This window comes from Dermacentor variabilis, chromosome 4, assembly GCF_050947875.1.
Source record: "Dermacentor variabilis isolate Ectoservices chromosome 4, ASM5094787v1, whole genome shotgun sequence".
Lineage (NCBI taxonomy): Eukaryota > Metazoa > Arthropoda > Arachnida > Ixodida > Ixodidae > Dermacentor > Dermacentor variabilis.
Window position 1 is genome coordinate 79,797,951 of NC_134571.1, and position 228,696 is coordinate 80,026,646.

The 228,696-nt window shown below is 45.1% G+C and overlaps 2 protein-coding genes across 5 annotated transcripts in view; both read left to right on the plus strand.

Annotated features, from left to right (window-relative positions):
* The first annotated feature begins 1,721 nt into the window (after positions 1-1,721).
* On the plus strand, positions 1,722-150,918 carry LOC142579408 (uncharacterized). 3 transcript variants are annotated; one of them, XM_075689555.1, is made up of 32 exons: positions 1,722-1,852; positions 2,354-2,441; positions 6,671-6,763; positions 8,629-8,741; positions 12,054-13,743; positions 16,027-16,121; positions 19,679-19,813; positions 19,883-20,027; positions 22,615-22,730; positions 23,282-23,428; positions 24,155-24,335; positions 33,927-34,064; positions 37,995-38,170; positions 49,822-50,091; positions 52,154-52,278; positions 54,720-54,793; positions 55,738-55,897; positions 63,460-63,874; positions 65,180-65,353; positions 69,963-70,137; positions 85,029-85,211; positions 85,977-86,150; positions 99,042-99,206; positions 106,521-106,703; positions 108,053-108,184; positions 116,521-116,703; positions 119,911-120,087; positions 123,622-123,813; positions 130,241-130,323; positions 135,512-135,622; positions 135,700-135,813; positions 149,266-150,918. In XM_075689555.1, the coding sequence occupies exons 1-32, from the start codon at positions 1,790-1,792 to the stop codon at positions 149,455-149,457; spliced, it is 6,462 nt and encodes a 2,153-aa protein (XP_075545670.1). In that variant the 5' UTR covers positions 1,722-1,789; the 3' UTR covers positions 149,458-150,918. The 3 variants fall into 3 exon arrangements, with proteins under 3 accessions (XP_075545670.1, XP_075545671.1, XP_075545672.1); XM_075689556.1 differs by having other exon boundaries at positions 85,980-86,150; XM_075689557.1 differs by having other exon boundaries at positions 1,728-1,832.
* A 67,878-nt stretch (positions 150,919-218,796) lies between these two features.
* Positions 218,797-228,696, plus strand: part of LOC142579409 (heart- and neural crest derivatives-expressed protein 2-like) — a 30,193-nt gene continuing 20,293 nt past the window's right edge. Inside the window, exons 1-2 of one of the 2 annotated variants that reach the window (XM_075689559.1) lie at positions 218,797-221,094; positions 228,371-228,408. In XM_075689559.1, coding sequence (XP_075545674.1) covers positions 220,459-221,094; positions 228,371-228,408 — 674 coding nt within the window. In that variant the 5' untranslated portion in view covers positions 218,797-220,458. The remainder of the gene's footprint in view (positions 221,095-228,370; positions 228,409-228,696) is intronic. The other variant, XM_075689558.1, reaches the window with a different exon arrangement.

Genomic DNA, 228,696 nt, shown 5'->3' on the forward strand with positions numbered 1-228,696 from the left:
CCGTGGGGCGAACTAGTGGCGGAAGGAGGTCGAGAACAGAAAGGACCTTCGCATTGAGGAATGAACGGGAAAGGAAGCGTCTTGTCGCCGTTTTGAAGGAGCTTGAGCTCAAAAAACAAAGTGTTGGCTGATGAAGATGCAGGTGTCCTTCATCCAAGCCAAAATAAACTCTAAAGCAGTGAACCACAACACAGGCGTCGTGCGTGTGCCGAGAGTATGTCAGGACAGTTGAGGTTGACTTAATTACGAGCTGTTGAGAGAGAATCTCAATTGTGACAATTTTCAGGCCTCATACCACTGAGCTTGCTATCAGTTGATAGAAATAGCTCATTTTCGAAGATATTTCCTTTTGTATGCATCTCCTTTTTATTCGTATTTGAGAATGTCCGACGGTCTAATGCTACAATTCCCATGGAGGCAGCAGAAGTTGCCATGGAGCCTATGCTGACTACACCGAGCAATGCAGCGATGCTCAACTTGTGTTCTATATTGCAGGCAATGGAACAAGAAAGTGAGTTCCCCAACAAACTGAATAATGCAGCGGAAGTGCCGACTGAGTGTCGAATGAATGGGATTTTGGAGGACTTCTTTATGTATAGCCCTCGGAGTACCACTGTACAACTTGATTCATGCTGTCGAATTAAGCAGGCAAACGAATGTTTAGCACAGTATGGATGCATTCAAAGGTTGTAAGCAGCCTTCATACTGTAGGCAGCAACGTATATATATCTGCCACAAACTGGCTGTCAAGCATTCTACAGAACTTACCTAATCGCGAAGATGCTCAACGAAGCAGCAATCTACATTCTTAGAAAAAATTATACCCTTTGGGGCGTATCTTGTCCCTCAACAATAATCGTCATCCGTCTTCCCCGCGTTTCCTTTCTCTAACGCGGCGAGCCCGGTACTTCCCAGTCACGAACGGCGCCGCGTTATCAGTGTGACGCAGCATTCTCGACAGGGAAGTAGCGAGCGCCGAGTTTCAAGAAAGGAAACGCAAGCAAGGCAGATGACGATTATTGTTGTGGGACAAATATACACCCCAAAGGGTGCAACCGTTTTAAGAGTGTAAGAAACTTTTACACCCTTTGGAGTGCCCCTTCTGCCACACAACGATAATCGCCATCTGCTTTGATGCGTTTCCTTTCTTGAAAACGCCGCGCCCGCTACTTTCCTGTCGGGAATGCTATCATGCTGATAACGCGCATACCGTTCGTTATATACTGGAAAGTACCGGGCTCGCAGCGTTAAAGAAAGGAAACGCATCAAGGCAGATGACGATTATCGTTGTGTGGCAGAAGGGGCACTCCAAAGGGTGTAAAATTTTCTTAGAGTGTACACTCTACGAACAGTTTACACCCTTTGGCTTGCCCCTTCTGCCACACAAAAATAATCGTCATCTGCCTTGATGCGTTTCCTTTCTTTATCGCTGCGAGCCCAGAACTTTCCAGTAACGAATGGCACGCGCGTTATCAGCATAGAACAGTTTACACCCTTTGGAGTGCCCCTTCTGATAACGCGCGTGCCGTTTGTCACTGGAAAGTTCCGGCCTTGCAGCGATAAAGAAAGGAAACGCATCAAGGCAGATGACGATTATTCTTGTGTGGCAGAAGGGGCAAGCCAAAGGGTGTAAACTGTTCTTAGAGTGTATGGTTACAACTTTTTTGGTCACCACTGTATATATATAGAGACCGGTAGAGACTTGCATCGCCATCGCCATCCTCCACGCGTATCGCAGGAGGCATTGGTATCGCCATCTGCCTTGTGCTATATCGCCAATCATAACTCTATGTCGCCAATATCACTCCATGGCTTCTGTCATTCTGTGAACGGTAAATCCATGGGTAAATCGGTAAATCGTTGTAGATGTACTCTCTGTGGCATCGGTGATCACGAACACAGAGATTTCTGCCTTGTGAGATGTAGTGACAACTTAGCGTGTTGACCACTTTTGCGTACACCGTGCTCGAAAGAAAGCGAAAGTCAGCTGAAAGCAGCGTCAATCGCGTAGAATCTTGTTCGCGGGCTTTTAACCATGCTCTCGAAGTTCGTGCCTTGATTTTGGTGTTATTACTGCAGTGTGTATGACATCTTCAGGATGATCATCCGTGGCCAAATGTAAACTACAGCATGTGTCATCAGCTTGTGTTTTCCACATCGATGTTTAGCTTGACCGGCGAGGGTTTGTGGACGTAGCCAATGGTTGGCTGTATTCGTGTGGGATCTTGACTAGCGCCATGTATGAAATGCTTAGGATACTGGCCCAGTCCTCGTCTTCACGCCAAACGAACTGTGGCGGGATCCGAGAATTGTGAATGTCGTGTGCATTTACATGCGTTTCTGGTGCCTTCAGAACCTAAAGATCTCTGAAGACGTGAAGACACGAAAAGAAAAATTTCTGACCATGGATCATCCCGACATCTCAAGCTCCAAGACAGTCGGTAAATGACCTGTTAATCAATTTTGAAGCAAGGTTCGCGTTATATATCATGCCGCTATTTTCATCAACTTTTGTTTCGCTGAGGGTGAAGGCAACCCCGCGGACTGAGGAAACAGGGCTTACGCGTTGGCTTTAACACGAAATACAAAATTTTAATGTGTTAGCCCTGCTAGCTTTTATTACAGCTTTTAAGCACATAGTGCAAGCTCAAACTATGGACCTGTGAATTGTGGTTTAAGCTTTGCCACATGTGCCAATATCGGTTTCCTTTACCTTTTCTTGAGAGTACTTTAAAGCTTTCCCTTTTGTGAGCTGCTTTGTGCAGCTCACAGTAGTGTGTGGTGCCATGTGACCGCCTCCTCCGATTTTGAAGTACCCAGCTTCCTGCTTAACATTCAAAGCCATGCTGCATTTGGTGGACATTCTAAACGGGTTGCATTAAAAAGTGCATTGTTGTACTTTTGAGGAATGGAATCTTTATTCATTAACTACAGGGTAAACAGCTATTAATTAAAGAAGATTATGGTTAAAATACAGAGGAAAATGGATTTGACGTAGTAAACAGATGTCTTTGAATTGCATAGTTATCAACTCTTATAATTGTAAAATTGCTGATGTTAGAAAGATGCATATAAGACCCATAAAGAGTTTTGTTTGTCAAGATCAGAGTTATTTAGTGCCTTTCTAAGGATTTTTGATGTTTTATCGTAAAACAATCTACAATGGAAGAGATTTACCGACAGAAGCTCCATAACACTTGTAACCTACATTCTGGAAGACATGCACACACATGCATGCACACAAAGACAGAAAGAGAGAAAATATTGTTCTTGCCACAAGAAAAGATATGTGCACTTTAACAGATTCAAAAAATGTGGTATCTAGACTGCCGGACTTCCTTGTCTTCCTACCGAGCCCACCATTATGATTACTTATCTCTTACACAGGCCTACTATTTCACTCAAACAATATCACCTCATTTTTCTCCTGTTCCTTGCTCTCACTTGCACCAGGAACCATTTTCTCCACAGAGCACTACATGTATGCTACTCGTCAGTGGAAGCAGACTGTTGACTTTGCAGCATGTGGGCATCAGTGTCAGTGATGATTCGAACAATGTTTCATGAACACCATTTTCCAAACAGGCCCTCCTGTGTTCTTTCAGCCCAGTGAAGGTAGTTGTGATGCCGTTGACCCAGCTTGTAGCTGGGTGCATTGATGGCATAGTCTACTTAGGAACAGTCATAATTCATTAAAAAATGCAATACTTGCTAAAAGGAAATGTTAACTGCCGAAGAAAACAAAAACATATGCTGGCTCAAGTAAAAGGTTGCTGAAGTAGTAACACTGCTCAGAGACTATAGTATTGGTGCGCACAGTGGTACCTTTCTTCTCTGGCAGATATCAGCATTGTCCCATCATTGATGAGGTGGTGTCTATGCATATGCTTATGTTAGAGGCATAGCTTAGGCATGTTTTAAAAAGTCTGCTGAGTAGCTGTAGTGCTTACTCTTCCATAAACTTAAGGAAGAAAAGTGGCATAAATTTGGAGAAGCTGGGAAAAGGTCCCAGCTGCATGTATACAACCTGTTGTGAATGAATAAAGGCTCCAATAGAGAAAGAAGTTGGGCTAGTCGGTACATACTCGAGATTTGAGCCATACTTGACTAGCGCTAAAAAGACTTTAAGAGGCCCTGAAACACTTTTTGAACATAGTTAAAGAACTCGTATGTTAACGAAGCTTCTGTGAACATGTGAACAAAATATTATTGCACTGCATGCAGCTGGGAATTTACGATCTCGTGTCAAAAGCAGTGAACAGATGCTTGCCCTCACATCTGCCATGTTGTCATCATAGGCTGGTCGAAAGCACTTGGTTGACCAACGCTATTGGCTGATTTCGTGGCTGTGAGAACATTCTCAGTAATACGTAATTGCTAATTTTGAGTTAAATAAATAAAAAGTATATATATATGTCTCCAATCTAAAAAAAAAACAAAAAAAATCATTTCATCTTTGCACTATGCATAGCTATGCCTGCTGCGCGTGGCCTCCGAGATAGCAGTGGTGTGCTGCTTAGCATAGTCTGTCACGGCTGCCATGAGGTGCTGTGACGAGCACTTATCGCCACTGTGATGCTCAACTTCTGGCCGGGCTTTGCCCTCTTGGCTGCTCTGCTGTGTGGCTTCCAGTGCACTAGCAGAGATGAAAAGAGAGAGATAGCTGGGCATTGGTGCTACAACTCCACTTATAGTTGAAGGATTCTAAAAACTGTGTGCCATGAGATTTGTACGACGACATACTTTAATAGCGAGTGCAAGGGGGTGTCATCAGGCATTGCCGAAGCGGCGGTGGGGAACGTCCAGCTTCGGAGCTCCAAGTTTGAAAAGGTTACCTAGCACCTCCACCACTTTAATAAGGGGATTTATTGACGGCAAGTGACAGACGAAAAACCAACGCAGTCCTAAGGGAACAACAATCTCGGCGCCAACAGCTCGTGATTTGCGCTTGCGTCCTACATCGATGATAGCTGCCCTCTACTGCTTGCTTCTTGTTTTTTTTCTTCATTACATTATGATTAAATAGAAAAATGTTTCAGGTCCCCTTTAATATGAGAACAGGAGGCAGACAGGACACAGTACATGACATGCTAGCATGTCCTGTGTGCTTGTTGTTCTGTAATGTCTTTTTAGCACTGGTGTAATATGCCTCAATTCCTGAGTAATGGCCAGCTGGTCAATGTCATGAATAGCCTGTTCTGACCTTTACCTTTTGTGATAGTATGTACTGATGTATGGCTCAGATGCTCAGGACAGTTTTTGCCCAGCAACTGCACAAATTCATTTGCTATGTTCAAGAAGTGTTGCATGCTTCCTTTTTAAAGGGACACTGAAGAGAAAAACAAGTGCTGCATTAGTAAACTGCTTCTACAATACCATGAAATTTCCACTTACATTTAGAGGGGCCATGGTAAGCCAGAAAACATTGCAAGAACAAGATATTGGGGGCTGTTCCACCTTGGAAGTCCCTGCACCAGCTTGCCATGATCTCATGAATTTAAACAACTTCTGCTTTGGCCTAGTTAATATTTTAGCAATATATAGGGACTACATAGTGTTCTAAAGGCACTAAAGACTGAACTTCAGAAGCTTTGAGAACCTTTACTGCTCCACAATGACCCAACTATGAGAAAATGCCTTGAAATCTATGACAGTCACAGGGATCTAGTGGTGCTAAACTTTTGATGCAAAATTTAACAAAAAAATGGAAGTTTGACCTGCATTTTCTTCTCTTGTAATAAATTTCTTTCTGTGAAATAAAAAAAACTGAAGATCTGAAAGAATGCTTTATCCGTCTAAACTGATTTAGTACTTCTGTTCAGTGTCTCTTTAAGCTGGGCTTAAACAGTGTACTAATTTGGCATATAAGCCTCTAGACTAAGTATGATGTGGCTCAGTGGCATTGAGTCACACTGTGTATAACAATGCTGCAGATTAGCTGTTGGAAGTGCAATGCAGTGCCTTTCATCATTGTTGCATTTGGTCTGTGGACTGAATTGGTCATTCAGGCATTCGTGCATATCTAGCTTTAGTAACAGGTTATAGAGTCATGTCAAGCTAAAGTGACTGATTTCTGTAGAAGTGCACAAATTAGCATGTAATGTAGATTGACAAAGGCCAACCAAAAATTCCTGTGAGAACTAGAGGGGAAAAAACACTCACAAATATGATGAATAATGCCAGTGGGCAAAAATTGTCCGTAATTGCTGTGCAAGAAAGATCTTATTTAAAGTTGTGATAGAAAATGTTTTTCTGGGCAGGTTTGCTTTATTTATACCATTACAATCACTTGGCTGTAATGCTTGTAATTGTTGAGTGTGCATGGTTAGGAACAACGAATAAAGACAGATCAGGAATCAGGCATTAAAGCGAGGAAAAAAAAAGGGAAGCGTTTAGGAAACATCACGAATGTTCCTGAGATCTCCAATCTCGGTGCTATTTTTTTATCCTTTTTCTCTGCCTCCTGCATGTCAGCTGGCAGTATGTGGCACAATAATACATAATGTCAAACACTTTTCTTTAAGGTAAGTATTAGGGAAAATGCATCGAATGATTTAAAGGGCTGCTTTTTTTTTCATAAGATATTTATTGCATCATGTTTTAGTTTGTGTTTGCAGCTACTGTTCTTTGCTGTAGTGGTCCAATAAATTCTACACTGTGTATATTTCAGAGGAAGGCTGTGCTACTGCAGTGGAGCCAGACTTGCAGATGTCTGTCTGGATGAGTTCTGAAAACTCTGCAGTTTGGCGTCCTGCGATGACGGGTTGGTGAAATTATATGACCCTTTGCTACTTTAAAGTGCATGCACATCTTTCTGTTTGTGAACAAGACAATCGACGTAAAAGTATTTTTTGGTCATAGTGTTTCAAAATGTTGACATTAATAAATTGCTGGAGACATCTGTAGGGCTGCTGCGGACTGTAGCTAGCAGCAAGCTTCCTTACATTCACCACAAACTTTTATATGCAAAGCATTTCTTGGCAAACATTTACCACTTTGACAGTATCTATCTATCTGTCTATCTATCTAGCTGCTTACGTCGGTACTGTTATGGTTGTTTCGTTAACTTGGTATGTACCACAATTGGCATAGTATGACGGGAGTGTATGACAAACATAAATGATAGGTCATGACATCAATGTCATGACATACGTGTCCTGTACGTCATAAAACAGCTGCCTACATCTTGGTATTTACCAAAATTGGCATAGTACGATAAAGGTGTATGATGAACATAAATGATAGGCTATGACATGCGTATCATGTAGGTCATGAAACAGCCGCATACGTCTTGGTGCTCACATGTTTGTTTCGTTAACTTGATATGTACGAAAATTGGCGTAGTATGACAAGAGCATGACGAACATAAATGATAAGTCATGACACGCGTTTCATGTAAGTCATGAAACAGCCACCTACGTCTTGGTGCTCTCATGGTCGTTTCGTTAACTTGGTAGACCCTCCGCACACTGCTTCGCATAACATCAATTCCCACAGGGCTTGGGATCTGCCAGTTTCTTTTATTGTTAGTGTTTATTATATTGACCATCATCTTATTGTGGTGAGTTGATGAGCTGTGACATATTTTTTGTCTAGTTCTAAAAGAATCCGAAGGCACGTAAACATTTCTTATGAGTTGTGAATGCAAAAGCACAAATGTCTAATTGAACGCTGCTGAGTGGTCCTTCGAGTTACGAACTACTCGTGGCCAAGCAAGCGCGTTGAGATGCTTGGGGCGTTTGGATTTGGTCTTACCGAGGCGCAGTAAGAATGCAGGTGAGAGCTTGTGCAAACAAGGAACGCGCGGATAACACAGGCATCCGAGAGCGAGAGCGATTTGGCATTGTGGCGATTCCCTCTCCTCTAATGCAACACCTGGCTTCCTACTCCTGCAGCAGGTGTTCCCATTTGCCCGCCCTGCTTCACCCGCTTCACCCGCCCTGCTTCACGAGCCCACCAAGGTGGGCTCGTGCCATGGCGTCGCAGCCAATGGGAATTTAGGTGCCATTTCGCTGCTACAGACGCCAGACACAGGCTTTTTTGCTCAATGAGCCATTTGACACTTTCACATCAATAACTTTGTCACAGAGCACTTGCACACACACATACACACACAATCAAACAAAAGGAATATTGTGATGCATAATTTATGCTTAAGACAAAGTTTAGAGGCTGCTTGCACCAATGAAATCTTTTTTCACAAGAAAATGTTTCTTAAAATGACCTTTCGTGTTATACCGAAGGGCCTGAAATTTTTAAGAAGAAATTGCAGGGGGTTAAGCACCAAAGTTGGGACAGCAGGTATTGAATGAGCAAATGTCAAAAAATATTTACCAATTTTTGCAAAGTATTCTTGCTTTTGTTGATGCAATGGCAGTGAATTTCATCCATATGACAACATAATACAACTGCAATGTTGCGGTTTATGTGGTTGTAGTTTATGTAGTTGTTGTACCTTTTACTTACAAACATTTAGAAAGCTTTACCTTGAACACCCAAGCAATCCATCTTTGTAGTTTATCATTTTTTCATCTTAGAGTCATTATATGCACAGTTTACCACTTTGTGTCTGCAAGTATGTTTCTTTAGCTACTTCAATATTCTTTTAAAAGTGCAATGCTTGTGCAGTTGAGGAAATTGCCAACCTTCGTGTCCTGTGCACATCCTGTGGAGCTGAGCTTGACCACCATTGCAAGAGGAAATTCCGCAAGCACAAGCTTCTTAAAGTAATTGTTTGCAAAGTGAGTATCATCACATGTCAGCCTCAACATTAAGAGGAAATTTTATCACCGCATCTTCCATCTAAATACATGGACTGGAGAAATTGTTTTGCTCAGCATCCACCACACCAAATCTGCAGAGTTCTGTTGCATTTATAGGAAAAAGCTAAAATCTACCAGCGGTAGGGAACTGTTGTGTTATATATAGGCCATGGATTAAAACAAACTAGCAAGCAAAAAAAAATCAAACCCTCGAGCGTAAAATTGACAACTCATAATTCGGCAATATAGAAAATACTATTGCAAAACTGTAAACTGCACCTATGGAAGCATCTGCAACATACAAAATCAATGCATCTTATATCACTCAAAAATATACGGCTAATTTGTGAATCCGATTTTATGAAACCGTCGTAAACATTGCAACAATGTCCCACAAGCTCTAAACTTGTCAAATTTTTCTGCTTCATCTGCTCTAAGAGATGCAGTTTACAGAAGTGTGATACAGTTGAACCCACTTATAACAATATTCAAGTGCCAAGAAAATTATGTTGTTATAACCGATAATTGTTATCAGCGGGTTGCATGAGAAAAATCAAAATAGGGAGATGGCAGAGCTGTTGTAAGAAAACGATAATGGCAGGGAGGCCAGTGCCCCTCCCCACCACCTCCATCCATCCAACTGCTGAACAGGTTCACTTGTCTAACTGTTTAACTCTGCTTCCTGCATGCTTCGTTTGTGTGTAACAAGCTGTGGCTGTCAGCGTTCAAGAATGGCACTGCGATAAACTGCAAGGAGGGGGGGGGCCACCTGCGGCAAGCAATATGCAAGCTCTGCCGAGGCATTGCTTTGGTGGCCCCAAAAGGGGCCTCATAAAAAATGCGAGAACATTGCCGTGGCAGCCTGTCAGCTTGAGAAATCCAGTAGAAACACCGGGGCGAGATTGCACAAGCACCTTGCCACATACCTCTCACTGACTTGCACGAGAAAACACCATGTCTGTCAGCCTTGCTTGCTTTATTCGAAGCTTGCCGACATCCTTCTTCAAGGCAGGCATCCAGGTGCTCCACATAGTGCAGTGGAAGGTCCCTTGCAGAAACGAAGTCCCGGGGAGACTGAATCATCTGCGGGGCCTCCTGCAAGGATAGAGGCAGCCTGCCTTACCGTGGCATCACTGCTGTCGTCGCTGTCACTGTCACCATTGCTATCCAATGCAAGCACGTTTACGATAATCTTCTCATCGGTTAGAACTACTTCGTTTGCAAATCTATAGCAGTGTGCTTTCTTTTCACCGACAACGTCGTGCATTGCTGATGATCAGTGGGCGGATCAGCCATCGTCCGTTTCAGTGGCGAGTCAAGGGAGGAGGGAAAGAGAAAAGCAGAATGCAGGGAGGTTAACCAGAATAACGTCCGGTTGGCTACCCTACACCGAGGGAATGGGAAAGGGGAAAACAAGGACTACAAGGAGAAAGAGGAGGAAGGGAAAGAAGGAAATTATTGGTGAGTTCACTGACGCGTGTGGTCTTATAGAAATTGCATTAATAGTCGCAGATGTTCGCACAAGCCCATCAACAATGCTGAAAAACCACGTGGCCAGGATCGACTTCGATGCAACCAGAAAAGACGAGCATGAGTGACTTAATCTGTTGGCAGAACTGCACAGAATGAGGGCCCAGCGAGGGATCTGAGAGCAGCGTAGTTCACGCTTTCCATTCGTGTTTTGGAGGGCGGCCTGGCATAGAGATATGGGCGCAGCCCATTATGTTCGGAGATGGGGAAGGGCGACGAGAGAGAGGAGCGCAAAGTTGGTGGAAAATATGCGCCGCGGGCGATCATGCAGTGGCTTGAATTTCTATCTTTTTTTTTTTCAAGGGTTTTGCATTTCATTATCTTTCAGCACGGACACCCAGCAGCCAGGCTTCATCGTTAGAACTGATAATGTGGCGGGGAGGCATTGTACAGTCGATCCCGGATATATTGAACTTCAAGGGCATTGCGAAATAGTTCTATATATCAATAATTCGATATATAAAATAAAATTTTTATACAAAATTTTCAAGGAGATTTTACAGTTGTTCGTTATACACAATAATGCGTTATATCTGGGTTCTATATACCCGGATCCAACTGTATTAAGTGCGTTATTTCACTATAGAAAACGTACGAAAGTTTAAGGTGCAGCAGCTTCTCATTGTTGTAACCTATATGTTGTTAATACTGGTATTGTTATCGACTGTGTAACATCTAATCTTAGTGCTTAAATTTTTCTATAACTTCTGACTTTCAGCAATTTTTGCAAAAATATTGAGCTACTAACTAAATATTATGCTTGCTACAGTCTAGAATACAGCTTTCTCTCTCAAATTAGGAAGATTCCATGCGAATGAATTCAGCAGTTGTCTAATGAGAGGATTTTTGCCTTTTGTGTGTATTTGAATAAGGAAGTCAAGTTGACCCATAGATGCAGCTTCCTCTTAACATGGCGAAACAAATATCTGCAGTAGAGTTTGTCCTTCTTGTATATAAGTGTGTAAATATGCTTTGTTGCAATTCCATTCTGTTAGGCACCTGCTTTGTTATGTAACTGTCTGTGAGGTTTTTTGGGGACTTGCTGTGTTCTAGCTGCAAGTTGACTTTTGTGTTGCATTGGCACTTGTGCTTCTATGTTAATTTTGTGCCAGTAGATGGTCCTGCTTCACTTTATTGGAACTTAACATTTGCTTTGACATTGTTAGTTACAATTTAGTCAAAGCTGATAAAGTTTGGCAATTTTGTACACCTTCATTATCATTTTCATACATCAAGCTTTCTCACGGAAGGCACCTAAAGGTGGACACAAAAAGTTATTTTAACAATTTACTGCAATTTATACATCATCTTGACATTTTAATCACCTCCCATGCACCAAGAGTGCATCCAAGAATTCATCTTAGAATTTGGGAGGACATTCTAATATCTACCAGCAAAATCAATTTATGCACTTTCATTTATTAAGATGCTAGCTTATGGTCTGATAATGGGAGTCATCAGACTTATGAATGAAGGGTCAGCCAGCACCAATACTTTTCTGTGGTCTAAAGCTTTATTAATTTGATTTGGAAGTGATCTCTTTTGGGCTTCAAAAGCTAGGACAATGTGTATTCATAAATGTCCCACAAAGAGGCGTGCAATGTAATATGCATAAATAGACAATATGGTTTTACACATGGCACATCCCTTGCTAGTGTGATACTAATAAGGGATGTTCATATTTTTATGTCACTCAGCATCATCTAAAAACTGTTGTGCTGTTTTGGCTGCCTTCTTATTTTCTGGAATGATTTGTTTCAGCGGTGCTACCAGTACTATGGGGATGGCCAGCTTCGAAAGGAAGGCAGTGACAGTGACGAGTACTGCAGTTGGTGTGCTGAAGGTGGTATTCTGGTTTTATGTGACCGCTGTGGCCGTGCCTTCTGCAAAGGCTGCATTCGTCGCAACTTCTCTCGCCGGGAGCTGAACCGGATTGAGTTGCTGGAGGAGTGGCAGTGCTATGTGTGTGATCCTACTCCACTTGAACCTATGGTGAATTATGCCAGCATGATCACTAGCTACAGTCGGCAGCTAAAGAAACAGCTGGCATCTAGCTCTCACAGCAAAAAAACAAAGTTTTCTGAAGCTGATCTGAAAGACTTTGTCCTGAAAAAGGCAAGGGAGATCAAGCGCTCCCTCTTGGAGCTAGTCAGACGACAAGAAGGGTTTCTAGCAGATGCAAGCAAGATGCTTCGCGATCATGCTAGCAGCTTGTCTCACATAGCAAAAAATGTGGAAACCTGTCGGAGACGGCAGCTGAGGTCAGTGAAACGTGCCAAAAAGAAGAAAGGTAGTAAGAATGGTTGCCTGGAATCTTCTGCATCAGTGGACTATCAGCCAGGTGGTTCTAAGGCATCTGGGAACGAAAAGCTAATTGCAATTAATAAACAACAGAATCATGTCAGTGGATCTGATCAAGTCAACTGTAAGGACAAGCAAGTGCAAGAGAGGAATGAGTCATGTTCTCAAGATAAAATCGACAGTCTGGAAGTTAGCCCTAGGACTGAAATACTGAATGTGTTCGCAATTAAGACAGAAGCAGATACAGAAGGATGTTCTGTAGGTTCTACAACAGAAAATGTTGATGTTGCAACTTGTGGAACCCTGAATATCCCTTCAACTCTCAGCACGGTTGACAAATTTTCGTCTTTGGCTCAAGCTATCAAATGTGAAGCTGTTTCTGAGGACCTTGTTGCAGACCTCAACATGGAGAACAGCAGTGACCACTGCAGCATACCTTCCAAGAATGACGACAAGGAGACTACCATTGCCATAGTTAAAACACAAAACTTTGAAGAAGTTCCTTCCGGTGGAAGTGCCTGCTCTGTTGCAGATGTGCTAAGTTCTTCAAACACTAGCGATGTTGAGACTGGCAATAAATCCATAGCTTTTAAGTTGCAGCTTGATAGGAAAGAGAAAGATGAAAGCAGCACTGATTTGTCTTCTGAAGAAGACAGCAGTGTAACAAGTCAGAGTTCCCAAACAGTTGAGGAATGGGAGCAAAAGACGCATCTTGCAACTCGCAGGAACTTTTATGATAGCAATAAGAGGCGCACCGTAGCTAGAAGGTCTGCCCGAGCAAAACGCTCACGATATTCCAATTGGCTGTTAAGTGATTCCACTGACTCGTCAAGTGATTCCGGTGAATGTTGGGATGATGAGGGGCGTGACTTATCACGGAGGAAACCCCATGCTCGGAAGCGCAAGGCTCCTTCAAGGCGAAAGCGTCCTTCTCGTTGTTCACCACCTTTGTCGAAAGAGGTTATTAGGAGCTGTCTTGAGGAGGCATTCAAGAGATACCAAGATCCAAAGCTCTTAATGAATATTACTGTGGACCTAGAATGCCTTCCCGTTGATCATTCACTCAATTCTACGAAGAGGATGATGACTGAGACAGATGAATGGAACAGTGTCGAAGAACTAGCGGATGCTTGCAACATTGCAAAGACATGTAAGTTGGATCTGTCCTCAAAATATATTTGAAAAACAGAAATAATGAGTAGGTGTTCTTGTTCATTTGGATTGAGCTGCTTATCAGAATTTAGCACACTCTAGTGAATTCATGTGGTTAAGGCTGTAATGCATATAGTACTTGTATCTTGTCTGGGTTAACATAAGTTTACACACTTAATGTGCACTTTTAGGAGCTGTAAATGAATAGACAAGAGCTATTCCATTTTATATTTACGCCTGTTTGCTGTTCTGCACCACTTTTTGCTCTGATGCCTGATAATGAAGTACTATCAACCTCTGCTGTTACTATGGCATGCTTTTATTTAAACTGATCCTGAAATGATTTTGTACAAACGTACCGAGTCATTGGAGTAGGTCCTTCTGATCATTAATTGATGCATCTGAGTGCTCAGTATAAAGCATGTAATTTATTATAAGGTTTTAAAAATGTACATCGCTGCCGATTGCAGCACACTGCTCGGCTGAATTTTCAGCTGCCCCTACCCATTTGATGTAAATTGCCCTAATGACGGCAGTAGGGCAAGCTATCTGATTGGCTGCCCAGGGCGCGTCATCGATAATTTTTCCAACATATAGTCTTTTGTAATAGTTGGAATGTTGGTTACTTTGTTTTTATAAGAAGAAAGTAACAGAAAGAGAATGCACAAGAAAAATTTTTCGGTACACTTAAGCACTTCCGGCACACAGCAAGTGTCATCTGCTCGTGTTACAACGTGCTTCGTCTTGATGAGAGTGCCGCGGTCAGTCTCAGTCTTTTTGCGAGTGCTATAATTCGCCTTTCTTGCATTGTGGGCTGCAAACTTAGTGACTGGTAATATGTCAAGTTGCAACATCGTGTCCCTCTGCAAGGCAGCAGATGAGCGGAGTGGCTGAAGCGCATTGGACTATCGGTATCCAATCAGCGCCAGGATTTATGCATTTGTGGCCGCCACTTTACACCGGAGGACTACTACCACAATAGCGTTTTGCAAGTTCGGTATTTGGGTAAACACAAGCAAGGGGACAAGGCCTGGCCGCTTGACCCTGCCGTTGATAACTCTGATATCTCAAAATACTGCATAAGTAGAAAATCTTGCTCGCTGTAGTGTCAACTCCATCTGTTTTTCACCCCTTATCTCGAAAGGTTTTTGCACTGGACATTGGATGTCTCAAAATCTTGACTGGGTAAATACCAGGGCAAAATCACGACCCAAATGTTTCCATACATTGTGCTCAGCTGCGATATCACTAAAAAGAGAGCAGAATTCTGCTGCTATGGCACCTTCCAATTATCGGCATCGATTAACACGGCTCGCCTTGTCAAGGGGCAGTGTTGCTTGCTATAGTTCACCCAGCAGCAGTAAGTGATCGTTAGCCGAGCCAGATGTCACACTGGGCTGTGCTCCTGCTTATTTTTCCCACTTCTTTCTGTCAATGCTCACGTGCATTTGCTCAGCTGCTCTTGTGGCCTCATGTAGCAGTGGGGAGCTGGGAGCTGAGCCTTCTTTCTTTTCTTCCTTCTCATTTAGGATGCTGTCCCTGATACAGCAATCTGGTTACTGTGCATTAATCATTTCGTTGAGCAAGACTATTGATGCTTTGAGCGGGCATAAGTCCACGTGTTGCATTTAAATGAGGTGAGAGTGTGAGCTCGTAACTTTATAATGAGATTGTGGCTTCATAAGAATGCTCGCTTCATCCTCATGTGACGGTGAGGAGTAAACAGCACGTCACTCATGGGCGTATGCTAAAGGCCTGACAGCTGTGCTCTTCCGCAGTTCAGGTTTGGTTTTCTAAGTGAAATTGTCTAATGTATCATGCTGCAGAAATTAGCAGCGTCAGCATTTTGGGTGTTTGGAACTGATTGTAAACTCTGGTTTTCTGGCTTCAAGTCTTGGATTAGGCTCATTCGTCTTGACTCGGCGTCAGCGTACTGTCTTGGCACAGTGCCAGTAACTCTGTTGTCTGTAGACACCGATGTGTCCGATGTCAAGGTATGCAAAAGTGATCGAGGATATTACTGGCGCCACTTTGGAAAGGCTTGATATGTCCTATGCACGGCCTGCAGGCTTCTATTTTTATGATTTTTGTTTCTTGAAACCCCACTTGACAGTTTTTCTGCTTACAGCTTTGAGTTAGCAAGGTTTTACTATTGTAAGTGGCTTGCTTTACTGGGAAAAAAGTGCAGCTAAGTTTTCACCAGAAAAAACTTTCATTTTTCGTTTCAAGTACCAGTACTCTTTAATGTCTTATTACTCACAGTTTAATTTCATTTGTGTAGGGTCCTATGATTCGAGGAATGATGGTGAAGAAAAAGACAGACCACTGGAGCCACGTGATGGTCATGAGGAGGGAGCCGGCGTGTCGCCAACAAAGGTGATCTTTCCTGTGCTCCAAAACAGCTTTTTCACATTTGTTGTAGTTATAAAAAATTGTCACTAAAGTGCAGTACCAAAAAATTAAGATCAGTATGAGATAGAGGCTAAATGAGTTGTGTCTGAATGCACAGGGTGTCTACAAACCGGGAAAACCTGGAAAACCGGGAATCCTCAGGGATTTTGAATAGTCTGGAAATACTCAGGGAAAACTCAGGGAATTGGTGCTTCTATCAGGGAAAATGAGCAGTAATTTTGGAAAGGGAACGAAAGTCGCGGTAATGCTGGCCCGAGTAACAGAGAGGAATCGTAGCGAATCCTCATTGATGATGTGTCATTCGCTGGAGTTGCCAGTGTACCGTCAACGACCGACTTTCCAGACGCCTGATAATTCGGACGGCTTCGTGGCGCCACCATGTCCCCTGTGGGGTCAATGTTTAAGAACGTCTGAAATTTCGGACGCGAGAACCCTTCGGCCATCCGAGTTTTTGGAATTTTTGCCATGACCGCCGGTCCGAAACAGCCTTCATCAAAGCCACCACCATCGCCACCATTTTGATTACCTTGCCGCCTCGAACCGGCGCTCTCGCACGCAGATCTGCTGGAAGCTGTAGCCACCATCGCGGCAACGCTAGGACTAGCTGCTTTGACGTTCGCTATTAAGCTTCTTGCCGTTCTGTGCCGCGTTTTTCATTGAAAGAACTCGCTGCTGTCAGCAACGACACCCACTCCGCCTTTGTGGACCTTGCGATTTGTTTCGAAGCTCGGAAAGCGCGGCGCATTGCATAGTGCCGACTCCCGAAAGTCAGCTTCGGCTCAGTACAGCTATACTACGTGGTGAAGCATAACAAGCGTGGTATGGAGGAAATTGTCATGGGACACAGTATGTATTCCTTAATTATATACCCGTGCACTCGCCATCTCCTGTCAGTACGAGCACCGATATGCCTAATTAGTGTACTGGCAGGCCTTCCGAGCTTTTTCGAATGTGCCTGCGGCGATTTGAGCCCTTAAAGGGCCCCTCACCAATTCTGTCCATTTTGAGCTGACAAGCGCTGTGCATACTATGCGCGCTAACGATCGTGTCTGCTAAGTATTACATCGCTTCATGCTGCATAAAGAGCTCAAATTTCAAAGCGAATGGCGTCTGCCTCGGGGGTGCCGTGCTTCCAGTCAGAGAGCAGATGTAATCGCACAAGTACGCCTATGTACATCGCACTGCTGTGACATAGCTCGTAGGGACATGTGTCTTGGAGAATTATTCAAGACAACATCCGTTATTTGTGTAATCTGTTGCTCGAATCGACGAATTAAAGTTTAAAGAAATAGTAAAATACCCAAACCGAATGTCTGTGTGTTGTTTTACTTTGCACTGCTGCAAGAGAGATGTACTTCCGTTTTGTCTGCATGTTCCCATGGCATGCAGTCACACGCGCAGACAATGAAGGTATGTTATTTTCTACAATGTTTGAGCGTGCGATCATGCTCTATGATCCGCTTGTGTCTTCCTCAGTATTCGTGGAGCACTTGCTTATACCACTAGACAGGTGTTCTCGTGGGCAGCACGCAAAACCGTGTGCTGCTCGAAATGAGACAAATGCAACAGCTCACACGCAACACCGTCAGCAGAAGTGCACCGCACAGCAAAATAAGTGAGGGAAAAAAAAAATGAAGGCAGGCCCATGACGTATGTGTCACGCGATCCTTAAGCTCCGCTATGGGAGAACTCAGGGAAAGAATTTCGCTTGCGGAGGTTAGATGGGGCAAGTGGAAAGAGTGTCTCACTTGGCAGTGGCCCTTGCCTATCATGGGCTAGCGGCACTGAAATATTTCTATCTCAGCTATTAATGAACTAATTTGAAAAATTCTAGCACCAGAATGCTCCCTAGTGGGCATGTAACAACTTCCAGCATATAACTGAAATTTGCTATGTGGCCTGGTCAGGGCCCCTTTAAGGGCAGTAAAAGACATGCATTCATATTTCTTTAACTGTCTAATTTTTTTTTACTTTTTCGTGGCCCCTAGGGAGTCTGCAAAATCGGATGTTTGCTGTACAACTGACTAAAAGGATGCTTCAAATGGTCTGTGGGGCGAAAGCTCGGCGGAAGGCGGATGATAACAGAAACGACCTACGCGTTGAATGGTTGAATGTTAGATCAGAAAATGACAGTGAAAGTTTTATTCTTTAATTTCATGCTGAAACCGCAGAGCTGGTACGTCAGTGTGATGTCACTGATTGCAAAGTATTTTTTTTTCTCATTTCTACCATAGTGGTTCACTAAAAGTTTTTGAAACTTTCCAAGTTCAGTTGTTGGCTCTTCTAGAATGCAATGTAGTCCATTGTTACTGATAAAAATTTAATAAAGTGTGAACAGATGGCATCAAAATTCATGATGTCATGGTGAGCTGGTGCCGGAAATTCAAGGTGGCGTTGCCACCAGTTTATTTTGTGTGCCTTTTCTGGCTTACCAAGCACCTTCTCATGGTAAGATATGTTTTGGGGCACTATGGAAAGGTCATTTTACTAATTTACAAACACAGCTGGAAACATTTTCCTCTTAGTGCTAGTTTAATTATGATGCCAATATTGCTATCTTGCACTTTGAAGTAATTGCTTTCATATTGCGTTGTCACCAACATGATCTTGCTATTAGAGAATGAGATATGAATCTTTATTACAGTAACATTTATTGACACTCACCAGGCTATATTACTGCTTTTGTGTTTGTAACCGTCGCTAATTACGAACTTATTCTCCTGATCTGGAGATACTACATTACAAGAAGAGGCTGTACATCCAATTTAACACTCTTAATGGTGCTTTCATGTGGTGTAACATCAAATGTGATGTTTCACTTCAGCGATGGGCAATTGTTGGGGCGCATCGCCTCTGCTGCACATCCTGTGTGTACGTTTGGCAGTGATACGACACAAAAATACATCTTCTGGTTAGGGATTTTCCTCTTCAATATTATCTGTAATTGTATTACCTTCCACTTATTTTTCTAGTGAGAAAGAATGCCCACGTGATGGAAAGTGTGTGTGGCTATGTTCTCGGACAGATGAAGCAACGACTCTTTATGAACAAACAAGCTTTTTTATGGACAGGGAGACAACACAGCACAGTTATGGAAGGTGTTCAGTGACATTGACAATTGATGCATCCCACCATGGGACAATAGTTACTAAGCAGAAGGCCCAACATGTCTTAACTGAGGATGTCTTCATGACCAGAGGAGTTTCTCTGTGGCATTTCACTATGATAAATTACTGTCCAAGCTGAGCATCAGTTGTGACTTGCAGGCACAGTCACTGCAACGAACAGTGCCATAATTCGTGATGCTGAGCAGATTGTTGTTGTGCTCAGGAGGTAAGCCACACCTGCACCCAAAAAAAAAAAAAAATGTTGGAGTGATTGAACATTTTCCTTGCATTGCACATGTACCTAATTTTGTGTATTTTCTTGGATAATTTGCTAATCAGGTCAACCCAGGGTTGCCTTGGTATTGTGCATCTCACGTAAAACTGTCCTCTCTCTCTTTTTTTTTTTGCTTACAGAACCAGGACCCTGATGGCAAAGGTCGCAGGAACATTCGCAAACTCATTTCTGACGAAGAGCTTGCTCAACAGACTAAGGCAGCTGCGCAGGCTGAAGAGGAGAGAAAACAACGCATTGCTGAAAGGCGGAAGCTGGTATGGTGTGCTTGGTACTGTGCTGTTCTTTGATTGACCATTACTGCTATTGCTTTTCTTTTTCTGCAGTACTACGAAGTCTTAGGGACTGAACCCAGTGATGCCGACGTGACAGTGAAAGAACTGGTGCTTGAAGTGGACCTGCAGACGAAGGAGCCCCTTGTGCAGGTCAATGAAAAGCTTGTCAAGTTCATGAAGCCCCATCAGGTCAAAGGTGATGTGTCTTGTGTACTTCCATTTATAGTAGCAGTGCTTTATAGTGACAGTTGTGGACAAATTATTTTTCTATTCAACTAATGGCGAGGGTAATATTGTAGATGAGGTGATGATCTGATAAGAGCATGATACAATGATGGACGTTGTCGGTGTAACACAAAGAACAGACAAAGCAAACTCAATTTTGAGTTTGTCACAGTAGTACCTTGCTGTGCATTGCATTGCTAGTGTGCAAGCATTCAGTGCATAGAGAAGAGAGCAGGCCTTACATGTGACATCCCATGAAATAAAACTGGCAGGAAGAGCTATGTAGTGCTACGCAGTAGTGAATTTCAGTATATGTTTCATAGTCATATAACATATTGCCCATATTCATGGGGCTATACACATCCATCTTATCTCCAACCCCTGGTTACTTTGCAAAAAATCATGATAGTTTCAAATTCTATAGCACATACTAAGCCACTGTTTAGATCACTTGAGCTAAGGCCATTTCAGATTGCATGAGATTATAAAACTATTTGCCTTAATACGCACTATCTTGTCGAATAATAACCCCTACTCTTCCAGTATCTTCCTAACGCCTTATAGAAACAGTTGTCACCAAGCTAAATATAGTTTCAACATTCCATTGATACACAACCTTTATGAAAAATGCACAGTATAATATATAGGAACTAATGCATGGAATGGTATCAAGCTTGCAATAAATGAAAATGAGAATTTTTCATGTGCTCTAAGAAAGAAAAATCAGCTGAATTACAGGATTTTTTTGTTAATGACATAATGCATGCATTGCGCTTTTTGTACCATAAGAACTTGATTTGTGCCTAATTGTTTCTATTACTCTGATAGTATTGCACTGTTATATATGTTATGCTTACTTAGTGCCTTCAATTTATGTGTTATGTATGTCTATGTAAAAATTACTGTTCACATTAAAAAAATCTAATCTAGATCTTTTACTGCAAAATGCATGCTTGAGTTAGTAAACTTGGATACCAACTGCCCGAGCTCATGGCTAGCAATCACGTTAAATACTCTCATGAAATGCTCGAGTACGTTGTATAATATTTCAGCTGAATAAAATATTCCTTCCTTCATTTAGTTCATGCAATATGCGAGTGTACTCCAAAGCAAACTGTTTCTGATTAGGTATGTTGGCAGAAATATGATAAGGTTGAGTGCGGGTTATCTTAGGAAAATAACGTAGTTATGCAGTAAATGACTAGGATGTTGCAGAAGCTTGGCTGTCTGCACAGAATAGAGCTATGAATGAAGAAAGCTTTTGACCCTGTGAAAAAATTTAGACATGTAATATTTTTTGACAGTTACTACAGGTTAAGAAGGACATACTTTTTGCTTGGTGCTAGTTAAAAGCCATTAGTATAGGTAGCAGAAAAGAGTAATGGCAATCATGGGCTTCTGGTCCACAGTAGTTGACATCAGAATGAAAGTAACTTAAGGGGTGACATGGGTCTCAAAGATAAAAAAAATCACATAAAAATCTAATTTTTTTAAAATGCAATTTTTTTTTATTATGCAGCAACGATGCTCGGAAATTTTCACTCCTCCTGGATCGATAAATTAGCCTTAATACCATTCTACATCACACCCCTGAGCTGAATTTTTGCCGATGAATGCGTAACAAATTTTTTTTCTGTGCGACTTGCAGCTGAAGTGCTACATTTCCGATCGCAGTGACTGCATCCAGAAAGACTGTTTCCGGGGCCCACTAATCATAGTGGAATTGCAACTATTCCCACATTTTGTGTTCCCGTTTACACAAATGAGGTTGTTTTGTTTTTCTCATTTTCTGAGAATTAAAATTTTGCTTCACTTGCAGACTTCCAAACACAATATCTCTGCCTTCAGAGCAGCTAGAGCTGCAATATCTGTTGTGGCTTGTAGCTGAATCTGTAGATTACACAGTGGTAGGAGTGAATTCCCTAATTAGGCCTAAAAATTTGTTAATTTGACTTTAAACTAGAGCATCAAGTGGCCATGTTTGCAACATGCAATTCAAACTACTATAGGGTAACTAAAAAAATTTATATATTAAAAGAAGTACTCCTACACTTGTGTGCATTATGCTTTGTAGTTTCAAGGCATGTGCCAATGGTAACGCTCTGAAAAGTAGTTTTTCTGTTATTGTACCTACAAATTAGTTAATTAATTTTAATTATCTGCAAAATAATTAACTACAGAAAAAGTCATTGCATTTTTAAAATCAGCATGAAAAACAACCAGATTACCAAGTTTTGTTACATTAACTCCAAAACTAAAAAAAAAAATTATTCACGACCAGTGTCTCCTTTAAATAGTCAAAATACAGAAACTAATGTTTGATACTAATACATTACTTTCCTCCAGGATTACTAGTTTGTGCTTATTTGTGTTCATCGTATTGTCTCGCCTTTTGTCATTTCTAATTGTACACAGTAATGAAATTGCACCAGTGGTCATGGCTGAGCAAGCTACACATTTACTATTGTGTGTGAATGTTCTATTCGTGTTTTGCAACTTTCTTTTCATCCACTTTGGGCTAGTGAAACGGCCTGCTCAATTAAAGCATTAAAATGCAGGTGTCAAGTTCCTCTATGACTGTGTCATTGAGTCATTGGAGATGCTGAAGAACGACCCAGAAAAAGGATCTGGCTGCATCTTGGCTCATTGTATGGGACTGGGAAAAACATTTCAGGTGCTGTTGTTGGCATTTGTTGGAATGCAAGATGAGAATGCATGCTGTCTCAGGGCGCACTACATTTTTAGTCGTTATTCAGGAACAATAATTCATTGTCCATGTTTTATGATGTAATTACCAAAATCAGGGGAGAGTTACAGAACTCAGGAAATCATGGGATAATCAAAAAGCATAATTTAATTGCAATGGAACATAGTTTTTTTTTTTTGCTTTTCCTCATAGTTAAAAGAAAGGTGCAAGAACATAAAAATAGGGGTCTGTGGTGACTAAGTTTATTTATCTCCTCCCAACTTTCTTTAAACTCTTTGATTGTTGGCTTCTTGAGCTTTGACTGTATATCTGTCCTGAGGAGTTCAATGCCTACTTCAACTCCTCTGGACAAACTTGAAGCTAAAATTATTAATTATGTGAGTTACTCTAGAAAAGTGCTTTGCATTTCCCCTTGTGTAAAAACAAAAACAAAAAGTTCAAGAAAACAGCACTTCATGCTTAGAGCAGTGCAATAGCCATGTTCTAACTTTCTATCTAACGTTTACGTTGCTTTGCAGGTGATATCTTTCTTGCACACCATGATGACCCACAAAGAGGCTGGTCCCTTGCTTAGTACTGCCCTCGTTGTGTGCCCTTACAACACTGTCCTCAATTGGGCTAATGAGTTTGAGCAGTGGTTACACGGCAATGGCCTGGACATGAAGGTGTGTTCTCTCCTGCTCTTTTTGTCAGAATAAATTCGTTGTAGCAGAAACGCAACAGGCACCACAAAGGAAGTGACAGCAGCACATAGTACATGTCGCTTGCACTGCAGTGCTTTATTGTAGTTCCGTCACTTTAACAAATTTCTGTTCCTTCAGCCTCATGTTTAAAGGACCCCACACCCTGGGGACCCTCTATAGCTTTGTTACAATGGCACTTGTAAGGTACGGATTGAACAGCTCTTGGAAAGTATTTTGCCTGATGAAATTTGTAGTTTAGCACAAAATGTTCCGGAACTAGTGGAGCTCAAGGTAAATTGTGGCTGGTGAGTACCAGCTTAGGGCTGCCGTGCTGACTTTATTTCAGTCTTTAATGAAGATTCTACATTCCTAAACAAGTTGCAAAGTACAAAAAATCGGAGTATGAGTGTTAGTATGCTTCTGAATAAGCTTATGCTTCTGAAAGACCAAAGTATGCTATCTATGTTTTATCAATAAAGGTCCGGCCACTTACTAGAAATGTTGCTTGCTTACCTTTAGTAAAAGCAGGTTTTATACACGTGTTTTCAATACAAATATTGTCCTCACACAACTCGGTATCGACTGATCTAATGTGCGCTATTAATGCAGCCCCATTTTAGCAGCTGTTGCTTGACTGCGTGTTTCATCAGTTCTCACATTTTGGGAAGTGCAAAGCATAAACTTAGCATTGTGCTCTTCTGTCTGCAGGTGTACGAAGTGTCCTCCATGAAAGCAGATATTCTGAGGCTAGAGGCCCTCGAGAGGTGGCACAGTGAAGGTGGTGTGGCCATTATTGGCTACAGCATGTTCTGCCTGCTTGTAAAAGGAAGTGGCAAGCGCAAGAAAAAGGCAGTGCTCAACCGGTACCGGAGAGTCCTTCTTGACCCAGGCAAGTGGCTGCTGTCTTGGGAACAGTTGTGCTTGAGGCATAGTCAACTCTATAAAATGCATACTGGCAATCAGTCAACATACAATAGTTACAGCATGAAACCTGTGCATGACTGGACTCTACTTGCGACCAGAACAAATTGCAGTGAAAGAATGCTGAGCCGTGCAATCCCCAGAAATTGTGAATTGTGACAAAGTATTCTCTTGCATAGAGTTTGAACCTCGTAATGAAGCCCTGTCCAACATGAGAATACCTTTGTTCTGTTCAATACAGTTAAACTTCAGTATAATGAAAACAGTAAAATCAGCCTTTCACTTAGCTATATGTTTAAACCTCAATGCAGTAGAATCTTGTTGATAAGTTCCTGTTCCATACGATTTTCTGCTGCCAGTGTTTGCGATTGAGAAATGACCCTTGTGGGGGTCTCACACATGCGCTTGTGACAAAGGAATGACAAAACAGTAGTGCAAACAATCACAAGGGCATTTATTGCATCTTTCATACACCAGTGCCTGATAGCTGATTTACAACACATAGAACATACCGATGGGCACGTGACAAATCTAGGAAGCCTGACACGCCGTGACTGGATATCCACTGAATATGTTTGCCCCATGCTGGACACCAATACCTGGTCGTCTGCATGTACAGTCTTGCGAACAGTGGTGCGTTCAAATGGTGGTGCGTTCGAATAATCGTGTTCGTCCATTCCGGTGTCCTGCTCCTAGGCCTCACAAGATGGTCTCGTAGAAGCATAGATCAGCGCACGCGTGGTATGTCCGCGCCGCTTGCCGACCCCGAGCTGAAGAGGAAGAGCCCACTCCTGTCGCACCCGTCTAACCTTGCCATTAGCTGGCGTGAGCAGCGCAACACTCGCGCCATCTCGCAATATGCTGCAACCACACTGACTGCTGCCAGCACTTAGCTACGGGGAGAAGCTGGATTACAGGAGATGCGAGAGCCATACGCTCGTGCGCCGATCCATGCCTCTGCGAGGCTGTCTCGCAAGGCCTAGGAGCAGGACACCAGAATGGACGAACATGATTGTTTGAACGCACCACCGTTTGCATGACCGTACATGCAAACGACCAGGTGTTGGTGTTCAGCGTGGGGCGAACATGTTCGCTCTATATCCAGTAGCGGTGAGTTCCTAGATTTGTTGCGCGCCCATCGGCATGTTCTGTGGATAGCAATTCGGTTAGCAGGTATTAGTGTATGAAAGTTGCAACAAATGTCCTTGTGATTGTTTGCACTGTGTTGTTGGTCCTTTGTCCCAAGAGCACAAGTGAGACCCCACGCCCTATACAGTTACCTTTCTTTTTTACCTGTTAATACATTCCTGAAAAACACCATCTTTCGGCACCAATGTTTAGTACAACGCCAAACTGTGATCATGTGATATGTTTTCTAGCCGCTAGGTCCCATCAGAAGAACGGAAGGCATGAGCCGTGGCGATCGAGAGCAGTAGGAATCTGCCACGGCAGGTTCCCCACAGTACCTACTCACTCACTCGTGTCATGTGAAAATACCAGAACGCACTCTGTTTCCTTTTCCGGTGTCAGCAAATCTTCTCGCGGGTCGTTGCACATTGCATTCACTGCTATCACCGGCAACCCTATTGCTATAAGCATCTTCACCTATCTGTTTCACAGCGTGTGTGGTGTGGGGCTGTTGGAAGCATACTGTACATTTTTATAGGTGATAACCCAAATGCCTCGCCATTCCCTGCTGCAGACGGTGTGAAATTAGCGTCATGTTTCACTCTGGCAGCATTTCTAGTGTAGCCCACCAGCTTGATTTTCTTTCGGTTTGCTGTTGCCATTTGGAAACAATACGCGCTAGAAAAGTGACATAGCAGCTCTCAGGCTACTTGGGACCCACCAGCTCGATGCGCATCGGCGTCTAGTGCTGCAACGATTGTTGCCGAATAGGCACATAAAAAATTCCTGCCAAAGTGTCCCACCTGAAGAAGCTGCAGAGCCATGCCGAAATCTGTCACCAAATGGTCTGTCGGTGGTCTGCTATTTTTATATTGCCACTTGTAGACCTTAGCAGCGAGTGAGCGTGTAATCAGATGCATGAGCTAGACTGACGGGCGAAGTTGTGGAGTATGGATTCAAGTGTGGTCCCCTCCACCTACAAAAAATCTGCTGGCAGTGTGCATGTTTTGGGTAGTGGCTTCGCTTAGTTGGACTGTAGTTGGCAAGCCAACGTGCCAATCCCACGCGATAATGCTATTTGCACAGTTGCATATTCATGACGGGGCAGAGCACATGTAAGTATTTTATTGTTGTTCCAGTGCCTCATACTGGCATGACAAGATGTTGACAAGTCATCAAAGTCCACAGGAGAACCTTTGCTGGCTTGCCAGAGGCACCCTGCTTGAGATTTTATTGCATAGGCCTGATCGAGATTTTTTCTTTCTTTCGTTGATATCTGTGTGTACGCTTATAATGAATATAGGACTTAACAAAGGTATTTTTGTGTCCAATGTGACTTCGTTATAAGAAGGTTCGATTCTATCAATATTTTGTTGGATTTAAGTTCGACCTTGCAAGACAAAAGTACAGCTGCTGACCGATATTGCTTGCTCAAAGGAGACCATAAAAATTGTTTGAATAATCATAGTCTATAAAAATTTTAATGAAAAAAGAAAAAAAAATACATTAAGTTCAATTTGAGAGTCGGTGATCTAAGTTTCAGCTTTATGCCATGTCGACAAAGATCTCTTTCGCAGCAGCCTTACGGCACTCAGAAAGCTGAAAAAAATGCAGGTCTAATGCACCGTGGTGATTGGTGTAAGCGAAACTTTTGTGTCTGGTCGGCTCTTGTGGCTTACCAACGTGCATTGCCCACTGTAGGATGACACTAAATGCTATGTTCACCTCAGCAAACAGTCCGATCAATGCAGTATTAAAATTAATTGAATGCAGCAAAGTAATCTTTGCTATGAAATAGCATGATAGTGATGTGATAGGTGACAACCTGAATGACAGCAACTTTGTTTTGTGACATAACTGTTCGTGACATCATGCGTATGTACCATGTCTGAAAAATTGAGCAAGATCCAGGCAGTGTCCTAAATTTTGGTCGCCATTATGCTTGGTTTCTGCAGAGTAGGTAGCAATGTCGCTGGTAAGTGTGAATAATCAATTAGCTCTGAAAAATCCTTGTCTACTTATATCCAGAACTTGTCGCAGGTGCAGTGCACTCGCCCTAAAGGGACACTGAAGGCAAGGATTAAGTAAGTCTAAAGTGATAGATTAATGCTCGAGAATCTATAAGGTGTTAATATTATCACGAACGGAGCCTTAGTAATCGAGAAATTGAGGTGAATGCAGGACTCGATTAGAGACACCCCCAGGACATTCATTTGCTTGCCCGATGACGAAGGCACTCCTCATTCAAGTTCTGTCACTAGTACTCAACCACTCATTATAAATGCATCGTTGTATTGTGTAATAAGATGAAAGAAAATGCTTCTTGTCCAGTTCTATTTAATATTGAAAAAAAAAAAAACCTCATTGACATTACCCTTGACGATGATGCTTGCAGTCGAAAAGTTTCGCTTTCACTCGACTCTGTGCTGCCCACGCCTTCGCATTTCATTTGTTTCATTATCGCATAGTGCTGCATTGGTTTTGCTGGCTCGCAAAACTTGCGCAAGCTGCAAGTAGCGGAGAATTCTACTTCCATGTGATGTCGTGGGATACCCAAACGGTCCATGCCGCTTGACCAAAAGCAGCTGCAGTGGCAAATCCATTGCTCTGACTTGGCTTGGCTTCTTCATGACCGCACATTTGCATTTTTTGCAAAACACTGTTTTGCCATCTGTTGGCCACCGTTTTACTCATCAATGGCAACAAAGGGCAGTGATGGCATATGCCATGTCACCACTCCCTAGTTGTGTGGCAGGATATTTGAATAACCAAAAAGGTTTTCGGACCCTTCAGGTGTCATTTTCTTGTAAACTAAGTCTTTTCTTGGCACGCAACAAGCGTTGCAAGGTTTCTGGAATGGTATTTAAACAGTGCACGTCAACTTAGTATTTCCCTTTAGTGTCCCTTTAAACACTTATTTGTGGTGAAAGTAGTGTTAGTTTCACTCTTTCAATTGCTTTCGCTGGGAATCTGTCCCTTTCTTCAGAGAGTCAAGGGTAACTTCTCAAGATTGTAAAGAGCGAGCCCTGTGCTACCCTAAAATGAGGGCTGACATTATTTTTCTTCTCACTGATTCTGATTGCTTGCAAAGTACTAACCTTGTCCTAAAGCAAGGAAGCCTTGGTTTAAATAGTGTGCCGCCAAGTGACCGACGTCACGTATGAATTGGAATGCATCATGTAACCGCACAGAAACAAGGGACAAAAAAGGAACACACAAGACAGGCGCGGAAGACAGGCGCGGTTCCGCGCCTGTCTTGTGTGTTTCTTCTTTGTCCCTTGTTTTTGTGCAGTTACATGATGCATTCCAATAACGACCACCCACTAGCCCGCTTATCCCTGTTAAATAAGTCACGTATGAAATCACTCCACTGTCTTAGTCCCCATCAGCTCAACCCCGCACCGACATTGTGCACGTAATCTGCTTGGAGCCCTATCATATCCCAGACACTGCTTGACCCTATGTGTAGCGAACCTTTTCCGTGCCATCGTATTTCGACTGCACCGAGTCGGTGCTTTCACCACCGGAGGGTAATGTTACGAGCCACTTATCCTGCAGACATAGAAGACGTTTCAATCTGTTTACAAATGCTGGCACATACCCACTAAGACGTTGCATAGCAGACGAGAAAGAGCATGAGCTGTGCCCCAGCCCGCCAACTTTGTTGTTGTGGTGCTCCTCGCTGTCACAGTGTAAATATAGTAGATAAACAATTTTTCACATCTCCCCATAACAGTATCGTGCCACAGGTCAAGGGATGCGCCATGTGTGCTGCATAGTCTCGTTATCTGTGTTTACTCTTTGGTACACGTTATGGCATCTGCTCGCAAGGTATGAACCGCTGCTGAAGAAGCGAATCGTAGAGTTACGTGTACGGCTGCAACCAGGCAACGCAGACTGCAATGCAGAGAGCAGCACAAGCCGGAGCTTGCCGTCGATGCTGGGCAAACAGTTCAGATTGTTCTTCTGAAAAGGACACAAAGAGACTTCACTACAAAGAACCACTAGTGCATGCTGACGAAAATGGAGCTCCTGTGGAGCCACTCCTCCAGCTTACGCTATGACTGTGCTGTGTGTGCCGCGCAGGTCTGTGACCATTTTCAAGAGACCGCAGCAAAAAAATTTAATGGTTAAGAAAACGGAGCAGTGGGCCTATGATTTTTCACTTCTGGCTACCCGTGCGCTGCCAGAGCAAGCCAGAGCGCCTTCATTTTTCTCAGGTTGCTCTGCCTACTGCACAGTGCACTTTCACTGCGCATTCATTCTTCTCGAGCTGGATGGTTCTGGCTACCTGCGGACTGCCAGAGCCAGCCAGGATGATTTTGGTCTGGTGGAATCTGTCAGTTTTCTGCCTATTAGGTGACAAAAAAATGAGTTGATGAGTGCTCGCCACCATTCCTCTGGGGACATGACGGACACAGGTGCTGGAGGACTTTTATCTTTCTCAGCCAACTGACTATGGCCACCTTCGGTTTTCATTACTTCTAGCATTATCTTCTAATGTTACAGCACCATTCCACCTTGCGAGGTGGTGGGATATGAAAGGCAGCGAACATTTGAACTTAATTTTTTTGTGTCTTGTAAAGCTTCTTTCTGTGAACAGTTTGCCATGCTCTCATGGGTCCATGCAATCTGCATCGCGTTTTACACAGGTTGTAGAGGCTCATTCCCACATGTTATGATGCCTTCGGTTTCATTTTTCCCTGGTGGCATATTCGTTTTCACATAGCTTACATTCATGCGATAACATCTTCTTTTCTTGCAGTTAGCAAAGGCAGTCACAGGTAGCCAGCGTTTGCTTCATCACTCCATCGCAGTCAAAACCAGTTACGCTGACATGTTCTAACTAGGTCGTTGATGTTAATGGAATGCACTAGTTGAGTAATGGCCAGCCGGTCTATTTGAACTCATCTACATTCGCTTATTGCTCTCATGATTGACTAGTACTGTTTTTCATGTGAAGCTTTTTGCTGGTCACAGGCGGCTTGCATTTTCATGCCCCAGCTCCTTCAGAATGGGCAGAAAATAAGCATCATCAACTGAAACAGCTTTCTGAAATCGAAGCTCAAGCAGGTCAGCACGAAATTTTATGTGACAGGGCGTACCTGATATATTGCTTTTCCATGTCTTGTCAAATATTGCCGCCAGCATACGATCAAGCCTAGCACCGGCCATCCTCTGACCACTGTCTTTCCAAAGCAGTTGGCCTCTCTAGGCCTTGCCTACGCATCGGGACGATGCTTCTTCGGAGGGGGCTAATGCCGCCAGCATTGCGAGAAGACAAAGACGGCCGACATATCCCAACTGCGTAGCCGCCACACCGCGAGCGTCAAGCAAAGCACCGCAAGGCAACGCTCGGCCGGTGCTGACAGGCCGGCGGCTCGTGCGCGAGAATCGGACGATTGGCACGCGACAGGCGGCGACAAAGAGGAGAACGACGTTCGAAGGAGCGAAGCTCGGGGGACGTTTTTGTTGTTGTTGAGTGCTCAGTCGGTTTTTGTTGACGGGCACAGGTTCGCCCAGCATAAATCAGCTTTCGTACAAACGGCTGTTGTAACTGTTGGTTACAATATAATGACTGAATGCCAACTCATCAACACCAGGGGGCCATGTAATTGCTGAGAGCAGGTCTCCTCGAGTGATCGATTTTGGGGATATGATCACTAAGTGTGATTTCACATCTTGGGATCGACGCATCGGAGGTAGTTTGTTGAGCTGCCCAGAGAGAGGTTGGCCGAGTGTGCTTCCTATGCCGAGTTGCGCTAACTCTTGTGAAAGTGATTGCATCCTTGCATTTGATTGATTGAGAATGTCACTTCAGCTTTTTGACAAATTTAACCATGTATTTTCAAGCTGGCAATGCATAACTGGACCAACTATGCTGAGCATGCGCCGGCCTCTGCCATGTTGGTACTAGTGTGTTTATGTTTATCCTGCAGCCAGCCGTTCCACCCAGCATTCAATTTTGCAACCTTCGGGTAGCTTCAGGTTGTCTTGAGATCCCAGCCCATGTGACTTCCTACCGGCACTGGAACTAGCTAGCTGCTGTTCAGCTGCCAGAACTCCGAAAATCGAAGAAGCCCAGTGAAGAATGCTGCAGATTGCCACAGCTATTCCAGAAACAGCTCTGAGTGGCTGCCAGTGCACTTAGTCGATGTCTCTGCGTTCATACTGTGACCAGGGATGGCGCGTGCATGCGTATATGGGGAACATATACAATTTTTCGTGGCAGTGGCCCCTTTCCACTCTTGATTTGCTTCACCAGAATATTTTGTGTATGTTTCAGTGCATAACAGAACTTTATTGCAGTGAAGCTGACTAAAGGGAACTAGCAATACCTGTATAAGACCCTTAATGGCCTCCCCCAAAATGTAGCCCTGCTCTCAGCAGATTTGGTCCAGTGTAAAACCTGGTAGGTTTTAACCAGTATGCATTTTTGGGGGTGCTTTGCCAACTGCTCTGCACTCATTTTCTCCCGATGTGCTCGTGCAGTGCCTGCCTTGTGCAACTTTGGTCGCTTATTTCAAATTCAGTTGCTCGTTGCAACCAAGTTGTCGCCTGTTTGAACTTCTACATTTGTCAACTTTAGAGCAACATGCAAGTGCTAATTCCCTCTGCACCGTTAAATTTATGTGACAGCCACATTTAAAAGCAACAAAGATGTGGGTACATTACAGAATGGTGATGTATCAAGTGGGAACATAATACATAGTAGTCAGGGGGACTTGAATTGGGACTGTGAATACGGGCCATAGCAGCCGGTAAAATGCAGCAGCAAGGAAATTATCAATGGGGTTACACTGTATGCTATATAATGTACTGACACGTGTGCTCCCCTATTGCCTCTGCTTGACACCGCAGTCACCAGCTCGGGTCGTTCAAGGTTGTGTGCAATGTGCCGCCCAATATTGGAGGCCATGGCCAGCTATACGAGGGGGTACCCAAAAGTAACCGGAATTCTTTTTAAAAAGCTTTGTATTTATTTATTTATTTATTTACAAAACAACCTTATCGCCTTCAAAGTACTCTTCATTACACTTAATATATTTGTCCAATATGCAATTGCATACTTCCAAATGTTTTTCAAGCTCGTCTGTTTTGATTGCCTAATAGCTCCTCTCTTGTTTTTTCCCCCACCTCTTCTACATTGTCAAATCGCTGTCTTTTCATGTTCTTCTTCATTCAGGAAACAAAAAGAAGTCACACTGAACGAGGTCAGGTGCCTATGCCCCTTACTCACCTGACCTCGCTTCGTGCAGCTTTTTTTTTTGTTTCCTCAAATGAAGAAGGGCGTGAAAGGACTGTGATTGATATGTCCATGCCACAAAATTCTCACACTTGTACATCTACTGTGGTAAAATGCAGTAAATGGGCAAAGTACTAGACGGGCAGATTATCTCATCCACACAACCTCTCATCCACTGCATCAAGTGTGTCATAGACATAATAGTTTGACAATTATTTGGCATTTGTTTAAAGTGTGTGTGCTGTTTTCTTTCACATTTACCGATGAGGACAATGTCAGAATTGCTTTGTGTTTCTCCACCAATCTATGTCAATGGGCTTTAGCGACAAACCACAGTAACTGGTCATAAAAAAAAACAAATGTTTGCTGTCATACATGTCCAGGGAAAACACGGGGAAGGCGGGAGATCGAAATTCAAGACGATGAGCAAAACGAGAACAAAGTGAAAGCAGGAGCCAACGTTTCGATAAGTGGACTTGTCTTCTTCAAGGCGACATATGCTTTCTTCGCCACAGTAAAGCTGTGCTGAGGGAACTGGGTTAGAAACCAGTCATCATACCAATTTGGGTCACTAGGTATGTGATGCTGGATATGTGCTGCTCATCAGTGAACCTTTTTGATGCCAAGTTGGGTCACTGGATATGAGCCGTTGGGCATGTGCCACTCTTCAATGACAAAAAAAATCTTTAAGTTTGTTGGGGGCTGGATGAAATTGAACCGGCATCGTATATATTCAGACACGTGGTATGGACAGACTTCAAAACAGTGCTGCTAGATGGTGCAGTGCATCCAGTGCGACGCACAAGAGTAGAGCCCGGCTGCAGTAACTACCTCATACATGACACATTTTAGTGGTGGCAATACTGTGTGTTGCTGCATTGCTTCAATGCCAGTCACATCGCCGACAGTCATCCTGAGGTGGTTTCTGCAGAAATTTTTCTGTTCCATGGATAAGTCAAGCAATGGTTGAGTAATGCTATACAATACAATAGAGTGAGCTCTAATGAGCCCAGTTTGCAGTGGAGTGAAGTATACCTCACAGGAATTGGCTGAGGTGTTATGTTAAGCGTGTTTTGACAACACGCTTCTGATTACTGTTACTTTCATTACAGTACTTCCTGTGCGAAAATCATGCTGTCTAGTTCTTGATATTTGCCTACATTCTTTCCATGAACATGTTCGCAGGGCCACAGCTTGTAATTTGTGATGAAGGGCATGTGCTGAAGAATGATAGCACTGGCTTGTCCAAAGCACTGAGTACCTTGAAGACTGGCCGGAGAATAGTCCTTACTGGAACACCACTGCAGAACAACCTGAAGGAATGTAAGTTTTGAGTCTATAATGACTCATGATATTATCTACCTGTGACATTATGAGATTTAGTGCTGTGATAAAAAAATACTGGGTGGGATTGTTTATTTCAAAGAAAGTGTAGTTTAATAGAGGGTATGTTTTAGCTCTCCCACCATGCCAATCCTATTTCTCCAGGTCTGGACATGGGCATAAGATTGTGGTAATGCAGGAAACAGCCCAGACTGTAGCTCTGCAGGTCCTGCAGGATTTGCATAGCGCACTTTTGGCAACCTGTTCGATCACAGAACGTTGTCTTTACGGAACACGTTATTATATGGGCATAGCTGCCACTTCTCCCAACTTGTGATAGGAAGAAACTGGGATAATTTTTGTGCGGACCTGATGCAGAAGCGAAGTATGCCATATTTGTACATGCGAGAGGCTTGCTTCAAGCATGTTTATTCAAAATTGTTTCTGAAGCAAGCTAAACCGACTACAGAAAAGTAGCTGGGAAAGTCACTTATCCAGAAAAAGCAGCCGTGCTGTGTATAAAGGTAAATAACCATAAAAAAAATGTGTGTATATCCAAAAAAAAAAGCGTGTGCTTTGGGCTAACTTTTAATAAAAAAATATGGCTGCTGCCCATCTCCCTCCGCAGTCCTGTTTAATGTATGTGGGATTTGAACAAATTTTTGATGTCCACAGGTTGATACTTATGTATAGAGGAATTTGGGGGTATTGTGAGGCAGGGATGCATCCTGATCTTGTTGCTGTTATTTTTTTATTGTTTGTTTTTCCAACTCTAACCTGTTTGTCATTGTCATCAATGTATGTGCATCATGCAACTCTCTGAAGTGTTGTGCAGATTCCACATGCTATCCAGGCTAACAAGCTTTCATCTTTGGCAATAAAAAGCTCACTCTATGATGGAGGTTTGCATGCATAAAAGAAAAAAAATGTGGTTGTTAGCTTGGTAGTAAGTGCAACTGGCTAAGCTACACCTGGCAACGTGGCTTAGGTTCTGTCCCAATTGTCAGTGGCAAGCATTGTTGCCATTTTAGCAATTTTGTCATTAGCGTTAGCAACTTTTTGGTCTGTTTAGTGACAAATTTTTCTCTTTCATGACCAGCGACTTTTCTTAGCGACATGGCAGAACAATTGGCAACATTATAGCGACTTCAATGTTTAAAAAGTTGCTTCAAAAATTACTTCCTATAACATGCTTTATTATTCTAGGAATCAGTTAATCAAATCAAATCAAATCAAAAGCTAGGAAAAGGCCCTAGAAATTAGACGTATAGCTTGTGAGACGATCGCTGCAGCAATGGTCAGTCGCGAAAGACATGACAGATGAGTTTTGTGAGTACGGGTATGAAGCTTCAGTAGTGCTTCATTGCCGCAGAAGCCTCACTCCTGACGGCACCACACACACCTTACCTTGGTTCTCCTTATGAAGCCACTGCGATTAGCACTCACTGAAGCCATATGCTGCAGTTAATCTGCAACTGGATGTCGTGATTTTCATGCAATTGGTGGACAGAAGCATAACTTTAGCATCATTTTGATATGCGCACCGGGGAAATTCTATCACCACTCGTTGTTCTTGGAGTAGAAGAAAACGTTTCGCATTGCGATACTGCACCTAGTTTCACCAATGACAGTGGAGAGCGCATTCACAAGACATGGAGTTTAGTTCTCTGCAATTCCACCCAGATGGTGTCGCTCTCTGATATGTCGCAGAACTTTGCTACCTATGGCCGTAGCCTCATGGACAATTTGCCCATCTCATTGACAATTTTGACATCTTGAAATAAATAGGATAACATTACTTAAACGAAAACATTGGTTTATAACTAGTATTTGCAAGTTAATTTTAATGCACTGTTCATTGTTCTTGTTCAATGTCTGGCAAACGTGGGTGTGCACACATCGTGGCGTTTCCTCTGAGTGGGTGCTGTCATGTGCGGCGGGGTAAGCTTTTCCCATGCGTTGAGTCTTTGCTCGGGAAAGATGCACCATGCAGTTTTGGCATTACACCTTTTTGTTTTAGGTGCAACATGGAATTTTCTTTTTGTTTTACAGTGATAAAATGTCAATAACCTAATTATTCCAAGCATATACAGTATAGGTGTTCTTAGCTCTTCTGGTCAAACTTTGAACTTCTTTCAATAATAAACCTTTCTCTGTAAATTGTTGATTACAACCACATGAAGCCAACAGACTAGCCCTGATTGACCAGTGCCACGCCCCCAAGGCTAGATCTGGTGCACAAATACCCAAGGAAATTGACGGGAGGATGGCTGCCACAGTAGTCTTATCATAGAGCATTGCATATGTTTTGCAAAAGGTGTAGATTCAGCTCCCACTTTAGCAAGTTGTCTTTTTGTCCACTTCAATTTTCCATTTCCTGATTATTTCTGTTTCAACTAAAAATATTTATTTCCACTATGCTTTCCTTGGCTTTATTGTCTGTATACTTCATGCGGTTGTAACTTAAAAAAGAATCTAGGTTCTCAGTTTCACTTAACTTGCTCTCTATACAGTAAAAGCCTGTTAAGTCGAATTCCATGGAGGTGCTATGAAAATTTGAATTATACAAAATTCGAACTAATGAAAGTCTGATAACAAAATCGCTCAGTTAAGCCGCGTACATAGTCCGACGTGGCGCCGACGTAGCACACACGCTACGTCGGCGTCAGCAACATCTATACGTTGCAGCACTGGCGCAGCCGACGTAACTGGACGTGGCCAATCCAGTCCAATGTGCCCGATGTTGAGATGGCTCTTGCTCCATTCGTGCATTCGTCGTGCCAACTGCCACGGAGAAAAAAAAAATGTTGCAGTTTCTCCTGAAAAGAAAGGCATCGATTGCGATAGCAAATTAGTAGATGGCTATATGAAGTAAGGATAGTAGCTTTATCAGCCGTACAAACTTGTAAATATTCGCTTACTAATTAAATGAACAAGTATGGTGTCACGCGCGCACAGGTAAACATGAACACATCTCGCTCGATTACTGCGGAAACTTGCTGAAACACACTGGAGTGAGGAATCGCAGCAGTAGCAATGAGTGAATCGACCTTCGTACAGTTCTCGCTTCAGCGCGAACAAAATGTAGAAAGCATATCGCATACGAATCTATCGGCATTACGCGCACTATGCGAACATTGCAGATCACATTGAAGATGAGGCCCACGCCTGTGCCCACACGGGTGCGCACTTTGCCAAAGTCGCAGATCGCTTTCAAGATACGGCGCCCGCATGGCCGCGCCGTAAGCAGCAGCCGCTGGAGAAGAGTGTCCCTCCCCGACCTCCCTACGCCTCATCCCCGTACCTCGTGCGTGACGGGGGAGGGTGCGCAACCGCCCCGCCTTTCTCACTCGCACACGCGGGATTGAGCCGCCTTCGTCGGCTCACCCTTGCATGCTTTCGCTCGCACGTACATCATACAGTGCACGACAATGATTTTATCGCCCTTGAGCTTTATACGGAGCCTCACGGGAGAGAAGCGACCTGCAACAGAGGTGTTGGTCGTGCCTTGCCAGGCGTAAACGTGTCTCTCTCCAGTCAGGCCTAAACAAAGGGCCGCAGATGGAAAGGGCAAAGCTGCGTGGCCTGCACGGCGACTCTCCCCATCCACAATGGTGTGGAGTTCGAATTATCGGTGGCGGTGCAGATCTCAGTGTGACTTAGTGGGATGTGTTACATATTGCTTTCAATGCATTGCTGGATGGACTGCGGCGGCTACTTAGAATTATCTGAAATTTAGAATTAACAAGTTGTGAATTAATGAGCTTTTACTGTACATTGGCATTTTTCTCATCGAGCTTTTGTGAATATCGGTTGATTGTGACTGTCTGCAAAGCTTTAAATATGAAAATTAAATGCCTATGAGCAGTATAAGTTGCGATGGAAATCTTGGTGTGTGTTGCTGATATAGAATGTTTGTTTTTGTTGCAGATCACTGTATGGTGAGCTTTATTAAGCCAGGCCTTCTTGGAACCAAGACTGAGTTTATTAACCGGTTTGTGAACCCCATTGCCAATGGACAGTGTGCAGACTGCACTGTTCATGATGTAAAGCTGATGAAAAAGAGGGTTCATGTTCTCCATCGTCTTCTCGATGGATGCGTGCAGGTGTGTGCTTTAGACCTAATGCTTTCGACAAGTGGATAACATTTATAATAGAACCTTCATAAGAAACAACATGCTGTGTTGATGTTGTAATGTTGACATGTAGATTTTTTAATGTCATTTAAATATTTAGTGCCTAGACCTGACCTGTCTTTCTTGTCCTGTGGTTTGTGCTGCTTGGTGCATTGTTGGAATTGTCCATATTTCTTTGTCTTTGTCTACCTATGTGTACAACCCACCTTGCAAATCATAGACTGACAGCAGTGCATGTTAGTGATGGAAATCAGGGGTGATACAGCTGCTCCAATTATTTCGAAGTGCTGTATTTGCAACCTGCTGCTCCAAGCTGCACTAAAACTGTAAAAATGCCTTGAATTGTGCTTGAGGTGCTCCAAAACACCAAGTGCGACTGCTATGTGTTTGTGTTCAGGACAGCTTTTGAGGGAAGCGGCAGATAGGTTAATGGAGTGGGTATTGTTAACCTAATCTGAAGTACATCGGGAGTCGCCGCAGTCGTCGAGTGTCGTGTCATTCCAACCCGTGTTCCACTGCATTCATGTGCGATAATGTGCAATCATACTAGTGTTCCTGTATTCATATTTTGTCGAAGACTTATGAATTGCATATCTTCATACTTACCCTATGAAATGCGAATGCATGGGAATGATCATCTCTGCCAGTGGGGACGGTACATCAAATGAGCTGTGGCTTGGCCACCCAGGTCATCGTGAGATGAGACATTTTGGTTCTTTTAAACTACGTTTCTCATGACAACTGTCCTTACTAACCCAAATAATTTAGTGTGTTTATTTTATTTGGGTGCGATTATTTTGCTCACAGTAACACGAGTACACATTGTATAATTATCATCTTAAGTCACGGCATACACATTTGGTGTACACAACTTATTTTCGCCATTTCTGGACAGTGGTGGCAAGGGATGGAGCACGAACGTTAAGCTTAAGGGTAAAATGAGCATTTGGCTTACCTGAAGTATCTTCATTTTGCTTCTGAGTGAAAAGTATTGCCATAGTCAACCGCCTTGGTGGAGGCACTACTGTGTTCATTGTGACGCTCGACGTGGGGTGCTTAAGTAGCAATTGCAAAAATATTCATTTTTCTTTTCTAGTAAAGCCGGCAGCCAATAATTTCCTTGTGCATATAATTCGAGCAGGTGATTCACTTCTTCTTGTGAAACATTTAGCATGTCTTACTACAATAATTAGATATTTAGATAATCAGTAGTCTGCATTTACGACGACTCACATAAAATGCACAAGGAGTCATTCTGCCGCTTTGACTTGGTTTCAATGAAGTCTCCAGCACCTTGGAATAAAAATATGGAAATTTCATACACTTATCGACAGTTGATCATAATTCATGACTGAAAAGGATAATGCAAATGTGAAAGCTTCCAACGGGCTGCATGTTGCCTGCGAGGAACATTGTATAGCAGCACACATGCCATATATTTGAATCTAAGGACATTCTGTTTTAGGTCATTTGAAGTGCCCATGTTGCAAGAATGCTACTGCTTTTGTTTTGTTTTGTGCTGTACTAGTAGAGGCCTCGCCGCAAGTTTTTTGGCCATGTGATGGCCGCATTGTCTATGTCACTAAGCCATGAAAATAAGATGTTTATGGTGGAAACGAAAATGGAAAAGAGGCGAAGTGCATGTACATACGTTTGCACTGAAAAAGAGTGATATGCGGGAAAGTACTCGCACTGGGAACCTGATTGTGTTAATAATGTACCGCAAATGACCATTTTTGCTGTGATTACTAACACAAGTATCAGCGATGCCGATAAAGGGATTCACTACAATGGCAAGGGCACTCAGTTGTTCACTGCGTGAATGCCGAAAAGCAGAACAGCATGCTTGTAAATTCACGAAATTATTACTAATTATCAATAGCACATTGGCTTACAAAGCATTTTGCGACACATTATAGTTTGAATTATCAGAAGTATGCCTGCGGTGTGCGAAGTAGCCATCTAGTTAAACATGAACAGAGGCACAAGTTTGCTATCTTACCTGCGACACATGGCCCTCCGCTGACATTGCAGTATGAAGAAATTCCTGTAGCATATGCCGGAGCTGCACTGAAGAGTCTGAGAATTGGCACTAAAGAAAAAGAAAAAGAAGAGAGAAGTGGAATCTATGTGTGTCGTACCCGTGTCACCAGAATTTTAGTTTGTGTTCGGTCATAAAATGTGATGAGTGGTGGGAGGGGAAGGGGAATTTAGCTTGAAGTAACCATCTCGCACCTTTACGTGTTTGAATACCGAGAGTTTATCGTCATTTAAGTGTTTGCCGCTGCGTCGGGACCAAAAATCTTTTAATTACCTATTAGTTAGAATTATGGGAGCTGTAATCATTGGGACTTCAATGTATGGGATAGACCCTATCCCATACATTGGGACTTCAATGTATGGGATAGACCCTATCCCATAAATGTTCTAGAAAAGCAGGCATAATGCTGAATAGCTGTTTTCCGCAGCTGCTGATGGGCAGCGACACAGGTTTATGCTAGTGCCACTTTCTCAACAGCTATCTTTCCCATGAACGAAGGCAACTCCGCATTTTTGTCTTAAAACCAGGCAGGCAGCTGTGCCAAGTTTTACAGTGAATGCTCCAGACCATAAAATGCTATCTTTCTGCAAAATTTCGCTAAGAACAGAACAGCGGTGAGTGCAAAGCCATTTTTTCTGTGATTTTGAGCTAAAAGCGTATATCCCTGTACTGCACTCTGTTCAACTGTAATTTGGCAAACGGCAAAGGTTGTGGGACCTCCACACTCCATGCTGAAGAGAGCCATCCGCTCCTTAACATAGTTTGTGTATTTTTCTTTTTTTTTAATGCTTGTCTCTTTATTCAAAAAAATTTTTTTTCATTGTCATCATCAGGAATTTTTTGAAGTATAAATTCACTTGAAACATTTTTTTTTTTCCAAGTGAAACAGACGAGTCATTTCCTCCGTGAAGATCCTGACGCTCTCATTTGGGAATTTTATTCGGGGGTCAATAAGTGCTTCGGCCCTGTCTTCATGCATGACATTCGTGAAGGTGTTGAAAAATATGCTAGGGAACAGGTCCCACGTTGGCTAAAGTAGGCTCCTGATTCTTGAACCAAGTCCTTGCAGCACCTTTATGGCGCAGATTGTCCTCTGTGTTCCAGTTTTTGAAAGTGGGATTCTTTCGAATGTGCCAGGTGCCAGGTTTCTAAGTCGTCTGACTAAGATTCGTGGGAAACAGGTGATTCTCTTAGCTGCTGCAAGACAATGGGTGCAGGAGGTACTTCAACTATCATCGTGGCATTTGTCTTGGACTTGACCTTTCTGGGAGTATTCTCGCGTAGAAGTCCGTGCTCCGGGGGCAGGTTTTTCAGCCTGCGGTTAGCTCGATGGTTCGAGGCGATGTCTTCACGTTATGGACTTTGTCACGGCTTGCTTGACGGGAGTGCCCATTACATGAACAGGGAGGCACCTGCACCAGATCTCACGTTGTAGTGATTGTGAGCGACCATAGTGGCACAATGCAAGTCTTGAAGCTATGGGCACGTGATACTGTGCCCAGCAAAACAAGTAACACTCAGCACAAGGATAGCGGCGAGCACACTTGTATATTGTTGAAATCTGTCAGCGGGTCAAGCACATTGGCTTTTATATATGACTTGTCAAAGGTTTCAGTGTAATCACTGGTATTCGCATATCCTCCAGAAATTACAACACTATTCGCATTGCGCGTACAGTCTGATAACAAGGTTCGGCGACAACACAGGCAACAGAAAGAATCTGCTACAGTAATCATGAATGTTCTGATACATCGTCAGCAGGCGTTTGGTGTGTTGCGACACCATGTACCCGAGCACACGGGGGTTGGACTCTCTTGCGCGTAGCCGTGTGCGGCTTTGCCGTGTCCGGGGAAAGGGGGATCCTGGGGCTTGAGCCGATGCCGGGTGTTTGGACCTTCAAGGCCCCCCGGCGGAGGCAACACACCCCTTTGGCCTCTGCTTCACGCAGACGGCACCTCCAGACTGACCCACCTGGAGGAAATCGGCAGTCGCCTTTTCCTGTCCTCCTCTCCAATCTTCGTCTTTCTCTCCCACTTTTCCATCTTTCCTGTCTTCTCTTCACTTCTTATTACTTCCGTATTTCCTGGCAGCAAGGGTTAACCGTGTGTAATATATCCTGTCTTGGGTATATATATATTAGGTTATAGCGGCGATGCATGGCTGGCGTCTGCAGGTATTCTTCCAACTTTGTAGCGTCCCCTTATTGGGCTCGGTGGTGGGTGGCCACCATTGCCGCCGAAATTTACAATGCTATATGGCAAGCAACTTTCCTCCGCTACCTGATCGCTCCCTGAAGAGGGGGCGCAGCGATGAAGCATTCACTTTCTTAATGCAGCCAAAACAATCTTTTCCAAAGTACCACGTTGTACATAGTCAGCACGATAAGAAAACAGTCAGAATGATCTCACCATTTGTTGTAGCGAAATCTCCCACTGAAGCAATTGGCCCAGGCTATAAAGTAACGAAGATGGGAAGTGGTGATCTTCTCAAACTTCGCGACAAAGCGCAATATGACAAACTCTCGAAACTTGTAGCATTTGGGGAAATTCCAGTCTCAGTGGGCCCACACAGATCCATGATCACAGTGTGCGGGGTCGTCTCAGAAGATTACCTTCTCGAACTGAGTGAAAGCAAACTACTAGAAGGATGGCAAGACCAGAACGTAGTAAAAGTGCAAAGAATAACATTAAGGCGAGATGACAAACAAATACCGACCAAACACATAATCATTACTTTCGGAACCAGCAACCTGCCTGAAACAATAGAAACTGGCTACTGCAAGCTTCGTGTTAGACCATACATCCCAAATCCGCGTCGATGCTTCAAGTGTCAGTGTTTTGGGCATGGGTCGCAAACCTGCAAAGGACGTGCTACTTGTGCTAAGTGTAGTTCTTCTGAACACGCCTCTGACATCTGAAAAAAAAAAATTAAATTATGGGGTTTTACATGCCAAAACCACTTTCTGATTATGAGGCACGCCATAGTGGGGGACTCCGGAAATTTCGACCACCTGTGGTTCTTTAACGTGCACCTATAAGTATGCGGGTGTTTTCACATTTTGCCCCCATCGAAATGCGGCCGCCATGGCCGGGATTCGATCCCGCGACCTCGTGCTCAGCAGCCCAACACCATAGCCACTAAGCAACCACGGCGGGTTTCTGATATCTGCACTTCACCAAACCACTGTGCCAACTGTGAAGGAGATCACCCCGCCTACTCGTGATCGTGCCCCTCGTAGAAAAAGGAGAAACAAATAATAGAACTGAAAGTCAAACTAAACCTATCTTTTCCAGAGGCACGTAAACGTTTCGCTCTCCACAACCAGTCTAGTCCTTCCTACACCGATGTGGCACGCCGGGGCGCAGCGGTGCATCCTTCGGCGGCCGCCCAAGTCACACGGAGTGTGACGGCGGTTACGCCATCAGCCCCCCTGGTGGGTGCAGCCACTGCTCTTCCGCCCCCTACCACGAAGGGCCAGCAGACCTCCGAGCCTGCCGGTCCCAGGGCCACTGCTCATGCAGACAGGCCCGAAAAACTCCCGAGAGTGCCCGCTGAACGGGCGTCATCCAGCGCCTCTGAAGAGGCGATGGATGTAACAAATACTTCTCCGGCGTCTCAGACGCTGAAGGAATGGCGTTGCTCCCTGGAGCGCGCCAACAAAAAGGAAATACCCCGTATCAAGGGGCCTTCAAAGGTCTCTTGAGCCAACCTGATTGATCTCTTGACACACACCATAAAACACTTCCAATATGGACACACAGATAATGCATTGGAATGTGAGAGGTTTAATACACAATCTTGATGATATTAAAGAACTCCTTCGCAAGTTTAGCCCAAGGGTGCTGTGTGTGCAAGAGACACACCTCAATCCTTCACATACTAACTTTCTCAAACAATATGCCATTTACTACAAAGATCGCAGTGACGCTCTCGCCTTGTCAGGCGGTGTTGCTATTATAGTTGATAAAGGTATCGCCTGCCAACATTTACATTTGCAAACACCCCTTGAGGCAGTGGCAATCAGAGCCGTACTATTTGATAAGTTAGTCACGGTTAGCTCTCTGTGCATCCCTCCATGCCATCAACTTTCAACAACAGAATTCTAGAGCTTTATCGCAGAACTCCCTGAACCTTACATTGTAGTAGGTGATTTAAACGCACATAACACCCTCTGGGGAGATTCTCGTTGTGATACGAGAGGGCGCTTATTAGAAAAGTTCCTTTTATCCTCCAATGCATGCTTACCAAACAAGAAAGAACCCACATTCTACAGTGTGGCGAACAAAACGTATCATCCATTGACTTAAGTATAACATCAAGTACACTAGTTCCATACCTGGAGTGGGGCGTGATCAAAAATTCATATGGGAGTGACCATTTCCCAATTGTCTTAAAGTTAACAAAAGGCGATAAGTGTTCCCCACATCTGCCACGTTGGAAGGTCGACTGTGCTGACTGGAAACAATACAGAGAGCTGTCACATTTGACCTGGGATGACATCTGTACTCTCTCAATCGATGATAGAGTATCATATTTGACGGCATTTATAACTGATGCTGCATCAATATGTGTCCCTCAAACGAATGGATCACGCTCTAAACGGCGTATTCCTTGGTGGAATGAGCAGTGTAAGGAAGCCTGCAAAAATCAAAATAAGGCTTGGAGTCGCCTTCGCGACTGCCCAACTACCGAGAACTTGATCAGCTTCAAGAAAATAAAATCAGAAGGTAGAAGAACGCGCCGCCTTGCCAAAAGGGAAAGCTGGCAAAAATACATCTCTAGTATTAATTCTTATACAGGAGAAAGAAAAGCCTGGAACAGGGTAAACAAAATAAAAGGCCGTGAAACTCATCCTCTACCATTGTTAAATACACAAGGAGACACACTCATTGACCAAGCCGACTCTCTAGGGGTACATATTGAAAGGAGTTCTAGCTCATCCCACTATTCAAATATATTTCTGAGCTACCGGCAACAAGCGGAACGACTGTTTCTGAGTCGGAAAGGAAATAGCAAACAACCTTGCAACCGCCCGTTCAGCATGGCGGAATTTCAGGCTGCACTCAATGGCTGTAGCAAATCCGCTCCAGGAAGTGACAGAATATTATATATAATGATCAAATACCTACACCCTGAAACCCACAAAACACTACTGTCCCTCTTCAACTCTGTGTTCTCTGCCGGCTACATTCCATCCGCCTGGAAGGAAGAAATAATTATTCCAATACTAAAAGACAGCAAGGACCCAACTTCAGTCAACAGCTATAGGCCTATAGCGTTGACAAGTTGCCTATGTAAACTCTTTGAAAAAATGGTTAATTGGCGTCTCCTTCATTTTCTTGAATGTAACAAACTATTAGATCCCCAACAGTGTGGTTTCAGGGAAGGTAGATCCACAACTGATCGCCTTGTCTGCATCGAGACGAATATTCGCGATGCTTTTGTGCATAAGCAGTTCTTTTTGTCAGTATTTATTGACATGGAGAAGGCTTATGACACCACGTGGCGGTTCGGAATTCTCCGTGACCTGGCCGAAATGGGAGTCCGAGGTAATTTACTGAATATCATCCAAAGTTACCTGTCTAACCGCACGTTCCGCGTCAGAGTTGGTAATGTGCTATCTCGTCTATTTACACAGGAAACAGGTGTACCAGAAGGTGGCGTGCTTAGCTGCACTCTATTCGTTATAAAAATGAACTCACTTTATACTATCATACCACGTACAATGTTTTATTCTGTGTATGTAGATGACGTACAAATAGGTTTTAAATCATGTAGTCTTTCCATCTGTGAGCGACATGTACAGCTTGGGCTAAACAAATTGTCAATGTGGGCTGACGAGAATGGGTTTAAATTAAACCCGCAAAAAAGCACGTGTGTTTTCTTCTCGAACAAGAGAGGTATATTACCTGAACCCGCTATTTACCTTAATCGACAACAGCTCCCAGTGAGCCATGAACATAAATTTTTGGGCCTCATATTAGACACTAAATTAACATTTATCCCCCACTTGAAATATCTGAAGGTGAAGTGCATGAAGACAATGAATCTTCTGAAGCTCTTGTCCCGTACATCCTGGGGAAGTGACAGAAGATGCCTTTTGAGCCTGTATAAAAGTCTGATAAGGTCACGCCTTGACTATGGTGCTATAGTGTATAGCTCTGCTACGCCTAGTGCCTTGAAGATGTTAGATTCGATTCACCACTTGGGTATCTGTCTTGCTACAGGTGCCTTCAGGACTAGTCTTGTAGAGAGCCTGTACGTTGAATCCAACGAATGGTCTCTTCATCTACAAAGAGCATATTTATCTTTCTCTTATGCCTTGAAAGTTAAATCAGATATTCAGCATTCATGTCATTTTGCAATTAGCGACTTGTCCACTGCCAGGCTATTCTGTAACCGCCCAGCCATAAGGCCTCCTCTGTCCCTCCGATTGGAAGCACTGTCAGAAGAAACAGGTGTCCCTTTTCTAGAAAATATTCCAATGGCTCCTACTCGGTTCCCACCGCCTTGGGAGTGGCAAACTATCCAATGTGACACATCTTTCTTAGAAATATTGAAACGAACGCCTGAGGCTCACATACAACCACATTTTCTTGAACTAAAAGAGAAGTATTCCTGTGCTGAATTTTACACGGATGCTTCGAAGTCTGCTGATGGTGTTGCTTACGCAGCTCTTGGACCATCATTTTCAATATCTGGGACACTAAACCCACACACAAGCATCTTTACAGTGGAAGCATACGCTATACTCACGGCTATTAAACACATCAGGCTCACAAACGTCGCTTAGGCTGTTCTCTTCACAGACTCATTAAGTGTCGTGAGAGCACTAATTAGTTTACAAAAACATAAGAATTCCGTTTTGAATGACCTGTATAACTTATTGCGCGCCGCATATATGTGCAATCAAGTGATTGTCATATGCTGGGTACCCGGTCACAAAGGTATAAAAGGGAACGAAGCAGCTGACGAAAGCGCTACATCAGTAACTTTTAGCGACAGAGATGGAAATATTTCCATCCCTGCCACAGACCTAAAGCCTTTTCTACGCCGTAAATTAAGGAATCATTGGCAAGGCAAGTGGGATACGCAGGTAATGAATAAGCTTCACATAATAAAACCAAAACTGGGGAATTGGATAAGTGGGAAAACAGCATGTTACAAGGAAGTAATTCTTTGCCGATTAAGGATAGGCCACACATACGGTACTCACTCTTACCTCTTGACTGGACGCGATCCCCCGACTTGTGGTAAGTGCGGCAATAGTCTGACAGTACTCCATGCTCTTATTCAGTGCCCTGCAATAGAAACAGAGAGGAAAAAGTATTTTCCTTCTGTATATCGTGAGAATACACCTCTTCACCCTGCATTTTTTCTTAGTGATGAGCCGCTTTTTAACCTGAAATTGGTCTTACAGTTTTGATCGGAAACAGATACTCTCAAAATCATTTGGACAGGTAATTTTTAGCATACGACAAACAGCCCTTCTATTACAAGGGCTCTCTTAAAGTTCTACTGTCACTGTTATGTGTTGTCTTGTTTCATCATGTTTTTAACGAAACCCAATCGCCATCGTCCATGCCCTAATCAGTGTCATCATTTTCGTACCTATTTATTTTACGCCATTTACAGCGACAGTTTTTAGGCCTTTTTACAGCTGTGTCACATTTACCATGATGAATCCACTGTCCACTGCATTCACAATACATTGTTAAAATTACCTTTCGGCATGGCACTCTTTGGCCATACTTGGCCCTTAACACCACATATTATTATTATTATTATTATTATTATTATTATTATTATTATTAATGTTCTGATACATGCAGGTGGCATATTGCGTCAAGCGATAACGCTTAACATTTGTTAGCCAGTGAAAAGTGGCCATTGGAAAAAAACAAAGTACATGTGCCAATATTACCTTTCCATGCCTCATACCTTCGACAGTGCTGCAAACGACTTTTGAGATGGATTATAGATCCTTGTCTGTTTTTCTTGCTAAAAAATCAGGTGCACGTTAGATTTTTACTTTGTTTAACCCTTTGAGGGTCACTGACGTAAATATACGGTGCCGCGAACAGGTCCAGAAATGGTCGATGCCATATATTTACGGTGCCGTCTGTATGTTTAAAAAGCGCACCAATTTCCTAAGTTTTTCTTTTCTGTCATGTGCTGCCACTATGTGGGAATACAGGGAATTTTTTTTTCACACGCCTCCCTCTCTCGGTTTTCATGGTTTGCTTTAGAGCTAGTTTGCTCCCGCGCGTCTATATACTACCAGTTGCGCCTTAGCGCGTACCCGGGCGGGCGGTGGTTCGGGTTTTGTTTCGCTGGCGGTTTTGGCTTCTTGCGCTTGCAAAACTTATGGCTATCTTGTTACTAATCGCCCAAAGGGCAACCGGCCCTTTCTCACTCGTTTAGTGCTCGCAGGGGTGCACATAAGAAGGATGCCTCCATGCATGTGTTTTCATTGCTTCTTCTTCTTTTTTTTTTTTTTTTGGCACTCGCAAAAACTAATTGGCTTTGGTTGGCAATAAGGTGAAGATTAGCGGAAGTTTGTCACACGTGCTTTTTTGACGGGCACACAATCACACAGTTTTCTTGAGTGCGCGCACCTACGCAGTTCGATTACGCTATGCATTTACATATTAGTGTAAGAGCAGGAACAGGGGAGAGTTGCGAAATATTCTCGTGTGTGCATTTTCAAGGCCTTGTAAAAATGCATCAAATTTTTAATTCTTATAAGTTTATTTCATTCTTTATTGTTATTATTCATGAATTAAAAGTACATATATACCAACACAAAATATTTTTTTCTCGCTTTACGGTCACCCTAGAAAAATTGCGGTACATTTTTTTCGAAATAAGTCCCTAAGAAGACTTGGAATCTGCAATAAAAAAAATTGACCCTGGGCGGTCGCATATGGCAAAAAAAATTGACCCTCAAAGGGTTAAGAGCTTTAATGCTGTTTCTACTTTACATTTATATTTTAGACGCATTGAAAGTGGGTGTGCATTTGATTCTGAGGGGTGTTAGGATCGGGCAAATATTGCCAAATTAGTCTGTGGTGTGTTTGGGCATTTTTTTCTGCACTTTGTTCAATTCGACGTCCAGATAATTAAATCAATTTCGACAGGCTCATCATGGTCGAATTAACGGAAGTTGGCTGTGCTGTTATGAGAATGCATGCAATAGCTGGCTGACTCGAACTTCACAGGCTTTAGCAAACAACACTTTTTGAGCAGACGACAGCTCCCACTTTGGCCGGTAGTGGCGGGCGGAGTAACGCACTGAAAGAAGTCAGCACAATACTGTTGTCCCATAATGCCCGCAGCCTTCCTCATTTGCCAAGTTATGGTGGAACAGATTATTGGCACAGGAAGTGAGTTCTTCAGAGCTTTGCAAGGCAGATGTGGACCATCTGGTGTGTCCTCGGTTGTACACTATATTTCCAATAATCATAGTAGTTCCAGGTGATAGCACCCAATAAATTACTTGTAAGCATCTGTTTTACTTTTATTACAGGGCTATCTGATTTATTGTCTTCTGAGATTTGTGGTTATTGTCTGCTTTCAGCGCTGTGACAAAAGTGCCCTGGCCTCATACCTGCCGCCCAAGCATGAGTATGTTGTTAGAGTAAGGCTATCAGACGAGCAAGTGTCGCTGTATCGGCACTTTCTGGAGCACCTCGCACAAGGTCCCGGCCACCAACGACGCGGCAGCATGTCACTCTTCACTGACTTCTATGTGCTGCAGAACATCAGTACACACCCACTGCTGCTCGAGCTGAGTGATGACAGGATTGCAACCAGGGAATTTCTCAAGGATGATGAGGATGATGAAGAGGTAGGAAATTGAGTTACCTATCGCTGCATAATGTTTAAAGCTTATTCCAATGTGTACTGTATGTTGTAACAGAGGCCTGAAAATGGGGCAGATATTAAAAGGTACTCAGGACTTAGGTGGTCTGATGGGGCTAAGAAATTCATGGCTACAGGGTGGGTGCAGTTGGCTTCAAGAGTCACACTTTTGTTCTTCTGCAAGTAAACTATATGTGGCTGGTTACTGTGGTGACTGTGATGACGTGCCTATAATAACCATGGTCAGTTCATGTTGGTATCAACTGATGCTTTTGACACAGTTGACAGATAATGGGAACAGAGAGTGCAGAGTGTCTGTGGACAGCCATGGTATCTCAGTTCTCTATGCCTTTCCTAGAGCTCTCCAATTATGCAGGTAACTGTAGAATTATTTGAAACTTGCCCATGGAAGATGTGTTTGTCCTGAAGCACATACAGTTCAGGTGACCATGAAACACATGGTCCTAATGATGAGATACAGGTGAATCAGCATGATCTGAGGCTGATCTGCACACTATACATTATCATCATCGCCACTGCTACTGCCACCTGCAAGCACCCTATACCCAACACTTGATTAATCTGACCACTTCGTCTCATCCTCTTCCTCTACTGAATCTGATTCATTCGATTACCGTGATAAATATTTAACTCCTTTTAGTTCTCTAGTCCATGCTGCTCTCTTTGTGTCCTTTAAGGGGGCCCTGGAAAGGGAAAAATTAACGTCCACCCTAATGGTAGCACAAAACTGCAGAGAAAACTCGTACAGGTTTTTCAGAAACAAAGAGAGAAAAATTCATCCTGGTCCAGGATTTGAACCCGGGACCAACGCCTTTCTGGGGTGGTCACTCTACCATCTGAGCTAACCAGGAGGCTAGCCGATCGCAGAGCGAGAGCTAATTAATCGACAACATGAAGTGCTGGGACACTGAATATGGCTAATCACTTCTATGGAAGCCCACAAGTTAGAAGAATATACACGAAAGGGAGAAGTTGACATCCACCCTAATTGTAGCACGAAACTACGAAGAAGACCCATACAGGCTTCTCAAAAAGAAAGCTTCTCAGTTGAAAAATTCCTCCTGGTCCAGGTTTTGAAGCCAGGACCAACGGCCAGGAACACAGGTGAAGAAGAAGTTTGGAGCACGACTTGCTTTCTTTTGAAAGCACGGTCAGAGGAGACAGACCGATGCAAGATCTCCTGCCGCAGGGGTGTCACACATGATGTAAAGCAAACGAAATGTGTACCAAAGGTTCACGTATGATGAGAGCTGTCTACAAATTCGAAACGAAGCCATAGGTGGCTTGAGTGAAGCCCATTTCCAGTTTTCTGCCTGGGGTTTCCCGCTATTGCTGAAAAAGTTTCCACAAAATATTTTTTTCTTTGATTTTGCTTATTCTAAATATGTTTTGCAAATTTAAATAGAAAGTAAAAAATTTTGGGGCATTTATATGTGCTATCAGTAAAGGTTTAAGAGCTCTAATTTGCACTGTCCATACGTCAGTCTTTTCATCTGAAGTAACACAGCCCAAGCAGAGGCATGGACTACAATGAAAGAAGCAGCGGAACAGGCACATCTGTGGGTCCAGCCCCTGTCCCTTTGCTTCTTTCATTCTAGTCCGTGTCACTCTGGTGATGAAACTACACCAACTCGCTGAAATGTCAGTTCTGCATCTGACCTTTCCCTTAAGTACCACTGTCATTCATTGTGTTGCCAATTTGCCCATTTTAACCGTGCTATCTCTTCACCCTCAACCCCACCCTCACCATATGCGACCATGATATGTACCGAGATGCTTGCCTGCACAGCTACATCATGTTGTATTTAGGCAGTGAAGGAAGACCGAGAAAAAAAAAACATCATGATGCTTTTTGGTAAGGGTGGTGGAGGCAGGTGTCGAATCTCTTGTCACATCGTGTTACATGAAGTCTGTGATGAAGTACTCCTTATTGTGATAAACACTTTTATCATTATACACATATTTGCCACTCATGTTAAATTGGCTAGCAAGTATAAACCAGTGTTGTTTTTCTTTTTTTCTTTTAGAGTGACAGTGCCATTCCTTTCATTGATGAAGTTACACTCTCAGAAAAAAGCACCTCAGATGCGACTGATGAGGATGTTGCTGTATGCTTGGATGATGGCAAGCCCACAGTGGTATCGAAAGAGGGGTGAGTTGGCTTTTGCCATTCCTATTTTATTGCTTGGCTATGTAGACCACACTCTTAGCATGAGCATTTAAGTGCTACTATGCCAGGGTGAACAAAGCCTTGTTTTTTGTAAATTTTTACTTCCATTACAGGAATATGAATAGAGGAGTACTGGGGCAAATGCAAGACTCTTTTTTTAAAGAATAATGTGATTGCAGTGACGTTAAGATCCACCATCACTAAAAAAAAATGGAGCAGACTAGTTTGAGATGGTGGTGATTAGATCATGCTGTTTTTAAGTTGCAAAGATGATGCCTTCATTCAACAGACAGTGAGGAAATAGTTCCATGTACCATTTAAGTATCAGCAATGAAACAGCTTTTGGTGCAGGAGCGTTATATAGGCACCTTCTTTGCTTCGGTGTGTCCTGTCGTTCTGAAATCCTGATACACTCTCTGGGTGGTCTGCTGGGTTGCATAAGTGTTCGTATGGTGTCATGGTGTGAACAACCAAAACTAATGTGCAAAGTATGACTGTGTGAATGCTCAAATATTCGATTTTGAATCAAATAGTAAACATTCTAATAATTTGATTCGTTAATTCAATATGCAATATTCAATTTCTCAAATACTGATACCTTCAGTAAACGACCCGGCAGTGGTCAGTGCCTTGACGTGCGCAGTGTTGCATAGCACGCTATCTTTATCAGTACTAGGTTCAGCCAAGGTGACCAGACCGATCAAAACGATTAACGCTATGCAAACAGATGGAACAACAAAAGCAGCACATGTAGAAAGCATGGAAGCATGCGCATAGATTGGGCTGATTAGCCTTCGGAAGACACGCTGATCGTATCGAATGTGCGAGTTCAATGTTCATACACGCAGATTCGTGCAGTTGAGAGCTCTCTGTCCACATGTGAGCACACAGACGAACTTGGCATGCTTGCTCGCAGTAGTTGCCAGCTGGTTGACCGTGGACTCGAACACTGCTTCAGCGGCCAGCAATCAAGCCCATACATGTGATCTCACATATTAATGACAGGCTTTCCGTGACGGTTTGTAGCTCATTATTACATCCACCGGCAGTGAATTTTCGTCAGGGCCACACCATTGGCCACACTGTCTAGCCCGTTAAGCCTAATCGGAGCTGTGTCGTCGGGTGTCAGCGGCTAAACTTTTGGTTAGTGATTCAATGTGGATCTGTTCACAGCGGTCACACAACCCTCATAAAGCTGACAAACCGCCTCACCAAAGAGTGCGAGTGCTCAGGATGACCGTTGCATGTCCTCGGCGGCCATCCTTGTGAAATACCATATGGTGGCCCCTTGTTCCGAATGTCGTTTGTAGGCGCACAAGTCTCTTTTCGTAGCTTTGAGCGACCCATTCCTTGTATTTACATTGCGGGCTCAAAAATATCATCTGACAATGCGCTGACATCTGGCTGCAGATGCATTTACACAGACGGCAGATGGATGCGGACGAAGTAAAAGGGGGGGGGGGGGCGTCACACGAACTTCCTGTGTGCCTTCTAATTTGAGAACTCTTCACTGTTGGCGCCAATGACCATGCGGAGCAGTGCCGAGTGACGTGATGTGCATTCCCCGCTTTTGTCTTTCACGCAGATTGGTATTTACAAGTTGACGATAACCCACAGAAATCACCTGCCATAAAGATTTAAAAAACCTTCTGTTTTCTGGAAGAAAGCTGGAATGCAATACTTCCTAAGCAATAGAAGACTGTCATTAAGCACAGTATGGCCCACTATTAAACTGAAAACCATATTGATGTTTAGGATAACTTCGATAATTTTCCAGCTTCAGAAAAAAAAGCACATAATTCTATTTGACAGAAATTTTCGTGACAAAAAATATTTTCCAGACCTTCATATCTGAACTGAGTTGTTATTGATGCTTGCATAGTAATTTGGTGTTCCCTTAAATAATAGTAGAGCATACTCTACATCTCGATTCATAGGTACCTAAGTTACCGATAGCTAGCAAGATTCTTTTAAGAAATGTGATTAGCTTCCTGAAGATGTGCAGCTCTGTGCTTTTGCACAAGATTTGGAAGCACAAATGTTTGTGTTAATTATTCGATATTCGATTCAATATTCGACTTTTTTTTTTTTTTTTTGAGTAGATTCAATATTCAAATCGAAATATACTATTTGGTATTCGCTCACTCCTAGTGCAAAGGATCTTGGCATGAAATGAGCTTAATGTGGCAGGCCAACAATGCTCACAAACCAGTGTCTGATTTTGACTGATTTGCCCAATATTTTTACTGGTGGATAGTCAGTTTTTTATGGTTATTTCAAAAAAGCTGAACTATAGTGTATGCTGAAAGGTAACCTTCAAACCCACTTTAGTAATCCACAGTCAGAAGTTTAGGTATGTGACATGCACGAACTGATTTTTTGCTGAGTGCTCTCTCCTCGTTTTCATTTGTTTGAATCCACAGGCACGAGAAGGATAACATTGATGGTGAAAGTGGGTACGTCAAGTCAACATCAACGTACCACACAAGGAGCCGAGGTTTGTTTACTGTTTGTCTTTTCTACTGCTGAACCTTACTAATAAGTTTGACAGTTTCTTAGTTTATATGCTTATCATGGAGAACACTGAATATAACCTGCTGAGTGTACCTCATTTGTTTGCCAGTTTCTGCATTCCCAGATAACGCAATTTCTGTGCAACCAGTTCAAAACATAACAAATGTCCAAGTAGGAAGTATTGTTTCACAGTCAACAGCAAATATGCTCACATAGAAGGGGGCTCAGCCTTGACACTTCCAGCATGAAAGTGGGCAAGAAGCAGCGCTAAATAGTTGCTGATGATTATCTCCAGCACCTCTTATCAGTAAGTAAATAAATAAACAAATAAAAAAGTTTGATTTCCACCAGTGACGGTACATGGGTAAGAAGGGCGAATAAAGCTGTTTTGCTGCTGCTCGAAAGACGATTGCTACATATTTTATGGTACGGTGCATTCATTATAGGCACAGATATTGCATTATTTTTTATTTCTTTTGTTAGGATTGTAATTTGTCATGCATGTCTGGATTATCCAACTGGAAATACAGTATCTTTTGCAGAATTGTGAACGCTGTTAATAAGAGTTCTGTATGGCATCTGAAGCATACCATGCAGTCCCTTTGTAAACTGCTGAAAAGCAGTGATCACCAGATATACTAACGCTTAGTTCATTCCTGGCAAGAACCTCAGCCTGGATGCATTTGCTGTACAACTTTGAAGAAGCCCTGCTAAGACATTTGGTGAATGACATGCTCACTAATGCCATCCTGTCACAATTTTTGGCAAGTGCCAGTGTGATTACAGCCTTTTTGAAAAACAACACACTAGCCACATTTGGAATTATGTCACAAGTTCATGGAGTCATCTTAGCTGTGTCTCCATGAAGAAGAGCATTCAGAATCTTGTGAAATGCAGATTGGAAATTAATTTCGTGATTTTGAACAGGTGATGTGGAAAATCGGCCACCCACACCACAAGGGCCCAGAAAGAAGCAATGGTGGGATGAATATGTCTCTGAAGACGACATTGAGAAGTTGCAGATCAGTGGTAAAATGAGCTTGCTCTACAACATCCTCCAGGAATGTGATGCTATTGGCGACAAAGTGTAAGCCACTTCACATCTTTCAGTCTCACACATGAGGCAGTACTGGGTTACAGCCTGCCTCATGCAAGGGGGGGAGGTCCAACTGTGCCATTTGCACCGTTTTGCCATATACAGTATAACCTCGTTAATTCAACCCTCATTAATTAGAAAAACTGGATAATTCGGACTCGTCCTCTAGTCTTGGCAAGCATTTGCATATTTAATGCAATCAAATTCTTGTTAATTCGGACATATTTGGCCACGCGTCGGTTAATTCGGACGACCCTTGGAGCTGAGCGAGCGCAGGGCACTGCAAATGTGCGATGCAAATGAGCAAAAATAGCGTTAGCAACCAACTGAAATGAAGTGGCGGAGTCCACATCGCCATAGTCATCAGTGAAAATCATACATGAAGGACAGCAACGCCGAAACGCTTTGTTCCTATTTGAGCCTTTCAAGCCTTTGTTCTTGCGTTTACCACCGCACATAACACTGCATTGGCCACATGCCTTCATGACCGCGTAGTCGCTGTTACTGGATGGCAAACAGTAGTTATGTTTTGACAATGTGCATGCGTTGGCCATGTGCCTTCAGAACTGCGTGGTCTCCGTCCATGATTGTGTCGACAGTGGCCTTAATTTCCTCTGCAGCGGTTACGGCAAACATTAGTTTTGTTTTGACTCGGTACGCACATTGGCTGCGTGCCTTCAGAACTACCTAGCCTCCATCCATGATTGCGCAAATAGCAACCGCAGTTTTGTCCGCAGTTGTTGCAGCAAAGGATATTTTAGTTCTGGCCTGGTGTGCGTCGTCTGCGTGCCTTCAGAGCAGGGTCGATGTCCATGATCACATCGATAGAGGCCGCGGTTTCGTCCACAGTGGTTGTGGTAAACAGTTGTTTCATTTTTATTCGGTGCAAAGCTGTCCAGGATGAAAAGCACCGGCTACTTCACGATGGACAGATGATCTGTTGGCGACCAACTCACTGGCAAAAATATAAACAGGATGTGCGCGTAGTAGTGAAAAGTGCTTTTCAGATTAAGGTGTGCACCATGGCTGTACTGCGAAGGAAGTCATAAGACCTGCGCCGCTCCCAGCGCTAATCATTCATAAGATGATGAGAATTTCAGCTTCTGCACTGCTTTTGCGCAAAATTGAAATGGGGCTTGCTGGTTCATTCAGTAAATAAAAACGTGTCGATGTAGTAATCATTTGTTTATTGTTTGTTGTTTTCTTGATACCCTCGATAAATCGACATTCGGTTAATCCTGACATTTTTTTTCGGTCCCGTAAAATCAAAAGTATTGAGGTTCTACCGTAATTTTATTTGCCTGTGCCTGGCTGCGCCCACTCAAGTGCCATTTGTGCCAACTGCGTCAGTGTGTTTTTCTAGCCTACTTACAGGGCAGTGGAACATTTTCACTAGGGGTGTGCGAATACAGGGCAGTCCACTTATAACGGTACCACATATAACGATATATTGGTTATAATGATGAGTCAGCTTAAAGAGTGTCAACTTATACATTAGGGCTATGAGAAAAAAATACATATACAGGGTGTCCCAGCTAACTTTAGCCAAAGTTTAAGAATATGCAAATGCCACGTAGCTGCACAAAACCAAGGTAATATTACGTTGTTTGCCATCGCTTGGAGATACATAAATTATGGGTTAGTAAATGCTGCTACAGTCGAACCCACTTTAGCGATACTGTTACTAACTATATATTGGTTATAACAATGAAAAGCTGCTTCATCGTCAACTTTTGCATGTTTTCTATATAGAAATAACCCGCTTACTACAATGTCCCCATGCCGCATTATCAGTTGTAAGTCTGGCTGCTGGGTGTCTGTGCCAAAAGTTAACGGAATCGAAATCCTTGAAAAGAAAAAGGAGAAAGTGAAATGCAAGCCGCTGCACAATCGCCCGCCACCCTAACTGCCACCACGCGCTTCTCTCCATGAGAGATGCACGCCAGCCTTGTGCGCACCTCTGCCATCCTTCCACCCCTCCGAACACAAATGGGCTGCGCCCATAGCTCTGCGTTGTGCCACCCTCTGAAACACGAACGGACCGCCCCAACTGCACTGACAACGCTGCCAGCGCTGCTCCCAGATTGCTCACTGGGCCCTCATTCTGCGCAATTAGCTAACATATTAAGTCACTCTTGCTTGTCTTTGATTGTTGCATCGAAGTCGTTCCTGGCTGCGTAGTTTCTCAGCCTCGTTTGACTCGCCGCCAAAACAGAACATGGCTGATCTGCTCGCTGATCATTGGCAATGCACGATGTTGCCAGTGAAAAGAAAGCGCACTGCTATAGATTTGCAAAAAGTGCTTGTAACCAATGAGGTGATTGTTGCGAACGCGCTTGCATCAAATAGCCACAGTGACGGCCACGATGGCAGCGCTGACGCGTTAGGGCAGGCTGCCTCAACACTGTTTCCGCGGGAGGTCCTGTATATGTTACAGTCCCTCATGGGCTTGTTTTCGCGAGGCACCTTCCACTGCACTACATGGAGGACCTGGATGCCTTGAAGAAGGATGTCAGCAAGCTTTGCGTAAAGCAAGCAAGGCCAAAGGACTTGCAATTTTCTCGTGCAAGCCAGTGAGAAGTATGTGGCGAGATGCTTGTAGCGATCTCATCCCAGCATTTCTTTTGGATTTCCCAAGCTGAGATGCTGCCGGGGCAACCTTCTCGCATTTCTTAAAAGGCGCCTTTTGGGGCCACCAGAGTGATGCCTCGGCGTAGCTCGTATGTCACTCGCCACCCGTGACCCCTGTTTGCAGCTGTTAAAGCAGTGCCATTCTTGAACGCCGACAGCAGTGGCTTGTTAACAACATGCGATTAACAACACGTGTGTTAACAACACACACACACAGTTGAAACTTGATGTAATGAAATGATGACCACGCTCGAATTATTTCGTTACATTGGAAAGTTTGTAAAGTCAAGAAAGGAATTTTCTGGTCCTCCGAAATCTAAGATTGTAACATAGCGACACGCAAAAGCTACTGCAGCCATCCAGCAATCTGATGCTGCAAAAACTGTGAAATAATGAATGTAACCACTGCCGCCCCTTCCGAGCTGGTGCTGAGTCCACTGTCCTGTGCATGGGCAAGGCGTGCAGCCTCGTCAAAAGAAAGCGAGGGCTGCAACTAGGGCGCCTAGATGTTCTAACACTATAGCTGTAGAATGCATGCTCGAATGAAAACCTTTATGTGTCAAAATTAGAAAGAAATCACTGCTTCTTTTACTAATTTATTTCAGGAAAAACATTGTTGGATTGAGTATGGCCAAGTTAGTTTCATTAATTAGGGTTGATGACAACGTGGAACCATATGGGTTGTGGGGTCTCTCACCCGCATGCTCTTGGGACAAAGGAACGACAACACAGTAGTGCAAACAATCACAAGGGCATTTATTGCACCTTTCATAGGTCAATGCCTGCTAGCCGAGTTGCTATCCACAAAACATGCCGATGGGCGCGCGACAAATCAAGAAGTCCGACTCACCGCTACCGGAAAAACGAGCGAATAGGTTCGCCCCATGCTGGATCCCAACGCCTGGTCGTTCGCGCGTACTGTCACGCGAATGGTGGCGCATTCCTAGGCGGCCACGCGAGGCGGTCTCGCAGAAGCATGGGTCGGCAGCGCGCGGGATGTCCACGCCGTTCGCCGACCCGCCGGGGAAGAGACAGCCCGCCGCGCGCGGAATGTCCGCGCTGTTCGCCGACCCGCCGGGAAAGCCAGCCCGTCCTCCCCTGCGCCCCCAAGTAACCCTGCCGTGAGGCGGCGTTAGCAACGCAACACTCGCGCCATCTCTCGCACTGCGCCCCAACCACATCGACCGCCGCGGGCATCGCGCAGGCCTCGCGGCGAAGCCGGATTACAGGAGACGCGCCATGCGGGAAAGACATATCAGGGGACGCGCGAGAGTCGCGCATCCCCACAGGGTACTTGCCACGGAATGGAAGTTTCTTCATTAGATTTGGCACTTCGTAAAATCGTGTTTTGTTAGATCGAGTTTTATCTGTACACACACGCACACACACGCGCACACACATATATATATATATACACACACACACACACATAGGTAGAGAGTTGGGAGGAGTAGTTGGAGGGGCGTCATGGATTTCAATGTATTTTTTCATATTTGGGCTGTTGTGGCTCTGTAAAAGTTGTGGGAAATTGCTCAGTTTAGTCTTTGGCTCCTTTAGAATACAGTCAAACCTCAATATAACGAAGCTGTGCTTGCAGCGAAAAGCTTTGCTAAAACGCAAATTTCGTTAATTCGAGGTTTCAAAGTATTAGCAGTAAAAATAATTCCACAATTCCCAGAACATTCTTGGTGGATGCTGTCTTGTCAGTCATCACTTATAAACAAATCGCAATAAGGTCAGGCCACTATGGTATGGTTATGAGCCCCAGTGCACACGGCGCAGATAGTGTCGAGAGCAATGCAGCGAGGTGGCTGACAGTGCCTGAGATTAGCATGGTGCGTTGTGCGGCGCCGTAAATCTTGGACGCCATGGCTGACTTTGCTTAATGCCCACAGCTCTCATGAGATGGCGCTCTCAAATTAACAACAAAAGTTCAAGAAGTTACAGATATCATACTTAAAAATAAGAAAAAGAAATGTCGCAGCTTCGCCAGAATTGTGGAGCATTGATGGCAATAGCAGAGACAACTACACAAAAGTAAGGTTCGTAGTTTAGTCGGTGTCACGCATGCTGAGCCAAAGATCTCACTTGATGACCAAGTACTGCTTGAGCACGCTATCATGTGCTTGCTCCTTCCCTACCTGCCTAGGCTGAAGGAATCGTCAGTTTTTCTCCAAGCACTCCAAGCTGCTGGGCATACTTTGGCCTCCACAAGTTGTTATGCAACAAATGGCGCAACACTGTTTCCTGCGACAGCATTTCGACAGCATTTCTGCTGCTGGAACTTTTCATGCGGAAGGATGCTTGCAAATAATGTTTTCCTCAGAATACATTTTTATAGTTTTTTGCTGGATTTACCAGGCATACAGGCTCCAAGTATACAGTTGAAGTAGTCAAAAACATCATTAAATTGAAACCGTGTCATGAAATTACTTTGTTAAATTGTGAAAAAAATACACGGTTTCCAATGGAACTAAGATTGGAAAATAAAGATAGTGCGTTACATCGCAAATTTAATTAAATAGATGTTCGTGGTATCTAGGTCTGGCTGTACAATGTAGTCCATCTTTACGGGTAAATATTTTAAATATTTAACTAGGCCTATAATGTATATATATATTTTTTTGAATGTCGAAATCCATGGCATCACGGCAAGCTTGTGCGGAAACTTCAAGGTGGTATTGCTACCCACTTCTTTTTTGTGCTTATTTTCTGACCTATCAAGTCTCTTCTTGCAATAAGAGTAGCTTTTTTGGTATTGTGGAAGTGTAACTTACTAGCACAGGACAAATTATTTTTCTTTTTAGTGTCTGTAAGCACACAGACAAATGTGGTATGTGTGCTCACGATAGTTGCCGACTGGCCGCTCGCGGACCCGAGCACCTCTTCACTGGCTATCAGTAACCTGTACGCATGATCTCGCAACCGATTTCTGATGATCTACCTGTAGAAACATATTACCAACAAGCTTTCCGCGATGGCTTGCAGCCGTTATCACATCAGCCGGTCACAAATTTTCATCACAGCCACACTGTCTAGCTCGTTAGGCTTAATCGGAGCTACGTCGTCGGGTGTCGGCAACTAGAGTTATGGTTTGATGCCGAATCAATGCAACTTTATTCACAGTGGTCGCACAACACTTGGAAAATTGACAAATTGCCTCACCAACGAAAGCGAGTGTACTGGATGATCGTTGTTCATGGCTGCCATCTTTGCAAAACACAGTATGGCAGTTCCTTGTTCTGAACGTCATTCATGGCCGCATATCAGTCTCTTCTAGTAGCTTCAAGCGACCCGCCACAAGACTAGCTTTGGAGTTACATGGCAGGTTCAAAAATGCCATGTGACTAGTACGCTGACTGTCCGGCTGTAGAGACATTTTACGTGGACAGCAGATGGACACAGACAGAAAGGGGGAGGGGCATTGCATGAACTTGCTGTAGGCCTCCTGATTTGAGAACCTATGATGGGCAGCAAATGACGCTGAACCCGACAGTGAAAAGGCACCCGCTCTTTATGGTCGACACCGACTGTGGTCGAACCGTGCTGTGCTGTCGACCATGTGGAGCATTGCCGAGTCACATCATGCATGGCCCTCATTTTTGTCTCTCGTGCAGATTGGCCTTAAACAGCTGACGATAACACACAGAAACCACCTGCCATAAAGATGGAAAAACTCTTCTGTTTTATGGAAGAAAACTGGAAAGAAAAACTTTCTAAGCAATACAAGATTGTTAATAAACACAGTATGGCCTGCTATTAAACTGAAAATCTTGTTGGTATGCAGGAAAACATAACTTCACCATTTCTTCATATTCAGAGGGAAAAGAAGCAGTTTACTCTATTAAAAAGCCATTCTAACGATAAAAACATTTTCCAGACTGTATAGGCAAACTGAGTTCTTATCACTGCTTGCATACTATTCAAGTGTTTCCTTTAATAAAAGGGTAGACCATATTATACATCTCGATTCCTAGGTGCTTTAGATGCTGATAACTAGCAAGATTCTTGTTATGCACTGTGAGTAGACTCGAGCATGTGTAGTGCTGTGTTCTATGGCATAAAATCTGTAAGCATAAAACTTTGTGTTAGATGTTATGATATTCAGTTCAGTATTCAGCTTTACAGTTTTCTTGATTTGATTGGAAAACTACTAATTGGCATTTGCACACCCCTACTAATTATGCTTTCCTCACTGGATGAATTAGCCAGAAGTTAATGCTTGTGTGCCCTTTTGTGTACATATTATTGTATTGCAAGATGTGGGGCTTCACCCGCCATGGTTGCTTAGTGGCTATGGTGTTGGGCTGCTAAGCACAAGGTTGCGGTATCGAATCCTGGCCACGGCAGCCACATTTCGATGGGGGCGAAATGCAAAAACGTCTGTGTACTTAGATTGAGGTGCATGTTAAAGAACCCCAGGTGGCCCAAATTTCCGGAGTTCCTCATTGCATGCCTCATAATCAGATCATGGTTTTGGCATGTAAAACCCCATAATTTTTTAAGATGTGGCGCTGCAGGTAATGAATGTGCTGATAGCAGGAAAGCATTGCTGTTGTCACTTTTTGGTGTTAGCAGCAGTGACTTAGTAGACTAAGCTGCTGATTGTAGTGAGTTTATATGAGTGGCCAGCTTCCTAAGGAAACGGGTAATGTCTGTTTACCAAGTCACCTAGCACTGAAGAGCAAGACTAGAGCAACACTCTTACTATCAGTGTGATTACAGAATACAGCACCACACATTGTGGTAATGTCATTTTAGTTGCCACTCACTTGTGCTGATCTTCACTCTCAATAACTGTAGCAGTGTAGCCTGGCTTAGTGCTATTTATAGTGCTTGCCCTAAAAGTTCCAAATTTACTTTGAGTGACCTAATTTGTGGGATCAGTGAGTGATGGAGCTCTCCTCCTCCTCCTTGCAAAGTTTACTGTTCAGCCAGAGCCTGCTGACCCTGGACTTGGTGGAAAGGTTGCTTGAGCAATGTCATGGGCGGACGGCAACAGGTGACACTGAGACAGTCGACAAAGACCCCACAGACCCATTGCAAGACTGCCACAACACGTGGGTGCCAGGCATTGACTATTTCCGCTTGGATGGTGCAACATCGGTGGATGTGCGCTCACGGTGGATCAGCATGTTCAATGATGAAAACAACCATCGTGGTCGCCTGTTCCTTGTCTCAACAAGGGCAGGCTCGCTGGGCACTAACCTTGTGGGTGCAAACCGTGTGGTGCTGATGGACGCCTCGTGGAACCCCACGCATGATGTGCAGGCTATCTTCCGCGTGTATCGGTTTGGCCAGAAGAAGCCAGTTTTCATCTATCGCCTGCTTGCACAGGTGAGTGTGTGCTGTTTCTGGGAATGTTATTGAGAAATTCATTTAGTTGTCTGCTGAAAGACCTTTAATGATCAGAATGTCTGTGGGGAGGTGAACTGGCATCAACTCCTACTTGATTAACTTAAATCATAGGCCCTTTACAGGACATATAAGTTTGGCTTTGGTGTTATAGAATTTTGCCCAATTAATATTACTTTAGTACCACTATTGTCACGCTCACCATAGTGGCACAGCATCTGTGTGAACTCAAGGTTATTGAGTTACAATAGTTGAACCTCGATGTAGCAAACTTCAGTTTAATGAAAGTCCTAATGTTAAATTCTTTAATTTCCTGATCTTAGTTTTATTAAACACTGTTTTTCTTTCTGCAATTCTGCAAAGTAATTTTATTCCGTGGTTTCAATTTAACAATATCCATATGCATCACATGCATGCAGCTGGAGCTCTTGCGACAAGCAGAAGAAAATCGTTGTGTGACTGTGAATTTGTTATTTTAATGCATGCTTTTGCTTGCAAATGTTGGCGAATGGAGAACGAAATGCAGCACTTTTCCATCTTTTGTGCTGGTACGCAAACTCTGCTGGATGTGCCCCACTCAAGCTCACAGTCTAGCGGATATGTTTCTGAATGTGTTAGCTGCCAATGAACACAGAAATGCATGAACTGGAAGTGTATCTACAAGCGCTATCGGTGGTGAGAATAATAATGTGTGTTGGCTTTGTGGAGCTGCACTATGTTTTTATCGCCAGCAGTGCTATAGAATTTCTGGCCTTGCGATTTGCTATATCATTGTTAACAATGAAAATGGCAGCCTGGCATGGGCGAGCTGTGATCATTGTAATACATGCGTATGCAACAATTAAGAAAGCATGAACTGCACAAAGATTGATTTGATAAACAAAAGACTATTTCTAATGGCTTGAGCTGTACTAGTCAGCGTCTCTCTCATGCCCGTGTACAATTGCTGTTGCACTCACTTATCATGGTTTCTAGCATAGGGCTACGTAAACACGATTGTGATTACAGATAAAAAGAATTCTCGTGAAATACGTGTCATGGCCTTTTCAGCGAAAATAGGCATCATAGAAATTGTTTGTCAATCCCCTTGATCCCACTTCCCCCTTGTTCATTTGCTGTGTAGCATGCTCAGTGCACTATTGTCTCAATGTCATGATGTGAAGCACTTGTAGTAACTTACACTTTTAAAAGTCATCTGAGCAGTTCGTAAGAAGGTTACTTTTTAAATTGATAGTGCCATCTAGAGCTTGGATAGGTTGGGTATGTGACCTTTTACCTTCACGACAGGGGACTATGGAGGAGAAGATCTACAATCGTCAGGTGACTAAACAGGCATTGTCATGCCGTGTGGTGGACAAGCAACAGATTGAGCGTCTCTTCAATGCAGCTGAGCTTCTTGACCTGTACACATTCAACCCAGTAAGCAAGGACGATCCTCAGCCAACTCCTAAGGTGCCAAGCGTAAGTGCAACTTGTCCTTGTTTCAAGAGTCTGCCCTTTATAAAAGGTGTCCCTGGAAAACCTGACTTGACTGGAAAGCTTGACTTGCTGGAAACTTGGAGAATTTTGACCTTGCTTTACTCTGGCTTTATTACATTAGTCTTTTTCTCCTTCCACTGTGCTGCCGTACAGCTTCTGCATACTATGATACACAAATAAGCAAACAAAGCAGAAAGATGAAGTAGAATCTATTTATAATGAATTAGATTATACAGTAACAAACTAGTGGATATGCTAATTAATTAATGTAGCTCAGCCTTGAAAGTTTCTGAAAAACCCGTGCATTTATGATCTGATTTTAATGAAGCAAACATTTCCTCCAAATGGACATAACCAATCTCTATTAACTCTGAACGAAAATTGACTTATTTCACTCTGATTAGGCTGAAATATGGTGGCCTGTAACAGTGCTTATAATTTGCGAGTTGAGCAGTTCAAAGCTCCCATGAGCTGATGGTGACTTTGCAACGTGCTAAGACTCCTCTCTTGTTTCAGTTGTAAGGAGGAGCAGCTGCTATAATGAAGCGACGTTCACAAGGAAGTAATTTTAACTCCAACTCCAAACTCCACTATGACGAGGTGCTATTGTAGTACAATGTGAAAATTGTACCTAAAGGTGAAAATTTCATATTCAATCAAAGGTCACAAAAGCTGACTTTAAAGTTCAAATTCATAATTTATGCTTTTCTTCCTAGAGAATGTAAGAAATGATGGAGGTAACAGGAGGCAGTGAGAGATGATATGTACCCTTTAGCGCACATAATGCCACTTATAAGTAAAAGCCCAATCATATGGACAAGTATCACAGGCTTGGTGAATATGGACATTATTCTTTCGCGCATTAAGGTGTTAAACACTGTTTGGTAGGCTTATGCAAGTATAAAATTTTTGGTTTAAAATGAAGGGTGACAGTGCTGAATGATTTCAGTGTGAATAGTTCAAATAGTCAGGGGACCTGCAGAAAATCTAGACAACATCTAGAATACGAGCAATAAAAACAGCGCTAAACGACGGGACGAGCGAAGGGACACAGACAACAGCGGAACCTGGCAACAACAATTGGGAGTGTTCCTGCAAAGGTTTTTGTGCCTCCTCGACATTGATGACCCCTTCCTCATAAAGACGCCAGGTACTGTCTCCACCTTTCTCCGTGAGGAATGTCCAAAGGCTGTCCGAGCCTTTTCCGTGGACATCAACAGCGCTGTTGTCTGTGTCCCTTCGCTCGTCCCGTCGTTTAGCGCTGTTTTTATTGCTCGTAATCATGAACCAACCAGCCCAAATGCGTGCTCTTTAACATCTAGAAGTTGACAAATCTGAAAAAAAGACTAAGGAGGAGGAGGAGGTCCCTTATGTGCAAAGATGTAAACAGTTTCGTCTCAAGAAACAGTCTATCTTAAAGGGCTGTTAGGATATTTTCTCGTAAAAACACAAGTAGTTCATATTTTACAATGCCAGCACTACTGAAAATTTGTTTTTGAACTTTTACTCATTGTTGTGTTCGGATTAATTGAAATTTCATGAGGGTTCAGGTTGCAGGGGTGTTTCGCATTTGTCCATTGCGCTCCTCCAATCATATGCTGTATGTTGTTGCAATGCTGCGAAGTGCAGTCATCGCATACAATCTCAACTTTGCTATACTAGTAGTTAAGGCTGTGTTGTGCAGTTTTGGCTCGGTGCCTTCTGTTTACACATGAACTTGACCCATTCTGTTCACAAGCACATAAACTTGGTAGGCACGCTAGCTGTAGTTGTCAGCTGGTGAACTGGAGAACCAGATGGTGCTATACAACCCCGCTCTAGCTCATGCACATGATGACAGGCCCAATCACTATGAGCCACTCGTACAATCATACTATTAAGGTAGTGGAAATTCGGGCTTGTTGGTTCATCATCTTTGGGTGGCATAGTGCAGACGGAACGACCACAAGAAGAAGGACAAGACAACACACGAAGTGCAAACTACCAATAAAGGTTTATTTTTCCAAAGCACAATTTTATGTGCTCGTGCGACCAAAGCCACCATGCTTGCACAAATGAGTACCTCCTTAGAAAAACAAGTTCTTTATATGGAGGGTTAACAGTTGGGGTGCTTATGCACTCAGGACCTAATCTCAATATATTTTCAGCTTCAATGATTTCTCTTATGAGCTTGTCACACACAAAGTGTACAACAGTGCATATGTTGGGAATGGGTTCACATCCACAGGATTTACAATTTTGTGGTAAAAAGTTCAGAACAAGTTCTGAATTCCATTGTACCCTGGGCTGAAAAAAAAGTGTTTATGGCGTTTTGATTGATTTCAAATACCTGTACTACTCTATTCCTCATGACCAACTGTTAATTGCAGTGGCAGAGTGCAGACTTGTACGGTAGTGTGCGCTTTGAAAGTGTGACTGGTGTGCCTGTGAACAGCTTTTTAGAACTTTTACAATCTTATCTCAAGACACCTTACATTGTATGGGAAAGCAAACATTTCATTCGAGGAGATGGCGTTTGTATTGGCTCTTGCATTACCCCCCATTCTAAGTGAAAAAATTTTTTTAGCTAAAATTGACAGCTGTGGCTGAACGTTTAAATTAGAAATTTTTGAGATTTCTCAATGACTACCTCGTTCTTTTTTACAATCACTCAGAAGCAAACCAGGTGCTCCTAATATTTTTTCTCACTTCAGTGAAAGCTTTAATCCCTCAAGCCTCACGCATGAACTGCCATAAAGAAATGTTGTTAAATTGCTTGACATTGTATTCATTTTCCACTAATCGTCATAGCTGGTGCTATCAGCCACGTTGTAGTAAACCTGTCCTGCGTTTCAACTCGGCACACTCTAAATTAATAAAAAGGGGCATTGCTAAGCTCTGCTCTCAGAACACTCTGACTAAATCATGTGAACATGAATTAGCAGCCAGCTTAGATAACCAGTCTGACTGGCTGTCAGATGCCAGCTATCCTTCGCATAGGCAAACATCATTTGCTGAAGCCTTGCTCAAAAAACTTCGGCATCTGCTAACTGAAAAGCAGCCTCCAGTGGATAAACCAAAGTTAGTTGTTATACCGTATTACCATAAGATATCCCATAATCTGAAAAAAGTAGCAGACCAATAAAAAATAAAAGTAGTTTCTTCAGCCCCTTTGAAACTTCCTGGGCTCTGTCATCGTACGACGGCGATAAAAGACCAAAGGAGTGTGAAAAACGACAACACAAAATCACCTTCGTTTCCTGCACTAGCAATGTTGTTTATAAGATCCCCCTCTCTTGTGGTAAGAGGTATACCAGGCAGTTGGGCAGGTGCCTTAATGATAGACTTGGTGAACACAATAACAGTGTCAAAAGTGCGTGTGATGGGTAGCTCGCTATTTATTGTAAATCCTGTGGGTAGGAACCGTTGTTCAGCACATTCAATATTGTATGTTTCATGCATGACAAGCTCACAAGAAAAATCATTGAGGCTGAAAATATTTTTAAGAATAGGTCCTGAGTGCATAAGCACCCGATCTGTTACTCTTTCCTATAAGGAACTTGTTTTCTTTAGGAGGTAATCATTTGTTGGTAGCTTTTACTTTGTGCATCGTCTTGTACTTCTGTTTGTGGTCGTTCCATCTGCGCTATACAACCCGAAGATACTATTAAGGTAGTGTGAACTTCTCATAGCCACACTGCCGTAGGTGTTAGGCATAACAGATAACCCGCCGTGGTTGCTTAGTGGCTATGGTGTTGGGCTGCTAAGCATGAGGTCACGGAATCGAATCCCGGCCACGACGGCCACATTTTGATGGGGGCGAAATGTGAAAACATTCGTTTACTTAGATTTGGGTGCCTGTTAAAGAACCCCAGGTGGTAAAAATTTCTGGAGTCCCCCACTACGGCGTGCCTTATAATCAGAAAGTGGTTTTGACACGTAAAACCCCATAATTTATGTTATTTCTTTAGGCATAACAGATGCTGTTAGATGGGACATCGGCAGCCATAGTTTGATGCCTTGTCAACACATGTATATTTGCAGCAGCCATATGGCTTTTATGAAAGCAAAGAAACCACACTGCCAGATAACGTGAAAGTACGGGGAAAAGACTATGGCATCGTCTTTCTGTACGACTGGCATATTCCCAACATTGTGATCATCTGACATATAAAGCAAGACACCACAAGGTGTCGGAAATTTCAGTCGCTGTTATACATTAGTTTAATCAAGAAGGTGCCAATGCCTCAAGGAAGTTTGAATAATCATGCAGGTTTGAAAAATTGGTTCGTGACTGTAAACGAATTCTTCATCTTTGGCTTGCTTGACTAAAACCTGTGTCAAAGGCAGTGCAGCTCACTCACTGAAACTGTCGATGGTACATGTTTTCAAATTTACATTTGTATGTTCCGGATACTTTGAGTACTGAATTCGAAGTGAAGTGGACACTGAATAAGTAGCATAGTTTATTGAATTCTCGACAACATAGAATATTCACATAAGTTTGCTGGTGTAATGCTAATGACCAGGATTTCTACCTATTTTGACACCCCTTCTCTGTTTATTTGTTTATCATTACTTTGATATTTATTTTACCACATTGATTTGGCAGGACCGGCTTCTGGCGGAGCTGCTGATTCACAACAAAAACTGGATTGTGTCCTACCATGAGCATGATTCCCTGCTACAGAATGTCACGACAGAGGAATTGACGGAAGAAGAGCATAAGTTAGCCTGGGAAGAGTACAAGAATGAGCGTGAAGGGAGACTCACCGTAGCTGTTACTTGTAAGTTGGGGCTGTTTTTTTTTCATTTGATGTATGTTTTTTTTAGATATTAACACAAATTGGCAGTTTTTCCTGTTCAGTTTAATACAGTAGAGCCTTGCTTGTATATTTTAGGAAAAACCGCAAGAAAAGCGTACTAGCCGGGAAAGCGTACAATCCAAAGTAACTAAACAAGTTTCACAGACTTAACTATTCTTGACATCTATGTAATGTGAAGCTTCGTGCTGATCATTGCTGCACAAGATGCCGACACTCGTTGAGCTGGTGGTGCTTTGGTGGCTCGAGACGTGTTTTGCTGTTTCCTATTGCGTGGTGTTTTAAGAAGGTGACGGGAAACCAAAATGAAATTTAGCTGGTGGGCAATGCTGGATGCCGCCAAAGCAAAATATGCTGCCGACATTGCGCCGCCTGCAGTAAGGAATGGTGAGACATTTGGATTGTCAGCTACTAAAAGTATGCAGCATGCTTACCAATGGCACTATGCACCACGCTCTGTAAAACAGATAAGTGAAGATGCTTATCACAAAAGGTTTAGCGGCGACGGCTGTGAATGCAGTGTGGACGACCCGGGCGGAGGTCTGCTTGTACCGGAATAAGAAACTGTGCCCGCCGTCATTTTCACGTTAAGCAGGCAGCTGCATACTGTTCTCGATTACGTGTGCCTCGCTCTTTTTCTTGTTCACATGGGATCTAGTGGCCGGAAAACATATACTATCGCAGTCTGCAGCAGGGAACAGTTGCACATTTTGGTTATCGCCTATTAGAAGCATGCGTTATGCTTCCGACGGTACCACGCGCTGTGATACAGATAGGCTAAGATGCTTATCACAATAGGATTGGCAGCGATAGCTGTAAATGCGACGACCCTGGAGAAGATTTGCTGGTACCGAAATAAGAAACTGAGTGCACGCCGGCATTTTCACATGAGCCGGGTGGGGGAGTATTGCAGTAATGCTGCCGCAGAAACTGAGTGCGCGCCAGCGTTTTCACATGAGGTGGTTGGGCAAGTATTTCGGTGATGCTGCCACGGCGGGCAGCTGCACACCATTCTCAATCACGCACACCTCGCACATTTTCTTGTTTACTTGGGATCTAGCAGCCAGAAAACGTATCATACGATCACAATTTGGCAAGTACCAAACGTTGGTGCCGAAAAATAATGTTTTCCGGGAACCTATGAACCAGTAGGAAATGGGCGTAACTCTGTTAGGTCAGTTTTTGTGTTCTTGATTGCGAACATTGGTGCCGGGAAAATGTACGTAATGCAGGACGTCTGCCGACTGGGAAAACTGGGAATTCTCAGGGATATTGAATAGTCTGGAAATACTCGGGGAATTTGTGCTTCTCTCAGAAAAAATTGGCTGTCATTTTATTGAAAAGGAACGAAAGTTGCCCAAATGCTGGCTCAAGTAACAGAGTGGAATCATAACTAATTTTCTTTGATGCTGTGTAGTCGGCTGGAGGAGTTGCCAGTGTACAGTCAACAACCGATTTTCCAGACGCCCCCATCTTTGGTACATGTTGGATAATGCGGATGGCTTTGCGGCACCACGTAACCCATAGAGTCAATGTATAAGAACGTCTGAAATTTCAGACTCAGGAACCCTTCGCCGTCTGATTTTCTGGACATTTTGCCGCGGCGCAGGTCCGAAACGGCATTAATCAAAGTGAACACCGCCGTTTTATCTCGCTGCCTCCAACCGGCGCTCTCGCACGCAGATCCGCTGGCAGCCATAGTCAGCACCGCGGCAATGCGAAGCCTAGCTGCTTCGACGTTTGCTATTAAGGTTCTTGCCGTTCGGTGCCGTGTTTTTCATTGAAATAATTCCCCTCTGTCAGCAACGGCGCCGACTCCGCCTCTGTAATCCTCGCCATTGGCTTCGAAGCCTAGCACGGCGTTGCATAATGCCGGTTCCCGAAAGGCAGCTTCGCCTCAGCAATGTTACGCGGTGAAGCATACGTGAAGTATTGTGAAGCTTAGCAAGCGTGGGAAGGGGCAATTGTCAGGTTATACAATCATCATCATCATCACCAGCCTATTTTATGTCCACTGCAGAACGAAGGCTTCGCCCTGCGATATCCAATTATTGATTCCAACAAGCGCCCGGGAATTTCCTAATTTTATCGCCCCACCTAGGAATATAGTATGTATTCCTTAAAGGGCTCCTCACCAGGTCCGGCCATTTTAAGCACGGAGCATACAATGTGCGATAATGATCGTGTCTGCAAAGTAATACATCGTGCGCGCCGCGGATAGATCTGACATTTCAAACCGAACACCATTTTTCCTTCTCGTGGCAGCCATGCTCCAAGACGGAGTACGACGTACACATGCTAGTGCACCTACGTACACGTGCTTGCCGTGATGTCACTCATAGGAACACGTGACTTCAAGAATTATTCTAGGCAACATCAGTTATTTGTGTAATATGTTGCTTGATAGACAAACTAAAGCTTAGAGAAATAATAAAACACACAAACCGAATGTCTGCATGTTTTTGTTTTACTTCGCACTGCAGTGAGAGAGATGTACTTCCATTTCGTCTGCTTGTCCCCACATCATGCAGTCACGCGCAGATACACCAAAACTATGTCATTTTCTACTGTGTTCCAGCACAGGATCCTTCTCTGTGATCCGCTTATGTCTGCCTCAGTATTTGTGTAGCAGTGACTTATACCGCTAGTCAGGTGACCTCATGCACAGCGTGCAAAATCGTACGCTGCATCAAATAAGACAATCACAACAGCTCGCGTGCAGTGCCGTCAGCAGAAGTGCGCTGCGTCACAAAAAGGCTAGGAGGAAAAAAAAAATGAAGGCGGGGCCTATGACATATGCGTCGTGTGATCCTCGAGGTCCCATATGGGAGAATGCAGGGAAGGAATTTTGCTTGCAGAGGCTAAACGGGGCAAGTAGAGAGAGTGTCTCGCTTAGCAGTGGAGCTCACCTCCTGAAATTATGGGTTTGTGGCACTGAAATATTTCTATCTCGGCTATTAACAAGCCGATTTGAAAAATGTTTGCGGCAGAACACTCCCTAGAGGACACATAACAACTTCCAGGACATAACCAAAATTTGCTGTGGGGCCTGCTGAGGAGACCTTTAATTACACACGTGTGCACCGGCCACTTCCTGTCACAGTACTTTGTATAAGCACCGATATGCCTAAATGTACTGGCAGGCTTTCATAGCTTTTTCAGACATGATTTCAGAGCTTTTTCAGACATTTTTGCGACCCCTAGGAAATCCGAAAAAGTGGACATTGACTGTACAAATGACCAAGAGGATGCTTCAAATTGTCCATCGGGCAGACGCGCGGCGAAACAAGGACGAGAACAGAAAAGACTGTCACATTGAAGAATGATTGGAAAAGGAACTGTACTGCCTCTTCTTTGAAGGAGCTTGAGCTCAAAAAGCAAAGTGTTGGCAGACGCTGAAATGCAGGTGACCTTCATCCAAACCAAAATAAACTCTTTAAAGCAGTGAAATGCAAGACTCAGCAATTGTGCGCGGGCTGGGAGTATGTCAGGACAGTTGAGGTTGACTTTCCAGCTGCTGAGAGTCCTACTTGTGACAAAGTTCGGGCTTAATACCAATGAGCATGCTATCAGTTGATAGAAATCGCTCATTTTCGAAAATTATTGCTTCAGTATGTATCTTATATTTATTTGTATTTGAGAATATTCGACTTGATTTGCACTGGGCATTACCATGTCTTTTTTAAACATATTTTATTCGCCGTGCATTCTTGTAACCTCTCCCTTCATTTTTCTATTTTTAATAAAATGAACACTACTCCTTACTATTCAGACTGGAATAAGTCGATTTTTTTTTAACATGCTTACAAGAGAGTGACAGCATTGGGCGACTTTGTGTCAGCCTGTCTTGACATAAAACAAAGTTCTGTGTCACTCAGGGAATTTTCGCAAAGGCAGTCAGGGAGGAGGAGGAACAACTTTATTAAAGGCAGTCAGGGAAAACTTGGAAAATTTGGGGAATTTGAATATGTCAACTTGGTAGACACCCTGATAATGGGAATATATCAACGAAGTTCTGCTGTAAACCCGTATAACATAATATGGTACTCTGACAAAAGTCACGTGATGGTAACAGTGGACCTACGTTCACAGTAACACACATAAATGTGTAAACGTGCTAGCATATTTGATATCATGCTTATACCCATGCCACATGGAGTCGGAAAATGACATTAAGGGGGGACAGAAACTGAAAAATTGCTGAAAAATCACTTTTTTGAAAACTTTATTCTAGAATTCTGCTGTGTCTGATGCATTATCTCAGAAATTTTTACACATCTTGGACCAATATTTTGGTTGTAATGGGGTTTTATGTCACTTTGGCGAGCTGTATTTTTACTGATGAACGCGCTACGAGAGCCTTTTTCTGTAGTGTGCAGTTACGATTCTAAGTTTCTGATTGCAGTCATCTTGGTCTTGTTTGAAAGAGCCACACTTCTTGTTTAGTTTTCATGCCACCACTACTCTGTGGGCTGAATGCTTATGAATAAAAAGTCAGTGAAAAAAAGTTTTCCTGATGTGCAGTTTCATTCATCAACTGAAACATGTGACCGTAAGCGCACCATGCCATTGGTGGATTTTCGCCATCATCTGCTCGGGCGTGCGAAACTCGGCACGAAGTGATGTCAAATTCAGTTTGCTAGAAGCCATAAATTCAGCGAACAGAAGAAGCAACGGGTATTAATCTTTCGAAAGTTCGCCGTAATCTTTTTTTTCGGCGGAGCTGCCACATGGTCCAAATTTAATGACATTTGATGTGGTGATGTCGATGACAGCATCTTCTGAAGGGAACAATCTTACGGTTCTAAATAAAAAATAAATATCCATTTACAAAGTCAATTTGCCTTCATAAATAGTGAAATTGTAAAAACAAGCGTACTGTGGTGCCATTAGCATGAGGTTGTTGCAGTCTTTTACGATGTTGCGACCAACATAGAAATTTCGACCATTGCAAGCCAAACCTGAAACCCTAAAGCAAAATGGCGCCTGCCCTGTTGTTGAAGCCGTTTCAGGGGAAACGGCTGGGGAAGTTCGCGGAGTACAACTCTTGAGAGGAGCATTGTAGCTAACAGTTGATCATGAATAATTTTTTTACGTGATAGAGGTTGTTTCAAATACTCAAATTTACTGCACTGCACAAGCTATGGTGTTGAGAGTACACATCTCTCAATCAAGTGAGTTCTGATGAACGCACTAGATAACGAATAACATAAGTGGGTTTTAGAAAAGAAATGTTATTCTTTGAGACATGGTACTCAAGCTTGAACATGTCTTGAATATGCTTATCGTGAATATGCTGTCGATTTTTGTTTATCTCCTCTGGTTCTAATTTTATGTGAATACCCTTTAAATAATCTTTTGTGAGGATTTGCAAAATAGCATCATCATCAACCTATTTCTATACATACGCAGGACAAAGGCCTCTCCAAGCGATCCCAATTGCCCCTGTCTTGTGCTAGCTGATTCCAACTTGCGCTTGCAAATTTCCTAATTTCATCACTACACCTAATTTTCTGCTGTCTTCAACTGTCCTTCCCTTCCCTTGGTACCAATTCTGTAACTTTAATGGTCCACTGGCTATCTGCCCTATGTATCTCATGGCCTGGCCAGCTCTATTTTCTTTCTCTTAACCCTTTCCCCATTGCGAAAGAAGATGAAAATTTTACAAAATTTACCGAATATTATTTTTCGTTCACATTGTAGAGCTTTTTTTTCTGAATAAAATGGCACCATTATTTCAAGTCAATGGGGTTCCTTATTTCACAAATTGCGTAAAAAGATAGTTTGAAAAAGTCTTCACTGCATGGCCCCATTGTCTTCCAAAAAAGCATTTTGTAGAGCTCAATACATTATGAAAAAACAAGACTACAAAGAAAAAATAATGTAAACAGTGCAGAAACATGCACATGAGTAGTGGCTACTTTTCTGCAGCTCCTAAAGCAGTTAGTATGCTGTCTTCATGTGGCAGACTTCGAAGCAAGGTGTGGCACAGAGGCCAAATCCGCACTGTTCATACTCCTCAGATGAAAACACATCGCTTTCCATTGCTGTTGTCTGATGAGGAGTCGTCAAAATACTTTCTTTTACATGCACTTTCATTGCCTCGTTTCGAGGAGGCATCCATGTTTTATGCGGGGGTGTCATAGGCGGCAATATAATGAAAGGCAAGACACAAATGGCACAACATGGACAAGTGTGGCTATCTAGTATCAGGAATTGCAACTAGGTGCAATAGGATGAATATAGTCATTATAGGTTCACTGTGCGACAAATTTTTGCTTATGACGCCTATAGTCATCATTGGTTACCTTGGTACAAAATTTCATGACGACTATACTCATCAATGGGAGGTAAAGGGCTAATGTTAACCTGTACTGGTAAAATATAAGTTGCTGCGATTTCACTAAACAAAGTATCAATGGCTTCTGCAATTGTTTTGTTATGTGAAATGTTAAGGGCTTATTTCGAATATGACGTCCATGTTTGTTTATCCCCATTGGTTTTAATTTTATGCAAGCTTCAGTTATTTTCTACAATAATTGGCAAAATATCTGTTGCTTAGATTTTGATAAATAGGATATCGATGGCCTTTGTATGATTTAAGGAATGCCATAAGACCAACCTTATTGCTCTGCCTTACCTAGAACAACAGTTTTAAGACTTCAAAGTTAAGTGTCGCAAGAGAGAGAGAGAAAAGTTTAATGATACAAATGCAGAGAGGTTGGCCTGAGATACATTTCTCTAGCCAGCTACTTTGCAGTAGGATAAGGGGAAGAGGGAAAGAAAGAGGTGCATGATGGGTGATGATGATGAGAGGAGAAGGATGTAAAACATATAGCAAGCAATTTGGTCTATTCAAAGCCTACAGTCCAGGCCTGTACTTATTCAGGGTGTCTACCAAAGGGGAAAACCGGGAATTCTCAGGGATTTTGAGTAGTCTGGAAAAACTCGAGGAAAACTCAGGGAGTTTGTGCCTCTATCAGGGAAAATTAACTGTAATTTATTGAAAGGGTCGAAAGTCGTGGTAATGCTGGCTCGAGGAACAGACAGGAATCGTAATGAATCGTCTTTGACGCCCTGTTGTCAGCTAAAGGAGTTGCCAGTGTACAGTCAACAACCGACCTTCCGGATGCTTGATAATTTGCACAGCTTGCACCACCACGCACCCCATAGAGTCAACGTATCAGAACATCTGAAATTTTGGACACAAGAACCCTTCGCCGTCCAATTTTCCGGCGCTTTTTGCCATGACCGCACGTCCAAAAGGGCATTAATCAAAGCCACCACCGCTGCCGTTTTGATCACCTCGTCACCTCGAACCGGCCCTCGCACGCAGATCCGCTGGCACCGTAGCCACCACTGCAGCAACGCTAGACCTAGCTGCTTCGACGTTCGCTATTAAGCTTCTTGCTGTTGGGTGCCGTGTTTTCTATTGAAAGGATTCGCTGCTGTCAGCAATGCCACCGAATCCATTTCTGTGGCCCTCGCGGTTGGCTTAGAAGCTTGGAAAGCACGGTGCATGGCATAATGCCACTTCTCGAGAGTCAGCTTCGCCTCTGTACAGAAATGTTACTTGGTGAAGCATACGCAAAAGTATTGCAGTGAAGCATAACAAGCGTGGGAAGGGGCTATTGCCACGGAACACAGTATGTATTCCTTAATTATACACGCGTGCACCTGGTATCTCCTGTCGCAGTACAAGCACTGGTATGCCTAATATGTGTACCAACAGGCCTTCAATGTGTTTTCGAATGTGCCTGTGGCGGTTCGAGCCCTTAAGGGCAGTAAGTGACATGCATTTATTTTTTCCTACTGGCCGATTTTTCGGACGTTTTCACGGCCCCTAGGGAGTTAAAAAAATCGGACGTGGACTGTACAACTGACCAAGAAGATGCTTCAAATAGTCCGTGGGGCGAACAAGTGGCGGAAGGTGGACAAGAACAAAAAGGACCTATGCATTGAAGAATGAAAGGGAAAGGAAGCGTGCTTCTGCTGTTTTGAAGGAGCTTGAGCCCAAAAAAAAGACAAAGTGTTGGCTGATGCCAGTATGCAGGTGTTCCTCATCCAAACCGAAACAAACTCTTTAAAGCAATGAAATACAACACTGAGGTGTCATGCGTGGGCTGTGGTTATGTCAGGACAGTTGAGGTTGACTTACGAGATGTTGAGAGAGAATCTCAATAGTGACGCAGTTTGGGCCTCATACCACTGAGCTAGCTACCAGTTGATAGAAATAGCTCGTATTCGAAAATATTTGCTTCTGTATGCATCTCCTTTTTATTTGTACTTGAGAATGTCCGACTCCATTTGCGAATTCTTTTTATGCATTTTATTTGCTGTGCATTTTACTAACCCCTCCCTTCTATTGTTTTTGAATAACATAAACACTACTCCTTAGTATTCAAGCTGGATTAAGTCGTTTCTTTTTATTTCATTTTCATATGCTGTGGGGTCTCTCACACCCGTACTCTTGGGACAAAGGAACGACAACACAGTAGTGCAAACAGTCACAAGGGCATTTATTGCACCTTTCATAAATCGATGCCTGCTAGCCGAGTTGCTACCCACAAAACATGCCGATGGGCGCGCGACAAATCCAGAAGTCCGACTCACCGCGACCGGAAGCGAGCGAATATGTTCGCCCCATGTTGGATCCCAACGCCTGGTCGTTCGCGTGTTCGGTCACGCCAAAGGTGGCGCGTTCGCAGGCGGCCACGCGAGGCGGTCTCGCAGAAGCATGGGTCGCCGCGTGCGCGCGCGGTACGTCCACGCCGCGCGCCGACCCGCCGGGGAAGAGACAGCCCGTCCTCCCCTGCGCCCCCAAGTAACCCTGCCGTGAGGCGGCGTTAGCAACGCAACACTCGCGCCATCTCTCGCACTGCGCTTCAACCACATCGACCGCCGTGGGCATCACGCAGGCCACGCGGCGAAGCCGGATTACAGGAGACGCGCCATGCGGGAAAAACATATCAGGGGACGCGCGAGAGTCGCGCATCCCCACATCCCCCCAACCTTAAATCACTACATATTCCGGCAAGACATGTGACACAGTCTAACATCAAACGGTGCTTCGCGAACAAGGTAGAACATTAAACAGTGGCCGCGCCGAGGAAATATCCACGCTGTCCATAGCATGCGAGCCGACATTGTCTTTGGGTGCACCGCTGGCGTCCGCCGGTCACAGCGGCAGCTTTGCAGACTCGACGGCACGATGCCAGGCCAGGACTCCGGAGACGACGACGCAGTAGTCGGTACGAACAAGCGTCGCTCGCGCCGACGCGCCCTGCTGGGAAGAGCCGCCGTAGCTGTCGGTGACCGCCGGCTCTTTTGTCCGCCGCCGAGGGTTGTGAGCTGGATGCAGGAGGCCGCCGAAGTCGCTGCGCCGAACTGGCCACAGCATCACCATCGCCCGGGGTGACTCGATCGTAGTCCGGGGCAGCAGCGCAGACGATGTGCAGGTGACAGCAAGCCAGGGGTGACTCCAATCACGCTGCGTACATTCAACACACTCGGCAAACACTAAAGTAGTGCAAGGGAGAGGAATTACGCATGCGCATAGCCCACGTGGCACGATGTTCAACTCGGCCAGCAAAAGATCGGGCAGCTACTCAGATGCTAAGTTCACGTGAACGAAGCTCGCTTTCTTGAGTCGAACGAGTAATTTCAATTCGTGCGAGGCTAAATAGAATGAGGGAAGCGAATTGCAACACCTCAACGCCACGGTCCACCAGGTTGTGTCCCTCCACGTGCGACAGGCAGCTTCGTAAAGCCTTAGGCCTAAATCGTCGCTACCCTGACCACAACCGGCATCCAAAAACAACACCCAAAATGGGCGCAAAACAGGCAGCCGCGAGGAGACGTTAGCTCTGTGAGGTGGTCCTACTGCGCTCGGTGCACACAGCATCCGAGTTGACGGCGCCCACCGTCCTTGACGGTGTCGGAGCGCCCGGTGCCAGGCCGCAATACCAGTCAGCCCGTAGTGGCACCCGTGGCCCGCGGTCACCCGGCTCCCAGAGCCGCGACTTCATCCGAGTCAGAGATAGAAGAAGCTATTTACATAAGAAATTCGGACCACCCACGAGGCTTCCGTACTCACTCGCTTCAGGCTTGCCACTGCTCCGCGGGCGCTCAGCCTCGCTCTCCCAGGATGCAGACCACGTGGCTGTCGTACTGACGAATGTCATTAAAAAAACACTTGCGAAAAGGCTTAGCATGTTGACATGTTCAAACACACTACAGCCACCATCACCTCGCTCAAGAAAGCACGCCGCCGACGCTAGCGATCAAAATCCACGCTAGGCCTACGCTTAGGTTCAAACAAAGGTCTCGAACGAAGCAGAACTGTTAAAACTATCGTCCGATGCCCCAAGAGCCCCACGTTGGGCGCCAGATGTGGGGTCTCTCACACCCGTACTCTTGGGACAAAGGAACGACAACACAGTAGTGCAAACAGTCACAAGGGCATTTATTGCACCTTTCATAAATCGATGCCTGCTAGCAGAGTTGCTACCCACAAAACATGCCGATGGGCGCGACAAATCCAGAAGTCCGACTCACCGCGACCGGAAGCGAGCGAATATGTTCGCCCCATGCTGGATCCCAACGCCTGGTCGTTCGCGTGTTCGGTCACGCCAACGGTGGCGCGTTCGCAGGCGGCCACGCGAGGCGGTCTCGCAGAAGCATGGGTCGCCGCGCGCCGACCCGCCGGGGAAGAGACAGCCCGCCCTCCCCTGCGCCCCCAAGTAACCCTGCCGTGAGGCGGCGTTAGCAACGCAACACTCGCGCCATCTCTCGCACTGCGCTTCAACCACATCGACCGCCGTGGGCATCACGCAGGCCACGCGGCGAAGCCGGATTACAGGAGACGCGCCATGCGGGAAAAACATATCAGGGGACGCGCGAGAGTCGCGCATCCCCACATCCCCCCAACCTTAAATCATTACATATTCCGGCAAGACATGTGACACGGTCTAACATCAAACGGTGCTTCGCGAACAAGGTAGAACATTAAACAGTGGCCGCGCCGAGGAAATATCCACGCTGTCCATAGCATGCGAGCCGACATTGTCCTTGGGTGCACCGCTGGCGACCGCCGTGGTCATCACGCAGGCCACGCGGCGAAGCCGGATTACAGGAGACGCTTCATGCGGGAAAAACATATCAGGGGATGCGCGAGAGTCGCGCATCCCCACAATGCTTACTAAAGAGTGACAGCATTGGGTGACATGGTTTCAGCCCGTCTTGACATAAAACATAGTTCTGCATCACTCACAGAATTTTAGAATGGCACTCAGGGAAAACCTGGAAAGATCAGGGAATTTGGAAATGTCAACTTGGTAGACACCCTGTTTTTAAAAAGTCGAGTAAGGCCTGGATTGCCCTAAAACTCTGTTTAACATCTGGCCAAGGGCCTAAAATATTGTCCTTCAACAATGGTGGGCTGTCGAGGCACACAAAGTCATTGCTCAACTTTTGTCGCTCTTCCACTTACTAAAGGCAATCACACAGCACATGACCTATAGTCTCATTCACATTGAGCTCGTGTTCCAGGTAAGACTGAGCAATATGGTTGGTCTTACGGCATTCTTTGAATCATATAGAAGCCACTGATACACTATTCTGCAAATCGTTGCAGAAAATAATTAAAGGACGCTTGCATGAAATTACAACGAATTAAGCTAAGCAAAAATGAACCTGATATTCTAAATAAGCACATAACATTGCATATATGTATAAGGTTTCAGCACTGTACCTCGAAGAATAAGGACTTACAGAATGTCTAATTTAAGACCCACATCTCCCCTTTAGCCAAATGGCATTAGGTTCGTCCATGTAGCATCACACAAATGAAATAAAAGTTTAAAGCCTTTAACTCAATGTCATTTTTTTGCACCTGTGTGGCATGGGTATAATTCATTTAGAGGGACCGACAAGCAATTTTTATGGTACCCGTTTCTTTAGTGCAATGGAAAGCTTACTGGTCTGAATGTCTGATCATTCTGTGGTAATGCTGGAAACACCAGGAAACATCTTTGATCAGAATATTCCAATCTTCATTGGAGGTGTAGTTATGCTCAAGATACGTGCTGGAAACAGGGATAGGTGAGCATGATAGCATTTACGCACCTGCATTGGTGAGAAATAAACTACAAGTATGGCTCTAGCTGTAAGAAAATAATGTTTTGTTTATCAAGCCAATGTTATTGCTGTTCATGTTTGATTAAGCATTGAATTATGTATTTTCACAATAATAAGTGGTGTCCGAATCTACGCCCCGGTGACAGCTCCCTCCAATTAACACAAAGTGATATCGAAGGACATTCTTTTGCTAGCTGCAAGTGCCAGGCCTTTCTTTAATGCGATAGGGTTAAGGAGCCCGTGTCGCAGAAAATCCGGCGTCCTAAGTCCGACATTGGACATCGCCTCAGCAGAAAGAATTTCGAACCAAATTCCGAACCACGCATACCCAACCACTTCTCTACCACCAATGTTGCTCATACCTTGTCTTTCATTCTTTACAAAGTTATTCCTCGGAATTTTGAGAACGGCAGCCCACAAACAAATGTAATGGAAAAAACACCGACAGCACATCTCCTTTATGTTAGCTCTTCCCAGACTGAAATATTAAAAGCGTGAAACAATAACAGGAGATCGACCCACGCAAGAGGCCGTGTATATACCAGAAAGCTCGCCTTCATGCATAGCATTCATAGCCAGTGTGTCCCGGTAAATGTTACGGTTACATAAGCTGCAGCTGGGAAGCACGAAAAGCAGTAAGGGTCTTCGAACGCTATCGCATTCCACTCTTAAAGGCGAAGCTTAAGCGTCCTCCAATTTTTTTTTTAGCCAAGCCAAGCCAAGCTAAGTGGTAGGATATGCCATTAGTGGTATTATTTTAGTGCTGGCACCCATTCATGGCACAATTTTGTAATGGCAATCGGCATCTCACAGAGACCACATAACTCAGGGCACTAATTCGCAAACTCGCACCTGTACAACAGCGCTCATGTGCACCATGATGCATTGGACAGCTCTGCCACTCCGCTGGTTACCACAGAGGCAGTGTCGCTCGTTAGCCTACACTTGTTTTACTTTGTAATATGAATAGGATAAAGCACAAGAGCCTAATAATATATGAACTGCAATTTTAAGCAATAAGTAGGGGTGTGCAAATACCAAATTTTCAAATACGAATCGAATACGAATACTTAACATCGAACATCAAATAATGTAACAATATGTAACGTACGTAACAATATGCACATGAATTTATTAGCAAGTTGGTTTATTTTAACATGTTACAACACTGCAATTACATTGTCACTTCTAAAAAATTAAACTAGTAAGCCCTTATACTAAAAGATTGTGTGTTTGGTTCATGTTAGCTTTGGAAAATTGAATAATTTCTGCTAGTTGTGTGTTCTTGCTAACCTGTGCCTTATTATACCGCATCAATTTCCCGTGAACTCAGGGGCATTTGAGCCTGTACCAATCATCACTCATTGCATTTGCTGTCAAGCAATGAGCTCAAGACTGGGAGTGGAACCTAAAGAATGCACCCTCGCTGTTCGCAAACTCGTGCCCTTTGCTACTGAGAGGCTGGCTTTTCTGCAAAGCATAGACTTCCAGTGGCTAAGCATGTTTTACAGGCGAAATTTTTCCAGTAGCATGAAATTATCGCTAAATTCAGCACAAAATCAGACACACTTTTTTAGATTAGATAGAAATAAACGCTAAGAACCATGTTTGCTTCCGCACAGCCAGCAGTATATTCGATTTGTTTGGAGTATTCGTATACCATCAAATATTCAAAAATTTTCAATACCTAGTTTTCGAATCGAATACAAATATTAAAATTATAATATTCGATAATATTCAAAATTTGTGAATATTCATGCACCCCTAGCAATAAGTATGCTGTGCTTAATAACAGCCGACTCACGTACAGTAATGTCATATACACCTCGTGCACCGCCTATAGAGGCGCCACTGATGACCACCTAGCGGGCGCTTCCAACAGTACGTGCGGGAGCAGTAGCAGACGACAACCCTTTCGCAGCAAGGATGGCTGAAGTTTGCGGCTGTGATTTTTCTTTTGTTCGGGTGCCAGACTGCTTTTTCTGCGGTTACAGCTGTAGGAAAGATGCTGACCTCTGTGGGAGCGGGTATGAACACGATGTTACCGGTGTTTGGGACAACATGGTTCACATACGTGCCAGGTTCACATACGGCCCGTTTTCACCGGTACTTGAGCCCCCCACCTGGCAAAATTCTTTTTTGACGTTCCTTGAAGTTTTGGCCACCCCACACATGAGAAGGGAGTTGCCTATTTTGCTCTGAAAACGTTAATAAAACAGACAAGCACTATCAACGACACAACAAACTACGGCGCGTGGCTGGCTCATCTCCCGTGTGTTCTGCGCAAGGCCACTACCAGTGGCGTGTCCATCGGCGCGCAGTACGCGTATACTACATCTGAACTACTAAGATTTCACTGCTGGGCTGCGACACTTACTGGTTTTTGAGACTTTTCTAGCTAATTTAAAATTGCGAACAGCGTGCTGGATTTTATCACTATAAATTATTGTAATTTCATTTCTGTCATCGTCTCACAACACATTCTGGCCAGTTGTCAGTCCCTTTAAAGAAATCGTATTTCTGCTTCTACTCAACATTTATATGTTGTGATTCCATACTAGGTGAAATTTTAGTATTTTTTTTGTTGATTTTTGCGGCTAAGCTTGTCTGATAATTTTCTGTCTTGCACTTCTATTACAAATAGGAGGATCTCAGTATGTCTGCTTGTTGCCATGTGTGAAAGATACTTACGTGCATTATTTCTCTTTTGATTGCAGCAACAGAGACAGACACTGCTTCAACACCTGCACTAGCACCTGGGGCAGCAACAGCAAAAGGAACAGGACTGTGTGTTTCGGCATGTAAACTCTCTCGTGCCCGCACAAAGAAAGCTAAAAGACTTCGTAAGACACCAAGAACTATTCGAATACCAGCACACATTCCCATGAACACTGTGGCAGGTGAGTCTTAGCACGTCTAAATATGCCTCGATGCATTCAAACCAAGGGGTAAAAAAAACGTGAGGAGAAGCCTTTACAGCGCTGATTAAAAGATACATTATCAGGATCACTCGTTCACTTGAATCGGAAGGCAGTGAAACATAAAAACATTCATTTTCGAGATACGAACATTGAGCTGTATGCATTTATCTGATTACAGTCAAACCTCAATATAAGAAACATGTATATAACAAATTATCTGATGCTAAAAAGTAAATTAAAATGTTTCTTGCGGTTATTGGCATATAACAATTATATGATTATAAAAAATATATCGGAATATAAGGTATTTTCTGTTATATGCAGCTTCGGTATAACTAGGTTCGACTGTATTCATGCAGTCCTAGGAGTAATTGAAATGTAAGTGGGTATAGGTGGGGTGATGACAGGCCTTTTGCATTGCTATGTTTTCTTGCAGTGCGACATCATACATAATCATGCCATTGTCACGCACAATCTAATGTTGTACGGCGAATGTGCATACTACGCTTCTTTTCACCTTCTGTTCATTTTCATTATCCTGACGTTACATGGTGATACCTGCATGATGTGAAATGAATTTAGTGTGTGTTCTAAACTTCCACTTTAAAAGTCAGTGTGTTGGTAGTTAACAGTGTGCTAAGTGTTGCACATTTGTCCAGATCAGTTTAGCAATACGTAGCATTTGCCTTTATGGTAGCTGTCTATGAGAGATTGCAGTGCAAGTTATACTACATTTTTCACCAGCAGCGTCATCAACATCTATGCCAATGTTGGCAACTTCGGCATTGGGAGTGATGACCACCACAAGCAGCATGCAACTTTCGGCACAGAATTTCACTGGCACAAACATGACCAATGTGCTTGCACCACCAAGGATTGTACAAGTACCGATAAAGGTGCCCATGAATGCTGTAGCAGGTGAGGCCAGTGCTCTAACTGTTGAAATCATTCTTATGAAGTGAGGTCATGTAAAGAAATGTAAATAGTTTCAACAAGAAGCAGCTAGTAAAAAAGCAATAATAATAAAAAAGGCATTGACAGTTTTTTGCATGCCATGATCATCTTCAATTTGCGCTAACTGACTGTAGTCAGTTTCTCCAATCTGTGGTGAAAAGAACAGTGTTTGGAAAAAGCTTCGTCTAGTCAAGGCATTGGTTCTACAGCATAGAACACATCGTTGCAATTTGTAACATTATGCGTAATTTATTCAGAGGTATAAAATTTCTCTATTCCAGTGAAAGGTTCAGTAACTTGTCGGGTGCCTCAGATTATCTGCTCCTGTTTCATACTAGTGCACGGTATTGCTATCTTAGCTCCCATGGTAATTGCAATTCTGTCAACAATCACATGCAAGTACACACCTACTATTAGCAAGGCAGGCACATTATAAGTAGGGTCCTTCGTTTTCAGCTTTTATATTTTTCTCAATTTGAGGACTATGAATTGGGTGTTATACTTGAAAAGGAAAACCGGATAGAAATTGGGTATTTTGTTGCCTCGCATGAAACTAGGGGGAAAATTGGGGGTTATGTTCTCTAACAGCCCAAAGCTCAAGTGCTTTTTGGCAAGTTCTGCAAACAAATAACACAAGCAACGGTCTCCTTCTGGACACAAACATTTAATGAACTATCCAAACGTTCAACAAGAGAAATCACTCGCAGGAACATGCAATGGCAAAGAGAGCTGCTCACAAATGATCTAACAAACTGATCTCTATTAATCCTCGTTGGCATGCATTATTAATATATTTAAAGAAAATCACATTAACAAAAGCAACAAATAGAAACTGATTGGTATCCCTTCTTTACATTTTTCTCTGCAATTTTTAACAAAGCAAAAAGTGCAAAAAGCATTGCACAAGCGCATGCTCTACAGGAGGTATGATGCTTTACTTTATCTTACAAGCCCTTGTTGATGAACATTATTAGTGTATACATTGAGGATATTTCTTGGGCCATCTTAGACCTGTCAGGTCTTCCGTCCTTGTGTGTGGTCGTCCTGGTTTACTGATTTCATATACAGTTGCCGGCTGATAATCCAGACACTGATAATTTGGACATGCTTGATTATTCGGACGGCTCTGCTGCATTGTCACTGTGTGATAATTCGAACTTCGACTGCATGGCCAAGCGTTAATTTGAATACCGAGTCAAATATAAATATAATTTCATTTTGATACATTGCTGGAATGGTCGTCGGCCATGTCATTGGCGCTTCCACAAAATCAAAACTAGCGAAGCCTAGTCGATCTAGTAGTTGCCGACCGTGTCCGAACCACAGAACAAGCCAAGCCACCAAGTCGTATAGCCTGCATTCGCGATTTGCACGAGAGTTCCATTCCGCTCATATCATCAATTGTTCATGGCCGGCTGACCCTGCTGATAACATGGGTGCGAGTGTCACTCGACTACTGCAGAAGTGCGAAAAACGGGAAAAGGAATAGCCTAAAAGGCATTGCTAGAAAATTGCAACCGGCAGCTGTCTAGGTCAAAAGCAACCATATGTGCACGTAGCAATGTGCTGACAAACTTGGACTGTATTATTGGGCAGTCACTTTCGAAGATACTTTCACCTTCACATGGGACGAGCATCGGTCATGTCAACAGACAGCAACATTTTTGCACTGTGATAAGATCACATGCATGGCACTGTGCCAAGAATGCCGTTGCACATAGACGCCAATGTGTCTCGCTCCAATCATGCAACAGGTAGCGCGCTTGACACCGGTGGTGTAGCAGGAGGGGCCGCGATGTCCTGCTGCATGAATGTGGAATCGTGAAATAAATAAAATAAGCACTGCAGAAAATACCACTTTGCATTATCACATTTTCAAATACTGTACAGACTCATGTAAGGGTTGCAGCCCCATCTTGGCAGCTCAATATTTGGGGGGAAAAGTTTCCAGTGGAAAAGCAATCGTGTTCGCTGCTCTCTATGCCGTGCGTGCACATCGGTGAATTTTCACACGCTGCACACTTCCACATGCCGCTACTAGATGGTGACATCCAGGGTGTGCACAAGATCCGAGGTGTGCTCAAGCCGCCTGCAGTGCCGGCAACTTTTGACAAAAAGGTTTGGTCCCTTGTAAGGGCTGCACCTCGTCAAAGTTGTGAAAAAAAATTGTGTGGCCCATACGCAAGTCTGTATGGTACTATAGCACATAGTGAGCCACTGTTTATGTCACTTGAGCTAATGCCATTTCAGATTGCATTAAATTATAAAACTGCTTGCCTAATGCACAATATCTTGCCTAATAATTACCCCCACTCTTCCAACATCTTCCTAACACCTTATAGAAACACTTGCCAACAAGCTAAAGGCAGTTTAAACAGTCCATTACACACACAACCTTTACAGGAAATGCACAGTATAGTATATAGGAACTAATAGTATATGGAATGGTATCCCTCTTGAGATAAATGAAAATAAGAACTTTTTCATGTGCCTTAAAAAAATCAGATGAAATATAGAAATTTAAGAAAGGTTCCATATTTCTATATAGAAATATAGAACATGGTCGCAGATGCGCTGTGAAGAAAATTTAAGCAAGGTACAGTATCATACGATTCCAGAATATAGACAATGTGGAGGCGCATAGTTGACCCGCTGGGGTTGCTTTTGCTGCATTTGACAATTTGACAGTGAGAATGGTTTTGCTGGAAGTGAGATGAATGACTTTGATATGTGACACTGAGTGGTGCTAGCTTGCTCAACAGCAAGATGCGAATTGGTGTAAACGGTGACATATTGGTGAAATGCGATGCAGTAAGTTAATACGGTGGGCTTGTGTTGTATTCATGTAAATGCAGTTGTAGACTTTTGCCGACACAATGGTTATAAATATTATATTGATTTCAAATGCTCTTTCTTTTTCCTCTGTAAATATGAGAATGGTATATAAATTGCCTATTTATATGTTTCTACTACAGAGTCTTTATAGGGGCCCTGAAGCCTTTATTTTTGAAGTCAAGAAATGCATTTGAAATTAAGCTAGACCATTTCAGAAATACTTAGCAGCAAAAAGTACTTCACTGCATGCAGTGGAAGCGGTGTTATTAGCAATCAAAGGTTGCTTATGATCCCCTTCGCGGTGCTCCCACTCCTTCTTTAATGCTTTGCACTGTGAAGGCTACAGCGAAGCAGGGTGGGCTTACAATGCTTCGCCTACTAAATTTCAGTGTAGCACACAGTTCAAATTTGATGTTGTATGCTCACGCAGAAGCCACTATTTCTGATTTTGGTGCCTACGACGCATTAGAGGTGCCAAACGCAGTTGTCCTAGAATGTTGTATGATGATGTGTGGTGTTTTATGGCGCAAGGGCCAAGTATGGCCAAAGAGCGCCATTCCTAGAATGTTGTAGCTGAGCCGCAGTGCACTCAGCGAGCAAGTTCGTTGCGGCACCCTGCGGTGTCCACAGTATCTATGATATGTAGTAGACCACAGCTACATACGACTGTAGTGCATATGTGCAGCGTTTGCTTGGTGCACGACAGGGCTGGAGTGCACACTCGCACTCATGTGCTCCTGTCTCGCTGGGCTATGTTGTGCAGACCGGCTTTGTTCTGCACCAGCCTGACCCACCGCAGGGGCACCTGCGTCAGCAGGCGTTTAGTGTGTTGCGACACCACGTACCCGAGCACATGAGGGTTGGACCCTCCCGCATGTAGCCGTGTGCGGCTTAGTCGTGTCTGGGGAAAGGGGGATCCTGGGTGTTGAGTCGATGCCGGGTGTTCGGACCTTTAAGGCCCGAACACACATGATGAGGGTCAACCTTGTGTGGCTAGCCAGCCTTGGTTATGCTGTATTTAGTTATAGCAGTGATGTACGGCTGGCATCGGCAGGATTTCTCTTGCAGGAACTTCTGTCACGTCCCCCTGTTGGGCTCCATGGTAACTGGTCGGCATCTCGGCCGTTTATACCTCATCTATACTTATGGCCCCATCTATCCCCCCAATGTTTCAAATGCCAGTGTTTTGGCCACAGTTTGCAGAGCTGCCGAGTCTGCCAAACATGTGTGAAATGTAGTGCCCATGAACACGTCCGAAGCTTGCGAAAACTCTCTCCGTTGTGTAAACTGTGATGGGGAGCATGCCGCGTACTCACGATCGTGCCCATCCTGGAAGAAAGAAAACGAAATTGTGCCGATAAAAGTTAAGGAAGGCATAACTTTCAAAGAGGCACGCAGGCAGGTGTCCTAACTGCCCAAGAACACATTTGCCGATGTGCCGCGTCAGGGGATGGCGACACAACAGCTTCCGGCGGCTGTCTGGCCCACACGCAGTGAGCTGGTGGTGATGCCATCCGGCCCCCCAGCGGCTGCGGCTAGCACTGTTCCGCCACCCCAGCAGGGTGTCTACCAACCGGGAAAACCGGGAATTCTCAGGGATTTTGAGTAGTCTGGAAAAAGTCAGGGAAAACTCAGGGAATTTGGGCCTCTATCAGGGAAAATTAGCGGCAATTTTATTGGAAGGGTCGAAAGTCGCGGTAATGCTGGCTCGAGCAACAGACAGGAATCGCAATGAATCGTCTTTGACGCCCTGTCGTCGGCTGGATGAGTTGCCAGTGTGCAGTCAACGACCGACTTTCCGGATTCCCGATAATTTGGACGGCTTCGCGGCACCGCCACGTACCCCATAGAGTCAACTTATCAGAACGTGTGAAATTTCGGACGCAAGAACCCTTCGCCGTCCGATTTTCCGGACGTTTTGCCGTGACCGCAGGTCCGAAACGGCAATAATCAAAGGCACCACCGCTGCCGTTTTGATTACTTCGCCACCTCGAACCGGCACTCTCGCACGCAGATCCGCTGGCAGCCGTTGCCACTACTGCGGCAACGCTAGGCCTAGCTGCTTCGACGTTCGCTATGAAGCTTCTTGCCGTTGGGTGCCGAGTTTTTTATTGAAAGAATTAGCTGCTGTCAGCAATGGCACGTACTCCGCTTTTGTGGTCCTCGCGATTGGCTTAGAAACTTAGAAAACACGGTGCGTTGAATAATGCCGGTTCCTGAAAGTCAGCTTCGCCTCTGTACAGAAATATTACATGGTGAAGCATACGCAAAAGTATTGCAGTGAAGCATAACAAGCGTGGGAAGGGGCTATTGCCACGGAAAACAGTATGTATTCCTTAATTATACACACGTGCACCCGGTATTTCCTGTCAAAGTACGAGCGCCGATATGCCTAATATGTGTACCGACAGGCCTTCAGAGCGTTTTCGAACGTGCCTGTGGCGGTTTGAGCCCCTAAGGGCAGTAAATGACACGCATTTATTTTTTTCCAACTGGCCGATTTTTCGAACGTTTTCGCGACCCCTAGGGAGTTCTAAAAATCGGCCGTGGACTGTGTAACTGACCAAGATGCTTCAAATGGCCCTTGGGGCGAACGAGTGGCAGAAGGAGGACAAGAACAGAAATGATGTATGCACTGAGGAATAAACGGGACAGGAAGCTTGCTGCCGCCGTTTTGAAGGAGCTTGAGCTCAAAAAACAAACTTTTGGCTGATGCCGAGATACGGGTGTCCCGCATCCAAACCAAAATAAACTCTTTAAAGCAGTGAAACACAATGCTCGGGCGTCGTGCGCGGGCTGAGAGTATGTCAGGATAGTTGAGGTTGACTTACGGGCTGTTGAGGGAGAATCTCAATTGTGACAGAGTTCGGGCCTCATACCACTGAGCTTGCTATCAGTTGATAGAAATAGCTCATATTCGTATATATTTGCTTCCATGTGCACCTCCTTTTTATTCGTATTTGTGAATGTCCGACTTATTTGCAATTTTTTTAGAAGACACTTTATTTGCTGTGCATTTTACTAACCCCTGCCTTCTATTCTCTTTTTGAATAACATAAACACTACTCCTTAGTATTCAGATTGGATTAAGTCGCGTTTTAATTTTTTTCATGTGCTTACTCGAGAGTAACAGCATCAGGCGATATGTTTTCAGCCTGTCTTGACATAAAACATAGTTCTGCATCTCTCAGGGAAATGGGCAAAGGCACTCAGGGAAAACCTGGAAAACTCAGGGAACTTGGAATTGTCAACTTGGTGGACACCCTGCTCAGGAGAAGGGACCCCTGACCTCTAGTCTGGAGGCCTCAAAGGTCTCGTCGAACGTGCTGATGCCTTCATGTCAAACACAGCGCTCGGAAGAGCACGTGTCCAGCGTCTCTCAAGAGACGATGGACATGTTGACAACCAGCCAGACGCCGCCACCATTGCCTAAGGAGCGGTGACCTTTTCTCGTCCGCTCCAAAAAAAGACAAAACTCGTGTCATGGCTCCTGTAAAGCACCTGTGAGCTAATCCTCGTCTCTTAAACACACAGCCCATAACACATTTATCATAATGGAAACACAAATACTACAGTGGAATGTACGACGACTTCTACATAACCTCGACGACATTATAGAATTACTACACAAACACTATCCCAAGTTTCTGTGTTCAAGAGACACATCTGAAACATACAAACACTAATTTTCTTCGTAAGTACACCATCTTCCGGAAAGACCGCGATGAGGCTAACGCCTCCGGCGGTGTAGCAATAGTAGCCGACAAGTCTGTCGCTTGCCAACTCGTCGCCCTTCAGACGTCCCTTGAGGCAGTGTCAGTTCGGGCCATTCTCTTTAATAAATTAGTAACTGTGTGTTCCACCTATATACCTCCGAACTGTCATTTCGAGATAGCAGTCCTCTACAAACTCATTGATCAGCTTCCCGAGCCTTACATACTCATGGGAGATTTCAACGCTCATAACACGATGTGGGTAGACTCGCGATGCAACGCGAGAGGTCGACTCATTGAAAATTTCCTTTTAATATCTGGTATGTGCCTCTTTAATAAGAAAGAACCAACGTATTATAATCCACATCATAACTCGTACTCATTAATAGACTTTGCGATCGGCTCCGCTTCTATCTTCCCAGATTTAGAATGGTGTGTAATTAAAAATCCATTCGGAAATGATCACTTCCCAGTAATGCTGAACTTTGTAAAGCAACATGACTTCCCTGCACACTTCCCTCGCTGGAAACTGGCATCAGCTGACTGGGAACGTTTTAGGGAATCCACCCGCATATCATGGGATTTTATAGATAATTTTAGTATAGATCATGCTGTTTCATACTTTACTGCTTTTAGTATTGAAGCCGCTGAAAAGTTCATCCCTCAAACAAGTGGCACTTCATTGAAAAGACGAGTCCCCTGGTGTAATGAAGATTGTAGAGAGGCACGGAGGAGACAAAATAAAGCTTGGGGCAAACTATGTGAATGCCCTACGGCTGAAAATTTAGTAGAATTTAAAGAGGTTAAATCTCAGGGAAGAAGAACGCGGTGACAGGCAAACAGGGCAAGCTGGCAGAGGTTTCTATCAGGTATAAATTCATATACTCAAGAAGCTAAAGTATGGGATGGGCTGAAAAGGCTAAAGGGGCAAGAAATTCATCCATTGCCCCTATTGAACGATGAAGCAAACCGCTTGGAAGACCAAGCTCACGCTCTTGGCGAACACTTCCAGTGCATTTCTAGTTCTGATCATTATTCCAAGGCATTTCTGAAACACAAACAAGTAACAGAACGCAAGGCTATCAACCGTAAATGCAGACAGAATGAACCCGTTAACGCACCTTTTAACATTGCCGAGTTGAGAGCCTCCCTGACTGCATGTCAGAGCTCTGCACCTGGACCGGACAGGATTATGTATGACATGATTGAACACCTCCCCAGTGATACTCAAATTACTCTATTAGCCCTTTTTAACGCTATATGGGCTGCGGGGTACCTCCCTACCGCATGGAAAGAAGCACCTGTCATTCCGATTCTGAAACAGGGCAAGGATAGGATAGGAATAAACTTTATTTGCCCTATGGTTATTGCTGTTAGTGCTCGGGGCTAGGCTGCCAAGACCCCACATTAGTAACAAGTTACCGCCCAATCGCCCTCACAAGTTGCATATGCAAGCTTTTTGAAAAATGATAAACCATCGATTTTTACACTTCCTCGAATTAAATAAATTTTTTGATCCATAGCAGTGTAGTTTTAGAGTAGGACGATCTACAACCAACCATCTAGTGCACATTGAAGCAAACATTCGCGATGCTTTCGTGCATAAACAATCCTTCTTATCTGTGTTTCTCGACATAGAAAAGGCGTACGATACAACCTGGCGCTACGGAATCCTGCGCGACCTATCGACGCTGGGCATTCGCGGCACTATGTTACACATTATAGAAAGCTACCCACACAATGGTACATTCCGGGTGAAAATTGGTAATGCACTGTCGCATGCATTCATACAGGAAACGGGTACCCCAGGGAGGCATACTGAGTTGCACGCTCTTTGTCATTAAAATGAACATGCTTCGTAAAGCATTACCACCATATATTTTTTATTTTGTCTACCTAGACGACATACAAGTAGGTTTCAAATCCTGCAACCTAACTGTCTGTGAGAGACAAGTACAACAGTGCTTGAACGAAGTTTCTAAGTAGGCAGATGAAAATGGGTTCAAAGTGAACTCCAACAAAAGTTCTTGCGTTCTTTTCACTAGGAAGAAAGGGCTTGCTGCAAATCCTACTGTCGAAATATATGGGCAACAAATACCCGGGAACAAAGAACACAAATTTCTGGGTGTTATACTTGACTCCAGGCTCACTTTCATTCCACACATAAAATATCTTAAAGCAAAATGTCTAAAAACAACTAACTTACTTAAAATCCTATCCCACACAACATGGGGTAGCGACAGAAAGTGTTTATTGAATCTTTACAGGAGCCTAGTTCGATCATGACTTGGACTACGGTGCCGTGGTTTATCACTCTGCCGCCCTGAGCGTGCTAAAGATGTTAGACCCCGTCCACCATCTGCGTATCCGCCTGGCCACTGGCGCATTTAGAACAAGCCCTGTTAAAAGTTTATGTATTATACATAGAGTCCGATGAGTGGTCACTACATTTTCAGAGAGCATACATCAGCTTCACCTATTTTCTCAAAGTGCGCTCTAAGAAGGAACATTTGTGTTTCACAACAGTTAACGACTTGACGTGTGAAACAATTTTTCGTAACAGACCCTCTCTGAGACTTCCTTTGTCACTGCGTCCAAGAGAACTTAGTGATGGATGTCCCAATTCTTGAACATCGCCTAATGCCTCCAGCTAAGCTATTACCGTCGTGGGAGTGGCAGGTGATAGACAGTGATGTATCCTTTGTAGAGGTCACAAAGCACGCTCCTGACCTCAAAATCGCTATGCATTTTCATGAGCTTCAATCGAAGTACTCCTGCTCCGAATTCTACACAGACGCATCAAAATCACATGCTAGCGTATCTTACGCTGCTGTTGGTCCCTCTTTTTCCAAATCTGACGTGTTGAACCCCCTAACAAGTATCTTCACTGCAGAAGCCTATGCAGTACTGTCTGCAGTAAAACATATAAAGAAATTAAAACTTGCTAGAGCAATGATATTCACAGACTCGTTAAGTCTTGTAAAAACACTCATTTCTTTACAAAAGCATACAAATCATGTCTTCAATGAACCTAACTCACTCTTTTGCAACATGTATTTATCACATAGACATGTAGTAGTATGCTGGGTTCCTGGCCATAGAGGAATCGAGGGTAATGTGCTTGCCGACGAAATTGCCAAATCAATAGTATCGCAGGGTATTCGTTCTGCTGCTGTCCCTGCCACAGATATGCAGCCTTTCCTAAGAAACAAACTGCGAAGCCACTGGCAATGCTTGTGGGACGTTGAAATGAGTACTAAGCTTCATGTAATTAAGTTGAAGTTAGGTTTCTGGCACCCACCTTCAAAAACATGAAGAACAGGTGCCCTGTTCACTAGACTAAGAATAGGACACACATTTGGCACTCATAACTTTCACTTGACCGGTAACGAGCCTCCAACCTGTAGTAGATGTGATGACAGGCTAACCATCCTCCACGTCTTCCTGGAGTGCTGGGAAGCTGAGACAGGAGGAAACATTTTTCTTTTGCATACCACCATTGCGTCCCTCTGCATCCGGCTATGTTTCTTGGTGAAGAACCGCTTTTTAAGACCAAAGCAGTCCTCGCTTTCTTGAATGATGTACTACATGTTATAAGCCCATTAAATTCATATTGCATCCTCTTTCCAGAGGATGCCACTACGATAGTTTTCTTTGTATAGCACACCCCTATAGGCCCTTGTGTTTAAAGAGCTCTGGAGAGGCAGTAGTGCTCTAGCCAATTTTAGCATCTCACATATTTTGTATATTGCATCCTTCTTTCGCAGTGCTTCATGTTTATAGTACACGTCATTAGTCATTGCCATAATTTTATTATACGTAGATTTCATGCAATTTACATCAACTCTTTAAGGCCCCTTTACAGCCACGTCACATATAACTTTACAGAACCAATCAGTCCACTGCAAACTCATTAATACTAGCATGGCACTCTTTGGCTGTACCTGGCCATACCTGGCCCTTGTGCCATTAAACATCAAACATTCATTCATTCACTAACCTGACCAATGGATAGTAGCCACATCCACCTTGCGCAGTTTGAAGCACTATCAATAGCTCACTATGAAGCAATATCTGCCAAGCTGTACCTGGCAGCATCAATGCACTAAATATGATGGCCTCTCAGTGGAATTTATTATATCTTTATTTTTTGGTTCCAGCAGCCTGTACATGAATGCAGCCCTTACTTGAGATCATACAATATTAGTTTTTTTTTTTTGCTGTTGTAGAAATTAACTAGCCTTGATAAGAATCTGCTAAAGCCTGTTATGTCACGGGAAGCTAGTGCAGGAATTTCAATGTGATGCCACCACCGAAAACCTATTTTTGGGTTGTTTATAGTTTTTATCTCCACTCACTGTAAGACTGATCTAGTATTTGCAGTTTCAGGAGTGTGTCTAGCTGTCCAGATTAAATAAAGCTTTTTCTTTGGTGTATCTTTAGGTCATTCACAGTGGTCTGTCGTCCCATGGTGCATATACTCTCTTGTGTACATTGACAGAACATGTCACTACAGAGTCTCTTATCTTAGTCTTGTGATTCTGTCCCTGAACACAATGTGAACGTAAGTGAACACAATTGAATGCTAACAAATTTTGAATAGGTAATTAATTGTTTAGTACTTTCCTTTGGCCTATATGCACCAAGTTGACAGTGCCTAAAGACAACACTCGGGCACTTCGCTTCACGTTGGGTGCATTTTGACATCTTTCTTTGAAGTTCCTCTTGACCCATATCCTTGCCATTGCACCTCTTAGAGTGCTTACACAAATTCACACTAAGTTGTGTATCACATTCTTTTCCTTCAAAGAAAATAATTAAAAGAAGAGGGCTGTCTTGAAATGGCTGGTGACTATGGCATTCTGCTGCTGAGCACAAGCTGTTTGCATGTCAAACTTTTACAAAGGCTCATAGTTACAGTGTTAATGCACTTATAGTTTGCAATGTGGTTTGCATATTTGCAAATACTTCTTGAGGAGCCTTGCATCTTGGCCACAGTGGTAACAGTAAAGATTGTGTGGCACAATGATGTTTGCATAACTTGTCGGCATTTCTGTATTGTGGGGGTACGCTCTGCCTAGGGTAGAGCAGAAGCCAAGCTCCGGGATCTAGCAACACACAGCTGTTCCGTCGTACTCCACAATTCGTAGTGCGTGTAAACGCAGCTTCATTGGGTTCTTATGAATAAGGCAACCAGCAGTGTCAACTGTAACCACTTCTATTGCTACAAACAGTGAAAAACACTTGCAGAGGGAAGTCCACTCTGTAATAAGTAATAAACAGGCTTGCCTCGGTGCGTGTGGTAGTCAGCCAAACGAGGTCACTCATGGGTTGCAGGTGCCTCACTGAGGAGGGTGGCTTGCCATCTCTCAGCGAGGTGCCCAGCTTCAGAGGGTCCTGCTGTTTTCTTCCCCCTTCCTCTTGGTCCTTCTTCCTCATGGTGTTGGCATTCCCAAAGCACATGGGCCATATTGGCCCGTTCGTGCTCGCACCACAGGCAGCTGGGCGACGAGTGCAGCTTGGGCCACAGGTGGGGCAAGTGGTAGGTTGCTGAAAGTGCCCGTCTGCAACCGTCTCAGGTCGACCGCCTGGGACCTGTACATCTGCCCGTGGGGTTGTGGATATTTCCTTCGTTCCTTCCTGTAGTGACCAAGCGCCTCTCGGTACGTGGCCGGAAACTTCTCGACATCGCGGTCGGCGTCCCCATGGTCCCCGGCTCTGTCTGCCGCGATTTGGGTTGTGTCGGTAATGACAGCGGCAGTGCCGGACGGGGTGGCCGCTGCCGTCGCTGTCACTCCTCCGCTGCGGTCCCGCACAACAACAGCAACGGCTGCCCTCTGGTTGACCGCGTCGCGGCAGGTAAACTGCCTCGCGACGAGGTATGGGTTGCAGCAGGTATTCCTATCTGGCAGGTTCGAGGTTGGGGCGCCAGAGAGAGGTAGTCTCCCCCGGTGATGCTATTTTATACCTTTTTACCTTTGCAAGGGGAATGTCCTCCTCACCCATTGAATACCTCCCCATGAGTCAGGGGGGGAAAGGGTACACGCGTCGTGAGAGTGAAGCAGAACTGAGAGAGGGAGTAGTGTGCCTCTTCTATGTCTACGCTGGTTCTCATTGCGTGCACAATGTGCGAACTTGACAGTGAGTACACGGGAGGGAATGGACGCGTGTGCTCTTCACAGGACACACTCTGTTGTGCACTGGTGTTGCATATCTAGACAGATCATCTTAAAAATAATTTTACTGTTTTTTTATGTACTATGAGAGGGTGTGATGCAAGGTGTTCTTCGTTCTCTTCTTCCACGAGGTGATTCACTGCGAAGGAAGCCATCAGAATCGGTGGCGGCGTCAGCAGCAGCAAGAGCAGCCAACCTACAACTGATATCACAGACGTTCCTCAATGCGTGTGTAACAAAACATCTTGGAGTTCCAAAACTAGTGCAAGTACCAGCAGCTATGAACCCTACTGCAGGTGAGGCCACCACCTGCTATTTTTAAATTGAACATCTTGTGTATTTAAACTAAAAAATAAAAGGTAAAGAACAGTCCTTACGTGTAGCTAAGTGACAACCAAGCAAAGAAGTAGATATGCCACATTTTTCTTTTCTGCAATCACTTTCTGCAAAATAATGGCTCAACTGTGCTGACTGAATGGAAAATTCTCGCTTCAAATTTTAATTTAACTTGACCGAATCTGTTAAAGGGACACTGAAGAAAAACACTAAATCAGTTTAGACTGATAAAATATTCATTGAGGTCTCCACCTTTGTTAATTTTGCAGCAATAGGCTGATTATCACAAAAGAAAATGAAGCTCAAAGGTAAATTTTTTTGAATTTCACACCAAAAGCGCAGCACTGGTACGTCGGTGTGATGCCATGGATTTAAAAATATTTATTTGCATTTTGGCCATTGTGGCGCTGTAAAGGTTCCTTAAACTTGCAAAATTCAGACTTTGGCTCCTTTAGAATACAGTATTGCCCATCTTTACCAATAAGTAATGCCATGCAAATATTCAAGTTTTCGAATAGTAGCTTCTAATATTGTACTATTCGATACTCACTTCAAAGTGTAGTGATTGGCTTTTATACGGCTTTGCTGCAACACAGCTGTATTATGCAATGAAGCATAAGTTGATGTGGTGAAGCATACCAAAAGTGAATGGGGCACTGTAACAGCACCTAGTATGTGTTCCTTATACACGTGTGCATGCACAGTCTCTGGTCACAGTGTCAACACTGAGGTATCTAATAAGTGTAATTGAGACATTTAATCAGAATAAAAGCAGTGGCACAGCGCTATCTTTTGTTTACGCTTCCTCTAGACATTGCAATAGCCTACATTTTCAATGTGTGCACTGTTTTACTCATTTGTTCTCATTAACTTCCTACTTGAAGAAATGCAGTTACATCATGCCTTGCTATTCATTAATCTCTTTGTGTCATTTAGTTAATGAGTCCTACTGAACTAAATTTTGGCCTCATTCTTCCACAGAACAAGTCATTAATTCCAATACGCAGTGGTTACTATGCACAAGAGCTTGCAGCCACTTCTTTGCACAACAGCTATTGGATGATCAATTCCAAAATATTTGTTCCAAATGACTATTCCCTTTGAACTCAAAATTTGCTATTCGCACATGCCTGTTGATAAGAAACGAACTCATTGGCTAACCCAGTGCGGCATTAACCCAATGCTACATGGCCCTACATACCAACTATTTTTGTCCTGCACGTGCCTTGCACATGATTCAGTTGTCATCATTGTTATATAATACTCTACAGTAATTAATCAATGCAGCAAAAATGCAAATAACTGTTTTATTTACAAAACAGAGCAGCACTTTTCAGTTCAGAAACCTAACTGCCAGTCATAGATTCATTTTTGTGTGGAAAAGCTTGAAATGCTTGGCATGGGGGAGCAGCACAGTACTTTTGACACTCTCACCTGTTGGTTTTTCCCCCGCTTTTGGCACTGCCATGATGGCTATGGTTTGCCAGAATTTAGCGGAATAGAATGTAGAAAATGCACCACAGTGCTGCATCGATAAACATGTGTGTTGGAAAATGTGTTTTGCACGAACAGTCATTCTGCAAATATAATGTTTTTCGATATTTGTTGGTGTTTTTAGTGCAGTTGCCTTATGTTCTCCTAATATGTACTAATGTTTTCTCTGTAATAATTGTGACCTAATTATCTTGTATGTTAACTATGTTTCACTGTATTATTACTTCTGTTAACCTCTCTTGTTTTTAGTATGTACAAACTACAACCAGTGCTTGTGATTGACCCCCCCCCCCCATGTAATACCCTCGTAATGAGGGCCTTTGGGGGTATTTTGAATAAATAAATAAATAAATAATTGAAACATAAAAATATAGAAACACCTTGGAAGTTGGCACCTAGTGCTTTCTGTTGACAACAATTCTAAGCTTGTTCAGCATATACTGGCTGTCATGCCATTTACGAATTTTTAAAGCTACAATACCACACTCTTGGCATATCGGTGGCTTTGGAAGCCAATGGGTTAACTAGGCCTGAGTAGATAGCTTCAAAATTCATGACGTCACGGTGAACTGATGGGGGAACTGCAAAGTAGTGTCGCCACAGATTCCTCATTTTTGTGTATTTCTCACTTTTTCGGCGTTGTAAATGGTAATTTACCTATATGACTCTAATTCTTCTCTTTAGTGTGTCTTTCTGTAGCGTAAGTCGAGAAACGCATTGACAACCACCCAGTTGAGCCAAACGCACAACACAAAAACATGCAGCCCAACAGCCTCAGCTGCTTCTTATTTTGCACTACTGTTGCCATCAGGTATATTGAAACTGAAACAGAAACCCTGTGTATCGATTTGCATTCAATATGCAAGGTTTCTAACAGCATTCTCAGTTCTGCCGAACAAAGCTGTGGCAATGTTGCATGTGATACAAAACAAAATATATTAATGCTTTTTGTGACAGCATATGTACTATCAGTAGTCAGTTGTTTGCTTACTTTTTGTAACTTGTTGGAGTGAACTTACATTGTGTTCTTAAGTGATGTTGTGTGTTGGTTTCTTTGCTGCTGTCATATTGATGAGGTGTCAAGCATCATTATATGAATTTTATTATGGTAAAGTCGTATCTGACACAAAATACTTTCGTTATATCCCATGTTCACTATAAGCATTTACAGTTGAACCTATTTATAACATACCGGTTTTAACAATATATCAGATATAACAATGAGCAGCCATGGCACCGTTAACTGTTGTGTCTGTTCTGTGGTGAAATAAACTGCTTATTACTACAATGTTCCCATGCTGCATTACTGGTTATAAAGTCAAACTTCAATATAAAGAACCTTGACTTACCTAACAAAATTCGTGATGTAACAAATTATATTCATTTCCAAATCTTAGTTGCATTGAAAACCATGTACTTTTTGCGATTTAACAAAGTAATTTGTGACACGGTTTCGATTTAACGAAGTTTTCGACCATTCTAAGCATGTACGTGGTGCCTGTATGGCTAGTAAATCTAGCAAAATGCTGTGCAAACGTTGGACGAGGCAAAAGTTATTTCAAGCATGCTTCCACATAAAAAGTTCATGCCCGTATAATGTTTGCAGTTGCGTAATCTGAAGTTTCCGAGTCGGGGTGCAAAGTGCTCGCTTGCATTATGACAGTGAGTTCGTGGTCATCGAGTGAGAGCTGTTAATGTTTTCCCGAGCGCTCGTGAGACCGACAAAAATGCAAACCTTACGTTGTGTAGTTGTCTCTTTGCTGTGACTTCCCTATCTATTTATGTTTCTTTTTTGCTTGGGATGAAAATTCGTATCTTCTCACACTTTTGTTTTTAATTTGTGACCATTGGTTCTGGGCAATAAACGTGGTCAGCCATAATGCCATGCTTATAGGCGGCAAGATATTGGTGTTACACATTGCAACATACGCAGATCTTGGATGCCGTTAGCCCCGTCAATGCATTGCTCTCGGCGCGATCAGCACCGCACGCGCTGGTGCTTATACTGCACTATTATGGCCCAACTTTCTTGTGATTTGTTTATAAGTGCTTACTAACAAGATGCTATCTACCAGGAATGCTTTGGGAATTTGTGAAGTTGTTTATAACACTGAAACTTTAAAACCTCAAATTTACGAACTTCGTGATTTAACTAAATTCGCGATTTGACAAAGTTTCGCTGCAAGTACAACTTTGTTGAATCGTGGTTCGACTGTATAATAATTAAATTGTCAGCATCATGCGTGTCCCTCCCGCCTCCTTTCCACCCCTCCAAAGCACAAGTTGACTGTGCTCACAGCCACCCTTGCTTGGCAGAGTCTAATTGTTTTTTGGAATGGGGACAGTGGTTCGTGTTTTCTTTTACAGGATCTTGTGCTCCTTTTTCTTTCTGATGCAGACACCCAGTAGCCAAATTTGTTATAACCAATAACACGGCATGGGAACATTATTCTTAACTGATAGAACACACACTAAAGTTCACGATGACACTGCTACTCATTGTTACATCTGTGTGTTGTTAAATCTGGTAATGTTGTAAGCAGGTCTGACAATACTTCTTTCATTCTAATTAAAATGTTTTGATGTCTGTCCCCTCTTTGTTTTGTTTTTCATGCAACATGGTTATAACAATTACTGGTTATAACAGTGGAATTTTCCAGACACTCTAATGTTGTTATAAGCTGGTTCGTATGTATTTGACGAGAAATTTTTAAAGGTTTATTTCATTATACCCATGCTTTATATATCGAGGGTTGACTACCATGTTTATTCGTATATAAAGCAAAGGTATCTCTTTTCCAAAATCCTTAGCCTGGAAGTAATCCGCCCCCTTTGCCTTACGCCCCTGGCACGGGCAGATTTAGTGTCATTTTGACCAAGTGCACTTCATCACTAGTGTCATTCACAGGCTGTCCCGCGGGAACATTTAGTAACACTTGTTGTGGAATGCGCCCACAAGTGAGTGTCTGGCAATAAGTTAATGGGACCTTGTGGGTTGCATTTCCCCAATGATCTGACCCTTGAAGCGTTAAAATCTCCTACTCATGCTACAAGGGTGCCATTAGTAGAATGCTCAAAATTAATTTTGACCCCTTGTGGTTCTTTAATGCACACTGAAATCTAATGGGACTATAGAACAGGTTGATTCACTTAAAGGCCAGTTGCAATGTAATTTCATTTGGTGCTAAATATTTTATTAATAAATAGTATATACAGGGTGTCTACCAACCGGGAAAACCGGCATTTCTCAGGGATATTGAGTAGTCTGAAAAACCTCGGGGGAAACTCAGGGAATCTCTGTCTCATCAGGGTAAATTAGCGGTAATTTTGTTGAAAGGGTCAAAAGTCGTGGTAATGCTGGCTTGACTAACAGACAGGAATCGTAATGAATCGTCTTTGACGCCCTGGTTGTTGGCGGCAGGAGTTTCCCGTGTACAGTCAACAACCGACATTTCGTATGCCCGATAATTTGGACGGCTTCGCGGCACCACCACGTCACCACTCCATAGAGTCAACTTATCAGAACGTGTGAAATTTCGGACGCAAGAACCCTTCGCCTTCCGATTTTCTGGACTTTTTGCTGTGACCGCAGGTCCGAAACGGCATTAATAAAAGCCTCCACCGCGGCTGTTTTGATTACCTCGCCGCCTCGAACCGGCGCTCTCGCATGCAGATCCGCTGGCAGCCGTAGCCACCACCGCGGCAACGCGAGGCTTAGCTGCTTCGACATTCGCTATTAAAACTTCTTGCTGTTAAGTGCCATGTTTTTCATTGAAAGAATTCGCTGCTGTCGGCAATGATACCAACTGCACCTTTGTGGTCCTCGCAAATGGCTTAGAAGCTTAAAAACCACGGTACGTTGCATAATGCCGGTTCACGAAAGTCAACTTCGCCTCTGTACAAAAATATTACTTGGTGAAGAATACACAAAAGTATTGCAGTGAAGCATAACAAGAGTGGGAAGGGGCAATTACCACGGGACACAGTATGTATTCCTTAATTATACACGCATGCATCCGGTATCTCCTGTTACAGCACGAGCACCGATATGCCTAATATGTGTTCTGACAGGTCTTCAGAGAGTTTTCGAATGTGCCTGTGGCGGTTTGAGCCTTTAAGGGCAGTAAATGACAGGCACTTATTTTTTCCAACTGGCTGATTCTTTAGACGTTTTCGCGGCCCCTAGGGTATTCGAAAAATCGGACTTGACTATGCAACTGACCAAGAAGATGCTTGAAATGGTCCGTGGGGCGAACCAGTTGCGAAAGGAGGACAAGAACAGAAAGAACCTACGTATTGAGGAATGAACAGGAAAGGAAGCTTGCTGCCGCCGTTTTGAAGGTGCTTGAGCTCAAAAAAGAAAGAAAGTGTTGGCTGATGCCGAGATGCAGGTGTCCCTCATCCAAACCAAAATAAACTCTTTAAAGCAGTGAAACACAACACTGAGGCATCATGCGCGGGCTGAGAGTATGTCAGGACAGCTGAGGTTGACTTACGAGCTGTTGAGAGAGAATCTAATTGTGACAAAATTTGGGCCTCATACCACTGAGCTTGCTATCAGTTGATAGAAATAGCTCATATTCAAAAATATTTGCTTCTGTATGCATCTCCTTTTTATTCGTATTTGAGGATGCCCAACTCGATTTGCTATTTTTTTGAAGACATTTTATTTGCTGTGCATTTTACTAACCGCTACTTTCTATTCTCTTTTTGAATAACATAAACACTACATTTTAGTATTCAAACTGAATTAAGTCGTGTTTTCTAAATTTTTTTTTCATATGCTTACTTGAGAGTGACAGCGTTGGGTGACATGGTTTCAGCCCGTCTGCGTTCTGCGTCACTCAGGGAATTTCGCAAAGGCACTCAGGGAAAACCTGGAAAACTCAGGGAATTTGGAAATGTCGACTTGGTAGACACCCTGATAAACTATTGAAGCAATCTTAACGTAGCAGCAGGGCCAATTATTTTGTAATTTTTTTATTAGTAGCCTTTAAATAGTACCTAAGCAAATGATGTGTGAAACTAGTGATTAGAGGGTATGACACAAATCACAGCATATCGCCTCTGAGATTTTTCAGTGCGTGACAGGCAGCCGCGGACGCCGCCTAATCTCGGAGGTCATGCCAAGGAGTCACGCTGGTTCTAAACATGTGGATCATGTGCCACTTCTGGCCAGTCGTAATGGTGTTTTATTTTTCAGTTTTGTCAGAAACATCTATTTCTGTGCCTGTCCATTGTCTTTTATTCTATTGTCTCTGTCCTATGTTTTGCGCCTAAAACCGTTTCTAAAAACCATGTACCAACTAGCCCGGCAGCAGACGTTGCTAATCTTTTCTGCTATCTTTTCATGCACCATCTGAAACTAGGCTTTTTACATTGCCCAATATTGTCTTGCGGCTGGCCTTTAATGTACACCATAACACACAGAAATGCCATTAACTAACTGGGATAGTGTAGATACTTTGTGTCTGCCTGCAGTATGCTAAATATTATACACTTTGCTTAATGTTTCTTAAAAATGAAGCACAATTTGCATATATGTACCACAAAATCCCGAGAGATGCCCCACCCCTGAAAGATAACCCACCCCTGCTTTTGGCAAGGTTTTCTAGTTTTATAAAATAATGTTCTAGTTCTTGTAGGTACACTGAAAGTTAGCCCACCTTATATTTTCTCTTGATTTTCTCTCGATTTTAGGCGGGATTTTACTCTTGGGATTTTACTGTAGCTATGCATGAGAGGTTCTGATAAAAACTATTTCTGATTTGTGCAAACAGCAACATTGACAATGACTGGTTCACCAGCAACAACCTCAGCAAGAACAGCTGTGGCAGCATCGACGATGCCAAGTAGCCTACTTATGATGGCACCCAAATTCATCGGCACAAGCACCATGACAGCTTTCACAACACCAAGGGTAGTGCAGGTACCAGTAACGGTGCCTTTGAATACTGTTGCAGGTGAGTCTAGCATTGCAATCACCAAAGGATTTTTGATAGGTCTAAATAAAATGAAAAATTGGAAGGATACTTATTGAAAACATCTCATAGGCAAATAATGGAGAGGTCTGCACAAGCAGAAATAACGTGACGTGGTGTTCTTACTTCACTTGTTCTTTATGCTAAGACTTATTTGAACTTCAGAGAATGCATTAATCTAGTGGTTCTCAAATTTGGTGCTTTGTTGAGCACCCAGTTTTCCACTTTTCTTCTAGGAACAGAAGGGTTTTTCCGTCTCTTTGGCAGGTGGTTTCTTTGGGTTACTGTTGCCTCATTAAGGCCAATCTGCTTGACGGACAAAAGCTAGGGCTGCACATCTCAGGACGCAGCACCACTCCGTGCGCTCATCGGCAGCGCACGGGTCGACCACGGTCGGCACTGACAGTTAAAGGGACTGACAACTGACCGGAATGTGTTGTGAGACGTTCATGGAAATGAAATTATCATGATTTATAGTGATGGAATCCAGCACACTGTTCGCGATTTAAGTGGGAATAATAATATTAAATTGGCAAAGAAAGTCTCAAAAACCAGTAAGTAGTGAGACCTGGCGGTGAAATAGTGGTACTTCGGGTGTATTCTATGAAATAACTGTAGTAAGTAGACTGTTATTAAGTACGGCCTAATTATTGCTTAAAATTGCAGTTGGTACATTATTAGACACTCGCACATTATTCTATGCTTCGGAAACCAACATGCACACATGGCTACGGCAACACGCTGAACACTGTATCACGTGCAAGGGAGTCGTTTCATTTTCGATCCGATTAGTTTCAATTTGACTGGTTAAATACCAAAGCAGTTGGACAGGAAACCATGAAAGCACATAGCTATTATCACAGAATACATTTCTAAAATAAGAAAATTTAAGAAATATTCTGCGATAATAGCCACTGAAAACATGAATCACGGGAACATCGACTTGATAAAAAAATCATACTTTGTTACAGCTACAAACACCTGTCTGCCTGCCACTAATGCCGGCGTATAATCTCTGTCATGCTCACGTATAACCATTTTCAAATGCTTCCAGTGAACGACTACATACTCACTGCAGATAAAAAAATTCTTATAAAAGAATCTTCCACGGCATTTTCTGCATTAGCACTTCATGATTAAACGTGATTAGACGTTGCACTAAAAAAATATGGGTACCATGGAAATTGGTTGTCAGTCCCTTTAAGAGTGGGCACTTTTTCACTTTTGGGTTTGGCATTGCTTGCTGCCTGTCGTAGGTTCTCAAATTGAGAGGTGAATCAGAATCGTAATCTAATCGCAATCACAAAAGTGTGTTTTGCTTTTTATGTCAGGAGTCACACCTATGCAAGTTAGCGCACCAACAGTTCTAGCACCAACAGCAGTGGGAACAGGAACCAACCTTCATCTTGCAACACCAAGAGTGATACAAGTGCAAGTGCCAGTGGCCGTGAACACAGCAGCAGGTGAGGCTTGCTCTGTAATTGACATGAAATGTCCTGTTGACTTGCATAAAATTATAATAAACAAAGTTATCTTATTCTTCTGGGGGGGAGGGGGGGAGGTTCACAGTGAGTTTTGCCACATGCACCATAGGGCCAATGTGTAACAGTAACAAAATAAATTTTAATGCAGTGTGATATTTTGTTTGATTTTTTTCAGCAGCATGATCTGCCACATTGCTACCTGCACTTTTTGTACTTTTACTGAGCTATCAGTGTTTGTTCTTTTCTGCTGGCAATGTCTAGTTCCCGTTCAAAACGTGCTCACAGGACTGAATTCTAATTATTTCACTAGTGTTTTAACTTTGACCATGGCAGCCCCATTATTATCAGATGTACTTTTCTAAGAGAAAGGGTACGGACCAAGGTGTCCACAATAAAGCTGATTTTCTTCTCCGCCTGTGAAAATAACTTACAACTAGGACTGCAGTCCAAACTTGGCATCGCGGCCTTTTCAGTGTACACATCAATTTCAGTTTGTGTGTCTTAATTACAAATAAATTCAGATTTTTTTGGCAAGCCTGTGGTCTGTATACTTTTGCTCCCTGGTTTGCATGCCAGTGCACATGCCATATATTCAAAATTGTCTCAATAGCCACTTGTGACCTTCATTATGAAATAATGGGAGTTTGGGCTTTGTTATGCAATTTAAGTTGGGAGCTTTTGCCATTTTGTGCATCAAGTGCACTGATGTAGTTGGCAGATGCATGGTAATTGCCGGCTGGTCACCCATGGACCTGAATGTTGCTTCTGTAGCTGGCAGTCTAGCTTTGATGTATTAAAGTGATAGCGTTAAGGGCCCCGTGCCGCAAAATATCCAATGTCGGCATTGGACATCGCTTGGCAAAAAGTCATTCCGAACCACAACCACACAGGCGCTCCGTGTGACGCAGATGCGTTACTGAATTACAGTCAAACCTCAATATATCAAACCGCTTGATGATCGCAATATAGTTCGATATGGCCAAAATTCAATATGTATAATCACGTAAAAAATGCATAAAGAACTTGTATAAATCAATGAATCAATCATGGTACACTAAATATTCACTTAAAGCTTCACACAAACTATTTATTTCTTTGGCTGCAAGTACTGCAGCAGTGTAGCCTGCTCCTTATTGGCAGCCATGTGCTTTAACCATGGCGTCCTCAACATTTATTTATTTATACATACTGCAGCCTCAATGAGGCTATTGCAGGAGTGGGATGAACAACAAACATACTAAATTTATAAACAAGCTTGCGTGATTTGTTCCTGTGTTAGTGAACGGATGTTGCCCATTAATGAATTCCAGACTTCAATTGTTGATGTTCCTGTGTTAGTGAACGGATGTTGCCCATTAATGAATTCCAGACTTCAATTGTTGATGGAAAAATATTTAAAGGAATCAATGCTGGCAAAAAAGGTTGAGATATTTAGAGCAGGGTGACTCCTCGTACAGGAGGGTTTGGAAAAAGTCAAGTAGCTATCTAGAGAGGAGAGGCGAGGAGAATTGATTAACATGTGAAGAAATTTTAGGCATTCAAGTTTGCGACGCTCTGCAAGAGGAGTGAGACCAAGTAGGGGAAGAGAGTTAGACGGCAAAAATTCCTTGTCATATCTCCTACAAACAAAACGCACTGCATTTTTTTGCAGTTATTCTAGTTTTTTGATGTCACAGTGTTTGTATAAGTTCCATACAATGGGGGCAGCCATATTCGAGGATGGGGTGAATGAGGGTTTTATATGTAAAAAGTTTAGTTTCTTGAGGAGCAAGGCACAGTGTACGATGTAAGTAGCCTAGTCTTTTAAGGGCCTTTTTACAGGTGACATCAATGTATTCGACCATGACAAATTGGGTGTTAGTAGGATACCTAAATATTTGAATTCGAAGACGCTATTTAAAGTAATATTGTTAAAGGCATAGGCAAAGAAGGAAGGGTATGAGCGTCATGTAAAGGACATGGAGACAGTTTTGGAAAAGTTAATATTCATTTGCCCTGCTTTGGACCAGTTACAGAAGTCAGCAAAATAATTGTTAAGGACAACATGATCAGTAGGAGACTTAATCGCATGATATAAAACGTAATTGTCTGCAAAAAAGGCATATTTTAATTGAGATGTGTAGGGGCAGGTCATTAATATAAAGCAGGAATAAAAGAGGACCCAGTACTGAACCTTTGGGAACCCCTGATGAAACAGGCATCAAGGGTGAGTTAGTAGTGTTGAAACATACATATTGCGAATGCTGGGAAATAAAGTCCGATATCCAGCCAACCAAAGATGCATTTTTTAGTATAGCAAACAGCTTGTGCATAAATTTAGGGTGTGAGACAGTGTCGAAGGCCTTTGCAAAGTCAATAAAAATAGCAACAATCTCCTATGTGTAACGAGCTGCTGATGTCATGAACGAATTCTGTCACTTGTGTTATAGTGCTAAGGCCACGTATAAAACCATGCTGGAATGCGCGTAAAATTATGTTAGTTTAAGAATATTCCATAATATGTGGAAAGATAATGTGTTCGAGTAATTTACATGAGTGTGATTTTAAGGAGATCGGCCTAAAATTAGATAACAGTTGAAAGTTACTCGACTTAAATAAGGGCGAAATTGAAGCAAGTTTCCACAAGGGAGGAACGGTGGCGGTTGAGAGAGATTTTCTAAAGATAATTGTTAGATATCTGCTGTACTGAAGGGTATTGAACGAGAAAAACAGTCTGCATGCTGTCGGGACCACAGGACTTCTTGGTGTCTAAGTTTAGGATTAAGTGCACCCTCAGTAAACAGTGATATATAATAAATTGGAGGGTATGGTTCAGAATCAAAAACAAGGGTTACAGAGTTATCACTCATAAAGACAGAGTGGAAGTAGGTGTTAAAAAAAGCTATTGTCTCAGAAACTGCAACATTGTTAATTAATAATGTGTCCAAGGATGACCCAGATGGTAGGATAGCTTTCCAAAATTTTCGGGGATTAGCCAGCATTAATTTCGGCAAGGTTACCTTGTAATAAAATTCTTTTGCAGCAACCATTTTAGAACAGAATTCTTTTTTAGCGCTATGGAATTGCATGAGTTTTGTTGAGTCACCAGAGCATTTCGATCGATGTGATAAATGCAAAAGGTCCCAGTCACCCAAGGAATTTCAGTGTTTGTTTTCTTTGTTTCTAAGGAATAAAAAGGTTGATACACTTACTGACAAGATTTTTGAAGAAGCTTGTCAAGGTATTAGTATCACTAGTGGTACTTATTAGTTCAAACTCATGAAAATAATTGCATGGGCATCTGTTATTGCCGAATCATCAGCGCGGTTAAAGTCAGGAAATCTGCAATAGATATAGCGGGATTTAGGGACGATGCCAGGAACTGAAATTAACGCAGTATTGTGGTCAGATACTCCATCAATAACATTGCATTCGTAACCAGCATTAAAAAGAGATGTAGTAAGGAAGACAAGATCAAGGACGAAAGTTTGTTGAGTGGATTCCTGAACTCCTGCCAGATAGCTACTTTATGTCCGCTTAATTTCATAGCAGACCAATCAACACAAGGAGCATTAAAATTGCCCATGCAGATAACATTGGATGAAGACGTATTATGACTATGAAAAAATTCACATAGATTGTGTAAATGCTCAATATTAGAACCAGGGAGATGGTAAACGACCTCTATAATCAAAGACATATTTTCAAGTTGTACATTACACCACACAGACTCAGTATCAGTTGGGGTAAGGAGCACAGAGAAGTGAAGGTGAGATTGAAGAAATATAGCAACACCGCCTCCTCTCCCAAATTTTCTGTCACGCCGAACCACTTTGAAACCAGGGGGGGTTACCTCAGAATTATGCACACCATCATGTAACCAGGTCTCAGTAATGCCGATAATATGTGGCGAGTAAGAAGAGACCAAGGAAAGAAATTTAGAGAAATTGGTGACAAGGCTTGTTGAATTAGCGTTTAACCCTTTAAGGGTCGATTTTTTTCGCCAAATGTGACCGTCAAGAGTCGATTTTTTTTTATTGCAGGTTCCAATTCTTCTTAGGAACTTATTTCGAAAAAAATTTACCGTAATTTTTCTAGGGTGACCGTAAAGGGAGAAAAAAATATTTTGCGTCTTCATTCATGAATAACAATAATAAAAAAGGAAACAACCTTATAAGAGTAAACAATTTGATGCATTGTTTTACACATAGTTTAAGGCTTTGAAAATGCGCACAGGAGAATATTTCGCAACTCTCACCTGTTCCTGCTCTTGCACTAATATTTACGTCCATAGTGTAATCGAACTGCGTAGGTGCGCACATTTAAGAAAACTGTGTAGTTGTGTGCCCGTCAGCAAAGCAAAACCTGTGACAAACTTCTGAGGAGAGTATTGGATGTGCTATCCCAGTCATAGTCATATCGTACCCTGTCAATAAATACATGGCGAAATCGAAGTTGGACAGATGAGCCACTACCCCTATGAGAGCAGGATGGTTCCCAGAGCTTCTTGCAAATATTGCGAACCTGTGGCGAGAAGTCTTCTGAAACTTGAAGGCTAGTGTTTTTAAGTTTATAGCAATTTCTCAGCACCAGCACCTTATCCTGAAAATCAAGGAGCTTCATAATAACGGGACATGACTGGCCTCTAAAGTTATTGCCAAGTCTATGACACCTTTCGATACGTGGACATGCGATTTTAAGAGTGTCCTGAAAACACTTAGCAATGTTGGAAGAAAGTTCCTTATAATTCTTGTTAGGGCCCTCGCTGAGACCATGTACCGTATTTTCGCGATTCTAATCACCCCCCGATTCTAAGCACCCCCCCTCTATTTTCGCGCAAAAATTGTGAAAAAAGCTTGCATGCGAATCTAAGCACCCCCCTATTTGTTGGGAAGAGTGCGTAGCCAAGGGCGCTTGCTCACCCTGTCATTGAGCCGCAGCCGTTGGAGTCCTGAGGTGAAACGGCGTCCGCGGCATGAGTACTCCGTACAGCCGGACTGTATGGCTGTACGGCAAAAGCTGCACAAAGCGTCCCCATCAACCATCGCAAAGTGGATTTCGGACACTTGGAAGCGGGTCCAAGTGGTTGTTGTGGTCAAATAATTTAAGAAGTGCTCGATCACAAACCACTTCGACGGAATGGAAGGCGACCTGCTGGTGGGATACCGAGAGCGGCGGTTCAAGTGGTGTGACGAACTCAAGTGGCAGTGATAGTAACTGAGCATCCGATACAAGCGGTGGGTTCACTGTCTGCACTGATTTTTCTTTCGAATGTTTGCAAAATAAAATGTTATTTCTCGCACCCGTCTCGTCTTAATGTCGCAGCAGAAAGAGGGAGGGGGGGTCATTATAGATTTTTCGAATCTGAGCACCCCCCCTCGCTGTGGGCATTGCGATCGTGAAAAAAAGGGGGTGCTTAGAATCGAGTAAATATGGTATGATAATGTTGTTCCTTCATGACCTGTTTTCTAAATTGTCGTTTCTGCAAGAGAGAGTTGATATAGCGTTCTTTAATTGCTGGATTTGAGTGTGTAGGTTGTCATTAGAATCCTGTGCACCACTGGACGTTGAAGGTGACTTCAGAGAAGATACACAAGCTTCCAAAGTCTCAAACTTTGTGTTGACAGGCGATTGAAACATTTTGATCTCAGCAATATATAGAGCCAGTTTCTTTTGGGCATTTGGGAGTTCGGAGAGCATTTCCACTACTTCAGGTTGTTTATCAACATCTGTCAACCAGGTTTGGGAGGCAGGGTCGTGCTGAGAACGAGCGTTGGGACCAGGGTTAACTTCCACATCGCCGCTCAATCAAAACCTGCGGGCAGCATTTAATAGAGCAGGATACAAAGAAATATAGACAAAATCATGGTTGCATTCATGTAGGTGAGGGAACAGCAGCATATATCGGTCATCAGAATGGATGCACCGAGAATTGGCAAGGTAACATACCTGCATGATGAACAGACAATGGATCAACATGGTGCCCTGCTGCTGTTGCCTCGCCCACTGAAGAAGGGAACTGCCGGGGCCGCTTTTATAGCCGTAAACCATGTCGTCATGGAACCTTATCTGTCGATGATTGGGCAGTGGATTGTGATGTTAATCTTCTCCAGCAGAGCATGCGAGATATGGACCAATAATGCAAGGAGCAATCTGCCGTTGTTTTCCGCAAGGAAGATAGGGTTGACCAGGCGTTAACCGTCCGGCACATCCATGACATAGCGAGGGAATGACGGTGATGCCAAGTCTAGCACGACGTCAGGGACATGCGCAGCAGCATTCTCGAGCATGGAAGCAGCAAGATAGCCGGCAAACTGGGTGATGAACAGACAGCGGAGCAACATAGTGCACGCGCCGCTGTTGCCTCGCCCACTGAAGAAGGGAACTGTCGGGCACGCTTTTATAGCCGTAAACCGTGTCATTGTGCAACCTGGTTTATCAATGATTGGGCGGTGGATTGCGACGTTAATCTTCTCCCGAAGAGCATGCAATATATTGTCTAAACGATCCACGAGCAGTAGGCCGGCGCCTTCTTTTGCACCACAGTAGCGGCATAGAAGGGCCAAAGCAGCTACAGCCTCAGTTGAAGTTGGGAGCGTGGCAAAATCAGCACTTGCGGGATCAACCTCGGCAGCATCTTTGTTTGGCCGCTACTTCCGCTGCGATCTCCACGTCCGTCAATCGAAGCATTTTTGGAACACTGTAAATAACAAAGTATTAGGTGGTGTCTGCCATGGGGTCTATGAGTGAGCCCAGTGAACGTGCGCTGTCGCGCACCTTTGTGGAAGTAAACCGCCATTCCTCACGAGGCACAGCAGGTGCAGAGCGTGGCACCAAGGAGGAGTCAGTGCGGCAAATGCAATGCGTCGTTTAGGTTGTCGAACTAGCCAAGCCGCCGCTTGCTTACACCGCTACGTTCAAATGGCACCCTCGGCGCAATAAATGTGTGCAGCTATAGTGCGCAGCTGTCGGGAACGCCTATCATGCCACTGCTGTCTCCGAGGGTGTTGCACGAAAGCTCGCCACCTGTCAACAGAGCACACGTGGTCTGGGGTGGCGGAGTTTGATATACCCATTTTATGTCTGACTCCGTTCGAAATAAAAAATAAAAAATGTATGCAATTTTCCAGGTGATACAGAAAGTGTTCGATATACACAATAAGTCTATATGTCCGTGTTCGATATATCGTGGTTGGACTCTAATTGAACTCCTCAAAGTAAAATATGACACAGAAAAATAGCAAAGTATGACCTAAACACAACCTACAAACATGAGAGCATCGGTGTTTAATTTGAATGTATCAGAAAACCTAATTCTGTTACGCAGAAACTCAAACACAAACCCCCTTTCCATGCGCATGGCCCGCACGGTTCCTTGCAACAACACCATCGCGCTCGCCTCAGTGCAACCGCAAGAAAGCTGCGGTTGCCAGGAAGCATGACAAGCAGTCAGGGATCTTATAAATCTATCACATTCCACTCTTAAGAGCGAAGCTTAAGCGTCCTCCAAATTTTTGGCAGATGCATGGTTGTTGCCGGCTGGTCACCTGCGGACCTGAATGTCGCTTCCGTAGCTGCCAGTCTAGCTTATGTGCGTAACCTGAGGCCTGATCACCAGTAAGCCTCTTGTTAATGGCAAGCCTTTCACAACGGTTTGCTGTCTACCACTATTCTGGCCAGCAAGCGATTTTCTTCACGGCCACATTGCCCAAGTTGTAAGGCCTACTGATCGCTTCTCTTGTCTAGTGCCCGTGACCAAAGTTAGTTTGGGGCCTAGTTGATGCAGACCTTTACAACACCTGTCTGGCACTCGGAAAGCATAGAAAGTACTTTACCAATGAAGGCGACAGTGCAGGGGCCAACCAGAAAGCTCGAAACCTGAACCTGAACCGAATGAAGAGATACTATCCGAGATACAAAATTTCAGTCGTTGTTATACATTCATTCCATGGAGGTGATGGAGGTACCACAGGAACATCTGAGTAATCCTGTCGGTCCAAAACATTTGGTGACCAAAAACTGTTTCCCGACGATAGTATGTATTAAAAAAGCCACATATCTTGTGGTAGGGAAACTCTTTTGCATTTCAAATTCTATTTTGCCACTACGTCTTAACAGCAAAGCAATTCTCGTTAAATTAACAATTTGAAAAAAAAACTTCTGTCAAGTATGCAAGCCAGAAATTGTGTTTCTGGCTTGCATACTGGCATACTGGCTTGCATTGTGTTTCTGGCAAGCACATCAGATGTCTCTCTAACATATTATTGGTCCTACACAAGGAGCTGTGCAGGGGAGGTACTTATACCAATTATATTTCTCATTGTTTGCATAAGCAGCAGGACCAGCAAAAGGTACTTCAGAAGCAGTAGCAGCAGCAGCCTCAACAATATCAGCTGCAACATCAAGAACAGTGACCAACCTACAAATGGCAGCCCACAAACTTCTTGATTCGAACAACACCAAAGTACTTGCAGCACCAAATGTTGTACAAGTACTAGCAGCCACAAACACTAAAGAAGGTAAGGCCACCTTCGCAGTTACTAAAAACTGTTTGATGCAATTGAATCTCCCTGTAACAATATGCTGAAAGGTGAAGAAAATGTGTTACTGACAGCTAATAAACAAATGAGCAAATAAGCATTCCATACCCTTTTTTACTACAGTTAGCTCCTGCAGCATAATGACAAAACTGTGTTGTTGGAAGGTAACTTTTCTGCTTCAAGCTTTGGATAAACTTCACGACATCCATTAAAGTAGTGTGTGACAGCCTGTGCCTTGAAACACCAGCAGCTTGTTACCATATCTCAGAGAACACTTGTGTGGCTGGTTCGTCACATCTGAGTTATTAAAGGGGCCTTAAACCACCCCTCGGGCTTGGCCAAGTTTTGCTGCCGTACGCGATGTGCGGAGCTCGCAAGTGAATCGCAAAGTCACCTTTCTCTCAAACGCTCTCTTGTCACAGAAGACCCTTTCCTCACTCTCTTCTAGATGCACCATTTTTATAGTTGACGAAATTCTCATTTCATCAACGTTTACTTCTCTTTACATTATTACTTCTACATTTCAATTAAGTATAAAAGTTATTTCTCCTGTCTCTAGCTTCAATGTCTTATTCTGTCTGGTTGTGACCAGGGTATCAAATCTCAACTGAACCAAAAACTGGAAAGAAACAACAACATTATTTTTGCTCGAACCAGAAATGAATTGGAACGTAACTTTTTTTGTTTACTCCGGAGTGAAACTGAAAAATACAAGTAATGGCTTCTGGTTTAGGTTGGCCACCTTTTCTGGAGCTTTTCATCCATGAATTGTTTACACTTGTGGCTCAACTATGCTACCTCATATATGCATCAGGGGGGCACACTAGATGGTATGTTAACGTGACAATATTTGCATTGCGCCCAATGCACAAACTGGCCAGACTGTGATGCTTGCAAACTATCTGAGGCAGTGGAGTGCACATACTTGTTGCTTGTCCTCACTATGACTGTGAACTGTATTTCTTTGTTAGTGCCACTTAACAACAGGACGTTCAGTGAAAAATTGTTACTGGGCCATTGACTGGACATGTCAATGAAGCAAGCCATCAATGCTCTCCTAAAATATTTAGTTAACTTAGACCTAGATTTAAGGCTGTGAATGGGCCCTTCCAACATGAACGAGTATATAGTAGTCACATCCTACTACCTGTCCTTACCATTACTCTTCAGTCCCCTATATTTCTTCCTTTCCCTCTTAGCAGAGTAGCAGCATAGAGAACTCAATATACACATTCTCTTCTCTCTCTCTCCCTCCCTAAAGATTGAAAAAATTATGAACTTATGGAGTTTTACATGTCAAAACCATGATCTGAGTATGATATATGCTGTAGTGAGATACTCCGGAATAATTTGGACCACCTGGGGTTTTTTAACGTACACCTAAATCTAAGTACGCGGGTGTTTTCACATTTCGCCCCCATCAAAATGCGGCTGCCATGGGAGGGATTTGATCCCGTGACCTCTTGTTTAGCAGCCCAACACCGTAGCCACTGAGCCTCAATAAAGCTTTGCTTCACATAGATTCCAGCATTGGTGTTGGATCTGCACAATTATTTTGTAACTATGTACAGCCTGAAGAACAACATGCATAATCTTTCAGTGCAGCTTAACAGCCATGTTGAGTTATTGCACAAAATAAATTTGTGCTATTTTCTTGTAAATCTTCTTTGGTTATGCAGATTAACTTGAACTGGTTCAAACCGGTCTGAACTGTTATTTTTTCACTCCAGAATTGAACTGGAACTGAACCGGTTTCAGTGAACTGAAACAAAAACCAGAATTGCAGAAATTTAAGTTCAGCACTCTGGTTGTGACTAATAATAGAATTGTGCCACTGGAATTCCCTTATTTCTCTGACTCATGGTAGCACTGGGCCACCTAACAGGAAGGCCTGTCATTTTTAGAACTATTATAGGGAGTGCAACTTCACTTCTGTGGCAGTACCAAGGTCAGCGGTACACCCGCTAGCACTTTAATCAGGAGTGGGAATCCTGCGCCAATTGCACCATTTTGATTCTGAAGCACACTGATGTGCCACGCTGTGCTAAAGAAGTTTGGCAGCTCTGGCTTTGGCATGCATCAGCGAAAGAATGCTGGTGTGCCACAGGCATTGTGTTGTTGGTCTCAGAGCATGTGTAAAAATAACTTTTGTATTGTGGCAACCAGCGGGAGCGAACAACTGCACCAAATTAAGCCCCCTGCATAAAACTAACGGTAGCAACATTCTTTTGTCTTGCTGCTTGAGCCGGTGAGCAAGGGCAAGCGAGTAGGTGTGGGGCTTACCTGGACCTCCCTCTTGGTGGAGTGGAGTCGCATGGTTGTGGTGCAGGCGTTACCGTGCTAACACGTGTGCGAGTGCCTGCGTGCTGCTGACGGCACTTGTGCGCGCACCCTAACAATTGATCTTGATTAAGGTTTGCAGCCCCAAGATCGCATTGATCACGAACCGTGATATTGCATCATTCAAATTCCTGTGCAGCGTGATCGTCACAATCAAAAAGTGGTACCTGAGAGGGCGAGCAGCAACGGTACTCTGGAAAGGAGAGGATGAAAGAGGAGGAATGTTGTTCCTTTTAACAAATTCAAGAGGCATGCACTCATTAACTAAATGTCCAGATGATTCTAGAGTCATATGCAGAATCTTGGTTTGAACTAGTTGGTATTGTCACATAACCTAGAAATGTATTTGATTAAACCACTGTGGTGTTCACCAACTCTAGCTTCCTCCTCGCAACTTCTCTTGGAAAACACTTCCAGTCTCTTTACCAGCGCTTAACTAAACAATAGTGGGAAAAATGACTATAACTTGCTCTTCAACACTTCTTTAATTCTGCAGAATGCAAGGTTTTGTGATTGTTAACCCACTTAATTAAAATAATACTCTAAATTAAAATTTGCATACTCTAGATTGCCCAATTATAAGATGTATGTGTGACTAACTGCTCCAAAATCAGTATATTCTGCTCTTATCTGCTCCGGAATGAAAGTTTATTTTCTTCTAAAGTTGCTACAAAATGACTTTGGGCACTCCTACCCCTGTGTAACATTTGGTGTGCACAACTGGGGAAGGTAGCGAATGAAAAAGGGCGTTATCTTGAACGAGGCATCCACAAAAGGGATTTTTGTTTGCGTATCCATAGCTTAGTATGATAAGACGTAACATAAGCTTTCCTTATTATTTTGCAGTAAAAGTAGCATCAGTGGAAGCTACCTCACCAGCAACATTGCCAGTATCAAGAGGCTCATTCGAGCGACATATGATAGCGCACAAATTCATTAATCTGGACCCGGCGAAAGCTTTTCCAGTGCGGAAAGTTGCAAATGTGCTGCAACAAGCGCCAGCAGGTGTGGACTCTACAGCAGGTAAGACTAGCACTGGACTTTGCCAATGTGTGCAGCCACTGGATGTCATGAGCGACAGAAATGCTGCTGGTTCTCTTTGGTTCCAGAATGCAGCTTTCCAGCAGCTGCTCGAAGGCATGAGCCCTGGTCTGGTGTGGAATTTGAATCCTCCTACTGCAAAATATGTGGAAAAGGGGGAAAAATATTGTAGCAGTTTTGGGGTTGCAAAATTGGCAAAAAAAGAGAGACACACAACAATGACAGATACTTATCATCACACCAACAGACTCTATTTAGAGATGTCAGCATTGGCTTTCTAAAGCATAAGCAGTGAGGTATAATTTGTGCATCTTGCACATCATCATTGGCTTCAAGAGGTATGATTGCTGCAAATGCATTTTATGATTGCGCCTTGAACTCCTAACAAGCAACTGTGAAGTAGCACTGCTGTCAAGGAGCAGTAACTTGTGTTAAGATTCAATTGTGGGGTTTTACATGCCAAAACCACGATCTGATAATGAGGCATGCTGTAGTGAGGGACTCTGGAATAATTTGGACCACCTGTGGTTCTTTAATATGCACTTAAATCTAAGTACAGGCATCTTGTGTGAACTTGTCACAGTCGTTACTATCTGCTTCACAATATGCACGAACAAGATTTTGAAAATGTGTTGTGAGGTATGGCAGAATTGTAAGCCATATGGCAGCAGCTCCATGGTGTCAAAACACTTGGCAGCAAAGGGGAGAGAATGCAGTCTGCTTCAGGCTTAAGTCAAAACATGGCAGGTATACAGTGCATTCAAATGTGGAACTGCATGCTTGTGTACTGGTACAACGCCCACTTTAGGTTTTGTGATTTCTCGCAAGCTCCTAGTTGTCATGGTGCCCCTCTGCAGGCAGAATGAGGTATCGTCTGTACCAGATCTGACACTGGATTCCTATTTTGCAAGGACTCTTTCGTGGTGGTGTGTTCGCATATTGTACATTGTGCACAAACCTCTGGGTTCATAAGTCTTTGCAAGTTTTAGTTTCCCTTTTATGAAAAAATTTATTTATGATTCATAAAAAACTTCACCGAAACGAAATCACAAACTGAAGTTTGTTGTAGAGATTTTTCAGATTATTGTCACTTAACCCATTGTGCAGGAATGAATAATGTTGTAGTGGAAGTGTGTTTAAAGTGAAGTTGGTTGTAGCACAATTTTACTCTGCAATGTTACGCTAATTAAAATACTGAAATGCATAGTATTTCTTTGCACATATCATCATATTATTTAGTAAGTTGCTTTTGCAATGCGGCAGACTTCTTTTGGCTATGTCTTCCATCATTTCGCTCTTATAGATAAAATAAATAAAACAATTCACTTTCAAAAGTCGATACAGTAGAACCTCGTTGGTACATTCCCATGAAGTACATTTTCCCGGAGGCAACATTTGCAATCGAGAACACAGAAAATGACCCAATAGAGTTGAGCTTATTTTTTTACCGGCTCATACGTTCTCGGAAAACATGATTTTTCATCACCAACGTTCAGTACACCACCAAACTGCGATTGTATGACGCATTTTCCGGCCGCTAAGTCCCACGTAAACAAGAAAATGCATGAAGTGCGCGCGGTCAAGAACAGTATATAGCTGCCCGCCGCGTTAGCTTCACCGCAATACTCGCCCGTCCATCTCACGTGAAAACGCCAATGCGCACTCAGTTTCTCACTTCGGTACCAGCAAATCTTTTTCCGGGGTCATCGCATTGAAATCCTATTGAAATAAGCATCTTCACCTATCTGTTTCACATCGCATGGTGCCGTTGGAAGCGTAGCGCACGCTTTGAATAGGTGATAACCGAAACGCGCTGTCGTTCCCTGCTTCAGACTGCGATCGTATATGCTTTCCGGTTGCTAGATCCCGTGTGAACAAGAAAAGGCACTAGGCGGGCGCGATCGAGAACAATATATAGCTGTCCGTCTCACGTGAAAACGACGACGTGCAGTTTTTTGTTCCAGTACCAGCAAATCTCTGCCTGAGTCATGCATGCCACATTCACAGCTACCGCCGTCAAACCTATTGCAATAAGAATCTTCACCTATCTGTTTTACAGCCCATGGTGCATAGTGTCGTTGGTAACATACTGCACGTTTTTAGTAGGCGATAATCTAAATGCGCTGCCATTCCCTGCTGCAGGCGGTGCTATGTGGGCCTCGTGTTTCGCTTTGGCGGCATCTAGCGTTGCCCACTATCTCGATTTATTTCGGTTTCCCGTCACCCTTTTAATCACCACGCAACAGAAAAACAACAAAACGCATCTCGGGTTGCCGGAGCACCACCAGCTCGACGGGCATTGGCATCTCATGCGCCAACGATCTGCGTGACGCCTCGCATTATGTAGATGTTAACAATATTCGAATCTGTCAAATTTCTTTAGTTCGGATTGTATGTTTTCTCTGTTAGTACATTTTTTCTCGCTGTTTTTTCCAAAGCATATAAACGAGGTCTTACTGTAATCATGGAATATTTAGGTAAAGAAAATTATGGAAAGCTGGAGAATATTTTGCCTTTCATTGTAATTCAACACACCAGATGATTCAACCAGTTCACACACTCTTATGATGGCTGAGTAAACAGAAATTGACTTTGCTTTTTTAACTGCCACAGCAGATGAGAGCTGAGAAGAAGGTCTACAGCATAGTGTAACATGTGTAAAAAGCCACTCAGTCTTTGTAGTTAGCCTTAGTTGACTACAGAGGTTAGGTGCACATGTACCCACGTTTTAAAAGGCCCTTCACCAGGCCTTACTGTAAACTTTAGTTACACATTAAAAGTTATAGGGTGTCATCACCTTTATCAAACCTTATCAGCGCAAGAATAAAAAATACCATGTTTTCTAAAAAAAAGAAAGAAAACCTCTCGAGATTTTATTGCACCTTTGCACATCCTCCTTTTATTTTCTTGTGTGTCTAAACTATAGCTACCTATTTGGTGAAGTAGTAGCAAACTCAAGCTCCTCAATTTTCTTGTCTTAGATTCAAATACATATGACATACTTACAGAACAAAATATATAGAAATTGGTAATCTAAGTAAAGGTTGTTGTTTTGCTATGTGATAGCACTAATTCTTGTCACTGGATGAACCTCACCTGTGCAATGTGTCCGCTACCTATGGCAGGAGCAAAGAGTCAGGAGGGCTGAGTAGACACACATTCAAGGACAAGCTGGGTCACGGTAAAAGTAATCAAGATTCATTATCTTGCAAAGGTCATCACTGTAGCAAAGGACTATGTAACTTTGTCTGCTTTACCCACTAATTTTGCTTGCCATTCTATCAGACATTTCAGACATTTCATAATCACCACAAACCTGCGTATGGGTGGTCAGTGGTACACATTGAAATGTAGACTAGCTATTTGCTGCTTGTTTAGTCAATTTTGTGGTGTTGACACCAATCCTCTTAGAATTGTGACGTGCAGAACGGTGCCGCTAATTAACTGCTGTCAGAGTGATTCATTAGCAAGTGGGATGATCTGATGAATGCTATTCTCCATACTTTGCACTATCAGAAGCAGTGGTGACAACAATCAAGACCAACCAAAATGAGCCAATTTGCAAGCCTACTGGCACAAGCAGGGAGCCAATTTGCAAGCCTACTGGCACAAGCACGGAGCCAATTTGCAAGCCTACTGACACAAGCATGGACTTGGCGCCAGAAGTTGACTTGCCACTAGTCCCGATGGTGTTGGAGAATGTTGCCGGTAAGGCCTGCATAGCCACAAGCAGAAGAAATGTTTTCCAGCGTCTGTAACGGCTGGTTCTTTTAATATACAACCATGCAGTTGTTTAACATGTTTCTTTTAACTAAGTAGCATGTCAAGTACAAAAGATAATGAATGAAAGACATGACATGCACTGTTTTAAGTTCAACATCTGTGCTACAAGCTTGGGCTTCCAGTAGCTACGAGTGTAAATAGGCTTTGCTGTGCGGGCTTTGTTGGTACATGTAGTCGTAAAAGTTGGTGGAGGTGCATGCAGTGCTCCAAGATTGTCATAGAGTGTCCCTACCCAAACAAGTGGCCTTCATTCCTTACCTGTTATATCAGCAATACCCAGTCCATATTTTCATTTTTTTGTTCAGGTAAGTGTTTCGGGATGCACATACCCTGCTATCACTATTTTACGTTGTTTTTCTTAGTGTGATGTTATCAGGTGCAGGATCACTCCAGAAAGAGGCAGAAGCAGCATGCAGAAGCGCAAACACACATAAGACTTGTATTGACGCACATAACACATAGAAAATGGCACGCACACGCGATAGTTCGCCAAAATACCTTCTAGATGACATGCAGCTATACATATGTATTGGTCAAATGTAGTCAACCTACAGTTCAGGCTGAAGCACGTGTCGTCATGTCGGAGACGTCGTGGAAACAATGTCGGCCAGCAGGGTCGGACAGCAGGGTAGCACCGCCTCACGGGGCTCAGGTGGCCCCGCGCCTCTGTCGATATACCGGAGCCTCTGCGTGCCCGGTTTCTCTCCGGCGGGGTTTGCGCTCGGGAGCCCACAGCAGCAGCCACCGGGTCACGTCCACAGCTGGCGGAATAGCCCTGCGGCCGGCCGCTCACCCGTACGCTCGTTCACTCAGGTTCAGGACCGCCAGCCCTCCTGGACCAGTTGCCCAGCGGAAGAACTGGGCGAATAGCCTCTCAGCAGGTGACAGCATTGATTCGAGTGTGTTGCAGTGATGCAGGTGGCGATAGCTCCTATGGGCCAGACGCCCAACGAGGAAGCTTTTTTCTCTCGAACGGCAAACCTCGCGCACTGCTCACACCACGGGCCACACTCTCTCACGCCGCGCTTTTCGAGGCGCCACTGTCGACGCTCCCAAATCGGTGTCGATGGCGCTCTCGATGGTGTGATGGCTGAAGAGTCAGTGTCCTCTTCGCCACTGCACGGCGCGCTGCCTTCATATGTTTATGCTTCCTACTTCCGCGTACCATATTATCACACTTAGCATGATAGCAGTGACTCTGGGATCCATGAAAGACAGAAGTGGTGGTTACAAATAGAATTATTAGTAGAATTTTAACTGCTGTCTAAAACCTGGATCACTGGAAATGTGTTGGTGCTGTCACCATATTGAATCTATCACTGATGCCTTGCATGTAAAGCAGAGGGTGACTTCGAGGTTAAGGATTCTGCGAAAAAAAACCTTGCCTTATATTTCAATAAATATGGTGCCTACATAGCGCATGTAACAGGAAAAGAAGTGCAATAAACACATAACCGAGTAAATATTTTAACAGTTGGTGGTGTCATCAGTTCATACCAGCCAATTTATAACCATCGTCCTTCGCATGTTAAATTGTATCACTTCATTAGTTTGTCTACAAAAAATGTTTCAGGGTTCGTAGTGTCCCTTGAAGCCCTTGAAAACCCTGCAATAGTAAAATAGGATTTTGAAGGCCTTGAAAATGCTTAAATATTTAAGTCCTTAAATTTCCTTGAATTTCGTCCGTAAATTTTCGTTCAGCCAGTTTTTAGCGGATGCCTCTTGAACGCCTGGCAACTATGTCCTCGAGCCAACAAGGCATCCAATCCAATTTGCTTCTGTAGCCACAACGCAGTAGAGTGGTGATAGCGCTCATGGTGGCATTAATGCAAGGAATCCACCCAGCCCATCGACGAATACATCCAGTAGTAGAAATGAAGGAAAGATGGTTTATTTTACATTAGTTACACAGCTCCAGTTATGGAAGCCCACTCCATGCAGGAGCATGTTAAGCGTCCGAGCTCACATCAAGACACGTCGACCCCACTGCATGAAAAGTCTTCGCTTTTAATGCCGTCGTCTTCCCTAGGCGACTCAACTAGGGAATCTGATGGTTGTATCGCAGCCAATCACAATCATCGAATCGGTTGTGACGCCCATGCTGTCGCAACGTTCCGCAGCACGTCACCTCCAAAGCATCCCCCCTCTGATGGTGTGGAATATGTAACAGGATATCACCCTGGTAATCCAAGGTCGGCGTCATCCTTCGGTAGCATTTGACGTTGGCCCTTTTCATCATTAGTTCAAGCTGTCAGGTAGTGGGGGGGAGGGCGGGGCGTGCCTTTTCTGGAGCTGTCAGCAGTTAGTGTCAATGCTGCTTTGACTTCTTGGTAGGCACTGACGGATTAGGGGGGGTTGCATCACTGCAAAGGGCTTTGGTCGTGTTGAGACGTAACAGTGGTTACAGCGGCAGCAACGACCAAAGCTAAGCCTGACTTCGTTGTGGGAAACATGGTGTGCGGATAATCACAGTCATATCTTTCGCAGCTGCGATATGCTCGGAAGGTGCAATTTCCAGCAGTGCGGTTAAGCAGTGGTACATATAAGGAGTGAATTTCTCCAGATGTGTCAAACTCACATCGGGCAAAGTGCAAGCCACGTGGGAAAACCTTTGACATATCATATATGGGGGAGTCAGCCCTTAAAAGTCACACAAAGAGAGCAAAACACTTTGAGAACATGAAAGTGACTACGGTGAATATTACCAATGTGGAGCTACTTGACAACAACTATTTATGAGCAATGCATCAAGCCAGCGCAATCAACATCATCGGATGTGAGCAACTTGTGCAAAGCGTGGGACCAACACGGAGATACTGTGGACCCTGGAAATGGTAACATTGTATTATTCCTACATCTCGTCGTCACACGCATGGAAATTGTTCAAGAAAATGTTCCCGGAAAGCGACATTGCTAAAGCATTTTCCTGTGGTGAAAAGAAATCTGCATACGTAGTGTGCCGTGGCCTGAGACCATTTTTTCTCGTGCCTACAATGTGAGTTAGAGTAGTCTGATGGTTACACCATTCTGTTTCATGAGTCTTTAACGACTGCCTGCAGAGAAACCAGATCGACATCCATTTGCGTTACTGAAGCACAATGCCCGAGCAAGTAACCACGGGATATTACATGTCGGCGTTCGTGGGACATTCGACTGCTGGAGACCTTCAGGAGAAGCTTCTGGGTGCCTTGGCAGATTTGTCGCTGGCAAAAGCTGTTCAGCTGTCTATGGATCATGTTCAGTGTTTAGACTTGGGCACTTGTGGACTGCATACAATACATAGCACTTACAGGGTGGATCTTGTTATCAGCAAGTGGGGCCTAGAGAATCTTCTTTCAAGCCTTGATGCAATTTTCCATGATGTACCAGCATGAAGGGAAGATTTCCCTACTGTGACAGGCCAACTGACATTTGCTCTCAACTTGGATGCTCATCACTGCATAGAAAATATTGCTGTGATTGAAAGTGCCATTGCAATGTGCGGTGACATGAATGGGTGCGTGAAATGTTAAAAAAAAAAAGAGAGGTGAACTCGCCAAAGTGTGCGGCATTAACACAGCTCCGTGACTTTTGGTAGGACCCACTTCTGTTGGCCAAAGTGAAGTTTGCTCTAGGCAGCGTGATGATTCTGAAACCATTCCTCATGGAATGGTTTCAGAATCATCACTGACACTGATGGTCAGTGATGATCAGTGGACAAACCACTGATGTTCTTTTTGAAAAGAGATCTGGAATGTCTTGTGATCACTTCCCGCGAGATTCACGAAGTGGTCAGTGCTGTCAGCATCCACAGGAATTGTTGGCATGCTCAAAATGGACCTCGTAGACACAAATAACCATGTATCTGCAGGAAAAGTTGACATTGGGCATGCTGCTGAATGAGTAGTCAAAGCCGCGAAGGCAAGCGCCAAAGACATATTTGTCTGCAGGATAAAATCCAAACAGTTCCTTATGAGTACAACCAAGAAAATTGTGGAAAAAGCCTGCTGATCTTGTTGAAAGCCTGTCTTTGCTCGACCCCTGCCAAATGACCTCAAAGCCAGATGAGTTCCTTACAGGCTTCACGTAGACGATTGGGCGAGCAGGACTGCTATTCTGTCCTTGGTGGATACACAGATCTTCTGCTAGAGAAGAAACACAACCTGCGACAGTTTGATTAACACTCTTTTAGCTTAGACGAGTTCTGGCTTGAGCTACTGAAGGTTGCTCATCCTATATGCCCTTGTGGAAAGTTGTCTGACTTCTCTTCTTGAGCCATGGGCAGGCAACTGATAAAAGAGGCTTCAGCATCAACTGTCAGGTCTCTGTTGAAAACCTGAAAGGTACTATCTCGTATATGTCACAGCGAATCATTTGCAATGCAGTAAGCAAGGTTGGTGGCGCCCTGGACATTGGAATAATGAAGGAGTTGTGTAGATCTGTCTTGGCTGCACACAACCGCTATTTAGCCTACTTGGAGGATTTAAAAAAAAAGTGCTCAAGCAGTCAAAGGTGTGAAAGAGAAGCCATATAGAAGAAAACATATACAGTATCAAGACGAAGAAGAGGAGGCTGGAAGCAACAATTGCCAATTTAACAGGTTGTGCTGACAACTACGCTAAGCGGGCAAAAGCCACAAGCAACATCACCTTCATTGTGACGTCCAAAAGCTTAAAAAAATGGCAAAATAAATTACTCTCGAGCTTGCAGAAGTAGATGACAAGTTGAAAGGAACACTTCAGGACCTTAATCTTCAGCCCGCTGTTTGAAAATCTTGAATCCGCCTCATTTTTGTGTTTGTGTGCAATACATCTAAATTGTGAGGTGAATCAGTTTAAGCAAACCGACAAATGGGATGTTGAAACCTGCAGAAAACAATGCAATAAAACCTGCAATAAATAACAAATGAGTTGAGAAAGAAGCTGTGAAAACTTTCTTAGTTAGCCATTGATTGTGAAAAATGTACCTGCTTTTGCTTGTGTGCAGTAAAAGATGTGCTTCCATTCTTTAAAAGATGGTGTTGTCTTTTCTACAATCTCAAAAATTGTTGTTTCAAGTCCTTTAAAATTCTTCGTTAGGGCCTTGAAAGTCCTTAAAGGGCCTCTCACCAGTCCCATAGCAAATTTTGGTTATACGCTGGAAGTTGTGACGTGTCCCTTAGGGAGTGTTCTGTCACAAAAATTTTTCAATTCGGCTCATTAATAGCCGAGATGGAAATATTTCAGTTCCGCAAACCCATAATTTCAGCAGGCATGCTCCACCGCCAAGCAAGACGCTCTTTCTACTTGCCCCGTCTAGCCTCTGCAAGCGAAATTCCTTCCCTGCGTTCTCCCATACCAGGCTTTGAGGATCGTGTGACGCATTCGTCACAGGCCCCGCCTTCATTTTTTTTTCTACTCGCTTTCTTTTCTTTTTTTTCTTTGGCACTACGCACTTCTGCTGACGCCATCGTGCGCGAACTGTTGTCTCGTTTGCGCAGCACACAAGGAAACATGACTAGCGGTATAATTCAGTGCTACACGAATACTGAGGCAGAACAAGCGGATTGCAGAGCATGATTACGCCCTGGAGCACAGTAAAAAATGGTATAGTTTCAGTACCTGTGCATGTGACCGCACAACTGTGGGAACGAGCAGATAAAGCGGAAGTACATTTCTCTTGCTTCTGTGTAAAGTAAAGCAAAAAACACGCAGACATTCTGTTTGTGTGTTTTATTATTTCTATAAACTTCAATTTGTCAATTCAAGCAACAGATCGCAAAAACAATGGATGATGCCTGAAATTATCCTCGAAGTCACGTGTCACCATGAGCGACGTCCCACTGCGGACGCCAGTACGTGGGCGCAAGCACATAAGTACGTCATCCTCCGACTTGGAGTGGCCACGAGGAGAAGGAAAAATGGCGTTCGGGTTGAAATTTCAGATCTTTCCACGGCGCGCAGCGATGTAATACTTTGCAGACATGATCATTATCGCGCAGTGTATACTCTGCGCTTGTCAGCTCAAAATGGCCAGACCTGGTGAGGGGCCCTTTAAAAACTCTTCAATGTTTTTCTTTACTGTAGCTATGAACCCTGCATTAGTACTGTACATAATTTGAATACATTAGGAGGTCCCAAACTAAATACTGTCTGAGGGACCTTCCATTAAATATGGATACATTTTTCTTCTTTCCTTCAAAAATAATTATTTTTTCAATGTGCGAATACAGGTAAAAACCTTAGCTTTGAATTTGCATTTGCTCTGGTTCATTCCTTTTCTTCATAGTGTGCAACAGATTTATTGTCTGCTAAAACTTGTGATGTGCTTTCTTGTCTTCCTTGTTTGAAATTGTGCTCTTGAAAACATCGATGCTTATATTGTCTGATTTCAGGTGGCCTCTCAACGCAAGGGTCTGGGGATAACTTCAGGCTTGTTTTGGACATCTATAAGATGATTTCTGACATAAAATCAAAGGTAAGACAGGTCAGCCATTCTTAGCGTGCAGTGCCAGATGCCTCATTCTAAATTATCAACATTAATGTTCCTTTTGGGGCTTCCTTTTGGGGCTTTAAGGGACTCTGCTACTATTCTTAATGCTTACAGTGCTTGTTATTTTAGCCAAAAGTTACTGTCAGCAAGAGTGCAGTACTGACTAACAACAGATTGGTTCACAGACCTCTGAAATCAGATTGTAACAGTACCTACTTTCAATCCTTGTGCCTCCGCTCAGCCTTTTTCATTTTCCTGTGTGCTGCTCTCAGCTGCACGCCGCTGGAAACATTTTGGAAGGGTGCCAGGGCTTTCGCCTGTTGATTTGTGTACTTGCGTCCATGTTGAGTGAGTCAGTTGCGTCTTTCGTAGATTGCAATTAATTATTAATGGCTTCTCCAAAGCAGCATGTCTTTCCTGGAAGCCATTTATCACTCACAGACTACTAGGTGAGAAGGTCTCAGCGCACTCTTGTGCTAACAGTGCCTAAGTAAAGGCATGCTGTATTCCATCTGCCATCGCAGCTGCTCTGGAATTTGTTGTCGCTGATTTCTGCATTTACAGCTCACTTTTTGTGTTCCTTTTACACATTATTTAGACATTTTGTATATTCAAGAAGCCTTCCAGCGCGTCAGATTTAACAGTGCGTTTGTTTACGTCGACATTACAGCCACAGATCATTGTTAGCTTCATATTGTGGAAATGGCGCAGCACTGATATGAAATACAGTAAAAGCTCGTTAAACCGTACCCGCTTAAACATTAGTTTCGTTTTAAAAGTAGTAAAGTCAAATCGCCCGACTCAGTGGCCATAGAACATGATGTGTTTTGTATCCGCATAAACCCTACCAGCTTATTGTGTACATATCAGTTAACACATAGTGTTTCCACTTTTCGTCGCGGAATCACGGCGGTGCGTTGTCCCCAGCGAGCGGCCCGGCAGAACAACAGGCCTCAGAGATTTGAACAACGGCCTCCAACGGCCTGTGCGGTTGCGTGTGAAGCCACATCAACATCATTTTGCCGCCATGCCAGAGAGTTTAGTGGTGTCGTGCAAGTAAGGGCTCGCGTCATGCCAAAGCTCGGATAAAAAATATGCTGAGTGCTCAGCATAGAAAAAAAATTAGACATCGTCCGTGCTATCGAATGTGACACGAAGAAGTCGGCACTGGCATGCAACAGGGATCTACTGTTGACTACGGTGTGTGGCATTTGGAATGCAAAGAAGTTGCTCGGCAGCACTGCTGCGACCACGAAGAGATATCGGCTACGAGGTTCTACTTCTTGCCATCGTTGCCTCTGTTGATGCCAAAGTGTCGCCTAACGACAGTGATGAGGACGACGCGGAAAGCAACAGCACAGGTGATTAAAGCCCAACAGTGGCAGAAGCTACGCATTACGTCAGCCTCATGAATGCAATTGTCGCGACGAGAACAGCACTTATCAATGAAAAAGGCGCCCCGCGACTTCTGCAGCGCTACTGTGCCCTTGCACGGATAATATGCAGCGTCAACGAGGAATTAGCCATGCGAGAGTTTGCCGAGAAGAATGGGCTCCAGGCTGAAAAGCTGGCTCGCAGCTTCGGTAAGTTTGAGGCCGCTGTCGCTGCTAGGCCGCCGCGGCATCAAACGAAAATGCGTGAAGTGAATAAATACTTCCTGCTTTTTCCCCTTTCATTGCACTCTCTCTGAGTTCCGTTTTTAACAGGTAAGTGGGCGATCTGATGCTATTTCGGTTTCTGATGCTAATTCGCTGGCCAATCACAAACGCCGAATCGTTCACCACCTCTATCACCCCTCACTGGTCTCCAACGTGGTGCTCCTGTCCCCCGCCTCGTGCTGCTTTCTCCAACGTGTTGCTTGGGCCTCCACCGTGGTGCTCGGGTATCCACCATGGTGCAATACGAGGCATCCACGTCACAAGCTGAATCTGCTGCCGACACTTTTCCCAGGAGCTCTCATTGATGACCCTGTCATCGATCAGTGGCCTCTTCACAACGGTCCTCCACCATGGTGCTCGGGCCTCCACCGTGGGGCTCAGGTCTCCACCATATCACAATAGGACCGTCTGCTGTCAACGCTTTTCCCCGGGAGTTCTCAGCGATGACCTTATCATCGATCAGTGGCCTCTTCATGACAGTCAGGATCGGCGACGTTGCTGTTTTCAAACGAGCTGCCTTGAAGTGAAGTGAATGATGAGCTGTGAACATCAACCGTGACAACTGCATGTCGCTGGTGGGGCATCCCCTGCTCTGAAGGACCGCCCGGCACAACAGCGCGAATGCGCCATGAAAACAGCTGTTCTCCACGGCCATGAAGTTGCATTCTCAGACACAGAGATGGTGCGAGCCATGAAAACCAGGGGTTGTAAACCAGGGTCTCCCAGTTTGACTTAACGGTTGCGGATACCGATGCATTCAAATTATCGCGAACTTTCCCCTATTGAAATACACAGGGCTGTGTTGGGACAAGGGTGTCAGTTTGAATTAACTGAGTTCGAATTAACAAGCTTTTACTGTACTGCTCATCATCTCTTGGCTTTTCAGGTGCTTCAGCTCTGTCTCACGCAGCTGTAATAGCATAAAACATTTCATCGGCCAGCTAAGCACATTCAGCTGAAGGAAAGCTTTATTTTAAGGACGGGCACAGGACTGTGCCTGTCGACCATTGCCATTGTCAACACTCTCATTCTTTACACCGTAGCCAGCAGCTGGCTTTGAAGATGTCGTGGGTCAGCACTTAGGATTACATCATCATGTTGTCATCAACTGTGACCTATTTATCAGCCTTTGCAAACTTTGCAGCCACTGATGCACTGAAACAAGCAGCGTATGAGTTGAGTGATTCCTAGAGCAGTGCAGCAGGACTACTTCTGACATTGGCACGCTCTTCAATAGCTGCGATTGGCGCTAGCCAAGAGTGCACCTTGGTGACATCTGCAAAGGATAATGGCAGAATGGCTACATGGCATTTATTGTAAAGCAACAAATCAGCCTTTGGAGGCTCCTAAATTTCTTTGTTGTGCAAGCAAATTCGTTGTAGTGGTCTTGGTTGTTCAACACTTACTCAGTAGTTCTTGTTGCTTCTGCTGCCATCGTTTCACAAGCTCGCCTCATCAGTGCCCTGCCAAAGCTTCTCATCCTCCATGCCTACCATAGTGTTTGAGATTTTCGTCGCCTTGAAGCTCTTGACATTCATGCACAAACTTTTTGCAGCGATGCGCTTTTTATGCTCCTGAGAGCGCAATGCCTCTAAATGAGCCACATCACAGCCGATACTGTTCAAGCAGTTGAAGTGCACTGGATCTATGCCACGTGATTCCATAATACAGTGATGATGATGCCATCATCTGCAGTACAGCAAATAGTGCCATCTAATAGTGGTTTGCAGAAATTAACCAGCATATAGGTACACATGTGATGCTTAGTGAAACTTCATTTTTCCTGATTTTTGGACTCGGAAGATGGTGGTGTAGACCTTACACGAGTACCTATGGTAGCTTGGGTAATTTGAGCTACTCTCTTGTCATAAGATTTGCTCTTGCTTGACCAAATGTCTGTAATGAGTGAGAAGGAAGTCGTCAGGGTACTGTTTACATGCAATTACTCAAAAGTGCAACATTATTTACTGCACAGCCATCTTCTAGACATGCTGTAGTCCCAGAGATTTCCCATCCAACAATTAATCACGCCACTGTTAGCATGGCAGTGAAAACTCATGCTCTTTGTTTTTCTGTTTACATTTCATTCTCACCAACAGTGCACAAATGGTGCAGCCTTGCTTCTCGAGTGCATGTGGTTTTATACCTTGAGTTCTTTATACCGTGGTTTTATACGGAGGTTTTATACCGTGCCACCACCACAATATCAGTGGTGGTATAATGCGGGTATATGTGCGTAGAACGTAATCATATGTTATCAGACAATCAATCACTCAGTGGCAGAGAGTTAACTTTTGTTTATGGAGTTGGTGAGGTTTGGAGCATGATGATGCAGTGGCAGACTGGCAGAATGTCACACAGACATCACTAGCGTGCAGTGTGTAGCATCACAGAGAAAGCAGTAGATAGTGATCAGGCAAAGTGCAGTGTGTTTCAGAGGCTCAACCTCACAAACCCATCTGCCACGATCTCCGTACTTGTCTGAGCTTAAGCTGGCATGCAAATGGTCTATATTAAATAATTGAATTGGAAGTGTCTGGGTCTTAGCTGAGCACAGATATCTAAGAAACAATAACAGAGGTGCTGATACTGACATTGTACATTAATAGCAAGCCCTACTTCAAGCATGGCTTCCTACTCGGATTAGTCTTACTTCAAAATTAGGACCAATTCTTCTGTTCAGATGTGTGTCATCATCACGATTTGAAACATGAAACAGATAGAAACTGGTTAGAATACCTGTTGCACTAAATCACACGAGAGTACAAGGTGCAGTCACTCTGTAGCCCGTATATAAGTACATAAGTATAATGTACATTTCGGAGCCTGGATCAAGCCACAGTTACAAATGCAGGTGAACCTTGGAACACGACAATCCATTCTAGTTGTAGGATGTATAAGACTGACATCTGTGCATTAAAAAGTAGTCCATATACCTTCATGCCACATTTACACTACAGTCAGTAGCCAAATGTTATATTGCAATAAATAAGGGTTCATGCCCTCCAAACGCTTAGAAATAATAGAAACAAGCATGACAAAACCCTAAATTTTTCACTATAATAATTGTTTATGCGACTCAGTTTGAGTTTTAATACCTGGGAGTTAGATGTATTTTAATGTCATGACACATCTGCTCATTCAGTTCCTGCAAGCACAGCCAGATGAAGTGCATGTAGCACTCTTTCACATTTTTTATGAGCAGCATCATCATACTTAGCATTATTGCTACATGGCATTAGAAAATTTTGCTGTTTACGATGACATGACAGTAATGCTGATGATGCCAGGTCCAGAACTTGAGGACCTACTTCAGTATTAGATTACAATATTTCATGTGTTTTCCAGCCTTCATTCTTGCTAAGTGTCATTGTCTTAAGTGTAATAAGCATGTTGTAGAGTTTTTGTACAGCTTATAAAATATGTTTCAGTAGTCATTTAATAGAGTGCCATACTGTATGCATACACAGTAGTCACCTTCTCCAATTCCTTTCCCTGTCTGTTTTGTGTTGCAGTCAATGCACTTAAGCACTGCCCAGCTTGTCCTTTCAATGAAAAGTGCTTTGCTTGAGTATCGTCTGCAGTTCCAGAGGCAACAGTGCAGCGCCTTAGAGGAAAAACGCAAGGTAAAGACTTCGAGGTTTCATCTTCTCACTATTTCTTACCATGACCTGTTCTTGTTACAATTGGCCCTGCCTTTCAGCTGAATGCAGGTCAGGCGCCTGCACTAGATGTACTTGATGCAAAGCTCAAGGAAGCAAGACTGGCTATTGACCTACTAAATACTGCCAATAGGGAACTAGATGAAGTTGGAAAGGTAAGTGACGAACATGTGTGCGTACTGAAGGAAACTGAAAGGTGCAGTCTAGTAAGAGCTATAGGTGTGAAAAGAGAGCCTTATTCTGGCACTAACATATTTGACAGAATGGCTTGTTGATGTGATAGACTTGACAGAGACAAGCGCCTTGATGAATAGAACATTTTGTGTCAAAACACTGATGCTGGATGTCCCATTACCTGTCATGGTGGCTCAATGTCTGTAACAAACACACGAAATAAAATAATCTGGCTGTCCCATAATCGAGAATAGATGTAAGCATGAAATGGCAACCGGCAAAGCAGATTGGCTGGAGATGATACTAGCCACAATCTTAAAATTTGGGTAGCGCATGTTCGCAACAGCATGTACCGCCACACCTCGCCACATCATGCAGTGCACTGGTCCGTATGGACGCTGCCCAGCTAGAAGAAGAAAACCGGCTAAAGGAGGCACGACAGACAGTGAAAGATGCGAAGAAGACTGAGCGCACTGCCCAGCAAGAAGACAAAAAGTGCCTGAAGGAGGCGTGGCCAAACATCTCAGCAAATCTCGATTCCTGCTCCGGGATCTCGACACAAGAGGTCACGTGTAGGGCCGCCACTGAGCAAAGGGCTGGCTTCACATAGCATTTGCTTGCCAAGGCTGGCTGCGTGACGTAATGCTCTCTCCTAACTTCTTCCTTCCTCCATGATGGCAAAGCAACGCATCAGATGCTTCCGGTGCCACGCCGCAGCTCAGCGTGCGCTGCGCATCGAAGGCAAAGCAGCACTTCCAGACGCATCCAGCGCCACGCCACACAGCACCTCGGCGAGTAGTATATCTGCAGCAAATTTCATTTCCCAGAATTGAAGTGTATGGTGCCCTGCATCTGCCTTTTGAATGTCACTATTAGAAATGAGAAATAAAACTTCAGCGTACTAGAAGTTACAGGTTCAGTGATATTGTGAACAAACATTAGGAAGAACTCAAAAGCATTTTTTAACTTGTTTGGGAGTAACTAGCATAGGCAGTCCTGTGCAATCTTGGGGGATCTCGTATTGTTTTCGCAACTTGCCTAGACATTCTCATTTGAGTACCCAGATAACGGCTCTGGCTTTTTTGCTCAAGGTTTCTTGAACATTGCCAACTGTGGGAGCTAAAAGCATTTCATGCTTAAAATTAAGCAGTGAAAACAGGCTAAAGGGCAGTTGCACACAAAAATAAAAAGAAAGGGGTGGGGGGGGGGGGGGAGCTTAGACTGTTGGGACAGTTGGTGCATCATGTAGTGCCGTTGAGCTGAAATATGGGTGGGAAGAAATGGAGTGGACAGGACAGACACTCACTTACAACTGAAGTTTAATGAAAGGTATTCCAGGGAGTTGAGGGCAGCACATGCGCAGTCAGAAGGCTGATACAAAGCTCAAGCATAATCACATGCAAAAAATACTAACGCCCAAGGAGATATCTAATTTCCTCATCCATCAAGGCAACTGACGGGGGAGGGGGGGGGGGGGGGGGGGGGAGAGGTAGTACTTCGCAGATTTATGCCAGTCCAAGCAATTCATAAACCTTTGAGGTATAAAAAATGAATTTAAAAAACACTGGAAGGGATTTCTCACACCCTTCAAACGTATGACAATGCTCCTTTTGTTGGGGGCAGAGGTCTTGATGTCATAATCACAGGTCCCCGAGGGCCGGTGATGATGTCCTGGGGCTCCCTAGATAGCATCCTCGGTAGCCTTGTGGATGCTGAAGTCAACGCTGATGAGACACTGACAGTGCACTGGCCACGTTGGAACATGAACACTGAAGTTCTTGGTATGCCGCCCAAGCTAATATGTATCTCAGCCAACAGGCCCAGACACAATACCCACAAAATATATATAAATTGTAAGCGAGTCCTACCCTATCTAGCCCTAACTAAAAGGCACCGCCTAGCTTCCCAGTGCACATGTGCACCTCAGTGCCACCAAGCTTTGAGGCACACCGGCACATGACTGCAAACATGACACACACACACACACATAGACACAGTGATAACAGAACAAACAAGACACTTTATTGGGTCTTCCCAACAAGACCCACTGGCTTCAGTCACTTGAAAAACAGGCAGTAGGTAGGCCAGCAAGAAGCAGAGGTATTTACTTGTGCTTACTGCAGCAGACTCTGATGTCTGATTTCATTTGCTATGTATGATTTCACTACTTCTCAGCCTCAATTTCGCAATTATGACATGCGCCTCAAAATCAGAAATTAAGAAGTTAATTAGCATGGCTTAGTTAGAGAAATTATTGCTGAATATGTTCTTGCTGCTAATGCCCCTGCCTGCAACACTTCTTTCCATAAGATTTTGAGTAGACATTTTGCGACCGAGGAGAGAGAGGGGTACATGCATTTTTTCTTTTGTTGTTGTGATGCAGCCATTTGACTGCTACATTCACCAATTTTGTATTTTGAACGTATTAACAAAAAAAACTAAATGCAAGCTTGACGCAACTTCCTGTGATCACCAAACGTTGCTAGTATAAAGAAATGCACTGCTTACCAGCGTTAAAATGTGCTTGAAACGTCTCAAATCAGCAGCAGCCAATAAGAGCGCTAGTGAACCTCTAGCTTTTCCTCTTTTCGTGTGCTGCTTTTGCTTTTTGATTTTCATGGTGAAATACTGTGCTGCAGTTGTCTGAAGCTCCGATCTCCTCTTTATCACGGTACCGAAATGGCTTCATCGTGTCAACGGAAAGCTGCGCGATTCGCAGTATGATAGCACATACCGAAGCCAGATTTTCTGCACAATTTCGAAAACAAGGTCTTCTTAGATAACTTCACTAGAGTTTGGCATAGCTGGGATCTGGGTTTCTTGAAAGCACTTCCAGAAAAAAATTGCCCTTTTGCGCCTTCAGAGCATTGTGGCAAGCAGCAAATGATATCGAAATGTAGGCCTGAACGAGACAAGAAGTGATAATTAGTCACAGAAAAGGTAAAATTTATGACGGGTGTAATTATAGCTAATATAGTAGAAAATTAAAATTTTTTTAAATGCCTGTAAAGAGTGCACTGCCGTAGATTTAGACACGTTGAGGCAAAGCCGCTGTATGGCATACTTTTAAGCTGAGCTAACGCAAGGCAATGATGTCCCAAAGCATCTGAAAGGTGGCTTCACCAATGCCCTCAGGAAGCTATAGGTAGTGTCAGAGTAAGTAAAATTAACAGTATGGGCATAATTAGCACCAATATAATTGAAAAGCACTGTCTCTGGGATCTTCCTTAGAAGCCCGTGTGCTGTGAGCTCCATACTAGTGAAGAAGTGATAGTTCAGAGAAAGTAAAATAAATTATACGGGTGTAATTGTATAGTAGTTAGTATAGTGGCCAGTATATAGCAGAAAATTAACTACGTTCCTCTAAACGCCTGTAAAGGGTGCAGCGCCGTAAATATAGACATGTTGAGGCAAAGTTGCTGCACAGCACACTTTTGGGATATAGAGTAAGTTTGCTTGGACACAAGACAATGATGACTGGAAAGCGGCTTCACCAATGCCCACAAGAAGCGAGAAGTAGTGGCAAAGTAAGCAAAATTAACAGTATGGGCAAATTAGCACCAATATAGTTCAAAAGCACTGTCTCTGCGATTGAGCTTACAAGCCCATGTACTGTGACTGCCATCCTTGTTTTTTAAGCTAACGGCCTGCATTATATGACCTGCCAGCTTCAGAAAGGGTCAACCAAGTGTGAATGGTAAAAAAAGACGAGGTCGACATAATTGCATGTGAAATACAGTATGAATAATATATGAAATGTGGGAATAATGAGCATGGAAAAGACACAGAAAGACAGAGGCTAGAGGTGTAGTCAACATTTAATCATAGAATCATTTGACCCACCGTGTATGTCGACCTTGTCTTCTTTAGCATATACACTTGGTTGAACTTTTCTTTTTTGTTGACAGCATACCAAAAAGTGTGATTTTCTTAGCTTCTGCTTCAAATGTCATTCTAACATTCCCCCACGTAATAAATGAACGCTTGGAAAACCTGAAAAAGAAAAAATCAGAAACTTTTACCAAATCATCTGTGTTGCTGAATCCCCCACAAAGGGATAGGCAGTCAACCGGACTGGTATTGAAGTCCACAACCAATCTCCCCGGCAGGCTCTGCCAAACTCTGTCATCACCAGCGGCACATAGGTGTTCTACACTGAAGACAATTTGGCAGTGCCTACTGGTGAGATTGGTTGTGGACTCCAAACATTTTTTTCTTGCCTAAAACAATATTCACTGGAATTAAAACGTCTAGATCACAAGCTAAGGCATTCGCTTGTGTCCTTGTTTTCATTGTTTTCCATGTCACATGAAAAACAATGGAAGTGAAATACAACCTTTGTCCATAAAGTTTCGAGACTGATTTATAAACAAATGTTGCTGCGTATGTGTAGCGCCATCCTTTCGGGCTAACCTTAGCTATTTATGTTAATTGCTGTGGCAGCCGCTAGATGGCGCTACATGTAGAAAAATATGTTGTTACTAGTCGTCTGCGCACTCTACTGTGAGTGAATGTGGAGAGATGGACATCCACCTCGAACAGCATGTAAACATAAAATTCTGTGTGAAGCTTGGCAAGACAACCACACAGATGTATGAGCTCCATCGTGACGCTTACGGCAACGAGATATTATTGCGGGCGCGAGTTTTCGAGTGGCACAAGAAGTTCGTGTGGGGGAGAACGTTGATGGGAGACGACACAAGGCTGGGGCACCCTGCAACCTCACGGAATGAAAACAATGTGACTTGGATCAGGGAGATAGTACAGCAAGACCGCACCATTGCAGTCCACATGCTATCAGATGCTCTCGACATTAGTAAGACAACATGCCACCAAATTTTGCGTGAGAACTTGGGGAAACGAAAGCTGAATGCCAGACTTGTGCCGCACTCCCTCACACAGGACCAGAAGGACACGCGGGCATCAATGAGCACTGATTTGCACTCTGAGGCAGAGAAGGATGCGGCATTCATCGACAGCATCATTGCTGAAGACGAAACATGGTGTTTTCAATACGATCCTCAAACAAAGAGGCAAAGCGCGGCACGGCGGTCCACATGCTCTCCGGCATCGAGAAAGGTGCGGCGACAGAAGACTAAAGCAAAGACGATGCTGATAGTTTTTTTTCTATGCCAGAGGTGTCATACACCACGAGTTCGTCCCACAAGGGCAGACGGTGAATCAGGAGTTTTATATCCGCGTGCTCCAACACATGCGTGATCCACTGCGACGCCGTACCCCCTGACTGATGGGCATCTGGACAATGGAGCCTTCTCCATGATAACGCAAGGCCGCACACTGCTCTCAGTGTGACAAAATTTCTCGCCAAGCACAGCATTACTGTACTTCCCCGTCCACCATACTCGCCTGACCTCTCCCCCATGCGATTTTTTTCTTGTTTCCTCGCGTGAAGAGAGCCCTAATAGGTCACTGGATGAGGAGCATAGAGGTCATTCAAGATGCCATGACAAAGGAGCTGACAGCCCCTGCCAAAAGAAGTGTTTTCCAACTGTTTCCAAGACCTCAAGAAGCGTTGGAAGCTGTTTATAGACTGCAAGGGAGACTATTTCGGAGGGGTGCTGCACAAATGATTGCAATGTTATACACATATTTTTTTAATGGACTCAGTCTCAGAACTGTACGGACAAAGGTTGTATTCTAAAATAAGATTTGTCATTGTACCTGGTTTCATTTCATTTACAATAATTTCATCATCATCAGCCTGGCTACGCCCACTGCAGGGCAAAGGTCTCTCCCATACTTCTCCAACTACCCCGATCATGTGCTAATTGAGGCCATGTTGTCCCTGCAAACTTCTTAAACTCATCCGCCCACCTAACTTTCTGCCGCCCCCTGCTACGCTTTCCTTCTCTTGGAATCCAGTCCGTAACCCTTAATGACTATCAGTTATCATCCCTCCTCATTACATCCCCTGCCCATGCCCATTTTTTTTCTTGATTTCAACTAAGATGTCATTAACTCGCATTTGTTCCCTCACCCAATCTGCTCTCTTATCCCCTTAACATTACACCCATCATTCTTCTTTCCATAGCTCGTTGTGTCATCCTCAATTTAAGTAGAACCCTTTTCGTAAGCCTCCAGGTTTCTGCCCCATAGGCGAGTAGGTAAGACACAGCTGTTATACACTTTTCTCTTGAGGGATAATGGCAACCTTCTGTTCGCGATCTGAGAATGCCTGCCAAACGCACCCCAGCCCATTCTTATTATTCTGATTATTTCAGTCTCGTGATCCGGATCCACGGTCACTATCTGCCCTAAGTAGATGTATTCCCTTACCACTTCCAGTGCCTCGCTACCTATCGTAAACTGCTATTCTCTTCTGAGACTGTTAAACATTACTTTAGTTTTCTGCAGATCAATTTTTAGACCCACCCTTCCGCTTTGCGTGTCCAGGTCAGTGAGCATGCATTGTAATTGGTCCCCTGAGTTACTAAGCGAGGCAATATCATCAGCGAATCGCAAGTTGCTAAGGTGTTCTCCATTAACTCTTCTCCCCAATTCTTCCCAATCCAGGTCTCTGAATACCTCCTGTAAGCACGCTATGAATAGCATTGGAGAGATGGTATCTCCCTGCCTTCCAACCTAATATTGCTTCTTCGTGGAAACTTTTAGAGCGCTTATGTGACCCAGAAACTTCTTGATGAGAAAATTACTTTGGCGAAACCTTATTCGCACATTTGCTAACCTATCTTCTTTCTCTCTCTCTCTCTCTCTTTCTTTTTTTCGAAAGAGCCGGTGATGGCTGCTTTTGGAGTCTGGGACGCTTCATGTGGAATGACCCAGTTATGGGTATAGCTAAGTGTTCTTACGGTGAAAGCTGTATGTGACTAATGTTCCGTAGTTCTTTCGGCTTCTGGGAATGGAAACAGTGCGGCTGTGCGGATGTCAAAATGCAGTAGAATGCTCGCTGTGAACAATAGCGTGACATCAAGGTTATCGCAGTATATAATCAGGAGAGGTATCGTCGCTAAAGACAGCTGCATTGTCGATAAAGCAGACATGTACAGTTCGTACACCCAAAGAACAACATGCGTACGAGGAGTGCTGGAGGGAACAGCAACAAGGATGAAAATGGCACCGGCGCGAAATGAACACCGACAAAGAACGTTCCCGTGATGCTGAACGAAAATGACAATCGCGAGCCCAGGCACCTCTGAACGAGCAATGATGTCAGACTCGCAACACAAAAAATGACAACCATTCCACTTTGGGAAGATGGAATGGCAGCGAAAGCACTTTGCTTTTTGTTTGAGAGCTTTGGCTGTCGTCAGCTTTCGCTGCTATTCCATCTTTAGAGTGGTATGGTTGTCATTTCTTTGTTGTTTTTATTTTGAATACATATATTTAGTTCTTATCAGGGACCATATTTACAGCTAAGCAGGTTCTCAATTTTTTTATTTTATGTTTTAAATGAATATGTACTCTGATTTTAACATTGCGGTTAAAATAAAATGATAGGCATAGAAATAGCGCCTTTATTCATCAAACTGGAACAGGAATGAAGCATGTCCACACAAGTACAAGTGAGGGAGATATTGAGTCTACACTGCAACCATAAATTTCATGTCCAATCAAGTCACAATTACTTAATTAATCTGGTTGTAATACACATGCATGTATTCTCCCAGCCTTTTTTTTGTTGTTAATACACACCTTTTCTTTTCTGTTTATCACCTTAAGTTTAGAGATTGCCACTCAACGTTTACACTTGAAACAGGCGAGCTAAGGAGGCAAAGTGCTGCAGTACTTAATGTTGGCCACTCAGTTAAATATGATCATAAAAAGACAGTGAGTACCACACTGTCGAGGGCTGCTTACTGCAAATATTGGCACAGCTCTTGCTGAAAGGCTTGAATCACGTCAGTGCCACTAGCAGCAAGTTTGAAGATTCTTTCATAGATCGAGTAACATTTGAGAAACTCAGTTGTTTATGCACTCAGCAGTTGAACGAACTGATCTTTCTCAATTCAAATTGAATTCAGCAAAATGACTTCGGCAGCCCTTTATTTTTTTTTCCAGTTTAAATCAAGAACACTAAATCCTAGTTATAAGCTTGTAAATTCTTTGATTCTGAACCAAGATGCGAGATTTCAATATATTTTGGTTTGGACAGAGCAAAATGCGTCAGTATAAGAACAATTAAGCAGATATGCTTAGGGCCAAACCATTAAAAGCACATTTTCAATCTAAGCATTGTGTCCACTATACCATGGCCACTCTGTGCAAGCAAATGGACAATACAGAAAGCAGAGCTACTAGTTTAAAATAACTATTTGCTTTATTTTCTGGAACTGCAGTCAAACTGCCAGTATAACAATAATGAAAGTATCTTAAAAGCTTACTTTACTTCCCTTGCCTGTTGTTACTAATATCATTTCTCGTGTTTAACAAAATTTAGTCACGATTACAGTACTCCCTAATGCGAAGATTTAGCGCAGCTCTTTACATGTTTTCATTTCGTGATATATTGAGGGAAAGAATTTGAGAGAGACATATAGCAGAGTTGGCAATCATCGAAAATCTGATCTGCGGGTCAAGCACGTCTGCTTTTATACATGACTCGTCAAAGGTTCCTGTGTAATCGCTAGTGCTGCTTGGCTTTCATAAAGTACTACACAATTTGCGTTGTGCATACAGTCAGATTACAAAGCATTCGCAAACCATGACAATCAAAACAAGTGTTAACAAGACCAAACCGAACAAACCAAACTAGCACGAGCGAGAGCTGATGCGAGTAGATGATAATAGGAAATGAGCAGTCTGGCTGAGACCAGTTAGGAGTACACATAGAGTGGTCGGGCGGATCTGCAGGACACTAGTTTCCTGTGTGCACACAACTACTGAAGGGGCCTCTCTGATTGGTCTCCGCGTTTCAGGCCTCGCATCTTTCATATCCTGCTTCACGTTTGCTTTTTCATCTTGCGCCGTGCTCGTTCGCTTGGTTACGCTGCCGCCGCCCACTGCAGGAACGGGCACCTAAGAACTGCACTCTAAAGTGTACCATATTTACTCGATTGTAATGCACGCCTGTCTTTTATCACAAAAAAGAAAACACCCTTGATTGTGATGCACACCCGTTTGCCATGGACCTAAAGAAAGACAAGTCTTTTAGAGTACCGTGTGTCTCATTCTTTTATACAGAAATATAACTTCCTCATTTGGAAAAAACAAAGATTTACTCCCAGTGCACTAATGTTACGATAAACAAAAAAGTCGCAGTTTCGCCCGAAAGGCGTAGCATCGATTGTGATAACAAATTAGTAGACAGCTATACGAAAAGTAAGGATATTAGTTTTATCAGTCGTATAAACTTGTAAACATTCGCTCACTAACTAAACTAACAAGCATGGTGTTATGCATGCACAAGCAAACATGAACACATCTCACTCAATGACCACGGGAACCCAACAGGAAGTGCGGTAGCAGGAGTAAGTGAATTGACCTCTGTGCGGCCTCTTGCTTCAATGCGAACTAAGTGACCAGAACATAGCGCGGTGCGCTAAATGCATACACTGTCTACATCGCAGATCGCATTTAAGATGGGGGGCAGCGTGGTTGTGCTGTACGCAGCAGCTGCTGCAGTGGAACTGCAGTGGCTATAGTAGTGGAGTTTAAGTCTGCATGCGAAAAATTGGACGGAGACAGTACTCAGCAAGAGCAACTTGCTGAGTACTGTCGATTGGGACTAGTGTGTGCATTTTGGCCAACAGCTTGGCTTGGTTGGACCACTGTGGGCGAGCTAACGTACCGATTGTGTGTTTGGTTATGAGCAACGGTGCGAAATGTGTGCATGTAATTTAGTTTTGTTCCCATGCCAGGGTATCATGCCGGCAATGGGCCATCAAAATCCAGGGAAAACTCTTTGCAGGCCTGTCGGAGGCTTTGCACTTGCATTTCTGTTGCACAGACATGATGGCGATATTTTTTTCCATTATCAGTGATATAAATATAATAATATAGAATATAATGAATGCATTCTCGTGTTGGGTGCAATGTCATTATAACGAGATTCAGCTGTACTTTATTACCAGGCAACCAATAGAGAAGTTTGTATTGCTTAATTTAGCTTGTTATACTTTTTATTCCATATTAGTCAGTCCTGCCTCTGTATTGCTTTAACTATTATTGTATTAACAAGAATTATGAAAGCCTGCAATCATGTGTCTTTATTTATGTGCCACTCCTCTCTATAATGCCTCAGGCCATAAAGGTCACAAATGGATGAATGAGTAAATAAATAAATATATTTGCATAAGGTGCTGACAAATTCTCATGTTTTGGTGTGCTCATCCAGTCCACCATACCACAGCACTGATGGAGACACGGTGCCTGCAACATTGGTGCGCTGTAGCAGAGCACTCTTCCTCTACTCCACTAGTGTTTGCATTGCAGTGTACATGCTGCCTGCCATAATCACAAGTTCTGGAATCAAATGCAAAAAATAAAAATAAATGTGCGGCAGAGGAAGGGATACCCCATGGTGGGCCCATTAAGTCTCTCCCTATCATGGGGAAAGATTTTTTGTAGGCTATGCCGGATTTCTTTTTTCTTGAAGGAACTAATGCACTAATTATTTTATGTAATACATAAACAAAAAGCAGACTGAGTGCAGTTCTCACGCATAAAATTTTTAATAACGAAATGTATGTCATAAAAAAAATATAAATTGCCAGAATCAAGATTAAACGAAAAGAAAGCGGGTTAACCGAGGGGCTCGATTTTTATTAGTCGTATCATAAAAAACCAACAAACACTGACATCAGGGACAACATATAGGGGAAATTACTTGTGCTTAATAATTGGAATAAAGAAAATAAATTAATGGAAATGAAAGTGGATGAAAAAACAACTTGCCGCAGGTGGGGAACGATCCCACACCCTCGCATTTCGTGTGCGACGCTCTACCAATTGAGCTACCGTGGCACCGTTTCCCCATCCATTTTCTTGGGTATTTGTTTCTTAATAGAACCCTAGGAGTGTTTGCCAGCGCTACCGCTCACAGACCTTGGCAGCGGATGTGGTACATCCTTTCTGCCGCAGGTGTCACGAGAATGTGATCTTTTTGGGTGAAGGCAACCGGTCAATAAACCCACGCATGCTACCTGAAGGCATCAGTGTTGCCGGATTCGATACCCTTCTTATGTAGTAAACAAGAAGAAAGGGGGTTAACCGAGGGGCCCGATTTTTATTAATCATATCATAACAGACCAACAAACACTGACACCAAGGCTAACATAGGGGAAATTACTTGTGCTTAATAAATAAATAATAAAGAAACAATAACGTGTGATTTCACGATTTCACGTGTGATGCTCCACCAATTGAGCTACCGTGGTGAAATGCGAAGTTTGTGGGATTGTTACCAACCTGTGGCAAGTTGTTTTTTCATCCACTTTCATTTCCATTAATTTATTGTTTCTTTATTCAATTTATTAAGCACAAGTAATTTCCCTTATGTTGTCCTTCGTGTCAGTGTTTGTTGGCTTCTTAAGATATGACAGAATCAAGATTGTGTGATAAAAGTGAATAAAGTTTGTGAATACATGCTTGTATCTTCTAAGAAAAATGTGTAACAAAAATTATGAAGTATAAAAAATCTATTGCCATCTAATAGGCACTACCTACGAAAAAAATCAAATGTTTTCATTGAACAGGTATTCCACTACAAAAATTTAACTGCAAGCACTACAGTTTGGCGTGCCGAGGAAAAAGCAGCATCCTCAGACTCGCTGCTGCTCGATCCATCTATAAAATCAGCCGCATACGTAGCAGAATCATGAGATCTGCAATCTTTCAAAGTGTGCGTACCGCTCCTGGAAGCAGCCACTTTTGCTTTCTACTTTGACATTCAAAAGTGCGTTCAAAAATTACCGCCTGGCAGGAAAACATCAAACTGCTCAGAAAACAAAAATGTAGTTCTCCTTTGCGTCTGATGATGCAGTGTTCGTGAGTAGCTTGGGAGGTATCAAAAGCGGTGTTTCAAACCATCGATAGCAGGTGGCTGTTTTTGCTTTACAATCGCAAAACTTCAAAGCGCGTTCAAAAATTACCGCCTAGTGGGGAAGAAAGCCAACTGCTTAGAAAACAAAACTACAGTTCTCCTCCTTCGTGTCCGATAGCGCAGTCTGTCCATGAGCGGCGCAGAAGGTCTCAAAAGCAGCGTTTCAAAACATTGATACCGGGCTAACCATGTCCACTGGGCGCGGTATGGAAAGAGTTAACCATGCATATCAGTGCACATTGCATGTACTGCTGCCTGCAAGCTGCAGGTTTTTTTCGGTTTGTAGGAAAGCCTGTCAAGCATTGTTAAGCATTTGTTTCCATGATAACTTTACAATATCATGTTGGTGTCTCTAAACTTAATGAGAAGTCAAGTGCTCATAACAGATTTTCACAGTAATTCAGTTAGGAGAATCAAAGAGTCATTGGAGTCCTGGGTCTTTTCCTTCAGCCCTTTAAGTGCTTTGGAGGAGCCTAGCGTGTCAACGTGATACTGGCAAACTTTGTTTGGAGGAGCTCAGCTTGTTCACAGCAATATTTCCATTTTCAAAGCAATTTGGATGAATAGAGTGTGTCAACTTAATTTTTTTTCCTACTACATAGGTGGCTATACTTTGGCAGTGCTCAAAGACGGTATTTTTGAAATTACACTTTTTGGGCGCCTTTAGCTGGAGCTTTTCAGTGATGCTGTCTCCCAGTGACAGCTCGCTCATGGGTCATGCAGGACCTGGTGCTAAATGTGTGGCAAAGCTCTGTGCGCTTTTCCATGCTTCATGAAATTTCACACACTTCATGGCCTGCCTCAGCAGAGGAAGAACTGGTGAAAAAGTTTTTTTTGGTGCCGAACTTTGCTTTGCATAGCAGTTGACTTTGATGGACTGTATTAAAAAGCATTTTCCTTGTTTCTGGGTAGCAAACTGGAGACTGATATCTGGTTAACCTCCCTGCCTTTCCTCTTCATCTCTCTCTCTCTCCTTGTTTCTGACTTTACCATCAGTGGCAATGACAAATACATTATATTGCTTAGTGAAGCAATAAAATCAGGTCTGCATGCATGATATATGAAGTAAATTGCTTTAAAATGCTTGAGCAGTGTTTTGGAGAAAGGCAATTTTTAAGATGTTCCATTGAAAAAGAAGCAAAATTAGGTCAGTCTTCATAATAGTTATAAAGCGCTTAAGGAGTTAAGGAAATGCCGACAAAATGTGAATAATGCTTTTAATACAGTGAAGTATCTTGCAGGGACTAAGGGCTCCAGCAGTGGCAGAAGCCCTATTCTAATGCCTTGAAGCAGCGACACTTATGAAGGGCAGCTTCTCGTAATGTTTTGTCAGTGATGGCACCTATATATAGCTGTGCATGAGAGGAGGGTCTAATGCAAGCTGTTTTCCTTTCCTTCTTGACATGAACAGAAAATGCAGAAGAACCAGAAGCTGAATAGGCTTGTGCAAGTTCTACCACTTTTGAGGCTGCGACTGAAACATATGCTGCCTGTGCAGCGAGGGGCAAACAAACAGCATCCTGAGCAAGTCCAAGGAGAAGAAGAACAGCAGCAGTCTCAACAACAACAGCTTCAGGAGCCTCAGCAGAACCAGCAACAGTAACAAACAGTTACATGTAGGCATATGTGTCCACAGAAGGTCGTTCTCTGCAGTCGCAGTCTCAGTACCAGAACTATTGTGCATCCTATTGCAGCAGCAAAGGACTGTGGTGTCGTGGGTTCAGTGTAATTGTTACTGATGCTTATGGGTGCTGGGTATCACAACAGACTTCCACACAGTTGATTCATCACTGCGTGCAAACCAGCTGATGGAGGTTTTCCAGCAGCTGCTTATTTTGACACACCTTGTGTTGTAACCATGGCCTAGGACAATGAGACAGTGTTTTTTTTTTTTATTTGTTACCTTCAGTCCTTAGGCTAGTCCTTGGAGCGCTGTACTTCACCATTCATTCTTCTAGTGCACGATACTGTGCCTGCATAGCACTGTTTACTGTAAGACTAGTGCAAGCTGCCTTGGAATTTGGAGCATGCACCATTCAGACACAGTTGGCAGAACACAGTATCTTTGAGAGAGCCAAGTTAAGCTCCAACATGCCAAAGGCTTCAGATGCAGAAATGGGAATGGTGCTGAAATTTTGTTCACCATTCAATCTACTACAGGTTGATTCGACACCCTTGTAACCATGGTAACAACCAACATTGCTGGTAGTTGCCCTAATATTGCTTACTAAGATGGCATGCCTGCGGTCTTCCCATTATTGAGATGGTCCATTGTCATTTCCTCTGGTCATGGCTGTTAGTGCCACAGATGGTGAGGAACCCTCAATGTCTTATTCAATGTCTTATTGCTGTGGTGTGATTGGGGCTCCCTGCACTGATTCCTAAAGTTGATGCTATCATATTTGTGATTTTGGTGAGTGATACTGCTCAAGTATCCTGCTGAAACAGCTGGCCTGTCTTTCAGTACATCGAGTTGTTATTCCTGTGTACGAGATTTGGCAGTGCAACTTCTCTAGATGTTGTCATTGCTGCACTTCCGTTTTTTTTTTCAGTTGTGAAGACATATTATCAGAAGTTATAATTTGTAGCAGTGTTCTGTTGATCATCATGTTCATGTTTCTTCAGAATTTGCATTGTGCATACATGCCACGGAACGGATGTTTATGTTTGAGTTATTTTATGTTTGTGCTGTCAACATGGGCTTTTATCTTGAAGAACTTGTAATCGAACATAGTTATTTTAAATTTTTTGTGAAAACTAAAATGAAAAGAGTTCCTTATCATATGCCTAATAGCCATAGGTACCTTAAGCAATGAGTTGTTCATCATGCTATTCAGAAAAGCCCATGTTGTACATTTAAGGGCTGTTAGGGTATATTGAAATGGTACTGAGTTGCATAATAGGTTGCGAATGCTCTGCACAGTGCAATCATGAAATACCCTAGTGATGGTGTGGATGCATAATTGAACTGCCTGTGGAAAAGAAACCAGAGTGTTCATCTTCTCGTTACATGAGTAGGGTTCAGTGTTTGTGCACTTGTTATTAAAACCAAAACTGAAAGCTGCTGGAAGTGTACCTCAATTAAATCTTAATTGAAGAAGTTGGTATCTAAAAGAGGTGGATCAATTTTGCATTGTACCAAGTATTCCTGAAGCTTTTTCACTTGGAAGAAGTCACCATTTGATTAGAACTTGTTCACTAATGTTATTGGCACTAAAACTATTTTTGCACTTTTTTTGCCATCACAAGTAGCTTGTGATTGAATTAAAGTATAAGTGGTTTGATGGTATAAATAAGGCTGTTTGAGATCAAGGCTTAAGCACATATCATCAGTAGCCTTTCCCTTTCTTTTTTTAAACATATTCGTTCATATCTGCTTCCTGTCAGTAACATTGCGCATCTGGTGTAATGTTTGTTGCCATATGTCCAGGCTGATTTACATAACTACCCGATTTATATGTATTGCAGCTTATAAGCTTACCCATGCTGTCACCTTTTCACTGCCTCTGTTTGTGTATTGATTAGTTACAATGACACTGACTTTGCCTGAATGAGGAAATTAACACAAAGGTTTAGGACAAAGCAGTTTGGGTTATACTTGTGACATAGCAGGTGTTGCTGTAAAAGACTGTGAACCTCTAGGCTGGTCACTGAACCTTAAAGTGATTAGTCAGATTTGTAGGAAGAAATAGTGACAAAATTAGAGCTCAAAGATTCTCGTTTCAGATAAAAACTTAAGGATGTGTGTGAAATCAGAAAAACATAAAACCTGAAAACCCTGAGCCTTGCAGATGCTCAGTGAGCATACTGTTTCACTGTTATATTTTTCAGGTTGGTCTTCCTGCAGAGCAATTTACTTTTGGTTTTGACTTGTTCTGGCTTTTAATTTAGACATCATTCACTTCACAGCCAGTGCACATTAATTCATTTTAGGTGCAAGCAGGTAAGGCTATTTTCCTGTCTCTTGTCCATGTTAACCAGACAAATTTCATAGCTGTACTAATTGTCACTTATGTGCAGCTTTGTATGTCTCTGTTTCTTTAGCTGGTGTTTTAGCACTAAGTTGTATTGGTCAAGAATGTGAAGCTCTTATGCTGCTGATGCTTTCTGCAAAAATTTATGTAGATGTGTTACACCTGGCATAACATGCCAGACCAGGTGTGACAGTGCTCTAAGATTTTTACATAACCATTTAATTTCTATGTGAACTGTGTTGGTCAAGAAGTTTGTTAACTATATCTACGCCACTTGCCTGTCATAAAGAAAACCATACATTCATTCATTTATTAGCAGATGAGAATAAAGTTATGTAAATATTGCATATTTTTTCACCTCAAAGATGGTGCCGTTTTGTTTGCTGTGCATATTGGGCGGTGGCCACAGAGTTTGCTCAGTCGTCAGAACATTTATGGCCTCATGTGTGACCAACGACAGCGCTGCGAACGGCGCTTCGGTGACGTCAGCTGGGAGCCTCGCCTTCGTCGTCTGCTACGCTCCGGCCGAAATGCCTGCATTTTCATTCGCTTGCTCGCGCTGTGACTGCGTGCTTGTGTAGCATCGCGCTCTTTAATAGTATCTTTCTTTCTTTTTCAAGTTTTAATTTTATTAATGTCAGCATTAGGATGCTAACAAACTTTGTATCTTTGACAACAGCCGCTGCCGGCAGGGGCACGATCTCGCGACTCAGTCACCAAACATCATGACAAGTGGACTACTAGAGTCTATACAGCATTGGAAATGAAGCACGATCTCACGTTTGGCTCGTACAATACTTTGCGTTGACTAAGCGGCAGTGTAGTTGAACACAAGCTTTACACTTTGCTAATAATTTGTCATATTGGTCGAATATAGAAAGCTGCTTGAATAAAATAATGTGATAATTTTGCTGACAGCTATGTGGTATATCTCGAACATAGTTGTGCTACGCTCGATCATGTTTTGAAATCATCAAGCAGGTTTTGCATGTTGCAGATTAATTTTAAAAAATTAAATTATCAGGTTTTACATTGCAAAACCACTTTCTGATCATGTGGCATGCCGTAGTGAAGGATTCAGGAAATTTTGACCAGCTGGGGTTCTTTAATGTGACCTAAATTTAAGTACACGGGTGTTTTTGCATTTTGCCTCCATTGAAATGTGGCCGCCATGGCCGGGATTCGATCCCGCGACCTCGTGCTCAGCAGCCCAATACCATAGCCACTGAACAACCATGGAAGGTATTGCAGATTATTCTCATTACCACTTTTCAATGCAAAAATTGTATGTTTATTTAGGCTATCATGGTTAAAGTATTTTTGTTCAAAGCACTTTTACACAATCGGGAGCTATTGGGAAAACATCACCTTATCGGCGTAAAATGTTCCGTTAAAAAAATAAGCAGGAAAACTTGTTTTTAAGTCAGTTCTGGTACGTAGAACATGATATTGCACCTGTGTATATCCTCACCATCGTCCTCCTCTGTTATATTTTAGCGATTCAGCTACTTATGTGGTCAAGTACCAGCAAACCCAAATTTATAAATTTGCCTGTCTTAGCTTCAAATACATATTATGTGCTTAAAGAACAAAAAATTTTGGAAAGAATGACCTAAGTAAGTATGTTCGGCCAAGGTTGTCACCTTCTTTTGTTTCACTATTAGTATAGAGGCTAGAAGGTTTGGCTACTGTCAGCACAAATTCGCATTTCTGGACGAATCTTGCCTGTGAACTGTGTCCGCCATTCATGGCCGAAACAAAGAGAGAGGTTCCGCTGAGCAAACTATAATGGGTCGAGCAGAGTCATGATGGAAGTAACGAAGTTTAATTCTGCAGGTCAGCACAAGGCTACGTAACTGTCTACTTTGTCCACTATTAGTCCACCGTTTTAGCAGACATTCCACAACAGCAACAAACCTACGGATGGATGGTTGGCTGGATGCACTGAAATGTAGACTGCATAGTTTTCATGTTTTGATGAGAGTTTGGTCGTTTTTATGGTATTAAAACAAAGCTTCCTCGATGAATTAAGGAATGTTTATACACACTCCTCTTATATCACTTCTTTGTTTTAAATAAAACCACAGAACATGAAAGGGACAAATTGGCATCCACCCGGATTGTTGCATGGAGCTAGAAAAAGAACCCATACAGGTTTTTTTTTTTAAACAAAGCCTCGCAGTTGAAGAAAGACTTGTCCTGGTCTGGGCTAGAACCCGGGACCAACATCTTTTGGGGGCAGTCACTCTACCATCTGAGCTAACCAGGATGCTAACCGATCGCAGATCGAGGGCGAATTAATTGACAATTTAAAGCACTGGGACACTTTTCTTTTTCTTAACATGGCAAAGCAGTTCTGAAGAAGCTCCGAAGGGGGAGGAAAGTACATGAAAGGGACAAATTAGCATCCACCCGGATTTTCCGTGTTCAAAAAAGGTGTCCCGTTGCTTCGAGTTGTCGATTAATTCGTCCTTGGTCTGTGATAGGCTAGCTCCTGATTAGCTCAGACGGTAGGGAGACCACCCCGGAAAGGCGTTGGTACCGGGTTCAAGTGCCGAACCAAGACAATTTTGTTTTTAGCTGTGAGGCTTTCTTTCTGAGAAACCTGCATGGGTTTCCATTGTAGCTTCGTGCTACAATCCGGGTGGGTGCCAGTTTCTCCTTTTCGTATACAGGTGGGTCCTTATTTGTTCTTGGACCAAGTCGCATTTCAGTGCCATCGGTAGATAGAGCAACAGCCGATTCCGTGCAACACATGGGATATTGCGTGACGCTTTTTTGAAGGCGCCGTCACCTGCTTTTAATACGGAGACCTTTGTTCAAAGCTTCTAAACACAATGAGCACTTCGCAGCTTCGACATGTTCGCCATTCGTCATGTTCTACGCCAGTGCCCGCAGTACAGTGTGAAGAAATAACCGCTTTCCGTCGTGCTGAACCAGTTCGACGACCAGCCGCTGTCGGAAGAAAGAATTTTACATCTACGCGACTTAACATCGCATCAGAAGGCCGTGCAAGTGCTACTGCGCTTTTTGAGATTGACCGCCCTGTGTGACAACCTGTGATTGGAACGCCTTTTCTGTTGCCCATTTTCTTTTTTTTTTTTTTCCTTCGTCTTCGTTCTTTTCCTCTCGCTCTTTGTCGTTGTTACAAACCCTATATGCCCCACCCAAGTGCAGGGTGGAAAACCGCAAACTCGCCTCTGATTAACCTTCCTGCCTTTCCTTTCTCTCTCTCTCTCCACAGCTTCGCTCCGCATTCTCTGACTTAACTTTTCGATTTCTTTTTTCAAAGGAGGGCATCCCGTCTCATCAGTAACAACCACCTAATATTTATTGTATCTTCTGAACTGTAGACGAGGCGACCAAGTTTAAACGACTCGCCGTGGCAGCTTAGTGCTTTACGGTGTTGGGCTGCTAAGCACAAGGTCGCGGGATCAAGTCCCGGCCATGGCGGCCGTATTTCGATGGGGATGGGGGCGGAATGTGAAAAACACCTGTGTACTTAGATTTAGGCGCGCCTTAAACAGCTTAGTTTTGGCACCTAAAACCCTATAATCTAATAACCTAATCCAAGTTTAAACGTGGAAGCGTTCACGAAAGGCGCAACGACATCAAACAAAAAGTAAAAAGCGCTACTGCTTATCTTCCCCGTCGAACAGCCACGATCCACAGCCTCCGTCGCTCTTGTTCGTGAAGCAGAGCCGTTAAATTAGCGGGGGCCTGCTGGCGATTTTTGGATGTTTTAAAGCACCCAACTACACAAGAAGCCAACAAACACTGACACCAAGGACAACATAGGGGAAATTACTTGTGCTTAATAAATGAAATAAAGAAACGATAAATTAATGGAAATTAAAGTGGATGAAAAAACAACTTGCCGCAGGTGGGAACCGAGCCCACAACCATCGCATTTCGCGTGCGATGCTCTACCAATTGAGCTACGTACCGCGGCGCTGTTTTCCCATCCACTTTCTTGAGTATTTATGTGTCCTAGTAGAACCCTGGGAGTGTTAACCAGCGCCACACTCACAGACCTTGGCGGCGGACGTGGAACGAACTTCTTGCCGCAGGCGTCACGAGAACGTGATCTTTTTGGGTGAAGGCAACTGGTCAATAAACCCACATATGCTACCTGAAGGCATCAATGTTGCCGGATTCGAGACCCTCGTTATGTAATCAACGAGAAGAAAGGGGGTTAACCGAGGGGCCCGATTTTTATTAGTCATATCATAAGAAGCCAACAAACACTGACACCAAGGACAACATAGGGGAAATCACTTGTGCTTAATAAATGAAATAAAGAAACGATAAATTAATGGAAATTAAAGTGGATGAAAGAACAACTTGCCGCAGGTGGGTACCGAACCCACAACCATCGCATCGCGAACCCACAACCATCGGTCTGTTAGTGTGGCGCTGGTTAACACTCCCAGGGTTCTACTAGGACACAGAAATACTCAAGAAAGTGGATGGGAAAACAGCGCCGCGGTAGCTCAATTGGTAGAGCATCGCACGCGAAATGCGATGGTTGTGGGTTCGGTTCCCACCTGCGGCAAGTTGTTTTTTCATCCACTTTAATTTCCATTAATTTATCGTTTCTTTATTTCATTTATTAAGCACAAGTAATTTCCCCTATGTTGTCCTTGGTGTCAGTGTTTGTTGGCTTCTTATGATATGACTAATAAAAATCGGGCCCCTCGGTTAACCCCCTTTCTTCTCGTTGATTACATGACGAGGGTCTCGAATCCGGCAACATTGATGCCTTCAGGTAGCATATGTGGGTTTATTGACCAGTTGCCTTCACCCAAAAAGATCACGTTCTCGTGACGCCTGCGGCAAGAAGGACGTTCCACGTCCGCCGCCAAGGTTTGTGAGTGTGGCGCTGGTTAACACTCCCAGGGTTCTACTAGGACACATAAATACTCAAGGAAGTGGATGGGGAAACAGCGCCGCGGTAGCTCAATTGGTAGAGCATCGCACGCGAAATGCGATGGTTGTGGGTTCGGTTCCCACCTGCGGCAAGTTGTTTCTTCATCCACTTTAATTTCCATTAATTTATCGTTTCTTTATTTCATTTATTGAGCACAAGTAATTTCCCCTATGTTGTCCTTGGTGTCAGTGTTTGTTGGCTTCTTATGATATGACTAATAAAAATCGGGCCCCTCGGTTAACCCCCTTTCTTCTCTCCAACTACACAAAGTCATATGATAAGAAGCCAACAAACACTGACACCAAGGACAACATAGGGGAAATTACTTGTGCTTAATTAATGAAATTCAAGGAAATTAAAGTGGATGAAAAAACAACTTGCCGCAGGTGGGAACCGAGCCCACAACCTTCGCATTTCGCGTGCGATGCTCTACCAATTGAGCTACCGCGGCGCTGTTTCCCCATCCACTTTCATGGGTATTTATGTGTCCTAGTAGAACCCTGGGAGTGTTAGCCAGCGCCACCATTCACAGACCTTGGCGGCGGACGTGGAACGTCTTTTTTGCCGCAGGCGTCACGAGAACGTGATCTTTTTGGGTGAAGGCAACTGGTCAATAAACCCACATATGCTACCTGAAGGCATCATTGTAGCCGGATTCGAGACCCTCGTTATGTAATGAACGAGAAGAAAGGGGGTTAACCGAGGGGCCCGATTTTTATTAGTCATATGACAAGAAGCTAACAAACACTGACACCCAGGACAACATAGGGGAAATTACTTGTGCTTAATAAATGAAATCAAGAATAAATGAAATTAAATAATAGAAATTAAGAATTAATTAAATTAATGAAATCAATTGGTAGAGCATCGCACGCGAAATGCGAAGGTTGTGGGTTCGGTTCCCATCATCTCCTCTTACTCCGGCTCTCCTCTTCACTCCAGCTGTGGCAGCGGCAGTAGAAGCTACCTTGGAGGCAATCTATGCTGGGTTCGAAGGCTAGCCGGCCGGATATGTCTGATGGCTTCGCTTGTGCTGTGCTCTCGCGCGCCGAGTCCGCGTTGAAGTGAAAGGCAACACAAGGGGGAATTCGCTTGCCGTTGCAGTCGCTATTCGTCACGCTAACGTTCTGAGAGCGAGTATCCGTGGTCATCTAGTGGCATATGCTTGTGTTTGCCTGTGCGCGCGTGTCAGCGTGCTTGTTAATTTAGTTGGTAAGCGAATGTCTAAAACAATTTACACAGCTGATAAAACGACCAACCTTCGTGCAGCTGTCTGATTTGATATCGCAATCGGTGCTTCGCCTGTCGGGTGAAACTGTGGCTTTTTTCTTTGTTTGTATTATTATTCTTTAAATATTTCGACTTAAGTGGTTGCGTCAACAAACTTCCTCGAGGAACAATCAAGCGTCAAACGAAATGGTATGGCAATGCTTCTAAATGAACTTTTAATGGATATTTATTATTACAGAAGATAAAAGGGGGAGTAATCGAATATCTCACGATAGCATGAATGTCTTGTTTGAGAATGCCGTGCCTAGCAGCACCGGCTTGTACGTGAAGGGAGCCCTTGCCGTCATGTTGCCATCATGAGCCCTTGTCCGTACTGCGGCATGAACGCGGCCATATTTGATCACGTGGGCGCACTATCGTAAGGAGCAGTGGCGTAGCTAGGTTGTCTGGCACCCGGGGCCCATAGGTCTTCTGTCACCCCCCCCCCCCCCCCCCGCCCGGCTGTAGTCGAGGAAGGCGAGGATATCGACAATTTCCGGGTTTCAGCACCAGTACAGCCGCCTTCGATACCGCGCAAGTCCCCTGGATCCCCCTCTCCTTCGCTTTCTTTCCCAGAGATCGCGAATGCAGCAGGTATTGGCGGCGAGGAGTTAGGCAGTCGCCATCTATCGGAAGCGCCTCGCTGGCATAGTATGAAGGATCACGCGGCGCGCTTCTTATGGGTTTTGCTTTCAGCGCTCACTGAAAACACCACGCGCGAGCTCTCCCGGACATTTCTGTAAGTACTTTCGAAGCGAGAGAAGGTTTTTACTGTCTAAATTATAATCTTGGGCTAACTGAAAGCACCGAATGGTTTACAGACGCTATCTCTTTACCGAATACGTACAGTGAACGCTACTGTGCGCGGTCGCCGCGATGGAGTCTCCCGAACCGGCTTCTTGCGTGAAAGGTAGGCAGACGCTGAGAGCAAACTATGTGAAATATGTTCTTATAGTGTTTGTATAACTAAATTGAGCATAATAGAATGAAGCCTCAATGCAGAGATCGCACAGCTTCGCAGTGACCGACTGCGCGTCTGCATGCTTGTCCGCGCACTGTTTCGCTTTCTCCGCGTGAGCGTTTTCGCACCGTGCCATGAGCTTTAGGCCGCAGAATATGAGCATTTGCCAGTATGCAAGCAAGCATTGTTGCGTCGGCGCTATCAGAGCTGTTCAAAGATTATTTCATAGTAGAGACTTCGACGCCTACGGGGACTGTGATGTGCCGTCGCGACGATTCAATCTTTATTTTTTCTAAATTTTTGGACGTTTCAATATTATTTCTCGAGTTGCATCGCACTATATGTTTATCGGCGTTCTCAGCGTGCGATTTCCCGGTGCTGCTTTTTTTGTAATCCAGTGCATTATTTCATTACACAAACACGACCATATGCCATGCTTTATTTTATGTCGCTCCCTTTCCACTCCAGCAAACTTGCCAGCATCTATAGCATCCATAAGTTCATCGACCAAACCTTCATGACGTTAGTCGGGCAGCGGACTCGGGAAAGCGTCTCAGTGCGCGTTTTTCGAACATCGCAGACCCGGTGTGGTACCAGAAATCTTCCTCGCGTCTGTACTTGCTGCATACCCCAGTTGTAGCCGATGACTGTTTGCCGGTTTTATGTTTCGCGAGCCAAGCTTTACGCAGCTTCTTGTCCTGCGGCTACGTATGAATAAGGCTGACACTGGGCTCCGTTGCGTACGTCCGGCACCGAGCAGTAGCCTACCATGTTGCACTCCTTCAAAGGCAACCACTACATATTGTAGTGCTTTCTATCGTTGTAAAGGAGACACTCGAAGCGGGAAAATCTCGCCACTAAATGAGGGCTGCAGCGTACGAGGGTACTTAAGCTCTCGTTTCCGGCTCGCTTCGGCGCTCCCGAAGCAGCCGACGCGGCCGCTATGTCCACGTGATCCCTAATAGCACGTCACGCCGACAGTGGCGCCAGCTTTTCCAGTGGTGCAGCTCGAGGCCAGTGCACGCTGTTTTAGAGCGCAGCTCTTTGGCGTCCGTTCCTGGGTTTCGCGTCGTCGTCGGCGTCGGCGTCGTCGTCGGCCTCGTAACCAGCTCCGCCCCCCTTTCATCCCCCCAGCGCTAGCAGCGACCGACTGATACCGCTGGATGCCGCTGACGCCGCTAGAGAGTCAAGATAACGTGACTGCATAGAACACCGTCGCCGCCATGCAGAAAGAGGAGGAAAGGGTCCCCCCCCCCCTGTTCTTGTGTGGCGGATAGCTGGGGTTGACTCACTATCGCCGTCAGCGGCATCAGTCAGTCGCTGCTATCTCTTCCCTCCTCCCTTTATCGTGTTGTCCGCTTGCTGCGCGCGCTTCTGCCCCCATCGTTTGCCGCTGGGTGTACACGCCGCCCCCCTCCGCTTCCGCTTACTGCTGGTTGCTCTCGACGGCGGCGATGAGCCTCCGCTTCGGCGGCGCGAACTGCAGGGTCTTCTCGGCGGCGGCGATGAGCTTCTGCTTCAGCCTCGCTTACTTCTGGTTGCTCTCGACGGCGGCGATGAGCCTCCGCTTCGGCGGCGCGAACGGCAGGGTCTTCTCGGCGGCGGCGCTTAGCCTCTGCTTCCCCCACGGCTGTGACAACCTCGCGAGGCACTTGTATAGATCTCGTCTTTGAGAATCAAGCATTGGTGTACCAAGTCGAACATATATCAGTCTATTTCTCCGACCACAAAGCTTCCTTCATGACTGTCAAGAACTGTTAGTGGAGTCTTTGTTAAAGGAATACGTGTGAAAAATAAAAAAAAAATTATGTGATAGCGCATACATGTGTTGCTCGATTTCTTTGCCTCAATCTATCCAAAAGGTGAAACAGCTTATTTGCTGCGCTCAAATTTCGCATTAGGAAGTAACGTAATCGTCGGTAATTTTTTTTCTATGTCAAATAACGCAGGGTGCTGCACTGATAACTTGTGATAAGCACATGTGCACATATTCTGTCAGACTGTAAGGCTTGGCAACCAATACAAATGCGGCATCGTGGCAAATACGGCTCACGTCACAAATAAAAAAATATTTTTATGAAGTTTTAATTACCAGTTTTAGCGGCAACATTGCATTTGCAAAATTGAAGGCCGACATTCATATCTTGCCCAGCAAAAACTTCACAAAAATCGCCGTAGGTACCATGGCCCGCAGTATTCTGGCTGTGGGAAGCCCTCAACGAAAATGAAAATTAAATTGTGTCTCAATGACGCTGATCTCCCCACCATATTACAAAAACGGAAAACGCCACCTGCCTCCCTGCTGTGCGGGCGCCAATGCTATGACAATTACGAGTTCTCTTTATTCTGATCAATAAAGCCTTGTTTTAACGCGATAGCGTTAAGGAGCTCGTGTCGCAGAAAAGTCGGCGTCCGCGGCGTTGGCCGTGAGCGATAAATCACGGCAGGCACTTTATAAATAAAAAGCAACTTCCAAGATGGGCTGGGTGGGAATCGAACCAGGGTCTCCGGTGTGTGAGACGGAGACGTTACCACTGAGCCACGAGTTTTTTTTTTCTTTATTGCCGGCTTTGACATACACAACAATACAGAAAAAGGAAAGATATGTCAACAAGGATTTCGCTGGCACGACATATCAAAATTTTTTCAATGCTGCAAGTTTATCTAGCATGTCAATCCATGTTGGTTGTTCAGGGAGTGCCCGATGGACATCCCTGAACCGTACTACAGATTCAATGAAGTGATCACGTGTAGGTCGCGAATTGACATCGGCATTGTTGAACTGCGTTCTAGCTTTCCACAAACTGTGGAGGCCCAGGAGCATTATAGCGTCGTACGGAAAAGCCTCCGTTTCTACCGGTAAGAATCTTATTCCATGTGGATCTAAAGGTAACTTTTTTTTTAAAGTCCTTTGTAGCACATCCCAGAAAAAGATGGGATCCAAGCAATCTAGAAACGCATGCTCTATCGTTTCAGGTTTCTTACATAAGAAGCAGTTTATGGACCACGGGACAAAAATACCCCTGTTATGCATCCATGTTTTAACTGATAATGTGTTAGTGTGTAGTTTAAAGAAAAAGGTTTTTACCGAAGGGTGTACTGGCATTCTTTTAACCCTTTTGAGGACGTCTCCTGGGCCTCCACGGTTAGACATACGGTAAATCGGTACAGGGAGCATAGTGTCAATTAGGTCCTTATACAGTTTTTTCCTAGTAATATTGGCGAGATACTGCACAGAAAACCGCACATGCAACATTCTGTACGCAAGCACGACTTCTCGCAGGTAACCTTTAACGGAACCATGCATTGCTTCACACGAGCATACAACAAATCCTGGAAGGTGTCGACATAAAAGCACTTGCATGACTGTGCGAAGGAACACATCATTCTGGTCGCGAAGGTACATAAAGCGCGACACAACTTGTCGCACAAATAAATGTGCCAACCCAAGGCCCTCCACTGAGCCACGAGTTCGATGCTTCAGAGCGGTACAAAAGCGCCTCTAGTGAACGCGGTGTTGCCTTAGAAACGAGCTGTTTCTAAGGCTCAGGCGTGCGTCGCTTGCTCAGGCGCACATTTCGTTGTCGCGCCGAACGCTGCGTTGCTCGACGCTCACCGCGTCCGATGCGGGGCGCGTAGTCGCTGCGCCGTAGCCCATTGTCTTACACCCCTTGGCGGGTCGACGGGAACGCTGTCGCGTTCCACTCTTGAAGGCGAAGCTTAAGCGTCCTCCAATTTTTTATTTGCTGCTATGCGGACAAACGTGATTATCCGAGCTGCGGTACCACCAAAAGATTGGGAAACGAATAGAGCACGCTTCGCGTCGATTCTTGGCGTCACCATGAAGCCCGTGCCAGCGAAACCTGTTCGTCTGCACTCGCAATGGAGAGGGTTGAGGGATCAACGCCACTGGTCCACTATTTCATATTTCTTTCGCTACTGCCATACTGGGCGCCACCCGCTGTGCCAAAGTACTGTAGGTCGTAGCACCCAAAACGATTTTGTTTAAGAAATTTTTGTTGAGGTAATAATATGACTTTGAGTCCTCAATTCTTGGAATTGAAGTGCTTCCTCTAAAAGTACTAATTAAGGAATTATTAAGGATATGGTTATTACCTATCTGCCATATTTTTCGCGCTACCGAGTTCCTAGTAATCACAAAGACACATATAACTTGATAGAGTATCGGGAAATACCCTTACAAAATTCACGTTTTTATTTTTGTAAAATTCTGTGCAGCTGACACAGACACTGTACTTGTGACATGAAGTCAAACAACAACAACAGTTTTCTGAAACTTTCGAGGGTAGGAAGGAAAGCGTGAAATATAACGGCAGGTTTCGCAGCGGCTTCTCGGAGCGAGCGCGAGAGGGGAAGTAAAAGGCAAGTTGAACATCGCGGCGCCCGCGACTATATACGGCCTGTCGAGTCATACGCCGCCAAACTCTTCGGCCGCACCGAGTTTGAAGACGATGCAGAGAACCCCATTCGCCACTTTTGACGGCCGCACTTATGCAACGTCGCTCTCAACGAACGCTTCGCCGTAAACGCGAGCGCCGGGCGCGCTGGTTGAACGTCCTCTTTCTACTGCCCTTCTTCGTCTTCGCTGCGCGTTCTCAACGGAAGAGGGACCCAAGAGCCTCAACGCCTCATAACGCCTCACTGTATGTTTAGCGACGCCTGCTCCCAGCATGAACGCACGGCACGAGCGCACCCCACATGAAACGTTGTGCTAAGGCGAGCAGTTTAGCGACCATTTTGCGAATTAAATTTTTTAGCTCGCACATTCGTGCAATTATTTCGTGGGGTGTTGATAGAGCTGCAGCCGACAATTCTGCGGCTCAACGCGTCGGGTACATGAGCTCGGGCTACTGGATACTGGAGCATTCTTTGCCATTTGTGCCCAGTCCAGCCGGCAGAAAGAGGGGTGTCTTCAGGCGTATGACACCCCCTCCCCCCCGACTGGCCCCTTGCCCCCGGGGCCCACGGCCCCCCGGCCCCCCCTGTTGCTACGCCACTGGTAAGGAGCATTGAGCTAAAACCCCTTGATCGACACTCTCCTTTTTCAAGGCAAGAAGAGCTCTTTTCTGAGTGCCCGCTGCACATTGTCCATGGACCAAGTATCGTTTTTAGAGTGAATTGTCTTCTATCTAAATATAACAAATTTCCTTGCAATCTACCGTTCGTGGTGAATCACATTTCGTGCACTCGAGGAGGAGATGATGCACATCTTCGTTTGGATGGCCACAAGAACACTGCGGACTAGAGGCATGTTTTATTCTGTATAAAAAAGTGTCGCGCACATGCACTACCAAGTCACAGTTGGTGTGCCAATGTTTCGAATTTTATGTTTTCTCTCAGATTTGTCGGAATTGATAGGTTTATATTTGGGTCTATAAAGTATAACTCAGAGTTCTTAGATTGCTGATCAAACCAGGTAGTTTTGCTGAGACGACAGGATATCCGTCTCAGGAGCAGACGGATTTCACTGCGCAGAAGAGGAAGACTGCAGAAGAAGAAGAGGAAGTCTCTGCGTTATTGTGCGCCCGATTCGCAGCTGCGTCCGCTTCATTGTTCCCAGGAATATTGCAGGCTCCGGGTATCCACTGAAATACAAATACGTGACACATTGCGATTGCTCTTGTGTGTCCTCTGAGCGTCTCATACAATAGCAAAGTGTTCAAATAATTTTTCTTATTGGTTTGTAGTAATGCGAGAGCGGCTTGCGAATCTCTAAAAATAACCCATTTTTGCGGATTTTTTTTACTCATGTTATGGAACGAAAAGCAGCAGGGTTGCAAACAGTTCTGCCTGTGCAAGATGTCTCTCAGGATAATTTAGATGTTTGCTCTAACCCCAAATGTGGCATCACGAATGCTGAAGCCGAGGAATTTTATGACATGAACCGTCTGTATACACGTGGATGTACTGCGGATATAATAAGTAAACTTGGAACAGTGCCAGTTGCTGTGCGGCTACCATGAACATGTCTCTCATAGATATAATTCACTCGACCAATAATTCTATTTTAGGACTTGTTAGCATCCAAGAAGGGTAATTAACATCCACTTTGCATAATTCAAATCTTGGTAATAATGTTTTATGTTCTTGAACAACATCGTGCATTCTGTTTTTGTTTGGTTCGTTAAGCGCGAGGTTTAATGAATGCTTCTCGTGTTCAGTTAAGATGAGATAAATATTTTGGCATGTTTGAACCATTCGTATGACTGAAAACGGTGGGTGACGAGCTTCAGCAATTACTAGAGAACTCGAGGTAGCCTGCGATACCCCAAGACCCACTCGCAGCCCCCTTGCCAGTAAACGTTGAATACGTTCCTCAGAAGTTTGTGATAAACCATGGAGAATAGGCGCCGAATAAGCAATTATTTGTTTTATGAGTGAGCTATGAACTTGTAATAGTGAAGACACTGATCCTCCCAATGTTGTGCAGTGAGTCGCCGAAGCACGTTTATTACAGTATTGGTCTGCTTTTCAATTGCGTGCATGTGTGATGCCCATGGCAACTGAGGGCCGAGAATAACGCCAAGAAATGTAATCTCTTTCACGAACATCAAAGTTTGCCCTTCAAGCGTAAATGTGAAACTATTCAGCCGTCGTCTAGGGAAAGGAAGTATGGCTGTCTTTGCGTATGAGATACTCATGCGGCTTTCTTTAAAAAAGGTGTCGATAATATCAAGACCCTCTTGCAGCGTTGTTTGAATGTATTGTATGTGAGATCCAGAGGCCCATATGCAGATGTCATCTGCATACAGAAAATACTGCAGGCCAGGCGGTAGTTTTTGTCGCTGCCATGACACAGTTGAATAAAAAGGGACTGAGAACACTGCCCTGCGGAACGCTCTGCGTGATGATGTGATAATTACTTTCTTCTTCAATTGTTCCCATCAATATTTTCCTTTCGCTTAAAAAAATTGATACCTGTCGCACTGTTCGGTCATGTAGGCCAAACTGTAACATACCAGTAAGGACGTGTATTTCACTTAGTGTTTATTGCTCTCTGAATATCTAAGAATACTGCTATTGTCACATTTCCACACATGCGTTCATGTTCGGCGCATCTGATAATGTCTAATACTACATTTATTGTACAGCGCTTTTGTCGAAAACCTGTCATGGAGTTCGAAAGTACATCTGTATGTTCACACCACCATTGCATTTGACCGTTTACCAGCTTCTCGACTAGTTTACAAACACAACCTGTGAGACTGACGGGACGGCAGAAGTCAAGACAAAGCGGAGTCTTTCCTGGTTTCAGTACTGGAAATACACGAGCTAATTTCCACGAATCTGGAAGAGTCTCTCTTATCCAGATTTCATTAAATATCTTCAAAAGAGCCACTCTTCCTGCTGGACCGAGGTTATTTAACATCACATGCGTAACACCGTCTGGGCCTGCGGTTGTCTTTGTACGGCATAGCATAAGAGCACATTTCAAATCTTCTAAGCTAAACTCACAGTCAAGTTGAGGGTGTTGTGACATAAAGCACGCACAAACCTTCTGTTCTGCTAGTGTTGTGGAATTTGTAAGTTGTAGGCAAGTAAACAGAATTCCTGGTCTGGTTATAAGTTGACAGAATTCGTCGGCAACAGATGTTGGCAGAGCGTTTCGAGCTATACGGCAAGGGCTCGGAAAGGATGGTTCTAGGTAACTAGATCACTAGAAGATCGGACAACGGACCGTAATCTGGAAACTGGAAGCAAAGGAGACAACGACGCGCAGTATTCTCGTTATCGCCTCACCTAACTTCCGTAAGCGTCTGCGCTAAGCTCATTAAACTTTCTGTGCCATCTTGTAGTCATCCAGTTTTCCGCTGCGACGGTAAGCACTTTCTGCTCGTCTTCTAGTTGCTCTTAGACATTCGTATTCCCCGTTAACTGCAGCATATTCATTTGGCACAATGGCTTGCTTTGTGCAGGTCTTATAAGACTCACACAATATACCTGCAAAACTTTGGACGTTTGGTTTTTCGCCCACTGAGTTAAGTAGCGACGAAAATTTTGCCAAATTAGTAGCGCCGCGCGTCCCTTCACTTCGTATGAGACGGTGTTTTAGCAGAACCGCAAAATGATCACTACCGTGCGTTTCTATGTCCATTGACCACTTAACTTCATCAATAAGGTCATGTGAGCAGAGCGTAACTTCTATACAGCTAGAGTAACGAAACGCCTGCTTAAAGCATTGGAAAACTGTCATTTAACAAGCTAAAATTACATTGTTCTGCTGCGCATTCGATAACGCTTCAGCGGGAATCGATATTCACTGCCCCAGATCACGCTACGTGCTTTGAAGTCCCCATAAACTAGCACATATGAGTTTGCGATAGCAGACACATTCACCAAGCTGTCTACAAATATTTTGCTAGAACCTTGTAGGTGAAGACGCATCACTGTGACGCATGTATTTCTAAAAGATATTTTGCATGCTACGAGCTTAGGTATACCTGATTCGCTCGACTGTATTAAATAGGACGACAGGTCTTTCGTCACGCATAACATCGCTCTTCTATTTCCAGCAATGCGCGATGATTTATATATCATAGTTTGAAAGACGAGTCATTCCACACGCCTGCGTCCTGTACACATAAAACAGGAAAGTTATGTTGAGCTAGTAGTTTGCGAAAATCAGCTTACTTATTACGAAGGCTATTAGCATTTCGCTTAAATATGAAAACATTGTTGTAACGATTATTCATTGTAAGCGTGCCGTGGAGCTGTTGGTGGTTGTGGAAGCACCAACGGCTCCATGGGAAACAGTATTTTTACCTCTGGACAGATGCCATCTACAAGTACGGACCCCTATACAAAATAGATCCATCGTGCGACTTTTACATGCTGCGAGGCTTCAAGAGACAAGACCAAGCATGCCTTCACTGCATAAAACTCAACGTGGCCTACACAAACTACTTCAGGTGTAAGATTCAATTCACGGACTCGCCAATGTGCTCTGAATGTAACGTCCCTGATGAACTGCGACATGTTCTGTGCGACTGTTACCACTACACCTTCAGAGAGCGAAGGCGCCACTGCACCTTCAACTGGACTCGAGCATGGCAATAAAGCGCATTCTCGGCCCAAGGCAAAGCGCCACCTGTGCGTTACGTGTCACGAAGGCGCTGCTGACGTTCTTGCGGGCCACGAGCCTTAACGAAACTTTGTAAATATCTCTATAGTGTTTGTGTGTGGTGTGTGTGCGTGTGTGCGTGCGTGCGTGCGTGTGTGTGTGTGTGTGTGTGTGTGTGTGTGTGTGTGTGTGTGTGTGTGTGTGTGTGTGTGTTTGTGTGTGTGTGTGTGTGTGTGTGTGCGCGCGTGCGTGCGCGCTGTAAAGTGTTCATCGCTCTATATAACATATTCATCACTCAGCACCTGGAGTAGCATGTCAGGCGAACAGCCAGGCTGACATCTCCAGCATACCATTAAAGCTTGTTTCTCTCTCTCTCTGGCAAGTTGTTTGCTTGTGGAATGGCACTGAGAACATCATGCAGATCTGTGAATAGCATATAATCATCTGTGCCACGGGTATACACGCGTAATCACCAAACAACGCTGAATCTCCATCTGTGTTTGGATAGAACGCTGAATAAGCTGCCTGGGATGGTCACTGGGATGACTGGTGTGGTTAGGGCGAATGCTGAGATAGTCGCTGAGATGTTAGATGAGGCTGATGGTTCAATTGCAGAGGGCGCTGCTGAGAAGGTCCGCAATTTTGACGCGATGCCTGGGCAAGATGAGCAGCATTGTCTGAATATGGATCGTGTCGCTCGTTGTCGGAACGTCGTCGACCTGATTGCTTTAGAGCTGCAGAATAGTTCAAATTGTCCGCTTGCTCCTGCTCTTTGTTGGGAGTTCGAGGTTCATGTCTTACTGTATCAATGTTAGGTGGGGGCGCGTTATGAGGAGGCAGGCTTCCGTATATCAACTCGCGTCTATGTAGCTTTGAGGCTGTTCCGAGAGCACTCGGAGTAAGACGCTGTATGATTTCCGGCACAGTTGGCACACTTTGGCTGGCACACAGACTTGCACCCTGAGTGGTTGCGGTCTTCTAAACATACCTTGCAGCGACGTGGCAATTCTTCACTAAATGTCAAAATCTTTGGCACTTGTAGCATCTCAGTGCAGGAGAAAGGTAATCCTTCTACAGGATGACTCGTGAAACCCAAGTGCACTCTTTGCGGCATAAGTTTGTCTTCTCTGAAATGGAGAATACCACACCAAAATAATGGAGATGCCACACCAAATTCCTTCATGAAATCAACCAATTGCTCTTCCGTATATTGAACTGGGACATCGCATATCTCGCCACAATTTTAGAGCGCAGCTCTTTGGCGTCCGTTCCTGGGTTTCGCGTCGTCGTCGGCCTCGTAACCAGCTCCGCCCCCCTTTCATCCCCCCAGCGCTAGCAGCGACCGACTGATACCGCTGGATGCCGCTGACGCCGCTAGAGAGTCAAGATAACGTGACTGCATAGAACACCGTCGCCGCCATGCAGAAAGAGGAGGAAAGGGTCCCCCCCCCCTGTATCGGCGTCAGCGGCATCAGTCAGTCGCTGCTATCTCTTCCCTCCTCCCTTTTTCGTGTTGTCCGCTTGCTGCGCGCGCTTCTGCCCCCATCGTTTGCCGCTGGGTGTACACGCCGGCCCCCTCCCCCCTCTTCCTGCGAGTCTCCGGTTGTCAAAGCGCCGGCTCGAACTTAATTCCTTTCTTCGCTCCTCCTCCAATGCAACCCCTGTGCGGTGGCAATCAGAGAGCCAGATCGGTGGCGGCGGATCTGTATATGTGCACCGCCCGAGCCGAAATTGCCGCTGCCGTTCGCCCTGTGCGGTGGCAATCAGAGAGCCAGATCGGTGGCGGCGGATCTGTATATGTGCACCGCCCGAGCCGAAATTGCCGCTGCCGTTCGCCACTGCGAAATTATCTGCCAGTTCTTTCTGAGCCATGAGCGAGACGACCGATGGAAGTCCTCCGTCTGCTGCTGCTGCTGCTGCTGCTAAACGAGCTGCCAGAGCAGAGGCCCAGCGCCGTCGCCGTCACAATCCAGAGGTGCGTGCCGCCGAAGCAGAAGCTTACCGTCGCCGCCGTCGAGATGATCCAGGAGTACGGGAAATATAAAAAAAAAATTCTGTGATAGCGCATACATGTGTTGCTCGATTTCTTTGCCTCAATCTATCGAAAAGGTGAAACAGCTTATTTGCTGCGCTCAAATTTCGCATTAGGAAGTAACGTAATCGTCGGTAATTTTTTTGTATAAGATACCAGAACAAATGAATTGACTGCCAAACCTGCCACTTCACTCATCGACCGTCTTGCAGATGATACGGAAGTTACATTGATAGAGGAACTTCCATCTCTATTCACGCGAAATGGCTGCACCTTTTCCCTGTGCCGCGGAAACAATTTCTGACGCAGCGCGATCTGGATTCACTTGCCAGGAGGTGCAGCTTTCCTTTGAGGGTCGAAAAACAACTGGGATTCCTTCAGGTCGGTTCTTTTTTATATACACCACCAAAGAGAACGGCGTATCGTCACAGTCTATGTCGTCTTCGCTTAGTTCACGGGTGGATATCCTATCTTCGTCAACCCGCGGTTCCTTGGCTTCACTTTCGCACGTCTCGGCCAAATTCACTGAAGCTGCGCTGGAACGTATTGCAGCGTTGAAAACTAGCGTCGCCGGCTTGTTGACATTAGTCGCACGTTGTGGCACTTCCGAATGCGGGGCCGATTCTGTCGCACTCGTGCGCCTCGGAACGGGCGCTGTCGGACGTGTATGGCTCGTGCCGTGGTTCTTCGCTGCCTACGACCGTGGCAGGCGGAGATGCAGCAAAACCGCACGATAACTTGCGTGAGCTTTAACGCACATAGGTATCCGACAGGATGTCTGTTCTATCTGGACAACAGCGCAACGTCTCAAAACACCGCTGATTCCTCAAAGAAAACAGAAAATATCTCACCGAAGAAGCAGCGGCTTTGAGCTTGGCAAAGCTGGTCGCCAACTGCGACTGCGCCTTTTGGTAAGCGCGCCGCTTTTCGAATTATCCATCAAGCGATACGAGTTACTAGACGCCTATACGGACGGCATGTTCGTAAATTTCATCATTGGAAGACTTCGTAGAAAGCTTCGAACAGTGGAATGTCGAGTCGAATATATATATATTTTTCATTTCATTCAAAGTGAAATACAAACGCTTTTCGTAGTCCGTATGTCAAACAAAGTTTTAAAAGAACACTTGCATACATCACTTATTACAAATAATCCCATTTAGAATCGAACGCGTGGTCAACTGAGGCGCTTGTAAATGGGCAACAACTTAAAGAGGATAGTATACGTGGAACATCGTCACTATGGGACAGAATTTGTATAAACAGGAATAAGTGCCTTATTTGTCTCTATACAACTTCTATCCCGCAGTCTGCTTCCATCTGTGTTCCCCCGTCTTGACTGTGGAGCACCATCACAATAACACATGCCAATTAAACAGGAACGGGGCGCCGCTAGATGCAGCAAGGCACATCATTCTAAAGAAATACAAACATGGTCATGTTGTTCAAAATAATAGATTGCATTGCTTAAATCGAGAAAACGAATTCGTAAGCTGCCTAAAGTCAAAGCATCCTTACTTAATGACGGGTCATAATAGATAAGCAGTTAGCTACTTCATGTATTTGCTCAACAATTGGTGCCTCTGAGCAGAAAGCGCGGCTCCCCTCAGTCAGGATAATTACCTGTCCTCTGCTTGAAGACTTCCATAAGCGTTGTCATCCTTTATATTCGAAAAACAAATATTCGACAATTTCGGATAGTGAATTCTTGGACTGATTACGAATTGAATGTAGCAAATTTAGATTTCGATTCACATTGGAAATTTAGAATATTCGCACACTCCTGTGTAGTGTTAATGTAAAACTCGACATGCCGAGCATGCCGACTTGCCGACATGCGCTTACGAAAACTTAGCCGCCCGTTTAAATGCTCTGCCCACACCAAGTTCACTCAGCAGGACACGAAAGGACGAGGAGGTGACGAGCAGCTGCAGACTGCCCACATGATGATAACCATCATCACACTTCGCATGTCCGCTACAGGACGAAAGCCTGCCCCCAGCGATCTATAATTACCAGTGCTAGATAATTACTTGCGCTAGATAATTCTAAGTTATGCCTGCGAATTTTCTAATTTCATAGCACCACCTAATTATATGCTGTCTTTAACTGCACTTCCCTTCCCTTGGCAACCATTCTGTAACTCTAATAGACCACCTTATATTTGCCCGACGCATTACATGGCCTGTCCCGCTCCATTTTTTTCTTCTTTAATGTCCGCTAGAATATTGGATACACCCGCTTGCGCTCAATCCGCGCCTCTGTTTTTCTCTTTCTTAACGTTACGCCCAACATGTTTCGTTCCATCTCTCATTGCACGGTTCTTAATTTCTTAATCCTTAAGCTTCTTTTTTAACCTCCAAGATTCTGCCCCATATGTTGATACCGGTAGGATGCAATTGATTGTAAACATTTCTTTTCAAGTGTAGCCTGTAGCTGCTGGTCATGATTTGGTGATGCCTGTCGTATGTACCTCAACTCACTTTTATTCTTCTGTACGTTTCCTTCTGATCAACAGGGTCCCCTGTGAGTAGTTTACCTATAGACAACCGCACTCTTGCACTGGTTCTAGAAGCTGACAGCCAATCACGACATGAAGTGGTGCTGTCTTTCCAGGCTATCGAAAATTACCTATGTCTTTCGCATATTAATTTTCAACCCTTCTCTTGCACTTTCTCGGCTAAGGTCCTCAATAATTTATTCCAATTAATCCCCATCGTTGCAGAACAGAACAGTGTCATCTACAAAACCGTAGGTTGCTGGGATATTCTCCCTTGACCTTCACTCCTAATCCTTCCCAGTCAAATAGCTTGAATACTTCTTCTATGTATGCAGTGAATTGATAGGTAATTTTCTACTTTTCCTGTAAAGAAACAAGGTAACTGTGGAATCTTTGTAGATATTTCCCAAGGTATCCACATACGCTTCCTGTGCTCCTGGATTACGCAATGTCTCTAGGATTGCTGGTATCTTTACTGAATCAAATGCTATTTCGTAATCTATGAATACCGTAATATATAGAGTTTGGTTCCACTCCGCAGATTCCGAAGTATACGCGGGCAGACTGCCCACATACTTCGGGTCTATTTCCTTTCGGTTTGTGTGCCTGAGCACATGCCAAGGCAGACGTTAAGTACGCTTCGTGTTGAAGTCAGAAGGGTCGTCTGCGCTGCTGGGCATGTCCATCGGGCTATACCGGGAATGCCTCGAAATGGTTTTCTAAGTACGGTTCTTCGGAGCTACCTGTCTTCCGCCCCGGCTGTGTCTGTCCCGATTTTCGTCGATTCGCCGTCTTCTTTTCTCCGTACCGTCGTTAAGGGCGGCGCAGGAAACGGTGGTTGTTACCTGGGCGTAGCCGGCCACTTGTCACGTCTTTCCGGAGTGCGGGTGCTCGCATTTTTGCTCACAACGCCGTCGCTCCGGGTCACGAGTTGCGTGCACTGCCTTTGGAGCCCGATAGCCGTGCTCCTAACCGTGGCGCCCATTCGGAGGAAAATGCTTTTTCAAAGGCTATGTCACTCCACCCACACGTGCAGCTCTTTGGAGTCGTCGCTTCATTGTGAGGACGGGTCTTGGCACAGCTTTACGCACATTCGAATTCCGCGTGCCTGCGCTTTACGAGTTGAATAAAAGAAGAATCGAAATAAAGAAGCAACTGAGATGAAACTAAAGCAATACAATTTAAAATCGCACATTCGCGCTTGTGCACTTTGCTAGATTGACCCGCCTCGCCCGCCGGTAACTCCCGTACTGCGCAGAACATCAAGAGTTTCGTCGCGCGCTCTCGAGTCGTGCGCTCCGTTCGTTTCGAGAGGCCCGCTCTGTAACTGCTGAAAGGAATGCGTAATAGTTTCCTCGCCGGCGCGGTGACTCGTTAACAATGTAGTTACGATAGTCAATGTTGAATCAAGCCAGTTTCGTTGCTCTCCAGCGCGGGGGCGTCGCCGTATATCGCTGGAAAAATCGTCCAGTGCCGCTTCAACAAGCGCATTGTCCGCGGCACACGAGAGAGCGCGATCGCAGCTCACTGACGGCACTCATATGTACCACACTATTGTAATATCGCGACGATATTCGCATTACCAAAATTCGTATTATCCACATCTCACAATCACAGCCCGAAGACAAAGATAATACATTGTTGTTCGTTTATGGTGATAACGTTTGGTAGAAGCGCTACGCCCGTGCACCGCTCGTGTAACGCCTGTGTACCGTGCATTGGGTGAACGTTAAAAAAAAACCAAGGTAGTCAAAATCAATCCGGCGATTCCTCGCTACGGTGCGCCTCAAAATCAGAACGGAACGTAAAACTCCAGAATTTAATCTAATGTTTGCTTGAAAAAGATAAGCACTTTTCTCTCAATGTCGTCGAATAGACACTTCCGGAATGCGTAAGACTTCGCGCCCATTAGTTCATTTACGTTGACAGCGCTCCCTATGCGTGCGCCGCAGTGATCAATCTTCAAGTACGCATGCAGGTCTTCCTCAGGATCCTTGAAGATCAACATTCCATACGCTGACTTCGCTACTTCGTGCCGCGGCCGTACTCGAGGAGTCTCGCGGTGACTCAAAAATTCTTATCATGGCCCAGTCGAGTGCTCAAGCCATTCCGAAACATAATACATTGCAGTTAACGCGTTTTGGCCGGGATTTCTCTTTTTTTTTTCAAAATTCGTATAATGCCGTAATACGGGTCAGCCGTCATGGTATATATCGTTGATACACTTATAAGCACGAACACACCACAATCGCCGTAATACTACAGAAAATAGGACGAAAAGAGAGGAAAGGTCTGTACATGTCTTTGTCTGGAGACTGGTATATACTTCATTCTTGGTTTGTGACTTTTTAATGCTTCCACTGTGTGCACACCACGCGCAGTGCTTCAGCCAGGGTGCCTTATTGTGTAAGCAACTAATGCGCAGTTTCATAATTGTTTGTGGCGCTTTGTCGCTGAGCACGCGTGATTGCGTGTTCGATTTCCATCCATCGTTGCTGTGTTCCGAGGACACGGAAGGGTGCAAAACGACGATCGTGGGCCGAGTTAGATGCACCTGTAAATAACTCCAGGTGGCGAAAACTAAGATGTTGCTTGGGACATTATAAAGTTCGTCTGTCTGGTTTTTGTGGAGAAACTCGAGTTTATAGGTCTCACCGGGGTGGGCGCCGTTCGATGGAAGGGCTTTAGGTAAAGTGCATCAGAGGAATTGGACGCACTGATTGTATATACTAGGACATACCGTTGGGTTATTGATATATTTCCGAAGCCCGCACGACGTGAGAGATGTATCTCGTGACGGAGCGTGTGCTTCGCCTCTGACTTTTGCTTTGTTTTTCGCCGTGCGGGCACATCACTTGCACCGGTTGTAGTAATTATCTCACCCTGTTATTTTGCACTTTTATGCCATAGCGGCTTGAAAGTTTGATGAGAAGGTTTTGGAGGGTGTTCTTGGCGCTTTTCTTGCGTATACAGAAGTCTATACGTTTGATCTGAAACCTGCGGCAACTATAGAGAAAGGGAGCGTAACTGTGCTGCTTGAAAACCTGATAGACTGTCGGTTGTCTACTGCTACCTTTCTTTACTTTTTTTCTTCGCAAAGTGCACACAGATAATATATGTACAGCTTTAAATGGTTAAACAAAGAAAGAAAGAGGATAAAGGAATGCGCGAGCTTTCAGTGTGATGGATACAGCGCACGTTGCCTTTGCAGTCGCTCGTAAGTTTAACCAATGATTTATGTGATTCGCATTGCAGGCGCTCACACGCTACTCATTAGTGTGAAGCAATTGCCGTAGTCGTCCATAAAGATTGCTCTTGGTTGATTTACTGCCCCACGATTCCGATGGTATTCAGGGTTTTATTGCTGAACCAGGAAGAATTTCATGTCGGACCCGCCGTGGTTGCTCAGTGGCTATGGTGTAGGGCTGCTGAGCACGAGGTCGCGGGATCGAATCCCGGCCGCGGCGGCCGCATTTCGATGGGGGCGAAATGCGAAAACACCCGTGTGCTTAGATTTAATTGCACGTTAAAGAACCCCAGGTGGTCGAAATTTCAGGAGTCCTCCACTACGGCGTGCCTCATAATCAGAAAGTGGTTTTGGCACGTAAAACCCCATAATTAAGAATTTCATGTCAGCTATGAAGTTTGCTTTTTAGGTGGCCCTCATAATATGCATAATATGCTTGCGGCCTCTCTTCGTAGGTCTCCCGTATCATGCAGGTGGTGGGCACTTCTTATTTCTTTGAAACTTCCTCCAACGCTGCGGTTTTCCGCATAACTATATCTTGTTTAATTACCTTTCCAAGTTGCGACCGCGCCGTCCTGTATGCGACCGCCATCTGCACGGGCCGACGTCAAGCACGCCGTCGAATCCAGATAAGTAGATTGAGTTAAAAATACGTTGTTATACGCGCTTTCGTGAAATCCAGCGCTCATTCGCGTGACGCACGTGGATTCAGCAGGTCGTTTGTCAAAGCACTGCCGAGAAACAATGCCGTAACGGGACGCGTTCCCGCGCACGTGGACGAACCGAAGGGAGCCCGCAGACTCTTCGTTGATTGCCCGTGGCTCCCATTATATGTCTCTGTCAAACTATGGGATGCGAGAATTAAATTAGCAGTTGTTCGGGAGGCGAAAACTTTGACTATCAGCAGTCAGTATCGACACCGCATCTTCCGTCGAGTCGGTGAACGCGGCGAATGCGGATATCTCGGGGCGGGATCTCCCCATTCGTGCATGGGGTGGTCGCACCGCACCACGCGCCACTCAGCGAAAGGTTGGGCGGCGACTCGAACGGCGTCGGCGATAAACGCGAGGTGGCTTTGAGCGGAGAGTTGGCCGCCAGATGTCGCGGTGCCTGGGTATAGATGAGATAAATGAGAGCTGAAGTAGTGGTGTTCTAAATACGGGGAAGACGCGCTGTGTAGGGTATATATATATATATATATATATATATATATATATATATATATATATATATATATATATATATATATATAGTCACAAAATTTGTGTTAGGATAAGCATATTAAAAATCATTAGCATTTAGCCTGTTTCCTGTCCGGATATTGTCACCTTTAGAGATTTGGACAACACTGGGAGAGAGAATACGTAAATCAAAAAAGAATGCAGTTATTTTACATCACGAGTTGACTGGATGCTATAAACAATATATCATTTAACCGTCCGTACTTTCCCTCAGAGATTCTTTCTTTTGATAACTGAGATATCCGAAATTTACACAATATGCATACATTATAGGTTTGTTATAAAATATATAAATTGATGAAGTAAGTGCAAAGGAAACGAAAAAAAAAACAGTGTAGGATGGCAAATTACTTGAAAAGTGAGGTTAGGATGTTTGCGGGCAAAGTATGTGTGCTGCTGCTAGTATACTGATGTAACATTTTAGACTTGTCATTTTATTTTACTTTAAATCAAATCCAATCAAAACTTGTTTTAATTTTGTTGTGGTGCAAACTTAGAGTGTCCCTGAAACGGTTCGGACAAATTTTGGAGACGCGTACGGTACAGCTACAGTAAATCATTCGCGCCACAATTTCTGTGAAGCTTCTCATAATAAGAGAGCTACGGACGATTACAAGCTACCCTCCTACATAGCCATGCTTTGTCTTTTCAACTCGTTGGCCTGTGATCGAGGCTAAGCTCCGCCTTCACTGGCTCTGCGTCATGATGGGACGCCGTCTCGATTACTTCCGCTTGTCTTGGAGTCAACGCGCGAAGCCTCTCCAGTCTACAACCTCTCCGCCAGTCGCCTGGCAGTCGATCCCAAGCGAGATCTATCGAAGCAGCCTGTGTTGCGAGCATTCTGTCGCAGTGTCGAGCGAGCTGGGCGTTTTGACGGCTGGGTGAAGGCGTAAACTAAAGCCCCTCCATACTACTATTGCTGCGGTGAAGGAGCTTTAGCGTGACGTACGTGAGAGTTCTGATCGGTCTGCACGGTCGAGCCACCTGGTGGCGCAGAGCTTAACCAGTCAAACAAAGAGCTAATATTGGTCTAACCAAGTGTAAAACATTTTAAACATTTAGAAAAACAACGTTGTTCACGATTGGCGCCTACCAAAAATTTACACCAGCAGAAAAGTAGAATACACTTCGTTACTGCTATATTAGTTCTGTGTTTGGTTGGGCTTTGTGCAACCAGGTAGCTGCACCGTGCAGGTCATTCTAGGGTGCCTCGATGCGCGCACTCCCCTCCGCCGCCGTGCAGGGTGAAGACAACCGCGTCGTCTGCTACGGCGTCCGCCATTATGATGCCCGCTCCGTAGGGAGTCAACGGGCGTCGCGCAGCTGCATGTACAGTTCGCTTTGATAGCGTGTGCTGCTATAATGATATGCCGAGAACACGAAATTTTCGCATCAGCAGTGTGAAGGTATCAAATTAATATTCTGTCATTTTTATTTTTAAAGCGGAATTTCCAACCGGACTTGCTGGCAGCAGAAAACTGCCGTCCACGCCAGCCGCGCAGACCTTAAAAGAACGTCTTGTTGGGCTAGCTGGTGACTGTTCACCTTGGTTAAAGGCACGAAACATACGCAGCCACGACTCCCGCCGTCTTTCGCTGCGTCTGTGTGTGGGTTTCGTGCCTTGAACCAAAGCGTGAAGACCGTTTGGCTGCCAGCTGAAGCCATAATTTGTTTAACAAAAGAATAGTCATCGCACACCCTACTTTCAAATCTTGTTTTCGAACCAGTCATCAGTTCGCATCAGTCAATGATCGTAACAGTCAAATAACCACTTTGCGGTTGAGACGAGGCCTGTGTAAGTGATGTTCTACCAATGTTGAATGTTTGTTTCGGGGTCACGGAAACTGCAGTGAATGTGGCAGCTTTTCATTTGTGTCTGTCTTACTTGTTTGTGTCTGTGTTACCTGTGCTGACATTCGCGAATTTTTCAACGTCGCATATTTCAACCAATATCACATCCACGACCTCTTTTTGTGATTTCGTAGCATCGGGTGTGATGGATTCGTGGTAGAGGGAATCGGAAAGTTCGACCACCTGAGGTTTTATTAACATGCACCGATACCGAACTAGTACACAGCACCATGCGTTTAATCTCTATAGAAACTCGGCCGCCGCGGCAGGGTGGCTCCCACGTCCTCAGGATCAGCAGTCGAGAGCGATAACTACGGAGCCTATACATCCGGGCCGCTTTTATTGCTTCATTGTAGTTCGAAACGTAATTTATATTTGTTCTGTGGGAAATTACACGCTAATACTACGAAATGAACCATTTCTGGTGCATTTTTTGTTTATCTTGAGTATATAGCATGCGCTTTCATTGCACGTTTTATTTTGTGGCCGTATTCTGTTTAGCAGTGCTTCCATAGTTATTCTTAATTTTGTTTTGAATTCTTTTACTTTACTGTAAATATGCAGATGAGGGTAAACAAAATATTGAATGCATACCAGATTATTTGGTGCCTTACATGTGGCTTATATAGCACTAAATCACGACTCTCACGTAGTAATGGGCTATAAAGACCTGTTTAGCATATTTTCTGCACGAATATATTGTCAACTGGTAATTGCTATAAACCGGTCATCGATGCTGCTAAAATAAAGTAGCCATACGGCTTCTCAACAGTTAGAAAAAGTGCATTCAATAGATAGCAAGTTCCGATGTGATAGCTTGTTTATTTGGTCGGGAACCTTAAGGATTTCAAAAAAAAAAAAATGCAAGCGCTACAACTCACTGCAGCGCATGTCTCGCTTACATGCCCACTACTTCTCGCAGCTTCGAGCTGGCGCTGGTGAATGCGTAGCCTTACTCTTGCATAACTTGATATCAGCATGTGTTCCAGGGAATCCTTGTGTCGTTGGCATGCCTCCAGGCTGCACTGAGCCCTCTTGATTAAATACTCTGTCACGACCTTTAGAGGAGACTTCAGGGTTACATTATGGGGTTTTACGTGCCGGGTTTTAAGTGCCAAAACCACTTTCTGATTATGAGGACCCACCTGGGGTTCTTTAACGTGCACCTAAATCTAAGTACACGGATTTTTTCGCATTTCGCCCCCGTCGAAATGCTGCCGCCGTGGCCGGAATTCGATCCCGCGACCTCGTGCTCAGCAGTCCAACACGATAGTCGCTGAGCAACCACGGCGAGTAGACTTCAGGGTGAACAGGTTGTCAGTCCAGGACGTGATTCCTTTAAAGTGTTCTTCTCAGGATGTGAGCAAGCTCATAACTTCACCGCTCGGATAACCATCATGAACATACTCTTTTAGTGCAGTTAAATGTGCATGCTCATTGCTCGTCGAGCCCAGCATTGCAGCCCTGCACTGTTCGCAGTTTTTTTTTTTCAAAATTTCTTTCGCGAGAAAGCCACCAATATGGTGCAAAATGCTGCACTCAACTGAAGTCAGTGCTTCTTCCAGTCATTCCGTGAGTGGTTAGTGCACTGGGCCACGCAACAGCCGGGCATTTCGGACCAGAAAACGCCGTGCACGTGTCTCTCTCGACCGACCAGAACGAAATGTGGGGAGCGCAATGGCGGCCGGCGGACGGAAGGCGGCACTGACCCCTTCACAGAATGACTCCACCCTCCGAGAGGGCGCGCGCATCGAGGCACCCTAGGTCATTCACGTTTGAGCCTCCGCTCATCCCATGAAACGCCCTGGCCAAATCCGCTTTCGCTTGCACTTTCCCGAATACCGGACCCGTGAACTATTGTGGTAGTAATCCTCTGGTGTAAAGTTCCGACCGCAAACGCGCAAATTCTGGCGCCGATCGGATGCCGACAATCCGATGCGCTGCAGTAACTTCTCTCGTCTGCTGCCTTGCAGAGAGACACAACGTCGCAGCTTGACGTATCGCCAATCGCTACGTTTGCTGCCCACAACGCCATGGTGCTCGCGAAAAGAAAGGTCGAGGCTAACACTGATCGCGAGGCTCTCATCACGGAGCACGTTGTAACACAAGTAGAGCACACTTGCTGTGTGCCGAAAGTCTTGAGTGTAGTGATTATTGCCCTTGTGCATTCTCTTTCTGTTACTTCCTTTTATATAGAAACGAAAAAACTAAGATTCCAACTATTACGAACAAAATTTGTTCGCTATAAGTTTTGAAAAAATTATCGATAGACGCCCCCTGGGCAGCCACTCGGATAACTTGCCCTACTGGCGTCATATGGTCACCTCGAGTCACCTGGTCAGGGGCGGCTGAAAACTCAGCCGAGTGGCGTGCTGCGATCGGTAGCGATGTACATTTTTAAAACCTTATAATAAATTACACGCTTTATGCGGATCACTTAGATGCGTCAATTAATGATCAGATAGACCTACCCTAACGACTCAGTACATTTTTATAAAAATCGTCTGTCATTTCAGGGTCCCTTTAAGGAGTGTAAAAAAAGAAATAAAAAGAAAGAAAAGAAGCTTTGTTTAGTTTCTACAAGAAACGTCTATAAAAAGGCTCAAAGGGTGTCGCTTTGAGAAACTGATGTCACGAAAACGTGTTATAGCATTAGCACTTATATCTCTGCAAGCGCACTACGCACACAGCTTATTTTGGTACCGCTGTGTGTATAGGAAGGAGCCCACCACTCGATCACGCATGTGTCGCATGCACAGGTGGCATCATTCGTGCTCCGCGCATGGCGCAATCGCCTCTCGCTCGGCGTTCAGAGAGGCTTGACTCGGCAGTGCTTTCGTCCATCCGAGTGCGAGTGGTCGTGTGCAAGAGAGCTCACTCTGCCATAGTATAGGTGTAATCCATCGAAACCTGTACGAGGACTTATAAGGCCTGCATAAGTGTACAATTTATTGCAGAAATTTCACGCTTGCTCGGCTATGGCACCCCGCGTCTCGGCTATGGCACCCCGTGCTCGACACATGGCGCGAAGAGACTCGAGAAACAAAAGAAAGGGATCTATCCAACCCGCTTGACCATGGTGGAACGTGTCCGTCTCCCTATAGGGAGCGCAACTGCATGCAGGAGCTTGAGGCTCGAGCGGTGCAAGGCAGTGTTGGGGGCCACCAGTATAGAGGCGCCATTTCTTTATACCCTAGTGCCCAAATACCTGTGAGATCCCCGCTGTAGCCGTAACAAAAGATAGCCATATGTAAGCTTTCCATAATTCGGGAATAAGTGTAAGTTGTGAATTTGGTTGTACGTCCCTTCTGCACTCCCTACAGTGCCCATGAACCCTCTGCAGCACGCGCAAGACGTTTCACGTAGCCCATGCACTCCTGCTGCGTCCCTGCCTATACCCTAATTTTTTAGAACAGCTCGCAGCCTCGGGACGAACTTTTGGGCGGTGACGGCACTTTGTTAAAGAAACACTTGATAGACACCTAAAAGGTATGTATGCGCACTAGACAATGAGGACGTAATGATAATAAAGAGTTACAATGATTTCCATCAGTAGATAGCAATCTGTGTAATAAAAAAATGAAGCACAAAGATGTGAAAACAAATAACCTAAATAGTACAGACAGAAAAAAAACGAGACACAAAGGCAGCGATGAATCACTAAAACAGAGACTGCATAGCATTAATAACAATAAAAAAAATAATGTACTCGGCGCGCGGTTCGCAATGATTTGATTGTACAGCGTTTCCCTAGCAACCTTTCTTTTGTCAAGAGCTAAAGCTGTCCGCGCACGAGGAAGAAGCTTGCATGCGCGCCTTACAAGCGTCAGCGTGGCCGTGGGGCACAAGCGGACCAACCACGTGTAGCTCAGTTTACAAAAACAAACAAACAAATAACTAATGCCTGTACGTATTCTAGCGTACATCGTCAGCGCCGCGCATCTCACAGTCGTGTGGTGGCGAGCAACGAAATAACGCACTCTGCCGCATGCACGCCACATCAGCCGCTGTCACGTCGTCATCCTGTACGTGCGCCCATAGACGATGGCTCGTATGGGAGTGAATCAAAACTAGATTAGCGGTTCGTTAACCTCCGGGATACAGCTGCGGCCGAAGTCTCTAGAATTGCAGTTAAAACAGGTGGTCTCTGCGTGGCTTCCGAGACGATAGCTTCGAGGTTTCACTCTCTTCAGGCGGAAGCGTGCAAACAAAGACGTGTATCGTAGCGCAAAACCATATAGCGGGTTCGGGAGGCAGCTCGCGGTCGATGGCGTCGCGCCGTCAAAAGGGAGGGTGGTCCCCTTGGCCAAATAAACTGGTCGTCCGCCTCGTCGTATGATGAAGGCGACACTTGTCATCCCGCCGGGAACTGGAGGGGGCCCGCGGCGGCTGCGGCTCGGCTTATACGGCCGACTCGTCGCAAGAAGATGGAGGACGCTTGCAGGTGGCTGCGAGTTTCCGGAACGCATGGAGTTTCGTTCAAAACTTGCGCGCGATAAATGTGGTGCTGTTATAGTGAAACCTCCGAGAGGGTGACTCGACTATAACTGTATACGTGGTCAGCTATATACTTGGTTTCAAACGATTCTTCGCTTTCTGTTGTAAAGCTATCCAAGATCTTGATGCTCAAAGGTCAGTGAAAAGCAGTTTCACTGGAGGAAGTAACCTAGTACTTCTACCATATTCAGAAAGGGGAGGGGGGGGGTGGACAGAGAGAGAGGCACACTGGGCACGTGCCCCGCCCCGAAATTTTCGTGGTAGCATGAGGCCTATCCCCAGTGAGCGTGTGGTTGCGCATGTGCGCATTTTGTGTCCCCACTATATAAATCATGTCACCAAAGGGTAATTTAGCTTAATTAAAAAAAGACTGGCTCTCTCATAATCGAGAGTAGATGTAAGAACGAAATGTCTATCGGCAAAGCAGATTGGTTGGAGATGATATTAGCCACAATCTTAAAATGGGTGTAGGACAAACCATGGTGTATGCACTGAAAGATAAGCAGGGTAATGTCATCAGCAATCCCGAAGGTATAATAAAGGCAGCGGAAGAATTCTGTACTGGCCTGTACAATACCCAGAGGACTCAGGAGTACTCCATTCGAAACAATAATGAACAGGATACAGAAACTCCTCCTAAACTAGAGATAAGGTAGAAGGGCCTTGCAATACATGAAACTGGGAAAAGCGGCAGGAGAAGATGGAATAACAGTCGATTTAATCAAATATGGAGGAGACACAGCGCTAGAAAAACTGGCGGCTTTCTATGCGAAGTGTCTATCGACTGCAAGGGTCCCAGAAAATTGGAAGGATGCAAACATTATACTAATCCACAAAAAGGGAGGCGCTAAAGAACTGAAAAATTATAGGCCCATTAGCTTATTACCATTATTATATAAAATATTGACCAAAATAATATCCAATAGAATAAGGGTAACACTGGACTTTAGTCAACCAAGGGAACAGGCTGGCTTCAGGAAGGGATACTCTACAATGGATCACATCCATGTCAGTAATCAAATTATCAAGAAATCCGCAGAATACAATAAGCCTCTCTATATGGCTTTCATAAATTACGAAAAAGCATTTGGTTCAGTAGAGATACCAGCAGTCATAGAGGCATTGCGTAATCAAGGAGTACAGACCGCTTACGTAAATATCCTGGAAAATATCTACAGAGATTCCACGGCCACCTTAATTCTACACAAGAAAAGTAGGAAGATACCTATAAACAAAGAGATCAGAGAAGGAGATACAATCTCTCCAATGCTATTCACTGCCTGCTTGGAAGAAGTATTCAAGCTATTAAACTGGGAAGGTTTAGGAGTAAGGATCGACGGCGAATAGCTTAGCAACCTTCGGTTTGCCGACGACATTGTTCTATTCAGCAATACTGCAGACGAGACGAAGGCGATGTAGACCCCGTTGTGATTGCTAGAGTGTCTCTGTTGCCGGTTGACACTCACACACACAGACCCGAAACACAACTGTCAAGCTTACACACCACGCTCCAAAGTCAGCTTGTCTTGCGAACAAAATGTGCTGCGAGAAAGACTCGGGCCGCACAGAGAAGCAGCGAGGTGTTTGGATCGCACCGCTGGTACGATCTGTTGGGAACTCGGCGCTGACGCCCGTGGTTGTACCTGGGTCGCAAGCCCCAAGGGTAGCGTTGGCCTGGCGGCCTGGGGTACAACTGGAAGCATCCGAAGGTCCCGGCAAAGCATGAGTCGACTGGTAACAACGAAACAACTTGTTTATTTTAACATCGCAAAGAGTTGGCGGTCAGGTTTGACCGAAGTAGAGAGACGGGAGAGCACTTCACTCAACAGAAGAAATCGGAGCCCTCTTTTTGGCGTCCGGGGGCAGCTGTTTTTATACTCTCGCAGTTGAGGGCAAGAAGGAACCCCTCAAAAGACGAGCACGTGAATGTACAATGGGCTAATGGTGACGCACACTGTCGTAGCGCTGCCGTAGCACCATGTCGAGCACAATCTCGTAGCACCCTGTCGTAGCGCTGCCGGTCGGGCACAATGACTGTAATGAGAGGATGATCCCTGCTTTCGCATCGCCTGGTTCGGGCACAATGACTGGAATGAGAGGGTGATCCTTTGCGGTCGCATCGCCGCAGTCGCGCCTGGAAACACCTGCCGATGAGCGTTGCGGCGACGACGATCGGGCCAAAATGTCTGCCGCCCCGCCGCAGTCGCGCCGGCAAAACCACGTGTCGCAGGCGAAACGCAACAGACCGCCCCGCCGGGGGAAGGAGATCCCGATGGACAGGGGACTGCATCCGCTGTCCGGAGGGATGTCGCTCGATGATGCTCATAACCGAAGTCGGGCGTCCCTCGACGTTTCTTGAGCGCAGCGCACAGAGAAGGCCTCGTTCTCTCGTTCAGGTTCGCACGGGACACTGCAAAGTGACTTCGGGAGAGTTCACATTTTTGTTCTCGTTCCCGGCAAGCGTTAGAACTACGCTGAAACTCAACCGCTCAGTCAGCAAGCACGGCACAACCCTCACTAAGCCCTGCCAGGCTCTTTCCCCTTTTTATACCACTGCCTAGTTCCTTACAGTAGTCTAGCATCACTCAGAACGCGTCCACAAATTGAAAAATTGCACTAGAAAGCATAGCATCACTTTGAAACACTAAACAAAAGCAATATGTTAAAAAAAATCCTGCCTCAGGAAGAAAAACATCAGTAACAAACAATTTTGAGGCTGATTCCTACGTTAGGGGCTTCGACTTAAGCCATCGGCGTTACCGTTGAGACTCCCCTTTTTGTAACGCACCTCAAAGGAATATTGTTGTAAAGCGAGGCTCCAGCGCAGGAGGCGGCCATTTTTGGGAGAGATGGTCTGCAGCCATTGGAGAGGGCAGTGATCCGTCTCAATGATAAACCTCGAGCCGGCTAGATAGCATGACAATTTCTGAACGGCCCACACGAGACACGCACACTCTTTCTCGGTGGCGCTATACGCCTGCTCACGACTGGACAGCTTACGACTAGCATACAGGACGGGGTGTTCTACTTCTCCATTTTCCCGTTGGCACAGTACAACGCCCATGCCTCGCTCACTAGCATCGCACTGAACAACGAACCCTTTTGTATAGTCTGGCGATCGTAGCACAGGCTGGTTTGTTAGGGCACTCTTTAGGGCGCTAAAAGCTCTTTCCTTTGTCTCGTCCCAGACGACTGTTTGAGGCTCTGTTTTTCTTAGAGCATCCGTCAGGGGAGCCGCGATATCAGAGTACCTAGGGATGTACCTCTGATAGTAGCCGGCGACACCCAAGAACGACCGAATATCGGTCTTGGTGCGCGGTTGCGGAAAGTCTCGCACAGCGGCCACTTTTATTTCAGAGGGGCGGCGACGACCCTGACCAATCACGTGACCGAGGTAGACAACCTCGGCCTGTGCTAACTGGCACTTAGGAGCCTTGACTGTCAAGCCCGCTTCGCGCAGGCGGGTTAGCACTGCCCGCAAGTGTGCCATATGCTCAGACCAGGATGCGGAGAATATCGCTACGTCGTCTAGATACGGTAAAGCGAATTCTTGCTGTCCCCGCAACACTTTATCCATGAGACTTGAAAAACAGTATGGCGCGTTCTTCAAACCAAAACTCAACACTTTAGGACGGAATGTTCCCATTGGTGAAATGAACGCCGCATACCTACTAGCCTCTTCTGTAAGTGGAACCTGCCAATAACCCCTGACAAGATCTAGGGTGGAAATAAACTGAGCGCTACTAACTTTCTCAAGGCGCTCCTCGATGTTAGGGATCGGATAAATTTGATCCTTAGTGATGGAATTAAGCCTGCGGTAGTCGACGCAAGGACGAGGTTCCTTGCCCGGTACCTCAACTAAAATCAAAGGGGAGGTATAATCACTCTCACCTGCCTCAATAACACCGAGCTGTAGCATTTTCTTTACCTCAGCCTCCATAATATCGCTCTGGCGGGGTGACACCCGATACGCCTTGGATCGTACTGGCTCTGTGGAGGTAAGTTCTATATCATGAGTAAGTACAGAAGTCCTACCAGGCCTCTCAGAGAACAGACCTTGAAACTCTTGTAATAGCTGGTGTAGTTCGGTTTTCTGCTCGGGCGACAGCGGTGCTTTACTGATAAGGTCACTAATGACTTGACCGGTGTCTTCCCTGTTCGTCACTGAGCCTAGTCCCGGAAGCTCGACCGGAAGCTCTTCAGGAACGTTTACCATCATGCACACCACTGCTTCCCTTTGTCTATAAGGTTTGAGCAGATTACAGTGGTAAACTTGCTGTGCTTTCCGCTTTCCTGGCAGACTTACCACGTAGTTAACGTCCGACAGTTTCTGAACAATTCGTGCTGGGCCCTCCCACTGCACGTCTAGTTTGTTGTTTAGCGATGTGCGCAATATCATGACCTCATCGCCAACCTCAAAACGACGGGCCCTGGCTGTCCGATCATAATAAACCTTGGCCCTCTGCTGGGCCTTTGTCATTGCTTCACCTGACAACTCCTGTGCCCTTCTTAAGCGTTCGAGGAGCTTAAGCACGTACTCCACCACGACTGGGTCGTCGCCCCTACCTTCCCACGATTCTCGAAGCATGCGAAGCGGAGATCGAAGCGAGCGACCGTACACCAGTTCAGCTGGCGAAAACCCCGTAGCCGCATGCGGCGCGGTCCTTAAAGCAAACATCACCCCAGGCAGACACAGCTCCCAGTCAGTTCGATGTTCAAAACACAACGCTCTCAACACGCGCTTCATGACGGAGTGGAGCTTCTCAACGGAATTCGACTGTGGGTGGTACACTGAGCTGTGTAACAGCTTTACCCCACACCTTTCGAGAAAAGTTGTCGTCAAAGCGCTAGTAAACACTGTGCCCTGATCTGATTGGATTTCCGCAGGGAAACCAACTCGCGCAAATATGGACAGTAGTGCATTAACTATCTCAACTGAGCTGAGTTCTTTAAGCGGCACTGCTTCAGGGAACTTTGTCGCTGGGCAGATCACAGTCAAAATGTGTCTGTACCCCGTGGCTGTTACCGGCAGAGGTCCCACAGTATCAATAACGAGCCGTCTAAAAGGCTCCGTAATGATAGGTACCAATTTCAGCGGCGCCCTCGATTTGTCCCCTGGTTTGCCCACCCGCTGACAAGTGTCACATGTCCTCACGAAATGGTCTGCGTCCCGAAAACACCCTGGCCAATAGTACTCTTGCAAGAGACGGTCCTTAGTTTTCTTAACTCCAAGGTGTCCGGACCACGAACCCCCGTGTGACAAGCGCAACAGATCCTGACGATAGCATTGAGGCACGATCAGCTGATCGAACTCCACTCCTCTGCGGTCTAGATACTTCCGGTACAGGACTCCACCTCTTTCCACAAAACGCGCAGTTTTCCTGGCGATACCTTCTTTGACATTGCAGCGCACGTTTTCCAGGCTGCCATCCTTTTTTTGCTCGGCTATCAAAGCCGTCCGGCTGACTTTTAGCAACCTATCAAGTCCGTCTGACGTAGGCGCGATGAGCAAATCAGTAGATAGCTCTTCTAACTTTCCCGCGTCGGGCGTTTCCTCTCCAGTATCTGGCGCCTTTAACGTTACAGACTCAAGTTTATTCAGTTCGGGCGTGCTCGGAATATCAGCTTGCTGCGCCTCTGACCCTTTTTCGTTGTTTGATAACGTCGGCCCCGCAACTACCGCCTTTGCAGCGAGCTCCCGAACCTTCGATCTGGTTAAGGCCTGAACACTAGCTTCACCAAACAAAAGCCCCTTCTCGCGCAGGAGGTGATCGGACCTGTTTGAAAATAGGTACGGGTACTGGGGGGGCAGCATAGATGACACTGCCGCCTCCGTCTCAAGCGCTCCGAAAGGTCCTTCAATAAGCACTTTTGCTACCGGCAGACACACGCTATGAGCTTCCACGGCTTGCTTGATCCATGCGCACTCGCCCGTGAACATATGGGGTTCTACGTAAGACGGGTGAACTACATCCATCGTAGCTGCGGAATCGCGAAGCACTCGGCACTCTTTCCCGTTCACGAGGAGGTCTCGCATGTAAGGCTCGAGAAGCTTCATGTTCTCGTCAGTGCTGCCTATTGAAAAAAACACAACTTTTGGTGTTGTTTCCGGACACTGCGCCGAAAAGTGACCCGGCTTCTGGCACGTATAACAAACGCGCGCTTGCCTCATCTCGAACCGCTTTCTGCGTTCGGCTTCGGCTGCTGCCGTCTCCTTAGGTTCGGTCGCACTGCTTCCACTCGCATCCGCACTACGCGTGTTCCCCTTTGCTCTCATGGGTGTGAACTTCGGCCTCTCAAACTTCGAGCCAAATTCACCCTTTTGACCGTCCTTAGCTCCGCGAGCCCGACGCGTCACAAACTCCTCGGCTAGCTCAGCGGCTTTAGCCACCGTACAAACGTCTGGCCTATCCAAGACCCAGTATCGCACGTTCTCCGGTAACCGACTATAAAACTGTTCTAGCCCGAAACACTGCAGAACTTTATCGTGGTCACCAAACGCTTTCTCTTCTTTGAGCCACTCCTGCATGTTCGACATAAGCCTATACGCAAACTCTGTATATGACTCACTTCTGCCTTTCTCATTTTCCCGAAACTTGCGACGGAACGCCTCCGCAGACAGCCGGTACTTTTTTAGCAGACTCGATTTTACTTTGTCGAAATCCTCTGCTTCCTCTCTATCCAAGCGAGCGACTACGTCGGCCGCCTCGCCGGGTAACAAAGTGAGCAAGCGCTGTGGCCACGTTTCCCGAGAGAACCCCTGCTTCTCGCACGTTCGCTCAAAGTTAACCAGGAACAAACCAATGTCCTCTCCAAGCTTAAACGGCCGCATCAGGTCAGTCATTTTCAACAATACTCGTTCTCCTGCACCGTGTGCCTGACTTCCATTACGAGCGCGTTCCATCTCTACCTCGAGACGCTTCATTTCCAAAGCGTGTTCGCGCTCTTCTTTTTTCTCTTGTTGCTCTCGCTCTTTCTGTTCTTTACGTTCACGCTCTTCTTTTTCTTTCTGTTCTTTAAGTTCACGCTCTTCTTTTTCTTTCTGTTCTTTAAGTTCGCGCTCCTGTCTCTCTTTTTGCTCTTTAAGTTCGCGCTCCTGTTTCTCTTTTTGCTCTTTAAGTTCGCGCTCCTGTCTTTTTGACCTCTCCTCAATAGTCTCAAGGCATTCCGACAGCTCGTCATCCTCAGCCTCTAACTCAAGAATAGCCTTTAGCAGTTCAGGTTTTCTTAGTTTGTCTGAGACATCCAGACCCAACTCTCTTGCAAGCTCCAACAATTTCGGTTTGCGCAACGACTTCAAATCCATGGCTGCTCTGAATGCTGCTTTCTCTACTGCTTACTATTGTCTTGCCGCAAACTAACCCGGCAGCAACGACAACCACAATTACCAGCTCTGTTTCTGACACTAACAAAAAGCCTGGCAAAGCTCAGAAGAAGAAAGTCCCGCACTCACCAAACCTCGCAGCCAAGAGTCCAGCGCAGTCGTTCCGCTGCAGGCAACCAGTCATCACACAGGGCTCGTTGCACTGCTCCCGGATCGTCGATGAGCTGCTCAGCATACAGTCAACTGCATCTCTTCGCTGCTGGCCTCCGTTGTCGCGATCCCACCGCTGCCACCAGATGTTTGGATCGCACCGCTGGTACGATCTGTTGGGAACTCGGCGCTGACGCCCGTGGTTGTACCTGGGTCGCAAGCCCCAAGGGTAGCGTTGGCCTGGCGGCCTGGGGTACAACTGGAAGCATCCGAAGGTCCCGGCAAAGCATGAGTCGACTGGTAACAACGAAACAACTTGTTTATTTTAACATCGCAAAGAGTTGGCGGTCAGGTTTGACCGAAGTAGAGAGACGGGAGAGCACTTCACTCAACAGAAGAAATCGGAGCCCTCTTTTTGGCGTCCGGGGGCAGCTGTTTTTATACTCTCGCAGTTGAGGGCAAGAAGGAACCCCTCAAAAGACGAGCACGTGAATGTACAATGGGCTAATGGTGACGCACACTGTCGTAGCGCTGCCGTAGCACCATGTCGAGCACAATCTCGTAGCACCCTGTCGTAGCGCTGCCGGTCGGGCACAATGACTGTAATGAGAGGATGATCCCTGCTTTCGCATCGCCTGGTTCGGGCACAATGACTGGAATGAGAGGGTGATCCTTTGCGGTCGCATCGCCGCAGTCGCGCCTGGAAACACCTGCCGATGAGCGTTGCGGCGACGACGATCGGGCCAAAATGTCTGCCGCCCCGCCGCAGTCGCGCCGGCAAAACCACGTGTCGCAGGCGAAACGCAACAGAGGCCTTCAGGAGCGCGGTTGCTGTGACAACGTTGACGTTTGAGGTTCCAGTCCCAGTGCTCCTTTGCGAAAAACAGCGCGTGACTTCCGCCACACTTTCTCCAACACGTCCGTGCCTCTCCTGTGTTTTCTTCCTCCATGGGGAGTAATAGCATATGTAATACCGCAGTAGACGCTGCGGTTGTCTCCACTCTGTACGGAGCGTCGGGTTAGGAGGGCATCGAGACGACCTAGCAGCCGCCGAAGAAGAGCGTCCCTCCTCCCTCGCTTGAACCCCGTGTCTCGCGCGCGACAGGAGGGCACGCATCCGGGCCGCGTTCCTCGCCCGCGCACGCGAGATTGAACCGCGTTCGTTAATTGCTATCGCAATAAAAGAAATGCGAGCCTGACGCAGCCCACTGTAATCGCCAAACGTCGACAGGATAAGGAAACTCACTGCTTACCGCTGTCAAAATCTGCGTGAAACATTTCAAATTTCATCAGCCAATAAGTGCTTCCTGTGTGCATGTGGCAGCAGTAATGAATCGTGATGGCAGTTTTTCCTCTTTTCGTTTGTTGCTTTTGCTTTTAGTTTTGCACAATGAAGTACGGTGCTGCGGTTGTCTGAAGCTCCAATCTCTCCTCTTTATCATGGTACTGAGATGGCTTCATCGTGTCAACGGAAAGCTGCGCGATTCGCTATGTGGTAGCACCTACCGAAGCCAGATTTTCTACACAATTTCGAAGACAAGGCTTTTTTTAGCTAACATCGCATGGGTTTGGCATATCTGGGATCTAGGTATCTTGTAAGCACTTAGAAAAAAGATGGCCCCCTTCGCGCCTCCAGGGTGCTGTAGCAAGTCGCAAATTATATCTAAATGTAGGTCTGAACGAGACAGGTAGTGATAATTAGCCACAGAGAAGGTAAAATTAATGATACGGGTGTAATTATAGCTAATATAGTAGAAAATTATTTTTCTAAACGCCTGTAAAGGGTGCACCGCTGTAAATATAGACATGTTGAGGCAAAGCCGCTCTAGGGCACACTTTTGGGATATGGAGCAAGTTTGCTTGGACTAAGCAGAGCTAACGCAGGGCAATGCTGTCTGAAAGCAACTGAAAGGTGGCTTCACCAATGCCCACAAGAAGCTAGAAGTAGTGGCAGAGTACATAAAATTAACAGTATGGTATAATTAGCGCCAATAGAGTTGAAAAGCACTGTCTCTGGGATCGACCTTAGAAGCCCGTGTGCTTTGAGCTCCATACTTGTCGTCTGAGCTGTAGCTGGCATGCTTTAGATGACGTGCCAGCTTCGGAAAGTGTCAACCAAGTGTGAACGCTAAAAAAGACAAGGTCGACATAATTGCATGTGAAATACAATATGAATAAATTAGTGAATAATGAGCATGGAAAAGGCACAGGAAGACAGTGCCTAGAGGTATAATCAACACTTAAACATAGAATGATTTGACCCACTGTGTATGTCGACCTTGTCTTTAGCATATACACTTGGTTGACCTTTTTTTAGACAGCATACTAAGAAGCGTGATTTTCTAGGTCACGAGGTCGTTTTTCAATGGGTACCTGGTCACTGTGGCATCAATGGCAATGATTCTGCCGATAACGCTGGGGCGGTATTCTGTGGGAGTCCACCTAGTGGACTGTCCATTTCGGCCACTGCTGATTGGATGCAGCTGTACGAGCGAGGAGGAGACGAGCGGCCCCAGCCAATCAGCAGCAACCGAAATGGGCAGTCCACTAGGTGGACTGCTACAGAATACCCTCCCTGCTCGCACAGCACATCAAGAAGAGTACAGCGTTCCAATTCCGCTTTCGAGGACTGACGCTGCAAGGCAGCTTAGACACCTGACACGCAGTCTCACAGTGACCGAGTGGAACTCGCCAAACTTACGACTTACGCGACTGCATCGACTAAACCCCTCCCTGCAACTCCGACCTCCACTCGGACTTCCTCGACGTGAAGCTGCGCTTCTCTGCCGTCTTTGGTTAGGAGTGGCCTTCACAAAGGCATACTCTACATTAATTGGAATGACTGACAGCGCAGCATGCGAGGTCTGTGGCACCGAAGAAAACATTGACCACCTGCTGTGCCACTGTCCAAGATATGCCCCAGAGAGACAAGAACTTGTCAAAGCTTTTCAAAAACTGGACAATCGGCCACTTTCTGTGCAAGTGCTGCTGGAACACCGCCCCCATCGCCCGTCGGCCCATAAAGCGGTGAATGCGCTTTTGTGTTTCTTAAGGACGACGGGTTTGTGCGACCATCTGTGACTTTTAATGCAATTTCTGTAAGACCTCACGCGTCAGTGAACTCGCCGCAATTACCTTCTTTTGCTTCCCTCCTCTCTCTCCCTGTGATCTTTGTTTTCCCCTTTCCCATTCTCCCGGTGTAGGGTAGCCAACCTGACGTTATTCTGGTTAACCTCCCTGCCTTCTACTTTTGTCTTCCCTCCTCCCTCAACTTCTACTTCATATATCATTCTAATATTCCGCCCACGTATTAAAGGAACTCCTGAGAAACCTAAACTTTTACCAGATCATCTGTTCTAATTGCAGAATCCCCCACAAAGGGGTAGGCAGTCGACCGGAGTGGTCGGCGGTATTGAAGTCCACAACCAATCTCCCCGGCAAGCTCTACCAAACTGTGTCATCACCGGCGGCACATGCAGGGCCTACTGGTGAGATTGGTTGGGGACACCAAATTTCTTTTTTTTTTTTGCTTTAAACAATATTCACTGGAGTTAAAATTTCTATATCACAAGCTAATGCATTCACTTGTGTCCATGTGTTCACCATGGCACGTAAAAAACAATGCAAGTGAATTATTCGAAAATAAGTTTTGTCATTGTACCTTCTCACATATCATATAAAATAATTTTCTTCCACCCAAACATTGCTTCTTCGTGGAAAAAAAAGAAACTTTTGTGAAACCTCATTCACGTAAGTGCCAACTAAGAAAGAGCCGGTGATGGATCTTTTGGGGTCTGGGACGTTTCATGTGGAATGACCCGGTTATGAGTACGGTTCAGTGTTTTTTTTATTCGGCTTACATTTTTTTCGTTTTTATTTTGAATGCAAGTTTTTGGTTCTTATAAGGGAGTATATATATAGCTAAGCAGGCTCTCATTTCCTTCTTTTATTTTTTCAGCGAATATGTACTCTGGTTTTAAAATTACAGTTAAAATAAAATGATGTAGAATGACGGGTATAAAAAATGGCACATTTATTTATCAAACAGGAACAGGAACGAAGAAGCACGTGCACAAAAGTACAAGCGAGGGAGATATTGAGTCTACACCACCGCCATAAATTTCACTTCCAGTCAAGTCACGATTTCTTAATTAATCTGGTTATAATACACATGCATCTATTTGCCCAGGCTTTTTTTCGTTAATACACACCCTCTGTTTTCTGTTTATCACCTTGAGTTTTGGGAATACCCTCTCAACATTTACACTTTAAACAGGCAAGCTAAGGAGGCGAAGTGCCGCAGTACTTAATGTTGGCCAATCAATTAAATGTGATCGCCAAAATACAATCTGTAGCTCGTTTTCGAGGACAGAGTACTGCAAATAGTCACACAGCTCTTGCCGCAAGGCTTTCTCCAACACGTCCGTGCTGGCCGGGGCCTCTCCTACGCTTCCTTCTTCCATGGGGAGTAACTAGCGTATGTAATGCGGTCCCGTATAAAGGGTGACGAGATCTGTCGTTTTCGAAACTTGCCAGGATGTTCTTGTTTGAGTTCCCGGATAACGGCTCTGGCCTTTGGCTCAAGGTCATAGCTCAAATTTCACAGGGCTAATTGTGTTACATATAGATCCAAGAAGATGCACACACACACACACACACACACACACACACGCACACGCACACGCACACACACACACACACACACACACACACACACACACACACACACACACACACACACACACACACACACACACACACACACACTATATATATATATATATATATATGGCTGAGGCGTTTGATGGGCGTTTGGAGAGGCGCTGGCCTATGCGCGGCGCTAGCAGCAGAACCAAAAGTTACGCAAGTTACGCAGAAGTTTCGGCTGGAAAACAAGAAAGGGTGAAAAGCAAGGTCGTTCGATATATGTAAGCGTGATATACATAGGCGTGCGAAATTGCAAAACACGAAACAAATGCTGATGCGGCGGTCTGTATTGCAGCAATAGGGCGCCTCGTCTTGGCTACGTGTTACGCCCATTGCATACACTGTACAACATCGCCGCACAGGCCCACCTGCAATTGTACGAACGTGATGTGCATTAGTGCCAGAAAGTGAAACAAGGAGAAAAATTCTGTCGTCGACAGGGGTATATATACCACCTATGCCGATGGGGCAGCGTCCACGCTATGGCGCACGCATCGGATGAAATGCAGCTGCATTAATGTGCCCTTTGGTATATATTCCTTGGCAAATAGCTGGAAAGACTGGAGGTAGGGAAGGGTATACACAGGACTCTGCGCAAATCGAAGAGCGCGCACCTTGCCCACCATAAATGAGGCTTGGCTCGGCGGCCAGAACGCCGAACGTTTTCCGGGGTGCAGACCGAACGCTCTCAATCTCCCGGTCGAGCCTGTCTTCTCTCGGGAATGATTCGACCTGACACGTACAACGGTCGGCGGTTGGCGTCCTCGACCGCGCTTGTGCCTGGGAGCGAAGTGGGAGGGGGGTTACACACTACCAGACGAGCACGCACCGCTGTTTTCGGCCACTGTGTACTCCCAGCCACCCGCTCTCCCTCCCTCCATCCCTGCGCGCACCGCACACTGCGCGTCTCCCCACGCATCCCGTGCCTTTCCCTAGCCGCCCCGGCAGACGTGCATCAGCGGGAGTTTTTTTTTTTCTTACCTCGCGGAGCCTTTCAGGAAACACAACTCAAGGGTCGGGCCCGGCAGCTGACCGCGTCGACGGCAAAGTGGCGAGACTCTGTGCACATGGGTGCGGCCTTCCTTACGGTGCCAGAGCTCCCAGTGCTGTTATAAACCCACCAGTGCGAGCTCGGTCCGTTTCCGAATCCCGTTTGCAGCGGACACGCACGGACATAAACCTTTTATGCGCGAGCGCGCGACGAAGACTTGCAGAAGTTTTCTAACGAGAACGGAGGAGGGAAACAGTGAGCGCCGGGAAAAGCTTCGCTCCGGAATTAAACGCAGCGGCAGGGAGAGCGAAGACAAACGACGGGATGCCCGGAATAAGAAAAACGGTTATCGCCGTCCACCGACTGCGGCGCTGGCCGACTAATGAGCCGCCAGACTGATCGCGTTTCTTCTTCTTTTCTTTAAATCGTGCACCGGTTACTTCCAGCTGCTCACGTCGAAGCTGCCTCTTCGGTGACGACACATGTCTGGCTGCGAGGCCTCCAGATGGACAAGCCGCAGTACACCGGGGTTAAATCTACCACCGGAACATTACACCCGCGCACGAACAAGGATTGTTGTTACTACAGCGCTGCGTCACCACTTCGGTCTGTCATTGATTTCCTGGTATATAAAACCGGAAATGTTGGCAACTATTGTGTCACCGGCTTCTCCGCAAACATTAATTTGTTCACTGATCAAAGGGTGATTGCATGAGGTCGTCCCAACAATAAAGCACAATTCGCAAACTTGCTTAGACAGTCACATTGGCCTCGACCGATGATCATCATAGTTACAGCAAATAATGTTGACTCACCCTGCCATCGCCACATAGAGTTTCAGCAGCCTCTCATAGTTTTGCGCAAAGAAGCGGCTACAGGACTTACAGGCCTGCTTTCATTCAACCCCTGCACCAGACACGCATACATTTCTCCGAGAGCCTAATGTTCGTGCGAGCGACATCACGCATTGCATTATAACGTCACCAAATTCCTGTTTCACTTTCCCTTTCGCTTAAATCGTTCAATCCTAGGGGCGACAGTGTCCCCTCCCGAAGATACAAATCACCACCTCCACCATCTTCATCATCACCGTCATCATCATGTGTGCCTTTGCAGTGTTCGCACAAGCTCACACAGAGACGCGAGAGTGGGGCCACGATCGAGGTCTCCAATGTCTGGCTACGCGACTATGTTCCAGAAAGAATCTCTGTATCAAGTGACTTCCATGTTCACGAATGTATAGCGTGTTGGGATGAATCTGCAAAAAAATTCGACAGTAGCGCAGCCCCGCGAACTAAAGGCGTAACAAAACCACGCAGCGCAGAACCGTGTATCCCGGCATATGCGTTGACCCTATATAGGCAGGCGACTTACCAGCAACGTGATGATACGCTAGAACACGAGTGACGAAATAATTATTTTAATTAGAAAAAGAAAATTGTTGTAGTTTGGGACTTCTCGTACGAACAACGCCTTCTGAGTGTCTTTTGCGCCCATAAAATGCTGCGCTCTATATACTGTCGTTGCGGGGACGAGGCTTCATATGGGATAAGCCATCAGCTTGCATACACTTGCACAGTTCGCGCTCTGAGCCGCGACATCGGTGATATCATTGGACCGATAGCTTGAGCATCATATCGGGACAGCAGGTGGCCAGCAGCAGCGCTAACCGTTTTCATGCTTTCGTCCCGCCATGACTGCCAATGGAAACAGTGGTTCACCTGTGTGATGTTGCGGCTAGAAGCGCGGGCCTTGTTCGTATATCCGCATGGTGTTGTGTGCGCATAGTCTAGTGGTAATGCTGAGCAATTGTACGCAAGAAGAAACAAACTCCGAGCAGCATTCACTGGGGGAGACTTGAAAAGCGTGAAGGTCTTGCCTAGTTGGTTTTGCATCTTAACTGGAACAATACGTACGCGTGCATAATTATGAAATGCACACAGATGCGGCACACGCGTTACAACAGACTTAGTACAAGTGCAGTTGCTTGAACGACTTGCGACGAAGAAAAAAAAAAAAAGGAGCGTCGCGTGGTTCCGAGGAAAAGTTCGAGAAGAGTGCATGCTGGCCCTCGGTGTGGCATGCATGACGCTGTCAGCTCACGCGCGTGGGTTCTGCTTCCCAGGAAACGGAAAGAGCAGCGCTAACGACAGGACAGATATGAGGGAGACCACAAACACGAGCCCTTGTATCTCTCGTCTGTGCTGTTGTTAGCACCGTTTCCCATTCCTCGAGCATGCTCAAGACCTTCGAGTATGAACACGAACACTCTGTACGTGCGCGTGGTCGGCCCATTAGCTTTTAGAAACAAGTGCTCATCAAGTTGCATGTACGTTGAGGCTCGCCACACTGGGACCACGTTGAGTCCACCCGCCGACCCGTGTCGTCCCCGCGCGGCCCGACACGCGATGCCGGCGACACGCGCGTATATGCCGCATCGTCGCGGAAGTGTATACCCTCGCTCGCGACACTGCGACCCCCTTAACCCTCATACACTCCCTTCCCTCTCTCGCGCACACTCCTGCAATCGAAACCCACGCAACAAGCGCCGGCCCCAGTGCGGGAATCGACGTGTGAGTGGTGGCGGCACACGTTGCGGCGGTTAGAGGAAACGAAGAGAAAGTGGCGGCAGGTTTCGTAACGCGCTGTACTATATATCGTTTCCCCGGTCGTGTGCCAGGCGTGTGCGCTTATTTGCAGGCATCGGAGCAGTCGCCGAACTCGCACAGGCCCATCGCAAGGCGCGCCTGTGCGAGTTGGGTGAGTTAAGATTGTGCGATCTAATCTTGTTTCTCGTATATTCTGTGAAAAGTGATGGAGAATGCGCGAATGATATGTATCGCGCTGTCTTTCGAACAACACCGGTGTATGTGTTTGCTTCCAAGCTAAGCATCTCTCTTACAGCGTGTGGTAGTCGACGTCATCTTCGAGAAAGCACGTAAACTTGCTACACAAGCGGTCAGGAAGTGTGCCGTATTCACTGCTAATAGCACCTTATAATCATAGGCAATGGCGATTATATGCCCCCTGGTAACTTATACCCACATATTTCTGTCTATACAATCAGCTTATCCGAGGGCTCTTCCGGTCGATCTCACCGCATGTGGCCAAGAACGACCGAGTGTCATATCTGTTGCACAGAGCGCGCCACACTTTCAAGCCAAAATGGAATGTTCACAGAGCACGGCCACCACTCCGGTGGAGAACAAGTTAAAATCCTGCGCGCGTCGCGCTCGCCGCTGGAGCTCGTGGGCGTGGACAATAAGGCGCTTTGAGTGTCCCCCCTTTTCTAGAACCAACGTCACCCGCCGGCATCGGAAACATAATACTCGAGCGCTGTCGCGTGTTGATTTATGTCATCCATCCCCCTATACATGTCACGTGCAGGCGCAACTAATCCTCGCAGAAGCCCGGGAAAAGAGAAGAAAAGAAAGGGAAGCGTGGCAAACGAAGCGTGAAACGGTGGGTGGAACTGCGGAAAGCGCAAGGGCGCGATAATCGGCCGGACCCCGGCATAGGAGCCGGTCGTTGTTGCCGGATTCTATGCCGTCAATACACGCGCGCTTTGTTTTGGGAACTGGCTGCTTGAGTAATAACCTCGGCTCTGTCTGCGCTTTGCGCAGATCCGTGCCCGCGGATGTTTCGCCGCATTAGCGACTAGTTCTGGAATGCTGCGGCAGTGACGGAGCCGCCAGAAGGGCGCCCCCTCCTTTTCCTTTCCCCGCTTCCGAATAGTGAAGGAAGAGAAAGAGATGGATCACTTGATCACGTGCTCTCTTATTTTCCAGGCACTATATGGGCAGATGAATTGAGTTATGTGGACGCAGCACTGCGGTGAGGACATTAACTATAGGCTTACCCATTAACCGTGCCAAATGTCGCTGTGCATGTCGCTTCAAACAGACTGCGCTTCGTGTTCCGAAAGGGCATCTCGAACGAAAAGTAAAGGGAACAGGTCTGACGGGAGTAATTAAGTGTATTAGGTGAAGTCGTCGCGGAATCTATAGGAAGTGTTTACGGTAATGCGTCTCTCTCTCTCTCTCTCTCTCTCTCTCTCTCTCTATATATATATATATATATATATATATATATATATATATATATATATATATATATATATATATAATAGTGTTGTAGAGGTGCTTGTACGTAAGCGACACTCCGTATTTGCGTGTGTACTGGGAGCCAGTGCCGTTGGCGCTGGTCAAACGCGATACAAAGGGAGCACAGATCGGGTGCGGGATTCGGGGTCTGACTGAACCAAATCACGCCGCAGCATCCTCTACTTCATGGTAAGGTAGATGTACCGCTGAAGTAGAAGTTAGCATGGGTGTCAGCCAATCAGGAGAACGCTCATGCGCGTACGCGCGCAAGTTTGAGCGCCAGAGGAGCCAGAGCACACCTCGCAGCTTCAGTTCCAGGGGTCGGATGTTCACGAAGCTTTTCTTTCGCAAGTGCTAGTTACGATTGGCTAATCGCCTTCGCTAAACTATGTCCACCGTCACGATTGGGTGACATCTGTTCTTACGAACCGACTATATAGCGTAATAACTTTTTTTTTTATGAATACGGGCCCAGATCGAGCGGCCGATTTCACAAATAATATGATCTCAAGGAGCGGTTGTCATATTGGGCAGCTGCCTTCGCTATGTATATATGTTCGTTATCATATGACTTGTCGGAACGTTTTCTTATGAGCTGTTCCAGCGTACGAACATGTTTGCGAATACGGGACCGACAGGGGCAGAACTCACAAAGCTCTTCGTTCGTAAGTGCTCTCTGTTATTGGCTGCATGCAGCGGCCTTTGGTATAATGACATGTCTAGAATTTGCTGTAATTAGCTCTTGCGAACAATTCTAGCGTGACGCCTTTTTTCTTCGCTTTTTTTTTTTAATGAATACCGGCCCATGCAGGTCGCTGTGGAAAGAGAAAGTTTGGCTGCCCCATCCCCCTCCCCTCCATTTTCATCATCACTGCCTCGAGCTCATGAGCTGCTCAGGCCATCGACATTGCCGTAGTCAGCAAAAGACGTTTACTCACCATCGCCAACATATATGAAGAGGACTGCACCAGGCGCGAGCGTCAGTGTATTATCTAATTATAGGGACCCGATTGTTTCCGGGCCTCCAAGACAGTGGCTAAGCTAGGACGCACCCACCCACGCACACACACACACGCATGTATACCGCATTAGCAAGGCAAAAGTTTACGCGTCCGCCGCAGCGGAGAGCCCGCGCTTCTATTTCGGAACTGCATTCCGGTGCCGATCAAACAACTTCCTTCGCGGCTGATTAGCTTGTCAGCACCGAGCTGATTCGTAAACCAACAAAGCGTCTCGCCCGCGGAGTCCGCCATCTTGGTGGGAGGCGCTCCACCCCCGGCAGCGCGCCCGTGCGCCCCGTTTACGCGCTTCACTCGTCGCCAGCCCGGCGCCGAGGCCTCGCACGCAGCGTCCGCCCGAAACCTGCGGCCCGGACTACGTCTTCCGCCATTTACTTTTCTTTTTTCTTTCCTTCCACGCATTGTGCTGGCTGCGAGGCCGTGCCCGACTGTGCCTTCGGCGTATGTGCATATAGCCGCTGTAAGTTGCGCAAAAAATACTTCGACCGCCGCGCCGTGGAGAGAAGTCGCGGACGCTTCGTTTGTTTGCGGCCCGGTCTGAAACGTAAACCTGCGCCTGGCTGTTTGTGCGTCTAGAAGGGAAGAAAAGGGAAAAGAACGGAGAGAGGAAAATGGGCTCGAACCGAGCTTTAGTCTCTGGGGTAATGCCTCGAGTGCGGGCAAATGGACGGACGGACGGACGATTCTTCTCTCGGCGCTCCTCCCTCGGCTTGTGCGCTCCCCTGTCCCGCCGTTACGCGATGTAACCCGGAAGAAATAAAGGTGGCGCAAACATTGCCCGCGTAAACAATTAATGTATCGGTGTGTATGTCGCTCCCTTCTGCACGTACATGTAGTTACGCGTCGAGGTTTCAACACTTGGGTCGTGCGGATCACCAGATAAATAGATGACAGTGGCGTGCTTACACTGCCGCCCACGTGGGCTGATAAGTGTTTTGTGCTTTGTGTTTTCCTTCTATCTTATGCTATCTCGCTTGTAATTTTCTCTGAGGATTCTGTTCATATCTTCGTTTCGACGCGGAGCTGGTATGACGTGTATATCTACGTTATGGAACACGTGCCAAGTTGCCATTCTCGAACTTATAAACATCATTTCTCGGGCGGCGACATATACCTATACAGGCTAATTGTTAAGGTTTGCATTTGATGTCATGGTCTCGTAAATATTTTGAACGAGGTCAAGTTGGAATACGATTGATTTATTGTTTTTCGTTATATTTGTTCTCCGCTAATAACAATGGGGCGACTTTCTGCAACTGCGTGACGCAGTCCAAGCTGTTCTGCTTGAAGCACATGTTCCTTTAGCAGGTGGCAGAACTGCTTCACGTTAATCCATGGAAGTGTCGCGTTTTCGTTTCCTTGAATTAATATATGATTGCCTTCAGTGTAGTTGTCTTGCACGGTGAAAATTCTCTGGCGACGTTCAGTTCGTGTTTATACTGTCGACGACAGCAGGAGGTCGAAGACCGACGAAGTATAAACAAGGAAGTTTTATACTTATACTTTGTCCTGTGCTTGATTGCTGTGCCTGCTCCTCCAGCACACGTGGCGGATGGCTGAGCTCGGGAGGGGAACAAAGCAACGACTAACAGCATAATGTCTATGCGTATCCACCTTCCCCCTCCCTCCCCCCACAAAAAAAGAAGAAAAAAAAGGAGGTGAAGTGTGGAAGCAGAAAGAAAACCTAACTCGAAAAACTAGCATGCTCCCGTGTAGATGTTTCTCATACATGTGAATTGTGTGAGAACGCAGAATACACGCTTTACAAAACCATATGCTGCATGTAAGAGGAAACGTGAGGCCGCGTTACATAACGATCAATATCAGTTTGTATTCTTTTTACCCTTCCTCTTTAGTTCTGGCGCCGCTGTTATCGCTGTGATCGGCCGCACGGCGCGACGAATTATAAAAAGAAATTGAAGGTGAAATGAATGGTTACAAAATGGGGGGGGCACTGAATTGGTAACCGCATAGACAAACAGAACAAGAAAAAATGAATGGGTCGGCATCAAAAGCAGACGAGTGTGGAGAAAGAAAGCAAGAAAAAAGGAATCAACATTAAAAAATGGGACCAGATCTGTGTCCATTGAGTGGGGAGCGTTGAGCTACGCAGAAGTGGCAGAAGTGAGGACTGATTGAAGTGAAATAACACATTTCAGTAAACTTCAAAGAAAGCCACCTTATTACAGTATATTTTATTTGATTTATTAACGGTTTATTTCATATATTCGTTCGCATATTTTTGTTGGTTTTTCATATTACCATCACGTCCATGGCCTCTCCGCCACAGTGACGTCACACCCTTATACAAGAAATCATCACAATCAGATAGTTTCACTTGTAACCGATTCCCGCAATGCGTGGGATACTCCGATTTCTTTCGTCCATCTTTTGTTGTCATTCGTAGCTCCGAAAGGGTCACTTATAGAGTGTCTTTTTTTCTTTCTTTCTTTCTTTCTTTCTTTCTTTCTTTCTTTCTTTCTTTCTTCCTTTCTTTCTTTCTTTCTTTCTTTCTTTCCTATCAAAATCACACAGTGATTTAACGTGTAGAACAACCAACAGCAAGATAAATAAAGGCAAACGCAATAGGCAAACACTTCCCAGTTGAATAAACGCAGTAGGTATGATGCTGTATCAAAATCACAGAGTGATTTCACATTTAGAGCAATCAACAGCAAGATAAGTTAAGGCAAACGCAATAGGCAAACGCTTCCCAATTGAATAAGTGCATATGGCACTCTATCAAAATCACAGAGTGATTTCACGTGTAGAACAGTCAACAGCAAGATAAATAAAGGCAAACGCAATAGGCAAACACTGTCCAATTGAATAAACGCAATAGATATGATGCAAGTGCGAATCGCGCCAGTGTCCACCTGCGCGCTCCGGAGGAGTTGTCATTGAGGAGCCAAATGCTCACCCGCGCAAGTAAGCTAAGACGCGGCGTGGGAAAACGCGCGCAAGCTCCCTACGGGCGCCTAATGACGCGGGCGGGGACTGATGTGAGTGTTTACTTCAGAGCCGGCGTCGCGAATACTGCCGTTTACCGTGGACACCCCACCTTAGGAAGCAGTGCGACGCAGTGTGAACCGACGACGTGAATTGTGGCACGGACCGCGGCAATTATTGTTAGATATGAACGATGCCATCAAGCGTTCTTCGCTCAAACTATGGCATCATGTATTGTCTTTCGTACTCATATAGCGTACAATGTCTGATATTTTAATATACCTTAGCATTAAACAAAACAGATCGTTAATCGTCTTGTTCTGAATTCAACAAGGAGCCATGTTTTGTGGCATGTATACGTTGCAGGCAGATTAGCACTGATCGGCAAGCCTCTGAGGTTAGAGCACTATATAAAATATGCTGTCTACCGATGCTTGCTTGCTTGTGTAATATGGAAGAAGGGCTGCTGCAGCTATGCGCTATTAACTGGATGATACGTGTACTTTTTGAACACCGTTACAATAAGCGGCGTCACACTTGTACTGCTGTCCGGCACTTTTTCTTTCGACGTAAAGACTGGCGTCAAGTATGTATGGAGGTGGGCGGGAAGGGGCAGCAGTCAAGTGGCGCCTGACGGCGGGGACCAGGCGTGCCCGAAAACTTCGACCCACTAATGGTGTCCACGACAATCACACGCGGAAATGTATAGCCTTTCGTCGTTACCCGTCAGAAGAAGGTACCCTAAATTTTAGGGCCGATTGTCGCCGCCGCATGCCTGCGTTGTCCGGTGGCCACAGGGAGGAGACGACGCGGGGTGGGGGAAGAACACAGCCTGCACAACGATGGTCAGCACCAGCCACGACGTCGTTGCCCTTTCTGCTAGGCTTTGTGCGCGACGCCCCCTAGTGTGTCGCATACCAGACATCGTGCGCGCCTTATTCGGCGTCACGCCACCGCGGTTACGTGGAATGCCATCAGAGATGATTCGCCGCTGCGGGAGCTGCAGCCGAGAAATGCGTTGTGCCGCTCTGGTAGATATGACGCATTATGGGGCTGCGTATACCAAGCGTTTGCGTGTCTGGAAATGCGACCGTTTGCAGCGCGCCCGTTATATTCCTTTTTTTTTTCGTTCCTGTTCGTTCTTCTTTTGCCTTGAGTGTCAGGAAGGGTAGTGTCCGTTGCAAATGAGTCCCGTGAAGTTCTAGTGCACGCTCTTTGTGGGCTGCGGTTTAGTGGGTGACATGAAACGTGCTTTTATGCATGAAGCCATTGTGTCATGAAACTTTTTCATGCATACATTCGTCATATTAACTAAAATGGAGCGCTACAGCCGACGAAAGTAGATTGATACCAACAGTGAATTCGTACATTAGGATATTTCAACCAATATTCAGGTACACAGGCGGCATTTGTGTTTCGGTGGCCAGAACGTCCACCGAAACCCTTTGAGAACAACAGCTCGCGAGCTCTGCAGCAAGTTAATTGTTGTTGGTTCATTGTTGCTGCTGTTGAAATCAACATCGCCTGAAATAAGTCTTCAGCCTAGGACTCTGCTACCAATGTAGTAAAAGCGTGAATGGCAGTGCACGGTTGTTGCAAAATATGGGGCCGTGGACAACGGAGCACTTGAAATATTGCACGCCGAAATGTTTAATAAAGTAATCATCACAGTAGGCATTGGAGAGGAGAACGAGGCCATAAGGGCTTCTTTTCCTGGCGGTTTCTCAGCGCATATCGCGGATCTTTCTTGATTCGTGTACTTGTCACCTCGGCTGCGTTTTTTTGTGACTGCTACCAGTGTAGACAGAAGATCTTGAACGTGTATTCTAAAGTCCATGTCTAGAAAAACGTTTTCTTTGCTGAAACAGTGAAAGAGGTGTAAGAAAACGTCAACCATGTTGCTGTACTAATTCTCTCTCTCTCTCTCTCTGTCTATATATATATATATATATATATATATCATTGTAGGTACTTGCCGTTTCTAAGGGATCATCACAATCATCACCATCAAACGCTGTACTGTCTTTGCCGTCCTCGTTGTTCTCCGCACTGTCTTCCACAGTGTGAATTTTGCACGAATTCGACCAACATTTAGCTGTCGGTTTCGTTCAAACAACGACGACCCACGTTCCTTTCGCGCGCATGCATGCATGTCAGACAGCCTTCGCTCACGACGTCCGCCTCCTCTGTCTATTTCTTTTCTCTGTTGCAGACGAACGCTCTCCCCTTGCATGGTCGCCGGTTGAAGGCATATTTCACCGGGACGTGATTTACGATCCCGGAGTGCGCGCATCAAGTTCGGCAAAGCCGCCTACACGACCGGGCTGCGGGTCGTATAGTCGTGAGCCGCGACCGAAGGCTCGTATACGAAGCACGCTGCGGCTTCAGCGCACCGTCGTTCCGCCGTCGTTCCGCCGCGGCGCCTGACGACGAGTCGCGCGACACGACGTCGTAAAAGCGAGCCACGGCGAGGCAACCAAAGCGAGCGCGCGTACGAGACGAAGCAAACACGATAGAAAAAAGAAAACGTTGATTCCTTCCGGTCTCAACACGAAGCTGTGTGTCTCTGTTTTTTTTTTTCTATCTTCTCGGTAACATGCAAGCCTCTTTCATTTTTGTTTTAGAAGAAGAGGAGTTGGGTTGGTGTTCGGACACTTCCTTGTACTTACGGCTGTCGGGTACATTTCGTCGCTAGCTTACATTGTTGTATGTATACTGCCTTACTTGGAAAAAAAAAATTCTTACTAGCGCCGCTTTTCATGGAATATCGATGCTGCCGTGAGCTTTGCTCGCACCTAATTACGAGTCTCGCTTTGTTATATATATATATATATATATATATATATATATATATATATATATATATATATATATATATATATATATATATATATATATATATATATATATATATATATATATATATATTGCGTGACAAGGTGCCTTGTGTAAAACTGTAGACTCTTCTATGGGCTCAATTTTTAAGCAAAGAAATTTCTTGATACGCGATGATAGACGCTCGAGGCCAGGCTACAACAAACCGAGGGTTATACTATAGCACTCAGTGTTGAAAGACAAGGTAATGCCAGTGCGCGCACCTCTTTCTGCGTAATCAAACAACACATCACGATATAAAACATGTGCACGTAATGTCGGCTCGTAGGTATACCTTCATAGCACACTGACCGCTGATTAGAATAGCGCATAATATTGAACAGTCTTTGACTATGGGACGTCCTTCTGTATATTATTCTTTTTTATAACCTGTAATCTATAATGAATAAAATCAATTCAATTCAACGGCTTCTTTGATTTTCTCATATTTGGGCTGCCCATCCCTTTGTAAAACCCTTTCTTGGTCAACGGGATGTGTGACTGGAGCCCCGCGGCTTATACAGCACGTAATTTTGACCAGCAAAATAGTGGTAATGAGCGCGGCCTGGCTTCTTCGTAATAAAACAATAAATCAAGACATTAAACCTGTACATATAGCGTCGGACAATTAACGTACGTAATGCACGCGCAATTCTCAGTAACGGAAGAGCGCACGATATTAAACAGCTTATTTGATTTTCTTAAACTTGTTGTATGTGTAAAACGGCTACCCTACCCTTAGGCTATATATGCAACTAAGTATTTTACCTCTTTTGGTCAATCCTCTAGAAAGGGTTTGTGTCACCGAAGCCCACGCGGTACAGAAGCTTTCGATGTATTTATGGATATTTGTCGTACTTCTCTGTGCATCTCTGTGATCTCTTCTCTAAGAGATAAGATTACATGTCAACGGAAGACACGCATTCGCATATCGTATCACGTGTTGTTGCATAAGGCGCCGTTTTAAGTCCAACGCTCTCCAGCGATCTGCCTCATTGCCCTAGAATAGCGTACACCGGCGTCAGTGCACTGACGCCGGTGTGCGATTTTCTAGGACACACTGGCTTTTTGCATTATTACACGTTGTATTCTTCTGTTGCGCTCAGAGCACCATATATGCGCACGCCGTCTGCATACAAGAAGGTGGCCATCTTCTTGTATGCAGACGGCATGCGCTTACATGTTGCTCTGGGCGCAACAGATGAATACAACGTGTAACAATGCAGAGAGCCACCAGCTCTGTTGAGAGATTTCTGCTGTCCCGAAGCCTTGTTACGTCACCCGAGAAGTGCGGCGCCATTGTATTCGCAAAGCGCGATGTCTCCGCCATGTTCTTAAGTTTAGTAACACTCCTACACCTTACAATGAAAAACACGGGTCCTTGGGGTTGACTTTTGACAAAAGCATGACTGGGTCACCGCACGTGCTGAGTTTGAAGGGTGAGGTCGCTTCCTTCGCCAACATCTTCCGGACGATTTCCAGCAGTTGAAGCAGATACTCTCTCTTCTACGGCTACACACACTGCGCTCTCTGAAGGTCTACTTCGCTATTCTCTTCATGGATGCCCTCCAAGGCACATCAAGCGAACGCCAAGCTACATAATTGAAGGAATACAAGCCAAAACGCTTAAAATGTGTCTTGGCCTCCCCAATAATACATTGTCTTTGGGCACCCTGACGGAGAGCAGGCGTCTGTCGCTGCCAATTCTTCGCTCATTGAGGAGTTTCTTCGCAATTAAATACGTGGCGAGAGACTCTCGACTCAGACAAAGCTGCCATTTATGCTTTAGAGGTGCAAAGCTTGCTTATTCAATAATATCAGAGAAGTATTATCTCCCCTGTTCGACAGTAAACATTTATACCGCTATACCTGGAATTAAGAGAAGAGCAGGCATACATGGGCGAGCTCTACAGCCTATCTTGCACTAAAGCACGTCTACAACTCACCAAGCAGCTCTCGCTGCCACATTTACGCTTATGAATTGGTCGTGCCTACGTCATCAGCCACAGGAGTGTGGATCCTGGCGATGAAGACAACGATCTCAGAAAAGCGCAGTCATAAGACATCTATGACAGGTACATGAGCCGGCTGCAATGCGAACGGCCTTCATTGCAGCAACCAGCTCGCAAGTGAGTAATTTTAGTGATGCGTGAGGTCATCACACCTGCAAGACCATGCAGTCATCACCGCCGGGGCGTGGAACCGGCAACATGACAGTGGTCTTTATCAACCTTGTTCTGCTCATGCAGGTTATGCTGCTAACCAATTCTTAGACGTCAGCCCCTTCATCAGCTCTGTTAGTAGATGAAGTGTGCCCGGCGCTGGTCTATAACAGGAAAGAGGAGCCTCTGCATGCCGTGGATTCTGAAATGTGTTTGGCCGATGCCGAAATTCGACTTTCCTGCGTATTCAGCTGCGCACACTGTGCGCTTGGCCCGTCTGTCTCTCGACTACAGATTCCCAGCGGCGACACTTCAACAGTGGGGCGTGGAACCGGCAACATGACAGTGGCCCTTATCAACCTTGTTCTGCCCATGCAAGTTATGCTGCTGACCATTCCTTAGACGTCAGCCCTTTCATTAGCTCCGTTAGTAGATGAAGTGTGCCAGGCGCTGTACTATAACAGGAAAGGGGAGTCTCTGCATGCCGTGGATTCTGAAATGTGTTTGGCCGATGCCGAAATTGGACTTTTCTGCGTATTCAGCTGTGCACACTGTGCCTTTGGCCCGGCTGTCTCTCGACTACAGATTCCCAGCGGCGACACTTCGACAGTGGGGCGTGGAACGGGCAACATGACAGTGGCCCTTATCAACCTTGTTCTGCTCATGCAGGTTATGTTGCTGACCATTCCTTAGACGTCAGTCCTTTCATCAGCTCCGTTAGTAGATGAAGTGTGCCAGGCGCTGTACTATAACAGGAAAGGGGAGCCTCTGCATGTCGTGGATTCTGAAATGTGTTTGGCCTATGCCGAAATTGGACTTTCCTGCGTATTCAGCTGTGCACTCTGTGCCCTTGGCCCGGCTGTCTATCGAATACAGATTCCCAACGGCGACACTACGACAGTGAGGCGTGGAACTGGCAACATGACGGGAGCCCTTATCAACCTCGTTTTGCTCATGCAGGTTGGTCCCCTTCACCGTTCGATTAAGAGCTATTGTCTTATATTGCCGGTTCCATCCCAACCATATTTCGCCATGTGCTCTCGCCGGCAGCTGAACTCTGTATTGTAGAAAAATGTTTGTGTGAGGCATCACTTTTGGTTTTTGCGAAATCCTGCATTTTATTTTATGTTGCTATTGCTGCATGTGCGGCGGGGACATTGAATTGAATCCAGGCTCTGGTTCTGACAATTTCAAAGAACTCCTCAGTGGTCAAGCTGCGATACTGACGAAGTTGACATCAATTCAAGCAAAACAAACTCAGCTCACTTTCGAGGTAACTGATTTGAAAGTCCGGCTTTCGTCACTCGAAAGCAACATTGAAAACATTGATACAATGCGCGCTTGTCTGAATACCGTTGAAATTCAGCGACGTCAGGATCATACCGCGTTGACAAGTGTTGCAAAGAAGACTGACGTCTAGAAAAAAGAGACAGACAAAACAATCTTGTTTTTTACGGCTTGACCGACCAGGATAGTGGCGAGACGGCAGTGAAATCAGAGGAATGGATTGCCAATCTGTGTAACAATTTTTTTTAGTTTGTCTTCTGTGGGCATGGCACGCGCCTATTGTATAGGCGCGTTCTGCTCCAGAAAGAAACGCCCTAGCTCTGTGCTTGTTCAGTTCTCTTCATTCAGGGAACGCCAATCAGTTCTTACAAGGGCGCACATGCTGAAAGGGACAGGATTCGGCATATCCAAAGATTTCACACGCACCGTCCGAGAAAAGCGCAGTATGTTGGCATACGCGAAGCAAAATGCCTAACAAGCCACAGAGACTAAACTGAAGTATGACACACTGAATTTGCGGGGGAGAGGAGGCTGCAGTGAGACATCATGGCTAAAAACGTCATTCAGATATGACCTCGCGATGCGCCTGATGTCAAACGGCCGATTAGTGCTTTGCTGATAAACTTCCGGAGCATAAAAAATAAAATTGATAACTTCCATTTTCTCCTTTCATCGCTTGAGCCAAGTATCGTGTTGGGTACGGAATCATGGCTTGACCCAAGTATTTCGAACGCCGAGGTGATTCCTGAAGGATATCAGTGCTTTCGAGGCGATCGTAATGCTCACGGTGGCGGTGTGCTTATATTTGTTCATTCCAATATAACATGTGTGCCACTGGAATTTTCGGATACAGAGTGTGAAGCTGTTTTTTGCAGATTGCGTTTGGAAAATGGAAAGGGGCTTGTAATCGGCTCGTTCTGTCGCCCGCTTGGCGCGACCTCGCAGCCCCTTGTGCATTTGTATGATTACCTTGAAACCCTTACGAGTGATCACGTTATTCCTGGGGGTGATTTTAATGTGCCTGAGATTGACTGTTCATCCAACAACCCTCGATATTCAGCCTGTGGGAGCATGTACTCTGCCTTTTTTGACATTTTAGACCACTTCACACTTGAGCAGCGTGGTCGCGATGCTTCACGCGGGGACGATGTAGGTCATGTTCTCGACTTGATGCTATGCAATACACTGAATGTTGTGTCAAATGTGCATGTTTTGCCCGGAAGTCTCTGGATAAATTTTGACCACCTGGGGTTCTTAAGCATCTGCCTTAGTCGACAGGTCTCTGCGACTGTTAATTCGCAGATTTCGTATGCTCCTTCGATTGTGCTCTCGACTGATGCTCTATCTTCTCTTCTTTCTCTCTTTTCACCCCGTTACCCCTTCCCACAGTGCAGCATAGCAAACAGGAGCTGCGTCTGGTTAACCTTTCTGCCTTTCTTTCGATCCCTATCGTTCTCTCTCTCTCTCTTTAATCGAAGTAAACTAGTGTTCTTGCATTTTCGCCCCGGCTGGGGAACAAATCTGACACGGACGGACAGACGGACGGATAGACGGATAGACTGACGGATAGACGGATAGATAGATGCAGCTGTACCGTCTATGCGTAGAGTAGCCCATGTTCTGTGTGCCTCGAATCTAATGGTTCAACGTAACTATACGCAAACCGGCCACCGACCCTCTGGTGTCGACACCATATCCATCACAACGGTTATTGCAAGACGCGTGACCTCCCCGAACGGCACAATGAGCGTAAAGAAGCTAAATAAGGAGAAAGCGGGAAGTGGTCGTCCCCACGCCAATGAAAACAGAAGGAATCCGTGCCACCGGCATCGTCTCGAGACACATTCGTCTTGTTCCTGCATCTCCAGAAAAGCAATAACTCAGCCAGTGATGTAGCCATGGGTGGAACTCTCTCACCCTTCTCCAAGTTAATCTCCCTGTGCACTTCTGCAGGAGGGGTATATAGTAGCAGAAGCACTGACGTAAAGAAGCTTTCAACTCAGATAGCGCGCCTGGCCGTCTGTCAGTGCGCGCAAGCGCTGCGTATTGCGCGCGACGCCTTCTTGCCCCTTCACACGCCGGGGCATTCCCCGTTCACGAACGATCGCCAAAAGGCTCGGACCCGATCGCCTCCGAGGAGGAACCCCTTTCCCTCTCCCTCGCTTCAGACACAACGTGAGAGGAAAGTGTAACCCGAACCCCGGTCAATTTTCCGACCCTGCACTCAGCGCTATGGAGGGAAAAGAAAAAAAGGACAGGGGAACAGAAGAGAGATGCAGTGTCGGCCTTCGGGTCGTTTCGTTTTCTCAAGCCGAGACCGCAAGTCTGTCTGTTTGTCTGATCTGTTTGGGTGCGTCGGCAGACGCTCTTCCCGGCGGCCTAGGCGTCGCCCCGTCTCTTGTCTCAGCGGGAACAGTTCTGCAACTGACCGAGACGCCATGTTCTCTTTCTTCTCGTTCTATCTTCGACTTCTTTTTTTTTTCTCCTCCGTCTCGGCTCCTGTGCACGGAAGCACCCGTCGGCCATCGTCCGGGCGGCGTTGTGTACTTGTGCTGTCGTCGCACCATCACTTAAGGACGGCATGGCTTCGAGGAAAACGACGTCTCCGCATGCGAGCGCGAGCCGAAACGGGTGGTCGTGGGTGCGTCTCGTATAGTATACAGCGAGTCTCGCAATTTTTTGTTTTAGAAAGCGCCTATACAACAGCTTCACGCTCTGGAGCGCTCTCGGAATCCATGGCACTCCATGGAGTCTGCAACTCTGTTTATCTGCGATCATTTCTAGTGTTTTGGTCCGCTCTCCTTCTGCAGTCTGCGCCGGTGAGCTCTCGGTCGGCTATCAGTTCTAGCGTTGCCTGCACATTGTGTATGTGTTACGGCTCAGACATTAAAGAGAGAGAAATTAAAAAAAAATGAAATTGAATTGGGAGGTTTTACATGCCAAAACCACGATATGATTAGGAGGCAGACTGTAGGAGGAGGGGGGGGGTTGGATTGATTTCGACCCCCTGGGGTTCTTTAACGTGCACACATTGCGCGTTACACGAGCGCTTTTGCATTGCGCCCCCCCATCCAAATGCGGTCACCGCAGTCTGGAGTGGAACCAGTGACTTCGTGCTTAGCAGCGCAACGCCATAGCCACTAAGCCACCCCGGCGGATAAGAGAAAGAACAAGAATAAGCGCACGAGTACGTATGTCGTTCTCCGTTCTCGATTTATCTGTATATCTAAATGTGTGGATTTAACTCTGGGCCGGTAACTCAGTTTGTCACTTTCAGCGTACATCGATGTGTTTGTTTTCCGTGCTTTAGCGTTCTTCAAGAGATATTTCGTGTCAGATGATGTCTCGGAACAGTTTCATATATTTGTAAGATGTTCACAAGTTTATAGGCTCTATGCAACTGCTGGCCAACGTCGCTAAGCCGATGTCCTCTGGATTTTAACGTGCATGAATAAAACAGCGTGTGCTCCCTTCCCTGTAGTCTTCATACGGTGAAGGAAGTCTGTCTATGCAAACTTCGGGCTTGTGGGCTCCGTAACCTGCGCCATGGTGCCATGGAACACTTTGGGAGCTCACAAGGCCTTCAGGTGCAGACCTGAAGGTCTTGCGAACTCCCAAAGTGTTCTGCTCAATCACCTACAGCAGACACTCGTCACCTGTTGTGGCGCCTGACGAGCCCCACGGCCTCAGCTTCCCTAGAGCCACATGCGTTCCCAGTGCTTACACCTCGTTCTGCACCCGCACATCGCGCGTCGACAAGGAGCCGTTATCCGCAAGGCACGAGCATACGCCCTTCCCACCTCAGCCCGCATCCACCTTCTCCGATGTCTCACAGAACCGCCTCCTCCCTGCTTACACTGGGGCGACCGTCCGAACACTTCTCATATCCTGTGGATATGCCACCCTGCGCCTCCTAGACTAGCTTATTCCCACCCCCCTAACCCCAACCCCGGACGGCTGACTGCAGCCACTATACACTCCATGGAGCAAGAGTACCCGGCAGCGTACATCTTACCCGCCCTCAAGTACGCTGACAGAGGTGACCTGGACTCAGGCCCCCTGCTCCTCAGTAATCCACTCAGCGACAATAACGCCTTATCTCTCTCTCTCTCTGCTCAGGAAGGAGGGCTGCAAGAGAGAGAACTCGATCTTAAGGGCTACCAAAGTAAGAATCGATGACAAACAAATACGCGCGTTGGTTAATGTACAACAAGTTCTATAAATCACTACTATGCAATTCTAACGTGAGGAGGGCCCTCACGCTATCACTTAAGTCGTCATCATCATCAGCCTGGTTACGCTCACTGCATACTTGTCCAACTACCCCGGTCATGTGCTAATTGAGGCCATGTTGTCCCTGCAAACTTCTTAAACTCATCCGCCCACCTAACTTTCTGCCGCCCCCTGCTACGCTTTCCTTCTCTTGGAATCCAGTCCGTAACCCTTAATGACCATCGGTTATCTTCCCTCCTCATTACATGTCCTGCCCATGCCCCATTTCTTTCTCTTGATTTCAACTAAGATGTCATTAACTCGCGTTTGGTCCCTCACCCAATCTGCTCTTTTCTTATCCCTTAACGTTGCACACATCATTCTTCTTTCCATAGCTCGTTGCGTCGTCCTCAATTTAAGTAGAACCCTTTTCGTAAGCCTGCAGGTTTCTGCCCCGTACGTGAGTACTGGTAAGACACAGCTGTTATACACTTTTCTCTTGAGGGATAATGGCAACCTGCTGTTCATGATCTGAGAATGCCTGCCAAACACACCCCAGCCCATTCTTATTCTTCTGATTATTTCAGCCTCATGATCCGTATCCGCGGTCACTACCTGCCCTAAGTAGATGTATTCCCTTACCACTTCCAGTGCCTGGCTACCTATCGTAAACTGCTGTTCTCTTCCCAAGACTGTTAAACATTACTTTAGTTTCCTGCAGATTAATTTTTAGACCCACCCTTCTGCTTTGCCTCTCCAGGTCAGTGAGCATGCATTGTAATTGGTCCCCTGAGTTACTAAGCAAGGCAATATTATCAGCGAATCGCAAGTTACTAAGGTATTCACCATTAACTCTTATCCCCAATTCTTCCCAATCCAGGTCTCTGAATACCTCCTGTAAACACGCTATGAATAGCATTGGAGAGATTGCATCTCCCTGCCTGACGCCTTTCTTTATTGGGATTTTGTTGCTTTCTTTATGGAGGACCACGGTGGCTGTGGAGCCGCTATTGATATCTTTCAGTATTTTTAAATACGGCTCGTCTACAACCTGATTCCGTAATGCCTCCATGGCTGCTGAGGTTTCAATTGAATCAAACGCTTTCTCGTAATCAATGAAAGCTATATATAAGGGTTGGTTATATTCCGCACATTTTTCTATCACCTGATTGATAGTGTGAATATGGTCTATTGTTGAGTAGCCTTTACAGAATCCTGCCTGGTCCTTTGGTTAACGGAAGTCCAAGGTGTTCCTGATTCTATTTGCAATTATCTTAGTAAATACTTTGTAGGCAACGGACAGTAAGCTGATCGGTCTATAATTTTGCAAGTCTTTGGGGTCCCCTTTCTGATGGATGAGGATTATGTTAGTGTTCTTCCAAGATTCCGGTATGCTTGAGGTCATGAGGCACTGCGAATACAGGGCGGCCAGTTTTTCTAGAACAATCTGCCCACCATCCTTCAGCAAATCTGCTGTTACCTGATCCTCCCCAGCTGCCTTCCCCCTTTACATAGCTCCCAAGGCTTCCTTTACTTCTTCCGGCGTTACTTGTAGGATTTCAAATTCCTCTAGACTATTCTCTCTTCCATTATCTTCGTGGGTGCGACTGGTACTGTATAAATTTCTATAGAACTCCTCAGCCACTTGAACTATCTCATTCATCTTAGTAATGATATTGCCGGCTTTGTGTCTTAACGCATACATATGATTCTTGCCTATTTCTAGTTTCTTCTTCACTGCTTTTAGGCGACTTCCGTTCCTGAGAGCATGTTCAATTCTATCCATATTATACTGCCTTATGTCAGCTGTCTTACGCTTGTTGATTAACTTGGAAAGTTCTGCTAGTTCTATTCTAGCTGTAGAGTTAGAGGCTTTTATACATTGGCGTTTCTTGATCAGATATTTCATCTCCTGCGATAGCTTACTGGTATCCTGTCTAACGGAGTTACCATCGACTTCTATTGCACACTCCTTAATGATGCCCATAAGATTGTCGTTCATTGCTTCAACACTAAGGTCCTCTTCCTGAGTTAAATCCGAATACCTGTTCTGTAGCTTGATCCGGAATTCCTGTATTTTTCCTCTTACCGCTAACTCATTGATCGGCTTCTTATGTGCCAGTTTCTTCCGTTCCCTCCTCAAGTCTAGGCTAATTCGAGTTCTTACCATCCTATGGTCACTGCAGCGCACCTTGCCGAGCACGTCCACATATTGTATGATGCCAGGGTTAGCGCAGAGTACAAAGCCTATTTCATTTCTTGTCTCGCCATTCGGGCTCCTCCACGCTTATGCATTCGGGATAATCACTTGAGTACCCCGCGTATATTAGCAATAAAAATAAGGAGGGAGGGAGGGGGAATAAACTGTATCTGACATAAATTCGTGTTTTTCTTTTTTCTTAAGTGGAACCACCACTCGAGGCAGGCTAAGCACAGTTCTTATTCGTTGTTTCCACAGAAACTAACTCTGATCTGCACTTTAAAAGGGAATAAGTTTGGGCTTGTTGGTGAGATACATACAAACTGGGATACATAGCGCACAAATGATACAGGGACAAGCAGGAACACAGGACGAGCGCTGCAGGGAAGATGTTTGGGCGTGTTGGTGGTCGTCCGCGCTCGTCCTGTGTTCCTGCTTGTCCCTGTATCATTCCTGCGCTATGTATCCCAGTTTGTATGTAACACTGATCTGTCACAGCTAACGTTCGAGACATGTGTCTCGCGATCTATAGCATCGTAGTCTGCGCTGCAAATCCGTATTTCCGACAAGAGCATGCTCAGGCGGTAATTTTCGTTGTAGGACCTCGGGGGACTGCCACTGCAGGAGGCAAGGAAGCATTAAGCGAAAAAAAAAATTTTTTTTAAGAAAAGGAGGGACCCCTTGCATGTTTCCCTGAACATTGGGGTTGTACCGGGGTTGGATGGCTAAACAAAAATTATAATTGCCATAACTTTCAGGTTGTGCGACCGGGCTGGCTCTGTTTGTAGCGCTTAGTAATTATGTGGATGTTGGTGCCGACGTCTGTAACTTTAACGGGAACGTTCTGTCATCACTATGTCATCACCACCCCTGATATCAAAGTGCCATTTTCTTTACACTGCTCCACAGCTACGTTTTCCCGACGCCGATCGAGGTTACATCATTCCGTGCCGCGGTGCGTTTCTGCATGTGAAGCTCGGCAACGACCTCGGGCGATGAGCACGGCACTTCAGGCTCCACATTCGCGTCCCGTCCACTTCTGCTTCGTAATGACTCTGCAGAACGGGCACCACGGTAAGAGATGACGACGACGCGCACTAACGCTGCAAAGAGAAACCAAAGCTGTAAAAAAAGGGACAAAGGCGCGTATTATCATAAAGGTGCGGCGGCAGTGCAGCAGAACCCCCGCCGAGGAGGTGTATTCTCACCGTCAGGCCCCAGCGCACCCATCGCAGCGCCGGCGGCCGCGCTGGCTGCTGCGGAACCGCGCGACGCGGTGGGCGTCCTCGGGAGGGAGAGCGGGGCGCTCGCGCGGGCGGGGCCAGCCTCTTGCCCGCCTCTGCGGGCATCGCGGGGCGCATGGCGGGTCCCGGCGACCGAGACGCAGTCCGGCCACGCGATGCCCGAGCACCGGACTGCGGAAGCAGCCCGGCATCGGCGGAAGGCCTAGTTTCCCGTCACCCGTTGGCGCGCGGTCTTCGACGCCTGGTCCGGCGTTTTGTCGCAGCGAGTGTCGTTTCGGCATCGGCGAGTCGACAGGCCTGCCGTAGCGTGGCAACGAACACGGTGCACCGAGCTCCGTCGTTAAAACCGCGAGTGTGAAAGTGTTCGGCCTGTGAAATAGTTAAGGCGCGGTACTCGAGTGCGACTTCACGTCCAGCAGCAGCAGCAGGTCGTCTTCCCCTGTGGACGGGAGATTTATTCGGACTTCTTGTGGAAGTGAGATACTGACCTACCACTTTCCGCCAAGTGTTGTCTTAACTGCTGAAGAACCGACATCGCCTGTCATACTGCACCGCTCCGACTCCGCTGGCATCAGGCAAGTTGTTTCAGGGCAGGTAACCAAAGCTGTCTTTGTCAGGGATCGCTGGTGTCTGAGCTGCGGCAGCATCCACATTCCACAAAGTCGGCTCACCACTCGCAGCGCTTGCGGATATACGTCTACGAAGATAACCAAAGGAGCTTCTATAGATCGAAAGAACCATCTCTCTGGCCTGAAAGGAGGACTCTGTTAGCGCATTGGGTGCGTATCCATATCCCCAGCTGCAACAGAGTACATCGCTCTCCCAGACCCCGCGCGCGCGGCTTTCCCATTTAGTGTCATCGAAGCGTTGAGGTCGCGGCAGCTGCGCGTTCAGAAAGTGGCCCCTCGTGACAGGCCATCGGTTTAAGGACGGCTGAAGGAACAGGCAGCGTTCCACGTTCCGTAGTGTTCGTGTTCCTGGGAAACGTTTCTTGGTGCCCAGTTTTGTACGAACAGCGTCAGTTTAAACCTACGATCAGAAAAATGGTGTGACGGAATTACATTTTAGACCAGCTGATAGCGCAGAAACATTGTAACGGTTGATTTCTTGTGCTTCGTCAAATGGGAAGTAAGTCCGCGTGCTGAAAAAGCTGTTGTTTATTCTCATTATTAAAAAACGACACGTCGCAAGTTTATTCGCTGAGAGAGCTCTGAGCATGGTTCTGCAGAGAAGACGTTGTTCCTCCTTCACCGTGGCTTGCTGTGTGCTGTTGTCAGTATCGCGAGCTCCCTGACGAACACCAACAAGTGCGAAGTACCGAGTGGTGTACAAGTGATCACGTGGACTCCTTCAGGCCAACATACATCTAGCGAGCCAAAGAAGAACTTGTTTATGCTGCAATCCATGCACTGCGTCCCGCAACAGGTATCCACCTGAACTGCGCATTCTGCAGTGCTGACGGAACTTGCAGTTTCCGCGTTTCAGTTTCTGTGCTCGAAGATACTGGAGTTTCTGAAAGCCAGTTATAGTGTTTCTTATAATCGCTGAGGACATCAACCGAGACATTTGGCTTGCACTAGGCAACCAAAGAGTGTGTCCTGCTCTCCGGGAGAGACTAAGATTCTCTTTAAAGGTTTCTTTCTGGTAGCTCCAGGCCGGTCATAGTGCAACAAGACAACAAGAGGTGTTACGTGCTGCCTTACCGTCACTTATATACTCAGCCAGTTCTGTTGACAGCGAGGTGTTTAGGGTCGACTGACACTCGCGAGCGAAGAAGGAAGCCGGACCTCGCTTGGACATGAGCCTAGTGGGCGGCTTTCCCCCGGCGGCTGCCGCCGCTTTCGCCGCCCAGGAGCCCCTGTACGGGGCTTACTACGCCGGCGGGCCACCAGGTGCCGAGTACCTGGGCTGGCTGCTCGGCGACCAGGCGACGGCCGGCGACCTCACCGGCAGCGGCGTGCCGGCGGCGTGCTCGTACTCGGCCGGCGGCCCCGCGAGGCCGGGCTCGGCGGACGAGCCCTGGGCCTCGCCTCACCCGCCCAGCGCCCCGCCACCGCCGGCGGGGCGCGGGGTCAAGCGGCGGGTGACCGCCAACCGCAAGGAGCGACGCCGCACGCAGAGCATCAACAACGCATTCGCCGAGCTGCGCGAGTGCATTCCCAACGTGCCGGCCGACACCAAGCTGTCGAAGATCAAGACGCTGCGGCTGGCCACCTCTTACATAGCCTACCTCATGGACCTGCTGCAGGGACCGCCGGGAGCCGCGCACCAGGCGTGCTTCAAGGCCGACCTGCAGGCGGCCCACGCAGCGCTCACGCTCCACCAGCAGCAGCAGCAGCAACAGCATCAACAGCAGCAGCAGCAGCAGCAACTCCCTCCACCACAGCAGCTCACGCCGCTCAGCTCGCCTGACGACGTGCGCCGAAAAGAGCTGGTGAGTACGATCATTTTTTTTTTTTGTTAGATGCAAGGGTGGGTAGCGTGTGTGCGTCCCACTGAAGGTGTCAAGTAATAGCGAAATACTACAGAGCATTAGAGAAAGAGCCACGTTCAGCAGTGCAGTATTCGTTTGTCTCGTACCTGCATGCTCCGTTCTTTCGGACGGAAAGGCCCTTCTTTCGTTTAGGGGCAGTGCGGCACTGAAACTCTCCGTTGAGGATAACTGAAATGTGGCATTATATGCGGTGCGAGGGCACCAGCCAGTATATGGCACCCACAGAAGGTCAAGAAGTCGTGGGACGAAGGCAAGCCATTGCTTACACTACTATACACTTGGCTCGATGGATTTCTTGTGGTTGACCAAAAGAAAGCTCACAGCTTCATAAAGGCCCGACTGTCAATAACGCATTTCTAACGCATTTTTAATGCATTTTTTTTTGCAGAGTAGGAGAAAAAGGGCACATGCGCGACCAGCAACATTGGGATTATTGCTGGTGCCATCTGCCTGTACGAAAGCTACACCTTATCACGGACGCCATGTCAGGGGTCGCCGAATTAATTTGAGTCCTTTATAACAGACACCGATGTTTCAGTAACATCTACGGAGACGTTTGTTTCTGATTCCCACCGATATGCGACCGTAGCCCCTTGACGTCGTGCGCTGGCTGCCGCTGAGTCACTGTAGCTGGTCAAGCCGCACTGCCCATCGAGGAAGAGGTATCAAGGATGCTTTAAGGTTTTTCGAATTGTCGTTTCGCCAGAGTGTGCATGCAGATAAAGTAACTGATGGAGCATCGCTGTTTTCACGTGGTAAACGTGTATTTAGAAACCCCTCGAGTGTTTCTTTTTCTTTTTTTTTTTTGCGATCGCTGCTATAGTTGCACTAGCGCACGTATACGCTTCGCTACATTTCACTGGTACACTACATCTGGCCTAGACAAAGCGTGAACGACTTATTTCAATGAGAGTGCAGCTTATTTCGTTCCCTCTATATATATATACGCCTTCTCCTATTAGAGCGAATTATACTTTATTATTGTTTCGACTTGATGCATTCTTCCCAACGCATGTTTAGTAAATCTTACGGATAGAGAAGTTCTGAAAATGAGCCTATTTTCTCTGCCTGTCCGCCTACTAACAAAAGTACCCGCCTCTCATCTTTAGGATTTAGTAATATCAAACGCTTTCTCGAAATACGAACATTTGTTTCATTCTGGCTCATTCGTATACATAGGCCGCCTCAAACACGCGGATTGAAAGAGGTGCGGCCTCGGCCCATTTTTTTTTTTTTTTTGTAAATTTGGAAGTCAATTCAAGCAGGTAGAAAAAAAACCTTTTAGGAACCAACAAATTTGTTTTAAGGCCCCAAAGCGTATAGACAATGTAGAACAAACAAACACGGAGGTCCCGTCTAATTGGTAAGCATACTTTGTTTAAGGGCAACGTGACAAACGGTTCCAACGACACTTGACGTGAACATCTTCAGCGTGAAGCCCTATCTAATGTGGCCAAAAGTGACACAATGGGAAGCGATTCCACAAAAACTCCCAACGCGGAGCCAATTCCCTGTTATGCTTTGTGAACTTCGAAAAAGGAATCCAAGCGCACTGACGCTAGTGCGCTTGGATTATTTCATCTTTTATATACGCTGGAGAGAGTAAAACATCTGTATTAATAATATTTGAATGGCGTTATGGGCATCGTATACAGCGTCCCCTCAAGGTCTTCGGTAACTTCCGAGTCACTGTCGTATAACTTGGTTGACGGCGTCGTTGTGGGTTTCTGTGTGGTTGTCCTTTATTGCTTGATCGATCCGCTCGCTGCAGGAATGCGCAGGGAGGATGGGCTTTATTCATGTATAGGTAGTACAAATCATAATATTTCTGGAAACCAATCACACCTATGCACGGGGTTTTCTTAGGTTTTAGACGACGCACGCACTCTTGATTTGACAATGGCTGTCGAATTGAATAACCCTGGAGGAGGATATCAAGGGTATCTAATATTTTGTCGGCGTCTGTGCAGGAAAAAGAGAGCGAGTAGTTTGCTCGATTTTCATTGCAATGAGCAAGCGTTCAGTTCGCAGATACCAGTTGTCGTCAGTGTTTCTGCGCAGCTTGTTACATACCACTGATAAAGTGACGTGGCTGGCTCCAACGCGTGCTTTCTCTTTGATATCCGTGTCTAAATGTCTTCGCAGAAATAACACGTTTTTCAGACCCGTAGTCCTCAAAATACTTGTCCTCCCTTTCCTCCTCCATTTCCCTTTTCCTTCTTCTGAGCGCTTCCCCTTCCCCAAGTGTAGGGTAGCGAACCAGGTGCAACCTATAGTTAACCTCTCTGCCTTTTCTTCTTTGTCTCTCTCGTCCACGCACCTGCCTGCCAGCTTCCCATGACGGGGCCGTAAATTCTTGCTGTTTCCGCGACCCGCGCGCTTTCAGAGGGGGGCGCGAGGCACTGGGTGTTCGGAGAACTCGTGGCACGTGAGGTCTCGTCTCTTCGCGTGGGTGCGCCTGTCCTCCCTTCCTTGGGCTTCGGGCTTTTTGTTCGGCGTCCCTCCGGGCCACCACTGAGAAGCAGTCCTTTCACACGTGTATGCTGTCTCCACGTGCTGCTTTTCTTTGCTAAGCTTTGTTCTTTCTCCGGGTGCACAGACGCAGCGCCAGTGAATGGCGCGCAGTCGGTCCCCAGTAATGTTGTGTACTACCACCTTCGCTCATTTCGAAGTCGAACTCTTCACCCAGTTCAGGCAATGTCAGACGATACAGACCAGCGGTCGGTGAACCCGATGCCACCTGTAATCTGTGCTTGTGCGCAGAATCACCAAGATACTTCTATTCTCAGAGGAACTTGAGATTGCGACGTCCAAGACCAGTTCGCGCTGGACCAAGAACAATCGTTGGGACAATGTGACAAAGCTAATGAACGTCAACTTCTATATACCGTGTCGACATTGTGAAATTTTAGCGCATAAACAAATAATTGGATATCCTGATATAATCATCGTTCAATGTCAACTTCAATGCGGTCTGTGGCTGCATGCCCTGCGGTCAGTAAATTTGAGGCCGAATAAGGTCTGCGCAAGCGCGCACAGCAGCTTGACATGAAATACATAGCTAGAAAACTTCGTTGAGTCTGTGCAAGAGCCAATGCAACGATGTCAGAAGCTGACGAGATCAGGCATATATTGAAGAGAGTTGGTGGCGACGCAATTTAAAGGTTAAGCACCCGAAATATCTAGCACAGTGTCCGCCGTCGTCGTGACATGCCACATTTACGAATATATGGCAACGCGAAGCAATATATACACCCTGTGTAGACTGTTTACAGTTCACTGCGGGGCGTTTATGCACTACATTTAAATATAAGCGTAAAACGACGCTAGGAAATCAGCCTCTGATTCGCTGACAGTAGCTGTAGCTCCCATACCGCAGCACGTTTTTAATCAGTATAGGGTGAAGTACTTGGCACAAGTAGCCCAATCGTTGGAATCCATTGTTGCGTTTTTTGTGTGTTTGTGTGTGTGTGCGTGTCACCACCGCCACAGTTCGTGGATAGTTCTAGTCTGTCAAGCATACGGTGGTGACATAGACACGGCGCTATGTCTGTCGTGTGCACTCTACGTTCCGTCTTTTGCGCTGCTCAATTCACTTGTATGAACCGCAGGACAACCAAACACCTCGATGAGCTTGGTCTTTAACAACGATCACGTGCAGGTTGTCCGATTATTGGCTTCCGTACCACAAGTTTACAGCGTCGATAAGGTATACAAAATTGTCAGTTTCGCGCGAAGGTGAAGCATTGAGAGCGATAGCAAGGTTTATAACGATGCGCTGAAGGCGTCTCACAGCGGGATGAGGAGCGCTGGCGGGATGAGGAGCGCCGCCAGCGACGTTGCAGGCGTCGCACCTCGATGGCGCAGGAGATGAGACAGAAGGAGCACAGCCAAAGTTTTGTCGGCGTCCAAAGAAAGAATTGCACAAATTCAGCTTGACGTTTGCTAACTGTCCGATCTGCTCGGGCCACTGTATACGCAGCAGGGTGCGGTATGCACAAAGCGGCTCGGCAGAAACGCTAATGTGTGCGCTCATAGCGCTCATTCGAGCAGTGGAAGCAAGAATGCTGCCCCGACTCGGACAGAGCCGACTGAGCGGAGCGCGATGGCGCATCCACTTGGCTTCGTCGCTTTTCCAGACGCACTGCGCGTCTCTGGAGATGGTCTAACTCTCCATTCGTGGGCTTACGCATGCGCCGTCGATAATAGGTCAGCACGATGACAGCGCAAACCGCGACGGCGCAAACGCACCTCTAGCGTCCGTATAATTGCTTCCGCAGCGAAAGGTCGTTATTTAGTTTTGTCGCATCTTCCCAGCAGTTGCGCTTATGCTGACTTTTCCTTAAAAGTGAGCCAGTCTTCCCCGTCGCGATCTCGAAAGGTTCTTTCGAAAACTGAAGGCTCTCGATGATTTCTGCATACGCGGCGCGGTAGACCAGTGGCTATGGAGTGTGCCGTTGCGTATGAGCTCGAGGTCGCCGGTTCGACCCCGGTTGCGGCGGCCGCATTTCGATGGAGGCGAAATGTGAAAACGCTCGTGTACTTAGATTTAGGTGCACGTTAAAGAGCCCCAGTCGAACAAAAGCAACCAGGAGTCTCCCACTGTGGCATATCTCATAATGAGATCTTGGTTTCGGCGCGTAAAGACTCAGAATTTAACCCCCCCCCCCTTTTTTTTTTCTGGTACGGCATGCCAAGACAAGTGAAGGAGAGAACGGCTGGCACTGTGACTGTGGGTAAGGTGCGAATGCGCTGTTACCGTGATAGGCGCCTCGAGTAAGGATCAGTGTGATTAGTCGTGGTGATTAGTTAAGCTTGAAAAGGCACTTCGAGGCAAGCTTGACAATTGAAGTAGTGACATTATTTTCTTTTCTCCGTTCTCGTTTGTGGCCACTGGATACATCGTACATGACCCGTAGGTCAACGTACAGCTCCACTTCAGTCAATGTTCCACAAGCGTCAACAAACGTATGACACGTCCTAAAGTGCGGTCCCTTTTATTTCATCAACGCCCTCCCGGTCACGCACAGAAACAGGACGTGGGACACAGGCAGCTGTGTCACCAAGCCGCCTATTTACACTAATACGGCGCGCCCTTCAAATCCGCGCACTGTTACGGTGTCTGTCACGCAGCTAGGGGCTGTCAGTGTGCCGAAGCGAGTGTCGGCGCGGTGCCCAGTCAGAGACGCGGCGTGTCTTGCCGCCTGGCTACCCGCGACCCCCGCAAGACACCGGCGCCGCCAAAGTCACGTGCCCTGTGGGAGACCGCGGACCTGGGGTGCTCACCGCGGCAGTTCCGAAACGTCACTTTAGAGACACGCCAGTTTGTCAGAGAGACAACTCGAGAGACGATGCGCGCGCGCCCGCGGCGCTGACACACATGTATCCGATTGCAGTGCAAACAAGAGCCGTGTCTCCACAGCCGCGGAATATACCCCTCTGCCCGGCGCCATCTCTCTACCATTCTCCTTTTACTGTACAAGGATATGGCGAACCGGACGAGTTGGAACATATGCCCATAGTTCCTTTTACTCTCAATTTACCTTCATGTACCTACGTACCTGTACCTGCTCCACTTGACAATAAAATGGCACCGGAGGAAAAATTATACAGCTGGCTCAAGCCAGCTGAAAGCACGGTCGTGTGAGCTCACGCGATGCTATACTGCGCGTGTCCGACTGCGTCCGCGAATGTGTCGTATGCCCAATCTCGAGCTTCAGAGCCCGTTTCGCAGCCTCCAATACGCATCCAGGCAGAGCCAGGACAGCTTGTACCCACTGACAGACCAGATGATTTAGCGGAGGCCAGAGGAAGACGTCATCTTGTACGGTTATATTTAAGTGTATCCGCAAGCCTGCCGATGAGAATTAATTAGTTATCTCTTCCAAAGCGAAGCTTGATTTGCCCTCGAAGACTTTCCTATAGGAACATGCGCTATCCAAACATGCATACGAACATGCCTATACGCGGTTCCCTTCGAGGGTGGTGGCTTGGTCGGCGAGCCTGACACCAGTGCACTATATGTGTCCTTGCAAAGATAGTAACGTGGCTTGCGACGCGAGCCGATCCTGGAATAAATGTAATCCTGGTAGACACTTGCATAACGTTCGCATTGAAGTCTCTCAGGTGCAGCTTGTGGAAATGGCTTCTTTGCATATTTCTCCCGGTTGAGCGTTGGTGTCTCGCCGAATAGACGTAGCGGGGGTTCTCCCACAGAACTGCGGCTCAGATAAACAATCGCATAATTTGGAAATAAAGTACAACTGCACGTATCATGTGCCTCTTTGCGTAGCATTCAACTGAAGCGATTAAAGAACGTTTCACTTAACGTTAGATTCCTACAATTGCGTTGATGTGCCGTAATTTTTTTTTAATCTGCCTAATGAGCTGACGCTGAAGGCGCCCAAGTCCCAAAATAATCCTGATGCACTGGCATGTCGGTAACGGAGTGAGTGCAGTGTGATCCACGCTTCCAAGTTTGCACCGCGCAAACCCGATATCGCGTGTATCACTTGCCGTTATTGTGCAGCAAGATATACTACGTAGAGCGAAGCAGAAGTTGTGTAAACATCAGAATGAATGAGCACGTTCGCTCTCTTTCTGACTACGTATTCGCTTCTCGCTGCATATATATGTCGTGTCTGTGGGTGCATATGTAGCCCTTTCTTTTGCCACAGTCAGTTTTTTCGTAGTACAGCAGTTGGCTCGCAGGGTCACTGCTGTCTTCCACGTCAGGATGACAGAAGACCAATTGCGTCAGTCAAGCGTCCGTTAATCTAAGAGGCAGAAAAAGAATTTGAATGTCGAGCCAGCACATGATAGCATGATCACGAGCCCTATGTTCGTGATGCGAAGTTGCGCTCTCGTTTGCTTTGCTGCTTCTCTATTTCGTTTTTTCCTGTATAGCGAGAAGAATGAGGGGAACCGAGGCGCTCGATTTCTCGTTATAGCGAAACCGTATCGAGCAAACAGTCACTTAAGCCAACGAAACGATCAGCTGAGAGCGCATTTCCCGCATTCCTTGCCTTCTGTCTTCTAGCGTGCAGAGCTTCAGAACTGCTCCTGTACCGCGCTTTGGGCGCACCTTAAGGAACCCCGGGTGATTAAAATCAACGCGGGTGCCCTCGATTGCTATGTGTCTCACAGCCTCTGTGTTGCTTTTGGACGTCACAGAGCCCGTCAGCCAAATGACCGTGATCTTTTTTTGTCTCTCCAGTCACTCAAGTGGTTTCCCCTACCAGGCGCGGCATCAAGGTCAGGAGTAGACTTTTCTCACGCCTATTCGGCAGCATTGTCGGTAAAAACGTCGTGCTTTGCTGCAGGGCTCAGAGTAACGGAGTAGCTGCGCTGTGGAAAAGCGGCACTTGTCAAGCTTTTTTGTTTGTTTGTAAGGTGAAGTTTCGAGCTAGTATCAGGTAATATCCCTATCTTAGAATCCAAGCAAGACACAGGGACGCGGGAAGATGGAGACTTGTAGTGACCAACAGGGGGACGAACGAGAGAGGTTTTTGGAGCCAACATTTTGGCCAGTGTATACTGTCT

What these genes read in the sequence shown, in the direction of transcription:
- LOC142579408 (XM_075689555.1), top strand. Translation starts at nt 1,790, where the DNA reads ATGTCGCCAATATCACTCCATGGCTTCTGTCATTCTGTGAACGGTAAA. An exon ending in ACAGTGGTATCGAAAGAGGG is followed by an intron (nt 52,279 to 54,719) that starts GTGAGTTGGCTT and finishes TTGAATCCACAG; the next exon opens with GCACGAGAAGGATAACATTG. An exon ending in GCCCATGAATGCTGTAGCAG is followed by an intron (nt 86,151 to 99,041) that starts GTGAGGCCAGTG and finishes TTCTTCCACGAG; the next exon opens with GTGATTCACTGCGAAGGAAG.